General features: G+C 42.4%; 8 protein-coding genes across 10 annotated transcripts; 4 read left to right on the top strand and 4 right to left on the bottom strand.

Moving 5' to 3' along the window:
* Positions 1–36036: 36036 nt before the first annotated feature.
* On the bottom strand, positions 36037–124372 carry trrap (transformation/transcription domain-associated protein). Of its 2 annotated transcripts, XM_069664117.1 has the most exons (71): positions 124273–124372; positions 123590–123639; positions 123218–123328; positions 122742–122846; positions 122533–122616; positions 121443–121499; positions 121206–121331; positions 120802–120879; positions 120319–120407; positions 119651–119747; positions 118782–118920; positions 117624–117702; positions 116814–117048; positions 116380–116716; positions 116189–116286; positions 115866–116060; positions 115576–115767; positions 115331–115496; positions 114993–115249; positions 114374–114574; positions 113072–113223; positions 110347–110546; positions 109886–110103; positions 109410–109607; positions 108955–109215; positions 108555–108813; positions 107681–107802; positions 106134–106304; positions 104710–104778; positions 103587–103607; positions 102982–103101; positions 101577–101696; positions 101179–101343; positions 100871–101052; positions 100552–100750; positions 97312–97440; positions 95658–95924; positions 94958–95164; positions 92168–92326; positions 91642–91782; positions 90021–90131; positions 89190–89336; positions 86083–86296; positions 85739–85867; positions 84801–84950; positions 82152–82351; positions 81661–81782; positions 78836–79049; positions 78466–78645; positions 78090–78236; positions 77672–77791; positions 75447–75734; positions 75225–75362; positions 74920–75032; positions 74143–74278; positions 71192–71383; positions 67138–67333; positions 66367–66485; positions 66128–66274; positions 63874–63974; positions 60598–60799; positions 58750–58911; positions 52423–52513; positions 52044–52249; positions 50981–51242; positions 44175–44400; positions 43822–44039; positions 42976–43160; positions 41307–41510; positions 39695–39889; positions 36037–37040 (listed from the first exon to the last, which is right to left on the bottom strand). In XM_069664117.1, exons 1-71 carry the CDS (start codon positions 124370–124372, stop codon positions 36756–36758), a joined length of 11556 nt encoding a protein of 3851 aa, XP_069520218.1. In that variant the 3' UTR covers positions 36037–36755. The 2 variants fall into 2 exon arrangements, with proteins under 2 accessions (XP_069520218.1, XP_069520219.1); XM_069664118.1 differs by lacking the exon at positions 103587–103607.
* Positions 124373–132685: 8313 nt separating this feature from the next.
* On the top strand, positions 132686–139629 carry nptx2b (neuronal pentraxin IIb). Its single transcript, XM_069664804.1, has 5 exons — positions 132686–133126; positions 133700–133919; positions 135216–135460; positions 135629–135808; positions 138293–139629. The coding sequence occupies exons 1-5, from the start codon at positions 132686–132688 to the stop codon at positions 138521–138523; spliced, it is 1317 nt and encodes a 438-aa protein (XP_069520905.1). The 3' UTR covers positions 138524–139629.
* A 3586-nt stretch (positions 139630–143215) lies between these two features.
* tmem130 (transmembrane protein 130) lies at positions 143216–150320 on the bottom strand. Its single transcript, XM_069664751.1, has 7 exons — positions 150203–150320; positions 148230–148401; positions 148008–148153; positions 147112–147196; positions 146497–146696; positions 143657–143763; positions 143216–143353 (listed from the first exon to the last, which is right to left on the bottom strand). Exons 1-7 carry the CDS (start codon positions 150318–150320, stop codon positions 143216–143218), a joined length of 966 nt encoding a protein of 321 aa, XP_069520852.1.
* baiap2l1a (BAR/IMD domain containing adaptor protein 2 like 1a) lies at positions 150314–182194 on the top strand. Of its 2 annotated transcripts, XM_069664334.1 has the most exons (14): positions 150314–150524; positions 151888–151963; positions 152102–152188; positions 163672–163733; positions 164914–164985; positions 166481–166615; positions 170938–171090; positions 171176–171319; positions 171749–171872; positions 172382–172595; positions 174906–174965; positions 175061–175196; positions 179149–179189; positions 179299–182194. In XM_069664334.1, exons 1-14 carry the CDS (start codon positions 150474–150476, stop codon positions 179369–179371), a joined length of 1428 nt encoding a protein of 475 aa, XP_069520435.1. In that variant the 5' UTR covers positions 150314–150473; the 3' UTR covers positions 179372–182194. The 2 variants fall into 2 exon arrangements, with proteins under 2 accessions (XP_069520435.1, XP_069520436.1); XM_069664335.1 differs by lacking the exon at positions 179149–179189.
* Positions 182195–184442: 2248 nt separating this feature from the next.
* Positions 184443–197468, top strand: tecpr1a (tectonin beta-propeller repeat containing 1a). The gene is made up of 23 exons (XM_069664481.1): positions 184443–184667; positions 185148–185330; positions 185437–185559; positions 185646–185765; positions 186008–186182; positions 186261–186361; positions 186628–186729; positions 186824–186972; positions 187087–187682; positions 189102–189247; positions 189361–189516; positions 189804–189953; positions 190082–190239; positions 190345–190575; positions 190727–190823; positions 190950–191029; positions 191136–191192; positions 192555–192729; positions 193048–193183; positions 193355–193447; positions 193525–193631; positions 193871–193990; positions 194823–197468. The coding sequence occupies exons 1-23, from the start codon at positions 184443–184445 to the stop codon at positions 194913–194915; spliced, it is 3573 nt and encodes a 1190-aa protein (XP_069520582.1). The 3' UTR covers positions 194916–197468.
* bhlha15 (basic helix-loop-helix family, member a15) lies at positions 197404–199453 on the bottom strand. Its single transcript, XM_069664480.1, has 2 exons — positions 199373–199453; positions 197404–198744 (listed from the first exon to the last, which is right to left on the bottom strand). Exon 2 carries the CDS (start codon positions 198679–198681, stop codon positions 198115–198117), a length of 567 nt encoding a protein of 188 aa, XP_069520581.1. The 5' UTR covers positions 198682–198744; positions 199373–199453; the 3' UTR covers positions 197404–198114.
* A 4320-nt stretch (positions 199454–203773) lies between these two features.
* Positions 203774–205816, bottom strand: LOC138593669 (serine/threonine-protein kinase LMTK2-like). The gene is made up of 3 exons (XM_069664752.1): positions 205438–205816; positions 205203–205296; positions 203774–203964 (listed from the first exon to the last, which is right to left on the bottom strand). Exons 1-3 carry the CDS (start codon positions 205810–205812, stop codon positions 203774–203776), a joined length of 660 nt encoding a protein of 219 aa, XP_069520853.1. The 5' UTR covers positions 205813–205816.
* A 14203-nt stretch (positions 205817–220019) lies between these two features.
* On the top strand, positions 220020–221391 carry LOC138593137 (parvalbumin, thymic-like). The gene is made up of 4 exons (XM_069664005.1): positions 220020–220080; positions 220164–220296; positions 220417–220526; positions 221363–221391. Exons 1-4 carry the CDS (start codon positions 220020–220022, stop codon positions 221389–221391), a joined length of 333 nt encoding a protein of 110 aa, XP_069520106.1.
* Positions 221392–224180: the final 2789 nt, after the last annotated feature.

Below are 224180 nucleotides of genomic sequence, written 5' to 3' on the forward strand. Positions count from 1 at the left end.
ACCGACAGCATCACGGTTACCTTTGCGCTAACATGCTAACAGACAGTTAGCTTGTCCTACCTGGTTTGAGGCACCTATCTGTCCAACAGAAAGAAGGCCAACTCTGCATCGCTCTGTCGCTATGTTCGCCAGTCTGAATGGGGCCCAGTTGCTACTTTGAACCACTCCCAGACTCACCTGTACGCTGTGATTGACCTAACCACTTAACTACCACCTAACAAACGCACTGTTTCAGACATAGCTAAGGTATATTCATTACGTAACAAATGCATGTTACTGAATGCCCCTCGACTGCCACTCCATTTTGACTTGAAACCATCACTTGATTTCAACGGCACCTTTAAGAACAATAAGCTCTAGCAAAGAGTGAAGTGAGAGAAATTGCATTGGGCCAAAGACCAAGCTGCTATATTTGATGACTCAAGAGTGAGAACAGACTGGTGTAAAATGTTCAAGTAAAATACTGCAATAAAAAAAAACATTGATTCAAACATAAAACAACAATACTTTTATAAATCTGGAAACTGTGGTGCTGCTGTCAGCGTTTTCATCTCTACTTTCGACTTGGAGGCAATTACACAAGGCTACACTCAAATGGGAGAAATGAGCCCACAGCAGAAACGGGTATCAGTGGGGGGATGGATGAAAGGATGGATCAGTTGGTTGTAGCCACACAGATCCTCCTCACGTCAGTGCAGTGGGAGATTTCACTGAATACTGAATCAGCTTTGACTGTTGGAGTCCTGCAGAATCCTGCTACTACACTGTTCTAACAAGGTCCTGGAGTGATGCAGGAAATACTGCTGCTCATTTGGTGTCGAGCGTGAAGTTCAAAGCAGCAAAAGTGGTTATTAGAGAAAGAAGCGGAGAGTTAGCATGAACAGTGACAGCCAGCATGAACGAATAGGCAAACTCGGAGTGCAATCTTAATGTTTATCGTTAAGTGGCAATCAGTTTCACATCTAAAAAGGTCAGTTTTCTGCCCTCAATGAAAGCTCCATTATCAGACAGGGAGCCAACAGAGTCCAGTACGGACCTCAGGCTGGGTTGGGTTCTCACTCTTCGACTACTTACTCCTAGACTAATTGAACAAACTGTGTCTTTAACAGATCATCTTTTTTTTTGTCATCAGTTCATCTATTTTCCAGGCTTCGCTGTTATTTCCAGATTTCCAAGATGCAGGAAAAACTAAACAGAATTAAAGCCCCAATGCCACATGCAGACTTAAACCGTCCTGCGGTGTCTTCAATTTAAAGACAAGACTACTTTAAAGACTAAAATTAATGAACATGTGAGAACTGGTGTGCTGGTGACCAGCATGGTTGTGTGGGGGGAAAAAGTGTATTGTATCACAGTCTATAGAGGTAGTGATGGGAGAACTCTACAACCTGTACATAAGGGGATGTTAAACCAAATGACACCTATGCTATCAATTCATGGGTGATTTCCAATGGACCACGCCCGTGCATATCAACTCTTAAACTCTTTTTATTACTTGGTAACTTGTTTAAACCATTTAACACTTAAAGTGGGTGTTAAAATTATGTGGTTTAATGAGAGGTAACAAACCAACTTCCATATATCACACCCACCCTTGAGTTGTCGAAAGACTAGAAAGACACAATCTAAGTACAGTGTATTAACCATTTTCATTTACCTCTGGACAGGTCAAGCTAGCTATTTCCCCCTCCCTTCTGTCTTTGCGCTAAGCTACGCTAATCAGTTAATGATGGTAGCTTTATGTTTAATTTACAAATATAAAAATGGCATCAGTCTTCCCCCCAAACTTTATGGAAGAAATTGTAAGTCTCTCAGAAGCCCCTCAACTCTTTGGAAGTGAAATACTTAATGGCTGTAGTGCCCCTTTAATTTCTGCATGGCAAGAGCAAAAGTGACCCCATGCTCGGAGGTCACATGTGAGTGAACTTCAGCACCTTTTAAACACAACTTCTCCTGATTATAACTGTGTATCTCTACCCTTTGACCTCCCACATGCAGAGCAGAAACAGATCGAGCTCAGTCATTCTGCATACATAAGCTATCTTAGCCTGTCTCACTTATTAACTCCGCGCGTCCTGGTTTATATACTGGCATATAATTGAGAGTGACTCTGTCCACTGTTTGCATGTCATGAATCATAAGTGTCTCTAATTTTGGATGAAGAAAGGGGAGCTGGAGGAAGGTCACCCCGCCTGTGTTCTTAATCATCAGCTGGTCTGGACGAGGTTAAGAATGGAAATTGGTTTGGCTCTGTAGTGAATCTATTATCATATCTCCTCGCCCCCCCTCCACCCCTCCGTCTTTGTTTCTCATCTCTGTTAGACACCATTTCACATCTCACTCGCTCTTCTTGTCTGTCCGTCTCCTCTTTGTCATTCACTCGCTCTCCTTTTCTCCACGTCTGCTTCTCTGTGATGTAAAAACTGCCTCAGCATATTGATAATGGGATTTATTTAAATAGCCCTCCTAAAAGCGAAGGACATCCTCTATGACATCTGCAGTTATTAGGTGTCTGCATTATTTCTCCTCTTCTACCGGCCTGTATAATCCTCCAAAATAAGATACTTCCTCTTTTTTGAGAAGAAAACTTCTGTTCACACATGCTGCGAGGTTTCCGTTCACTACAAACACTTGTTGGTTTATTAGGAGCAAGTCTTCTTGCTTCTTTTTTACATGTTCGAAATAAATTTAATCCAATCCAATGTCGGAGTGACGGACTCACCGCGCCTTGTTAGGCTGATGAAAACGTTGCTCTAATTAGCGGCTGTATCACGGCTCAGTTCACAGCTGCTGTAGCATCAGAAAGATAGAAGATACACTACATGCATTCAGAAATTACTGCTTGGTCTGACACCTGAGTGCGGAGCCTGGAAGTGACCACCAATAAGAAAGGTAGTAATGTCTATTGCAACAAAACCGCTGGACAAGGACGGCGAATAGTGACGTTATTCCTTTTGGCCTTCATACACTCATCATGCTAAACTTTGTGCTGTTTTTGCAGGTGGTTGAACAATTTAGTTGTGTTGTTTTGTGGCACAGACAAAGATTTTATGCACTCTTTGTGTATATATTATTTTTTCCCGCTTAACATCACTTGCCCTAAATCCGTCTGTCTGTTCCAGACATTTGACGTTTGTTCCTATGACATGCCAGTTCCCCCAAAAGTTTTAGTTGACTATATTAAATACTTGATTCTGATTGGTTAATTACGGCATTCCAAGGTCTGTTATTTCTTGATAAAAGGTTGTTGCTGCGAAGAACAGACCGTTGCTAGGGATGCGGCTCTAATCACATAATCCGGAGGATTAATTGCACTCATATCAACCGGTTGAAAGAAGTCCGGTAAATTTGACGTCAGTCTGTTTACAGAGGAAAAAAAAGAAAGTGACAAAAACAGCGGAGAGAAAGTAAAAGGTTAAAAAAAACACAAACTGTAGGCCACGATGGAGAGATTTACAAAACTGACACATGAATTAAACATTAGACAGAACACAGTACGGGATGCGGCGGTGTTTAAAGACCATGAATGGAAAAAAGGGACAACAGACTCTGAAAGTGACGAGACAGAAAACCTCAATCAGTTGCTGCGCTGATTCCTGCGGTCCTGTTCACCGTGTCTTACTCCACCATCAGAGGAAATGTTTCCATTTTAATGTGAGTAAAAACAGCTAGCTTAGCGCATTTTAATGTGAGTAAAAACAGCTAGCTTAGCGCATTTTAATGTGAGTAAAAACAGCTAGTTTAGCTCATTTTAATGTGAGTAATAACAGTTAGGTTAGCTCATTTTAAGAAGGCTAGAGTTAGCAGTTGCTATGGACGCAGCTCTCACTGAGTTTAACAGACTATTTTTAAACAGAAATATAATCATTATTGAATTAATAAAATAATTTCCAAATCAATATTTTGTGTTAGATTATTGATTTCGTAAGTAAATAGCCATTTAATAAGCAGGATAATGTACAGTGAGCAGGTTGTTATAGCAGTCAGGGTGAGCTGGACAGCTGGTCTCGTCTCAGCCTGAAGAGCTTCCACATTATCCCTTACTTGGGGAGCGCTTGAGTTGATATGTAGCAGAGTTTTCTACAGGCAGAGAGCATTTTAAATGTCAATATTACCGTCAACCATGTTTATTAAGCCAAAGCCAAAATTGTGACCGAAATTCGATTAATTGTGCAGCCCCAATTCTGATGACACTTTATAGAGTTCAATTATTTCCATCTCATCATATTATTTCCACTTTATATGTCAAGTAAAAACTAAATAGAGAACGAAAATTAATAAAGTAATGCAATCAAGCACATTAAAGTAATTATAGCATGCAAGGGAAATAAGAAATTTACTGCAGCAACAAACAAAAAGTAATTTATTAAAAAACCTTGTTAACCGGTGGGCGTATCTTAATTTGTTTACACACTCCGCTCGTAAAATTAAAACAGACAGAGGGTAGAAAGTAACCAAATAAAGCATGATATCATTTAAATGCAACACTTTTTGATGCATTTGATAATTAAACTAGACGTAAATTAGTATTAATTTTTTGGCCTTATATGCCTGTATCGACAGAGTGTCAGGGTTCGGGGGAGTGGGACACAATTGCGGACTGGGAAGGGGTTCTAAAAGCTATCCCAAAGGAATAGCCACTGAAAATCACAAGCGATTGAAAGGGAGTGGGAAAGGACAAATAATATTGAGCAGAGAGCCGGCTCCTTTAACCAAAATCAAAGTCTGGGTAAGGCAAACTAAACCACCACTGCCAAGCAGCTGAACCAAAAGTAAACTCTCAGGGAGACCCTGGAAAACACTCCTTCGTGAAACTAAAACGGGCCAAGGGATTTGAAGGGAGAACAGAAAAGGCCAACGAAGTTGCTATTTTGATTTGTACAAACACACTGAAAATGCAGGCAGACACAGAGCGATGCTCTCACTATCTCTGGAGGTGAGACAATGAGACAGCACTGGGTGCTGGACTCAAAGGGTATATATAAGCTCCCACCACCTGCTCTCAATCAAGAGCAATCAGGCACACACACACCTGACTCTGCTCTTTAACGATCCCTCTGCCAAACTGAATGACTGGCCAAAGTGAGTGCCCCTCACACAGAGAGAGGACAGCGGATAGTGTTGGAAATGGGGAAAGAGAGAGTGAGGACGACACGCTGCAAAGGGCCGAAGGGTGGAGGTTGAACCCGGGGCCGTTGCATAGAGGACTGAGCCTCTGTACACGGGACGCAAGATGTAACCGCTGAGCTAAACAGACGCTCCAAGTTACTACTATTTCAAAACAATGTACCGGTTGTTCCACCAATTTGTCTTTGTGGCCCTGTTCTCTCTACCAGTCTCTCTGGTCTCCCTCCTTCTTCTGACTGCTGCACACCTCAGTGCAAGTAGCGCTCAAGGAGGAGGAGGAGGAGGGGACATAGAGGGGTAGGGTGTGCAGAGATGGGGGAAGGCACACACACGCTGGACGTGGTTTTGTTGTCTTGGGCTGCATAACCCGAAGTCTTTTCCTAACCACTTTTCCTCGACCTCGATGTAAAATGTCATGAGGTCAAGGAAAGGTGTGAGGAGAATTCAAAAGGAGTAAGGAAAAGACGACCACGGTGCTCAGAGAATCCCAATGCACTTACACTGGGCGGATGTTGATGTCACGGTTCTGCTGTGTAAAATAACTACAATCTACCGATGGACTACAAAGAGTGTTCTACCGCAGGAAGCTTTCTAACCGTGCTGTTTTATGCAGACATGAAAACGTGGACAACTCGGTGACAGATCCACCCTCATTAAAATGTTTACTTTGTTAAACCATACGGCCCGACAGGACGAGGGAACTTTTCGCAGCGACAATCTGACGACCTGAGAACACCTGAAGTGTTCAAAGCTCTAAACGTGCACTTCAAACTTCTGCAGCCCGTTTAAGATGAAGAATTATTAAATGAATTATTTTATGAATGTTTTTAAAATCACTTATTTTAGTGTATTTATGTTGTAAAGGTTGTTTGGCTAATGCACATAATGCCTGAGTAATGCATTAAGGTGTTTGTGCAGAGACGGTTGCGTCTGTAAGTTAAAGGAACACCTCTGTCCAAACTGATGTTTTCACTTTAAGACACTCAAACAGCAAAGATATTCTCCATCTTACTTTGAGAAGTTTCTCTTCCCTAAAACATCAGAGGAGTGTTTTCTACAAGGACTTTAAAAGGCCTTGGCCCTCTTGGACGTGATATTCACAAGAGAGGACGTTTTGAGAGGTCTTTTAGAGTCAACACCCATCCTGCATCAGCGCGCAGGGTTTGCAAACAGTCTGGAAGTTAAGTGCAGAGAAGTGTTCATGCTGGTGTCAAGAGGAGGCCAAAGACAACATTAACCTTTCAGTGCTTTAGGAAACAGAGTCGTGCGAGGTGAGAGAGGTTACAAAGTGTGAATGTAGTCAGCAACACACGGTCAAAACTGTGGGTGTTGTTTCGCTCGGTAAAATAACTTGTGTGTTGTTCTTTATTTATGTTGAATTCAGCGCTCACAGGGAGGGAGTTCATCCACTGAAGCACCAACAAATTATCCATATTTCTAGCTGTTTTTAAAGGCAACACTAGACACTTTCACTTTTGTAATTACGGCCTTTTAGCAGGCTGCAGCAGCTTTGATAGCCGGCTAATCAATTAAACAAGTGGATGCTAATTGTTACATTTAAGCTATCGATTAAAGTAGAGAGGGAGTTCCTCAACCTCGCCCAACAACTGAAAAAAGACACACACACAACCTGAAAAAGGATATTACATAAGGTGTGGTAACTGTAATTGCACAGACAGAAAATAAATAAACGCTCTTGTATATAATTCTGTCCAATGTCCCTGGCAGTAAATGTATTTAAGTGCCATCCGATCATGTTGACGCAACATGTTTTCTAAGCTGTTCCCACTGTGAGCGACGTGATCAGCAAGTCAGCAGAGATTCAGTCGTTCCTGACAGAGCTCAGCAAGTGAGAGAAACTCAGCCAGCACGATGACAGGGAACAGACACGCCGGGCCAAAAATAGTTGGCCGCGCTGAGGGGAGCAACTCGAGAAAATTAAATGAGTGGTTGAAATTATAACTGAAGTGTAAAGTTTGAGTCGTTCTGATAAAGGCAGGAACGGCAACAAGGAATTAAAAACACTTTATTTGGAAAATGCAGTTACAGAATATTATTTAGAAAACAGGCTTATAACTCTCACGCTTCCCTGATCAGCTGATCATGGGCGTTTAGTCTTTTAAGTATTAAATCAGCCAATCAGCTGCTGTCAAACTTCAAATCTGCACTCATCTCTCCCTACATTAGAAATGGATGAAGTGAAGTGAAGTGGGCGAGCGCCGGTAATCTAAATAAAGCATATTATTTCCTGATTGTTTCACAGCATTTACGCTTTAAACAACAAGCTTACGCGCCTACACCTCCCTACAACCGCGCAGTAAGGTACAGGGGTTGTTTTTATAGGCCGAAGTCGCTTCATCCTGCTGGCTGTGTGCGTCTGTCCTCCGCCACACCTCTCGTACAAGCGACACAGCAGACTGTTCTCATTCACAGAACGGCAAATTAAGACCTTTTTTTAGCCATTGACATCGAGAAACGTCCCAAACACAGCAGAATAATAAGAAGAATAGAAATACAGATGAAGGGCAGATCCTCTGCAGATACAGACACCAGCTCACACTCGTACTGGATTATGATTAAAAGGGAATATCTTAATAAAGGAAAACTGTTAGCCTTTCATTACTATTAACAGTATGTCAGATGAGCTGGTATTTGTTTAGTGACTTTTTTCTGTACCAGCACTTTGTGAAGGTAGGAAATTAAAAACAAGGAAATTACCTTATTTTTGTTGCCATGGTATCGAAACAGGTATTGAGTATGGTTTTTTTTTTTTTTTACTTGTTTCATATCTAAGTTTGAAATTCTGGTATCGTGACAACCCAAGTCACAAACCCAAAGAAAATTTCAGCTCATTGTTTTTGTTCAGCAACTTTACTTTAATTCTGTCTTCCTGCTTTCATCTAAATAGTTTTGGCTACATTTTGGCACCTATGGCGATAAACGATAACTCCTGGAGCACACTTCCCAGATATCCAGACAGTGTTGCATGTGTGACGTCCACGGTTGGCTCCGGTTGTAACTCTTGATTTTCCTCACTGACGGTCGATATCCTTTTCAGGCTTTTCAAATTTGTTTCTTTTTCTTTGGATTTTCACTTATTTCTGAAGTTGTATCTGTAGTTATCGATCTTTTCTTTGTTTGTTCAGCCATAGTATATTACTGTTTACACGCAACACTTGCAGAGACCGGAAAAGCAGCCGCTTAGTTCCGCCTACCCTGATGGAAAACTCTGTCACGGTTTGGGTAAAAATAAAATGGTAAAGGACCCAGGTTTAGACTTAGATATATGATTTAATTAACAAAAGGCAAAAATGCAAAAACAAAATCTAGAATCCAACAAAAGACAAAACGGAAAAACAAATGGTAGAACAAAAAGTCTCATAGTCAAGGAAAAAGAATAATCCAAAGGAAAAACTGGAAACACACACAACGGGGAGCCACGAGGGAACAGGGAAAATCCACAAGGATGACAAAAGTCCACAGGTAACGCGACAAAGACAATGAACCAGCACAGAGACAGGGGAGCACAAAGGCTAAATAAACTTAGGAGGTGAGGCTAATCGGACACAGGTGGGACAATCAAGGGGCAGGTGAAAACAATCAGGGCAGGGCACACAATCAAACAAGCGGGAAAAACAAAGGCAGGAAGTGGACCAACACGAGAGACAAGGTGACAAAGTAAAACAGGAAATGATCTAACCAAAGAGACACAAGTGACATACTTAACTTAACAAGACTAACTACTGACAAGAACACAGAATAAACTAAATACAAAACTAAACAATGAGAACTCATGACAATAGACAAAGTGACAATGTAAAGCAATAATAACTGAACACCGAAATACAAGACAAACCCAGAACTAAACTAGAAACTCATGACACACGTGTCACTAACTGGGCGCTGCTTGTGATTTTTTCTGTGAAAGTCGCCACAGACACCTGGTCTGTAATACTGCAAATGCAAAGGCTTTCATCAGGAGCCACAGGCTCAATCATCATTGTGTTACCTCATTCAGCAACAGATAGTGACTTAACAGACATCTATTTAAATGAATCAATCACTTGTTTTTATGATTAAAGCTCTTTTTCCCCTCCCTGCTCTGATTTTACCCAACCTGCTTAGAGAGGAGAAGCGTTTTCATTCATGACGGTACATTTCCAATTCTGAAGCCTGCAAAATGGACAAGAGGCTGATTACAGTAATTTAAAACTCCAAACTAAGCTCAAATTTTCAATTCACTACAAATCTGTGGTGTTAAAAGAGTTCCTTATTAATGGTAGGCTCACAGGAGGTTCATGTTAGCGCATTAGAATATAGTTATGACAGAAAATACGACATCAGCAGTAAATACAGGATAAAACTTTGTAGCTGCAGTCCACACACAGCCTCCCCCATTAGCATGCATTATAGCAACACATTAGAGAAGAAGTGTGAACCCTCAGTCAGCAATTATCCCAATTAACCCATTCATGTCTAAACTGCATTATAACGGCCTCATTATCCAAATTGTTTGATGCAGAGTGTTTTTTTGCCTTTGAGGGGATAATTTCCCATTATGTTTGCGTGCTAGCGTGATAGCTAACACACTCTGCCAAAATAGCCATGTTCCCTTTTAAAAAAAAAAACAAGCCTGAAAACATGCAGCCTGATAATACAAACAGATGCCACAAGAAAGGCGTCGCATCCTAAACATCAGTTACACACAATTCACTTGATTTTCTTCTCCTGCGATTGAATGAGGGTGCAAATGAGTCAGTGAGACGATATCAATAGCAGGAAATAACACGATTCGCTGCGCTGTAATTAGAGATTCAGCGAGATGAAAAGGGAAGATTTGCTCTTTGACTCAGGTCACCCACAGAGAGACACAAATACTATCTAAATGTCATCAGGCGAACTGTAGCGACAGAGCCTCGTGTGCACAGTGAATTCATTATTTTCATCTATTTTCATCTCCGCATCATTATAACTCCGTCAAAGGGGACGTGACTCATGGAAGAAGAGAAATTGGAAAGCAAAGTTAAAAGTCAGAGCGAAAGAAAGTGTTCGATTTTTCCCCCCTTAAATAAGAAATGCTCCCTGGAACAAACAAGAGTCCAATATTAATTTGTCTGAGCACATTTCTGCGACGATCAAATGGGACAATCTCTTTATTATATATGGCGAAGTGCTAGATTGAAAACTATCTGCTGCTTCATCTCTGCTCCTCGGACTTGCTAGCTGAAGCTATCAGCGCACAGATCAGTAATTACTGCAGGTTGTCAACAATTTATCACAGCGCTCCCATGGGCTCCGGCTGCAGAGGCTGAACGTGATTGCACGCGCGCACACACAAAAGCAAGGGCACAAATGTAGCACGGTGGCACGTGGATGCACACAAAGCTGCTCGTGTGCACGGAGCATCAAAGACACACAGGTGTCAGTGTGACAGAACATTACCCCTCTGTCCTTCGTGATGGCGCCGAGTGCTTTGGGAAAGGTTCGTACGAATCTTTAACACACACACACACACACACACACACACACACACACAGGAAACCATTCACTAAATTGTTAATGAAGTGGGCGGCAAATTAGTTTCTATAAATATAATGTTTTGCTTTTCATTCAATTATTTTTGCAGGTAAACAAACCTCCCTCTTTTATGCTACGCTACATTAGCATAAAGGCCCATTTAACTAATTTGGCCATTGATTAATTTTTGCAGTCGCATATTTATTTAAGTGAAAACACCGAGTGTAGTGGGAAAAAAACAGTCGTCCAGTTGTCGGCAGGTTGTCACAATAATTCCGTTATGGGTGTTACGACGATCCATCATCACACAGCTAAGGTCACGTTGTAAGTCATTTCCAGCGCTGCTTACACACAAACATGAAAGCAAACACGTACCCTCCGTCACCGTGCCGTTGAATCGGATTTATGAGAAGCGACAACAGCATCAGTGTTTTTAATTATTAATAGGGACAAGTCCGTGGAAGTCATCTCTCAATCCTCCCCACAAAGGTAATGGGGTTATTTGTTGTGGCGGAGGCTTTTAAACTTTGATTCATTTGACAACCGTCCCTTGTGTCAAGTGGGACGGCAACGGCAGGTAGATAAGGAGGCTATTCCGTGTGATCCTGTGACATTGACCCGAATTACAGGATGGCACGTTCACACGTTCACTAACACTAGCCGCGCGCGCACACACACACACACACACACTTAAACCCATTTAATCTTCCAGCCTGTGTTACAAGCCCTCTTATTGAGACACTGACACTATTACAGGAGCTGAAGGTCAAGGGGTGACCTCTTTTTAAATTGCACTCCAGTTGGACCGAATAAAAAAACACATTAAGAGGTTAAATGAAAAGGTTAAGTGGTCCTACTCACATTGTAATAACCTTCCATAAAAGTGAATGTCAACACATATTTATTCAGACTTTAAAATATAACTGTAAATGCACTCTCACATATTTGTACACTGTGTTTATCATTCATGGCATCCGTCAGGCAGCACAGGGGTAGGTAACGTACAGCGCTTCAATCTAATTACAACCCCACTGTGAGGGTACACCGTACTCCAAAACCTTTACACTGCTCCTCTCGCAGGACGGCGGGAGCCCAGAACAAATTAGACTAATAGCTGAAAAGTGCCGTCTAAGCAGAGGCAGAGGTCAACTAGCTGGAAACACGCTCAGGTACGCTGGACAAGGACAAAGCGGAATATGGCTCACGTCATTGGATATGCCTGAAAGGGGTTTCTGAACAGTGGACAAGGGCAGAAGGAGGTTTTACAGCATAATATAAAAGTGACAAATTGTACTGCACAGGTTTGAGTTTGAGGTTTAAATTAATAGAGGAACTACAGAAGTGACTGTTCATTGAGGGTAAAGAGGTTAGCTGTTGCTACATGTGTTAAAGTCTCGCCACGAACAGTTTAAAAAATTATAACAATGGCAGATTTAACAAAATAATTCATGGTCAGCTGAAACATTCTAGTTGAGACACAGGTAGACATAAGCAGGCTGCTCATTTTAAGTCCACCATTGTCCATTTTTGCATTTTTATTAACCACGTCCTGATAGCTAGCTTAAATTACCGTTAGCCAGTAGCAGTGCCAGGGAATTTGGGGAGCTATGGGGCGGCTGAACAGTTTGAAGCAGGTGCTTAAATTTATGACACAATAATTTATAACAACTAATATTACACAAAAGTTTTGTCAAATTATGCCTCGGTGTGTAACTGAAATGCATGTGACTAAACGTGCGATGCAAGCACAATGACTTCCGTACATTACTGCTGAACAAAACAAATCACAAAAAACATCTGTGGTTAACATATTTGAACCTTAACGTAGCATTGGCTAGAATTTATATGATGAGCAGATTTATCTTACGTTACAACGGAAACTCAAGCTAGCAGACGTAGCTAACGTTGGACAGAGGCACACAACTCGTGACATAAGTAGATTTCAGCTCACGTCAGTAACTTACTGTGTTAATGCAGCTTGGTCAGACAGTCCTCTCCTTCACCGTCCTCATTGTCCTCCATCTGTGGCAACACAATGTCAAGACTTTCAGTAATGTACGTTTGTTTTTGAACTGCACGTACAATTAGAGTCGCATTACGAAGCCCACCAATTAAATTGCACAACAAGCAGCAACGATTATCATCACTAGTGTCACGGGAACATCATTAAATAAATTAAAAATATGATAAGTTTATATAAATGTAAGCCACACAAGCAACGTCTCCATACTATTACACTTTAAATTCCAGGGGGCTTAGGGCAGCCTCAGCCTTTTTCAGGGGGGGCTTCAGAAAATGCAAGCTAGCTAAATTAAGCTAATTTTGCTCCGTTAGTTGGTTGAAACATACAGTATGTCTCTGGCTTTCTTTTTTGTTGCAACTTGTTTTAAAACAAGATATCTGTAAAAGTCAGATATTTACCTATAAGTATCCATATCATGCTAAAAGAGAAAAGCTAAGACTACGTTTCCCAGAACAATAGTCATTATCCTCACAAGCTATTCAATACATATGCCAAACGTAGCGCTTTCTGGGAAACATACCTGCTAACGTTAGCCTTTCCTCTGATTGCATCCCTGTCTGGCTTCCACCTAGGGGGTAGATGAAACAAAAGTGGATGTACAAGTTGAAAATGAGATTATTTTTCAATATAACCTCTAATACAACAAACGAACTAACTTCTTGGGAAGTGAGAAGAGGTACTAGCAATACCTGGAAATGCTAGCAATGGCAGCTATGGCATGAAAACACTGTTTATCAAATCTGCAACATTAAAGTTAAGCTTAAGACTGTCATGGTTGTAGTTTTGTTACTTTTATTTTGGTGTTTTTGGTGTTTTGGTTTGTTCTGCTTTGTTTCCCCTTTTCCTCAGTTTGCAGTGGTGTGGCAGGGGGCGTGGCTGGCCTACTTTCTGTGTCCTCAGCCGCAGCTGAGCACACACCTGATTCTCATCCACCAGCAATCAACTCCTCTATAAAAGCTTGGTCCTCACTCCACTTCCTTGCCAGAGAATTCCGTCCTGTTAGGTAGAGCTCTTGCTTCTAGTGTTGTTTTCTCCAGTGTGGTTTTTTTGAGTTGCTGCATGCTCTTGCATTTCCTGGTCAGCACGTCTCCTGCCAGACCACCTGGAGTTCTTGTTTGCTTCTTTGTGCTCGGTGATATTTTTGTATTTTTTTTATATTTTTGCTTTACATAAATTAAAAGACTGTTCCTAACCTGCTACTGTGTCTGTGTCCGCAACTTTGGGTCCAACTAATAAAAAACTTGTCAATGACAATCAGCCTCTTTAGGATGGGGTCAGATTATAAATTGATAAATCCTTTTCATCTGTTGCAGGTAGCTAAATTTGAACACAGAACTTTGGATAACTTCAATTTATTTATGAATATTCCCTTCATATAGGCCAAAGCCTCCCTAACCAATAATGATATGTTACAGCATCTGAAGGTCATTTTAGCTTAAAAATCCCATTACCAGTGTGTAACTACATGCTACACAAACAAAGTGAACCGTGAAAAAGTAACCAGGAAACCCATCTCTGCCTGTCTAAGATCACAGTGCTATCTATTTGTTTATCCCTGTGACTGCATCAGCAAACCAAATTAAAAGTCATATCTTTGTGCTCCAGGCTTCCCAATATTATTTCCAATCAGTCAGAGAATTATTCAGCTCTGCGTGACTAGCGATCTGCTATATTTGTAAACGGTGAGACTCTATTACCACCATCGGAGGTACAGTAAGGACAAGATTAACTATTAATCGTGTGGTTATTTATACTGCCTATTCATATTTATCTCACCTGCAGGCGTGTGCTTCGTCCTCATTTAAGTTCTGCAACCATCAAGCCATGAAAATAGCTCTCAGTCTTAAGAAATAATAATTTTAAAGTCTATATTTAAGTTTTACAGTGTTGTAAGTACACATAATGGGCAAGCTATAATGTGAGCCACTGTGAGTCTGGTGTTATCATTCACAGGATTTGAAAAGAGCAGGTGAAGATGAAACCAGCTGCATGTTGCACCTGCTGGACGTGTGTTCAGTGATGAATGAGGGTCAGTTCGTAAATGTTTGATACTATAATGGTCTTCATATGGCTGCAACAAGGAGGTTTGTTCTGGTACCTGTTAGAGTAGGGAACCTAAATTACCTAAATAGGTAATATTTTGTTTGGTGTCAACCTAAAACAACTGGTTACCTTGAGCCTATGTGGGGAAATTCACGGACATCCAGGACATTGATCAAGGTGCTTTCTCCAAAAATACGGCTTTATCGATCGCTACATTACAGCTCACTTCAACTCTGCACATTTGTGCAACAAAATACTTTTTGAAAGTGATGATCTACATCTGGCAACACTATGAAAATACATTAAATAATTGACATTGCGGAGCAACAGGAACATTATAACAAATGTGTCTTGTTTTCATTTATAAAAAGCAATGTAAAGTTCTGCAATCAAACACAATGTTGGACTTTACTTGTTTGGCGACTTTATGGAGCTTAAATGACACGTTTCTTGTCACATAGCTACTGCAGCCTGTTAGGCCTCTTGTCTTTCCAAGCATACAACAGTGAACCCATCGATAATGTATGAAAGCGGTACAGTAAAGTAATGTTCTTGTTACAGCAAAAACAGATAATACAGACTAATTGTTACAATGTCAATAATAAATGCACAAATGTGTAAGTTTAACAAGAACAGCATAGTATTGATAAAAGGATGATAGTAATTGTAACAGTTGAAGTCAACAGGTCTGTTATTACCGTTAGCAACAAAACAATGAAAATGAATGGAGTGTTTCCTCATGATATTACCCAGAGGAAGCAAAGTGAAGTGGTCCGAGCACAGAACCTTGTGGAACTCCATGACTAACTTTGGTGTGCAAAGGACACATCATTAACATTAACAAACTGAGATCTATCTGATAAATATGATTCAAACCAACTTAATGCAGATCCTGTAATGCATATTAATTGTTCTGTCTCTGTAACAGGATGTGATGTCAATCAAATTAATAAACGGGCTCTCCTAAACTGGGCTTACAATGCATCATAAATGTAAACAGAAAACTGCAGCCCCTTGCCTCAATTTCTACAAGGGCAAAGACAAACTCCTTAAAACTGAAAAACTAGGTGAACCAACAAATATAAAAATTAACATACAGCATACGTTGCTATTTCAAATAGGTAGGAGGCAGTACAGCTTTAGGATACGGACGATGTCACAGCCTGCATTCTTGACAATAGAAGTCCTGATCCAACGGTGGTCTCCCAATGCAACCATAGACTGCACGTTGTACACTGGATCTGAGGAGAATAATGGATTTGATAGATAGATAGATATAGATATAGATATAGATATATAGATAGATATAGATATAGATATAGATATATAGATATAGATATATATACACACACACACACACACACACACACACACATAGAGAGAGCTATGTTTATCCATACCCAATCATCATGCTCATCTCTATTTCCCTCTGGACTCTGGTATGCATTTCCACAGGCTCTGCACAGTTCTGACAAATCATCAAACACTTCAATTAACCTCAGCATTGCACCCAATGCATATGATGACACAGACGGACAAAACAAAAACAAACCTGAATCAGTCACCAGTTGGCAAGCTATTTCCCACCTCAACTGTGTCTCAGCTGCCTCATCAGAGCAGAAATCTAGTACCTCACCAGACAGGAGATGCTCTGCGAATTTGACAGAACGTAGTTGAATCAGTAACATTAACTAGCTGTATTAAACAGTCAGTTGCACTCATACCTTGCATACCTGTCGTGGAGGGCTCATTGTCTCACAAGTCCACCTTGAGATATGTATATTTTCGTGTCTCAGGAAAGCTGGTTACATTCTTGCATTTCGTTATGCGGTCGGGGTTTTCACGTAGGGGGTCAAGGTAAAGGGCACGGCTCTCCTTTAGATAAAGGACCTTCATAATACATGTGAAGTTATTAGCACATTCAATCATCATGCTGGAGTACCAAAATCTCTTTACCCTCCTGCACATGCATCTTTATTTGGTCTTTGTTAGTGTGTGTGTAAATTCTCACCACAAGTGTCCAGTGCCTATTGTCACAGACGGCACTGATGAGGACATCATCGGCCATTGGGTCAAGATGGAACCTTTTCTCAGTTGTCTCTTGTAACTTCCCAACTACAATGTGGATAAATGCATTCACAACCTGAGGAGACAATCAGATGAAGTTATGTTTTTGCCATCGAATAAGGCAGAAAATGTTAATGAAAACTTGATGTATGCATTTTCCTCACTCTCTAGCTCCCTTCCAGGAGCCAAATTTATTAGGTCTCTGGCAAATATCCGGTATGGACCAATTTTGCTCCACAGCACACCCTGTTGCTTGCCAGACCAGATGTCAGCTATTACTGAGAATTAGAAGACAGAGTTGTTTAATTAGATTCAGTTGTAATTAGCTGGACGTCACATTTCACTTCCCATGTATGTTGTTGCTTTAACGAATAGTTTTAACATTTATACTTACATTCTCCAGGGGTATTTGAAATTGTGATCGTAGATGTTGCTGTGTTGTCAGACTCACTGGGACTCTGTGGAACTGTAAGCGACTGCAGACTCAGTGTCTCACTGGGATTCTGGGGAACTATAGAGCTTAAGGGGCTAGTCTGCAGTGCCTGAGATGAAGGGTTGATGAAGGGATTCGTGCCTGTGGTTCCACATATTTTTTTTCGTGGTCCAGGTTAATTTTTTCCACGATGGTTCCCTTTTTAGTGAGAAGATCAACACTTTTTCCATCAATCTTGTGAATAGTAAATGGTCCCAATAAATCAGCTTCCATTTTCCCCCCTTTCCGCTGTTCTTGTCTAATGTTTTTTCTAAGGACTCTGCCATCAACTGCGAAGTTGTCGTCCTCCCCCTTTGCTAACTTTCTCTCTCTCACCCTCCTTAGTGACGCAGTAATGTTGCCCTCCACTTGAGCATACACATCTTTTAAGTTTGTGCTAAGTCCTCATTTTCCGTGAGTGCAGTAACATGTGTATCACTTATGTTAATTTATCTATACCCATATTACAGATAAGTATAGATAATATTTGTCTGGAATTTCAGACGGATAACGGGCCTCCCTTCCATACATTAAAAAGAGGGAATATTTAGTAGTTATTTGTTTTTTTGTGTGGAGGCCAAACACTGTAGGTTTTATGCATGTGTCCCAGTTACACGGGTGGTCCTGCACCATGTTTCTCAAAGCCCTGAAATTGGAAGAAGAATCACTTATTCTCCATGTTTACACAAATTACATCAGATGATATAAGGAGAGAAAATGTATGTATGTATTTTTACCCTTGAATGGTTCCATTAAGTTTCTCTACTAAGCCATTTGTCTGAGGATGATAAGGTGCACAAAGGCTTCACAGAGGTCCAGGTTGATCTAGAAAATGTATTGGATATGAAAACATATTTTTTAAAACCAGTTTTGTTTTGGATAAAATACAATTCTCTTACATGTGTCAGGTTGAACTTACTTTGTTGACAAATTCTTTGCCCCGATCTGTGAGGATGCGTTTTGGTGCACCATATTTGTAGAAGAAATCCACAATGCACTCAGTAACTTCCTCAGCCCTCTTGCTTTTGAGGGGATAGACCTCTAGCCGTCTAGTCCACCATTACACGAATGTAAATGTGTCCATTCTTGTAACACTTTAACCGGCCTACGAGGTCCATCCCCACAAGTTCAAAAGGCTCTGACACCTTAAATGCAAGCAAACACTAAACATCAATATGACATCAATCAGAATCGGGGTTTATTGCAAAGTAGGTTTACATATACAAGGAATTTGTGTTGGTGATTTTGGTGCGGAACAATTAACACAGAACTAGAAATAAAAATAAGTGAAAGACTTAAATAGAATAAGATCCGAAATAGGCTATAAGAATAAAAATATAAAAAGCAATACGTATAATACAAAATATGTACAACAGATGTGATTTAAAAAGTACAGATGTGCAAAAGCTTACAGTATAAAGTAATAATAGTGCAGCGTACAGACAATCTAAAAGTCCAGTGTGCGTCCAATGTTTAACTACACGCTTAGGTTAATTTCATAATTCACCTGTATGGGTTTGTACTGCGTTTTGCGTTTTATACGGGCCCTCTTTTTTTTTCCATTCAGGACATTGTGCAATCTAAAAAAAATCAGGCAAGTAAAAGCATGAACTCTAAAATATATATTGCAGCTACAGCCCATAATGCTTCGCAATGGACTAAATGTGTGGTATGTTAAGGTTGTTCAGGTTTGATAAACATGCAATTGTTACTTACTAGTAGTTTGATTTTGTTTTGACCTTAACTGAGATTTTTAATTAGAAAGTTACCGCTATACTTTTCAAGTTTCCCAGGTCATGCTACCTCCTGGGGTGTGATTTGATAATAATTTAACAGTGTTAAACATACGTTCGCACACACACTAGCTAATCCCAAAACGTCAACAATATTAGATATTGAACAAGAAAATGAAGTAATGATGTACATACCCATTTTGTGATGTCTGCCTTCATTCCAGGCCAGTAATACCTCTGAAGAATAGCATGCAGTGTTTATATCTACTCCACAGTGAGCCCCAATAGCACTAGCATGAAACTCCTCAAAGATATTACTTGCTTCTTTTGGTGTTTGGACTCACTTTGAAAGGTGATGCTGCTGCTCATCTCGCTTTCTCTGGCATAGATAATACAGCTGCCCGTCTGGGGGTTGTGTTGCAATTACAAAATTAAACATTTCAAGAAATCACATTTAAGACTTAAACAGTGCAATGGATACAGTGCTGTTATGGGGGTTGCCTTACCTCTCTGCCCTGTGTTTGAGAATGTATCTCTGATTTTTTGTGTAGTCTGGAGGTTAGATGTTTTGTTTAAAGTCCACAATTTCCTTCACTTTTTTAGGATCCATTGTTTGCTCCTTCAGTTTTTCTGTCTGTTTGCTTGTAACAAATTCTGTTCTAAGCCAAAGGACTGTCACCTGCTCCATCCTACTTATATAGTCACTCCTCTTCTGGGCTTTCATTACTTGACTGCTAGAACCTGATGATAATTAGGAGATAATTAATTTTGATATGGGCTCATAAAGAGTGCAACCCCGGCACTTTTATTTTCAGTAGCTGAATTTGAGTTTGAAGTAAAAAAAAAAAAATAATAACCCAAAAAGTAATTAGTTTGGTTTTTTTGGTGCAAAATCTGTGACATCTTACCTCACTCACTATTTAAATGCCTATTTAAAAGATGTGAAAATGAAATGAATACAAAATAACTGAACAAAAATATAAACGCAACACTTTTGTTCTTGCTCCCATTTTTCATGAGCTGAACTCAAAGATCTAAAACTTTTTCTATGAACAAAAAAGGCCTATTTCTCTCAAATCTTGTTCACAAATTTGTCTAAATCTGTGTCAGTGAGCACTTCTCCTATGTAATCCATCCACCTGACAGGTGTGGCATATCAAGATGCTGATTAGACAGCATGATTATTGCACAGGTGTGCCTTAGGCTGGCCACAATAAAAGGCCACACTAAAATGTGCAGTTTTATCACACAGCATTGTCATTGTCTTTTAAATTTAGCATTTAAATGTTTTCCTCTTTTTGTAGGCTAAATAAATCACACAATTATCATATTATATTTCTCAACCTTACCTTTGTTTTTTTTTCCAAATTTAGGGGAGTTTGAAAGAGAGCCCTGTGACATGTAGAGAAAACACAGAAAATATTACTAAAATGTATCAGGTGGGGTTTTTTTTAAGATTCATTTTTTGGCTTCTTTTTTTTCCTTTATTGATATTTGAGGATAGGCAGGACATTTGGGGAGGAGAGAGCGGGGAATGAAAGGCACCAAATGATTACGGACCGGAGTCAAACCTGTGATCAGTGCAACGAGGACTGTAGCCTCTGTATAGATCGTTTCTTTATAGTTCTTTATATTTGCCATTGGGTCGGCTATACCATATCGGCTCCAAGTAAAACACTGACAGGTAGAAATTATGTTGGAAAAATTAAGTATTTAAGCAGAGCTATATAAGCCTTTATCCCGAGTCGTTACCTGCCATTATCCACCATTCCATTATCTTCCGCTTATCCAGGGCCGGCTGGCGGTGAAAGCAGGCTAAACAAGGTGACCCAAGCGTCCTTCTCCCCAGCAACATTTTCCAGCTCCTCCTGGGGGATTCCGAGGCGTTCCCAGGCCAGACAGGATATATAATCTCTCAAGCGAGCTCTGGGTCTGCCCCCGGGGTCTCCTCTCAGTTGGATGTGCCTGGAAAACCTCCAAAGGGAGGCGCCCAGGAGGCATCATGATCAGATGCCCGAACCACCTCAACCGGCTCCTTTCGATGTGATGGAGTAGCGGCACTACTCCGAGCTCCCTCCGGATGTCTGGGCTCCTTATAATATCTCTAAGGCCGAGCTCAGACACCCTTCGGAGGAAACTCATTTTGGCTGCTTGTATCCGCGATCTCATTCTTTCGGTTACTGCCCAAAGCTCATGAACATAGGTGAGGATTGGAACGTAGATCGACTGGTAAATCAAAAGCTTTGCTGTCAGGCTCAGCTCCCTCTTCACCAGGATGGTCCGGTACAACGCCTGCATTACTGCCGATGCTGCACCGATCCGTCTGTCAATCTCGCGATCCATTTTACCATAAGACCCTGAGATACTTGAACTCCTACACTTGAGGCAGAGACCTGTTGTTACCTGCCTCCGTCTTAAATATTTGCTCACCTTTTATCTCTGTTTTGGTCTCCACCAACTCCTGAGGGAAAAATGTGGCTGTTTAGATGTTAAATGCTCCAGTATGTTCATCATAGTCACTGTTTGTGTCTGCTGTAGCTGAGCAGGAAGCGTACAAAGGGTTCCCATTGGCCATCTAACAAAATGATCCATGATACTCTATTGGTATTGGCATGGCTGACCCTTAACGTATAGCCAAATATAGTCATTTTCGGTTGCACTTATTTATAAAGAATTTTGATGTTTCGAGGGAAACTAAATCTCTCCTGTTGTTTGAACCTTAAATTCACTCTGAAATAGGTCCTGTCTATAAAACAGACTATTTCCAACAAAGACTTTCAGTTACCTTCTGGCCCCACGGTTGTATTTTCTGCTGTCAATAATAAGTGTCAATGTCGCCGCTGATGTCTACTGCAGGTCCATTAACTCTGACACATTCTCATTATTTCCACTTTTTTTCTCTCACTCATCTTTCTCTGCCTTTAAAGCCACAAGGTCTCTTTTCATCTGCGAATGCCAACGTGAGGCGTATTGTCACCAGCTGTTCTTATTTTCTCCGCATTTCTCCCACAGCCGTCTCTTCCCTCTGCCTCTCACCGCGCCGCTTCGACAGGCTTGCCGAGGCAGAATTATACACCGGGTCAGAGCTAATGAGTGGGTTTGGAAACATTTTTCTCATATTTATCGAGATGAACCTGCTGATCCTCTGCCTCTCCAACCTCCTCTCTTATTTGGTTTGTTGTCTCAAGTTTTGAAAAGGATTCGTGGCTGCGCTCGCTGCCTCCGACTCAAAATTCAGACTTTACTTTTAACATCACAGGAAGTAGAAGTTTTGGAAAGTTAAATGTTGGAATAATGGGACTCCTGGAGAGTCATTTTACCTGAACCAGCCTGTTTTTTGCGCATCTACTTTTTTTGTCGACGGTTTTTAGAAGGACTCGTTGCCTGGTGGTAAATAATACATATCATATTCCTGCTTTAATGCATTTTACCGTCTCTCTGCCCCACTTGGTAAAGACCTACAAACCCCCTTTTTCCCCTCCAATGAATAACACAATTGCCTCTTACCAGCAGTCTTGTCATTCATTGACTTTCCGTTACTAAATATGGGATCTAACTGGCCTAATATGGAAATCTTTCTCACTGGAGGCGACAAAATGAGATTTGCGTTACAAGTCAACACTGTTTCTTGCGATTGTGAAGTAATGAAGGAAATATCCTTCCACGTCTCAGGCTGAGAAAGGGATTTGCTTTCACTGACGAATCTTTCCGACCTTGTTCCAAACCCATTTGGGAGTGTAAATTCGCCGCGCTTCGCCCTCAGAAGTCAAATTTACCCCAACTCCCTTGATAATTCCTTCCGATCCATTACCCAGCATGCCGATGTTTTGTGTTGTTTGCAAGCTAACGCGCGGCTGCGTCGGCTGCTAAACATACAATCAACCAGAGGCAGACGTAACAACCGAGGAGGAATTTATCTGGTAAACTGGGTTTTATTTGATTTCCTGTTGTGCCGCGGCGTACAGTAGCAGAAAAACGGTATTGTGCTCATTAGTTTGTGTGCATTAGCAAAGGGATCTAATGGTTTATGCATACGAGGCCAACAGCGGAGGCCTCGGATGATTTAGGGTGATGCTCATTTTATGGAAATCAAAGCGAGAAATAAGAGCAGATCTCGTAACACACAGATGCTTCCCCTCCTCCCGCTTTTCTCTCCCACAGTTGTCTGTCAAGACAATTCTGCTCCTCCCTCCCTCCCTCAATCCCTCACCCTCTCTCCCTTTCGATTTTTCTCTTTCACCTTCCCTTCCATCCCTTTCTCTTGTTGCTGTCAGATCGCATTAGGACGTTGCTAACGAGTGACTTAAATTAGGATCCCCCGCAGTCCTATCCAGGTGTGGGTAATGAGGCGGGAAGACAGGAGATTGGGGCTCCTCCTTCATTCTTTCACTCGCTAAACAAGAGGGAAAGATCAGTCTGTACGAGCAACACATCAAAATATTCCCCTGTGTGCTTTAAGTTCGTGGAACGAGATTAGCCTATATGCCGGTAATATGACACACAGCATGAGCGTAAACACATCTTTCTATACAAATCGAAGACTAACGCTGTTGGACTGTTATTTGTTAGTCATCACTGTGGATTTATAGAAACGCAGACAAGCTTAATGATATGGAAATTGAAGTCGTAAGTTCGTGAAATGCAGTCGTGAGCTCTCCTCTCAAGGCCATCAGTTAGATCTGAGCTCCTCCGGCTGATGGGCTGTGATCTGTTATCGTCCCTGTGGCCTGGCCTCTCGCAGACGGGCTAAATAGGTGGTCTCCCTCCACTGGAGGTGGAAATGAATCTGGCCTCAGATCCCTGCTCCTTTCTGCTCCCTCTAACACCCAGCTTGTCTCCCCCGTCTACCTATCTAGGCCATCTCACTTTGTTTGACGTGACCGGTGTGAGCAGCAGTTATGTGTGTGTGTGTGTGTGTGTGTGTATGTGTGTGTGTGTGTGTGAGAGTTAAAGCCTCAACTTTCCAAAAGTACAGAATGATCAATTGCAGCTTGATTTTATTTAAAAGAATTACCTTCGATTCTTTCTCCGAAGCAGCAGAGTCAGCTAAACGCTCAGGGACTCGCATTTTTCCCGCTCTTCATCACTGTCCATCAAACCGCCACGATTTTTCAGGATCAACAGAGGCCTTGACAGAGTGACAAAGTCGCAAATGATGGCCATCTGCCTTGCATGAACGCTGTACGAAAAACTAATCTGATTAGCATCTCCCCGCGCTGCCTCAGCAGGTTTCTGGTCCAGGAGGTTTTACTGTTTGAGTTACGGAGGAGAAGCGGAGACACGGACCTGGACTTTCCATATATACATGTAATAAGGTTCACTGGTTGTCTTGTCTGTCTGCGAGGTTGTTAAGCTGTCACTCCAGACATTTACACGGCTTCTGCTCTCAGCCTCTGCGCTTTTATTAAACCTTTACAGGAGGATCGCTGTGTGAGAATAATAATGTTAAGGCAACTTTCAGGGTATCACTCACAGTAATTCAGATGTGGTGCAGCTATCTCTTACCTGTTCCTATCCATAGCCAAAATTAAACTGCCATTCAAACACCAAAAACAAATAAAACTTAATATATTATTAAGTTCACTGAAGGACGTGTTTTTCTCACTACTTCCTGCTTTGTCTACTTTTTCATTTGGTGTCTGAGTAGTTCACAGAATGAGCTAGCATCAGTAAATGCGTTAGCATAAAGTCAGTTAGCCAACTCCAGACCTCACATAATCAATGTTGAGCTAGCAATCATAACAGACTAGCTTATCTATAAATCTATGTTTAGCTAGTTTGTAGCTGGAGCCAGGATGTGTTTAGCTTTGCTTAGCTTAACTTAGGCTGTTTTCCTTCAAAGAAAGGAAAACTTTGTCCAAAGTTCTCTCAAGCTAGCGTGCCAACGCTGCAGGAAGGTGCCGCAGGTTAGCTTAGCCATCTGCCAAAGAAGGAACTTGTGCTAACATGCAACACAACTGCTGGTACAGGCTCTCGTGATATCGCGCATTGACTACCGCAATGCCCTACTGGCAGGCCTTCCTGCATGCACATTCAAACCTCTGCAGATGATCCAGAACGCAGCAGCGCGACTGGTCTTCAAACAACCCAAAACAGCACATGTCACTCTGCTGTTCACATCCCTCAACTGGCTCCCAGTTGCTGGTTACATCAAATTCAACACCATGTTGCTCACTTACAAAGCAGAAACAAAAACGGCTCCTGCCTACTTGAACGCCTTCATCCAGGTCTACACTCCCTCCCGCCCACTACGCTCTGCCAATGAAAGCTGCCTGGTACTCCAGTCACAACAGGGCCCTAAGTCGCTAACTAGACTCTTCTCCTCAGTAGTCCTCTGGTGGTGGAATGAGTTACCAAACTCCATTCAGTCCGCAGAGTCCCTTTCACCTTTTAAGAAGCTAAAGACCCAGCTCTTTCATGAACACCTCTGACCTTCATGATATTGACGATGATGATGATATACCTGCTTCTTTACACCCTGTGCACTGCCCGTCGGTGTGTCCGATCGCACTTGAAGCTGTTTGTTGGCATAAAAGAAGTTGCATAATTGGAGGACTGAAAATGGCACCGTATGTTTTGGAGGATTGGGAAGTAAAAATTAAGCAGCTCTCTAGTGATATATGTGATGTCTACAATCACAGCAGAGGCTGAAGATCTGCGCTGACAGAATAAATGTGACAAATTACAGCGAGATCCATCACACACACTACAGGACGAGCTTTCTTGCCAGAGTCTCGGTGGAAGCTTATTGGACAGATTGGACGAGCTCCAGCGCGGTGTTGTGGTGCAGATTGGTCCCCTGCAGCACCTGGTGCTTTGTCTCTACTTTAAACAGCTTCCGCCTTCATAGCTGGCTCCCTTTCTGACACACAACTCCCCTGTGGAAAAGAGAGAAGTGAATTGGTGTCTGCCGTCCTCTCAGGTACATCCTTCGTCCCCCCCTTCTTCTCCTCTCCTCCCTCCTCCTCCTCTCTCGACTGCAATCCGCTGCCCACTCAAGCAGCTGTCAAGGTGAGGCGGTTTTACATGGTGAGGCTCCAATGCCCTTGTCCAATTTCACTTTGGAGTGAAGCTGGGCTGAACATGCCAATCCTGATATTACCAAACAAATTAAATCACGCGGTTGGGCGCAGAGGAGAGAGGGAGAGTGCTGAGGATGCTGGGATGGATTGCTGGGGGGAGGGCAGTGGGGAGGAGGGAGGAGGGAGGAGGGGGAACAGTTGTCAGACCTGCTGAGCAGCTCTCTGCCTGCTCTGATCAGGACATCCGAGGAGGAGAATCATTAATTGGCTCGGGATGGAGGGCAGCGCTGGTGGGAGACAGCTCTGTTGCTGCTGGCTATGTCCATTACAAAGCCATGATGGCGGGCAATTAAAGGCCTTATTAGAGATGAAGCGGCTACAGGAGCTGCAGGCGAAGTAAGAACCCCGCCTGTCACAGTGGAAGAAAAACATCTACCTGGTTTATGTGATGGAACAAACGATGTATGCACGTTGTTTGGTGGTATATTCTTTCTGTTCCCATCAGTAAGACTAAACATAGGTGAGGCTAGATGCTTAGTCTACAGTCATGCTAATGTGCTAACATTGACAATTCAAAAGTGCTTATGTATGCTGCTCACTAAACATATATAACTTATTACACAGCTTTTTACTTAGGAAATCAATAATTTGACACAAAATATTGTTTTGGAAATTGTTTTATTAATTTACAAATGATTATCTTTCCGTTTACTGTTTAAAAATAGTTACACTCACATTTAGAGCTGCGTCCACAGCAATGGTTAACTCTGTAGCCTTCTTAAAATGAGCTAAGCCAGCTGTTTTTACTCACATTAAAATGAGCTAACCTAGCTGTTTTTACTCACATTAAAATGAGCTAAGCTAGCTGTTTTTACTCACATTAAAATGAGCTAACCTAGCTGTTTTTACTCACATTAAAATGAGCTAAGCTAGCTGTTTTTACTCACATTAAAATGAGCTAAGCTAGCTGTTTTTACTCACATTAAAATGAGCTAAGCTAGCTGTTTTTATTCACATTAAAATGAGCTAAGCTAGCTGTTTTTACTCACATTAAAATGAGCTAAGCTAGCTGTTTTTACTCACATTAAAATGAGCTAAGCTAGCTGTTTTTACTCACATTAAAATGAGCTAAGCTAGCAGTTTTTACTCACACTAAAATGAGCTAAGCTAGCTGTTTTTATTCACAATAAATGGAAGCATTTCCTCAGATGGTGACGTAGGACAAGTTTAAAGGGACCGCAGGGATCAACGCAGCACCTGATTGAGGTTTTCTGTCTCGTCACTGTCAGTGTGACATTTTCTTTTCCATTCACCGTCTTTAAACATCGCCATATCCCATATGTTCTGTTCAGTGTTCATGTGCTGTCTTCAGTTTTGTAGGTCTCTCTGTTGTAGCCTTCAGGTTTTGCATTGTTTAACCTTTATTACTTTTTTCCGCTGTTTTTGTCTCTTTCTTTTTTTCCCTGTGTAAACAAACTGACGTCAAATTTACCGGACTTCTTTTGGCAGATTGGTACAATAACCATTAGTCTTACGGATTGTGTGATTAGAGCCGCATCCCTAGCAACGATCTATTCTTTTTAACAACAGATCCTTATGGAGAAATAACGGACCTCGGAATGACATAATTAACCAAACAGAATCAAGTATTTAGCACAGCCATTTTGATTACATGTTCCTGTCGGCCTATAAATTTGTAACTTTTATCCTTCTCACTGGTAATATTTTTTTTTTAGATTTGATTATATCTGTAGTGTATCTTAGTATATTTTTATACTGTGTACACTCGATCATGCCGAACATTTTAGCTTAGCATGTCAGCATGTTAACGTCTGCTTGTTAGCATAAAGTACAGCTGAGGTTTTGCAGGTATTTCATCTCAACATGTTGAATGAAGATGGTGCTAAATAAAAGTGAAGGAGTCACCAAAGTTATCTTAAATTTAATCTCTAGGGGAAATGAATTTGTGTACAAATTTAAGCCACGGTTGTTGAGAAATGTGCCAACCAATATTGTCAACTTTGCTGGCTAAAGAGGATCATTAAGACATTAGGGTCCATCCTCTGGGGGGAAAGAGAAAACAAAATTTAAGGCAATCCATACAGTAGTTGATGAAAAATCTATGTGTACCTTTTTGGACTGATAATTATATAACATGTTTCCTTTTTGTCTAAACTCAACTATCATAAAGGGAGAGCTCCATTACCAAAGAAACCGAGCAGCCAATTTCCCCACCAGCAGTGTTTTCAATCAAGCGGAGCAGAACTTCCCGACTCCAGTCCTGCTGCTTCTCATTTGACACATCTAATAAGGAATGATTTGGACCTGGTTCTGCAGGTGAATGCACCAACTTGTCAGACTAAAGTTTAGGAAGAACATAATGCAGTGTGAATCAGGCTGCATTTTGAATAACAAGTTTATCTTTACTGAAAAATATGCTAATAAGTATGGTGAGGTTGTTGGAAGTGATTCTGGGACTGATGGGAAATATCAGTAGAAGCAGAAAAGGCCGACTGGTGGAGTACCACCTGAAAATAACTTCAGCATTGGGTGGATCACAACAGTAAGAGTACCAGGAGGTGACTGTCGCTCGCTGACTTGTTCCTGCTGGCTAATATGATATATTCTCCCTATTACTCGTTCAGTTCACTCAAACAGCTATGAAATCTATCTCATCGCCTGGGATAGAAACATGAATAATTCTTTTAAAGTTCTATCTGCAGAATCTGTGTGAAAACCACCCACTGAGTGAAGATAACGTTTTATTATAACACTGCTCTTTGCTATAAAAGCTAATGGGGAAAATGTAAAATTAAATGTGGTCATGAGTCAAATATGATGTTCCATCCTACAGAAAGACACGTCTCTGGATTTTATGTTAAGAAATTAATTTGTGAATGTAGGTTAATTTATAAGCAGCAACAAAAAACCCAAGCACATAAGACTTAACATTATATACCCCTAACTGTGCTACATCATGAAATCAAATGAGAGTTTAAGGGATAATGCTGCTTCTTTAAATGATCTCCGTTACCTTGAACCCTTCTGTTAATCCTTATTAATGCATTTACAGTGTTAAATAATTTTAAGCCACGTAAGCAGCTTGGTTGTTCGTATGCTAATGCCAGTCTGACTGTACACCACATGACAATAGACAGAAATATTACTGATATTCAATGCTTTTCAATGAAATTTGGTACACCCATTCATGGTCCCCTGAGGATGAATCCTGCTAATTTCGGTGACACTCTTCTTTCGACTTTTCGACTTTGAGGTTTATATCTGCGATTTAAAGGTGAAACACCTTGACCACTTTTGGATGGATTGCCATGATATTTGGTAACAACATTCATGGCCCCCAGAGGATAAGTTAACTCCATTAACTTCCATCCATCCATCCATTACCTCTACCGCGTATCCGGTTCAGGGTCGCGGGTGCTGGAGCTGATCCCAGCTGTCATTGGGCGAGAGACGGAGTACTACACCCTGGCCTGATCGCCAGGCAATCACTGGGCTGACACATAGAGACAGACAACCATTCACGCTCACATTCACACCTACAGGCAATTTGGAGTCACTAATTAACCTAACGAGCATGTGTTTGGACTGTGGGAGGAAGCCGGAGTGCCCGGAGGGAACCCACGCATGCACAGGGAGAACATGCAAACTCCACACAGAAAGGCCCCCTTATCTTTCAGCTGTGCACCCATTAAATTCCATTTATCAATAAACATTTGATTCAAAGCCATCACTGGGTCAAAATGTATTTTTGTGTAATACTTATAGTTCCTTTATCTTTCAAATCGTACGACAAAATACCTGAATCTCAAAAGACTTTGCCATCAGCCCCAGCTTTGTGGTTAGCGATAATAAGCTAATGTTAGCATGCTTACACCCTTAACTTAGATTGTAACCATGCTAAATATGGGCAAGCTAGATTTGTCATCTTACTATTGTCAACATTTAAAGGGTTTTTTCACCAAGTTTTAGTTGCTGTGGAATCCCTGATAGTAAATGTAGTCAATCAAATTCATCAGTGCATGCTTTGATATTTACCTAATGCTTTGCATGCTAGCCGCTGCAGCCTTGGCCTCGCTTTCCTGCGTTTCCTCGGCTGTATATTCTTTTAGAATAAATAGGGCTGAATACCAAAGACAGCTGAAACAATTGTCAAGTGTTTCCTCATGCAAAAATCCTCTTCACTAATATGTGGTCATGTCTTTTCCACTGTTAAAGTCTGGTTTCGCAGCTAGTTTGCCATACAAGTGGAGCCTAGAATCCACAAATCAATCCATATAGCCTGTAATCAATGGGGCCGCCAACAAGGTCAAACAACACACAGGAACTGGAAAAAGCTGCATATAAACACAGACTTAAACCCATCTCAGGACTCATTTCAGGCTGAAACACCATCGCGTATCCTTCTGTCTGTTCTGTCTTCTGTCTGGGAACTGACCTGCTGGTTTGGGAAGCCTCCTCGTTCTCTTCCAGCAGAAACATTGACCACGGGGCAGCACATTTCCCGATCTGAAGCCCTGAATCGATGTGTGCAGGGGGAGCAGAAAGGTTCACACCGAGCCCTGCCACACAAGAATTGATTTCTGAAGCTCTGTGATGTGCTAAATAGTGTTTGACATCAGGAATCATGTGAACAGCACTCAGCCGGCCACTCGTGTGATTAAAGCGAGGGTTGATTAAAGCAGGAAATAGGGATGGATCTTAGTCATGAGTAAGTGAGGAGTGGAAAGAACCAGTGATTTTACATGGAGCGCATTTAAATGAGCACGTAAAGCAAGTCCAACAGTACTAAAAATGCAATACAGTACTGTTTAATATACGGCAGGATATTGTATAATTTAAGCTATATAGTACGCCATTTTCCTTGGCCTGTGGACGCTGTGTTTATGCTAGCAATATGTGCGTCCTTCTTAGAGGTGGTACATCAACACTGCGGCTCCACCAGCCGATCTCTACTGTGCAGACTCCAAATGTGTAAGACGGCAGCGCCCGCTAACGGGGTTATTTTGGCTTCACTTTTGCACAATGAGAGCAGATGACGAGTCGTTCATCTTCACATACAGTCATTTGAGTGAAGGTGTTAAATAGCTGAAGGTAGATTACAACACTGCCATCTAGTGGTTGGGAGTTTAAAAGCAATGCAGCTGAACCACAATTAATCTCAAAAACAATATTAATTTTATTTGAGTGTACAGCTATTTTATTACACCCCAGATATGATATAACGCAAAAGAGTTTAAAGTCAAACCTTAAACATACTGTTTGGTCTTTGTGTCTTTTTCAAAACAGTCCTAAGTACGTGTACGAGTTGTACAGCTTTGTCCACAGGGGGGCGCTATAATCGACAATATGAGAATTCCTCACTGTAGCTTTAACTGAACACAGCAACACAGTAGTAGTACAGTAATGTGAGATACTCAAACAAATATGCTTTTGTTCATGTTGAGGAACACTTTGCTATAAAAGGATGTTCTTACACTGAGCATGTGTCCCGTGTTTAAAACTGTCAGTGTAAAATAACCCTCACCAACACTTCATGCACACTCACATTAACACCACTTCAGCATAACAGTGCCAAGAGTACTTCATAATTAATCAGGCTCTAATGCTTCACACTCCAGTTTAGCTGATGCTGCCAACTGGTAATAAACAATGCAGAGGAGGGATGTTGATGTTGTCATGTCATCCTCAGTTCTGTTTAGGCATTTCATGTCATTAACTTTGTATCAATGAAGTCGCATGGTTCTCACATTGTTCTCCAATCTTCTTTTTTCCTTAACTTGAAAACTGCATTACTAATTATCTTGTCTGCCTGTCGATTCCTTTGTCAGAATTTGCATGTTGAATGTTTAAATAAAGTTGAGACTTTAAACAGGTTCACAGTTCATTTGTGCCTCAGGTAAAACAGGTTCATCCAGCTATTATTATATTCCTTAAAATACTCTGTACAAATATAGAACATACAGTATTTGGATATTATAGAAGAACATATGATTCCAAGTGTAGTCTTTGAGGCAGAATGTAAATATGGCTACAGCAGTAGGTTTACTCACATGCTAATAAAGATGCTTCAGGCTACAAATTGGTAGTTCAACATTTTGGTAAACTAATTAAATTTTTTGCTGAGAGTAAGATAAGAAGATGGACACCACTGATATCTTCTCATTTAACTTGAAGCTACAGCTAGCAACCGGTAAGCTTAGATTAGCTTAGTTAGCATACTGTAACCGGGTAACAGCTAGCAGCGCTCCTATGAAAGGTGACAAAATCCAGCTACTGCCACCTGTAGAGCTCAAAGAATGAACCAAATATGTCTCATTTGCTTGTTCTATAAAAAAATTAAATAAATGAGTGAGCGTTACAGGTGCTAAGCAATTTGTAGCCGCTTCCTGCATTTCCAGCCTTGAAGCTAAGTGAAGCTAAGCTAAGCAGCTGCTGTCTGTAGCCTTATCTTCTCATCAAAAAACTTAAGCCAAGTTTTTTAATTTTTAAAGTAACAATTTGGGAGATTTTCATTAAAATAAATGTCTGTTAAGTCACTATCTTTCGCCGCATGAGGTTACACAGGTTTTCCATCAGCCAGCAGTGGTTGGTCTGTCAGAGAGGGTAGGTGGAGCTAAGCCGCTGCTTTTCCAGTCTCTGTAAGCGTTGTGAGTGAACAGTAATCTACTATGGCTGAACAAACAAAGAAAAGATGGATGACTACAGATACAACTTCAAAAATAAGTGAAAATCTAAAGAAAAAGAAACAAATTGGACGCTCAGATGAAGGCAAACAGTCTAAAAAGGAAAGCGACCGTCAGCGAGGAAAATCAAGAGTTACAACCGAAGCCAACCGTGGAAGTCACACATGAAACACTGTCTGGATATCTGGGATATCTAGGTACCGCCAAAGAGAACTAAACTGAGATCGTCGAGATTACAACTTTAAGTCCTATATGTCAAATCATAGCACACTGCTGGTTTCAAAGTTGAGAATAGATTTAAAAGATAAAATCAGGGTAGCTTTACACAAAATAAGTTTTGCTCAGTTTAAAAAGAAGCGTTCATTATGGTTTAAACAGAATATCGAATCATCCAAAGTTTCTAAATTGGCACTTAATCCTTTTTCCTTTAAACCCCTCTTCCAATACAAAATGTATCAGTGCATATTTAGCCAGCGTGAGTCGTTTCTGTGCTGCAGCATCACTCTCACTCAGAAAAACAGTGACTTTGATTGCTTCCCATACTGCTGCGTACAGCTTGGGCAATTAAAATCATAATGGCAGATTTTTAGACAACAAACTAATGAGCTCAACTCCTCCGAGTGAAAACGCCATTAGAAGTCCTGACGGGGCTCCTTCACTGAGAAACAAAACAAACCCTCAGATACGAGACGTGCTGCCTCTGAGTGCGCAGATCGGCACACAATCGTTATTTGATTAATACTGTTTGTTCACACGAAGACACAAAGACACGTCTCCTCCCGCTGCGATACATGTCTCATACAATGTGATGCGTAATTGGATGCTGGCTGTGGAAACAGAGGAAGAGTTGACGCCATCCTGGTACTGAATCATGAATTGTGAAGAGAAGAAAGACGCGGATTATGCTTCTTCTTCGTCCCTGTTCTACTTACACTCTTCATGCATGTCTGTGATTCAGCAGAGTCACACTCACCTGCGTGTAAGTTTACACTCTAATGAGAAACACGACCGCTTAGATGACACATACACCAAACACTTTCTGAAAAAGTCTCCCTCTCCTCCTCCGTCCTCCGCGGGGGATGAGGATCATTGGAGGGGGAAGATTTCATCATCGGGCCCTGCCAGGATCTATACCTGCTTTGGTGCGTCCTCTGGAGATCTCTGCTCTGTGCCAGGGATGATGATGATCCAGGCTCTACACCTTCAGCTCCCACAGGAGCACATCAATCACCTCCACTCCTCTCACACCAACGGAGCAGGGAGGGAGGCGTGGGGGAGGAAGATTTCACCTCAACTTCAGGTATCAGAGGCAGAGAGGTAAGTAAGGAAAGGTGGGGTCGCTGCAGCCACAGGATGCCAAGAAAATACCTCTCAGTGCAAACTGTGTGACACATTTTTATGTGTGTGTGTGTGTGTGTGTGTGTGTTCTGCTGTTATGGATTTCCACCTAATCTCTCTCCAATCAGAACGGACACCTGAGGCATGAAATGGATGTCCGTCCAAACAGAGGGCACAAAAAACTTTAAGCACAATCATCCAAAGAGAGTCTGACAGTAAATCTCTCCGTCAGGCTCTGGCCCCACACTGAACGTGACGACAATTGATGTCAAATTATTATTTTTTTTAAATCACCTTTTATTTTATTATAATGATTTTTGACTTACTTTATAATCTTGTATATTGTATAATAATTTTAGGCTCATTACTTAGACTATAGTTGCATAATTGACTTTTAAATCAACTTTTTAAAATTTCAATTATAAATTCATAAATTTTACCTTTAATCTCATAAATGAGATGTTTTATCTCATAGTGTGACTTTTTATTTCATAATTATGACTTATGGGGATATGTCTTGTTAAAGCTCAATTTGCATCTCATTTTTGTATTGGCTGAAATGGGCTTCCGTACACTTGAACATAAAGTCAAAAGCATGACATCATTTTTGTGCATATACCTCATCCCTCGTCATATTGGCCGTTTGCCTAATGAAGAATCAGTCTATTTGAAGCGTTGCATTTTTTCACTATAATTAAGTTCAGAGTTTAATCAACTGTGTGGATGCGTGCCAGTAGATGCACACTTTTCCACTCACATGGTGAATATTACAATTAGCGCCGCAGCGATAAAAATAATCACCAACTCATTTATTAATAAATTCATCTGTTTGAGGTTTCTTTTTAAAGGACAAAAGTAAATTTTCTCCAATTCCAGCCTTTTAAATGTGAATATTTTCTGTTTTCTATAATCAGTTTACTGTATATGTGGGCTTAGGGGGAAAAGTGATTGACAGTTTTCACAATTATCTGACATTTTAAAGAGCAAATCATAAATCAATTGGAATGGAAATGGAAAAAGGACTACATGGATCATTAGTTGCAGGGCCTCTTTTAAAAACTGAAATGAAAAAGCCTATAATGTGACGCACCTTTTCCCCTCAACATAAAGTCACTCGAATGCTTTTCTAAACCAAAGTGAAGAGATGTGAGAGACGGAAAAACACATCTGTCAAGCATTTCCTGCTCTCCAACAGAAAAACCCGGCAGCCTCTTGAAAACAGAAACAAAAACACAAATAAATTCCTGAAACAAGGTGATGAAACTAGTTTCTGAGAAGCATAAAAAATAACTGTTCGAGTGGATCAGAGAGGAAGAGAGATGTCAGAGACGGTGTGTAAACATGTTGCGAGGCAGACTCCGTGTGTGAGGCCCGTATAGAGGCGAACAGAGATATAACCTTTGTTTATGAGTGCAGGCGGACCGGTTGACAGAGTGTGTAAGTCAAGCGAGGCCACCCCCACCCGCAGATCTGCTGGCACGCATTAATCAAGCACCAGGGGAGGAGAGGAACGCCTCAGCACACCTCCGCAGGACTTTCTAACCAGAGGGAGGGAATGACCACAAGGTTATTGTACCTCCGCGAGACGCAGAGAGCAGCTCTGATTCAACACCGCTGCGCTGAAACGCCTCTCCATAAATGTCTGTGAACAGGCGGGATGATGGCAGAGACTTTTTAACGTCAGAGAAGAGTCATTTCACAGCGTGAGTTATTACAGCAATAATATCCAGGAGTGCGTCCTTCAGGGTGATTATGGCTGTGACAGTGGTGCAGGAGATGTGAGGCACAGATGGGGATTATTGCTGTTTTACAACTGGGAAAAAAGTAATACAGGAAGAAAACTAATTTGTGTAGATGTGCGTACAGCTGGAACTCATCTGTGAGATCCATTGTTTGAAATGGCCAGGATAAAGAGCGTAAAGAGACTCATACAAGAGCAAACAAAGCTTCTGTATTATAAAAAGAGCATTTTATTAAAACAAAATGCTTATTTACAAGGCGAGAATAATAACACTCGTGTTGGAAAAATCACTGTACCTTTACAAAAAGGGGAGAAGTACGCAGACAATCTGCGTGGGAAGGACATATTAGCATTAGAGCTTATTACAGTGTCTATTTGCCCAGCAGGTTTACTTTGTTACATTTCAACAGGCGGTGAAATCAATGGAGTAAAATGGCTTCTGGAAAAGTCAGACATGTTTGTAAAGCTCAGGTGGGGTAGAAAAAAAAAAAAAAAAGAGAATCTGTTCTTCACAGGATCGCAGAATTCCTCATTCGGCAGGGATGGAAACATTTTTAATTTTAAATACAAATTTGAGGAGATAAACGGCTAATTTAGGAAGTGGAAAAAATGCTTTAGATGAAATACAACAGACGACGCTAAAGCCATCAACAGAAGATTTTCTCCTCTTAAATAAAACTAAACTCCCGTCAGCTTGAGTCACTTGATACTTACACAAATATTAGGACCGTTTCCTGCTGTACTGAAAACAGGGAAACGTCAAACATACTGTCATTACATTATAAAAATAAATACACGTGGAAAGTGAGGTTGTGTGTTCGTAAAAAGAGTCCAGTTTTAAACTATAAAGAATACAGGCGAGACTCAGGGCCTCTGTTCAGCTTGATTCCACTTAGAAAACTAGTTCAGTACTTTGATCAACATACATGTAACACCCTCTTCTTTCCCTGCACCTCCTCCTCCTCCTCTCAGAGCCAGGGGTGCCACGCAGGATCCATGCGGCACAGGTTATCCAGGCTGTTCGCCGCAGCCACCAGCGTGTTCACTTTACTCTCTCCTCCCTCGAACTGAGCCAGGTTGTGGAGGCGGGTCATGATGGCCGTGACGGCCTTCTGGACCAATGAGACGAGCTGCTGGGAGTCCATGTTCTCGGGCTGGCCGGCCGGGGACAGAGGCATGGACGTGTCCTCCTGGGTCTTCTTGTGCCAGGCGATGATCTCGTCACGGAGGACCGCCTTCAGGATGCCGTCAACCTATCAGAGACAGGAAGTGAAGATGTTCTACTATTAATGAGGAATCACATTCTCCCCTGAAGTCATCAAAGATTTCGACCTGGGTCACAGTGTAAACTGCATCCACAGACTAAAGCTGGAGATATACTTACTTTGAACTACGCGTTTGTGCACATTTGTCGGCCGTCCCTGCGTCTGTTGCTTTTCAAAAATTAACGCTACAGGTACGCGAGAGGCCGTATGCACATGAACAAGTAGGGGCAGTGTAGCGGCAGAGGGGATGTGACAGGGTCAATATAGCATCAGGGACAACAATGGCCGAAAGTTTTAAATACAAGCTGATAGACACAGTCTGTACGATGTATCGTAGCCACTGCACAGCGACAAACATGCCTGTCAAAACAGCTGGCGACAGATAAGTTCCATTTTAGAAGTCGACGTGGAAACCCGGAAAACTAAATGGAAACAAGTCCGGGACCGTTACGTCCGTTCACGGAGGAATATGTTAAAGAAACAGAGAGGGGACGGTGCAGACGGTATGTTCTGTCCACCGAACGTGTGCCTTTCTCCTCTAGTGTTGCCATGTCTGTTGTTTACAGTGTAGTTGCACACGGCCTGAGCTGTCTGATGTGCCCTCTAGAGGTAACCGCTAGTAACACGCGTAGTGCACAGACAAGTATGTTCACAAATGCGTTCATGACGCAGCCGGTTGTGTATGCGAACACAACCACCCGTAGACCAAAATATATGAATGAAAGTGCTGGAAAAAAGATGCAAGTGGACCTTTTGTTCGTATTGTTTTTGGTCAGATTTTATATCTTAACAAAAAGATTCCCCAGAACTCTTTTTGGTGAAACAAATGTTGCAAAACCTTTATACATGTGTATTTTATAGCACTGTAGCTTAAACATTACAGTTCTTGATGAGATTCTTCGCTAACTGGACAACATTGAATCCGTCTGGTGTTAAATATATGTTTGTATGCCAGTCTTGTAGCTATTCTTTCCTCAGCTATGTGAGGAACGTGTTTAACTCGGAGTGAGACCAAAAAACATAATAAAACCTCCGTTTATATAAAGCCAGTGCCAATTACAAACAAACACGTAAAACAAAGCTGTTAAGTCAAATTACGGTTGAGTCGTTCATCCTCGGGGGAAATCTCTCTGTGTTGTTAGCAGCTCATTATGGTGACACAGAGCTGAAATACATAACCATGTAAACCATGACGGGACCTCAACACTACAATCATCACCTCAGTAGGTACACACTGTTCTCTCCCCTTCACTTAACTGTTTATATTACTGTGTTGTTGTGGTTTTCCCTGGAGACGTCCGTCTGTGACCACACGAGGCCCTGGCCTCTGGCTCTCGGCCATCACTAGTTCGCGTAGTCACGCGTTTGTTTATTTGGATCCAAACCTCTCAGCTGCCTCCACATCAGTCAGGCTTAAAGTATGAGCCAGAACTAAACATAGACACCACACGGCTGTCATTACTGTCCTGCTGCAGGAACACTGTGCGGGCCTCTGGCTGCTCGTGCTCGTTACTCTGTTTTTGTTTGCTTGTGCCTTAGAGGACTTCCTCTCCGGGTTTGTCCAAGTTTTCGTGGTAAACAAGGAGAGTTTGGAAAGAGCTTCAATTTTACAACAAGTCACTATGTCGAAAAAAATATCCACCCTGAAACTGCCTGCTCTCACACCCTGTAACCCTTAAAGGTTCATGTCTTATGTGCAAAGTGTGAACATAGTTTACAGAAGGATGCAATAATTGTGTTCCTTAAACCTACAGTAACTATTTCTTAGGCTTCATGAGGACAGCAGACACAGACACACAGCTCTGTTTTGGTCTCCACCTACTTTCTAAGACTAATCCTGGCTCTTCAGCTGCCAAATGTGTTCACCAGCTATTAGCAAACTTTGTCTACTGTTCAGTGCTGTGCAGGCAGTAGTAAGGGGATGTTTACTTTTTTTTTTGGGTGAAAATAACCGGCGCTGCATCTGGGAATTATGCAGCGCATGAGAGTAGCAAGAGTGAACCAGAACATGAAACCAAAACAATAAGCTGAAAGATTCCAAAATGCTTTAAGCTGGGAGACATTTCTGCCAGTTCAAGGCGGGATTATTACGCCTGTTAAATTTCGTCTTCCATTTAAAACGAACGGAGGCAGAATGGTGGGGCGAAGTTGTCCCGCCTCTGAGCCGACGTCAGAGGTGGTAACAGAGGTGAAACTGCGTCTGTGTAAACAGCGGAGCCGGGAGGACAGAACAGCGCCGTGTGTGTGTATTTGAAGCATGCGCTGTTAGTTTACACCTCTCACACATTTTGCTTCCGCAATGCTTTGTAAAAACACAGTGGGGCGGCTTTATGCCGGCGTTGCTTGGTCCAATGTAAAATAAAAAAGATGCCATAATTTAAAGCCGCATTACAGAACTTTAAACTTCAAATCATTGCTACATCCTGGTTATAATCTGAAATTATGAAAAGGCTCAAGTGTGATGTGAAATTATGGCAAATAAATCTTCTTACTCAAAGATTCAAATCCAACATCTCACATTAAATGTGACATTTTTTAACAGCCCTGCCTTTAATCACATGTTATATTCAATGTTTCAATAACTGAGCTAAAGAAAACCTATAATCATAATAACAGCTACAATTTAAGAGCAGACGAGTTACCTTAAAGTTCGGCTGTGCGAAGCATCTTGCCACAGCAATCATGGAGGCAGTGAGCGGGCCGGAGACCCCGATGGTCGTCAGGAACTCGGAGATGTTTGGCGTCAGTCGGAACGGAACGGGACGATTAGCGTCCAGGTCGCCTGTGGCGTCGTTGATGTCGAAGCGGAAGTAGGAGACGTTCAGCTTCCCCGTGTCCTAAAGACAGAGAACAGATGCAAGGGAAAATTAAAGCAGGAAGACATGTTCAATTTAGCACTTTTCAAAAGCAGCACGATCAAATACAGGAATATCTTTGAATATTCTTTCCCCACAGTCCTCATAAGCCCTGCAAGAAAATAAGTCTTCTTTAGAAATGCGAGGGGAGCAACAAAACAAGCTCACACCAACAGAATGGCTGCAGTTATTGATCTGCGTGCCCCAGACACCGTAACACTTCAAACTATCAGCAGCAGAACATCTATAATCCTCACTTCACTCCCACTCCCCTCTCCCTGCTCGCTGACTTAAACATATACAGCCCAGTTTTCATCCATAAGCCTGCGTTTATGTGCAGGAGGACTGCTACACGAGCAGCCATTCCAGGAAGATAAGCTCCCTTATATGAAAAGGTGAGTGGCTCTGACAGCTTTATAGCGGACCATTTCATCTCAGCTCCTGCTCCCTCTCCTCCCTCTCCTCCTCATTTAATTCCATCTCTCTCTCTCTCTCTCTCTCCTTCTGTCATTTGCTCCTGTGGGCCCCAGCGGAGGGCCTCGAGGCAGCGGGCTGAGACACCAGCAAACCCCCAGGAGGCTCAGATAAGCCCGCAGACAGTTGGCTGTGGAGGGAAGGCGAAGAATGCTAAATCAGCACAGTAATGGCCGCCGATGGCTTCATTTTGGAGCTGGTGTGTATGAGATGACGCAACATGAGTGTCACGTGGACACTTGAGGATGTGAACGGTGACCGTATTGAGTTATTCTGGATATCTGAAGCTTTATTAGTAGCTGAAGGAAGGTAAGGGTGGGGCACATGATGTTTTAGCTGTGATGTCTCCTGCACCCTCTTTCTCCCTCTCTCTGTTTGTGTGTGTTTGTGTGCGTACACCCTCCGTACCGTAATCCTCCTGTGTCTAATGGGATCTGCCGAGTGGAACAGGCAGAGAGGGGGCTTAATACCAGTGCTTAGCTGCCCAGAGGAACGCCTGTCAGCAAAGGCCGATTAGGATCAGAGGGGAGGGGTGGCCGACTGACACAATCATCTTTAATAATGACTTTGAGCAAAGCTGTCTGCGGACCCCGAGCGGCAGCAGCAGCCGGATGCGCGCGGACGTGGCACGTGCTCAAACACGGCCTCTTCAAATTGAAACGTCTTTGATAGCTGTTGAGCGGAGCGACTGAATATAACGTTCTGTCAAAACATCCCCGGCATCGGCTGACTGATAGGAGGAGCGTGAATGTCACGGGGGAGAGCTGTAATTCATACAGCCAGATATGGAGCGGGTAATGGTGATCTCTTAATGCATCTATGAGAGTGTACATCTATTGAATTAGCCCCTGTCAAATGGATCCCTCTTGCCCTTGACAGGACGTCGACACGTCTCCGCTTGTGTGTGTTCGCATGCGCCTCCTACCTGTGCGATTTGCAGCATCTCGGGGTTCAGCCTGTTAAGGTGGAGCATGAACTCGGCCAGGCCGATGAGGGCCAGCTGGATGGTGAACATCTTCCGGAAGGTCCAGTAATCGGTGGCGTTGGGGAATGTGTGGAGGGCCCACTCCTTCAGCATGCTGCGGGGGACCATGTTGCCCTGCACCTCCTTCAGGATGTCTCGGAGGACCTGGTGGCACACAGGAGGAAGGGTAAAGGGTTAGCATCAGATCTGAAAGCAGGTCATTTCCCAGCTTTCTTTAATACCAACAACAAATGTCAGGCTTTTTTAATCAAAGAATTTTGCTGCAAAAGCTCCGTATGAGTACCAACGTTGTAGTCTGAAGTTACACAATCACAAAAATGGACATCAGTCACAGAGCAGGCAGAGATTTTTCCACCAAAATGACTTCACTGTATAAAATGCAATGCAGCTTCTAAAGACAAAACAACATAGGCATCAGGCCTGGCTACTCTTTCTGTCTTTGTGATGGATAGTTAAGTTGATAATCAGTCTCCAGGAAGAGCTGCCATCATTTTAAAGTTCTCCATCAGGTTCATGTTGTGTTTTTTCTAAATAAAGAATAGATTTATTTTTAGATTACCGTAAAATCCAGAATATAAGACACAGTCTGTTGTTGGGGGTATCTCAGAGGGGAAAAGGTTTTCTATAGATATTTATTAATATAAACGCGTATACAAATTATTTCAACACTGTTTAAATTTATGTTTTGAATCACATTCAAAACACGAATTATAGCCTACCATCTGTTTCGCCATGTCGAGCAGCCTACAGTAGCGTAATTGTTCTGGGAGTGGCCGCTGCACTGTCGATCATGACGCTGCATGTCCGTGACAAAGCTTTAGCTAGTTTATAGCCCCATTGTCTGGGTAAAATACCGTCACACAATAAAATGCCTCTCTTTTTAGATGACATTTCTTTTGAAAATTGCATCTTATACACCAAATTTTACGGTAATTCTTCTTTAAAATATTCAGAAAAATGACCAAATATGGAGATTCATTGTTTCTTCTAGACTGAAGAGTCTTTGTCTGTGTCGGCAGTCAAATTCGGTGTATAAGACGCATCTAAAAAGTGGGCTGCATCCTTTTATCCCATTATACTGGTGCGACCAATATACCAGTATAAAATGCAGAGAGAGGTATTTTATTGTGTTACGGTATTTATCCCAGACGATGGTGCTATAATGTAGCTAAAGCTTCGTCACAGACACGCGCTAGTGCAGCCACCATGCTCAGAACAATCAACGTTACGGTAGGCTGAGCTTAACTACCGCACCGGTAGCTAGCAGGATTGCAAACTCGACCTGGTGAAAACAGATGGTAGGCTGTAATCTGTGTGATTGAGCTATAGAACACATTTTCCCCCCAAAAAACAGACTGCGTTTTATATTCAGGATAATACGGTAAGTTTTCCCTAACAGAATGATATTATTCTCCTACATAAACCATAAAGAATGAATGGGATTATCTAAAAAATGTGCTGAAAACAATGCTATCCTTCATAGCTATTAAAAAGTTCTGACAATGCCATGGCTGCACAATAATGCACAACAATCAAGGCATTAAACGCAGCTGTCCTATGCCCTGTCTCTGTGTTGTGTGTATGTCTCTTTAAATAATCGTCTCTGTACCTGGTGGCTGGCCTGTGTGCCCCTGGCCTGCACTGTGGCCAGACGGTCGTAATATCTGGAAATGGGGTTGTCATGTTCGATGCCCTTCTTGGCGCAGCGTTGTTTGTAAATTTCCACCAGCGACAGAGACGAAGGGTTGTCCTCCACCAGACGCATCTGAGGCGACACTGCCACCACTCGGGGCACTGCAGAGAGGGAGGAAGAGGAAGACGGGATGCAGGTGGGGAGGAGCAGAGGGAAGAAAGCCAGAGAATAAGAACTTAGTAAACACAAACTGTAAACATATGGCTGCACTTGCTTCCAAAGTGTAAACCACACATCTAAACCTGCAACTAAAATACTCCACAGTTGGGAAACAGCTGCAGTAAAGGCGGGCCATCGCTCAACACCAAGCGGGGTCAAAGGAGGTAAAAGGCTGCGCGTGGGTCGCCCAGTGAGAGCAGTCTAAACATTTACATACACTGGCACCCAAAATCAAATCAATAGCAGCCTTTCCAGTTGGGAGGAAATGGGTTGGAAGGGACTGTTGAATTCCCCGTCCATATTTCCCCTTAAACAAACCAATCAAGTGCATAAATGGAGAGTGGGCAAACATCTGGGTGGAGGCAAACCACGAGGGGATGACAGGGGAGGAAATAGCGCATGAAAGCGAATTGAAATTGTGTGTGTGTGTTTGAGTGAGACGGAAACAGACAGAAAATAAGAGGGTCACTGCCAATTGTTTTCAGCACCAGAGATAAACAGATTTGTGATGAACAAACACACGTGACAAGAAAAAAAAAGAGAGACACAAGCTTGTGAAATGTCATCCCTCATGCACACAAACGTCCATCTCTCTTCTCCTACCGGTGAAGAAGAGGTGTCTCTTGGTGGTCTCCTTCCTCTTCTCCAGGCAGGGGTTGAGGAGGCGGAGAAGCTGCAGGACCCTCTCCTCCCGCCGCGACTCGGTCAGGCAGGCGTCGTTCATCACCAGGTAAGGGTAGATCTTGCCGTTGTGGCCGCGGATGTAGAGACGGCGCGCTGCTGTGTTGTGTTTCTGAACGATTTCCACTCTGGGCATGAACCTGGAGAGAGACGGAGATGAAGTTATAAACAATGTGGGAGGAAAGAAATGTGAGCACAACTCTTCTGTGTGCCTGGTTGGATTCATACATCCTGTTTACTAGGTCCAGGTATGTTTGTGTAGAAGAGTCCTTTACCGTGCGATCTTGATGTAATAGTGCGTCGGTTTGGGCATGAGGAATTCCCCGGGGATCTCCACCTCGGCCGTCTGTGCGGAGAAGTTGCTGAGGAAGCGACACTTCTCCTCGATGAGGAAGAACTTAGGCAGCTGCTTGGTTTTAGCCTCCAAGATCTTGATCCACTTCTTAAGCTTGGAGATCAAGTTGTGGAGCTTCATGGAGCCCGGGACACTGAAGTCAAAGTCTGGAAGGGGAGTAGAGAAGTTTTCGTTACAATGAGAACCTCCTCTGGCATTTTTCTCCTACTCTTTAGCATCTTTCCTGTCTGTCAACGCAGAAGGAGATTAAAAAAAGATGAACGTTAATGAACAAATGGCTTTTAAATAAGAGCGGCCTGGTGAACTGGAACAAACAAATATATGAAAGTCATTCAAAAGTGGTCACATTTAATCCTCAGGCCGGGTGACAAAGTCTGCACAGAGGAGTCAAGGTTTTACACTTTCCCTTGCCAAATCAAATATCGTCAAAACGGCCTTCAGCAAGACGCTAACCTCCAGAACTGTTTCAGTAGAGCTGCAGTACAAGAGTGTAACATAGGGGGCAGCTCCCATGTGTGTTTGTCTATGTGTGCGTGACCTTTAACCTTTCCGGCAGCAATATATTCCTCAAGCGGCAACCTCCTGTTTTGAAAAATGAAGCCAATGCGGAAGTGCAGAAAACTGCAGTTCCTCGAGTGGCCACTTGAGGCTCCAGAAAACAAGAAATAACATTACGGTAGGTGGGTAAATGCCCGTTTTAACAGCAGGAATAAACATGTTCACAGCCTGGTACAAAAAAAATGTTTTGTTATACATTGTTAATTTTATGGTTCAAGATAACTGTATGGGGGTGAATTTTTTTTGGACCACACCCGTTTTAATTATATGAAGCCTTAAATCATAGGGGCTGGTTCGCTTGATTGACTCCTCCTGGGAAAGTTAAAGTAGCTCATTCACGAGCTAATGAATCAGCCACAGACTGTTTAGCTTTGATAACTTTTTCAACTACTTGCTTTTCTGCAACACCAACCTCTCCTCCAAATTTGGTCACTTCAGGCTCCAGTAAACCAACATGGCGACGGCCATATTTCGGCTTCATTTTCGCAGTCGAGAAACCAACGGGTGACGCGACGGTTGCTATGTCCATTATATACAGTCTATGATATTCCCCTACCTGTGCTGTAAATATGTTTCTAAGAGACGACGCTTAATAAAACACGACAAGAGGTTTAAAATTAATCAAAAAGAAAACACAAAAAAGTAGTCAAATATAAATAAAGAAAATAGAGTTTAAACTCCCTTTAAAGACCCCAAATGTTACAGATTAATTAAAGTGAGATGTGGGTGTTTACTTTACCTTTATGTACCCAGTAACATGAACTGAGAGCACCTTGTATTTCACAGTAAAGGCTTCAGGGAGGGCTCCGGCTACACAAACCAACATCTGGGAAAAGTCCATTCTAAATATTGTGCTGGCCGCTCCAGCCGCGCGCTGCCTTGCTGGAGGGAACTTCACGGGTAAGTTATTCACGGCAGGCCGGCAGCACAAGGAGAAGTGTTTGCTCTATCGACTTAAAAGTCCCTGGTGGAGGCTGGGAGCTGATTAAATTAGAGCTACAGAAATTAGAGTCTTAAAGTATTAAATTCCTGTTTCAAGTCACAACTCATATTGCACATAACATATTGTGATGAGCCGGAGGAATGACGACGGAAAGAGAGAGGGGGAAGCGAGGCAGTCGAGGTTTTTCCATTTTAGACTAAAGCCCCCAGGACATGAATGCAAACACACACACACGCATAGAAACACACACGGCAAAACCACCTCTCCTATTTCAGTACACCCTGTTTGAGCCGCCTGTTATAATGAATCCATGAAACTGCAAGGCCTTGCCATTTCAGGCCCGTTCAATCTCCCCCAGAGTGAGACCTCCTAATACTTTAAATAAGCCCTTTAAAACAGCCAATGTTCTTTTCGGAGTGGCCCTATTTCGCCATCCGTCTGCCTGCAATTCACCTGCCTCGATAGCACGGGGAAAATTGAAACAGTCCTGAGGAATTGCAGCGCGACAACAATTCAGCGCCATAAAAGTGTATAATGCTTACAAATAGAAAGAACGGGACGTGCTGCACTCCTTGGAAGCAATATAGTAATATAATTCCACCTTATTGGATATAACACATTTTACCTGTTTGAGGCACATAGCTTACATTACTACAACTCATACATCCCTGAATATATAAATAATTATGAATGTATGAAAGGAGCGACAGCCTTCTTTGAAATGTTTGAACCTTGATCCTCAAATGTGTGACATTTTCACCTGCAGACACTTTGTAAGAGAGGCTCTGTCTCTGGGGTGCATTAGAGCCAGCAAGAGCAGTTTATTTTCAGTGCCCCTGAACTCATCTTTAACCTCTGCTCTGTACGCTCGCTATAGGAAAAAGGACGCCGAGACAATGAGGTGGTGTGGAGAGTATTCAGGCTGCTCTCTGACCTCTGGCAGGTGTTCTCCAGACCACAGCGGAGGATCTGCACTGCTGCACCACACCATGGACCCAGCCTCAGGAGGGTGGGCTCCTCTGTGTGTAGAGCCATCATTCTCTCATGACTCAGTGCTGGATTGTGTGTGGCTGCATTCAGTCAACTTGGTGAGGTGAACTTTGGAGCGTTTCAGAAGTCTTCACAGCAGCATGTTTGGGAGTTAGAGGGGATGCTGCCAGTAAAAGTTCACATCTAAAGCGTGTGACTGCTAACAAAGCCAAATGCTTTACAGAACTACATTCAGTTACATCTAACTGTGCTAAATGTAACTTTGGCATGACGATTCAGGCACAGAATTAAAAAGCCTGAAAACTTGTCTTCTGACAAAAGTCTCTGGATGGGATCCACTCCTAAAACAGTAACTCATGCAAATAGCAGCCACCGTAATTGGATTTGAATGCCTCCCTGCTGCCAAATGTTATATGTGCACACATAAACCCATATTTTCCAGCCCACAAACCCTGTGAAAGCGAGTGAGCCGCTAACGCGGTGTGGGGAGTGGGAGCTTGGCTGCTCAGCGGCTCCGTAAACCCTGTTTGTTACGCTCTGGAAGCCGTGTGTGGTTTCCGTCTCTGTCGACCCCCGCTCCCGAGTCGCCTTGGGGACAGCTGGGTGGCGATGGTCGGCAGGCACCCTGCGAGGCAGAAGCCCCGGTGACGCCTGGCTGCGTGAGCACAGCTGGCGCCGCGACATCTGGTGAGATTCATCAGCGCTCGCTCCGAGTCTCGCTCGCTCCTGTTTGTGTTGTTCAATCAGTCAGTACGTCGTGTGTCGTTCTCATGCTTTTGCGCGCTAATACCATCACACCTGTCTGGTGTTTCCTCTCAGGCTCTCACTCCTATTGGTTCTCTTTCCTCTCTTCCATCTTTAACGCTCCTGTCTGACACTTTCTACAATCATCAGCTCACTTATTACAATCAGGTGATAGTCACTCACTGCCTTCATCCTCCTCTAAACCAGGGCCAAACACATTAGCTCTATTGGCCACTCTCAGGAGCAGTGGAGGGGAAACGCAAAGAAGAGACTGAAGAGCAGAGAGAGGGAGGAGGAGGTGGAGAATGGAAAGGGAGGAGTAGCTGTGTGGAAATGTAATAAAAAGCAGAGAGCTGGTGGTGTGAACATGTATGTGCAGTCGGTCTGTGGGAGTAAAAACGAGTCAGCAAAGAGTGTTTCTTTCTCGAAGGCTGGGAGCTGCAGACAGCTTTTGTTTAAAGTGGGTCCAGCAAACTGTGGTTCACCTCCCTTATGCAATGTAGGAAAACAGACACGCGGCTCCAGAAAACAAGGGAATGATTGTTTTTAGGGAAAGTGTCTCAGAGGAGGCCTTGGCTTTACCAGACCTGCACCTGTCCGGCTGGATTCCACAGCTCGCACATGAATCTGAACACAGGCCAAAATGACTCTTTGCTTTACAAGCAGACACAGAAAAACATCACAGACGTTTTGCTTTGAAATGTGTTTATCTAAATCTGAGGGAAGATCAGAGAGCTATCTCTCGTTGTAGAGTGACTTGCTCAACACCTCGCAGTCCAGATTGGCGAGGTACAAAATGTGCCACGAGGAGCTTTTTAAAGGATTCAGAGAAAAAAAGAAGTACATTTAAAGACACAAGCTGCCTACTGTTGATATTCACACTCCATCAATGGATCATCTAAGACTCAGTTCAACATTAAACCAGCTGGACAAATTAGCAGACTTTCTGTTAGGTGATGTATCATCTTACCTTGATAAACTGATGAACAGACAAGAGTTGTTTATCAGAGGTGTACTGAAATATTCTACTCAAGTAAAAAGTAGCTCACTTAAAAAGTACTTAAAGTAAAAGTTACTGTTTTTATAGTGTTGCCATGGTTACCTTACACATGCATCCTATGCAAAGAAATAAACTGAAACTAACGACCTTTTGTCAAAGAGTAAGATCCTTTGTTCAACCAGAAACAGCAGTTATGTAGCTCCCTTCAAACCCACCAGACTCCATTGACAAAACAGTCATTTCATCTTGCAGAACACGCGAGTTGCTGATGGTCTACCGTTGCCTCGATCGGTTAGTTTGTGTTGTTGTGTGGTGTTTTAAAGGGTTATTTCGGTAAGCTCCATTGTTAATGGAGTCTGCTGGCTTTGAAGAGAGCGATCTAACCACTTGTAGTATCTGTAGATAAATATTTTACTCAGTAACGGATTTGTTGTCATCTCTGATGAATAATTTTCTCTGTTAAAAAGAACCAAACTACCCTGCACGCTTTTAAACTAACATACAACATAGAAGAAGAATAAAGTGTTCCCTCTGCCAAAGCAGCTTCAGTAGCAGTAAACTCTGACTCCACCTGTTCAGCTGCTGCAGCATTGAGCTTTATTTATTCACTTTAGGTAGAGAAGGCGCTGTGTAAACAATGCCGGGTTCCCTGACAAAGAGGATAATACAGTAGGTGTAACCTTCATCTCCAGCCACAATAAAAAAGCACTTGACTGGTGGCTGCTGGTACTTAGCATAAGTGGAGCAGCACTACATTTACATTTCAATATAAAACGGGCCAAGGCTGCCCGGTGCCAGTGTGCTGCAGGTTATTTTACTCAGCCACTACAAGCACTGAGAATCCTTTTCAGCCTGATATAAAAAGCTGCCAAGAAATGTAATAATTTAATCACAGACTGAAGAGTTGTATTGTAGCAAATAATGTTTGACAGACTTTTAAACCCTCCTTAGACTGAAGACAAAACTTTTTCAAGAGTTCAGTTTTATAGTTCCAGCTGAGGCAAGAGCACACAAGAGTCTTTGGCTGATTTCACCAAACATGGAAAAGTTTTAGGAGCATCAGTGTTGCAGCGAAGATTATGGTTGCAACCACTTTGCGTGCATTACAACAAATGTGTTCACCTACTAGGGGTGTCACTTTTCAATCGAAATAGGATATATCGTACAAACCTAATGAACAAATTAGTAATCTGCTGTCCAGAGTCCCATAATGCGCTCACATTTGAAGTAGTGTGCCTTGTATTCCAACAGGTGGCGATAATACGCTGCCTGCTACAAACCAACGGAGTAAACTAACGAACCAAGCTGTTGTCAATGTTGGATCCCATCGGCTATTGTCTGACGATGATATAGTGGACAGCGGTGAACATGCCGGGGCATGTAGCCGGCGGTTAGCAATAAACGACTTCCTTTTCCGTTCGGGAAATCTGAACGCTGAATGGCTTTGGTGACAGGGGGGATTTATCTCAAGATGAATTTTAGATCTAGAACGGATTGTTAGCTGTTAATAAGAAGCTAAATCATCATCAGATTGCCCCTGACGCTGGCACGTTACGTTCTGCCTGCTTTTGCTCTCCACACGGACTGTTTTTCCTGCATACGTCGCAGCCTGCTGATACGTGATTGGTCAATATTACTTGACTACAAGCTTACTACAAACGGAAACCAGAACACCTGCTGTCATTTCTATGTAAAATCTTTAAATAGAGATTAGGCTGTTGTTGACCTTTCCTGCTTTAGCGTCCCGACCGTAGTCAGAGAGCACAGGGGAGACTTATTGTTGTTCTGCTCCAGGGCCGAAGCTGTAGCTAGCTTTGAGGCTAACTCCCGTCACTTTATTATGCAAGCAGCATACCTAAACTGTACTTCACTTCTGTTGTTTACACAGCTACCAATCACTCTTTTCTCCGCTCTTCCGCTGCTCCGGTCCCCGACACCTCATCTGGTTAGAAACCTTAATTACATTACATAACACCGATGCTACAGCTGCAACAGTGACAGTCTTGACAGCACCCATATTAACAGCACCAGTGTCCACGCAGATACAAAGTGACTGGTTCAATAAATGGCCACAGAGGCGAGTTGAGCACCCGTCTCATCAGTGAAACTAGTGTAGACACACAGAAGCACACATGCGCCGCTTGTTTACTGTAATGTGGCTGACGTGTGATGTGGGGCTTGAGGGGGAAGAGGTGGGAGGTGTTGCTGGTTTTGCTGTGCGGCCAGTTGTCACACCTTGTCAAAAAGTCAAAAATAAAAACTTTTTTTGGGTGTCTGAAAACATATGCTTCACATTTTGTCTCAAGTGTTATGTTGAAGTTGCAGAAAGGTAAACCAGCCGTGCTAAATGTTAACATGGCTGACAGCCACCAAACTAAAGTGAACAAACAACATAGGTTTAAAAAGTAAACATATGGACGACCTCAAAATGAAACGGCTGCCCTGTTTGGCGTCTCATCCAGATGTGTGTGTATTCCAAAAGCAAACCGACCTGTTGTGAACTGGCCCTTCATCTTCTGGAAAACGGGGTCCTGCGCTGTGGCCTGGGCCCGCCGGGCGAGCGACTCGGAGGCGGCGCTGGAGAACATGGTGGAGACGTTGGAGACGTTCTCCAAGCCGACGCCAAAGGTGCTGACCAGCTTCTTGACAAAGTTCAGCGTGTGCGGCGTGATCTTGGCGTCCGACACTGCGCCGCTCTTCTCGAAGGCCACGGAGTAGCATTTGGCCAGGCCCTGCTGGAGCTGCCTCAAGACCTGCGGCGAGGAGAGGAGGAAGTTACAGAAATATTGGTATTTTTAAGCAACATAACCTCCAAACTAGTCCAGTCCTTGATGAAGACATGAGGAACAGAGTGCACATGTTTCCCAAGGAACATAGGTGCAGCATGATGTCACACTTTAACCAAAGCAGGGAGCACGATGGCATCGCGTGCCTCTGCACCTGCCTGCCCCGCGGAATGAAGCATCACGCCTGCAGCTGCTCCAGAGTTCCCCTAACCATCACAGATAATCACACAGAGGTACACACACACACGCACACATCAACAAACTTCCAGCCCTAAATCCCCTGCCCCATCCTACACGCTTGCTGCACCCATCCATCACCTGTCGCGCTCCGCTGCCTCTTTCTCCCAGTGTTCTCCTCCACCCACAGACGAGATACCGCGGGTGGACGCTGCCTAGCATGGCGAAAACAATTTGTAGCAGCAGCACGAGTTGAGTTTGTATGATTGTGGCAGGGCGACTTCCTGCGCAGACATGACTGTAAGTCGTCACATGTTCTTCAAAAATATCTAAAACGTGAACATAAGCTACAATTACTATCGTCATGGCAACAGATTAGCTCAGTCAGGAAATGACATGTTTGCAGACGAGTCAGGACACCGCAGACTAAACAGATGTGTCGGCCCACCAGTGAGACTGTGGTCATCTGCTTGACCAGGTGGCGTGGCAGACACAAGATGTACACACGACCCTGTTTTCACACGTCACACAAGCAGCCGACTAATTCTAAAAAACCAGACACTCAAAAGCAGCATGTTTTGTTCTTCTCACCTCTTCATGCCAGTTCTCCCTGAACCACACCATCTGGTCCACGATGCCCTCCAGGGAGGAGAGCAGGGTCGGGTGGAGCTCCCGCTGCATGTGCATGATCCGGCTGCAGCGCCACATTGGGGCAGTGGCCCGGATAGGCCCCGGGTCGGAGCCACCCGAGTGAGGCTGCGCCCCTACTGAAGTGGGCTGCTGCTGTCCGGATGCATCTAGGAAAGGAGAAGGAGAGGAGGAAAACGGAAGGAAGAAAGGAAAGAGGGGAAAGAGGGTGATCTTTACCTATCTTTACATTTAATAACTCAGCATGTTAGAAGTTAAAAGAGCTTCTTTGTAAGTTTAGAGTGTGCTAAAGAGGCAACACACTACAGCCATGTTTACTCACCACTCTTGTAGCGCTCCCTCTGCTCGATCTTGAGTGTCAGGTAAAGGGTGCGGATAGGAAAGTAGACAGCCTGGGGGTACACTCGTCCCACCTAGCAGATAAAAGAGGGTCACAGATTACATTTCAAAGACTCCCCCTCAGGACCGCGAAGGAGAGAGAGAGAGAGAGAGAGAGAGAGAGGTGGAGGTGATGGAGAGATGGTGGAACAGAGAGACACTGTTTGTGTGTGAGAGAGGGAGATATCATACTGATACAGCCAGAGACCTCTGCTGTAACACAGGCAGCGTTTGAAGCTTTGAGTCAGGGGAGTTAGGGAAGTTAAAAACACGTCATGGCTGAATTACAAAACTGAATGTGACTGATGATGAAATCGCCCTCAAGACTTTCAAGAAAAGTCACCGACAACATTGGGAGGCTTAATGGTTGAAGTCAGGACATAAGAGACGGCAAGTTTTGAACGCAGAACAAATTCAGCTCAAACTTGGTGCAGGTAAAATCTCTTTGATAACACAGCAGGTAGATTAAGTGCCTACATAACATGTATAATATATGTCTCAGTTCGTCACAGCTCACTGAGAAAGTAGGATATTAGTTAGCAACATATCAGATATCTTAACGTGGCTTATTAGCTTCTTCAGTGTTGTCTTTAACATAACACTGATTTATTTGTGGGAGTCGGTTCTTGGGAGTCAGGATTCTTGTTGGCTTTTCCCCGCAGAGAAGACGGCTGTTTGCAGTGATGAGAAGACAGGTTCTTTTATGTAACTTTAACCTTGTTTGTTTTGCTCATCTATTGCTCGCCTCCCACCGTGTCAGACGGAGTGTGAGACAGTAGCAGGTCCGCTCTGAATCTCATTTTGTGCAAAACAATGCCATTAACTGTCATATAAGGCAGCTAATGAATTAGCCTTAAAGAGGGGGTATTATGCTGTTTCACATTTTAAGACATATATATAATGTTACAGTGTTGGATATCCAGACTAAACGTGGGTGAAGTTTCAAATCTGTAGGTTAAAGTATGTTGGAGTAATCTCCAGGCTTCTCTGCTCAGGCTGCACTTTGTGACATCACAAAGTGCAGCCTCAGCAGGTTTTGGAGAGCTGGCCAATCAGAAGAAAGCGGGCTTGTAGGGGTGGGGTTTCTTAAAAGGGACAGAGCTGACTGAGTCGTTTCAGGCAGAGGCTGTATGAGAGCCTGCACAAAGCACCGGTGTGAGAAAACTGTGAATTATGCTAAGCTACTCCACAGGTATCACAGAGCGAAATATGAAGCTTAAAATTAGCATAACTGTATAGCATTTGCCAACCCCTTGCTCCTCTCCAGCTCCACCCTCTCCTCAAATATGGTTGCCTCTGGCATTTTCCCTGGGGCCATGTTGGTTTTTGAAGCCAAACTTAATACGGCTTCAATACAGCCACATACAAATTAATGGGTGACGTCTCGGCGTCTATAACCACTTTGAATATAGAGTCTGTGAATGTGCAGTAAAAGCTCTGAACACACTCTCAAACAGCCCCTTTCTTGTGGCTACAACTTTTCACCAAATGACATTATAATACATAAGACAGGGACCACTGCGACATCACACACAGACTTTGCAAAGGAATCACACTCTGAATGAATGAGAGAGGGAATCTCAACTCAACACTGATATATTTGTGAGTGTGACATTTGGCTATCACTGTGACTGCACAAAGCGAGCGCCTAAAGGTAGAAACATGAGCTGTGAAACACAATCCTTAACTTTTACTGAGGTGAGAACAGAGATCTGCTGAGGTAAAATGAGCCCGGCACACAGCTTGTCATTTTTAAAACTTTTTTTTTTTGCTTTTAAAACATTGCACATTTAAAAACTACAGTTAAAAAAAAACAGCATACTGATTATTTATTGAAATAATAAGCGGGAGAGGTCTGCAGGCCTGGCTTTAGGCCCTCTGGATATTGGTGGAACACCAAACCACAAGGTTCTCTCAGGTCTCGGAGCACAATTTCATGGGCGGCAATTACGTAGCTACTTGATCCCTTTTAGACCCTTTGTACGCCTGCAGAGCGAAAGGGATACCTCCACTTCTCAACAGCAACACTGAGCTCGATATGACGAGAAGGGGGATAAAGGTGGATGGTGGAGGGAGATACAAAGGAGAGAGGCAAAGAAAGAGAAGAAGCCTTTTTTCATACTGTAGCCCTAGGCTAAATGGATTTTGGACCCTCTTAGCTTTCTCTGACTCCATCCACATTCCTCTGACATCCAGCCCAGGTCTTCAGAGGGAGTCAAACTACACAAATCAAGATTACACAAAAAAAACCTCTCATGTTTAAAGCTGCCAAGTGTGTGAAAGGATAGGACTACAGCTAAGGAGTACATACTGTACTTCTACAAAGACTGGACAACTTAAACAGCAGTTTCAGATCCCGACAGTTACATTCTTCAACAAACTCAGCTGTCAATCAAACTCTACGTGGTCATTCATTCACAGTTCGCTACAAAGGCAGCACCAAGGCCGGGGAGTCAGATAGGATTAACTAACTGCTGAAAGAGGCGGCGGCTGTTGTGGATCTAAGCCTGGACAGCCTGGGGACGACAAAGAAGAAAAGAAGGAAAACTACTATTACGTTGAACTACATCGAGGAAAACACTTCCCACTTCCTCGATGGTGAGGTAATTTAGCGATGGAGAAACCTTCAGGCACCACCAGAAGCCTTTAACTGCTCCTTTGTGGCTTAAGTGCAGCTGCAGGACGCTTCCAGTACAAAAAGCCACAGCCACAAAAAACTCAGGCTGACTCAGCCGTCAGGGGAAAATGTACAGGGAAACACAACCGACTACACATAGAGTATTCTGCAACTTCGTTGCCTTCTCTTAATCTCTCATATTACAGGGCTGTGTTAAATACTTGGTTCTAATCACGGCATTCTGAGGTCTGTTATTTCTCCATACCTGCTAGCTTAGCTAACTTTAAAGTGAGAAATCTTAGCTTGTTAGCCCATTTTAATGTGAGTAATATAAGATTGTAAAGTTATTTCAATGTGGGTAATATTAGCTTGTTAGCTCATATTATTGTGAGCAATATTAGATTGTAAGCTTATTTCAATGTGAGTAATATTAGCTTGTTAGCTTATTTAAATGTGACTAATATTAGCTTGTTAGCTTATTTAAATGTGAGTAATATTAGCTTGTTAGCTTATTTCAAAGTGAGTAATATTAGCTTGTTAGCTCATTTAATTGTGAGTAATATTAGCTTGTTAGCTTGTTTTAATGTGAGTAATATTAGCTTGTTAGCTTATTTCAATGTGAGTAATATTAGCTTGTTTTAAAGTGAGTAATATTAGCTTGTTAGCTTATTTAAATGTGAGTAATATTAGCTTGTTAGCTTATTTAAATGTGAGTAATATTAGCTTGTTAGCTTATTTAAATGTGAGTAATATTAGCTTGTTAGCTTTTTTCAAAGTGAGTAATATTAGCTTATTAGCTCATTTAATTGTGAGCAATATTAGCTTGTTAGCTTGTTTAATGTAAGTCATATTAGCTTGTTAGCTCATTTAATTGTAGGTAATATTAGCTTGTTAGCTCATATAATTGTGAGTAATATTAGCTTGTTAGCTCATTTAATTGTAGGTAATATTAGCTTGTTAGCTCATATAATTGTGAGTAATATTAACTTGGTTAACTCATTTTAAGAAGGCTACAGGGTTAGCTATGGACGCAGCTTTCACTGTGAGTGTAACGGAATATTTTAAAAACGGAAAACTGAAAGATAATCACTTTTTAAGTAAAAAGCTGTGTAATAAGCAGGATACTGTATAGTAAGCAGGTTGTTATTATTCTGTCGGTGATAACTAACTGCTCACATTACAGTATTTCTTACATATTTCTATAAATATAGTGAATATAAATTTTGCATTTCCTTCCAAAACAGAGAAGTAAGACAGTTTTAAAGTGAAAAATCAACCACTGAGATGAAAAGTGGATGACTGGAGTTAAGAGTTATGGCAAGAGGGAGCTCTAAGTGGCTTCTAACAGCAGCATTAAAGATGAAAGAGGAAGGAAGGCAGAGAGGAAGAGGAGGAACCACAGATCAGGCCGCTAATGGGAAGATAAGAAATGTCATATTTTGGCGAGGCCGAGGCGGACCGAGGGAAAGAGGGCGAGCGGTAGACAAGGAGGAAGCCAAGCGAGGGAGGGAGGGAGCGCGAGAGGTGTTGAGATTCTCTGTTAACTTTTGATTCATCTTCCCTCCTGCCCCCAGGCGCTCTTCTCCTCACCTTCATCAATATTTCAACATACGTTTTTTAAACATCCCGCCGCCGCAGAGAAACTCTAAATTATTCAGGTCAGCGGCAGAGACAAAGCCTTCCATGCATTAAAATGTGGTTTTCTCTTTGCATAGAAAGAGGATGAAGGAGAGGGTGTCAAGCTTTTAGTCTTCAGTCATTACAGGCTGACGGGGCGGACCAAAGACAGGACTGGGTCTCTGGCTTTTATTCATACACATGCAAAAGGCTGGTGCTGGTTTAAGTGTTTATACTGTTATATTGAATTTTTTGCCGATATTCGATATGCCGATATTTTCCAACCCCTTTTGCCGATTGACGATTTCCATACCGATATATTAGGCACATGTTTTTTTCCATCTAATTGCAGAGAACAAGAAGTCTCCCCTGTAGTGGAACTGATATCATGCCTACTCTTAATGTAGTGGCCAAAAACTGCCATACCGCAGACATCTTCTTCTTACGCTTGACGGAAGAGGCGTTATACAAAGAGGTCACGTGTCTGATCACTCACGTTTCTGAGCACACCTGAATGCAGCATCTCCCCCTAAACATGGCAGTGAGGGAGACATGCCCGGACTTGTTTACTGCACCTGCTACAGAGCGTGATCAGTGATTGCCGAAAGACTCTTTTTATCGTGTGTGCGTCCATGAATATGGACGTTTTTTTTGCAATGATGTTTATGTTACACTCTGCTAGCGTCGGCTGTGACCGCGAGTGTTTTTTCAACGTGTTTGTTGTTGTTAAGTAAACAACATAACATTTACATTTGGTAAAATGACGAGAATGTGAGCTAACTGAGTTTCTGTGACTTTTTAGTCTTTATTTGTATAATGTTGATAACTTTTCTCAGGCACTGTGCGCGCGTTAATGTCGTAGCATTACGTCAAGCTTTTTTAGGTAATCAATGAGCATTTAGACATAATTAAAGTGTTGTTTTATCGGCGGAAAATATCAGCAGATGACGATATGCCATTTTCAAGCCATAATCTGCAGATACCTATAACGTGCCGATAATATCGTGCATCCCTAGAAAAAAACGTTGAACCTTGTAAGATCCATGTGTCCTCTATGTAGACTAAAAATATGAAAACAGAATATATACAGTATATATATAAATTCAAGACAAAAGCATAAACATAACATGATGCTTTACTGCTGCGTTCATTTACTCAAGAACTAACCTGCTTTAAGCTGGTTTGTTAATGAGCTCATCAACCAAAGCTCAGAGATGTTTCCTTCTATCTGCGTGCTAAAAAGTAAAGAGGATTCCCAGAGCAATCATCACTACATCACACGCTCTCTCTGTCTTCTCATGAAGCTACATCTATCGTTTACTCTACCCACTTGCATTTTCAAAACCCCGTCTCTTCCCTCTTTACTCTCACATCCTCTGTACTATATTCCTGCTCTGCTGAGAGGAGGGCTGTTTGTCATAGCAGACTACTCTTTGAAGATCACCCACTTCAAATTGTGCGGAAATAATACTCCATTAAGCAAAGCAAATTAGTCCTCGCTTTAATTACTAGCTCTGTTCCCGCAGTGCGGATGCGTACGATATTAACTTTATAATCATTTCTTGAACAAATAATTTAAAAACCAATCCAGCGGGGGACTGGTGGAAACCAATAAATTGCTGTAAAAAGGGACAGTGGAGGAATCTGAATGCTTAATTTGGTAAATAGAAAGCATGAGAGAGGGCACTTTGGCGTGAATGCAGTTCATTTATCTTGATTAGAAAGACGTGCATGAGCACTAATGCTAACGCAGCAGCCAGATGTGCTGGCCCGAATGGATGAAAGAAGCCAAGTGGAGGAAATATGAAAGATTGATGGGTGGGGGAGGCGTCCAAACATGAAGCTGGAGAAGAAGAAATTAAAAGCATCCAAAAAAAGAAAAAAGAGTCTAAATGGTGAGATTACTCCAAAAAAAAGGTGGCTGGCAGATGTTTTCATTGATAAAAAAGTTAATTTCAGACAACAGGAGGATTTTGGCTGAAGCTCAATGGGGATCTAGATCTGGCTTTGGGATAGGAGGTTTGGAAACGGCCTCACCTGGCTGATTAAGTTGAGCAGAGGTTTGCCTTCTGAACCAACCAGGCAGGTCAGGAGCTGCGGTATCCATGCCAACCACTGGATGGGCGGGACTCCAATGCAGTACTTGTCCACAGCGTCTGCCAGGGTGTTCTTGTCATCGAAGCTGAGCAGCCACAACACCTACGGAAGGAAAAACAACAGAAAAAGTGTGAAAATAAAATGAAGGAACAACAACAACAACGCTCTGCCAACAACTGGAAGACACCGAGTGGCGAGAGGTAAAGTCTCTATCATTAATCAGACCATTTCTGCTCTGAATGCCAAGCAGCCTCTTGGCAATCCTTCCCATGATCAAAGCCGAGCCAGCGTGGAGATGATCCCCGCTCCCCTGGTGTGCTTGTGTGTGCATCTACATTATGATGAAGACATTAACCCCACTCAGCCACCCCCGGGGCTCTCCTTAGTGAGCCGACCAGGGTACACAGATTGTGTATAATTACTGATAATGACTGGTCACCTCACTTCCCAGCATCAGGACCAAGCTGTGCCAAACCCAGCTTGGCAGCACAATGCCGGAGGGGGGTCACCGGGAAAAACATCTAATTGGAATGTGAAGCTGGGAGCGGCCATTATTAGCACAGATAATAACAGCAATGGCTGATGGTAACACTGGATGTGCGAGGAGATTATCTATTATTTATCTGATCTGACACATAAAGGTAGCTGCTCTTCCGCGATCAGGATGAGGCTCTTAAATCTGACTCATGTGCGGCTCTTTGACGCGGAGACCCAGCAGGGAGTTTAGTCATGTTTTCACACACTCTCACCCCTATCAAATGATAATAATAAATCTGTTTCAAGCGGCAACCTCCGGTGTTGAAAAATGAAGCCAATGCGGATGTGCAGAAAACTGCAGTTCCTCCAGTGGCCATTTGAGGCTCCAGTCTGATAAATAAACACCTGTCAGTCACCGTCACAAACAGAATCTCCTCCCGGGAAAGTTGAATTAGCTCATTCACGAGCTAATGAATCAGCCACAGACACAGACTGTTTAACTTTGATAACTTTTCTGCAGTACCACCCAAATTTGGTTACTTCAGGCTCCAGTAAACCAACATGGTGGCGGCCATATTTCGGCTGTACTTTCGCTGTAGAGAAACAAATGGGTGACGTCACGGTGGCTACGTGCATTATTTATACAGTCTTTGATCTGTTCTAAACATGTTTTAAATAAAGAAAAAAACAAGACTTCTAACATTTTTGACAACCACTTCAATGTTGGAGCACTTTCCCCATCATAAGAGCATATAGAGGTCTTGTCTGTGCCTCTCGGGGGACTGTGTGAATGCGTGTCTGTGCGAGGCGGTGGGATGCTTGTTAGCGAGGAGTCCCTCTCTTTACCTTCCACATAAGGCTCACTCCACTGCTAAGTATGGTAGCTTCGGTCTGACTGTTAGAGAGAGGTCGGTCCACGTACAGGGTCATGAGATTGCAGTATCAGGGGAGGCCATTAGTCTGTTAACCCCCCGTGCCAGAGGATGGCCTTCACTCGGGCCATCGATCCGCTGTGGGAACCCATCCGCACTGTCTAGCGCTGGACTGTAATCGATCAAATTACTGCTCACTGCTTGTAACTGTGAGTCTGAGAGGGGGGGAATAATGCCTTTCTTCTCATCAGCAGAAATAATGTACAGCCTGGATGAGGTCAGGAAACAAGGGGATTAAAAGTGACCCTATCTGAGAGGAGACCTGATTGAGGCTTTATAGAAACAGGGGTTTGGTGCTTAAATGCTTGATTCATTCTCACTAATGAATCCTCAACGAGAGATAAACAAACAGTGACTATGTGGCCGATGGAGATATCACCTTCGCGAGGTATTTGCGGGACTTGCTCTCGTTCTGGTGCCGGCAGGCGTGGAGGTAGCACGTGATGGCGGAGGCCCCCAAGTGGAGCTGTCGGTCCTTGACGAAGATGTTCTCCAGGTAGTCGCCCCACATGGCCCAGGCCTTCACCAGGACGTCGTGCATCTGTACGGCGGCCGAAAAGGCCTTATTGGCCTCCTCTGACCTGGAACAAGAAAAGGGAGTCGAAGGTGAGCGGCGTTGGAGAGCGAGGGGGGCACGCAGTTGTCAGGGGTGAGAGAGCAAAGGGAGGAAGCTGGAGAGGAAGGTCAGAAGGAGACAGAAGAGAAGGGGCGGGTTGAAAGAGATGGATGCAACACTTGCGTGGAGAGCGAAAGAAAAGGAGAAAGACGGAGTGTGCGAGAAACAGATTATGATGATCACATTCTGAATTATGTACTACACATCAATAAGCACCATATTTCATGTGCTGTAATCTTCAAGGCCCTTTCCCCTCAGCTCTACAGCGTAAGCGTTTAACCCAGCATGAATTAATGTCACAGAGGGTTCAGGTATTTGGCTATGCTGGAATATGAGTTGAACTCCTATCATACTGCGCAGATCGATCCATTAAATACCGGGTGACATACGAGCTTAGCATCTTCCTATTTCATCAGAAGTGACAGGGCTGCAGCAAGGTAAGAACCTCGGGGTAATGGCTATATTTATCTGTACACAAATACTTTGACCGTGAAGAGCACTGCTGCAGCTTAGAGAAATCTGCCGGCTGATAAAACTCGAGCACCCTTGGTATTTTTTTTTTTCCAGTGCAATCTAGCAGTCACACTGTGAGTATTCGATTTAGAAGCTGTTAAATAGCAGGCGAAGAAATAGACAGGTGGAATCTGGCAGCGCCCCCACGTTTTGACTGCGCCATTTATGCTGACAGGGAAATATATTCTGACTCATCAGCTGTTTTCAGCGCGCCGAGCGGCTTCTAACCGCTCGTTGGCACGCGCTGTGAATAATTTTTTAACACACCTTTCAGCCTTTGATTAATAAATAAGATGCAAGAGGCACCCCTAGACGCACCACGCTGCAGTCAAAACAAGGAGACAGGCCTGTCAATGAAAAAGCCTCACTGAGATACACTTTGCAAATGGACCTCCGACATTTTAGGAGCGCTTCCAGGAGCGCTCTCCCACTTACTTACAGCGAAACGTCTCCCAAGCCAATCAATTAAAATGTGTTATTATAAAAGGCATTTTGGCATGTGATTAAGAAATGGGAGCTTGATTGCTATGGGAGTCAGAGCCGAGGACCCACCAGTAATACTTAATGGGGTTGCCTCAGTCACTTTGCCAGTGTTCAAGTACATTAACAGTTCCTACTTCCCGGCTCAACAGGAGCACAGGCACCCAACAGACTGTCAAATCTCTGACACCCGTTTAATTGAATGATCCCAAAATCCTCTGCACATGTGGTTGCACATGCACGCACGCACATCTCTCAACCCCCCTAACCCCAACTCTGCTGTTAATTCCCCCCACCCCCTGCCTGGTGTTAAGGGGGGACTTAATGATTGCAATAAACCCTGCTGAGGTGGAGGCAAGTTTTGCTGATCCCCGAGATTCCCGCAAATTGCCTCAAGTTAATTATTGAGCTGAATATACGTTTAATAAGCCTTCCTCAATTTGTCTTTCACCCCTCAGGACGCCGTGTCACGTCAGAGATGACGGGCGCAAAAAAAGGGGGCTGCTGAAGGGTGTGAGAGAGTGTGGCTGTGGGCGAAGCATCCACAGGCAACCCCTGCAGCCACAAACACAATACTGACAGTGTCACAAACTGATGAGACAGATGTACGTTAACACGGGAGCCACATGATCTCAGAGGTGAGTCAGCTTAGAGCGAGCAGAGCAGATTAGAAGCGACTGCCATGTCCAGACAGGATGAAACACCCACACAGTCAAGGGACCAGTTACACATTTTGAGGACAATGTGATGATGAACAAAGGGAACACGGGGATAAAAAGGCAAGAGAAACAGCAAATCTGAAGTTAGCCACAAAGTGGAAATGCTAGTACAACGTAGGAACAGGGTTTTTTCTGAATAGAGGAATTTTTGGCGACCCCCAAAGAGGTTTAAGCCAGCGGCAAAGGAAAATCACCACCGCCAAAATCATAACAATTGAGAATAAAATAAAAACATGTGTTTCTGCAATTTATCAAACAACTGTTTAAGCAGAAAGTAAACTATAAAAACAAGTCTTTGACTTCCAGCCGTCATCTCCCCTCTCATCCACAGCCGCTACATTTTCACATGCGGCTGAAGCTGCATTGTTTTGACTGAACCTGAACACTCCGCAGTTAAGCTAGCACTAATGGCATAGGCTTCCTTTGATTTTTCACAAAATAAAAGCCGTTTTATTTCTGATGGAAATGTTAGAAACACTGAGTTACAACCGGTACGTACTTTTTTCATCATGTCCTGCCTCCTGCACTCCTCAACTAGAGCAAACAGAGTATTTCCAGAACACGTCTGACACGACAATCTCCTGTCGTGTGCTATAATTGTGAAAGGACAACTCCGGACCTGATTCTCAGGACATTGTAAGCTAGCGTAGCTCTTTGGAAGACCAGATCACCTGTGAGGTTTTTCTCCGGCAGGAAACCTGTGGCAGGGCGCTGAGGAGCGCTTCATCCCTGTGTTTTTCTTTTTGATTAACAGTTTCTTTCTTTGACAGTAATATCTTGACAACAGGTCAACACTCAAATGGCCGCTGCATGAAAACGTCAGCGACGCACCAGCGCCTATCTGAAAAGTTAATTATTAATATAGTTGCCAAAACATTTTCTGACTAACTGATCAACTGACTAAATGTTTCAATTCACATTTTATGTGTACAAATCTTAATTTGTAAAGGTACTAGTTACTAATTTTATCAGTGTAGTAAAAAGTAATATATTTAGGAAGTTGCATAAAATGTATAAAATAAAAAGTGTGGAACTTGAGTTAATGTACTTTTCCACCACTGACTGCCTCCCTTCTCCAAACTCTACACCCCTCTCCCTTTAACTCACTTCCCTCCCCCTCTTCAAATGTATGTAATTAATTTTTTTTAACCAGTTGTAAATTGGGTTTTCATTTACTCAAGCATAATAGACATTTTGTGTAGATTTCTGCCTTCACTGTAAGCAAATCGATTCTGCCGTTGTGCGTCGCAAAGGCCGCTTCTGAGCCGGGAAAAACCCTGAGGAAATGTGGTAAAAGACAGGACAGGTGGATTAGTGAATGACATACTTGTTGATTTGAGCCAGGAACATCCCCTTCAGAGCGTAGAATTCAGCAGTCATCTCCTTAGTGAAGTACTTCAGGTTAGTCGACTCGATCACCTCCAAACCCTAACACACACACACAGGGAACAAAACAGGTTTAACTCCACACTAAACTGCAGGAAAGAAACTTCTTGGCTAAAATACCCCGACGTTGTGTTTTAGACAGGGGCGTAATCACAGGTGAAAAACAAACAAACTGCTCGCTGTTCATTAAGAAGTAAGAAAAGAGGTGTTAAGGGAACTAAACTTCCATTATGGCGAGCCTCTGATTAGGTGTCCCCTATGTGCTGCTGTGACAAACGATGTGTAGCGGCAGAGAGAGAGAGAGAGACGGAGAGAGAGAGCCGGAGCAGATGAGATAGAAGAGAGCGAGAAAGAGAGAGAAGAGTGTCTACTGGCACTTTTAATGACTTGTGGTGTGCTGAACTGCTTCTATTAATCAGAGTACTCCATGGGCTTAAGTGCAGACTCCTGAGTAACGCTCTCTTATAAGTCTCCCTGCTATAACTTGTCACCTCGAGCCGCCCCGAACACTCCCTGCTCTTACTACTTTCCCCAATCGAAGTACCGCTAACTGCGCCTCCAGCTACTACCAACAGAAATCAACCCCAGTGCTTAAATCACATGGAGTGCATCAAATGTGTTGTTCTTCAGTAGAGGCTGGCTTTAAACGGGAGCATGCAGCACTACGGTTTAAAGCTGTTGACGTGTGCTGCATTACGGTGCAGGTTGTACATGGAAACAATATATTTATCATGTCTTGATCATGCATTATTAAGTAGCACAAACTAAATGATGTCCTCTCTTTGTAGGGAAGGATTTTGGCTGTCATGAGGAACACAAATGTATGCGTTTGACATAACCAAGGGGGATTTTCAACATGATAAACACACTTGTTAACACCATGATATTTATAATATGATATCACTTATGGGCAGCGTTCTAGATAGTGATCCTCTCTAATAAAAGATCTCCATAAAACATCAGAAATAGAAGCAGAGAAAGGTAAGTTAATGCTCACATACACCGATCAGCCATAACATTATGACCACCTGCCTAATATTGTGTAGGTCCCCCTTTAGCTGCCAAAACAGCCCTGACCCATCAAGGCATGGACTCCACTAGACCTCTGAAGGTGTGCTGAGGTATCTGGCACCAAGACGTTAGCAGCAGATCCTTTAAGTCCTGTAAGTTGCGAATTGGGGCCTCTATGGATCGGACTTGTTTGTCCAGCACATCCCACAGATGCTCGACTGGATGGAGATCTGGGGAATTTGGAGGTCAAGTCAACACTTTGACCTCGTTGTTCCTCAAACCATTCCTGAAGCATTGTTGCAGCGTCCTGCTGAAAGAGGCCACTGCCATTGGGGAGTACTGTTTCCATGAAGGGGTGTACTTGATGTTTAGGTAGGTGGTACGTGTCAAAGTAACATTCACATGAATGGCAGGACACAAGGTTTCCCAGCAGAACATTGCCCAAAGCATTGCACTGCCTCCGCCGGCTTGTCTTCTTCCCAGAGTGCATTTTGGTGCCGTGTCTTCCCCTGGTGAGCGATGCACACGCACCCAGTCATCCACATGATGTAAAAGGAAAACGTGATTCATCTGACCAGGCCACCTTCTTCCATTGCTCTGTGGTCCAGTTCTGATGCACATTGTAGGCGCTTTCAACAGTGGACAGGGGTCAGCATGGGCACCCTGACTGGTCTGCAGCTACCTAGCTCCATATCAGCATCAACTTTTTCATGAGTTCGAGCTTCAGTAGCTCTTCTGTTGGAGTGAACCACATGGGCCAGCCTTCATGCCCCACACGCATCAATGACCCTGCCGCTGGTTCACTGGTTTTCCTTCCTTGGACCACTTTTGGTCGGTCCTGACCACTGCAGACGGGAACACTCCACAAGAGCTGCAGATTTGGGAACGCTCTGACCCAGTCGTCTAGCCATCACAGTTTGGCTTCTTGTCAAAGTCACTCACATCCTTACGCTTGCCCATTTTTCACACCTCCAACACATCAACTTCAAGGACAATAAAGTTCACTTGTTGCCTAACATATCCCACCCATCACAGGTGCTATCACCTTCACTTGACCTGTCAGTGGTTATAATGTTATGGCTGATCGGTGTATGCATCCATTCTTTGTAATTATCTCAAACAAATTAATAGTGATTCCCAAAGTTGAAGTATAGTAAAGGACAGAGTGTCACATCCCATCTTACCTGCATGCACTCATTCTTGCCCATGACTCCAGCCAGCTGCAGGTAACACTTGACCTGCTGTCTGATCTTCTGGAAGCAGTCGACAATGGGCACCGTGGGGATGGTGTGGATACGACTCAGGATGTCCAGAGCAACATTCACCAAACCCTGAATGAAAAAGAAAAGTGTGATGAGGTTTCACAAACACAATCTAAAAGGTTGAACGAATACTTTAAGTGCTCATGAGCCTGAACCAGTACCTGTTTGCGTCCTATCTTGCCGTACTGGATGATAGCAGAGGCCGAGGCGTGAACTCCCAACATGGCGTTGTTGTTGTTCGGATCGTGCTGCGTGTTCGTCTCATACGCCGTCACTATGGCTGAGGACAGAGACAAACTGTGATAAACATGGACATCTTTATAGGCGTGTTGGAGTATGAGCAGAAAGAGGAGAGCTCAGAGCAGGACCGGGATCGTCGAGCACTCTGAAAGCTCAGCTGTCATAATGCAGAGGAGGGCACCGGGGACACTAAATGTATTGAACAGTAAATGGGCCGTGTCGATGAATTTCATCAAGAAAATTCCATTTCACTTTAACATAAGTTTGAAGGCTGTCACGTATAAATGAAGTGGATTTTATTGGCACGGCGCTGCAGAGCCAGCGCTGTCATTATTTTAGCGCCTCGCAGTAAGAGTTGGAGCTCAAGTTGCTTGAGACATCACATTTTGCAGTGGCTGCCTCGCTGAATGGTTTCAAAGTCACCGCGGGAGAGAGCTGAGCACTGAGCAAGGTAAATATGTGTGTGTCCGAGTGCGTGTGTGTGAGTTATGTCCTGCAGTGAGAGAGAGAGAGAGAGAGTGCTTTAGCGAGCTGACATTTGGAAATGTACAGAGACCCTGAGGGGGTTCTGCACATCGTGGCCTTTTAAAGAAGACCCCGTACTGGAACTAGCAGAAGCAGCAGTCCTGGAGTGTGAGTGCTACACATGTGTGTGCATGTGAAAATAAATATGTGCTCGGTCTCTGTGGTACCTTGGTAATGGTGCTGGCGCCACATGAAGATGCTGCTCCAGTGGGAGAGGTCGTCAGAGACGATGGGCAGTCTGTTCCTCCAGGTTTTCACCACAGTCTTCATGTCGTGGAGGCTGGTGTTGCGGCCCAGGTTGGCCGGCTGAAGCCCTGCGTTAATTTGGGCCGCTTCTTGCAGCTCGATGATCTGCTGCGCCGCCTGGGAACAAAACAGCAGTTAAAACCTGCTCTTAAACCTCTTATATCTTCCATTCTGTATCATATGCATCTTAACTCGCACTCTAACTTCTATCTTTGAAGAACTTTGCAAGGTGGCCGATCTGAAGGAGCAGCCAAATGGCAAACACTTCCCCTGCTTGGAATGGCTCACATTTTTGTTTACACGTAACATTTTGTGTTTCCAGGCTCGCCCTTCAGTCTGCTTCAAAGATTCGGTCCAGACAGCGAACCAGCTGCACTTAATCTTCTTAATATTCTGTCTACACAATACATCTCCTCAAACGCATCCTACCAGCCAACATTTCTGCTTAGGTTGCACCGCTTTACGCACGCGGCGTCCATCTGCCGTCAATCAGTGACAGTCACTTTTTTAAAGAAATCTCATGTATATCATTTGTTTTCTTTTTGTGTTTTTGTTTAGGATCCGGAGCCGCACAGTTTTAATCTGCGCTCGCCTCAGGGTGTCGACGTGCAAACCATTAAAAAAAGCCGCCTGCCTCGTCTCTCTTTCAGTATTTTTTACTGTCTTCAGTGTGCGGTGTAAAGCAGAACATCACTAAAACACCTAAATGGAAAAGGGGTAGAAAGTAGATGGGGGAGTGGGAGGTGTTGTGAACAGGGATCAGGAGATCAGGAAGCAGTGGTGGCGAGAAAGAGAGAAAGGGTGTGAGGATGCTGGGTTAAGAGAAGAAATGACAGTGAGACAAATAAAGATAAAAGCATCAAGAAAGAAAAGAAACAAAAAGGGTGAGAGAAGAGGCAGAGGCTGGAATAAGAAGGAAAAGAGGACTGTTACTGTCCGGGTATTGACAGGCATGATGACAGAAGACATACTGCTGCTGTCCTCCTCGAGGTCACTGGCTTAACACTCATACTCAACAATCCCAGGGGCTGAAAGCCTCCACAAACGAGATGGATCAAAGTGACCAAACACATTTACCTCTAATGACAGCTAGACCTGGAGAGCTCTAAAAAAAGCCCGAAGAAAAAGCAATGCATCATAGCCTCCTTTAGTCAATTTGACTGCACAATAAGTGGTATAAACTAGGGCCACATCGCAGGACGTGCGGTAGTGAAGCAAATTAGGTGAACCACTCAAGCTGCTACTTTATTGTTGCTCGGTGCAAAATGAAAACTCAGCTAGTTTCTCGTTTTTCACGACCAATCACCAGGAAAAGTCCGCCTGTGTGCCACCTGCCTGTAAACGGACTGTTAACGGAGCGGACGTGCCACGGAGTGCTTATTTGTAGCGGCTGCACCTGCAGCGCACACAGGGCGTGAGGTTGTGTGCGTCGACCGGAAGGAGGAGACACCGTAGGAGACGGTTACTAAAAGTTACCGTCACCGGGCTGATCGCGCCGGTTAAACATACATTTGAACAGCGTTAGAAATGATAGATGACATAGCGTTTAAGTCATGCAACTGCAGCCCACAAGTCTGTTTGTATCTATTTTATAAAGAAACATGTCGCTCCACCTGAACTGTCTCTACTTTTAATGTGGGTGTCAGAGTCGCTGAACCAAGAGTGATAAAAGTAGGAGAGGGATGTTCTGTTGTTAAAGGAAAATAGACTCAAAGGAACAATATGTAATATATTTACTGGAATTGATCATAAAATGGTCATGATATGTCATCAGAGATTAGGGAAACATGCTAATTTGAAATACTGGCTTCTCCGACAACAATGCTGCAGCCAGTATGTTCACGTGCTGAAACTACCAATCCAGTGCGGAACGCCCCTGTGTGTGTTTTGGCCTGCGTGATCCCGCCCACTGCCCATTTCGTCACCCGGGTTGCCAGATATGAAACAAATTGGCACACGGGACTCGTTGCTTGTCATTGTCCAAGCGCAAGTCTTGTGCTCGAGTAGGTTCAGTGTCCTCAACCTGGCAACCTGTGTGTGCTTCTTGTTGTTGCAGAAGTGTAGCTCTGTTTGAGAAAAGCTGAGTCCGGGAGTGTGGGTGGTGGAGCGAGTAAGTGAGAGAGACAGGAAGTGTAGTGTGCGCGCATGAGTTGTGAGAGTGATCGGAGCGGATGAGCGGAGAGTTGACAACTGTACAATAAGGCTGTGTATAAATAAAGCCACGTACTCCTCAGGACTGAAGCCGCGCTCCCGTGTCTTGCTCCCTGCTCGCTGCTGTGTGCGTAAAGTGACGGGAGTTAGCCACAAAGCTAGCAGCAGCTTAGGCCCTGGAGCAGACCGATAAGTCTCCCCAGTGCTCCCGGAACACTGAAGCAGGAAAGGCTAACATTCGAATCTGGGGAGGAGGGGGCGGGGCGAGACGACGCTCTCCAATATTTTGAGTTTGGACTACAGTACCCTTTTTAGACGCTAGCTGTTATATATATATATATATATATATATATATATATATATATATATATATATATATATATATATATATATATATATATATATATATATATATATATATATATATATATATATATATTCGGCCATTAAAAGTCCCAAATAATAAACAGTAGGTTAATTGTTTATACTTGCATAAAAACAGCGTTCATCAGGTATAATTTCCTGTATTTTCTTTATATGGCAGAACAAAAAGTTATAGCAATGTCAGTGTTTTCCAATATCGTGCAGTCCTGGTATAAACAGTATTTTTCATGCTACAAAAATCATTTTGCCGGCCAAATCATGACGTCTTCCTGTGTTACTGAGGTATAATGTAGCACAGAAAGGAGGAGGAGGAGATGGGAAAATGTGAAAATGATAAGCGAGGGCTTCTATCTCATTCCGTGAAAGAGAAGCCTCATCGATCGGCCCAAAGCTGCTCTGTGAACATATAATCAATCATTCCATTATAACTACTCATCAATCAATATTAATGCCAGGCCTCATAATCGATAGTGTGGGTGATAATCCATTGATCGTCAGTCACTGCTAAGAGCTGGGATTTGATGATAACTTGATTCAGATGGTATTTGAGCCCTCGTGTGTTTGCTCAGTCTGGGCTCCTCGCTCTCCGGGGCTCACGGAGTCGTGAATATGAGATATAGAGTTTGGAATGGAGATTTACAACAGGCCGCTTGGCTGGGCAGAGGAATAAATAGCTTGTTTTCCCTCGGCTAGGGTAAATAATTGGACTGCACATATGCGAGCGCACGCACGCCCAAAACACACACACACTAACAAAGAACGTAGTCACCCAATTCAAATACCCATTTTGAAAAGATAAATGTAGCGAATCAGAGCTGTGCTGAAGACTTAACCCCCCCCCGCCCCCCCTTCCCACCCCCCGCCCCGAAATCAAATCTCCCAAAACAAAATAAATTAGGCAATGCTATATTTTTCACAATTATCTGTTAATATCAGCTGATGGTCCATTCCTAACCTTCATTCAGAGCGTCCCATTCATCATGTAAATGTAATTCTGCTGCAGGTATTTAATCAAATGGTATCTGATGGCAGGGAAGTAATTACAGCCATTCTAAACTCACTCTCTTTCCTCCCCTCCTCTTCTTCTCTCTCTCTCGTTCTGTTCACTCTACCTTTTTCAATTTCAGCCGCCTTCTTTCTCCTTCCCCTTTTTCATCTTTGCCCGTCTCTATTGTAATCTCTCGTGGTTAAATCAAAGAGGCTTAAAGGTTTTTTGATTTCTTTCTAATCATCTATCTCAATTTTACAAAATGGAGCAAGAGAGGGAGATAGAGGCCGTTATCAGCATTACTCAACAACACAATGTCTCAGGGCTGCTGATGATCTCGCGACACGGATCTCTTTAAGTGCTCGGAACAATAAACGGACTTCCCGTCGCAGCTCTTCCTGGTTTCCTGACTCAAATGGAGCCTTTCGACAGAATGTGTTTTGTGTACCGACCTGCAGCAGCGGCGTGTGCACGTGGGACACGATGTGAGGCAGCCTCCTCCACTCGCGGATGGCCAGGCTGGAGGCCATCTCCACCAGCCGCTCGATAAAGTTGAGCTGCTGCTCCTCTGGGTGGCAGATGGCCAGGTAGCCGCGGTGCATGTTCACCTTCCAGGCCATCTCCTTCGGACAGCTCAGCTCCACCTGGACACAGAGAGGCCATTTCAATATTCACACATCATTTTACAGCAGCAAGTTATAAAACTGATTTTAGAGTCGTTAAAAAAAAGACTTTTTATACAATTAAAAATGTTTTTTAAGGATAATAAGTAAGCAAAATTAAAGATTCTTTAGATTAAAGATGCTTCGTATTTCACTCTGTGATACCTGTGGAGTAGCTTAGCATAATTTACAGTTTAAAAAAACTCATCATTTTTCTCCCACTTGTGCTCTGTGCAGACCCTCATACAGCCTCTGCCTGAAACGACTCGGTCAGCTCTGTCCCTTTAAGAAACACCGCCCCCACGAGCCCGCTTTCTTCTGATTGGCCAGCTCTCTGAAGCCTGCCGAGGGGCAGAGCTCAGTGTTTGAGGCTCGCCTCCTAACCTGTGGCCGCATTACAGAGTTGTCGGCAAAGAGTGCACTTTTTTGATGTGAAATGAACGTCTGGTGTTCTTGTCCCCCTTCACAGCCAAAGAAACACTTTCTCCAAGACATTCTTAAACGACTTCACGAGCAGAGCCTTTGAGCAGACTGAGCTGCTGGGTGGTCGCGTCCTTGAACTGGGCCAGGGGCAGGAAGCTCTGCTGTTTTATTGGTCAAATGCAGAGTTCCTCCACTTTGTGACATCACAAAGTGAAGCGTCTGGAGAAGTCTGTCTGAAAGCAGGCGTTCACAGCAGCCTGCAGACTGAGACTTTTTGAGCAGGGGATTATTCCAACATACTTTTACCTACAGATTGGAATTATACGAAACAGCATAACACCCCCTCTTTAATATGCGTTTTTTTTGGCCGCATAAATCCAGATGATTCACAAAACAACTGCTGTTGTTGGAAATGGGAGTTTAGCTAGTTTCCCTTCATGTTCATCTGGAGATCATAAATGTATTATTACTTGTTTCTTACATCAATCTTTTACTTATTAATTGTACCATCTGCTGCTACAGAAAGTTTCACTTTGTTTGCACTAGAGAGAGCTTCATCATGTTCTTTATGTTGTGGCGTAATCTGACTTGTGACCTACCAGTATGAATCAGGAGGATCAACATCTATAACGTGAATTCTGCATGCATTTTTAACATTTTGTACATTTATTTATGGGAAGATCTAACTGAGTCTCTGGCAGTCAGTAGCTGTTATTTTCTACCTTAAGAAAGGAGGAGAAATGTGAAAATGGTGTGACATATTTTCCCATAAAGTCTCTGTTGGGGATCAGGACACATTAGTGTTAGCACTACAAAAGATATATAGGTGCAAAGAATCCCAGAGCCTAACAGTAAGCGGTTTGAGTGATCCGTTGTGAGTCTTTACCCAAGCTGAAACAAAAGTGTTAAAAAGTGTCTTGGTTTGTGTGGCGAGCTGTTCTTCTGTCTGTGTTTGTCCCTATGAGCGCGCACTCCTCAAAGCATTCAAAGTGTGGCCGTTTTAATTAAATGTAAACATCTGAAGGGAAAGAGCCTATGACACTTCCCTTGCATTATTTAGCACTTGGACAAATGCACAACAATACAGTTTCCAATTCATTCTCTGAATGGCTTCAGCAGGACTTTTGTACTAATGACTAATCATCTTGGCGAGTCTGACAAAGAGGCGGAGGAGAGGGAAAGGCCTTGCTATTGATTAAAGCGCTGAGTGCATTAACACTAAACAAACAATAGCCCAGAGGGGGGGGCTGCTACATCAAATCTGTGGTTTACTGTGGTGTGTTTATAAATGAATGAGAAGACAGAGAGTGAAAGGAGGAAGAGAATGAGAAAGCTAAGGTGTGTATTTGTGTGAGCTCTTCCGACGTTGGAGAAAATTACAGTGATCGGTCAAAGCGCACTTATCACAGGTGACACTTGATGAATATCCTGGAGACAGGGCCGCCCTTATCAAGAGCCAGCTTTAATTGAAAGCGGGGACATTTGGACTTCCCCTCTAAGGTGCTAGGCGCCGTGCGGGCAGGCAACCGGAAGCCTTGCGCCTCTCCTCCACCGTAAAACAAATCACCCTGCAGCAGATGCCGGGGTAATTATTCACGCGCGCAGCTGTCGTAAATATTCGTCGCTAAAACCAAGAGCTGCACAGCGAGGGATAAGGAGAGGAAGGTGGAAGTGGTGGAAGATGTAGCAAAAAGAAAACCAAGCGAGGAAGAGAAGTTTGAAAGTATGAGAAAGGGAAAGAGACACAGAGGAGAGGATATAGCCGAGGTGGTGCTGCCATCCAGACAATTTAATTAGGTGTCACCTTAGGACGGAGCGGCTCAATGGATTGGTTCCAAGTCTCCTTGAAAGAGCAAAGCAGGGGTATTTGTTATACGTCAGGTACTATCACACGCTCGCCACCCGTCTACACTTTGTTTTAGGAAACATGAGGACAATAAATTAACAGGCCATACAGCCGAGCAGCATTTCCCACAGCTTTACGGCCAGCGCTCTCACTCTCTCATGGGGCTGTGGAGCGACCGGACAGTCCCAATATCAAGTTACTACACTCCACACTGACACGAGGCTCCGGCTTAATATACAGCACAATACGGGAAACAGAGTGGAGCCACTGGTTCACTCGGTTCAAGCCTGAAAGCTCCACTGAGTCTGTGATTTCGTTAGTGAGACTTGAGGTCATAGTTTTCTATTTTCTGTCAAACTGTTATTGGGGGGGTTGTGCGACCTATGGGAGACCGTGAGAGTGAAACCTGTGTGTGTTTATGTGTGAAGACATCCATAAATGCATTCTTACACGGTGACTGCACACTGCTCACCTGTACCAGAGCCTCCTTCATGGCAGCCCAATTGGACACCCTCCAAGCACACTCGAGCATGAGATAAGGGTTTGAGTGGCCTTTGGATTGGCCGTATTCTGTCAGCGGTTCCCACTGGTTCAATTCCTTCGAACAGCTGGACGTGAGGACAAGGGGAGATGAAAAGTTTAGGCGACTTTAAACTTGCTTGTAAATGTGCTGCAGCTGCACTGGTTTAGATTTAAGCAATAAACTGTTTCCCTTTTATTGGTTCGATTCACAGTGCGGCATTTAGGGCTTCACTGTGGGAGGTCCACCCGGCTAAAAATGGACTGTTAATCATTCTGGCCTTTTAAAAACACACTCTGGATTTATCACATTTAAAGTTGTGTGTCCTTTTATGTTCATGAGTGATTTTCATTATTTAATATGTAACATTAATGAGCTTTAAGAGGCTTAATATTTGACCCGAGTAAAGTAACAATGATGACTTTTAAACAGGCAGACATACAGCTGGGAGAGTCATTCGGTTCTGCAGGGAGGCGCTGTTGTAATCCTACACTGTGGCGAGTTGTTATTAAGAAGCCATTTAATTCAGATACATTAAGAAGAAAATGGGATTTTTCCTGCTGACAGATCCTGCAGACATCTTTTTCCATATATGAACAAAAAATATATTCAAGCCTGCTACGAAAAGGGTGGCAAGGACAGATTTATAGAGGGGAAATATACTTTAAAAATTCATTCATTCATGTGTAAAAAGAGACCCCAGCATCTCTCCTGTTCCACAGATCTTACCGTATCCAGTGGTCCTCCCACAGCTGGTACTCGGGGAAGATGGCTGGAGAGACGTTGCTCCTCTCGTGCTCCTTCCTCGCTTTCTCCATCGCTTTCTCGTAGCTTTCTTGGGCCTGAACACACACATGAAAGCTTTTTGAAGCTAATAAAATGTTTATAGGTGCAATATGTTTGCCCTGATGCAACTTGCTGCAACATATTGTGTACCCTCATTGATATACTGTGACCATGTAGCTTAATAAGACCATCATGAAGGTCGGGTTTGCTTATAGTTTAAAAGATGCCTTATGAAGTTTTTGTCTCACCTGTTCAAAGAAGCCGTGCTGCTCGTAGGCGATAGCTGTGGCCGTCTCGGGGAACTTGCACCTCTTCTGCCACAGGCCGGCCCACATGTCCTCCTCTTGGAGCAAAGAGTAGAGCTCTGCTAGGGAGTCCAAAATCTCCTGCAGAGAATAAGAAAAAATGAGGATGGTAGCAGAACAAACTCTTTGTTTATACTAAAAAATAATTAAGTCAAACTACGTTACCTGTTGTGGTGGCGTGATGCTCTCCTGCTCGTAGAACTCCGTGCTCTGCTTGGGCTTGCTGTGCAGGCTCAGGCCCTTCTCAAAGGCCTGCTGCTCCAACATCAGTGTCGAGCGCAGCCACAGGTTGTGCGTCTTCCCCAGGTACTTCAGCACACAGGGCCTGATGGGAATCGGCGGCACGCACTGGGACATGGCCTCCACAAAGCAGTTTAGTGCACTGGGCTGGCAGTCCCTCTGGGCCTGGTGGCTGCCGCTGCACAGGAAGGGACTCATTTCTCCTGACAGAGCCTGAAAAAAGGGGAGAGAGAGATCATGTACTAACCAATTTCACTTAAGCATCTGATATAGCATATTGATAAAGGTATTCTGTTGCATGTATGTGATGCAATATGAGGCTTTTTTCCAGTAAAAGAGCTGTTAAGAAACAGGAAAAGAGCGGCAAGAGAAAACAGGTAAGGTGACTAGGAAGGGACAAACGACAAACTGTATGCAGGCGTCTTGTGGTCTGTATTTACAACACAGCAAACATGAAGTCTTTGGAAGACCTTTAATTACAAGCATGTGATTTTGAATACGCTACAAATAGTTGACTGAAACTTTCAAAGTGATTAGAAACATTAAACCATCAAAAACTTTATCTTTTAAAAGGTGAAAAGCTTTATATGCTTCTTTTAACTGCACAGGGCCACTCGGTGCAATCAGAGCCTCTCAGAGAGGCCACTGAGCAGACTTTGAGCGTGACTGTGGGGTTAGAGCTCTGATAATCATGACTGACACACACTCAGAAATAAATGATGCAGTGGTAATGAATATAATTTCCACCGCCCGTTGACAGCATGGAATAATTAATGCCTTGATGGTCACTTAAATTAGGCCGGTGGTGGAGAAGGCCAGTGTGAGAGCAGAAGTTAATTCCTTCCTAAGAAGAATATATTTTCTGTCAATCCCGTGTGATAATGAGGCCTGAGCAGCAGTCATCACTCCATTTTCAGCAGGAATTTGTGTAATGGTGGGATGAAATCCACAAAGTAAGCAGACATCAGAGTAAACACTTGTGACATATTAGTGACTTCAAGTCTTTCACCAACATATCAACGTTTCAAAACCATCTTTCAGATGTTTAAGGGCTCAATCACTTCAAATCAAGGCCCTTCAACAGGTCTCTAAATACTCTATATGCATCTGGTTCATTAAACTCATTACTGCTTTTCTCCTTTCCAGATTTAGCAGAAATGAATCCGTCCTCATTAAGTGGAATTGCATATTTTGAGACAAGAATGGGGAGGCCAAGGTCAGAGTTACTGTCTGCTCGCCAACGTCACTGATAAGATACAGAAATAGATATAGGGAGGGGAGGAGTGTGAGTGTGTTTGCATATGATGAAAACAAATAGACAAATGTGCAAGCCAAAAATACCAGCGGATGGGGAGCTGAAAGAGGTGTGAATCTGTGTTTTTATGTTAAAGGCACTGTTATTTTGTATTTACATTAAGAAGCGGCCGTGTGGTCAGATGAAAAGTGAAGCGAATTTTGCCACCAAATTTACAACATCATGATGCAGATGAGTAAAAAGTCTAAATTAAACTTTGTCCTCAAGAGAAGAAAACTACTTTTAAAACGCTCGTTTGTTGAATTGAGGTCGGCTCGATCATTTCTGATGCATTCAAAGAAGTCGGGAAATCTAAATACTGAACGGCTTTCTTGACGCAGCATCAAGGGAATTTATCTCAAGTTGAATTTTAGATCTAGAACGGACTGTTAGCTGTTAGCATGCAGATGTCTGTTTATAGAGATTAGAAGCTAAATCATCGTTAGATAGCCGCTGATGGGAGCCGGGATTTCATTACGACGCATTATGTTCCGCCTGCTTTTGCTCTCCGCACGGACTGTCCTGATTACACCGCAGCCTGCTGATACATGATTGGTCAATATTACTCAGACTACTAGCGTACTACAAACAGAGACCAGAACACCTGCATTTCTATACATTTCTATGTAGAATCTGTAAATAGATTTACATGTTGTATAATGTGATATTTTTCCTCCTAAAAGTTGTGATCGAGGGAGGTACGCATTTCTCTTCTCTTGACAATATTTCAAAATCTGATGACTTGGTTTAACATATAACCTCAACCACCTCTACACCTTTATTGTACTCTACTTGAACAAAAAGTGTTTCTAAAGTTGGAGTGTAACCAGGCTAGGGGCTAGTAAGTTATACTCACGTGCTGCTGCCTGTCAGAGAGGATCTTCCAGAGGCGAGGGAACAGCTGGACCCAGGTCCTCTCAGCCAGCGGTGTGGAGATGTGACAAAGCTGGACCAGAGCGTTCAGGAGGGCCCCCGTCTGAACACAGAGCAGAGAATAAAAATGTCAGCTGCTGACTCGACAAGGCGGCGGCTCTTAATCCTTGTCTTCGGGGCTCAAGAGGACGACCGCTGATTCACCATCATACTGGGTGGTTAATTGTTTTCCACTGATGTCCCAGGTCAGAATCACTTCCTGATGTTACAGCTAGCATAAAAATCAGCAGGACTCTGGATCATGAGAAACTTAGTCTCAAAACTCAAGCAATACATCTTTATTATTGCCGCGAGTGGCCTCTGGGTAATTTGGGTAATTTGGAAAAAGTTCTCAACCTTACCTTGACCTCCCGTAGCGAGTCGAGAAACTTGTCATGGCGGTTTGTGAGCATGTGCAGCTGGTTGCCTGCATCTCTCTCAGACTGCTCCTTACTCTTGGGGATGGCGGTTTGGTCACCTGGCGCTAACTCGATGTCTATCTCCACATCCTGACAGATACCACGAGGGAAGAGAGCAAAACAATGGTCTTTTAGTCGGCTCATTCGACATTACAGAGTTTTGAAAGGGAGTTTTATGACATTAAACATCAACAGTTTCAAGGTAACAGTAATTTAGGTCAAGAAACAAGGTGTTAAATTGTACTCAGAACCGCTGCAAGTAATAAATTCCTCATGGGATAATGTGCTAAATTATCTTGTGTGTGTGTTTGTGTCCCACCTCCTCCTTCGTCTCACTGTTCTCCCTCTCTCGCGGCTCCTGCTTAACATGCGTCGCCATGGCGAAGGCGGCACGGTCATGGCTGTCAGCCAGGTTGATGACGTTGGTGATAGACGGCAGCATGGATCCCTGGCAGCTGGTGCCGATGATGGTGTTTCGTTCACACACTGCCAGCAGCAGCTAACACACACACACACACGCACAAACAAAAGATCCGTGACAGTAAATGACATGACAAGTGACGGGCGTGACAACAAGCTTACCGAGACTAAAAGAGACTTGTCTCATGATTCAACAATACGTTCTTTTTACTGCCGGATAAAAGGGTTTAAAAGGCTGACGGTGAAGTCGGAGGCAGCACTCTGTTTACCTCGATGCACTGTTTGATCCAGAAGTGGCTGCCCATGGCCTCCCAGTTCTGAGAGCAGCAGATGTAGAGCAGCCTCTCGTAGACGCGCCGCTTCATGGAGGCGTCGAACACCTCAAAGAACTTTGCTCTGATCAGCGGCTGAGTGCAGCGCAGCCCCGAGAGGAAGGCCGGCTCCAGCTTGGATGTGATGTCACTTCCTGAGAGGCTCTCATCCCTGAAAAATGGGATAGATAAACAGACCGAGTCAGTGATTTATGAGAGCAGAATGCGGACGTTTTGTTGAATTGAATTCGCTTAGAAATCTGCCATATCTGTAAGGAGCCGCAGCATTCATAAGACAACACTGAAAACAAGCCACAATAAAAACAAAAGTACTCATTGAAATAACAGAACAATGGGAGCGTCTGTACCCTGCAATATTTCTGTACTTATGAAGCATATTCGGGTTGTTTTGAGAGAATAGGAGAGTCAGATTGGAAGCCATCATCAGGTGTACTGCATTCAGATCAATAACTCATCCCTTGAGTTTTCTGTGTATTAAAAATCCCTGATTCAAACAACCTGTTAGACAATTATAACTAGTACGAGAGAAAAGCACTGTTGTATTTCATGTGATGTCTTGCAGATACTCAGGAAGTGCTTAAATAATAAGTTGTATCTACTTTTAATGGCTTGAACTTCGCCTGACTGCGTTACTGTTATGTCATTGTATTAGTAAATGTCATTATGATGTATCCTTTAACAAGGAAACTGGTCCTTTTCATTTTAAGAGCACAGGCATGCATAGATCTTCTCTCTAGTATATCAAAGTTTAAAGCCAGGGGAAATTGTCAGAGTTTTTTAATTAACTGTATTAATCCAAAGAATACTGTGAGAGATTAACAGCTCAATTTGTACAATTATTTCTCTGAAACTGCAGATACGACTCGCACAATAGGGGAGGGAATTGCAATTCATGATACAATACGCGATACGTGGCAGAGGCGGAAGAACCCTAGGACGCGGGATTCGAACCAGGACGAGTGCGGGTCCACCTTTTATGGGGCAACTGTTTCAGAGTCGGGCATCTTTCCATAACCCCGAGGTTCAATGTCTGTTTAACATAATGTGTAATACCTGAGCGGATCCGGGAAGACCCGACCGTGATTAGAAAGCGCTGGTCATGATGGAAGTGCTGTGCATGTGTGTGTGTGTGTGTGTTTTAACTCGCAACAATGTATGTCGGATGAGAATGTGCGGGAATTCAGGTCAAACTCAGACAACACGGATAATAGCAAACTAGAAATGCTAACGTTAGCAGCCGTGGCAAAGAGTAATCGTTGTCATTGTTCAAAAAGACAAAGAGTTGAAGTTATCTGTATTATGCTAGAAGCAACAAAACGGCAGTGCTGCTTCTAAACGAGCCGCGCATTTGTCATCCGTCTGCGTGAGAGCAAGTGGACTATTAATCTGAAGTAACTAGCGGATTAGCATTGCTGTCTTTATCTACACGACGTGGATAGCAGAAAAGCTGGAAGCGTTTGATAAACTTTCTTGTCACGGAGGATGGATTACCTGCACGGCCAGGCCATTAGGTTGGACCAAAAGTTTTGTTTCGACAACTGACTAACGGTAACTTGTTAATAACAATCAGCTGCGAAGTCGCTGCTTACTGGGCCTGCTTCGCCCGGCCGGGGTCGGGTCTGACATTTCTAAGTTCTTGGTCTCGTTGGACACATCTCTTTATTTTCTTTACCGCTGTTTGAGTCAAAATTGCAGGGAAATCTGTTTAGAGCGCTGTATATTTGTAAATTAAAGTATCAATACTTTGCAGCAGCCTAACGATCATTACACTGCACGAATCAAGATGACTATATATGGCAGGGCAGGTAAGACTCCAAACATATTGCAACACAAAAGCGATCTCTGTTGCAACATTCAAACTCGAGGTGCCAGCCTGTTGAAACAGCCGTGCAACTGAATACTGACGATCACTTCATACTGAAGTGTGAGGAGATGCCAGTTAACACTGAAAATAAGGTGAAATTAAGTATCCTTGATGTGGAGACAGTCACACATTATACACTCAAATAACAACAATGCTCATGTCTACAGCATCCTGCTGCACTGAACATGCGTCAGAGGTATGATTCACACGACAGAAGCAGAGAGGGAAGGTGGGATAAAAGCGACAACAAAAGCAAAGCGACCACAGCTGCATATTGTCCCTGTTTGTGCCGTTCTCTTAATCACACATTGTTCAGGCACAGCTGCTTTATCATTTCGTTCTCATTACTCGCCGTCCATCACGGCTTTACTGCTCGTTTAAAATCTTTTGGCACGAGGAGCAGATGGGGTGGTGGGATAGAGGCTACATTTGGCTGATTAAATGTGTATGTGTGGGAGACAGGAAGACAAAGAGGGCCGTAGTTTGATGGATAGCGAGCGGCAAGACAGTCTTTCCCCTCTGGCCCCCACCTGCTGTGTGTCCTGTCATGAGTCCTGACACCACTGTACTCCTGTGGCATGTCTCTATCACAAGCTGCTGTCTTTCTGACCCCTTCTGCACAACCCCACACTCCAAGTCTTATTTTATTCCATCTTCAGCTTCAATTTCTAACCGTATCTAATCCTTACATCCATCTTTAAAAAATTATTAATGGTCCACTGCCCCCTTCAAAACCCTTCCTCCCCGTCTTCAGTTTTCCCCTGCTCCTTGACCCAACCTCCCGTGACTTTCCCCGCCTCAAACTCCCGACCTTCATCCCTCCCGTTAAGATGGATGCAAGGGCGGCATGGCAACGGTGGCACGGCCATTTGGCCATGTGATGAATGGCGGTAATTACCTGTAGACGTAATTAACGAGGTCCAAGAACTGGGCATTTAACTCAAGTTCATCGGGAAAACGCTTCTCTATGTAGGTCATCATCTTCACCAACAAGATGGACTTCTCGCGGAGGTTGGGCATCTGGAAGAGGGATGTCATGTCGGTTAGAAAAGAGATATTTGGGAATTAAAGAGACAGAGGGCAGGAAGAAATTATTTCTCACTCTTATAATCACTACTTTCGGTTGCACTGCTTTCTCTCCCTCTTCAGCATAAAAGACACCTCTGTGGGTGTTATGCTAATGTTAGCTTCACTTAGTTTAAAAAATGTGCTTTGCTAGTTGTTTTTTCCAAACGGTGTCACACCTTTTAAAATATACTGTGCTGATTCAGTTCTCTTTAAATCAGAAATAATGCTGTTATAAGCAGAATTATGCATTTATATTAGTTCTTTATAAACACTAAACCTTATAACTTAATATTGTTTAAGCATTGTGAGCCTCCTTCTTACCTGATTAGCAGCCATGGGAGAGTTGTTCTTCACCCACTCCTCGACGATTTTGACGACGGCGCGGAGGATTTTGGGGTCGGGCGACTTCTCGATCAGCGACGTGAGGATGACCTGGATGAAGTTCTTCCTCATCTCCATGCTCATGACGGACAGCCGAGTCTTCACCAGGTCAAGGCTCAGCATTACCAGCTCACTGGTCACTATGGCAACAGAGAGGTTAACTGTCAGGAGAGCGGGACGGAGAAAAACTACGAGGAAACATGGTCGCAAAATTTGCATTGTTAGCATTAATGGTAATAGGAAGTGTTTGTTGGCATTTGTGGACATAGTATATATAAGCTTAAAGGGCCAGTTCGCCAATTTTCAACCTCAGTCCTATCATGCTATTATGGGGATCCTGTACCGCTCTAAGCCGTTGCCTGTAGCGAAATGGTACTTTGTCACTCCAGCATCTCTCGCTGGGCCGTTCCTTAAAGATGGAGGGGCGCAATGCATGCTGGGTGTTGTAGGAATGTAGAATGGGCGAAACCACGCGCTGTATGTACAACTTTCTCCACAGCTATGACGCCAATTTCGAATATTATTGCTTCTATCGATTACAGAGAACACCAGCTTTGACTGACAGTGGCTTTTTCAAGGGGCGAACTGCTCCTTTAATATCAGCTGGATAAGAAACCATCTAAGGTAACATATCTATAACATATTTTACCATTTTGAAATCAAAGAGATGCCACAGAAAGTCTCACCTTGTATCCTTTCTTCTCAAGAGTCTAGCTAGCCTTGAAAACATTTCTGCTCAAATCCCCAATTCAGCATTTACCAGAATAAAACCAAACACTTTCAATGTAATCTATTGCACTACCTCAGTGGAGCTTATTAGATCAGTGAGACATGAACAATCTTTAGGCAAAGGCCTCGCTGGTCAGATAGCATTTGGTTTCAGTGACACTAACAGCGCCTACTGGACGGTAAATGTCTGTGTTTCCCGATATAGTCATTAGGGAGCCATTTAAAGCACTGATAGCATCTTATAGCCATTACCTCCCATCTGAGAAGTAACAGCAGGAATTATGTAGCGCTTAGCTTCTATAAACCTTGTGAAGCCGAGCTCAGAGAAGAAAGTGAACAGGGAAGCCTGATTAATTTTCTAATAGTCGTGAGAAGGTAAAAAAAAACGATAAAGCACATTTGAAACTCTTATTTTCCCTTTGCTGGCTTACAAACAATGCAAGGTCTCACATCAAACAGTGTGCAGCCTTTTAAACAAAGCAAAACAGCACAAGGTGACCATCTGTTTGCTGTATCCAGAGAGACAATGCAGGGTGAGAACTCGAGCTAAGGAACATTCCCTGTGAAACCTCGACTATCTGCGCAGTGGATCTCCCCGAACACCGATGGCTTCTCAGAACACAGCTGCTGCGGCCATTGATACCAAACTTCTGATACGGCCTTTGTGTGGAGCCAGGTAACTGCTGAGATACGCGGGATATCTGAGCTCTGATTCTGGGGGAAGGTCACCGTGTGAGTGTGCGTGCATTGTGCATAGCTGACCTCACACACAGACAAACCCTTGTTGGATCAGGGTTGGGGAAAGTACACACACACTGATAGTGTGAGTCAGGTGTAACTGCAGCCCTGGAGAATAAGTTCAACTGAAATGGCAGGTGAAGTCTGGTGCACAGTCTGAGCGACTCGAGTGCTGTGAACTCAGAAGTTGGGTTAAATAATGCAGCCACAAAGGGAAGGAAAAAGTTGGGCAGGCCTAAATGTCAAATCAGTGAATTACACCGTGTTTTGAGGTTCTGAGTTTTATACTTGAATTCTGCACTCTCTCTTTAAATGATCAAACACTTTTTTAAGATGATTTAGATGGGTTTTTTATCTAATGGTCTGAACCTATTGTATCTTTAGCAGACACACGTTTCATGCACTCTATTTTTTCTTGCTTAACATCACTCGCAATAAACCTGAAATACCTCCAAACAACCGATGACACGACGTTGCGCGGCAAAGAGGAAAGTGACTCGCTCACTTCCTGTTTTAGCGTAACAACAAGCAGCATTCACAACACGACTGAGTGTAAGCAGCTATCATGGCATGTTTGCACAAAAAACACTTCAAAGACATAACAGATAAGTATATTTTGAGATCGTAATGAAAAACAACACAGAGGCATTCACAAGGACAGCTATGTATTCTCTTCCCGCTGTAACTACGACAACCACAGATGCATTCGTCTGAAAGTCGGCAGATAACATGGTCACTCGTTGAACCAAAACACGGGTGTCTGTTGTTTACTCTTCAACTCTAAACTGCTGCTGCAAGGTAGGCGCTTATGACATGACATGCCAGCTCCCCCAAAAGTGAAGCCAAAACCTCTCGTTCTCGGATAGTTTAGGGAATGCTTGATTTGATAAACAGGAGAGTTTTCTACGGGTGGCGCATTTTAAACGTCAATATCGCCGTCAATCTATTATTTATTTGTGGGGAGCCAAAATCCTGATCATGATTAATATTTGTTTAATTGTGCAGCCCAAATACATTGTCCCAGCGTGTTTGTACGTCATGTACTATAGAAAGAATAAATACTGTATCCTCGATGGCTGCGCCTGGTTTCTGTGAATGTTTCTACTGAATTCTTTCTCATACCTGTGCTGGTTTCCGTGACCCCTGGATTGGCCTGCTGGGGGCTCAGGTGTTCCCGCACCATCTTCTGTAGCGAGCGCATGAACACCGAGATGAGGCGGTCGATGTAGCTGGCGTTGTAACTGCAGGCGGACTTCAGGATCATCAGCGTTCCTGGAAGACAAATGAAGGGGAACATGAGAAATACAATAATCTGACATGAAGCTGTTCCTCCTCCTCGGGGCGGACACGGACACCTGCAGTCAGCCTGTGTTCGTTGACACAGTGTGACAAGGACCTGACTTAGGTTTTTCTTTATCACAGTGTCACAGAGGCAGGGATCAGTATGGGTAATGTCCCTTTCTGTTAGTGCTCACCGGAGCGGAGACAAATGTTAAAATATAACCTCCCCACACATCAGCGCTCCCCCTCTGTGACAGCAGGATATCAAAAGCTTTTTATTGACCCCAACTGTCATTTTGGGGTAAAGCGCAACCTCAGACAGCTCTCCAATAGCAATTTGTCACCTTGAGGGACCTTTATTTGAAGAGCTACTGTATATTTCAAATGAAAAATCAAATTGCCATCTCCTTGGAAAAAGCTCTCCTCATAAATACCCTCTGACATCTGGCAGGATAACAGTAATGATCACACAGGGAGGGCGGCCCGAAAGCAGCGATTCTTCCCGAGACAACCTTTCCCAAACCGCTGGACTGTGGCCTCAGTTTAAACAGACCAGATGTTAGCCCGAGCAGCGGGGCCCGTCGGCTTGCATTTTAACGACCCACTCACCGGCGTAATTGCAAAGAGCGACTGAGTTAGCTCGGTTTTTGTAGGCAAAAGAGAGAAAGTGTGAAATATATATACTTTTTATATATGGGTTTATGAGCAATAAAGTGAGGGCAACAGAGCGCAGGAGAGCAGAGAGGCGTAAACGAGAGGGAGAGAGCTGAAGGTCTTACCGAAGAGCTGCGTGGGGTTGGTGTTGCTCGTGGCTTTTTCGTAGTTGGTAAGTCCTTCATAGATGACCTTGCCCACGGCGGCGTACAGACACTCCAATTCCTCGTACTTTGATGCCACTGTTGATGTGCCTACAGGGAGAGAGGAGTGTTTGATTCAAACAAAGAACAGTTGAGAATCTAAATCAATGCTTTATTTTTAGCACATGGCAAATGCAAACGTTAAAATTTAAGCATCAACAAAAAACAAATATTTTGGGGCATCTTCAATTAACACAGAAGGGGTTTAACGATTTCTAAAGCAGCCCAACATGCAGGGTTTTTTTGGTTTATGAGTGTCAACTTACTGGGCTCAGTGGGGAAGATGCTCATGAGGCGAGAAAGGAGGGAGTGGACAGCCCGCAGCACTTTGGTGTTCCCGCAGGTCATGCACGCAGCGATGCCCCGCTGGAGGGGTTTGAAATGGGCCAGGATGGCCGGGGACTGCAGCACCGTCAGCAGGAAGCAGAGGATCTCCAGTCCGGTGCAGATGTTGGAGATGTTAGCCTGAGCTGGCTGCTCCTGAGAAAGAGAAACCAGGAAGTCAGTGGAGCAGAGAAAGTCATTTATATTTTGTGTTCCAGAGGCGACAATAATAAACACCAATTATGCCTCTTAATAAATATAATATTGCATCAAGAAGAATAAGCAGGCTCATCTTTCAAGAGAACAAAATATAGCAAAAAAAACTACAGAACAAAATCCTTAGCAGATGCATTAATCATTCAACTTTTTTCCCAGACAACTCAGAAATCAATAGTCCACACACAGAGGTATTTCTCGCACAAAAGAACCGAGGCGATGTGATTGCTGCTAAACTAAAGATCAATGGCCAACATCGGGTCCTAATTTTGTCTAAATTGCAATCAAGGTTTACAAGATGGCAGGGCCAAGAGGATAATCTGGGACAGATCCATGGCACTAATCTCGGCTAATGAACAAGGTGACTCCTGTGATAAGGCTCCTGGTAGATATTAGGCCAGTATTGATTTGGCACTGTATTAACAGAATGGGATCTTGTATCTGGAGCCATGCAGATAGGGGCATTTGCATGTATGTGTGTGTGGCTGCTTCCCCTGCCCCTCCTCGTTTGCCCTCTCATGCCACTCCTTCTGACTCTTAATCACTGCCATGCCGGTACAATGAGATGATAAGAGGTAATCCGATTTAATGCATTGTTCATTAGTCTGAGTACGATGGCTGGGCAGGTAGAGCATGCTCCCAAAGGGCCGGGGCTTGCGTATGCGCATCTGCATAAGACCTACAGGCCTTGTTTATCAGGCTATTCCCATGAGATCTAGAGGGGCTGATTGGGTGTGTGTGTGTGTGTGTGTGTGTGTGTGTGTAGGGAGAGAAAAGGGCGCAGCCGATGCAGTGATCCCCAAAAAGGAAAAAGGGAAGTACGTGACAATCTCGGGCACATGCTGATAACCTTGTCGGAACCGTGGTGTTGAATCGGACCAGAGAGATGACTAGAGAAGGAGAGGAGCAACAGATAAAAAGAGAGACAGAAGAGAGAAGGAGATAAGAGGTTGAAAAGAAAAGAAGAGATGAGAGGAGGAAGCGGTGGCAAGAGACAGAAGGAAAGGCTTCAGAGAGGCACAGTGGGGCGATACAGAAGGCAAAGGATGAGGAGTTTAGGACGAAGAGGGGCGGGGGGGTTGAACGAGAAGGCACAGGCCAACCCGGGTAGACTCCTGTTATCTCGCCGCTGTCATTATTTTGTCATTATGGTGGTTGGCGCCTCACTTCATGTATTACTGATAAGAGACAAAGGACTCGGAGACGTTAGAGCAAACACTAAGAGAGAGCTCAGGCAGGGACGGGGAAACTTCTGCAGGCTCTGGGAAAGACGCATTATTCAACCTTTACTGTTTGATGCATGTTTGCATTTCATTTAAACTTGTTTGCCTGAAACACGGTGATGACGCACACTTTCACTAGAAACTTTAAATGATCTGTAAACACTGTTTTATTCTTACTTATCATGATAACATCTGCAGGTAGAATACATTGGAAAGATAAGACGGACACTTTCATCAATGGAAAATCCAAGCAGAGATGGACACAGTGATGGACAAGTGATTTCTTGGAAATGTAGTTAAAAGACAAAATATAAACGGCCCAAAATGTCGACATGAGCTTGAACAGTTCCTAATGAAACATATTGACGTTTAAATGCGTGCTCCGTCCGTAGAAAACTCCACGGCGTCTCCGAAGCTAACAGCCACTCCACCAGGGGGCGATAGAGAGGCCTACTTTGCAGCGGCAGTTTAGAGCGGCAACAGAGACCGGTGGTTCAAGGAGTGACCGTGTTAACTGGCCACTTTCAGCCGACTGAGTCTGTGGTTGTCGTGGTTACAGCAGCTGATGAAAATGCGTAGCTATCCTCGAGAATGCCCGTTTGTCGTTTTTCATCACGATCAACATATAATTATAGGTCACCTTTTTGAAGTGTTGTTTGTGCTAACGTGTAATTCAGGACCGTGGTTCTCACCTCGTGGGTCGGGACCCAAAAGCGGGTCGCGGAGCTGTTTTCAGTGGGTCGCAGATGTGCACTTTTATTTCGAAGGACATGGGTTTCCTATGATGTACGTGCAGTAGTACCTTGTATTCACAGTTACTTTTACATTCTTGAAACTTGATGAGCCCTAATGTAGCTGCATTTATTTTTTAGTTTATTTCTGTAAAAAGAAAAAAAGGCAGCTTATTGAGATAATTGTGGAGGATATATTTTCCTCTTATGCACTACTACCTGCTGGTCATTTTGCCCGACTACTATACTGCTGTGTTTTGTGATGTTGACATACTGTAATGTTTTGTTCTGTCTCAGGTCCATACTGCATTGTTTTCTTTAAATAAATGGTTAAAAAATTTCAGAAATTTGGTTCGGGATTTGTCACAAAGGAGGAGGTGGTGGGTCCTGAGGCTAGAGCAGCTGTGTCGTCGCTTGTTGTTATGCTAAAAAAGGAAGAGAGCGAGTCAGTTATTAAACCGAAATACCGATCCCTCGAAACGGCTCGTCATCGGTTGTTTGGAGGTATTTCCTAACTTGTTCATCCGGCTGAAAAAACAGCACAAAGTGCAATAAGGAATAACATTGCTACTCCCCAACCTTGTCCAGCATCAAGTCAAAAATCCGTTATAGTGACGGGACACCCTTTTCACCCAACTCCAAAAGAAATGACCAAAGCAACTTACATTGCATTTTGCCTCAAGAAGATGCAACAAATTAAGGTAAAGAACCAAGTTAAATCTGAGTTTGCACAAAATGGAACTGAAAGTGTTGCTTTGTTTATTTAAATGTGAAAGTGCAATAAAAAAGATCTCTAAAATAATCGTGATAATCGCGCAGCCCTAGTATTAAGGTGCATAATTCCTGACTGATTCATTCTGAAAGCATCTGCCATCTTACCACTGTCATAAGCAGCTTGTCAAACCACTGTAGCTTCAGCTCAGCGCGGGGCCACATCTCGGGCCTGAGGGCGGACTTCATCAGGCTAACGCAGCGACGGGACAGCAGCTCCCCTGGAGACCCGGCCACGTTGGTGCTGTCGTTCACCTACAAAGGAGACAGGGAGGAAGGTATTGTTATCATTATCATCACAGACATTGGGTCTTCACCTTCACACAGGGCAGAGACAAGGACTGTCAACACATCCGGGAATGAGACCATCCTCGTGTTTGCATATTTCCACCCTCCCTATGAGCTATATGTGTGGTGTCTTTTGGCTCGTGGTAATCCCTGAGGCCAGAGAATCGATACAATTATTCTACAGGGATCAATTTAGTCTCACAATACAGCGTTATAAAGTGGAACACAAAGAAAAGATTATGTTTCTACAGTCTGTTCTGTGAGCAGCGAGTGAGCCCAGAAGGTTAAATTCAGCAGAGATGGTTGGATGAACAGTGAGAATGGAGCCTGGCAGGAAAAAGAAGGTAGGGAAAGTCAAGGTGAGCGAAATCTCAACAGTCTATTTCAGGCTTGTAACCAAGGTCAGCACTGGCACTAGAGCGAGGGACAGCTGTGTGAGGAGAAGACACATATAGGACTGTGTGTGTGTGTGTGTGTAGAGATGTGTTAAGGACAGCCACCAGGCGTGTCATACCTTCACCTCTGAGGGGGTTAGCGTAGTTGTGTGCTACCTGGCAGGCGCTACGGATGGCGGAGCTGTACTCAGTGTGTGTGTGAGAGAGAGATGGAGTACTTTGTGTGTGTGAATGTGTGTGTAAGTTACGGTGTTACCTGGCACGCAATCCTGATGAGGAAGTTGACCACTGTGTCCGTATGTTGTTTCTCGACTGGCTTAGTGAGCATGGTCTCTGTTCCTGGCATGGACTGGCTGCGGCCAAACACCTAAAAACACACACACACACCAATGAACAATTATACATAAGTCAGATTTTTCTGTTTGAATACAAAGAAAAGAGTCTCAAAATAAAGACGATTTTAAACTGTAATTTGCTAAGAATCTTGAAAACTGCTGCTTGAGTCCTGCCTGCACAGGAAGGAATATGAAGGAGGATGCACAAAGTCAGTTTTTGTCTGCATTATTTATCAGGTAAAGTAGACTGCAACTATGGTTTTCTGATATTTACTCCGGTAACTTTCTTGGCAATTAACATTTTCTTGGTACAAGCAGAAGCAAATGCTACTTTGGCATTTATCTCCTGACATCTGGTTAAAAAAAAGCTGGCAATTACAGTCATTAAGACCTAAACAATAAAAGTGCTAGTGCTCAGAGAAAGTCTAGCAGCTTTTGTTTAAGTATTAGTAGATTTTTAACTTATTACAATGGGGAAAAAAAGAGCAATGTTTGATTTGTGTTGTTTACAGAATGCTGTATGTAGACGGCTGAAAAGCTGTACCGTAGAATCCGGTATATAAGACGTCTGTTTTTAGGGGGTAAACTAGAGGGAGTTATTTTAACACTACTTCTATTTATTTTAATTTGAAACAATTATTACAGACTTTATTACCGTCTATAAAGCTAACACAAGCAGCAAAGCCCCATCCCTTCTGTCACTCACTGTGGTGTAAATTTATTTATCCTTCATCCTGATCAACTGACTGTCAGAGACGCCGAGCTGCCGTGCTCGCGTGCTGGGGTTCCATGCGCACGTATTAGTGGTGATCCTTTACCTTCTTCCTCCTGCCACTACGCATACAGGCCTTTCTACCGTCTTTCTCGGACACGGTGTTGCTGTCATGCGGTTACCGTCACAGCCCTGATTATGTATATATTGTTTTCATTTGATAAGTGAGGCAAATAATAAAACAAAATTCGCCTAATCACGGCAAACAGCCGCATAGACATGTGACTGTGACTGGACTGCAGATGCAGTTGGCCGCATCTTTAGGGGGCCGAGCGAAACCTGGAGGGCTGTGATAACAACTTAATGCAAATAACAGAGAACTCTTTTCATTCTCAAAAATAATGCCATTTTTAAAGATTAGTTTTCAGAGATGAATCAATTGAGAAACTTAGATTTAGATTACGAACAGGCACCACTTGCAACAAAGGCATCTCATCCACTTTAGTGACTACAAAAACAACAGATCACAGTGGGACTCGAGATGAAACAGATGTGCCGCTTCAATAGTTTTGTAGGGAAAAATGGATCGAGGCAACAACAACCCTGCTGTTCTTTTGTTGGAAGTGTTTGTCTCAGGCAGATGTAAAAATGAATGTTTGATCAAAGTGTCTTTCAAATTGTTTCGCAATCATTCAGAAAGTGAGGAACAATGGGACAAGCGGCAAGGTAAGTGGATAGAATCGTTCATTTTCGGTGGGTGTTACAGAGAAACCAGAGAGAGAACTACTACAAAGCCAACTGGAAAGTAAGTGAGGGTGCGCTAAGCTCACCGTGGAGGCAGCTCCGGTTGCCGTGCGGAACCTCTTGACGTCCTGTCCGGCGGCTGTAGCAGCTTCCAGGGACAGGCCTCTTTTCACAGCAGCCGCGCTAGTCCCCTCGCCGCCAGCGCCTGCTTCTGCATCGGACTCCGGCTGCAACACGTAAGAAAGGGGAGGAGAGGATAAAGAAGATTTCATCACATATATTAGGGTTAGTAGTCTTTAAAATTTATGTAAATTGATTCAGAAAATGTTTTAATATCTATTACAAAAGGCTTTTATTCTGAAATATTAAGCATCCCCAGTTGGCTGCGATCCACTGCAAACCTTTAAAATAAACGATCGTGTTACGACATCATTTGGTGGCACAGTTATGTCAACAGCACACCTTACGCATTAACACTGTTTCTGTTATTGGTACTTAAAAACCACTACGGCTGACACTATTTTAAGTCAATAATAACTGCATGTAGCTCAGGATTCAGCTGGATTTTGCTGTGATGTGTGTGTATATTTATAGAAATTCATGATTACACACCTGCTGGTCTTTGATCCTCTGTAACTCCCATTTGATAACAACCTCTGCGAGGTCCACAGCAAGTTTCCTTTGCTCTATGGTCACGCTGGGGGTGAAGCCCAGACGCTGCATCGCGCTGATCATGTGCTGCACCAGGTGGTGACGCACGGGGTAGTACACCTGGAAAAAACAAAGTAAGTAGAATTTATGTACAAGAATGAAGAGTATATGATTCATTAGTAATTCAATATGTGGCATTTTAAACCATCAAGTGTCAGGTTGGACGTGGAATATGCATTTTTTTTTACTTTTTTATTTGGATATTTTACAACTTCAGCCTCCAGTTTTTGGCAAAAACCAAAAGCAGAATCAGAGTAAGGAAGAGTGGTGACATGAGTGATGATAATTATACAAGATTATAACCTTACAAACAGTGCTGTTTTGCAAAGGAGGAAACACCTCAACTTTGTGTCAACACAAAACAAACCTCACACAGAAACACTCTCCCGTTCTATGTTCCTACCAGAGAGTGAACCCAAACACACAGACATAAAGAAACTCTGCTCCATGAACACAACATGACATTTGTTGCAAGTCTATGTATGTCAAGTTGCAGTGCGCCCATGCAGTGTTAATTTCGTTAATGAAAATTATGACTTTTGATAGAATTTTTCCATGGCGGAGACGAGATGTCAACGAGCTAAACACCATTGACAATAAAAACTCTGACAATACGCGTGTTTTGTTTTCATTAACAAAATTTTGACGCACACAAAAAGGAGCAATCACCGGCTGCCTGCTTCAGCCAGACTGTTTAAATAAGAAGCAATGGTGAATGTATAAAAAAATTTTAAGCAATAAATTCCAACACTGCTGCTGTGAATGAGACAAGAGAGGAATGTGCAGCGTGTGCTACTGTAACTGCACGGCTTCGTTCTGTGGCTTTACAAGCGTAACGTTACGTTCCAGAAGTTTCTATTTAGATATAACTTCAGCTGAGGATCTAAATTGCCTGTGCAGAACATCGCCAGGAAACAATTAATGTGAGGATGTAAATGTAATGACTAAAATGTGACTTTTTACTGACTAAAACTGGATTAAAATGGACTATAAAGGGTAAAAGACTCAGACTAAATCTAAAATAGCTGCCAAAATTAACACTGCATCCATGTCAAGTGCGATTCTTCATGTCTGACTTTAGGTTTTCCAAGAAGACGCTAGATCTGTTGCAGCAAGATGGAGTTAGGATGGCATTGTACTCAGATTACACAACTCTCAGTTGACAGTCTAAGTCTTAGTTAAAGGCATCAAGGTAAGCAGTCACCTGCACACAGAAGTGTTATCACAAACGCTGCCAAAATTAAAAATGCTTCTGATCCTTTGCTCTAGATGTTAAAGTGATAACACATGCAAAGCTAAACGGGGGGTGCTCAATCACTTTGAGACCCAGAGTCAGAAGAGGCAAACTCTGAAGTCGTATTCCCACTTAGTCTCAAGGACATGATGACACACACTTACGCCCTGAGAATTCACACTCTCGAGAGTCACACTCGAGAGTCACTTAGCTTCGCCGCCAACTGAACTGGGACTCACAAACTCACACAGACGCACACAGACAAAAGAGCAAGAGATGAGATGTCTATCTGAGGGCTGTTGCCGGTGTCAAAGAATATTAAAGCTTCTCACTTTGAGGGTAATTACAGCCGATAGAGCGGGGCTTCACAGCTCCTTAATGACAGAGTGGCTAAGCCCTGTCCATCACGTGTGCACACAGACAAACACGCGCGCACGCAATCTCACTATTTCTTTATCAAACACACACACACACACACACACCGAGTCTCTCATCTGTCTGTCATTATCTTCTCCCCAGTGTAATTATGCTGATGTGATTACATTAGATTAGTCATCTGGCCCAGTGAGAGCAGCCTGTCAGCGAGATAGAGAGGGGAGCTGAGGAAAATGTCAGTCTTCTGCTAAGAGACCGTCGCTTCCTGACCGGCGAGGCGGTGAACATCGGCTGAAGAAGCGAGAGGGCACAAAGTGTCGGAGAAGTTTAGGGAGGAAGGCGGACATAAAGGCCAATGATCCTTTTCTGGTGTGGCACACTGGGTGCTCTTTGACTCCGCTGATCATGATTGAGAAGAGTGTCTGGGAAATGGATCTGCATTAAGGCGATTACAGGCAGAAGGCAGATACCATTAACTCTACTGCCCGGTGATGAATGAACCAGCTTTCGCATAGGAGGAGGCGACAAAGCACAACGCCGCCATCTCCGCTGCTGTCGATATAAAACTCAAATTCAGTTGACTTACTCAGATCATAAAAACTTTAACTGGGGCATACAAGATAATCCAACTTTTAATGATGATGTTCTATTCCCATAAGGACTGGTTAAGAGGCGTCATAGAATTCAGGGCACTCAAATAATCAGTAAAAATAGCTTCTCCACTGTTTCTCCCCGCATGTGGCTCCCTGCAGTTACCAAAGTCACACTGAGCAGGGAGCTGGAAGGAGCGACAAATGGCCAATAATGTACACAAGAGCGTTCGTTTAAGCTGGTTTAATATGAAATGTAAAGATTGAGATGCTTGTATTTGATAGTCAGTTATTAATCATCCTTTAAAAGGTGCAACTTAATGAGGTGTAAATGGGGATGAACGCCACAAAATGTAAATATTCTCAGTGAAATCCTGCATAATTATTGTGCTTTACAGGTAAAGGAATTAAAGTTGTTTTGACCGCGCTCTCTTCCCCGCCCAGCCCGTACGAACACACTGGACTTAATACATTCCACTCCGGCTGACTCACCCTGAAGTGCTGCACAATGAGATGCAGTATGTGCACCAGTTGCGGCACGGTGTGGCCCTCCTCCACGATGATTTTGCGAGTCCAGTGCGTCAACATCTGGTGGCCGTCCTCCATGCGGGCGGGCACGGCCGGGGTCAGGATGGCCATGGCCTGCCGTACAATGGCCCGGGCCTCCATGGTGTGGGCCTTCAGTAGGCTGTGGAAGACCTGTACAGAGAAAAATAACACTTTTTAATGCATCCTTTTACTGTTAACTTAACTGCTTTTAAAGCAGCTATGAGAACTGTATGTCTGATCGCTCAGCTGATCCTGTCCTACACATGTAGCATTCCCTATTAAACTGTCTCCACCTGCTGCCTTTAAAGTGGCTTTCTTAGCCACGCCAAAACAAAGGCTCTTCTGGTCTGCATGTCGTTGACGCTTGATCATAATCCAACCATGTGACATCTCTGACAGGCATTAAAAATAACTATGACAAAGTTGTCTTATAGCTAATTGTCTTTTTTGCTTTTGTAGGTCAGATAGATGCATCAGCATTAAATAGAGAGTGTTCCATAGTCAGTTAAAACTCCTCAGTAGGTTTTAAAGACCCCTTAAGCATCATATTAGAATGGATGTAGAATATGAGACTGAGTATAGGCATCGATTAATCTTATAAGGCTACATAAATCAGCCTTGTTGTATTTGCAGTCCTTCTCACCTGCAGGACAATCTTCTTGTGAATGGCGAACTTTGCGATGATGTGGGCCAGGAGTAGGTGGCCGCTGTATTTGCAGGCGGGGTCCACGCAGGCTTTGGGCAGCAGGCACGGCCAGGCGAAGGTCATGAGGCGCCGCAGCTTGCTGTTGCGTGACTTGTTGTTGTCGTGAATGTGGTGGGGCGCGTGCTCCACCAGCAGGGTGGAGAACTGCAGCAGGCAGATGCGCAGGGAGTCCAGAAGGTCAGCCTGCTTTTCGGGATCCAGAACCTTGGAGGGGGGAGAGGAGGCATGCAGGGTTAAAGACTTTTGAGTGTATAGGAATTAGGGACCGTTTTTTGCCATTTGCCAATTTTGCCATTTTTGCCAATTCATACCAGGCGCCAACTGTGGTCAATAGAAGTCTGAGATTACTTAAAGGGCTGATTTTCAATCTCAGTCCTATCATGGGGAGCTAATGCCATTATGGTAGGAAAAAAATGCAATGTCGCTCTGTGCCTTTGGAGGATGCTATCCGCTTCTCCAATGGGCCCTGGAAAAAAAGCTAGCTGAACTACACTTCCTCAATCTAGGAAGCCCGCCTCCGATGTCACGTCTCATTCAAAGTCGTCAGGTTTGAAATGTAGACTGCAGACCTGAAGATTTGTTTGACGATCCACCAGTATATTCTCGTCGTATTACGGATTCTGTACCGCTCTGAGCCATCTGAGCTGGGCCGTTCCTTTCAGAGGGAGGGGCACAATGCACGCTGGGTGTTGTAGGAATGTAGAATGGGCGAAACCACGAGCTGTTTGTACAACTTTCTCCACAGCTATGGCGCCAATTTCAAATATTATTGCTTCTTTCGATGACAGAGGATACCAGCTTTGACTGACAGTGGCTACAACAAGCATAAATAAGAAAGACAAACTCTCAATCGAGTGAATTACCTTAGTTTCCAGAGTTCTGACTAATATTTACTTCCCAGAATTAAATTTCAGTGACATTGCACCACACTGTCAGTATATTTTAGACCATTTTTCAACACCTTTTACAAAAACAGACAGCTCCTCATTCAAAAAAGCCATAAACATGCGAGTTCCCTTGAGAGATACAGAACAGAGGAGAGGACACACAGAGAGCGAGATGAGTGAGGAAACGAGTTTTAACCAGACTGGAAAGGGAGCCATTAGCAGCCATTAGGCCTTGTGTTAGGCAGTGATGAGACCTGCCACAGCACAAACAAACACGCTGACCTTTAGCTTGGTCACACCGTGACATTTACACCGGGAATTATAGTCTGGTCTGATGAATGAAACGTGATGGAAAAAGAGGGACCCGTGGGAGAGCGAGAGAGAGAGAGGAAATAAAGACGGATGGGAGAGGAAAGGAAGAGGAGAGAGATGGAATTACTGCAATTAAATGATCAAGAAGTGTGGAGGACACGAGAGGAGAAGAATCAGACTAAGTGGGACGTAGTTGATGGTGACTGAGAGTATGGAGATGTGCCGGACTGATAAGGCATTATGAGAGGAAATGCAGCAGGTAATGAAATCAGAGAGATGGATGGAGAGACAAAGCTGGTGAGTAATGAACAAATGGAGGGAGAAGAGAGCTGGATGAATGGGAAGAGGAGGAAACCGCACGCCTGCGAGCGTATGCATGTGTGCGTGCGTACCTTAGTGATGAAGACGCTGGTGATGCTTTCAGGATTGTCTCCCTCGGGGTTGGGCGGTCCGAGCAGCTGTTCACCTTCCCCTTTCTCAAAGCTGTGGAGGAACGCTGGATTCAGGATGTGCTGCAGAACCTGTGAGATGGGGAAAACACAAAGTGAAATGATTGGCCTTGAGGTTTTCAAAGACTAGTATGGATTTCACAGGTCCTTTTCAGAGGGATAACAACAGGGGATTCAACTTTGATTCATTAGAAACAAAAGAGTTGAAGCATAAAGGCACAGTAATGTCAAAAACAACTTATAAGACTTGTGACGTTTCAAGACAAGGGGGATTACGAAGCCTCGATTAGCCGGTGAAATGCAGAATAACCCGGCCACAATACAGCTAACGACTGCGTTTATTAAAGAAGCTGCTATCTGTTAATGAACCCCCCTGTTCAATCCATCATTGGGGAGGACGGGGCATCGCTCAGCTGAGAACGAGCTGCGGCAGCATATGTTCAAGCTCCTCCGTTAGCACATTATTCACACCCGCGCTGCACAATGCACATGCACGGTTGATGGGAGTCGCACACGCATGCAGAAAAACACACACGCGTAAATGAAGACGCAAAGAAAACGCATGCAGCACCAGGCTGTTCTTCAGTCTCATCTGTTCCTATTAATTCTGAGCTGCTCTCACATCAATCACTGTGCGATCGCAGTGGATTTCTGTAACGCTGTTAGTTGTGCTCTTGAAGGCTGTGTGTGTTAGATGTGTGCACCCGTAATAGCTCTGGTGAAGAAGCCAGGATCTCACTCGGTTTTAAATCCAATTTCCACACCATAAACCAAACTAGAAGTGTGTGTGTGTGTGCGTGTGCGTGTGCGTGTGCGTGTGCGTGTGTTGCAAAGAAAGGCGATACTGGCATTGCATGGGGGCCTAGAGTTGTAAAGGTCTAACCCTGCATTCATGCGGTGTTAATATAATCCGAAAAACAAGTTCCTGACTGGGGAAACTCACGTGAACGTCCTCTCAAGTCGGAACAACAACCCTTAAAGTCAAATAAAAACGTTGGCACGCGACTTGCCGCCATAACAATGAGTAAAACAGCAGACAAAGAATTATCAATGCAAGTATTTGATAGAGATTCTGGATCCAGAGAAGCGGGCTGACCTTCTAGACTCCCTGCGCATCTGCCTGCTGCAGTTCTCCACCCTGTACAGTCCATTTACCATTAGTGCTGAACAATTAAATACTCCACATCGTTTTTGGATCCACGTTATTTCCACATTACGACTTTAACCTCGCAAACACAGAAATTCGAAGAGGGACTTCCCAGTTTGGGAGATCATCAAAGGAGCATGTGATGCATGGTCATTTTGATCTTAAAGCTGACATGTTTATGTCATATTGTAAGCGTTTTTGTGTCAGTGGATCAGTTTCAGAGACGGAGGAGGTACGTGAAGAGCTGCATTCTGCAGAAATCTCAAACCTCACACAGTCAAGGTGAGCTGTTGTTTTCAGAACATTGCTTCAATTATAATATTTTGATCAACTGGTTTTGTGATATGTCTGAATCTGACTGCTTAATTTGAGACAATGAATGCACTTCATCTATTAACGTGAATTTACTAAGTGAGTAAACACTCCTTAGAAACTGTAATACATGTCTGGCCTCTTCACCCACACCTGACTCACAGCTGTGGGTTACCAGAGGACGGCTGGTTCAAGTCTCGGTACGGACCGAGGGTGGAATTGGGGCTGGTAGCTGGAGAGGTGCCAGCTCCTTTCCTCGGCTTCGTCGAGGTGTCCTTGAACAAGGCACCGAATCCCCCAACTGCTCAGGGCGCATGTCCATGTGCAGCCCCCTCACTCTGACATCTCTCCATTAATGCATGTGCGGTGGGTCCTGTGTGTGAGTGCTTAGTAATTATTCTTTCTTCCGATATCTACATCTGTGTCTGTTACACACAGATACACCTCAAAGTAGACAAACAAAAATAGGCATTGGCTCGTCTGAAGTTTGATTGCAGTGAAACTAGTGCAGCATGCAGACCCTGTCTGATGTTGTCGTACTGCACGTCTTATCAGAAATAAAATAAAAGGAGCAGAATGTGAAACAGATGCGCTTTGCTTCATTAATTTCGTACACTTGTTTGTTTGCTTGTCTGTTTGAAATGTACTCCATGAATAGTCGAACGCTTCTGAACGCAGCACGGATGCGGTTTCTGTAGGAACTGTGGATTAAACAAAAGAAGCAGCACAGGAGCAGCATGAGGTCAGTCTGTGCCATCACAGATGATTCATTGCTGCTGCTGCGGTCCCACACTGTCTCTCTCCTCCTCTCTCTTACGTACTCCTCTAGTGTCTTGCTCATAGAGAAATATCATCCCGTAGCCCTGTGATGCAACACACACACACACACACACACACACACTAGCCTGTGATATTAGGCTTCTGGGGAAATGCTAAAGGCAATTATTTAAATGTCAGTGGAGGTAACACCCACACTCACGACTCATACACCAATCAACACAAACATATCCCCCCCAAAAAAACACATCCTCTCTCTGTCTGCCTGTCTGTCTCTCCGCCTCACACGCACAGCTAGCATCTGCTGCGCACCAGAGGAGGACAATTAAGGGAAAAACAACAACATGAGCAAACTTCCGATGGGGGGTGGGGGTGTAAGAAACTAAACTCTGCTCCGCTAAAAAATAAAACTCAGCTTCTCGGCCTTGGGAGAAACAACCCATTGAGCTGATTGTGATTGTGTGTCTGTGTGTGTACAGTTGTGTATTCTGGCCACACAGTCTTTTGGTTATGCGCTACAGTGTGCCAAGCGCAGGCTGACCCGTTTGTACTTAACATTAGTGCTGTTGCGCCTCTGTGCCAGGTTGTGTGCCTGTTACATCTGTGCAAAATGTGTGTGCGAGCTATATGTGTGTTTAAGCGTGGGGGCATGAATGCGAGAGAGTGAGCTTAATTAAAAAGCAGCCCGAATGATTGTAATGCTCGGAGCAGCAGGTCAGGTAGAGAGGACAAACGCATTCATCTGTGAGCCTCGGAGGGTCTGGAGCCAGACAGAATGACCTTCCTGCTGATGTCAAAGAACTTCTGCTTCACATCACACCGACCGCAGAAGTCACAGGGATCAGGTTGAGGAAGCAAAGTAAGCGAGCTGAACAGACACTCAAGAATTTTGTGTTTTCTTGGCATAAAGACAAACAATCTCCAGCTACGACAATCTGTGTATGTACCTTAGCTTTAAGCTCATCGTTGAAGTGTGGGTCATTGAACTCGACGTAGCGGAAGAACAGGGACCGTTTCTGCGCAATGGAGTAGTTCTTGGGAATCTCCTCCTCCATGTACTCCTTAAGGAAGGTCATGTTGCACAAGAAGCGACCTGTAAAGGCCCGCAGCAGCTGGAACAGCAGCTCGATCTCGGAGTAGTTACGCCTGTGGAGAAGACAGGGGGGTCAATGCCTCTGTGTATTAACAGCTGGCCCAATGAGTTCATTTTCAGGCCTTTCGCCATCCTTGTCAAACTTTAGGTAAATTCTGAATAGCAGTACATACTTGCAGTAGCTGAGCAGGCAGAATGCCAGCAGCTTGGGCTCCTTCCAGTTGGTGGCAGCCATGTTGTCTTTGCGGTGTCTCTCCTGGAAGGCCTCGCTGACCCAGACTCGCCTCAGCTGGCTGACCAGGGAGTGCTGCCCTGCCAGCCAGCCCTCATCATTCTTCACTATGATGCTGATAATCTGCACGGAGGAGATGAAGCAGAACTAGAGGTTAATGATGGAAGTACGGGAGGTTATTTTACACATATATAAATCTACGCTGACAAGACATGGTTGTGTATAAACTGATGCATGAATCATATGTACCTTAATAGCCTGAAACTGTAGGTCCAGTCTGGCTGTGGTGGTGGAGGGAGATCCCGGTCGAACAGTTGCCGCAGTTCCAGCGGGAACCAGCAGGGGGACGAAGCGGTTCGGATTAGACGCCAGGACGTCTCTCAGTGGTTTGGCGTCTTTGTGTTTCAGGAAACTCTGTATACAAACAAACACACATTCTTTAACTCTACCCCGAAAAGTGTTTTGATCAACAACTGTAACAAAACATTACCCAGATTTTTACCAGAATTATTACTGGAATTGACCCACATTAACAGGACGACAGAGTCTCATCTCATCTCCACTCACTAATGAGGCAGAACAATTCTGTGCAAGTGTGTCAATGAAAAGACTTTAGGGACAGCAACTTTGAGCTGCCGGTGTCTGACCATGAACATGCGGCTCCACTGGGGGTCGTTCAGCGTAGCCTCCATCATGAACAGCTCCACGGTCTGAGAGGGGTGACGCGTCAAGAACTTGATCAAAGGCTCCCTGAAAGGACTGCCGGCCTGGTGAGGGAGGGATGAGGGAGGAGGAGAGAAACAGAGGGGAGAGAAACAGAGGGGAGAGAAACAGAGGGGTTTTCAGGACAGCAAATGCAGATTTAGATTCTATCACTTCCTTCTGAAGATCTTTGAAGCCTTAATAGCAGGTTTTATGTGCTGTTAACAATATACATCTGAGATGGATCAAATAGGATTAGGACTGTTATCCCAGGAAGAAAAATTAACATCAAGAGATTATGGGGAGAGTTTTTATTGTAAAATTACAATGCACGGCATATTTAGCCTTCAAAGTGTCTTGAGTAATGTAAGGGACCCTTTTTGAAGCTGTAACATCCTTTAAATCAAAACAACGTCATTTTTAACTTGTGCAATTTCCTTATTTCCCCATTGCACCAATTAATCCAGTCCAAACTTCATTCATCTACACGACACAATTTAGGGGGGAATTCACTAAAAGATTGTGCGGCTTTTGCGCCCGCTAAACCTGACACAAAAAGACCCCGCCTCATTCTCGATGCACACGCAGAGGGTTAATTTACGCATATGTAAATGAGTCATTATGCAAACATTCGGCTCAAATTTGGCCCCTTTCTACGCAAATGAGCCTCGTGGCAAAAAGCACCTAATTCACAAACAGCAGGGCTATCAGCACCGCACAGTTAGAGTGAAAATATTACTGCCTGCAGAGAGCTGGTGGTAACTGCTGCGCAGTATTTAAAGGGCTGTCACGCTCTGAGTTTCAAACGATCATGACGACAATTCCACCTCAAAAAATGTATTTGTCTGTAAAAACATTCTGTTAATAATATATTGTCAATATTATTATAATAGCAATCGGGAGACCAATCGATCTGGAGCTGTCTGAGGCTCAACCCAGGCATGCAGGGATACACCTGCGGTCTGAAGCTGTTATGCAGATGGAGATTAATGTATCTGGACGAGCTGCTGTTGCGGGAGTTAAAACTAGTAAACACTGGTCGAGTCTGGACTTTACAGTAAACTGTTGAAAGAGCTGCCCCCTCCTCTCCCTGCTCATCATCGATCTGTGGATGGAGTTGAGATCCGTCAGCGTGCGCTCAACTAATGCCTGAGAGCGCAGCACCGCGCAGCAGAGAGTGGAGGTGCAGACAGCTTCTCTCCACAATCAGACACAAAACAAGAGCAAACTGCATATAATCCTCCAAAGGTCTTCATTGTCCCCCGCCTGTGATGTATTTTCTCTGCTGCTTTTGAAGTAGGACTCGACAATCCCTCACAGTGTGTCTTAAGAATGCATTTGGGCTCCTACCTCTATGAGCATGGCCCTCTCCGTCTTCATGACCACCTCCAGCAGAGGTTTGACCAGAGTCTGCGGTGCGGCTGGGATCAGGTGGAAGAGGTTGATGATGGCGGAGCAGATCTTCATCTCCTGGAGGAAGATAAATAAAAGAGGAGTAAAAAACAGAGTGAATAAATATGCTTGTGGAGAGGACGGACAGGAGACAAGGACAGACAGTCTTGATGGACAGCCACTGCGGAAAGACGAGGGTGAATCTTAGTCACTGAAAATGCAACTTGTGCTTATTAGATTGTTAAATCAACCACTGGCTTGTGTCCTTGGATAACATTTGCACAGGTTATAAAAAATAAAAAACAGTTTTATGATCATTTTTAAAACATTTTATCATTTATATTGTAGCAGGTCAAAGAGAAACAATTCTAAAACAGTTAAAATATGTGGTAAGTGATGACAGAAACATTTCTAAAGACGCAAACAGACACACGGACACAGAAAAACAGGGCGACTCGACCAGCACCACTACAACAACATTGGTTCAAATCACCAGCACAACATTGGTTATTATAACTAAGTTTAGTCACCAACAGAGGGCGCAACACCAGGTCACATCTCACCTCAACACCCTCCAACGCAGGCTGTACCGGAACGGGAGACAATGATCAGAGTCAGCAGAGCAGTTTGTGTGCATTTTTGTGTGTCTGTGTGTTGTCTGTCTTTGTGCCATGTGGAAGGTGAGCAGATAAGACAGGGTGATAATGAAATGGGAGGACAGCAGCAACCTTTACGAGGGGACCTAGTGAACACCTTTTCTCAGCGCAGGGTGGAATCGCGGGGCAGGAGCCACGCTGGGATGTTAGATGGCATTTAGGGGGAAAACACTCTTCAGACAGATATCAGGTCAAGAATACAGGAAGTGACATTAAACCCTTTCAGTCAAATTAAAAATTATTCTCCTGACTCCCTATTTTCCTCCACCCTGATAACCCTGTTTCATGCCTTCATGTCTGCACCATCCTGCTCAGCCCTACTCCGTCCCTGTCTTTATCAGACCCGGCTCATTCACCCCCTGACCCCGGCTTTTATTGTCACTGCCAGCCTCGCTGTCAACCCCCACAAAGACCACAAAGAGTTGGACGGAGGGAAAGACAAAGGGCCAATTTGCATCTAATTAAACGCACCAGTTTGAGATACAGCAGGATGAGTTCACATAAAGAGAAGGGGCATTATTTCTATGAGGGGAAAGGCAACTGTTCCCCCCACCGCCTCCTCCTCCTCCTCTCTCACCTTTTCTCTGCCTTTACAAGGTTATCTGTCGGGGAGATAATGAGGAGACGCAGCGCTGGGCCCACCACCGCCTGCCTGGCGCCTAATTAATCATTGATTGTAATATGGCCACTCACAACTCATCTGGGAGGAGGCCACATTGAGGAGGTGTTGACTACATGTGACTGTGGCTTTGTGTGCATAAGGGGCAATGTCTCTGCCCCCGTCAGTGAGAGCTGCGCGGCTCGGCGGGACAGATGAACTGAACAATAAAAGGTGCCAGTAGACAGCTGTATTGACCTGCTCCTACAGGCTGTGGCTGCTTCTGTGCTGCGTTAAAAGATTCTGCTAAAGAAGATTAAAGAAACATCTACATATACTGAATGATGAAGGCTTTACATTTGTGTTGCATTTCTCAGGGTAGAGAGGTATGTGTATGGTACTGTGTGGTCTGTCTGAACTGTGGATACTTACACTGCCATCACTGCGCTGGCCACCCTTGTGTGTTATTACAACCACCTCCATCCACTTCCTCAGGTGTTGCTGAGAAAGATAGAGAGATATAAGACTGAGACTGTGTGCATACCCATCTAGTTCAATTGCAAAAACAAGACTAAATAATTATTAAAGATATGCAAGTAATGAAAAACATTATTTCTCCCACTGACAAAAACTCCTATAAGACACGGGGTATAACGTGCATCGCCTCTATCTTATGCACAAACATGGATCACATCTCCTACGGTGAGAATCAGCCTCATGCTGTGCGTAATTGTTAAGCAGACTTATAATATGCTGGGAGTTTGGTGGCTGCAGAAGTCCCTGCATTTTACTCCAGTTCCGAATTTCACAGCACCACACCTGTTTTACCGGCACCTGGCGTTAATGCTTTCTTCTTCTTTTGTTATTTAATGGCGGTTAGCAAAGAGCTTTCAGATGCGCTACAGCCACCGTCTGATGGTAGTACTGCATAACAACCAGGCGCCGGTAAAAACAACGGAAAATATATATTTTTTAAAGGTGAGATAATAGTCACATTAACTTTGCGATTTTCATAAATTAATGAATATTCGAAATTCATGACCCATCCCTAATTTACACGTGCTCTTAAATGGTCAAATTTGCAGAATATTTGATATATTATAGAGTAAACTACTTAGGTCACATAATCAGGAATGACTTAAGTGATGACGACGATGTGCAGCAGCAGTGTTGCAAACTGTATGCACAAGAAAATATGCTGGCACGCAAATTTCACATGTGCACAGTTACTGTTAAAGCCGAGCTTTTAAGAGCTTTTTTACTGTCCTCCACTCGGCACAGCCCACCTGTGGTGTAGCTACAGTAAAGCTAAAATGAAGATACTTCAGGTGGCAAACAATGATGCATTTCAAATCCTACTTAAGTTACCAGGGTGGACGATATGTTTGTATCTAATAATGTTCTAATTTTCCACGGCGTGCTTAGAAACTTATGAGAAATTTATGAGTGGATTGTCTGACGCTAAAAATGTAATCATGATGGCACTATGTCAGCCCACAGTAAGTGAAACAAGGTGTTTTTCCTGCTTCTGGAAGGATCTGTAAAGTTGTCTTTAGTGTTTTAAACTGGATTGATTTCATCCTTTCATTGCTGTCTATTTTTACTACATTGTGACTATTTAAAATTTTTAAAATTTAAAAATTTAATGGACTATAATTATTTTATTCCTGTCTTTATCCCTCTGCTGTTGTCTTTGTCTTTATTGAGTGTTTTGATTGTTGAGCTGATATGGACCTGTGTGTGTCTGAAATGAAGTATAACTTAAAAAATAATCAAATAAAAAATTCAAATATTTAAATGCTGTAAAATAGTTTATAGTTCACAGCCTCACACTGCAGCTGTTGAACGTTTCTCACCATCATCTGATCGCAGAACTTGTCATTGAAGGAGTTGGGGAAGAGGCGTGTCACAGAGGTCAGGCGGTTCACCACGTTGAGCGTCAGGCTGCGGTAGTCACCGAGCATCATCAGTAAGGGCCGCATGTGGGTGTGGATCTGGTCCACCTCAATGGTCGCACCTTCCAGGAACTACAACAAGAGCGCAGGACAATTTCATTTACAGTTTCTAAAAGATTTTATAAAGTGTTTACAACAAGATAAGGTTGAAATATACTGAAGAATTGAGGGAAATGCTGTGTTAAGTCTATTTAAATTTCAGCTATCAAAAATGTGCTTTGGTGACAAAATTTCAGGGCTTGTAGGCGAATATTAGCATGTAACCCTGCCTTGTGTCTTCATCATGGCAGCAAGGCCCCTCAAACGAGGGCACGACCAGCCGTAAACAAACACACATGCCAGCATCACACACTGATGACGCACACAGGAGGGAGGGAATGATGCATGGCAGCCACATTCATTTTCCTCTCAGAGCTGAGAACAAACACTCCATCCTGTATCGATCGGGCCATGGCAACGCTCATTAGTGCTAGCAGGCAAGAGATGAAAGAATGGAGAGAGCAGGGAATGGCTTTGTGGGAAAAAAAAAAATATCACAAGATAGCGAAGAGGAGCGACTGGTAAAGAAAGAAAATGAAGGACACAGAAATGAAAGGAAAATGGGACAAAGGGTAGATGGATAGATTCTGGGATGGTATGGATAGTTTGATGGCGAGAGGCGGAGGCTGGTTCAGGGAGAGTGTGATAAAGGAGAGGGAGGTGCGTATGAAGATAACTGGGAGGAGAGAGGGTATGAGGGGAGGGTTAATAAAGGGCTTCTGAGATGGCAAATGTCATGAGTGATAGAGATCAAAGACTAATGAAGCAGAAAGGAAAAGCAGATAATGAAAACACAACAGGTAAAAGACTAAAGAAAAGGTAGTAAGTGATACAAAGAGTGGAAACACATTTCAGACGGTGTAGAAAATGTGTTTTTAGAAAAGATTAAAAGGTTGCAGACAGATTCACAAGTCTGATCTTTGGCTTCACGGCTTAAGGGCACGGTCTTTAATCCACATTTACGAAAGGTCATGTCTGTCGGGCTCTGGCTGAGTTTTTCTCAATGGGAACTGCAGCAGAAGTGAGTGATCAAACAACGGGGAGAATATTTTTTAATAAAAATGTTTTAATCTAACTCAAAAAGTAACCAGGAGCCAATGTAGGGATGCAAAGATAGGATTGAAATAGAGCTGGTATTGCAGGTTTATAAACATCTGGCAACAGGTGGTGGAGAAAGGTGTATTCCACAGCATTGTAATTTTAAATCCAAACCCAACAAACCAAACGCTTCTAACCAAAAGACCTTGAAAATGTGGGGAATCAATCATCCCTTAAAGGTTCTAATCAACACTAAAAATGATTTGAGTTTAATTGGTAAAGATGATGCGTTCAAGAGCGACTGCATAATGTGCATTCATCCAAATCTACACAAACTACAACAAAACAAAGAGGGGAGACGTCGCACTGACCTTCCTCATACACGCCTCGCCTGCTTCCTGCAGTTCATTGTTGGTGGAGTTGAGGGCTTTAAACAAAGCAGCGATGATCTTCTCTCTGGACTGTGGTAAGTAGTTACAGGCTGCCAGGGCATCTAACCAGGAGAGGAAGGAGCATCAGTAACATAAAAGACATCTTCTCTGACAAGACGAGAGATGATTCAATCAATTCCAAACATAACAAATAATATCATGTAAATGTGTCGAAAACAACACCATGAAAGTGGTTTGTACATGAATTTTGCAAACTTTACATAGTTCATTATAATCTAAAGCAGTGGTTCTCAACTGGTGGGTCGGCACCCAAAAGTGGGTGGCAGAGCTGTTTTCAGTGGGTCGCGGATGTGTGCTTTTATTTGGAAGGACATGGGTTTTCTATGATGTGCGTGCAGTAGTAGTTTATTCACACTCCATGTGTCCATTGATTGGGAAATCCCAGCTACAGTTACATTCTTGAAACTTGATGAGCCCTACAGTAGCTGCACTCGTTTATTTCTGTTATATGAATTGTAGAGGGAATTTCTTCCTCGTAGGCACTGCCACTCGCTGGTCATTTTGCTTGATTATTATACTGCTGTGAAGTTGATAAATTGTTCGGTTCCGTCTCATTTCCCAACTTCACCAAATTTACATTAAATAAATCTGAGTGGTTGAAATTTTTCAAAACTTGGGTCCCGATTTGTCATTAGGGAGCTGGTGTTGGGTCCAGTTGAGAACCACTGATCTAAAGCATTTAGATTAATCCCGAACAACTTGCAATGAGCACAACAAGTAAGCATCAAATATAAATTCCATGCAATAATCAATACAAGGGACCAGTCGATCATTTTCAGCAGGTCCGACTCACTGAGGGCTGCGATGCGGAGGGGAACCAAGGAGGGAAGGCTTTTGTAGCAAGGCAGCTTCATCAGATTAGCATCCTCTGCCTCACACAGGTTCAACAGCTCTGTGTAGAAGACCTTGTGCTCCATGACATTGAGGTCCATGGTGAAGAGGCGGGGCTGCAGGGTGGTGCAGAAGGTGTTGCCCTCCATCAGGCCGATCTGAGCGTTGGCGGGCTGGTGGCGGAGCAGGTGTTTCTTGGGGGGGACCATATCTTGCAACACCTGGAGAGAAGGAAACACCAATAAAGACATTTTGTAGGAGCATTATCTGTCATAGCTACATTTAAGCCTGTTTTGCATTTAATACTTAAGTCCTATTTGCACAGCATTAAATCCTGATATGTAGTTGGTCCTTGGTTTCACCTCTTTGTGTGGTTCCATGATGACGGTGACACTCTTGCCGGTGACCTGGGCGAGCACCTGCAGGGAGTGCATGGCCTGCTTTCTGACGGTTGAGTTCGGGGAGGTGACCTCCCGCACCAGGTCGTGCGTGACCATGTGGAAAGACTTGTCCTGGGCGGCCAGCAGCTCCTCTGTCTTTTCTTCATCTTTCAGAGGAGTGGCGCAGCGTACAAGCAGCTGCTCCAGGGTGGTCTTTGCCATGGCTACCGCTCCGTTGGACACCTCATTGTGAAAATCAATAAGGTAGTAAGTACAAGGCCACTGCAGAGTTCAATGGTGCGACAAAAGATGAAAGTTACACGTTACATTCCACAGGCTGCGAGCTTTGTAAAACATCTGAAGACAGAAGTCGACTTCACACGGAAGCAGGTGAATCATTTTTGTAAAATGATTTCAATATATTAGAATCCCCTCACCTCTCCTGTGAGGTCCATCATGACAAAGAGCAGGGCCTTGAGAAAGGTGAGCTGGTTCTGCAGCACCCAGATCAGAGGAAGCCTCTCCATTAAGAACTTGATGGACACCACACCGCCGAGCTTGGCGTACCAGGCCTGCTCGTAGCAGCAAGCGCAGAGACGCTCCACGATGTAGGAGAACAAAGGCAGCTGGCACGCCTGAAGATGTAGAAGAAGCTGGGATGATTAACTGCTTTCACTTTTAAAACTACACACATATGGAAGCATAAATCACAAAGGGAATTAATTAAAAAATGACTGATTAAAAGTGTAGATTTATTTCAAACTTTAATATGTAAATGCAAGTAATCAATTTGTCAGAATATCTGGCACAAGACTGAGACAAAATCAAGTTGTGTAAATGCCAGCACAGTTGCCAACATCTTTACAACATTACAAATGTAAAACCCTCCAACACCCTCCTGCCAGTGACTCACCCTCTCCTTGGAGCCGAGGATGATGCTGGCCACGTCGAAGATGACCGCCAGGGCCACTTCTCCGATCTTACACAGCTCCTTCTCCTCGTAGGCCATGCAGATGGCGATGGCATCGATCAGAACCAGCGGGTCCATGCCCTTTGAGCCGTTCTCCTCGCTGTGGAACATGGATGTGCTTGGCTGGCTGCCCAGCTGGTAGCAGGGCAGGAGGAAGGGACCTGGGATCAGAGGGGAGGACAAGAGGAAATGTGGAATACATACATTTTAATATAGTTTGAAAGAGGTTACAACAAGGTGTTACAGCAATATTAAGTTCTTATTATATGTCAATGCAAAATCAAAGCCAGAAAAGTCAAAAGAAAGGGCAAAATCAGAAAGTGAGGGATTTGCCAGGTCAATGCCAGGTCAAAACAGAGAGCTAATATAAGATGCAGTGTGTACAAAGAGCACCACTCCCTCACCACACTGCTGAGCCACAGCGACCATGGTATAATGGCGAATCAGGCTGGCGACGAAGGGCAGCGCGCTGGGCCTCAGGTCTTTTATCACAGCAGACATGAACGCCCCAGTCAGGGCCTGTTCAAAAGTCCTGCGCGCAGGCGTGTCCTGAGCTTTGTAGCGGTGAGAGATGATGACATTGGGGATCCACTTTTCAGCGAAGCTGAGGAGAAAAACACACAAGAGAGTAAATATTTATGTATTAACAAGGACAATATAATGGTTTGTGTTCAGCCCTTTTGCCCTACATTTAAATAAGGATCGCTTCCTGCTGCCTGTTTGCAGTCCCCACACCTGTAACATTTTCTCTCTCCTCTTTCCGCCTTCCTATTCCTCTGCCTCTCTCTGTGTCCCCTGTTGGTATTTTTGTTATTTACTGCAGCGGAGGGCAACCGGGCCGCGGTGTGATTGAGCAGCTGTTTTCTCCATGCTTGAGCTTGTGTTTTATAATGCCACACGCCAGGGGCAGACCTGATGGATCGCTTCATTTCATTACTGCCATTTAAAAGACTACTCTTTGGAGGAGGAGAAGGAGAAGAAGTGGAGGGAGGGTTAGGGGGCTCAGGGGAAAGGAGAGAGGCGAGGAGCGTGGTGGGTAGCGGGTGGAGAAAGTGCGGGGTGGATGTCGGATCAATTGCCCTTCACTCATTCAGACGCCTGCCACTCTGTTCTCCAGCTTGGCATTTCATGATTTGCCCTGTGTGTCTTTTTCCTTTTAAAACTGAAAGGCTGTACTTACACTGACCAAACACTGAGGCGAAGGAAATGGCGTGAGGAAGATGAAGGGAGGCAGAGAGAGAAAGAGAGAGAGAGAAAGAGAAGATAAAATCTTTCGAGAGAGGATGCTGCAAATGGAGGCGGCGGCAGGTTGCAATCCCCTCTGATCATAACTGACACACTTCATTATCCCCGCAGAAATGTGCACACAGACGTATTGGTTTGCATGTGTGTGCGTCAGGGCGTAATGACAGGAGAGTGTAAAGGGCAGGGTGTTGCGTAAACAGACAAGGGAAAGTCAATTAGTCCCTGCACCGGGGATCAATGATGGTAATGCGACTAACCCACCCGACAACCACCCCCCCCCTTTCCTGTGTGTCTGTTCATGTATGCGTCTCAGAACCGCAGTGAGGCCCGCCAGAGGGGGCGTGAGCTGCATGAGTGTAATTAGCAACTCTTGCTCTTGAGATGGAATTGATGAGACGTGTGGGGCGGGGAGAGGGGTGAACATTCACACAAAGCTGGTGTGGTGGGTGGGGTTCAGAGAGGGCAGAGAGGAATGGTTGGGGAAGGAGAGGTCAGGGGTAAATGTCAAGATCAAGTTGAGGCTAAAGAGAGGCATGATTGATCGGACACTTAGCTTTGTTTTGCTTAATGTCTTAATAGATTTTGGGCCAGATTCCTCCCTTCCGACAAAAGTAAGCAAAGTCTTGTTTTTTGATGGTTCTAAAGATGACCTTGCCAGATATCCTGCTGTGTGAGGGATGTTAAGAGTCATCTTAATTGCCCCGATCCGATATCCTGTTGTGTGGGGGGAACCCCAAGGACAGACGTGGAACGAAACGATAGCCAATGGAGAGCTACCGGAACCGAAGCTATCGCAGCCATGGCAGCAAAAGCAAACATAGCATACAGCCCATGTTCACGCCGTCTCCACGCCTTCATCCATAGTTTTTTCTGCTTCGATTTTTCAGTAAAAAGTCCAAAAAGCGATCCCTGTCATGTTTGGCCGCGAGACATATTGCGATATTTCCAGTTTTGAGAGACGGACTCTGGTTGTTGGTGAATGAATCTGATAGTGTGTGTTGTGCTGTTATGGTTACATCATTGCTCTCCACACACTATCGGAACAAATCTGTTCAATCTATCATGACTTGTCTTCATATGTGGGGCCTCTTTCTTTTTCAATATCTGTTAAGATTTTTTAAAACTTTTACTGTGGACCAGCCTTAACATGGTCACTGTGTTTTATGACACTACTGCCCAAATGCACAGAAACTTCCAGAACACAACAACATTGAAGGAAAACTCCGGCAGCGGGCAGGTTCTCTGCAGATACACTCACTTCTACCGCGTGATGAGGAGACAATTTTCAGAGATTAAAAAATCCTACTCGTTATGTTTTTAGTGTTTTTATATTTCATCACAAATGTGCTCAGTGAAATGTATGTAAATCATGAGGGAAAAAATGTAATCCTCCCTCTTTGCTTTGTTCTTTTACACCAAGGTATTAAATATGTTTGTATACTAGTATCATATCAAATTACTGTTTGGCGGCAACCTGTCAAACGTATCTCTAATCAGGTATTGAACAGCCTAACCCTTATAGCAACTGTGAGGAACTTTTGTCCCTGTGGACAAAGCGGTACATCTCATCCCTTTGTTGTTGTCTCTTGTCCTGTAAACGAGTGTGCAGTATTCTCTAATGAATTCTCATCCTATCACCTTGTAACTGACTAATATACCAACCACCGTGAAACTGTAAACAAGACTAGGTCGAAACCTGGTATGTGGCTGACCGCAGCAGGTCAATGTGCGCTTTTGTGGGCAATGTGTTACAAGGACCAGGATTAATTTGGTCTGTTTCATAAACAGTTAAAGACTTCTCACAGTACATTTAAATAATAACAATCACAGTATTTTGCATAGGTATAAACCAATATTAAAATCAAGCTCAGAGTGGTTTCTTACTTGGGATGAGACAGAAGCTGGTATAGGGCGTGCTTGTTGTCATCCAGGCTGGTCATGGCCACCAGGAAACACTTAATGACCTCCCAGGCCTGTCGTCTGTAGTACGGCTCCGTGTTGGCACTCTTCAGACAGTCCAGAGCCGTCTCTATCGCCTTGGGAAGAAATAACCCGGAAACAGAATCTTACTCCAAAAATCTTCACCATTTTATGCTTTGAAAAGAAAAAGCTCCTACATCGCAAAATGCTAATATTCCTATATTATTAGTATGGGAATTAAATAGCAAGTGTGACTATATATGTGATTAATCTGCAGGAAGTAAAAACAGTGCGCCATCTGGCCGAGCAAAGGTCATTATGATTTTAACATTATGGGCTGACACGCCACAGCAGCAAGGCATTTAAAGAGGGAGGAAATGAACTAATTAATGTCACTCAGAGCAGAGGGGAGAGGATGAGGAGGATGCAGGAAGAGAGGAAGGATGAGAGGAGAGAGGGGGACTGGATTGTAGACCTTTCAGGGTGTTAGGATATCAAGATAAATCTGTCCGCACTAAGACAAGCCAAGTACTCCTTTACTTGTACTTAGCTATGAAACTGACGGGAAAAAGAAGATTTTGGATGCAAAATTCAGACAAAAAAATCTGCTCTTTACTTGAGCATAGACAATGTTTGCAGTAGACACTGAGAGATAAGATTCAAGTGGTAAAGTTGAACTGAAACAGAGCTTTAAAAGGTTAAAGCTGCAAAAGAAATTCACAGATGTAAAGCACAAATCCCATGCGAGCCTGATTCCACGTCGTACTACTTTAAAGAGAATCAGATCACTGGTTTTTGATCTTTCCATCTGCCTTAAAGCGCTGAAACCGTCTCTCTCTAAATGTGCCGACAAACCATAAGGCTGTATCATAAGCTAACTGAGTGCGTGTGATAATGTGTGTGCTGTCTGCACCCGAACACACACAGACGGATAGCCAGAAAGAAGAAAGAGCAGCCATTAGTGAGAGTAAATAATGCCGTCACGGTGGCCCCCACTAGATTGATGATTACTGACTGGGGATCAGGAGGAGAAACAGGAGATGAATTTAATTACCTGGAGGACACACACACATCTCGCAACACACTCGCTCTCGCGCACACAAACCCATGACAAGGATATATGGCTCTCAGGGAGGACCAATAATGAGGAATATCAAGCTCTTTTAGGTTAAATTGTTTCTTTAGAAAATTGAAATACAAAGGGAGTTAAAGGGTCTTCAGTAAAGTTACAAAACAAACTCACCACTAGTAGGAATATCATCTCACCTTTTCCATGGGCAGCTGAATGGACGCCTTGCAATCAGTGAATTCCGCCTTGATGCTCGGTCCCTGGACCTCCGTCACCACATAATGCAGCCTCTGAGACTCCTTCAGCATCTTCCTGTTGCTGCCGCCAAACTTTCCCAACACGCGGTAGGCGACGTGAGAGATGCTCTCAGCTGGGTTACGCAGGGTACGCCACAAGGCCTGCAGGACAGGAAGAAGAGGGAACTTATTAGTTCAATGTGGACGGTTTGATTGCTGTTAAAACTTTTGCTTTGATGTTACACTACACTAAACATAAACACAATTCTACAAAAGCTAATAAGTCCCTGTCAGATACAAAATACTGTACACTGATGGCAATGACTTGGTTTAGTGGTCGTCAGTCACCTAACAGAGTTAATACTGCTGCTTAGAGGTGCGCAAGTGATCCATGTTCAATGTGTCATCTCTGATATTGTCATGACAACTGTTGACCACTAGAGGGCACATGTGCTAAGTCATATTGAGAGAATGCATGGATATAAATACGTTACTTTTTCATCTAAGAGCTTCCTGCCAGGCGGCTTTGGGAAGTATTGGGCAGTGTCAGTGCAATGATGATGAAGAGAACAACCCCCACCTGCATGAGCTCTGCCCTGACAGGCTGGATGTGGTCGTAGAGGAAGTCAGGCTGGAGGTTGTCCACACACAGCTCCAGGGTGCGGAGACCCTGGCTGACCAGAGTCTGAGAGCCGTTGAGCGCAGACACCAGCGGGTCCATAAGCATGGGTAAGTAGGGCAGCAGGGAGCTCAGACGCACCGGCACTGTCAAACACAGCTCCACAAATAGATCCTTCATGTGCTGCTTGTGAAGGCCGCTCTGCAGCATGTTCAGACCTGATAGCATGGAGTGGAAAGTTAACTTTTGCACCTTTGTCAAATTCAACTCATCTTAAGTATCAGTGTGAGAGGCCTAACCTTGCAGCAGGTTAGGTAGAAGCGGTAGGAACTCCTGGTAGAGCAGGTCATGGCTGCCTCCTCCAATGGAGCGGAAGAGAGCCCGCAGAAGCAGGAAGTAGTTGTAGGGTTCCTTCGCTGACTGGGCCAGCTCCATGGAGCTGTTTACTATCTTGTGGAGGTGTGGCTGATGAAACAGGGCAGTTATATTAGTTAAGAGAAACAAAGAGAAAGAAGTCTCAAAATAAGTATGCAAAATCACTTACCTTGAGCATCTGCTCATTCTCTGCAGCAAACAGAGACACTGAGCCGAACACTAGTTTGAAGAGCTTGAGGTAAAGGTTTGAGAGCTCAACGTTGGAGCCCATCTCTGGCAGTCTCTCGAGAAGATACTCTACCAGGATGGTGGCAAACAGAGCGGACGTCGACAGGTTGGCCAGGAAGGAATTTGCAACAATCTGGAAAACAAAAAAACAGAATTTGAGCACAAATAATAAATGAAGACTCTCCCCTGATACAAAGCTAATGACACATTTATACGCGAGACATCATGTACCTGTAGTGCATAGTTTTTGCTGATCCTCTCCACCATGTAGGGCACAGTTGTCTGAAATATCTCCTTGAATGTGAGGGGGTTCATCATGGTGAAGACCCCAGCAAAGTGCTCCAGGACCTCTTTCTCCTCCTTCATGCGGACAGTCTGACAGTTGGCCACCCTGATGTACGTCTGCTGGTTATTGGCAACCTGAACCTGGTCGGGAAACAAATGAGCTGCAACTTTTAACAGCTGTTGCATTTCAATCTTTCAATCTATCACAGCCTGCGTAGATTTTGCACACATAAAAATATTGAAGGTAAAGTGCGGATCTTCTGCTGTACCTGGTAGATGTCCAAGGCCTGCATGGCGTATTTCACCAGCTTTATGTAGATTTGTGTTTCCTTTGGCTGCAGCTGCTTGTTAGGAATGAACTGAGCCTCTGGAAAAGACACATAAGATATAAGGTTACATGCTGGACACCTATGTACCATAAGCAATTATGATTGCACAGCAGGGATCTGTGTCCTCTCACCTCCTGGAGCCTTGCACGACGTGATGCCCCACGTTATCGTCTTCACTCCGCACACCAGAGTCTTGACCAAGCTGCGGCAGTCCGACACCTGAAACGTCTGCTTGTCTTCCTTCTCACCTTGTCGGTCAAAGGCTGTCGGTGGGGGCGGAGGAGCCGCGGGAACAGGGGTGGGAGGAGCGGGAGGTGGAAGGGCAGGGGTGGTGGATGGAGTGGGCGTGGCTGGCACGCCGGGTAACGCCACAGGGTCGACCACGCCCATCTCTGACTGGGGCTTGCACTTCTTGAAGATGGAGACAAGCTGGTAGCGTGCGATGGTGTGAAACTTCAGCACAAACACCTGATTGAGAGGACAAAGAGGGGAAAAATAAGCTTTTCTTTGTCAATGTTTATGAATTACACATATCATATGTCTTTACTATTTATCCGAGCTCTACCTCCAGCATCCTCATCAGGATGTCGCGGCCGTTGCCGTTCTCCTGCTCCGACTTTGAGCGGATGCAGTCCACCAAGTTGAGCAGCAGCTTGCAGGACATGGTCTGGATGTTACTGGGAAGGGACTCATCATCGATGTTCTTGGCAAAGAGCTGCACAGCTAAGGATAAATCCGTCAGGGGCAGGTTCTGACGAACGTGATGCACCAGGTCTGCCAGCGTGCTGTAGGCCAAGGGTCTGGACAGGGAAGAGCAACATTTAAGTTTATTCCACGGCTTGATGGTAGCGAAAATCAAAAAGGCTTTGCTCAAGTGAAGTGACATTTTCTAAAAAGCCGAAAAAGTAGCATTCAGGAAAGTAGGAAAAGCTTGACAGGTAAGAAAAGTTTCTTTAAGATCAAACAGAAACTGCGAGAGGGAGAAAGAAAGAGAGAATATGAGCTAATGAGTGACACTGAAATGCCTGCCCGATCTCAGCTACTTCCTCGTTTCTTATGAGCTACTAATGTAAAATGACTGTTTTGTGGAAAATGCCGGCGAGTTTGGACCTCTGGTCAGTCAACAAGGTTCTGAATTGACCAAAGGGAGGATGAGAGGGCAGTCTGCCCTCTGGTGAGGCGAGAGAACATGACAACTTGACAGTGCGATCAGTGCTGCAGTGTCAGGAGCACCGAGAACTGCCTGATTAATGTGATAGGACACTTAACGTGCACCTGGCTGTGCAATCAACCACGAGAGAGAGAGAGAGAGAGGGAGAGGGAGAGCGAGAGAGAGAGAGGGCACCAACACCAAGGACATCAAATGAAAACTCACCGAAGAGTTTCACGAGCTGTGTAACCAGAACCGATCAGGATGGATTCATCGAAAAGTTTGTCCATGCATGGTATAAACTCTGAAACACAGTAAGATACATTGTTCATGGCATGACTCAAAGATCTCAGGACTGTACTAGAAAAACACCAGGATATAAAGAAACATTGGGAGAAAGATGCGTGTACTAGTGCTGTCAAAATTGGTCAAAAATGACGTTTGATTATTCCTTCTAAAAAAAGACAAAGGTTCGAACTATTCAAATATCTATTTTTGCGCAATATGTCCACCACAGCATACCGATACAACGACAGACAAACTTACTTATATTTATATATTTATACAAACATAAAAATGCCTTTTAAAAGATCAACACAGGCTTCCTACAGCCTGCAAAATAAACAGATAGAAAATAATTTGAACTCTCCGCCATCATTACCACAAGGTTGCTGTTTCAGCTTGTTTCAGCTAGACTAGTTATAGTTAAGTGACGTGTGCATGCAAAGATGCTCCGTGACCAAGAGAGTGTGCGCGTGGACATACGAGAACATGCGAGACAGACGCAGTAGTGCTGATTTTTTTTCACATCAAATATTAATCTCAATATCTGAATATCCGTTTTTAATAACAACTCTGTTATATATTCAAATTCTGAATATTCATCGACAGCTCTAGTGTGTACATGTGGTGCTATACACCGTGTTGAATTAGACATTTTTACAGTACAAGAGAATAATAGACGTACATTAAATAATGCATTGATGTGATACTATATCACTGTAACCTCCCCGATTTTTGCGGCTGACAAAAACCACCTATTTCAGGTTGGATTGTTTCCTCGGTTTTTGCAAGTTTACATCATTTCTTTTGCAGAAAATGACACAAATCACTGAAAATGGTTTGAGTCACCGAGGCAGAAGTGACTCACAGTTTATTGTTAAATCATCAAGATTTCACTGATGGTTGGTTTCGCTTCTCACCACCAATACCAAATCAAAATGAGGTTTTACGGCCACAGTTTGACAGCCTATAAAAAACGTCTTTTCAGAAGGAAAAACACTTTTTTGCTTCAAGGTTTCCTCAAGGAGAAAATATGGTGCATTGTGGCTGTTTCACACTGGTTTTACATGCATGTGTGTGTGTGTGCGTGTGTTCACTTACGGCTACGTAGGTCAGTTGTGAGGATGTGCTTGGCTGCGATGAGCAGTTCCTTGCGGAGGTGAGCGGTCTCGGAGGGGCAGTTGGAGAGCAGCTGAAGCATGCCCTTTACCATCTGCTGAGAGTACTTCCCTACCAGGTCCTGATAGGAGGCACACACACACAAACGTAACATATAATTAAGAGCACAAACAATGTTTTAAATAACGGTATACTTCCATAAAAGTATACAAGTCAATACCTGCGAGTGATGGGCCTGTATTCAATAAGTTTTTATTTCATATCTTTTAAATTAGTTTGGAAAGGCAGGGTGTCTGTAGCAGCACAAAACAGTTAAATCGCCTTTAAAACAATTCTTCTAGTTGCGTTTGAAGTTGCTTCAATGGTATTATCAGTGTTTATATATTGTATAATAAGTTTTTCTTATAATGTCTGATAGACAGAGTCAGTGTGGTCGGAGATAACTTCAGAGGAGGCAATTTGTGCTAAAAAATATAAGTGAATTTAAAGTCTGAATGTAATTTTGTGTCCGTTTCATCTTTATTCTTCCCAGCTTTAGTGTCCTCGGATCGGTGAGCACATTATGTTACAGCCTGCTTCCTGCCAATCACCTAACGCCCGAAAGAAATGATAAGCAAAACACAATCCTTTGAAACACGTCTGTTTGATTAACTACGTCTTAATTAATACAGGATCTTTGCAAGTAGCTCATTTTAGTTTGAAAAGAAGGTGCATTTAAAAGAACTAATAGAAAAGTGCATTTAAACATTGCAGTAGTAAATATATAATACATATTGCAAAGTACTGTGAAAGGCTTTCATTAATTCATTAACAGTGGAAAGTGATGCAACACAGCCATCAGGCCGCTGTACCTGGTAGATCCGGATGATGTAGGCGAGGAATGACAGAGTCTTGATCTGCGCAGCGATGAAGTCTGCATACAGCTCCTTGTTATACAGCTTGTGTTGCCTGCAGAGGAAACAGCACAATTAACATACAAAAGCCATTAAGTGCCAGCAAAGACATTAATGAAGTTGTACACCTGCAGTAGGTGGCAATTACAGAGGTTGAAATAGTGGGTCTACATATGGGCTCTGTTCTACATGGGTGACTTGTTTGTGTGCGTCACAGCTGTGAGTGCACGTCGGGAAGAAAGGTTTGCTCTACCTGCCAGAGGCTGCTGAGGTATTTCTTCTAAATTAACTCTGCTCCATTTCCTTCCTGTTCCAAATGCTTAAGAAAAGCCTATTCCGACCCTGAGAGGTTTCACCTCCTGCTCAGGTAATTCCTACAATTTTAACTTCCCCAAAATGGATCTTAACTCCGGCTTTGGCAGGCAAAGTGCCGAGCGGAGCCATCAACAAACTTTAGTGCGAGAGAGGAAAAAAATCAATTCTCTTAAACGTGCCCATCTCATTCCGAAGGCTGTAAAGTGAAAATGAAATTTGTTAAACGCACACTCTAACTCCTGTATGAGACGGCCTTAAACAGCCGACACATACGAGCGTGCAGGGACTCACACACACACAGAGCATCTTACCTGGCCTGAGGAGACACCTGCAGCATGATGGTGTTCATGATGAGGGGCACAAACTCTGACACGACGTTGTGAATGTTCAGCTTATAGAGCTAAAGGGGACAAAACAAACACAACCTCAGTTAATGGAAATCTTACCTCATTTCATTTAAACACATTCTTACAGCTGAAGTCATTTAGTCCAAACTTTTTATATGATTTTTTTTAAGGGAAAATATGCTCAAACTTCCCCAAACCCAATTATGTCCGTGCAGTTAAGTTTGAAATACATGCCAACTTAATTTACAGTCTTAAATCGAAAGTATATTTAACTCTAAACTTTATAATTCACAATTATTACAGGCGTTTATTTTGCATTTAAATTGCATTTTTTTAAAAGGCAAAAGGCAGACATATTGCAATAACTAATTTCACTTAATCCTGTTTCCTGATATTAAACCACATTACCAGATGTTACTGTGTGATGGGTGCTTTTAGGGAGGTTACCTGATACATCAGCACCACTATGATTGGCAGCTCCGCCAGCACCTTCAGAGACAAGGAGCCCCGTGGGATGATGGTGTGCTGGAGGCAGGAGAAAAAGAGAAACATAATAAGGATGATTGACACCTTGTAGCTGATGTATCATCAAATAAAGAGATTCTGAAAGATGAACCATTTTCTCAACAAACGAGGTTGTGTGCTAAAAGAGAGCAGGATGTGCACGTAATGTTTTCATGTATTTAGTAATGAATGGTGAGTAAGTGTAATATTTTTTGTGGTCTCTCCCGTCACGTGTGGCAACATGGAGCACTACTGCCACCCGGTGGTTACACACGCTTCTTTAAAAGTTTGCATGATACAGTTTAAACGTGGTGATAAAAATGCCAACAAGCTGTTGTTTGTCATACTGTTCGTGTTTCGCTGTCTTCCCTCTCAGGTGCAGTCTTGACCAACACCGATGTGATCATCCCGACCATTTCTGGGGAGGGAACCGTGTTCTCTGCTATCACCTGGGGGTTCTCAAAATATCGGGCCTGATGGAAGCAGAAAGAGACAGTGGTTAAAGAAAACACTGGAAACAAAGACACGTGGAAAGGAAACAACTGATCTATGTAGATGTAAAAAGGCAGATGGGATGTACTTACAACAACTTTGGGAAGGTCTTTGTAAATCTGCTTCACAAAGTCCAGAAAGTGATGAATCTGAGAAGACAGGATAATGGAGGACAAAATGTTCATATGTTGGAAATGGAAACAAATTATTCTTTCATTACTTATATCTATTTACCCTGCTTAAATCATGGAGAAAAACTCTGTCACCATATAAAGTAATGCATATGTAGAGCTTTTGCTAATGTTTGTCATTAAGGTCTTCATCAACAAACAATGGTTGGTAATTCTCTTAGTGTGCTTCAGGTAAAATTATGTATTAGTTACGACATTTTTAAATCACATCTCTTGCATAATAGGAATATTTAAAATATGTTTTTTCCCCTAAAGGGCCAGTTCGCAGATTTTCAACCTCAATCTTATCATGTTATTATGGGGAGCTAACGCCATTATGGTAGGGGAAAAAATGCAATTCCGCTCTGTGCCTTTGGAGGACGTTATCCGCTTCTCCAATGGGCGCTGGAAAACCTCCGCCAGACTACATAAAATGCGGCCAGGGAGCTTTTTAAACTACACTTCCTCAATCTTGGGCGCCCGCCTCCGATGTCATGTCTCGTTCAAAATCGTCAGGTTTGAAATGTAGACTGAAGTCCCGCAGATTGTTTAGACGATCCACCGGTATATTCTTGTCGTATTTCGGATTCTGTACCGCTCTGAGACATTGCCTGCAGCGATCAATGTCCTTGACTGGAAAATGGTAGTGTTTCACTCCAGCGTCTCTCGCTGGGCCGTTCCTTTCAGGTAGAGGGGCGCAATGCACGCTGGGTATTAATGTAGAATGGGCAAAACAACAAGCTGTTTGTACAACTTTCTCCACAGCTATGGCGCCAATTTCAAATATTATTGCTTCTTTCGATTACAGAGAACACCAGCTTTGACTGACAGTGGCTTTATCCAGGGGCGCATCGCTCCTTTAATAAGAACTGGAACAAAAAAGCTTCCTTTGATACATGAAAGTCCAGTTAGTGAATTAAGAACTTCTTAAGTTGAGGGCAGCCCTATCGATCACTTTCAAAACTCTTTCACAGCAAAATATGTCTTCATGCAACAAGGCTGAGCTTCTCACCTCCTGTGAGATTGGAGGCCGGAACTGTTTGTGCAGCTCGATGATGATGCGAAGGCAAATCAGGACATTTTCTTCACTTTCAATCTGCAAAGAAACAGTAAAAAAACTGGAATGGGAAATGGCCACAAAATAGCTTCTATTTATTGTGTAACTTAAATAAAGATGTGAGATAGTAAAATGTTCTTTTTTTAAGAAAATAGGACTCATACCTCCAGGAAGCGGAACATCACAGACAGGATGTTCTTGGTGTGTGGGCGAAGGTGTTCATTTGTTGGAATACGGTGGATGATTTCCAGCACAAGCTTCCGCAATTGCTGAAACAAATGGATGATATGTTCAAAGGAAAGAATGCAGCTTTGCAAACAAGGACACCATACTGACTCATATCAGGGGATGTTTTGTGATGCAGTTGACAGATTTATCAAAATCTCTTTAAACAATACCAATAAAGAGAAATATCTTCTCACTGTAAATTAAAAGTGAGTTATGTATGGGGTTATGGGGTCTTTAACTGCAGTCACGCTACCCAATGTAACATGTTTTATGAATGTACAAAACTAGTGTTAGTGACTAAAGCAGTATTTCTGCTGCAGTGGACAAGTCTGTGCAGTTTTTCAACATTTTAGAATAGATTAAAATTGACAGGTGTACGAAGAAACCTGAAACCTTGTATGGGTCTACATACCTGTGTAGGTTTTTCTTGAAGGAATTGCACCTCTCCATCCTGAAGGAAAGTGAGGAAGCGAGGGATGATGTGTTCCAAGAAGGTGGAGTACTGAGGCGAAGATGTCACATTCTGAAATCGGCAAGTTCAAGACATTTTAGGTTATGTGGTCATGCAGTATGTCATGCAATCCTGTTTCAGCGCTGTGCAAATGTTTTGTTTGTACTGTAATTGCACATTGATTACTTTCCCTGGGTTAAATAACAACTCAAAAATCCTCACACATTTTTGGAATCTATAAAACTTTTTTAAATTCATTTTAATCCATTAGCAGAGACCAAAGAAGTTAATCTGCTCCATCCATCACACACTGAGATCATTCATCAAACTTACCTCAAAGTTCTCGCTGACCTCCTGCATCATCTTCAGCTTAGTTTCATCAGCTGGAAGTTGAAGGACACAATGCTGCCATTAATCAAACTTGCTAATGATACCTTTCCACTTTTCATAGCCAATCTCCATGTGCTCAGCAGGGACTCTCAGATCTTATCAGTTTTACTTTCAGCGTCCAGCTTGTTCAAAAGGTACATCAAGACACACACTCACATTCAACACACTCACCCAGACACACGTACCTTTGACTGGACTAAAGCATATCGCTCTCATCACATCGCCCCTTACTAAGCACATGTGTCTCAACTGGACCATCAGTTATTTTACTAAGACTTAGAAAAAATGACATTATCATGTGTGTTACATGAAATGTTGTCTTTGATTTCTTTTTACTTTAAATTCTTCCAACACAAACAGGAAACATTACACAAATGTTTCTGTGTTTACAGGAATTTATAGATAATTTTAACCCAACTCTTTTTCAAATTACATACATTATTATAGATTAACATGTATACTAATAAGTTTTTTATAGAAATTTGTGTTTGCTAGTAAAAATAATGCATTTCAAATAGTTACTTTCCAAAGCTGTATCATATTGAGGCCGTCTTCAGCAGATATCTGACAAAAAAAAAATTATCTTCTTGAATCTACTCATGTCAAGCATTACACTATGAACTTACGCGTGTTGGCGTCTGTGAGCGCTGCCACAAACTGCAGGTACTTCTTCATTAGAGTAGTCTGGTCGACCACAGTGGGGCTGGGCGCAGGCACAAAGGCCATGGTGGCAGCCGGGACAGACAAGGCTGCAGAGGGGAAAGGAGCAGACAGCAGTCTGCTCAGAGCTCAGCGGGGTCTCATGTACACTGCAAAAAACAAATAAGAGATCCGTCGTCAGTAATTTATATGGAGATATTAAAGTTAGATATGCTTAACACAAGTTATATATGTTTAACAAATCAGCATTGTAACGGGGTTTTTTGTGTTTGACAAACCGGTAACAGATACAAACATGCCTCCTAAAGGGCGCACAGTGATGACATCATCACAGACCTCAGTTAGCACGATTTTTGTTCACTCCGATAGTCCTTGTGAATTAAAAACTGGCTATCTAGCGTCAAACTGCGCACCATTCTAACATTAAGAGGTCCAACAAGCTTAATAATTCGCTAAATGAAGGCACGTCGGGTATAAAACATATACATTTTGCAGAACAAGGTTGCAACAGTAGGCTAATAAGTTAGCTTCCCCAAAGAAAGAAAGCGCTCGAGCATCCTCTAACTCTGTTTAAGAAAAATATAAGCAGGTGAAAAGGAGAAAGCTCAATTTTTCAGACATAGACTTGTTCAACACCTATACGTATGCAAGAGATTGTGAAAAGGCCCGAACCTTTAAAAGAATTTGGAAGAAAAAGCGAACCGTTTGGACTTACCAAGCACCACAGACAGGAAACTGTCGCTCTGTATCCGCCGCGCTCGCGCTGCTGCTCAGGGCTTGCGACAGGCTACGATGTTTGATATCCCTCCGCGTAAAGCGTTTAATATTTTCCCCATCAATGCATAAATATAGTGTAATAAAACATAATTGAAATATGTATATACAGAGATTAAATGCAACAGACTTTCAGCTCAATAAAAATGGGCTTAATTGTGCAAAAAGTGAAAATATAGTTTCAGCGGAATGATATCGAATGAAAACTGGTGGTTGTAAGACCATCGTTTTCGATGGTCTTCTGGCTCTCAGGATTGTTAGCAGAGTATGTAAATTTGCGGGTAACTGCGTATAGTCATTGGCGGTAGTAGCTACACGTCCAGAGGTGTCATGTTAGAGGTGTGCTTTATTTTGTTATCAAGTTCAATACAGCATATTTTACATTTCAGTTGACATTACAGTATTGCTTAGTTTATACATTTACTGCTTGAATAAGTTTGCTAAATTAGAAACTTTACCATCATTTTAGGAAACGAATTTACAAAGGTAATTTTGCCTTTCCAGCTTTACCATGCAATTCTATAATATATGGGTTGAAGTTGTATGATAATGATGTTGGTTTTGTTTATGGATGGAAGGTAACTAATGGCTTTATAAATACCTTTTTGATACTGCATAAATTATGTACTAGCCTAATGTTATATAGACTAATTATGAAATAATATAACTTCAAAATATCCCTCTGCTGTTGTTTCTTCTTCTTCTTATATTTTTTTTAAATTATTTTTAATAATAATAAACTAATCAATAATGTGTTATGAGTTTAACACTTCCTAGTTAGATGTTTAGTTGTTGTTTTAATCAAAAAGTTGAAATAAAATGCAGGTGTCATGTCGGGATCAAAGGAATGTTTAACAACCTGGCAACCTAAAATATCTTCATATTAATGGATGATAAGTGACAGATGAAGCATTATGGGGGATTAAATGAATGAAATGTATTCATTCAGCAATTTAATGAACTTCTCACTACATTTGCATTAGAATGCATTGTTTGTTTTCCACCACAAGATGTCAGCACACTGAAGGAGACAGTTGGTCTGTACACTATGTACTCTCATATTCTCTGTGCTCAAAGTGAAGCAAACATAATGCAGGCACTTTATGATGAATCAATCAATCAATGATGAACAGTGGTGGCCTCATTTCATCTCTTGAATTGAGCCCAGGATGAACCAAACTGGTAACAAAGTTGGCATGAGGTATCGCAAATATGGCTATTTGACATCCTTGTCTTATCTGATTCTGGGTGCAAACTTGTGCGTTTTTTACAAGAAGAAATAGACAATGTTTTATAGATTATGTTTTTTTAAATTACTCAGACTTTAATTGGACAGTGAAGATGTTTTTAATTTGTCCTTATATTATTATTGTTAGAAAATATTTGGTGCCAAAAAAGTAGATTTTTCAATGGCTGTTCTGGCGTTCATGTTTCTAGGCCGTTTTTGTCTCTTCATTAATGCGTTTACACGGCCTGTCTTCACAGTCAGTATCTTACATGAGAGTGCATTACCTTTCATGATCATTTTAAAGATTGCTCTGAACTTTTATGTAACCATCTTAAGCTGCTGCCATGCACACTTCTGCAGATCACAGATGAAAGTGTGTGATGTGGCCACAGGGCTCGGGATTTTGTTTCATAATGCTTTATTTTAATGGCGCTGGAAATAATGAAGCCTGGTTGAAAGATGGCCATTATTTATCCGGCTGATCTATCAGCCCGTCTGCTTTGCTAATGGGTTTTAATTCACAACTTTCTCCCTCGCTGCCGCCTCCCTCCGCAGAGTGAACCCAGTGGCAAAAGACTGCAGAATGAGATATTCCTTTCAGCGAATGTCGTATATAATGTAAGAGGTAATTTGACACATAATGTGACATTTTCATTCTCTTTCTTGCCTCTCTGTTCCCTAAGTAATAATGATCTGCTAAAAGATGTTTGTCTCAGGCTTATTGCACTGTCGGGTTCGTTTCATTAGTGAGTTTTTTATTTCTGACGGGGGCTTTATCCTGAGAGGGGAGAGTGGATGACACACTGGTTCTCCGGTTTTGCAGAAAGCTCTCATCCGTCCATTAGATTTGTGTGTGTTTTTTGGAGCACTGCTGCGGCTGCAGATGCCCTTATGATGAAGCCGCATCACCCGGCTTTATTTCTCATATGGAAAGAAGTGCACTTTTCTTGAGACTGAGTGTGAATCATCAATAATACACTGGGAATCTATTCATGCGTCCAAAGCTCCCATGCACATTCACTCTTTTTTTACTGGGCTGAGAGGACATGTTCTCTGTGAACCACGCAGATCAACAGAGCACGTGTGTCGTCAGAGATCTTAATTTTACACCAAATGTTTTCCTCAGTGTGATCACTTTTCAGGCCGCCCATAAGGTCGGGGGAAAGGGGTACGCTTTCTGGGGCACAGCTGCTCCACTACCACTGCACACCTATGAGAAGAAGGATCTTGTGGAAGACTTTCTGAATTTAATCCCATCTCTAGAAATTGAACCCACTGCAACTTCTGTGTACAATAATGGTCACAGAGTAAGTCTTACACCTTCAGGAGTGAGCGTGTTGAAAGAACAGGCGTATGTGTTGATATAAATTCACTGGACCTGTCAGCGGCCCAGCCTTTTCTGTGGGCTGGCCCGCTTCCAGGAGCTGTTCTTGCATCAGCTGGAGCCTTTTTTTCAACCAGTATCCAGGAAATAGGTGTGATGGGAGACTTTCAGGGTGGCAGAGTCTATTACTGACGATGGTAATTGGTTTGCACTGACTGTATACAGCAAACTGAAGGTGTTGATGATCACATACTGCTGCCAGATCCTGCAAGGTCCTTTCTTTCTTGTAGTTTTTACTCATATAATTCTAAATGAGATAGCGCTAAGATATTCTAAGAAACACATTTAATCACATTAAAGCACAAATGGGTGTTTGGCAGAGAGAGTGTGAGACTTGGTGACTTGGACTTGAGTCGACTCGAGTCACTGTTTTGATGACTTGTGAATTGACTTGACAAAAAATAACTGACTTGAGACTCGACTTGGACTTGAGGCATGATGACTCGGATGACTTGCGTGTGTTCATAAGTTTGAATGTTTGCTGTTAAATATAAAATGATAAAAAATCAATGTTGTCAAGTTTCTGTCTCACTATCAAGTACGTACGCAGCCCAAACTGGGAATCATTATTGGATGACTCAAAAAGCTCCCCAGTATGTGATTGTCATGATTGGATGGCTGTCAGTCAAACTACTCGCTATGGCAACATGCAACATCAAAGCCCCCAAAGAGAAGCCTCATCAGTCGTACTCGTTACTACTCAATACTGTCTCAGAGCAGACCATCATCATGGCTGCGTCTGTGCCAAGATAATACAGATACAATTCACTGTCATACTTTTTGAACAGGTTATATAAATTGGCCAATAATATCATTATTAGATGAGCTACTAACACCTTGTCTTTTCTCTTTATTAAAACCGGATACTACAGGTAAGAGTGCTGGATCTTGGGTGGAAAAAAAGTGACTTGACTCGGGGCCTTACTTGCCTTAACTAAGGACTGGACTTGACCTGACATAAAGTGTGACTTGACTTGACTTGCCCAAGAAAAAATTACTCGAGACTCCCTTGAGACTTGGACCACATGACTTGAGACTTACTTGGGACCTGAGCAAAGATGACCTGGTCACAACACTGGTGTTTGGAGCCTATCCCAGCTGTCATCGGGCGAGAGGCGGGGTACACCCTGGGCTGAACGTCAGTCAATCAGGCTGACACACAGAGACAGACAACCTTTAACGCTCACAGTCACACCTAGCGTGAATATTTTAGAGTCACCAATTAACCTAACGAGCATATGGGAGGAAGCCGGAGGGAACCCACGCATGCACGGGGAGAACATGCAAACTCCACACAGAAAGGCCCCCCCTAAGTCTGAATGACGGCGATAGCCCTAACCCCTGCACAATCCAAATACAAGTTAGAGTAAAGTAGATTTTAAATTCATCGGTGGAATAAGACATATTGTTCTGTTTTATTCTGTCTTCAAAGCTGTCAAAACTCACAGTGGTTAAAAGCCAAGCACAAGTAAGGTACCTTTTAATGAGGCTTCTTTCCCGCCTCATTAATCTTTTTACAAACCACAGTTTTGACTTGTGGACCGACCGCTAGGTTGGGTTGAATCGACTGAACTTCGCTTATTCACAGTTGTTAAAAGCAGTTCCACTTCCAACAGTTACAGCAATAAAATGCTTCTCCTGAATGAATGCAACTACATAACAATGCTGTTGTATTTACTAAAGTAAGGGCTCTGAATACTGAATAACTCCCCTCATATGCATTGATTTTATTGGTCTTAAACAGCTGACAGTCTTTTAAAAGCTAATGTGAACAGTGTTTTAATGACATGCCTTAATCTGCTCGTTTATTTCGAGCAAATTAGGATTCCAACATCTGAGTTTCTTGCTGTTTTATCCCGAAAAAAATTTAATAATTTCTACTCAGTGAATAAAACCTGCTGTCATCTCTGAGTGTCACAATCTCCACTGATTGACTGAGTGATTTAGGGCATGGTTGGACGTCATGCTCAAAGCACAGTGGCGCGTCTTCCAGCCTGCACCCCGGGCTTTATTGACCTTTCGCAGCCAGACAGGCAGCTCTCGCTAATTGTTTACCACCACATCCTGTTTCTTCACCGCTTGATTTATTGAAGAGACCGGCCTACAATTAGAGCGTTTATGACACGTAGGAGACGTGTCGAAGCCTTTTAATTTTGTCGTTTTCGGGGTTTAAATTTGTATTATACATTATTTTATTTACACTTTATTTTAGCACAAACTCACACACCCCGCAGTGTGTTATTTCTGTCTCCTTCATCGGCCTCTTTTTTAGCTCCAATTCCCACCTTAAGCTGAACATATACTCTGTTCCTATAGGGTGGAGACTTTCCATATATAACCTGGAAATTCAGCCTTTACAGATCAGAGAGTGCCGTTGAGTGGCGAGACTAAGGGGGCGGATATAAAGCAACATCTGTACAATATGTGATGCACTTAGATTACATTAGTTTGAAGTGTATTTATGCTATATGTCCGTGCAGCCGCGACTCTGCAGAGTGCAGCCAGTAGATGAAAACTGGAAGAGTATGGGGGCCAAGTGATGCCCATATCATACCATTTTTTGCAGGATGTGTTAGGGACCGTGGGGCTCGGTACAGGCCTGAGCTGGATTCTTGCAACCCGATGAAAACACTTTTTTAATAAGCGGTCGCCTCACAGCCACAAAGTTCCTGGTTCAGATTTAAGAGGCCTTTTCTGTGTGGAGTTTGCATGTTCTCCCCGTACATGCGTGGGCTCTCTCCGGGTACTTCGGCTTCCTCCCACAGTCCAAAGACATGCTTGTTAGGTTCAATGGTGACACTAGAAATTGTTATAGGTGTGATTGTGGAAGTAAAAGGTTGTTTGTCTGTATTGGCTGAAGATGGACCACTCGCTCCATCTACTGGCCAAAATAGTCCTGAGGAGGGCGCTGCCATCTTGTGCTGGTGACTTTTTTTGGAGCCAGATCTGCACAGCAGCGATTAGTGGGTGGAGTCGCCGTGGCCACTTCCGCTAACCAAAGATCACGCTGTTGTATTTAACAGCAGAACAGCTTCTTGAGTTGGTCTGAAGCAGACGTTCACAGGTATGGAAACTTCAATGACTGTAGCAATTGTTTTAGTTACGTCTCCTCTACACTGCTCCCCGGGAACTGATCGGCTGCAGGAGCTGTATTTGTCAACAGAGCTGTCAATCATCATTTTTACAGAATCAAATAACTAATTAAAACTAAACTTGTCAGAAAAATGAACACTTGGACGTAAATCAGCAGGATAAGAACTAATTATAATAACAGACACCATGTTTGAGAAACATTTATTTGACGTGAATTTTGATTTTATAGTTTGACTCATGTCCCATCTGTTAACATGGAGGAGGCGGGCTTTATGACCTATACTGCAGCCAGTCAGCAGGGGGCGATAGAGAGGTTTCGGCTTCACTTTTAGGGAGCTGTCCTGTCGTCCATCTTATTATACAGTCTGTTATTGTCTGTACGTGTCCTGTGATTGACTGGCGATCTGTACAGGATGTACCCCACTCTCCCAATGACAGCTGGGATAGGGTCCAGGTCCCCCGCAACCCTGAACAGGATCATGGATGGATGGATGGGTGGATATTTGAATGAGTGCATTGCTTACAAACAAGGGTGTTTTAATGAGATCTCTACAATACAATATTGTCAAATAGGAGGAGTAAATAGGATAGCTGTCTCACAGTTTGAAAATACTGTAAATATAAATACAGAGAAGGAACACAAAGAAAATCTTCTATTAATAAGCAATCATCATTTGTGTTCCCTCTGTTAGCGTGGATTGCTGCAGCCAGGCCGGTTCCAGGAAGAGGGAGCATATCAGTCTATTTTAGCCTCTCTTCACTGGCTTCCAAACGGCTTCAGGATTGATTTTAAGGTTGCACTGTTTGTATTGAAAGCCCTGAACGACCTGGCCCCCCTCCTATATAACTGACCTCCTCCTTCTGACACAGGTCTCCTGGCGGTCCTAACTTAGAGGTGACCGCGCTTTCTCAGTCAAGGCCCCTCGACTGTGGAATAGCCTCCCATCCTCGGTCAGGTCTGCCCCCTCTGTTGAGTCTTTTAAAGCTCATGTCAAAACAAACCTGTATATGCTATAGCTTTTGAGTCCCTTGGTCCTGAATAGGCCGCCTGTTTGCTTTTGTTCTGTCTCATTGCTCCTTTTTTTTTATATGTATTGCTTCTTTTATGCAGAGTACAGCGAATTGACTTGACTATAAAGAAGTATAAAAAGTTAAGGTGAAATTAAATCGTATTCGTATCGTATAAAACATGATTTGCATTAACACAGTCCCTCCCTTTGCCTTTCTGCAGGACTGTGATCGGCCTGAACGTGTGTGTAGGTGTTCCATTGGCTGATATCTGTGTGGATGATTACTATAGTTGTGTTTCCTACTTTTTTCATGCACTTTATATGTTGTTAAAGTGTGTCAGAAACATTTATCCGGCATTTATGCGACTAAACTTGATCACACATTTCTAACTCTAGGTGTTGCACCCCTATAGGAGAAGTGTTGGAAGTGGAACTAACAGCTTAAACAATTAACTAACTACTCACAGTCGTGTTCACTTAATTAACGTTGCAGGTAAATATATAAACAAACGTTTGACCCAGCTGAGCGGTGACGTCAGCCTACTACAGCCAATCCGGGAGCTTCTGCAAACACCTTTTTTGGTAATCCTCTTTTCCTGGAGGAGCTGTCCGATCAGCACCACACAGTGCGCTTTCTTGGTACCAGGAATAGTTGCTTTAACACAAGCCACATTAACCGGGCTTACAGACGCTCTTGGTCGGATCTTCTGCACAGAATTTTCGTAATTTTCCTTATTAGTGATGGCGCTGCTTTTTCAAACTAGATACACGTGATGCTTTTTGGTTTGGCGACATATTTGGAGAACACTTTTACGCACTAAAGTTGAGGCTGGATTTCTGTGTTGATTTTCTTTTCACTTTTCTCTTGACTTTCCTGAAAGCACGCAGGTATGCGTTCATTTCTGTACGGATTGTTGTGTTTTTGCGCGCTCGGATGCAGTCAGCCAGCAAGGGGACAGCCGGACGATGGAAAGCGGTACATCTGCCGGGCAGTACCCATAAGCGGCGATGCCAGCTGCCCTGTGACACTCTTACCCGAGCTTAACACCGGGAGCCAGGAAGAGGAGCTCAGAAACACCGTCATGCAGCTACGAGAGACCATTCTGCAGCAGAAGGAAAATATTTCCAAACAGCAAGGCACCATCAACGAGCTCACCACCAAGCTGTCCCTCTGCGCGTCGGCCACCGACGACAGGAGGTACGACAAAGCGGGTTCCTGGGGCAAAGATAAGCAAAACACAATGGGGGATGTTCCTAGAGATCCGAACGACACCATCGACAGCCTGCGGAAAACAATGCAAGGGCTCAAGGACCGGTTGGAGAACTTGGAGGTGAGTCGGCGCTAAATGCGCAAAGCATGCACATTGTGCCATAACCATAAAGCTGGGTTTGATTCTGGTCACGGATTTAAAGGCTTATATGCTGTCGATCCAACGCTCATCTGTTGAAGCATTTCTGAGAATCAGTATCCAAAAGAGATGCTTTGACTGATTAGGCTAAAACTCCCCTTTAAGTAGAGAAAATCATCCACGAAGCACGAAAAGCACGACAAATGTCGTCCTTAACGTCTTAAAATGACTGTTTAAAAAGTCTCAGTGACTCTGTTTACTCCTATCCATCTTACTCCTAGCTATCACATGCATTATAAGTACTTGCAGGGCACAAGCTGGGGCAGGTTTGTTGCAAAAGCTAATTTAATATACGTGTCAAAATAAAGTCATCAAGTAACAGGATTATACTGAGCAAAACTTTAATCCAGTATATCCTGACATTATAATTACAGGGCAGTTATACAGGAGAATGACGCCGTTTGAAGCATCACCTGCAGCCCTCAGGGGGGGCTCATCGCCCCTGATCACCCGTGTGCACTTCCTGCTCATTTTGTCCCCTCGTTCTTTCCTTAGCAACAGCAGATGCGGGCCAACGTTTCGGGCGCCTCCTTCCCCAGTGAGCTCCGCGACCTGCTGCAGCGTCGCCTCGGCCAGCTGGAGAAACAGCTCTTGAAGAAGGTCAACAACCTGGAGGAGCAGAAGACCATGCTGTCCAACGCCACAGCCGCCTACAGGATGAAGACGGAGAGCACGCTGAACGCGCTGGTGGAGAGGATCAGCGAGCTGGAGAAAGGTAGGATGCAGGCAGAGTGGCATTAAGCAGCTGTCAGTTTACTCTATCATAAGTTGGAAGAGGCAGGGAAGGTGGAATATTGCTTGAAGAGTGGAGAAATGCATAGGGTTAAGTGACAGCCAGCACATGAAGCACATAAGAGGAGAGACAGAAGGAAACAAGCTGCTGTACATTCCAATCAATCCATTTTGATCAGTCAATTTTGATTTATACAGCTCCAGATCCCAACAAAAGTTTTCTCATGACACTTTTCAACAGGTCCAAACCGTACTTTTTGTAATATTATTTAAAGAAACCCAACTTAATCCACCAATGAGCAAGCACTCGGCAAAAGTGGCGAGAAGAAACTTCCATTTAACAGGCAGAAACCTCGAGCAGATGTGGACTCATTCCTGGACAGCCATGACTGGATGGGCCGGGAAAGTGGGATAAAAGGAAGGGACCAAAAGAGAGAGATGGATAGAGACAAAGACAGCAAGTGCTTCCTCAATGGTGGAGAGAGAGGAGTAGGAGACAGGAGATCAGTATGTCAAGTCCCCCGGCAGTCTACGCTAAGCCTCTCGCAGCACAACTAGAGTCTGGTCCGAGGCAAGCATGATCGAGTCCTAACTATAAGACAAAGGAAAGTTTTAAGCCTGCTCTTAAAAGTAGAGAGGGTGCCAAACTGGTAGATGATTCCAAAGAAGAGGGGCCTGATTAATGAAGGCTTGGTCCTGGGGGCGCAACTTTCTGGAGGAGTATTAGGGTACGATGAGCTCTTGGAGATACGATGGTGCCTGAGAGCTTTGTAGTTGAGAGGGAGGGAAGATTTTATAGGGAGCCAGTGCTAATATGGGACTAATATCATCTCTTCCTACTTCTGGTCAGTACACGTGCTGCAGCATTTTGGACCAGCTGAAGAGTCTTAAGCGACGCATTAGGGCAGCCTGATAATAGGGTTTTGCAATAATCCAGCCTAGAAGTAATGAATGCATGGACTCGTTTTTCTGCATAGTTTCGAGACAGGAAGTGTCTCAACATTATTCAACGTGAAGTAAAGTAACTACAGTAATGGAGAGGATGCAGAGGATGGCACTCGGGGGAATAAAAGAGCTGAGAGGCTCTGATGAATCAGAGGTGACTGATATGCAAATGTTTTACATAAAGAGACCTTTGTTGAGGCTTTTTCAAGCGAGCATCGTCTGAACATTAAGAGAGGTAGCGCAGTTGTTTCCATGCTTTTATTCCCAGGCAGCGATTACCACGTTTAGGAACACACTTGGGACCCATCTAACCTCTCCGCCTGTCTCATTACAGGGGGAGGAGACTACAAGTCCCCAGAGCAGTTCAAGCTCTCCCTCCCTCAGCGGACCAACTACCTGTACGGGCGCATCACCAAGAGCCTGCCAGAGATGTACGCCTTCACTCTCTGCATGTGGATCAAGTCCAGCGCCAGTCCAGGCATAGGGACTCCGTTCTCCTATGGAGTTCCGGGGCAAGCAAATGAGATTGTGCTGATTGAATGGGGAAACAACCCAATAGAGCTGCTAATTAATGACAAGGTAAGTAATTCCTCGTGTCCAAAATCTCGTAAACATGACTTCTTGATCGGCCAACTGTCAGTACACGCTTCAGCTAAATCCAAACCTTTACCAACACCACTAAACAGTACTATACATGTGCTTTTATGTAAGCAAACTACAACTTAGTGCATTGTTTTTGGCCCTCAGGTTGCTCAGTTGCCTCTGGATGTACGTGATGGACGGTGGCACCACATCTGCATGTCCTGGACCACACGCGACGGCCAATGGGAGGCGTACCAAGACGGAGAGCGGCTAGGAACTGGCGACAACCTTGCAGCATGGCACCCCATCAAACCCGGCGGTGTCATCATCCTGGGGCAAGAGCAGGTTAGGGAAGCGTGTATCCCACCCCAATGTCCCTGTAGATTTAGTCATCACTCTATCTCCTTAGTCATGATCAAAGGAAGCAGCCACCTACCTGGGATTACATCAGCAGAGACTTCTCTGCCCGTCAAGTGACGCTGTTGACAGTGAAGAACGCAAACAAAGTTCTGTCAACTGTGAAGTGCAGCATGTTCACATTTTCAAAAGCCAAGCACTTCAAAGCACAATGTCAAGTGGTTCTACTAATAAGCCGTGTTGCTGATGGAGCGCCTTCGCAAACAGCAGATAGAAACAAGAAAATCAAGCAGAGTAAGAAGCAGCAGTAAGAGAGTGGCAGGTTAGCATGACAAATCAATGAATAGGACATCAGGGAACCATCTCTGGCTGAAGATACTGGGGTCTCCCACTGGACCTTTGGATTGGATGAATGTAGTTTTCTTACAATGGATTGTTAAAATCAATTGAATAGTTGGTCTATCGTTCGGTGGTCCTCCACTTTGGTTCGGACTGAAATATCTCTAAAACTACTGCATGGATTGCCTTCAAACTTTGTACAGACATTCGTTTTCCCCAGAGGATCAATTCTAACAATTCTGGTGTTTATATTGTGCCACCAGCCAGTCAAAGTATTCAAATATCCATTCATGGTTCCCTGATGATCCCCTGACTTTTTGAAATGACCACAACAAGGCTGACACTTGCAGTCTAAAGTTAATTTGCCAGGAAATTTGGTCCACACATTCATGCCCCCCCTCCCCCTCAGAGTTAACTGTATTCCCTTTTATGAGCCCCTGACTTTTCATGTAGTTTCATCATCGAGTCAAAATTGGAAGTTCTTCAGGAGCTGGTTTATGATCAAATACCTGAAAACGGATTACTTTCTCCTCAGCCTCAGCGTACCTTCAATTAAAGTCAATTCAGAAGCTTTATTGCCATGAAAGCTTTAAAACAAATTTGGTCATAGCTTCAAAGATAATCTAAAATCTATCAAATATTTGGACAAAAGGGGGCCTTGGTTTGGCTGAGCAGTTAAATCTCACGTCCCATGTACAGAGGCTCAGTCCTTGTCCAAGGGGTTCGACTCTGACCCTTTGCTGTGTATCATCCCCACTCTCTCTTCCCTCATTTCCAACCCTATCCACTGTACTATCAATGAACAGGTAATAGAATAGAATAGAATAGATAAACCTTTATTGATCCCACAACGGTGAAATTTTCAGTGTTACATGGCAGCAAATAGGAAGAGAACATGGTCAAAGGTAAAAGACTTATTTCGCAAATAAATTATATAAAGAATGATCAGCAATACCACAACAATCTCTCTCTCTATATTCGAAATGTATTATATATGTGTTTATTTTTTGTGTTTATTTTAAAAGGGACCATGTACAATATTAAACATAATTTACCATTTCATGTATTACACCAGATTTAGCTCAAAGCTCATTTTCATCCGCAGTCCCTTGGCAGGTCACATTTAAAAAATTTAGTTTAATGAAGAAACATTTAGTGCCAATTACCAAATGTTAGCATGCTAACTCACCAAACTAAACCGACAAAAACAACATAAACATTATATCAGCTAATTACCAAATGTTAGCATGTTAGCATGCTAACTCACCAAACTAAACCGACATAAACAACATAAACATTATATCAGCTAATTACCAAATGTTAGCATGTTAGCATGCTAACTCACCAAATTAAACCGAAATAAACAACATAAACATTATATCAGCTAATTACCAAATGTTAGCATGTTAGCATGCTAACTCACCAAACTAAACCGACAACATAAACATTATTTCAGCTAATTACCAAATGTTAGCATGTTAGCATGCTTACTCACAAAATTTAACCAAAATAAACAACATAAACATTAAGCATGTCCTTGTGTGCATGTTAGCATGCTATTATCATTCAGCTTGTATAACCACTGTGGGTCTGTAAACGTTTACTTGTTAGTGCAGATAAAGTGAGAGCCCTGAAGAAAGAAATCTGCTCTGTCCTAATAGGTAGGCTACTCCTGGATTACAAATGTGTGCCAATGTGTTGGTTTGACAAACCGCTGGCATGGATTTTAAATGTGTGGGCAGGGATTATGCGCCGCAAATCACGTTTTATAACCTCTACGCACAGATTTGTGAACTGAGAGAACAGATTACACTTGTCACTTTTAATTAGAGGACAACATTGAAGCTACATATATAAGAGTTACATTTGTAGGTGCACTTGAAGTCCCACTGTATGTAATATTAACTGCATAATTTATCCTACATATTGATAGTATGTATTAGAGAGATCATTGTGTGTACTATTGTGAGACATTCAGACAATTTAAACATTTGGCCACCTGAACATGCTGAAAGTTTCATACTTAGTCAATCCTGTTCCCACAGACTGGCTCAGAAAGATAATCACCTTTGACTTTAATGCTGTTGTGGATGCTGTGTAACTTTCCACCTTGCTGTATGATTGCCCCAACAGGACGTGGTGGGCGGGCGCTTCGATGCCGGACAGGCCTTCGTGGGCGAGCTGAGTCAGGTGAACATTTGGGACCGCGTTCTGAAGCCGGTGGAGGTCCAGTCGATGGCGAACTGCAGCTCTTATTTCCCCGGGAATGTGATCTCCTGGCTACCGAGCAATGTGGAAGTGTTCGGGAGGGGAGCGTTCAAGAGGCCCTTGGAGATGTGTCAGGAGCGGCTGCCCAACGCTTAAAACTCACTTATGTGCCTCTCATTAGATTAGCTGTTTCCACCCATTCAGCATCTTTTTACTCAAAGGTGGTTTATGGACATTCATGTGTGTGAGAACTTTGCTTTGCACTGAGAGATATTTTAGCTTGACTTTAAATGTGTTGACTTTCATTGACTGGCGGCTGTTTCATTTCTCGTGGCAATCAAAGAGCCTCTATCTTTAAACATTGCTTTCTTAACTGTGATTAAGGATTAATCTTGAATACAACAGCTTTTCTAGAAGGTTTCCTCGGGTACTGCTGCTATAAGAGGCCCATACACCCACATTCCCACACACCCTCCCTCTGCAAGCTTAAATTAACACTCACCTCAAGCTTTAAGATAATGAAAATCCACTTTAGCCCCGCACAGACGCACGCATGCACAGCTACTACTACAGGTACACTGAGGTCCAGACTAGCCGAGAGTTAGCCATGGACATGTGAGTTGGCGTTGCGTGCTGTGTGGGTAACTGGAAAGATTAACGGACTGGCGAATGTTATGTCTATTCCTTAACTAGGGAGTGGGCTTAACGCAAACATCAATTAAACCCATAATCCAGGTAGTTCAGGTATTTTAAAGGGGACTAGACCTGGGAAAGTACGCTTAATCTGTTAGCTGGTTTTTGTGCGGAAGACTTATTCCTCTGGTAGAAATACTTGTTTCGTTTCGGCATGCATAACTGATACCAGTGATACTTGTGAGACTATCACAGTGCTTTTTTTAACCTGCCTTTTCCATTTGAACAAACCCTGTTTAAATGGTGAATCATGCTGAAAATATATTCATAGCTTCAATGTTGTGAAATATGTTTCCTCGTGATTTGTGATATTGTTGCGGTGGTTAAATGTAACAGATTAGACCCTACATTGTTGTATGTTAATTATTTGTACATGTTGTGATATTGTGTTTTTAATTATTTTGTGTCTTTGTCCGGAAAGATTTTAGATTTTTAATGTAATCTTTAATGTTTTTATGTGTCGGAAAATTGTCCATATTGTCTTGTGGCCTTCTTATGGAGACTTAAGTGCCATTATGTGTTTGTTTTCTACGTGTTGAAAAAATTATTAACCTGCCAATAATTGAGAAAATAAAGAAAATCACTGCTGACAATTAAATGTGTGAGCTCTGTAATCCTGCTGTTTCACGTGGATTGTGTTGAATAAATCAGGGCCATGGCAGCGTTCAGTGAATCAGTGGTAGTCTTTGTTTAAACATAGCCGTAACTGTCAAGCTGGTGAGGTGACATGATCGGTTAAGTACAAAGAGCTGAGCGGGATCTTTAGCCTCAGATGGCTTGGGTCAACAGGTGTCCTGGGTGGCATTAGGAACGCTTAACAGATGAGAGAGGCTGAAAGGTCAGAGTGTCGTCATAGATACGCTCCCTCTGACAAAGCAGCTCTCGAAAACCACAATGTTGGAAAACGTCTCGACAAGGGATGAAACTACAAGATATTTAAAGGCCATAAAGTTTAAGATTCATTAAATGTCAGATTCATGTAATAGGAAGGTTTTGTAGAGTTTCTGTACGACTGTAAAATGAACTTCTTTGACATTTCCAATTATATAAGGTTAAGGAATAGGAACACTAACCTTTATACTATGAATTTCAGTGTCATTGATTTGTATAATTAATGCTGCTTTTTATCAGCTGGAGGACAGCATGTATGCCTCCTGAATGTCCATCCCATAGTGTAAGGCAGCTCATTGTTCCTGTCGTCATTGTATGTGTAACTTGCATGATGAAAAGACTGACAAATGATCAGATCAAAAGACAGAAAGAAAAGTGAAAACCTCTGAGCAGCAGCTCCAGGGATTTGCTGGCAGCAAAACATAGAAAAGATAGTTTGTTCACTGAAGTGTCCCGTGACGTTGGGAGCTGTGTTGTCAGAAACAATAGCCCCTGGTCAGGGTTTCCAAGGCAAATTGGTCCCAGGGGAGGGTGCGGACTAAGAGCAATTCATAGAACCCAATGAAGTGGCTGAATAGCAACTGCAACATCTTGCCTTGAAAAGGGAAACCACTGCTTACAACTGATGCCAGAACTGGGAGGGAAGCATGTTAGCAAGCTGGTGGCAGGACCTTGATTCATGGCTCCACTGGATGAGATTTGACTTTTTGCAGATGATGTTGTTCTGTTGGCTTCTCCAAACTGTGATCTCAAGCAGGCACTGGGTCAATTTGTAGACCAGTGTGAAGCAGACTGGATGAGAGTCAACACATCAAACTCTGTGTCCATGCTTCTCTGACATAAAAGAATGGATTACCCGCTCAGTATGAGAAGAGAGTTACTGGCTCAAGCAAAAGAAGGAAAGTGTCTCAGGGTCATGTTCACAGGTTAGGGTCGTCATTGACAGAAGGATTGGTGCAGCATAGTAGTAAAGAGGAGGTTATGCCTAACCATCATGTAAAGAGGAAGCTAAACCAGAGGGCACATTTTTGTTTTACTAGTTATCTGTTCTAATCCTGACTTACTCACCTTTGTTCATGAGTTTTGGGGGCAGAAAGAAGGAGATTTTGGAAATGAGATTCCTCCATAGGTTGGTTGGGCTCAACTTTAGAGATAGGGTAAGGAAAGTGCCATCTGAGACGATTAGGGTGCCTCCTGCACGTGCTCCTTTGGAGTTTTTCCACTGACGTCCAACTGGGAGGAGAACCCGAGGTAGACCCAGAGCTTATTGGAGGGATTATATATATATCATGTGGCCTGGTACCCACCAGGTCCATCATTTTGTAAATGGAATTCGGTGAATTAAAAACTGTAAAATAAAGCAGCATTACCCCCCAAGAGATTTAATCAGAAAGACCATTTGGGTTTTTTTTACATCGTCCTTGTTTCTGGCAAGGCAGCAACCCAGAAAAACCACGCTGAAATATATGAAACTTACTTATTTTTAATGCATTTTTTGAAAGTAAACTCATCCCCAGAATCACACGAGACAGGTTCTTGAAGAGTTTTCTTAGAAACCCTGAGAACAGTTTAAGGATTAACCACAGCAGTGTCTTGGTTCAAGGTTAATCTTCTGATAGAAGTGATGCATTCACCCTGGCACATGCAGCTCCCCAACCGTTCATCTGACAGCTGGCATTTATCATGAGACTCACATTAATAATGTTGTGACAACTCTAACAGAGGACAAGCTGTTGCTAAACACCATTAGGTACTAGACAGCATAAAAATAATCTGAGTGACGTCAGCGCAGATGGAAGGGATTCAAGGATTTTGTTTAAAGAGGCAACAATCCTTTGTTTTAATTTATAAACACTCACATTGTTCTTATTTAATGATAAGCACCTTTTACTTTGTGCCAGGTGAGAGTTACGTCTCATTAAGTATCTCATTCACTCTGACTGAGTCTGTTTTGGTCAATGGGTGGCTACAATAGTAAACCACTTTTGTCCAAACTGAAATGCTTCATCCAGCAATATCATCAGGTGTAATTTATTTTTCCCAATACTTTTAACAAAATACCTGCTAAATCAGTGGTTCTCAACTGGTGGGTCGGGACCCAAAAGTGGGTTGCGGAGCTGTTTTCAGTGGGTCGCGGACGTGTGCTCGGAAAAACAAAGTTGTGGCAAAAAGTCGATGCTCCACTTTTATTTTGAAGAACATTGGTTATGACATGCTTGCAGTAGTAGTGTTGTTCAGTTACACTCCATGTATCCACTGATTGGGTAATTCCAGCTAAGGTTACATTCTTGAAACTCAATGAGCCCTACAGTAGTTGCACGTATTATTTATTTCTATAGAGGGAATATTTTCCCCTTATGCACTGCCAGCATTTTGCTTGACTATTATACTGTTGTCTTTTGTGAAGTTACTTACTGTGATGATACGTTCGGACTCAGGTTTAAGTGCACAATTTCTCTAAGTGGTTGAAAAAATCTGAAATTTGGGTCGCGATTTGTCACTTAGGAGGTGGAGGTGGGTCCCAAGGCGAGACCAGCTGAGAACCGCTGTGCTAACCTATACCATCTCATCTACTGTTTTACATTACAACTAGTTAGAGAGCATGTAAGTAAATAAATACATGAATACATGAGATAAGAGTCAAGATAAGAGTATCACTGTATTTATAATTTAGGAAGCAAAAATCAAGTAAAACTGCACAAGTCTTAACAGGAAACTGTAAATTAACTTTTAATTATCACTTAAAGAAAAAAGACACAAGACAGAAAATTTTTTATACTTCCTCTGGAAAGTAAAGCAAAGCTCGGCTCACGTTAACACGTCAATATAAAAAAAAACCCCATAAATTAATGAGCGGCCAGTTTCATTCACAGCGTGCTTAACAGACAGTCATCATTTAAACATGAGCAGCACTTGCTATTAATTTATTATGAGTACATTTGAATGTCAGACTGTTCTCTGTGACACATTTATTGATCGCTATAACCTTGTTTGGAACATTAATGACTAAATAATTGCTCAGACTGATATATATTACACGATTAATGGTCAATATCGGAATCCTCATTACTTCCAGGAGCTGTTTCTGCAACATCATTATTAAAAGTGCAGTGTGGGGCGATGTGTTGTGCATCTTTATATTTTACTCAATTCATCACTAACATGTTGTTATGCTGGATGAGAATTTGCCATAATTGTGTATTTTCCTCTGACAAATACATATATATGTATATATATGTATGTGCTTGTAGCTGTAACAGATGGTTAAGAGTATTGCGTCCCATACTGCATCAGGAGAGGCTCTTTCTCTTCTTTCTTCTCGTTGGAGAATTTAAACAGAATCCTGCTTTGACCTTCACATTCTTCGTTCTTCAGGAATAAGGCGTTACTGGAAGCTGCAATCTGCAAAAAAAATCACACAAATATCCAGACTAATGTCAACTAAAGAAGTAAAACTAAGGTGGTTCTCAATGCTGCTTCTCTGGGATTTTCTGTGCTGCAATTGTATTCCTGGACGCAGACAGCCTCCTTGTGGTCATAAGCTGCATTCAAGTGCAGTCAGTAATGCTCTATATGGAGGTTTGGATTTGATTTTCAGTTCAGGTCTTAAACACCATTTCTTAACCCTTCAAACCTTGCCTATTAAACACACACATTGAAATAAAATGAGATAAAACTTATCATAAAAATGCAGGCCTTCTGTACCTGTGGTTTGTTCTGATGACGAGGGCGGCAGGCGATGACGGTGATGAAAGAGAAGGTTGCTACAAGAATGGCGGCACATGACAGGATGAAGAACAGGTGGGTGTTATCTGCAGAAAAAAAGAGCCCGAGTCAGGCCCTTTGGGAATCAAGGTCAGAGTGAAACAACACGTCTTATTTTGAGGGGGAAGTGTGTCAATCTTTAAATACCAAAACTAGTGTGTGGTTGTTTTACATGTAAGACGTAACAGAGAAAATTAGCAGCAAATGTCACAGTCCTCAATGCCAAATTTCCAAATTTTCCTCGACAGAACACGCTCACCAGCTGACAGTATGAGTTTTACTTCATAACAGCATCAAATCAATTGAATGCAGCAGTCATGTGCTGAGCGCTCGGATCACTGTGCCTGGATTCCTTCTTTTTCTCGCTCGCAGTGTGCAGAACTAACGCAGCTAAACGGCACATGGTGAGATTTAGATCTGAAACACCTCATGACAGCGCAGCTTATTTATAGGAAAGTACATTATATTTGTTTGCATGCTCTAAATAAAACTGGTGAGTCATTATGAGAAGTCACTGATTTTGAGTCTGACATGTGTCTTTCAAAAAGTTGTTAATGGATTTAATTTAAAAATAAAAGAAATTAATCAAAAGATCCAATACATGAATAACTACGGAGCCCGGGAGGGGACATGGGGTTGAGATCACCTTTGCAACCACGGCTGCCGTACACAGTAGAACATCAAAAGTTAATTCAAACTCAACTGGACCAGTTCATGTTGTATTTTACAACACAGATGACTCATCATTTTCATGTAGGCTACTGAGTTTCAATTATTGTGAAGCTTTTACTGATTTGACCGTCCCCTCTACTTACCCTATGATTTCGAGGAATAACGTTGTTTTAAGACAGAAGAGACCACAACGTTTGTAGCGACCAGCAGTGGAGAGCGTGCGGTCCACTCTAGTCATATGTTGTCCACAGAGAAATAAATGGCCCAACAAACTGTTGGTTTAACAATGTCTCAAAAGACACCGATTAATTAACTGAGATAAAGCAGCGAAGTTGCATCGAGTCGTTTGTGTACAACTCACTCATGAGCCACGCCTACACACATCCGTGACTGCCACCAGTTAATTCAGCACCAATTAAACTTTGACACCAGAAGTAGTACATTGACCTTTTCGATATATTTTTGCGCAATCTTTTTTTTTTCTTTTGTACCTTAAATGTTTCCCCCCATGTCCCCTCCCGGGCTCTGTAAATAATATATATTTCAGTACTGATATATAATAAAAAAATATGATTTGGTAACAGTTCTTTCGATGATAAATGAAGCTAATGTATATAGTCAAATATAAAATAAAAATAAATAAATTGCTAAATCCAAAAAGAGACATATAAATTAATACTATATATGTTCAGTATATATAATTTATATGTCATTAATTAGTATAAATACAATAAAAAAATATAATGTATATACATTTCAATATGTTTTATATTCTTTCAAAAAAGCAAAGTAAATAGAAAATTAAATATCACCAAGAAACAAATAATTAGTTGAATTTAAACAAACTGCATTTGAATGCTATGCAAATTTAATGTTTTCATATAATCCTCTTAGATTTAGATTTATCCCCAATTTAGTAAAAAAATTTAGCTTTTTTTTTGTTGCAACAAAGTAAAATTCATACTCTCATGAAGTAAAAGCCGTGTGCAGTGACGGCCTGCTCTCAGTCATATTCTCATTATACTGACAGCTGTGAGCAGTCCCTCCAGGAAGTTGCACACTTGCGTTCCTGCACATTCACGCAACTTTCCCAGAAATTTGTCCAATCTTCCTTTTTCCCCCCGCGTGTGAAGTAATTTGCGTCCCCAAAGTGACTTCTTTGATATCCAAAATATTGATACCTGAAGTCTGCAATGTCATATAATATCTGAGGTCATCTTTTACTGTAGTACTTACTCTTACTGGTGTTTGAGTCATTGCTGATTTTAAATGGTCTTTGTACAGTGAGATAGTAATCCCCGTCTCTTATCAATTGTTCTATGCTGCCGCAGCAGCTGGAATAACACGTAGAACAGCGTAAATAATGTGTCGATTCTCCTTGGCACCTTCATGGATAGCACTGAATGTGCCTGCGCAGTGCGACATGGCTATTGACTTTAGTGTAATTTACATTTTATTTGGAATCCTGTCACAGAAAACGACCGGAAGTGATGTCAGAAGACAAACAGCTCGCTCAGCCAATAGATGGCTTAATCGGAGCGTTTGTCCCGAGTGGATGGGTAATGTGTTACACAGAAAATAAGCCTCAAAACACGGCAATTTGCATCGCAACTTTTTTTAAAAGCTGCCCCGAAATCAGGCATTTCTGGCTGAAAATGCCCCTGGAGGGACTGCATGAGACTTCAGTGTGACTTGGGGTTTTTGAAGGTCACATGATCCAGTGACATGATGTAAAAAGGTCAAATAAACAGCTTGGCGTTACATATGTTACTGAAAACCTAAAAGATATAATGACTACATAAGAGTTATAGTAGATCTCAGAATCCTCTTGGTTAAACTCCACTCAACAGCCCAGTTTTGAGAAGGACAAATATACAACTCCGGCCTTGTTGTGTAACTTTATGAACATTTAGCGCTATCTAATGGATTTTGTAACAGTTTCATAACTTTCAGTGAAACCATGTTAAGCTTTAAAATCATCAACGCTGGATATTCTCAACAATATGCCATTAAACCGAGAGCATCCTCTGCCTTTTAACTCTTCCTGTTTCTTTACCTTCCCACTGTTAGCCTGCAAGTGTGCGTGCATGTGCGTGTGCCCTTACAGCTCCTTTTGACGTAGATGCTGAAGGAGCTCTGCAGCTTGCTGATATCATTGCGCACGCTGATGTCCAGGCAGTGGACGCCGGCGGTGGTGAAGGTGTGGTTCAGTCTCAGGGTGTTTTCATACAGCATGGTGAGCGTGCAGCCCGCCGACGCGTCCGGGACACAGTTGAGCAGGAAACGCCAGCACACCCACATGGGAGGACTAAAGACACACACACGTATAGATGTTAAATGTTTGTATTTTGCTTGTGATGCTAAACTAAAGTCATATAGGGCAACCATTGAATAACCAACGGTAACAGGACAAACTTTCACCAGTATTTTCTGGCAAGGTGCAACAAACATGCTAACTTTTAAGCCATGTGGCCTTCATCAAAGCACCTTTTACTCTTGTTTAAAAGACAGGACCTTCAAGTTGAAACGTTAGCATGTTGGTTTGACAAGGCCAGAATAAACTGGTGAAATCGCACATTAACATGTTTTGCCTGCATACATTTGTAACTTCCACAGAACAAATATGTCAAATTTAATTGTGAATGCCTGTTTCTCTTTGGTCAGGATAACATTTTTAAATTAATTAATAGAAAATAGAGATAACGAAACGAAACGTAGCTTACCTTCCGTCCACATGAACGGCCAAACTGGAGTTCTGAGACACCTCGTAATCCAGAGGCCCCTTCAGCTCGATGTTTTTAATGGCATCTGCAACATTATTACACGTATTTTAGTTGCAGACAACTTTATTTATCCCAGAGGGCAAATCAGTTTCACAGCCTGCCGAGTCACAACAACAAGAATTGTGAACCAGAGCATGGCTGCAAACACACAGGTCAAACAGTTTAAAACACAAGGGTACAGGAACTGTACAAAACTGCTGTCTGCATTCAGCAGCCTAATAGGTGAAGGAATAAAAGAGTTGGAGTATCTGTTTGTTCTCCTATATGTGGGGCAAGATAGCGCCGCCATGAGGGCATTAAAGGGAATTCAGATGGCAGCATGTGGTCCGAGGCTTTGTGGCCCACACGTTTCTTCCAGAGGGAGCTCTAGTAACTCACCTGGACTCCAGCGATCTTGGAGCAGACTTTAACAATGTAGTGAAGACTCTTCTCGTCCTTCACAGACAACTTACTTAACTAGCAAATAAAATAAAAAGGTTAAAATACTTTCAGAAGAAAAATAATGTTTTAAATTGACTCCATGTTTTCACTGTTCCTAGATACTTTAAAGCATCTACTATGTGGACATCTTCTCCATGAGTTATGCTGGCTTTGGGTTTAAAACAGTTTGATCTAAAATCAATTATTGATTCTTTAGTTTACGTCACATTGAGGTCAAGGTAGTTGTCATCACACCATTGGAAATACTACAACTACTTCCCAACATACTGGAGGAATTTCTTCATAATTTTGCTGACTTTGACATTGATTTGTTTTAGGGAAATAAAGTTGTAAGGCTGAATGTGAAACTTCTGACCCATCTAATAGCTACTCAAGTTTTGATGCAGAATACAAACCAAGCACTTGGACATCCATGGAGTAAACGTCAGTGATCTGAGGTGCGAATTTGGTCACGTTGACTCCCACTTTCAGCCGCAGTGTGTAGTTTCCTGATTCAGGGTAATGATAGCGCACGACTGGCTCCGTCCCCTGGATCACCTCTCTGCAGCAGAGATGGAAAATAACATGAAATATAAAGAAAGGTCGCCAGAAAGGTCAAACATGAAAAGTCCTCGTACCCGTTGCCTAAGTCCCACGTATAGGTGAACTTAGCCGAGCTGAAATTCTGCTGTGGATCGAAGAGCTCAAACATGGTCTCAGTGGGAACATCTGACGCCAGCTCTCCTGTGTTCCTCACATAGGTGGCATTTCCCTCCATTTGGTAGAAAACCAGCTTCCCAGCGGTATTTTCTAATCAAAGTAACGGATAATAATTCAACTGTGGTGTCTGTTGGAGAAGAATAAACAAGAAATGTTTGGATGACCTACCCAAATCTGTCAAAGGGTCTGTGGTCTCTGCAACGCCCGGGGCGACCAGGAGGAGGAGAACCAGGATCCATCCAGCATTTTGTCTGAAAGAATACATCCCATAGTTTAAAACCTGAACAAGATATATTAAACTTCTTAACAGATGTTGGTTGTACCTGTCCATATCTGCTGGCCCTCTCACAGAGGACCTCAAGTAGAAATAAGGTTGATCCTGGCACTCCCTCTGCCTGGCTGTTAGATCAGAGCTGTAAAGGCTTGAAATTGTCACCATGCGTTTCAATCATGTGGCTCCACAGTAACAATCAGCTTTTGAGTAAGAGGCTCCGGCCTGGGTCACATTCCTGTCCGAGATGTGGGACATCTTTCTAAGATGTGGGAAGTTTTATTTATGTTTTTAGATTCAACACTGTAAATATAAGTAAATGTAAATATGCTACAGGAGATGTCCACATGGTGGTGCCAACTACTAAAGAATAACCCAAAATAGCATGTTATTCGAAGTGACTGTTAACTGGGACTATTTGTTTGTTATATGCATCACTAATAACAATCAGGGGTTTGCATTACTTTAAAGGTCTCAGAGAAGGTAGAAACGATGCCCCCATTTGCTAGCTGCTGATACTGGAACAAATATTTGAGATGACACACAGATCCAAATTAAACACTATTTTTCCATCAATGTTTCCTGCTATCATTTAGACATGGTGAGCTGCTGACTATTATAAAAAAGAGGAATAACAAGCATGTGATTGGTAAACTATATTGGGATATAGTTTGGAGTTGAGGTATCAGAATTAGTATAAGGAGTTTACATATGTATAATATGTTGCTAACAGTACATTACTGAAAGTTACTTTATACTTGTATATGAAATAAAGCCCACACGGTGATACTTTACATTAACAAGTATGCAGCTTTACCCTAATCTGGATATGTGGTGCTTTTATGTCTCTGTCGCTCAACTGATGGGGTATGTCACCCCCCTAAGGCCATGGACGGTAGTGATTTACAGTCATGACAAAACCTATTGCATAAATTCACTTTTGCTCTAGATTTCTGTCATCATGTGACTTTTAAACTTAGCCAACATATGATACATTTTAATATGTTAACTATTAGGTAGAAAAACAGTGTTAAAAACCAGAATGTGGCCCACAAAGATGAGATGATGCCATAGACAAAGATATTTACTAAAGAATCTTGTACTTTACATAATTGTTTCGATATTATGATGTCGTTTCCCACTACAGTATTTCAGAGTTGCAGTAAGTTAAAGATTAACAAAGGCTACAAAACATTAATACGATATTGTGCAAATTATTAATGATGATTTCATTTTTATTTATATATTTTTCTCTTTTTTTCCCCTTTTTTTACAATATGGGGATGTACATACCTTAAGCTACTTTGTATTATAGCGCCCTCTCTAAGTCAATCAGTGCACATATTCTTCAGGCAAGTGCTGGCCAAAATGCCTTATAGCGTCAACAGTTTTATTTTATTTTAACAGACAGGAAGGAAGATTTTATTAGGCTGATGATAACATTTAAGCTAACCGGAAACAGCACAAAGAATTCAAACATAATTTATATATATTTTAATTATATTTTAATTATATTTTAAGTGCGAGTAAAACGTTTAAAAAATATATTTAAAGACATTTTTATATAAGAAACGTTAAAAGAAACTCAACACGAAAACTTAAATTTGCTCGTGACGTCACGGTGCCCTCCCTCGCGCTCCTCCTCGTCAGCCCCATCCGCACGGGGAAGTCTCTCGGTGTCCCAGTCAGTCAGTCCGTCAGTCAGTGCGTGCGCCGCCGGCAGCTGAGCGTCCCCCATGCGAGGAGTGAGGGAGCAGACAAGGACCAGGACCGGCTGTGGGATTAATTATTCGAAGTGAGAGAGCACCTGGATTACAAAACACCGTTTTTATTTCTCTTATTTGTTGTGTATTTTTTTCGACTTCTGGGGCTTGAGGAACAACCTGCCATCATGTCTCGCGCTCCAGATGATGTGAGCAAGCTTACTGAAAGCACATACAAGGTGAGTGAAATATGGAAATAGGTGATGTTATTACGGATGCTTTTGATTAAGAAGAGTGGGAAATCATCATGTTATCGAGTTAAGTTTGCTGCATTTAACACAATAACCATAAATCACAGAGATAACAACTCTATAAAGTTGCTCGAGAGACTTAATATGTGCATGAGCTATACTTTTATAGCACTTGTCACGCTTTATGGGAGATTTCTTTCCACTTAGTGTAAAAGACCCATTCTTTTGCTTTCACAGTGTAATAAAAAATCATCGGATTGAGCAATCGAAACTATCTGTTGTTGTTTACTGGGGCAATTCATGACACACCCTGTTATTTAATTATTAGAGGATGCATAAATCACAGTGAAATTACAATATGAGAGAAGAGACACGAAAGTTTCTCCCATCAATCATGCTGCTGGAGCTTGTCAGTGGAGGAAAAGTGATCAATAGTCATTTGATCACGGGATCGATCTTGATCCCTGGATTAATCTAATCAAGTTTACACTACAGCCTCTCAAATGTGATAAGACGAGAGTGTGAGAGGATGCATTTACATCTCTGTGAGGACGACATGCCTTCAAAATAAAAGTTCCCCAAAAGTAGAGATTAGTTGCTTTAATGATTGTGGCTTGGTTTAAATATAATTTTAATGCATATAGGATAATTAAAGGTGTTTGTTTTTGTGTTTGTGGGAGAACGAGAGAGAGAAAGGGAGAGAGAGAGTCATACCTGGAGTTTACTGTCTGCCACAGTTTCAGCTGTGAGAGAGAAAAGAAAACAAGGAACCTGTTTCCCTTTTTCTCTCGCCCTCTCTCTCTCCTCCGCTCTGTTCTCTTTTCTTCATGTAAAGTCATACCTGCCCCTTCATTGTTCTATTGAGGGCGCGCCAGGGGAATAGAGACGGGGAGGTGAACAGCACTTGATTGTTGAGGCATTTAAATGGAGAGAGACGGAGAGAGAGAGAGAGGGAGAAGGGGCGGGGGGCTGGGAGTGATGAGGTTAATGCCACAAATAGCTGCCACTTTGTTTGGGACTTCGCTCTTTAGAGGGAGTTGTAAAGCATACGTGAGGGGTCAAGTTAAAGATTGAAAGTTTTATTGTTCTCACATGGTGATATTTATAGAGCAAAAGCACAAACACTTGCATTTGTTTTCATGGATTTCTCTTCCTCCTCCCACCGCCACCAAAATAGCCTTGAGAGTTATATTATTCCCGTCAAGCCCTTTATTGAGATAGAATAAAGAAATATAAGAGTTTCTGAGTAATCGAAAGAGAAAGTGACTCAGAAAATGTGAAACTGTAACATTAGATCAGGATTAAAATGCTGCCTTTCTCCACAACCTTTAATTTGTGCTCTTTGTCCCAGATTGTGATGGAGCAGTTCAACCCAGGCCTGAGGAACCTGGTCAACCTGGGGAAGAACTATGAGAAATCAGTCACAGGTAAACACAGCTTTCACCATCACGCAGAACTTTGTGGTATGAACTTTGAATGTGGCCTCAGTGTACCTCAGTGTCAATTATCCAACAAGTCCTATTTTCTCAGTGGGTAACTTCATGATTGTCTGTTTCCCCACGCAGCAATGACTCTAGCTGGAAAGACCTATTTTGACGCCGTCTCAAAGGTTGGAGAGAATGCTATCGTGTCCCCGGTCTCCAGAGAGCTTGGTGAGTTTCATGCAAATCCACCTTTAATCTAATCTCAAGGCAGTTCTTCTCGTGTGTTTGAATATCGCTGTGGTACAGGTGGAGATAGATAATGGTTGGAATGTAAATACAGAATTAGTTTGACATACACTTTCTTGTAAAAAGCTAAATGGGAAAATCATGTGTCCTGTCTGTACGGTAAATATGAATCTGGAGCTAGCAGCTAGTTAGCGTAGCTTAGCACAAAGAGTCGAACTCCGGGGAAAACTAGCTTTGCTCTTTCTGAGGGCAACAAAATCCATCTATTGCCTCTTATTTACTTGTATTAACACATTATATGTAAATTGTTAAAGGGCCAGGTCGCCTATTTTCAACCTCAGTCCTATCATGCTATTATAGAGAGCTAATGCCAATAGGATAGGAAAAAAAAGCAATTTGGCTCTGTGCATTTGGAGGACGCTATCCGCTTCTCCAATGGGCCCTGGAAAACCTCCTCCAAAATACATAAAAAAACACCACATCTGGCGGAGCCCAGGGAGCTCGCTAAACTACACTTCCTCGAAAGCAACAGGTTTGAAATGTAGACTGCAGACCCAAAGATTTTTTAGACAATCGACTGGTATATTCTCGTCATATTTTGAATTCTGTACCGCTCTGACCAATTGCCTGGAGCGATCAATGTCCTTGACTGGAAAACGGTAGTATTTCACTCCAGCGTCTCTCACTGAGCTATTTCTTTAAGAGGGAGGGGTGCAATGAACTCTGGGTGTTGTAGGAATCTAGAATGGGCAAAACCACGAGCTGTTTATACAACATTTTCAAATATTATTGCTTTGACTGACAGTGGCTTTTTACAGGGGCGAATTGCTCCTTTAATTCTATACAAAAATCAAAGTGTTTAAATGGCAATTTGTGATTTGTATTTCTTGGCCAAGAAATTATCCTGAGTTCAACCCCAACATGTTGTTTTGTATGTATAACAAACGTGTTCTAACCTGTTCTTTAGTGAGCATTAGCGTTCTAGTGAAAGCAAGGTTAGCTGGCTTCCCCTGTTTCCAGTCTTTATGCTAAGCTGAGCTAGCATGCTTCTGGATGTAGACTTTTATTTAGCTCACAGACATGGAGGTGGTGCAGGTCAAACTCTTTTTAAAAAAGTAAATAAAGCCCCTTTCCCGCTGGTCAAAAAACCTGCAAACACCTGGCAAATGACTCTGCAATAGACCCGGCTAATTATCGCCTCGGCTCCGATCGCCAATGATGGGAACACAAAACCTGCGTCTCCACCCCCTTTCCGGCGCAATGTTATGCTCTGTTGGTAACTTCTGCAACTCCTTCTCATCTCAGCTACAAATTCCGCTCGTCTCCGTCTGAGCTGCGCTCGAACATCATTCAAAATTTGTCTGCGCCGAGTTTGATAAACAGACTGAATGAGTGATAGATACAATAAAGACCTAACCACTGTAACATCTTCACTGTTTACTAACCCTGTTTCTGGCGCGTTTGTGACATCAGATGGTGACACAGCAGAAAAGAGACCAAAAGGAGTATACTTTACTGCCAGTGGGAACAGAGACATTTATAAGCAGGTCTTCCCGGGTCTGAAAAACCTTTGTCAACGTCTCAAAATGTCAAACTGATTCTTTAGATTAACAACAGACTATGAAGGGATTTTTTCCTTTATATAACCTGATATTATTCATACACCTTGGACATCATCAAAGACAGAAGAGAAATCATGTGTCATGTCTGCATGGTTAATATGAATCAGGAGCTAGCAGCTAGTTAGCGTAGCTGACCATGAAGAATAGAACAGTTGGTAGATGGTAGGTGTTTTTGATACCTTTGGTAAAAGGAAGGCGAGCTGTTTTCCCCTGTTTACTTTATGCTAAGCTAAGCTAACATGCTTCTGGATGAAGCCTTTTATGTATCTCAAAGACATTGGGGTGGTGTAGACCTTCTCGTCAAACTCTTGGCAAGAAAGCAAATAACTTTATTTCCTAAAGATCAAACTGATTCTTTAAATTAAACACGCTGACAGATATTAAAGGGATTTTTTTTACTTACATAACCTGACATTATTCAAACACCCTGGACATCATCAAAATTCTGTTTCCGTCTTAGTCATTGTAACACATTTTGTCTGCATCATCAACCATCCTCCCAAATGTGAGTCCATTATGCAAACATCTGGTAATAACAATGATTGACAGACACACAGTAGCAGCAGAAATTCATTATCATCTGCCGTCTACCTCCGTCTCTGATTGAAGCGCTTCCTCTCCTCTATCTCTTTCCTGAAGCTGCCATCAACCGTGTACAGGTTGTTTTTCATCCAATCTGTGACTCATCTCCAATTATTCTATTAGTGCTGAAATTTGGAGCTGACCTACTTTGCCTGGGGGGGCTAAATTTGAGCTATTACGATTCATCAGGTTGTTATTTGTGTTCAGCTGCGTCACCTCTTGATGCAGGGGGATTAATCGGATGTATGTAAGACCAGGTGGATGTGAGGGGCAGAGTGGTAAAGACTGAAAAATAATGCTCTATTATTTGGTTATTTTGTCTACTTAAGTAAATTTTGACAACCTAAATTTACATTCTGTTCAGAGTTATGTTCTAACAGATGGAATTTGCATTATTTACATAAACAAACTCTGATGTAATGTCAGATGACATTTACTTCACAGTCTGAAAGAGACAAGGTAAGGTGTGTCTGCCAGGTTTGGTGAAAATGTAAATAATGGAATAAGGAAGCTAACACTCATCATTTGAGCAGCATTAGTGTCTAAAAATGAAACCTTTTTTTAAAGAGCAGCTCCAGTCATATATTAAGACATCCAACCACCCCCTCTGTCGTGAAAACAAAACACGTCTCTGCCATCGTTTAGTGGCAACTTGTTAAAACTTAGCTAGCTTGAAATGTAGTAATTAGTAGTATTAATGTTAGTTAATGTTAGTAGTCAGTAGTGAGTTAAAATTATGATGGGGGTTAAAGCTGGCTCGCGCATCGCCGAAGTGGTTGCCATAGGTTGCGCATAATGATATGCATAGCGTCACCCCGTCCATTAACAGGATTGGCTCCTTAGGTTTGTGACGTCTCAAACCTGCCAGTCTGAAAACGTGTTGTTCAGCCTGTCCTTGGTACACTGCAGTTTAAAAGCAGACAGGCCCAGCCATGGAGATGACTGCTGATGTTGTCACTGATATGTCTTGTAGCACATGAAGAACACCACATGGAGATGTTTACAAGGTTAAACACTTGATTCTCACTGGAGGGGAGCTTTAATGCTGAACGTAAGTCTTGCCAACAAGTCCAGACTCCCAGACTTTGCCCTCTCAGTAATGAGGATTTTCTTTTTCTTTTTTCAAAAGAGTTACTAGAATGAAGCATAAGTGAGGCAGGTTGTGATTGGTTGGACTTCCTTATTGCCCCCTTATGATACCCAACAGTAGGTAAAATGAATGCATTTCCTCTGGCTGCAATTTTAGTCCATGAGTATAGTTACTTCCTGTTTTGGACTGAAGATGCTATTATTTTTATCTGTCTGGCAGAGTGCAACGCAACATTTACCGTGATAACATTCTGCAAGGTTAATCAAGTTGGTCGGGCCACACCTGTCAGTTAACAATGCCAAACCCTTCATTGCTTCATGAAATAATGTGTTCGAGTTACGTGGTTGGTTGGTGACATTTTTACTTATACCAAAAAACAATGAGCTGAAGCATCTTCACAAATGTCACACAAGATGCTCAGCCAACTTTTATGATCACATGGAAATTTGCAGCTTTGGCATTGGTTCCTTTCATAGGGCTTCTAGGAAAAAGGCACATGGAAATCTCAAACTCCCGGCTCATTCCCTCAATCCCTGTCATTCCTTCCCCGCCTGGAATAGACGACAACGAGACGGTGTGAATTCTCTCACACATCGCAGGGAGCAGAGTAGCAAACACGCTGAACAAACAGACAGACAGAGGAGACTGTCTTCCCACCACTGACCCTCTTCGTCCCCTGTTCCTCCATCTGCCTCCCTAAACCCACCGCCCGGTCTTTACTGTCTGTTTGTGGAGGCCAAAACTATATGGGACAAGGGGGGCATTTTCTACATTTCTTTCTAATTTGCTTTAAACTCCCCCATTGTCTAGAATGACAGATCACATACATTACCGTGTTGTTATGACGCCTTAAAGGATTTTTTTCCCTGTGATTGGTCTGGTTGAGAAAGCACTTGCGTCACAGTGGTTCGCAGGTATTTGCAGAAAATTACCTGAGGCTTTTACTTCATACTGTGCTGCTTCTTTTCCGGGACTTCTGTTTGTCTACATTTAACTTCAGCTTGATGCTATAATGGAGGGGAAAGTTTACTCCTAATAAGGACAGACAAAAATGTTGACTATCTGAGGACAGAGAAAGGGGTGAACGCATTTGACCTGTGCTGTTTGGTCTCCTACAAGAAAAACTTTATCAGCAAGGACATGTAGGATTTCTGATAAAAGCCAGCCTTTTGATAACCCGTAGAGATATTCTGCCATGTCCTACTTCAAATAAGTATCTTGACCAAGCTCCTTCATCTGTGATTACTTTATCAGCAACTACCAGGGCTAAGTGGCAAATGTCCGAGAATTATGAAGGATCAAATATGAAGTAGTGCCATGTCACATTTAAAAGAAGAAATAACACATTCTTCTTCCGGCAAGTTAAAGGTTGAATGACTAAGCAACAAAATACCTAAGCTAATTTTAATGTAAAAAGATACAGAATACACATTAAATTCAGGGTTTTTACTGCTTTACTTGTTTTGGTATCAAGAGGGGTAGCTAATGCTAGCTAACATAGACAAAAAATACATTCAGGGGCTTTAGTGCTTTATTTGTTTTGGTAGCAAGAGTGGTAGCTAATGCTAGCTAACATAGACACAGGATGCATTAAGGGTTTTACTGCGTTACTTGTTTTGGTATCACCAGTAGATAATGGTGGCTAATGCTAGCTAACATAGATATAGCATACATTCAGGGGTTTTACCGCTTTACTTGTTTCAGTCGCTAATGGTGTCTAATGTTAGCTCACCTAAGAAAAATACACAATATATTCAGGGGTTTTACTGCTTTACTTGTTTTGGTATCACCAGTTGCTAATGGTGGCTAATGTTAGCTCACCTAAGGAAAATACATAATATTCAGGGGTTGCTGCTGTAACTGCTTCATTCACAACTTTAAAACTTGTAGCTAATGGTGGCTTATGTTAGCTAGCGTAGGTAACATACAAAATGCACATTAATTCAGGGATTTTCTTGCTATACTTGCCCTGATAACACTTGTAGCTAATGGTGGTGTATGTTAGCTAACGTAGGAAACATGCGCAATACAAATTCATTCAGGGATTTTCTTGCATTACTTGCTCTGGTATCATCAGTAGCTAATTCTGACTCATGTTAGCTAACCTTAAGAGAGATACACAATACACTCAGGGGTTTTACTGCTTTAATTGCTTGGCTTGTAGCTAATGGTGGCTTATATTAGCTAACGTAGGAAATATACACAATAAACATTCATTTATTGCTTTACGTGCTCTGGTATCATCAGGAGCTAATTATGGCTTATGTTAGCTAACCTAACTGGACATTTAGGGGCTTTACTGCTTTACCTGTTTTAGTATTACCAGCAGCTAATGTTAGTCAATGTTAGCTAACATAAGAAAGATACACAATGCATTATCTGCTACATTCAGGGATTTTACGGCTTTACTTGCTCTGGTGTCACCAAAAGATAATAGTGATAATGTTAGCCAATGGAAGATATGTGAGACTGATGTTGCAGTCAGTATGCTATTCTTCATCACTCTTCTTTATTAATGCTGCTTCTGTTACACTAGATTTTTGCATGCATGGTCTTTTTAAGCATGGTCATACATTTTTTCAATTTTAAGTTAGGAAGGAAGTAAACAGGTTGTTCTTAAGGAGACATTTGAGTTGTAGCTATTAATCACTACTAGTTTTAGAAGCCACAATGGCTAAAAATACAGATGTTGAACAGTAAATGCTTGGAGCTTAGTAGATGTATTTGTGGTCCCATTCATCTTGTGTGCGGCTCGTGTGCCATAAATATATCACTCTGTATATTTAAAGTCATAGTTTTCACAGGGTGCACAATAAGAAACTTCCTGTGCATTAGTGCGTGACTGGACTTCACAGGGAGTTGCCCTGAAAGGCAGCAGGTAGTGAGGGACTGAAAATGTTGCAGGAGAAAGAATAGCACGATCCACACCCTTTCCACCTTTTCTCTGCGCTGTTTGTAATGCCCCAGTTGAGATTGTTTTTTGAAATACTGGAGTACAGTCAACATGAGAAAAATGGTAATGTCAGCCAGAGCAATATTTCCCTCCCAGAGACAGAGGAGTCAGAACGAGAGAGACTGAAGAGTGTGAACTTTAGATAGTTTCTGCAACAGGTTTTGGCTTTCGAGGGAGGTATTTCCTCAGAAGGAACTCAGAAGGCGCTGGTTTGGAGCTATTTCACAGGGCTGTATCATTACTACATGATGACTACAATTTATCCTATCATGTTTTGGAGGGAATGATGGAGAAGAACTCTAAGATGATGTAGCCTATGTGACATAAGACATTTCAGTGCCCGCAATAGCTAATCAAACATGCAAACTTCCCCAAAGTTTAACTTGAAATATAATTCAACATTATGAGAAGTGCACTTGTTCTCTTTCTTGCAGAGAGTTTAACTAGATAATTGACGCCACTCTTGTAACTTTCAGTTTGAGGCCACAGCAAAGTCACACCTAGCATAACTTAGCTTAGCGCAGCAGAAAGACAGCAAATAAGGGGAAACAGCTCGCTACCAAAAGGCTTAAAAATCAGAAAGACATCTTATATCTTGTTTGTTACATCAGTTCAACATTTGTCAGGATTGTATTTGAACTTTTTGACAAAGGCAGAGTAGCTGTGTTCTGCTATTCCCAATGCTAGTTTTAAGCTAAAGGTCTCCTGGTTTCAACCACATGCTTAGCGTGCAGACATGAATCAATCTTCTTATTAAACTCTCTAGAAGATAGAGATTAAGTATGTAATTTCCCAAATTATTAAACTACATTATGTCTTTAATATCAAGAAGTGGTATTAGCTTTACTGCTCATGATAGAGGTAGGTAGTTAGCTGGGACACAGATTGTTTTTCCAAACCAGGAACAGACTCTTGAAAACAAGCAAATATTTAAGGGTGGAGGTTGTTTTTCAAAGACTCCACTTATTGCTCAGTCAGTTATGACTCCTTTCGTCACACTCCACAGCTCAGTAATGATCCCAGACCTCAAACACCCTCGTTCTGCATCCACCATTAAACCAGAGGCTTTCCAGCACACCGGGAGTTTCCTCCAAGGGACCTCTAAAGGGACCAGAGACTCACTTACTGCTCAATAAACTGTGACGTTGGAATACCTACACCCCCGTCACACTTCAGTCATTTCAAAAAAGTACCCATGATTCTCTTTGACTCCTCCATTTATGGGGTATTAAAGATTACATCTAGTATTTAGCGGAAATCGGTGTCTGTAAAACCTTCAGACAAACTCATCTTAAGTTTCTTTTAACGTAAGAATACTATGAAGCACACATGCATTTTAAAGGTGATTTAGGTGTTTTAAGTTTGGTGTATTAAGGAAGAAGATATTTATGACTGATGCTGGAGGCTGCAAGTTTTATGTGTTCTAGTATAAATGATGCCATGTGTTGTGTTTCATGGCAGGTCATCGCTCTGTGTTAAGGAAGCTGTCACTGCCATTGATCCAGCAAACATAGTAGACATGCTGAAAGACCGTCAAATAAATAAACAGAAATAAATTATTACGAACCAAAAAAGGTCGCTTTCAATCATCATTAGTGAGACAAACTATATTCAAAGTGGCAAATTGGATTGGAAAGGTCTGCGCTGTCGCCTCAGAGCTAGGAGCTTCCTGGTTAAAATCCTGGTTCGAACAAATAGGGCCTTCCTGTGTGGAGTTGGCATGTTCTCCCTGTGCATGCGTGGGTTCCCTCTGGGTACTCTGGCTTCCTCCCACAATCCAAAGACGTACTTGTTAGGTTCATTGGTGACCCCAAATTGCCCGTAGGTGTGAATGTGAGTGTGACAGGTTGTCTGTCTTTACGTGTCAGCCCTGTGATTGACCTACGATCAGTCCAGGTTGTACCCCCAGTTTTTCAATTCAGTTTCATGAGCAGCAGTTTATAAACAGTCCGACCTCTCTTTTCATTTTTTAACTGAGCTGGAGATTTCGATGTACGAACAAGATTGGGTCTCCAGAAGGAGTTAATCACCTTCTTTGTATTTCTACCACAGTGGATTTAGCATTGATCACATTGACATCACTATGATAACAGAAAAGGGAGCAGCTCATCTATGGCAACCTCCAAACAGTGTCTCTCCCCACCTGCTGTGGAATGTCTATAATATGGATACCATTCAATCCCGAGTCACGTAGTACGTGACAACATTTCATCACACACTGCTCGCCTGCTTGGACAAGCCCAGTGATGCATCTCGCTGATAAAACGTCCAATGACCACTGCCAACTTAAGCTTGCACAACATAGGAAAAGTTATCCATTAAATTGCGGTGAAATAAAGGTGAGCTGGCAAAAAGGTGCCAACAGGTCGGCTGCCAACGTCTTCTCATGTAGCTCCCTTATCTAAGACCAAAAATAGACAGGGGTTGTGTTGCTACGGGGCACTCCCTGCTCATAAATGGCATCACCTGGGGAGAATGGGGCGTGGCTATGCGTCCTATCTGCTGTCTTGTAAAACAGGTGTTTGATACAGGTGTTGGAAAGAAGCGTTGCAAGTTATGTATCTTAACTGTTCCAATTTTAAGATTACCACAGCGCTAAAAGAAATTGTTGTTTTTATGCTTTTCCGGCCTTCCCATAGACTTACCATTGACACCAAAGTTGGGTTATCAATGTTTTAACTGTCCGATCTTCAGGCTGGCTTTAGGGTTAGGGTTAGCTGCTTTTATCTAGTGTGGGGAGTTAGGGTTAGGGTTAGGGTTACAATATCTGAACCACTATACACTATGGAAAATTTGAGGTGATCTTGGTGAGAGTGTTGGATGACCAAATTGACACGTTCATCATAATGAATCATAAGTTTTAGGAGTGAATCATGGGTTGTGTAGTTTTCCATGTGGGCTCTTTTATCAACCCTTTACCAACCTGTGTCCTTGTTAAAACACCGTGTTGTATGTTTAAAATACTTGTGATGAGATTAGATTGTGTTGGTGCTTAAAGACCTCAAAAGAGAAGAAATCGGCTGTGACAGACGGAGATAAAAGACAAGATAAACTGAGTTAAATCTGCCCTACGATGTTGTTACTCTTGTAAGGTTATGAACTGGAGTAGAAGTCCAGGTAGTCCAACCTTGCGTAGCTAGGTACCTTTTATTCACAACTTAGAAAGAGGGAAACAGTTTTTTACTTTGTATGCCTAAAACCTTATTTCCATTTTGAGGAAGCCTACAAACACCACTTTTCAGACTCCAATTCAGCTGTTCAGATTGGCGCCACACCATACAGTCCATGTATCCCAAGCTGTGATAACTTTCTCTTGCGTCTACATTCACACCTTGTTAACCCCAAAGGTGAAACCTGCAGGTGTACAACGGCCTCTTTGAACCCTCCCTGCCTTTCTCAGCCTCCCTCCTCTAACCCCCCGTGCAGGCTGTTGTTGGGGCTGTACAAACACCACCCCGAGCCCCGGCCACCACCCCTCCCCGTGGAAGCACAAAGGCAGCATTTACCAGTACGTTCTGGTGACCTTCAGAGGGCAATGTTGTTGTAGCTGGACGCTGCCGGCCAGATCACAGAAGAGCAGCTCTGTTTCAGCGGGTCACAACGTTTGTTTGGAGGAGGACCATCAGGTGTCTGGACAAATTAGTTTTAAGGTGTTAAAGTGTGCTGACATGGGCACCTTTCTACCTCAAATTGAACCCTACACCTGAGCTTTTTCTACTTTCTTCTTCAGCTGTTGAAATTCTTACAGGTTGTGTCCCTCTTAGTGACACTATCACACGTCCCATACTGTTTTTACAGGTTTCACCAGAACACCGTGCCCTTTAGTAAACCTTGAGTCTAGATTTCACCCCATTGTGACAGAGGTAGCGCTATAAACTGCTTAGCTATGATTGTCTACTCGTGTTTACAGTATTGACTCACTCCCATTGTCTCATGTCATATGCTGCTCTATCTGTGCTGTAGTCTGTCCGTGAATGGAGACTGTTCTGTGTCCCACCGCACAATACCAGAACGTTTCAAAGAGATTACTTATTGACAGCTGTTCAAATATTGAAAGGAGATAAGTCATCAGTAAAATATGGGGCTGTAAAGATGTATGTAAGGCTCGATGGAAACAGGTTACATTGTTGAAAAAGACTATTTGTAAGTGTTGTTTTTGTGAATTATATCTCCTCCTGCATCTGCTTGTTGCTACACTCCGCTTTTGAATGTTTGGTGTCTGGTTTTGTGGCACCTACCTACTTTGAAGCAACAGTTCTGAATTTTAAGAAAAATGCTCATTAAATTTCTTGCGAGCAGTTAGATGAGAAGATTGATACCAGTCATGTAGCTAACACAAGTGGCAAGTTAGCCTAGCTTAGCATAAACCAGGGTAAACAGCTATCTTGTTTTGTCCATTAAAAGAAAACAAGGTTTAGAAATGAACCTGTTAAAAAATGTAACCTATTCCAAGTATCACAATTAGTAATGTAACTGATTACTTTCAGTTAATTTAGGATTACTTTAATACTAAATCTGCAAATAAAGACAAGAGAAAATACATTTCTATAATTTTCTAATGTGCGAATGCCCGTTTAAATTAATAGCAGTAATTATGCGCATTTAAATTTACTTCGTAAATCCATCACCGGAGTCACAAACTATGTTTCGGCATTAGTCGTAGAAGACGACATGTTAGCTATTTATGTGCAGCTGACGTTAGCGGTTGGTCTTACCTGAAAATTTTAATTAGATGTGGAGTCCTTGGATAATGACAGCATTTTCACAGCTGAAAGGTGAAGTAACCTGTGCCCACTGGTGCATTGCATTATCAGAGACGGTCAGACGGACGGTTTAGAAATGAGACGCCAGATATTATAGAGCATCTTTGGTGTTATTTCGTTTTCATTTTAAAATGTATCTATTTTTAATAAATGTGTCTGTAACTGTAACAGAATACAGTTACCATTTTTCTATCCTAATTACCTAACGCCATTACTTTTATTCTGTTATTCCCCCAAGCCTGGTTGCATTGTTTCTTGGAGGGGTCCAATCACTTCCTGTTTTGGTGTATTGATATCACTCTTTATTTCTAACTCTCAGCAACAAAGAAAACATATATATTTTACTCTAACTCCTCTTCACCTTGACCAGAATTAAAAAAAAAAACAGGCCATACTTTCGAAACATTTTCCCTGAATGTCTCCAATACTGAAAGTTGTTCCTGATGTCTTTCCAGGTGTGGTTCTCATGGAGATCGCAGAGGCCCACAGGAAGGTCCAACTGGAAATGGAAGAGAACGTGAGTAGCCTTAAAATACACACACTGATATTCTGTATTTTTCTTTCTGTCAAAAGCAAGCCTGCATAAACAAGCCTGATAAATGTCATTCTTTTGTGCCATCAACTTCCCTTCAAAACACACATAACTGAGCCACATTGTTGCACTGGGTGACACGTTCCTTAATTAAGATTAAAATGAAAACTCTAGTTTATTTATTCAATCCAATTAACATGGTCCTTCTGCCTTAAATGGTCATTAGCTCACCAATCCACCACAAAAGATAGTCCCCAATTAATGCACAATTTAATAACGTCTGAGTGTAAGAAATTGTTTCAATTCTAACAAACTAATTTATACATTTGTGGCATGTTTTTAGAAGATTTACCCCTTCTAAGTCTTCTCTCAGTAAAGCTGACAGCTCTTCAGGCCTGTTCTGTCTGGTCCTGAGTCATTAGACTCAAAGCAATCGGGAGGCAAGAATATAATGGATCTGAGAAATAAAGAGTCCTTTCTGTGTTGCAATTATGTCAGTGAAATTATTTTGTTCATCGACAGGTCAGACTAGTGGAAAATTAACGTTCCTTAAAGTCCCCCATGGCCACCGAAAGCTTATCTTCACGTAATAGACAGATTTTCCCTTTGTTGCACTTCTTTGCTGGACATGTGACCTGTGCAACCTTTTGAGCTCATTCTTTTCATTTTCGAGAGTTTCAAAGTGTTGTAACGAAAGGCGAAAGAAAGTTTGAATAGAGAGGAAAAGTCGCAGAGTCATGCTGCCTCGGGGTTAGATGCTTCAGATGCCTGCTGGTAACTAGAAGTAAATTGGAGTCAAGTGTCGCCAGTTTAAACGTGACATTAAGTCTAACGTAAGAATAGAGCCGGGGACACACAGTTTTCTAAGATTTAAGTAACAAGTCATGTGTAGAGTTTCCTTGTGGCAATCCTGGACTGATTGCAATTTCTCTCCAACAGGGGAAAGTTGTAAATGTTTAACCTTAACTGGCTGATAATGCAACAAAGTGGGTGGAATCACATCCTCTCAGAAACCCATTATGATAGATTCCACCAGGTCACTCCTCTCTTATCGTAATGTTGCCATTGAGCCATGTGACTGAGCTGTACATTGTATTTGGAACAGTGTGCAGGCAGAATGGTGTGTGTTGCAATACATTAAAGTGTGTGTTTTTTCTCCCTGCAGTTCAAGAGGTTCCACAGAGAGGTTATTGTCGAGCTGGAGAAGAAGACAGAGATGGATGTTAAGTACATGAATGTAAGTGTAATCAGTCATATCAAATCTTCCTCCTCTGTACACGTAGAGAAGAGACGAGCTGTATATTACTAACCACATTTCATATTATTGCTATCATTATTTGAAGGCCGGGCTCAGCACAGTGAAGAAATCTTAACCTACAAACAAGCTAAGCTAATGTTAGCGGCATTTCTTGCGGCCACTACTGTCATGCTCTAGAGAAACACTGACTTTTAACATTAAATTGTTATTGTTTTTACCTGTTTGATTCATCTTAACTAAAAAACATCCTTAAAATGTTTGACTCTTGCTGATGCTTTGACTTATGTTAGCTCTTTCTGCTAGTGCTGCACTGTTGTTGTTAGCTGCCTAAATTCTGTTTTGCTTTGCCACTCTAAAACACTAGTTGCAATTGGCCCCCTATGCTATTGCTGTGTAGGCGATTATTTGGGAGAAGAAGAAAAGCCAAATTTTGGGGTAGCTAATAGGCTACATTATGGTAACCGATATGTACATTGACTAGCATACTTGCTAAGTTAGGGATAATGTATAGTGAGGAGGTTGTTACACGCACATTACACAGCTATTTACTTATTAAATCAATAATTTGACATAAAATATTGATTTGTAAATTGTTTTATTAATTTGAAAAATTTCTGTAGAAAATAGTCGGATACACTCACAGTGAGAGTTGTGCAATGGTTAACTCTGTAGCCTTGAGCTAATCTAACTGTTATTACTCACATTAAAATTAGCTAATCCAACTGTTTTTACTCACTTTAAATTGAGCTAACCTAATTGTTATTACTCAAATTAAAATGAGCTAACCAAGCTGTTTTTACTCACATTAGAATGAGCCAAGCTAGCTGTTATTACTCACATTAAAATGAGCTAACCTAGCTGGTTTTACTCACATTAAAATGAGCTAAACTAGCGGTTATTACTCACTTTAAAATGAGCTAAACTAGCGGTTATTACTCACTTTAAAATGAGCTAAACTAGATGTTATTACTAGCATTAAATCTCTTTCTTTTTTTTCCCTGTGTAAACAGACTGCGTCAAATTTACCAGACTGCTTTCGGCAGATTAATATAATTACAGTTAGTCCTCCAGATTGTGTGATTAGAGCCGCGTCCTAACAACGGTCTGTTCTTCATAGCAACAATCTGCTATCAAGGAAATAGCAGACCTTGGAATGCCGTCATTAACCAATCAGAATCAAGTGTTTAGCACAGCCATGTAATAATACCTGATATTGCATTTTTAGGTTGTATTGGAAATAGTAATAATACTAGAATTGGAACAACTTTACCAAGGAGTTATTATACAAATGTGTTTTATTGAAGATTACCGGTTAGACTAAAAAAATAGGCTGTAATGTTCTGTGCATGGAGGTTAATTTGAAACAGGGATTATTTCAGCTCCTTTGCATCTGAGGAATGTTTTTACAATAATAACTGCCATGATCATCAGGTCCTTCCTTTTTCTTGCCTCTCTTTTCAAACATCTCCTACAGGCCACTTTCAAGCGCTATCAGTCAGAGCACAAAGTGAAGCAGGACTCCCTGGAGCGCTCGCAGACAGACCTGAAGAAGCTCAGGAGGAAAAGCCAGGGAAAGCACTCATCCAAGTATGAGATTAAAGAGAACGAGGTGAGACTGAGACCAACGTGACCCCTTACTTCTTTTTGTTTACCATAACATGCACCTAGCTTATACTTTGTACAAGCATGTTGCTGTTGCAGCATGTTTATGCTCTGATGCTCGTGAAAAGGAATATGACAAGTGTACAATTTACCTGACTGGGTGGAGTGATGAGGCAAACATAGTTCTCATGATTATCACATACCAGTGTACAGGAGAAAGAAAGAAGGAGTGGAGCATGTGGTTTCAAGTCAGTTGCACTTTAGACTTACGTAACGACTTGGCATCATTAATGACAGTCGTTTGAGATGTGTTTACGAACACTTAATACCTTTTGAAAGTTTATTTTTCAAGGAAAGGGTATTGTATTATCTAGTTATATTATCCAAACAGGGTTGGCTAACCATGTTTAGTATGTCAGACTTTAGCTTTTAGCTACCAGGGCTGCAATGCAGAGGAAAATCCAGCTCTCCTAAATTGAGACCTTGCTTAAAATCAATTTGGGGTTAGTGTAGGTAAGAAAGTTTCTCTGACCATGGATGATGCAATCGAACCAGCGAAACAGTCCTAACAGCAGTAAAAAAAAAAACTTTCAATACAGACAGCAGTACTTTACTTTTAGGCAGAGGCTAACAAACAGTGTGGTCTTGAGAAACATATTCTTTTTCATCTTAAACATTGAAATGACATCCAGAGCTAAAACAAGTGTCACTGCTGAGTGAATACAAGCGAACAAGTGAACACACAAGGCTTTGAAGTTTTTATAGTCAGTGTTGACATAACTTCACTTGAGTATCTCTGTTGTGTCGCGTTCAGTGACCTTGAGTTTGTTTGTTTAAGTGTATGCTTCCAAATGACTGATGGTTGCACAATGTCTCTCTACTACAAACAAATGGAGCCAGACTGATGTGGGATTATCCTGAAACTAATACTTATTTTAGAGGGAAAAACACCTCAACTAAAGATATGGCGACTAATACAGTGAATTTTTGAGCTGGAGTGAAAATTGACCTTTTCTACATGGCTTGTGCACAGATTTTGCACCAATACGTCTATGCAAATGTCTTACGAAGGCTGCACTCTTAAAGAATAAATTATTATTATATATATTGTCAACAAATTCTAGCTTGGCCCCTGTCTGTCTGCAATGCTCCACAGACACTGCATAGATGATTGTAAACTCTGCTGGGCTGCTGGACGAGCTACATGATGACATCATTTCTAAATCAACCAAAGCATTATTTTTTGTATTATATCTTCTTTATTTTAAATGTATTTATTTTTCTATTATCTTCTTGTATTTTTTATTTATTTTTAATTGTATTATATTTAACAGTTTTTTATATCTTCTTTAAAAAGTTTATATCGGTGCATACCAGAAAACACAACAATATCAGTGTATCTGTGACTGACCAATATGAACCTGATATCGTCCGAAAGAAGAAAACTTTAAACATTTTAAATTAAATTGAAGAATTTTTCTACTATCTATATCTTCTTTTGAATCGTATTATATTTTATTGTTTTTTTCATAACTACTTTAAAAAAAAAAATTTGCATATCGGCCCATACCAGAAAACATACACCAATATCAATGTATCTGTGACCAACCAATATATAATATATCAGCTTGATATCGGCCCGAAAGACAGATAATAAAAAAATATTGAAATTAGGGTAAAAGACCTATACTTTATTTTAATTTGTTTCTTTTTTTATTATCTTACTGTATTTTCTATTTATTTTTAATTGTTTTATATCTCTTTCTTTTTTATATTTAAAAAAAAAGTTTCAATATCGGTGTATGCCAGAAAACATACACCAATATCAATGTATCTGTGACCAACCAATATCAGCCTGATATTGGCAGAAAGACAGGCAATTAAAAAAAGATGGAAATTAGGCAAAATTTAGGTTTATTTGTTTTCTATTATCTTAGAGTATTTTTTGTATTATGTTTTTCTGTTTTTTTATATCTTTAAAAAAAGGTTTCTGTCTCGGCCCATACCAGAAAACATACACCAATATCGATGTATCTGTGACCAACCAGTTTCGGCCTGATATCGGCCGACAGCTATATCAGTCAGGCTCTGCTAACAATCAGTCCTTACACCTCAGACAGCAATTTGCTCTGTAAATCCATTTAGCACAGTGACAAAGCAAGTCCAAATAACTTCTGTCTTTTGTTGTATTTTATGGCTGTATTCACGGCCTGGTTTGTAAGCCTGGTTTATTTAGAGAGAATAATTAAACTTTTAATTGAAAAGTTAATAGATGATTGCAGGTAAAAGAGCTGTTAAAAAACACGCTGTTCCTTTTATCCCTGCTGATAAAAACAGAATAAGTCTATCTTCGCACTTGAGAGACACCTTTTAAAAGACACTCGCACAGTAAGTCCTCTTATCTGGTAGGAGCTTAATAGTCAGAGCATGACTTTGAATCTTAACTGCCTTTCTAAGCGGCTTTTTTATTATCTGTTAAATGAAACCAGTTGACTACAAGTGAGACTCCCCAGCTGTCTCATAATCACGTGTCGTGCTGCCATGAAGAGCTCAGTCCGGTCTGTCAGCTCTCCCGCATCCCGCTCAGAGCCTGGACGATTGTTTGCTGTGAAAATGGGAAATGAAGAGCCTTGATTCAGCGTCTGGCAGGCTATCGCAGCGAGTGAGGGAGTGAGAGGGAGAAAATGAGACCAGACAGAAGTGGAGGGTCTTTCCACAGAGACCTTAGAGACAGGCTGCTTTAGTGTCACCATGACAACCTGGGGAAAATGAAGAGATAAGGGGAGTGGGTGTAGAAGAAAAAGATGGATGGCTCGGCTGAGAAGTAATTTTAAAGAGTTTGATTTGCCTTATGTCAGGTCCAGTCTCTCACCTGCTCTGATTGACAGGAAGAGTCGTTCACAGCTTCCCTGTAGAGAAGGTGTGTCATTTAAAACACTGATTTCCTGCTGTGTTAATCCACAAGCAGCAGGAGACCCATATAAAGTAGTCGCTAAGTGCAGAGACTTTGATTACTCATTAAGGCCTTGATTTGGGAATCTGGCCTCGGCACACAAACAAGTATTTGCTCAGGTTGTGGTCCAATAGGTACCTTGCATGTGTCGCAGCCTGCACTGTAGAGCTGTAGGTACAAGACAAACATGTTGGCATAATGTTAATAGTGACTGGACAGATTTTATGTGTTGTGAATACTGATAAGAGAAATGCATTTCCCTCAGCTTTCATCAGCCTTATGAGAGAGGCAAGGCAAGTTTGTTTATAAAGCACCATTCATACAAACAGCAACTCAAAGTGCTTTACACAGTTAAAAACAGAAATAACACATTAAGATGCAGAATACAAAATATGGTCAAATATAAGAATCGTCGGGTCAGAACGATGCGACAGTATGTTTCTTAACTCTACTTAGCTTTTAGTATTCCCACAATTCTCTCCCCTCAGGTCCCAGACTCCTTTGAAATGCTGCAGTGTTCGATATTTCTAATTTAGTTCCCTGAACTTTCCTCTTCCTTAGTTTTTATAATTCCCAGAATTCTTTTTGCCTGGAGTCCCAGACTTCTACTGCTGCAATGTTCGAGAGAACACAACACACAAGAGCAAAGATCTGACAGGAAATTCATGAAAACAAACGCTTGAATTCTGATATTAGATAAGTTTCAGTCAAATGTGAAAAAAGAAAACTACAAACCAGAAATTATAGGGTAAAAGACACACATTTTATCTTAAATGTATTTATTTATTTTTAATTATATTATATGTAATTTTTTATCGTTCTGTTTCCTTTATTTTATTTCAGATAATATTTCACAATTTATTTCTTCTTCTATCATTGTTCTATACTTTTTATTTATTAGTTTATTTATTCACTTTCCTTTTATTTATTTATTTTTATTCCTTGTTTTATTTCCATTTTTAAAAATTGTTATTTTTATTGTTTTGTTTTGTTTTTTAAGCAATCTTTTTTTTCTTTTTTTTTTTTAACAAGTTTTATTGCATTTTCATAAATGAAAAGAAAACAGAAACAAAGAACTGCCATCCATACAGAAAATTAAATACATAAAAGATTCTTTTCAGTTGCCTACAGTCTCTCTCCCAAACATCCCAGCCGTATCGTTACACACATTGTTCACCATATACACCGACCCCACATTAACCCTTTCAACTGTACAATATTATCATGAAGGCACAATAGTATGCCATTCAAAATTGTAACTAATGCACAGAGAGATTCCTATGAGCTCAGTCCAATTGTTGCTGGCCATTTTGTAGAGTTTTTAAGCAATCTTAATTTCCTTTGACCTCTTTGCTGTCCTGTGACCCTGTCTGCAGTTTGTGGAGACCATCTCGTCGCGGCAGATGGACATGCAGAAGTTCATCGCTGACGGCTGCAGAGAGGCCTTACTGGAGGAGAAGAGGCGCTTCTGCTTTCTGGCCGACATACACTGCATGTTCTCCTATCAGATCTGCAACTTCCACGAGAAAGTAAGCATGGACAGAGAGGTTATTCTGCACTTACAGATCCCTCAAATATGGATTCCTTTAATTCTTTTATCTGTGGTGTTTGCAGGCCAAAGAAATTATGGCTCTGAAGCTTCCCAGCTGGCAGGAGAAGTGCAGCGACATCACCAAGGTGCCGGACACGGTGATGACCATGATAGAGGAGCTGTCCACCACGCCAGAACAATCTCCGCTGGTCGAACGCTACAACAGAGTGAGTGTTAGCTGGGCTGTGAGATTAATCGCTGACTTTCATCGCACGATAAGATGTTTCAGAGGATAAAAACATTCCTAATATTACTTAAGAAGATTAAATCGTGTGGAGAAAAAAAGACTGTCCCTTCGAGGCTTTTATCTTGTGTTTTTGTTTGTAGTTTATCTAGCAGAGGTGCTGATATCTGATGGAGGCTGCTGTGGGTGAAGTGGTTGGTTATCAGCCATGGGAAGTCCTGCTTCTGTTGCTCTCTACTAAATGTGTTTTGGTTATTCATTACAGCGTAGGAGGGTGACAATGAGCTTCAGTTTATGATGTTCAAATTCATGCCTTGATTAGATCTTTATCCAGGTCACTTAGACAAAATGGTTGTTATAATTGCGTCATTGACATCTTATATTTGGAACATGTATTCTTTTTTGTCATCAGAACAATGTGGAGTCGTCGGTTCCTCCTCCAGCGCCACCACTGAAGGCACAGATCAGCCCGCTAGCTAACATGTTCAACCCAGAGCCCAGATCTCCGATCACCTCCTCTTCAGACCACAACTCAGGTACAGATGGCTCCTCTGTAAAACAACATATATGTACCTATGTCTTTCATATAGGTACATATGAAAGGGAACCAGATGTTTTAACAGACTGAGTTTTTAACTGCCATATCTGTATGATTATCATGAAGCTAGCTTGACATTTAGCTAAGCTTGTAACAGGGGGGAACTGCTAACATAACTCTCTCCAAACAAAACCCAACTGCTAGCATCTCTTAAGTTTATATTTGTTACTTTTATCTTGACTTTCATCTTTACACTTCAGTTTTGTATTGATTGAACAATAAGATGCAAGTTAACTAGCGATTTCAGGGGAATCAGGCTAGCAGTTACCCCCTATTTTCAGTCTTTCTGCTAAGCTAGGCTAACTGCCTCCAGGTTTTAGCTTTATAGTAACTACACAGACATGACAGCGGTAGCAATCTTTTAGAGGATTTAAATGTATAGATAATGTTTGATTTTATGTTGTTATCTGTATACAGTCATACCTAATCTCTCTCCACTGTCTTCAGACCAGGGCAGTCTCGGAGAGGTCAGTCTGTCCCGGTCCACATCTCAGTCGTCCGGCCTCAATGTGGGCAGGAAGCACAGGGTGAGGACCATCTTTCCTCACACGGCGGGCAACAACCAAACACTCCTCAGCTTCGACGACGGCGACATCATCTCCCTGCTCATACAGGAAGAGAAGGACGGCTGGCTGTACGGCGAGCTGGAGAGGACACAACAGTGAGTTTGTAACTGATTTCTTATTGCAGGATGTGTTTATGTCTCAAGCTAAGTTCACCTAATGATGTGTCATAGTTTAACTTTTTATTGTAGTTTATTATTAGAAAGTACTATGAGACAGACTAACAATGTTGAGTTTTTTATACTTTAAACTTTAGAACAGGATTATATAAAAGGTTTCTTTAAGTCTTACATGACTATTAAAAGGTGAACATAACCTTGAAATGTGAATTCCCCTCCTCACATAATAGATCTATGTGCAATCAAATTACAACCTCTGGCACACCCACAAGAGGAAATGTACTTTCATTCCAACAAACACGCAGCAGCACTGACACACAGGCGTTTTCCACATAGCTCAGGTTAGCAGCACTAGTTTCTGCTTTGTGTTTGTGAATATTTCACTGTGCTAATGCATCATGCCTGGAAATACAGAGTATGTAAGGTATGTTCAACATGACAGTCATAAAGCGTTCTCTCTCTCTCTCTCTCTCTCTCTCTCTCTCTCTCTCTCTCCTTCTCTCTCTCTCGCCCTGCCTAGCAACAACACACATGAAAATAAAGCCAGGTGCACACACACACACACATATAAACAAACAGGAGACATCTGGTCTTTTATATTTCAATCAACAATGAACACATTTTTCTTCATGGAAAACTTGATGAAGGGCGACTGAAATGAACTGAACTAGAAAAGCAATCAGAGTGAATTCGCATCTTTGTCCAGCAGCTGTGACTGCATGTAACCTGCAGGCGACAGAGAGGGGAAAATGTACCCTTAATATTCTCCAATACAAACTCACATCACACCTGTTTGTTCTGGTTTGATCAAATTATCGTGTCGGGAAATGTTTATGTAGAGGAAGTCGTGCTTGTAGCTGCAGCACAAATCCACAAAGTCGCCTCTGAGTCTGTGTGATCACAGTCATCCTCATCCCCCTCGCTCGATCAATTAACACCCATAATACAGGCGAAAGGATTACGGAGTGTTTACAGAGCTGCCGTCTAAATATTTTCATCCCCGCTTTGAAGCAAATTAACACAAGCCCGATCTCCTTCCTGCGTGTGTTTGTGTCATTAAGTGGCTTTTTGAATTGAAGTGGCTTTAATGCAGTCGGTGGCGGGTTGTCAAGAAGACGACATGTTGAGATAAATCACATTCATTCTGTTTCTTAGCAACAAATCCGGTGATTTGGTCTGATAAGCCATCTTTCCTCTAGTCGTGACTTGACAACAACTTCTGAGTCTTAGTGAACAAAATCTTTCATATTTCTTATGTCTGATCATCTGATTCAGGCGTGTTGTTTTTAGCAGCGCTGTTACAGCTCTCAGCTCTCTTTGCAGCCTGTTGTATCCAAACAGAACAGTGAAAGTCAGTGTGAGTTTTCAATCAGCAACTGAAGACGTTTTAAAATTGGCAATCTTCATTTCTGCAGAACTGATTATTAGACATATTTTTATTATCCCCTGGCCCACAAAAGCTGGAAAAATCGTGGCTAAGGTCTAACCTTTGAATAGCAAAACGGCTTGTTCGTTTCAGGAGGAAGGAAAGGCTCCGATTTTTTAAAATGAAAACAAACTTTACCAACGTGATTCAAAAACACATTAGAATAAGAGAAAATTCATTGCACAGCTAAAATATGATACCTATAAGAAAAAATTGCATTTTGTGAACAATGCCTTTTCACTCTAATGCCCAGACTTACAGGAGCAGATTGATTGTTCTTGTGTCTGTAAAGGTAAACATCAAGCTAATTAGCATGTGGCTAGCTAGCTTAACTCATTAAGAAACTATTAAGAAATTTGAAAATTTGTAGCCTCCTAGTAAAAACCACAATGTTTTGTTCAAAAAAATTTTAAGTGTTAAATAGCTAGCTTAAGTGGTAATTAGTTAATAGTTTATTAACTCTGGAGAGCCAGGCTAGCTGTTTCCTTGTGTTTTAGACTTAATGCGAAGCTAAGCTAAATGGCTGCTAGCAAAAGCTTCATATTTAGCTAACAGAAATGAGGGTGGTGTCAATCTTCTCTTCTAACGCTGCACCAGAAACCAAACAAATATGTAATTTAAATTAACTTTGTCATATCTTATCTTTTATTTTCCAAAATGTCAATCTAGTCCTTTAAACACGGCCATTATTCTGCACGTGTATGATGTAAACATTTATAGCTGCACTCTTAGCATGTTACAGGAACTCCAGAACAGTAAAAACTAATTGGTATCCAAATTATCAATGAAAAATTCAAATGTTTTTGAACTTTTTATATAAAATTGTTTTGATTCTGACGTGGTGTGTTTATCGCTCTCATTAGGCGGGGCTGGTTTCCCTCATCGTACTGCAGACCTTACACTGAGCCAGCGATATCAAACAGGTGAGAAAACATTACGGCATGCTGGGAAGTTAATCAGTGATTTGTTTTACAGCTGATGTACGATAGCTTTACCTTTATGTCATGTGTGTTTACAGCAACCTGGGCACGCCGGTGCGCAGCCTGAGTGTAGCCAGTCTGCCGGGGCAGGAGGAGGAACCTGTTCTGCTGCCGCCACCAGACTACAGCGATGACAACCCAATGGTGCCCTCAATGCCCTCGCCACAGAACATGGTCCGTACCAAATCAATACAGCATCTTATTTTCTGGATTAAAGATCATTATTTGAATATTAGCCTAAAAACTTGTGTGGTAAGAATTAATGTGCCATCCACAGTCATTGTGGCAGTGAAGAGTACTTAAATAAGCATCTGTTGAAAGGTTTGTCCTATTATCAACCTGCTTATCACAATGTTGACTGACTGGTGAAAATGGTATGAGTGTGTTGTTTCCAAAAAATTAACCAAATGGTGTGCCAAACAAGACTAAATATAAGGGATAATCAAAACCAACAAGTATGACAACTAAAAAAGACTACTCTTAACTAGTTTAACATGGATTAATGTTGGATGTTCGGTCCAGTTACATACTCACGGATTGTTATTTTTAACTAACACTATGTCAAGCTCTTTTTTAATGTCCTACAATAAGAATTAGAGGCTGTCATGTTGGTGGTTGGATGTTGTTAACTCATCATTATTTCCCTTCAATTCATCATATGTTAATCTTTTAAACCAGGATGCTAATGTATTTATAACAATGGAAGACTATAAATTTGAACAGACATACTGGTTACCAAGTAACTTTCAAAAAAAGAAAGGTCTTCCATTATATTTTGGAACAACAGAAGTACAACCAAACAAAGTAGTCCCCAAACAACAGACAGACAACGTCAGAGATAAGCTTGCTCACGTATTTGTGCATTTTTTAGCTAGTTAGCCAGAAATCTCTCTTGTGTGTTGCCTGAAACACAAAACAGAGAGCTAAAAAGAGATTTAATATTGGAAAATAATCCACAGTGTTGCTAGAATATATCTCCAAATGAGTGCTAATTTTTCTTTCCAACAGCTGGTTAAGTAAATTGGAAACTTTTGGCTAACACGTGTGCTTGTGATGAATATTTACGTAACTTTGTAACTATTTGCCTCTAGTTTGTACAAACTTATACAAATACTATGAAGATAAGGAAGAAAGATAGGCAAAGTAGCATAAGCCAAACAGAGATGGATTGTATTACTATGAAAGCTAAGACTTTAAGGTAGCATTTATGCTACTGAGCTAGTAGCTGGCCACTTCTGTTAAAAGGCAACTTTTGGCTATCTAGTGTGCCATATCAACTCGATAAGATGATATAAGTAAGGTTTGATAGGTACTGTAGCATCTGCCATGAGACATGCATTGCATTGTTATGAAAGCTCAGACTTTAAGGTAGCATTCAAGCTCATAAGCTAGCAGCTGGCAACTTCTGTTTATGTTAATAGGCAAATTTTGGCCTACAAGTTTGCAACATCACCTACTTGTGACAAATATTTATGTTACTATGAAAAACCTTTATGCTGCTACTAGCTAATATTAACTTCTACTAATACTATGAAGATAGGGAAGAAAGATAGGCAAAGTAGCATCAGCCAAACAGAGATGCAGTGTATTACTATGAAAGCTAAGACTTTAAGGTAGCATTTCAGCTAGTAAGCTAGTAAGCTAGCAGCTGGCAACTTCTGTTTATGTATGTAGGTAACTTTTTGCTAACTAGTTTTCAATCACCTTAAAGATGATGATATAAGCTATTGTGTTCAAAACTTGCGATATTTTTGACGCTATGAAAAACCTGCTTCAAGTTAAGTCCAATTTATGCTAATAGCCTAGATGAAAAGGTAAAATAGGTAACGTAGCATCTGCCATGACAAATGCATTGCATTGTTGTGAAAGCTCAGACTCAGGACGTGATTTTCAACATCCTCACCTCAGAAATGTGCAGGTTGTTTGTGTCTGATGCGGTTAAAGTCACAGAGACAGACAGTTTCACTCTTTCAACAGGTTAAGTGCCTTAAGGCCACACACTTATGATATGTTTGCGTGGTTGCTGTGTTTGATTAATGTCGGTCATTATAAATTCCATAAGAGAGCTTTCATTTCCTTGATATCTTTATGACATTACCTAAGTCATCTATGACTTTACAGCCAAACCCTAAAATGAAGTCACACATTTTAAACTTTTATACTGACTAAGCGTGTCTTATCAACCTCTCCTCGCTGCGTCATCATCACTCCACGCCCTAAAAACAGAGTGAGCCAGGAACACACCTCAATTCCTCCAACCAGTTCGAGGAAATACTATATTTATCTTAACTGCTATTTGCCTAAAGGAAATGTTTGTATTCTAGAGGAGTCTCTTTGTAATTTTTAACTGATTGAAATATACGTATCAATGGGGAAAAAATTTAAAATAAACCAGATATTTTCTTCATCTAAAAAATGCTCCCTGCCAGGTTTTGTTCAGGGGTGGAGAGATTAGAGGAGAAGGACAGAGTAATAGAGAGAGACATAAAGGACAAGAGGGGGCAGGCTCAATTTCATTTCCTGCACGGTGTCAGCTGATTGAGAATGAACTAGTGCCTGTCCAGCCGGCAGGCAGGCCCGGGCACGCTCCTTTCTCCCTCATCATCACCTCCCTCACTGCTCTGTCTGTACTTAGTGTCCTCTGTATCTGCTGCCTCAGGGTTTCAACACCAAATAAACCACAATGAGGGACATACCTTTGCTTTTAACCCATTATTTTCTTCATCTCACATTCTTCATATAATCTTTTTTAAACTTAAAAGCACGGCCAAAAACTTAAATAACACCACTTATAACAAGTGATTTCCCTCCCTTTGGCGATGTGTTCAGGGGCGAAGAAGGCTGACTATGCTCTTTAGGTTTGTTATTGTGACTGAGAGGCGAAGGTGGACCTTGTCACCTGTGCGCTGGAGACTTTTCCCCCTGAGTTTTGCCTCTCAGGCAGTATTCAGATCCATTCAACTTTTTATAACAGTCTGTAGAAAGACCATATTTGGCCCAGTTTTAGTGTCTCAGTTTCAGGGGTTAGCTCAAGCGCTGTTGTTATCTAACATGCTGCCAGCATTCTAGGATCAATAGTATGCATCGTTATTATTCAATATAAGCCTTACACATCAAGGAGGTTTGGAGTAAATTGAAAATGATGTTTTATCTTAATACTTTTTTATGTTTCTGGATTAAATTAGCTTATTTCTGGCAATTTTACCTTAAAAAGTTTGTAAAACAGGAAGTAAAAATAAGATTTGTCACTGATATTTTGAGCTTTTTACAGCCAGGAAATAAACAAAAGCTTAAGCTGAATTTTGTTATGTTAATGATTTATTTTTAAATGTGTACGGTCAGGGTTTGTTGAGGGAAGTACACAATGAAGGAGGCGGTGCTTCCTGAAAGACTGAGCTCAGGGAATACAAGTCTCATAAATCTTACGGTGGGTGCATGTCCTGCAAGTTGTCTGCCCTCTAAAGGACCAGCGAGATAATGCATGTTTTTATGCATTATTATTACTGACAACAGAGGTTTATTATAAAAGAAAAAAAAGGTTAAAGGTTACCTCTATCAGGCTTTGCGTGCACGCTGAAAAAACAATGATAAAATCTGAGTTTAAACACACATTCGTACCTGATTTCAAAAGACATCTTTACCAACAAACTCACAGGTTGAATTCCCCTGACATACTTATTAACAGCTGTAGCGTTCCCTGTGCACGTTCTTTACAGTACTATATAAGCAAGTATGCGCTACAGAAGCCCTTCAGGCACATCGCTCAGATTTATGTTCGTCGACTTTATCGTCTGCATGCTCACTTGGCTCTGAGCAGACGATAAGATTATCGGCGTCCTCAGGTGAGAGAAAAAGAGGAGTGCGTCTCTCACCAGCCTTTCTAGATTGTCTGGATTCCAAACTCGCTGAGGTTGAAGTTAAACTACGTGTCAAAGCTGATTGGGATGGAGGGAGGGGCGGGGGAAGCGCTGATGGGAAATCTGATCAAACCAGTCGGGTAGCACTGAATTTCTTCACAGCTGGAAGGAGGGTGTGGGTTTGTGGTGACTGTGGTGGTGTGTGTTAAATAATATCTGTTTGTCTGCTGCATCTTAAAGGGTCCTTTCTTCTGTGTTTTTGACAACAGGTGTCTTTAGTCAATGGGACTGCAAAGGCTCCCTTTCTAGGGTGAGTGACCTAACACGACTAACAAAAACTCACAGGTTTTCAAAATAAAGGCTCCGATAATGACCACGTTATGCAGCCAGAGTCATGATTATTTTCTTCTTCCCTGCAGAGGAGGGAATCCGTTCGCCACAGTCAAGCTGAGACCGACTGTCACGAATGACAGATCAGCGCCCGCCATCTAACGCACAGGAGGAGGATTTTCACCGCTGTCATGCCTTCAGGGGAGTCATGCATTATGGGACCCCTGTGACACACCGAATATCACCCCCAACCTGACATCTCACCAGCCTGCATGCTAGTCTACTCTCAGTACCAGTCTGCTCTGTCATAGGGATCCATTGTTTCCTGGCACATGTGTGTTTAACAAGGCCAGTGTGTGTTTTATTTTAGTCACAAGAGGGAAATATTTCATAATCAACACATGGAGAAACAGGAATTCTAAAAAGTCGTTTGTTTTAATGATGTGTTTGAGTGACAATTCACCCCAAAATGAACATTTAGACTTTGTCCGATAGCTGACAATACATTGCATTTCCTGTGGCCACTTCAAAATAAAAGCCACCTTGAGTTTTGGCAGTTGAGCGCTTATAAAGTGAAGAAGTGGCATTGTTAAATGTCCAGTTCTCATTTCTATAACTAACTAAAGACGGGGAACAGTTGGCAACGAGGCTAATAGAGGGATAGATTCCAGTGAATCCTTTGTGCACTGGCTGGCAAAGACTGTAAGGATGGGGGACTCTGCGACTGCCGCAAAAACACATACAGTAAATCATTCAGTAGTTTCTGAATATGGATATATTGAATGGCTATTGCAGAAAAAATGCCAACCATAAATACTGAAGTAGCATTAAAGGGGGGTATTATGCTAATTCCAAGCTTCATATATCACTCTGTGATACCTGTAGCTTAGCATAATTTACAGTTAAGTTAAAGAGCACACTGGTGCTCTGTGCCGGCCCTCATACAGCCTCTGCCTGAAGCGACTCAGTTAGCTCTGTCCCTTTAAGAAACCCTGCCCCTACAAGCCTGCTTTCTTCTGATTGGCCAGCTCTCCAAAGCCTGCTGAGGCTGCACTTTGTGACGTCACAAAAACTGTGTGAAACCTGTCGTTCACAGCAGCCTGCAGACTGAGCTGAGAAGCCTGGAGATTACTCCAACATACCTTTACCTACAGATTTGAAACTTCACCCACGTTTAGTCTGGACATCCAACACTGTAACATTATATACAGTATATGTCTTAAAATGTGAAACAGCATAATACCCCCTCTTTAAGGACCATAGATGAGAGCAACCCATCCGGCTACTTTTCCCAAAAGTTGTGGCCCCGCCCACTTTAAGGTGAAAACATTCCCTCTAATATGAATGGCGGTAAATAGGAATAATGTTAGTCGGTAATACTAGTCAGGCAAACAGCTGTATTATGACTTTTCTGATCAACGATCGGCATCGTGATATTAAAATAATCAAGGTTATAAGGGGACATGAGTGTCCTCTCATGTCTGCTTTCATCATAAATGATGAACGTCCCCTTCTTGTGAGCGGAGGTGTCATTAACTGGCATCACATACACGACTGTGTTATTAAACCTTTAGTTTTCATAAGAGGCTTCTACAATGATTTTCACCGTATTTTGTGTGAGATGCGCCAGAATTTCGTTTGCGAATGTGTGAAGAATCTGGTGACAGAGGCAGACTACAGCTCCTTCCTCCTCACTTCTTTTACCCTCCTTGCCCTTTGTGGAACTAAAACTAAAAACATTTTTTCACTGTTTGAGACACAAAATTTGATGCAGAAGCTTAAAGACATGGGGCCGCAGGTGATTTATATTTGTTTCGTTTTCACCCAAAAGGGGGCGTGGTCATTCTTTCGAACAGGAAGTGACGTGTGGCTGCTCTCATGTATAACTGCTGGCATCGGGAAATTGTTAAAACTAGCAAACATGCTAATTAAAAGATGACGTATTAAAACCAAAAACAGCTGCTTTCATTTTTTTCCCAACTTTCTGGCCTTCAAAATATCCTTAAAAAACACGAAAAAAAGTACAAAAAAATCTGAAAAGATTGTAAAAATGAGAGACACTTTATGTTTACACATTCTGTATTAATGAGAACTGCCTTTAAAAGCTCCAGGGGTGCGTTGTGTTCTTGGAGTCCCAAAAAAGCTGTTCGTTGTGGGGTGAACTGTCCCTTTAAGGTAGTTGTTTGTGCTGCAGTCGGTGCAGTGTTTGAATACAGAATGAAGAGAGGTGAGAAAAGAGATGAGTGTGAGCTGATGCTGATGAACAAGACGAGCACCCAGGCTGTCTTCCTGACTTGCCAAAAAAACATATATATTGTTATTTCTATTTTTATTGATTATTTTTGTGTTTCTTTTTTAAGAGGCATTGTGATATAAACAGGTAGTGAGAATGAAGGGAGAGTGACGTGTTGGGAAAAAAAAAAGGTTTGTCATTTGAGTGAAGGCAAAACAGTATGTCACTGTTTAAAACAAGGAGGCTATTTATATACAGTAAAATTGTTTGAGATATTTAAATAAGAATTGTATACAGGAGTCCATTCTGTGAAGGTGCCCCTTTAAATACGACAGCCACTGTGCTCACGATCCAGAGCTGCTTTTGATTTGACTGCTGGTCTGTGTTTTAAACGAGCAGAACGACCTTTTGATGAAGGGAATGTTTTTCACTCCTCATGGTTTCACTGTTGTATGATGTAGATTTTGTGTACGAGGCACAATTTATGCAAAATAAAAATGTACTTAACTTGTAGCCATTTGCAGCGTTGAAATAAAGTGGGTCATTGTTTGAAGTATTAACTGTTTTTGCCATGTATTTGCTTTACAGAATATAAATGTATGATGAGGATCTGATTGAAGAAACAGTTTATTACTCCTCATAGACCCACTGATGTTAAGTGTGTAAGTGAACACATCATACGGACATAGTTAATCTGCTTTCTACAGAGTACCTTGCCACTGTGTTGACCAGTGTAGTCTTTTTTTTCTCAATAAAACAAGATAATGTAAAAGTCAACATGATTAGTGTTTATGTTGTGTTTCCTGTTTACCTCTCACTGGCTTCTGGTAACGTTGTTTTCATACTTTGTGGTTGAAATTATGACCGTGCTATGTCTGTGACATAGTGTGATATAATCCAACCAATTGTTATACATTTTAATGTATCGGAAAATATACCTAAAAACTAAGGAAAATAGAGGTTAATGTGGGCTTAAACAAAGGTTGACCTGTCGCTCAGACAGTTATAGAGGAGGCTGTCAGTAGCATACTCAAGTACCCTGAGACCCTAGGTGTATATCTACCACATACCAAACTATTATGAGCAAATTATGCTTAAGAGTAAAGGTACTGATTTGCAGTGTGATCCTTTGCAGTCATACGTTTTTTTTTGGTGAAAATGTATTTAAAAAATCCGGCCTGAGGGAGCTCTGTTGGTAGTTTTATTGCGGAATAAATCTTTATCTTACTCATTCTTATAGGTGACCTCATGTGCACTGGTCTAATCAGACACATGATTGCAAACACCTGTTTGGCAGGGCGGGGAATTTCATCTATAGTAATCTATCTATGTCAGATGATAAAGTGGCGTAAAACGCATAAGAGCTCCCTCTAAAATGTAGTGGCGTAGCCTACAAGAATATAATAGTGTTAAGTAGTAGTGGAGCAACAGGGTAATAAGTATACAGCTGTTTATAAGTTTATTTGTGTGTAAGTCGTGTAGTGCAGTACTCAAGTGAATGTTACTTCCTCTACCAGCTGCATTTCCAACTTACTTGTCCAATGTTTGCCTTCAAGACCACTACGATCATCTGCTGTTGGTCTGTTAGAGGTTCCCAGCAACAACACAATAAAAACTGGGGATGCAGCTTTTTTCAGTTATGGCCCAAAACTGTGGAATTCACTACCCAGAGACATCAGTAAAGCCAGTTCATTAAATATCTTTAAAAAACAGCTTAAAACCTGTCTTTACATCTCTTTACATAACCTTAAGCCAGCTATGATTTTCTTTCTATTAATATGTTGCTGCATATATTTTTAAATGTTGTATTTTACCTGAGTTTTTTTGTTTTTTGTTACTACCAACTTTCAGTTTCTACTGTAAAATCATGAGCCGGCAGCGCCCTCTGCTGGAGGCTTCACGCTACAACCACCTGCTGCCGCGGAAACAGCCAATAGGAACAAAGAAACAGCAGCACTTCCGGTTTCATGTAGAGCGAAATTATGACGTGAATATCAGAGGGGGTACCTGGACCCGTCATGATTTAGCAGCTGTTCATTCATCTGCACGCGTCGAATGAACAGCGGTAACGTCCCACCTGGGCCGTTTGTTGACGCTTTATGAGACGAGGCTCAAGGTTGGTGTGTTTGAACTCTGTTAATTTGCTATTTCTAGAGGGCTAAGCCTGTAAGCCTGCACCGAAAGCACGCTGAGTGTTGTTGTTTAAGCCTAAAGCTGGTTTTACTGTACGGTGTACGTTCATTTGGAGCATTACAGCTTATATTTCACTCTCCTGTATGTCACACCTGCAGTATATTACGCATTACGGTTAATTTGTAGCTCGTGGCTCTGTGCTAAATGCTGCTTTAGATCTTGCTGCACTGTAGCAAACGTCATAAACAAACACATTCCTGTTAATTTTACTGTTCCTGTTGGGCAGCACTTTAAATATGGATATAGGCCAATTTTATTATATTTTTACTAATATTACAAGCTAAATGTACAGTACACTGAATACAGGTGACACAGGATACGCCTATTAGCAGCAGCATCCCTGAGGGCTACGCAATGTTGTGAAATGGAGATCACTTACCGCAAGCTTTTAGCAACCCTTGCATTGTTTATGTATTGACTGTAATCTCATATTTGCCATGTAAGCTTGATTGTGATGACATGGGCCAGGATGGAAATGTGGGTCAATAACTTCACTGAAACTGGTGTAAACAAACGGGTGGGCCACATCAACACAGGACCCTGACTTATTTGTCTTTTAAGCATTAATCCTGCTTTGTTTGCTCAAATTAAATGGCCACACACCCATGTATACAATTACACATATACCTATATATTTGGGCAAAAAGCTAAAGGTCATTCTTCCCTTGTCAAAGTAGGAACACATTAGGTATTAATTTTATCATCAATGGAAGAACTAACAGATTCAGAAGTTATATATTTGGAAGGACAAATTATTAAGGCTGCACTTTCTGCATCCACCTACTCCTCTTCCTTCCAGGTGCAGCCATGCCCGTCTCCCTGCTATGGGCGGTAGACGTGTACGGGCGGGTCTACAGCCTGTCCACGGCGGGCCAGCAGTGGGAGCAGTGTCGGGATGCCCTGATGGAGTTCAAGCGGGTGACGGCTGCTCGGCAGTGCTGCTGGGGCATCGCCTGCGACAACAACATCTACCTGAACGTCCACGCCTCTGACCTGCCTGTACGCTACCAGGAGGAGACCTACGAGAACCAGGTTGGGCGTCTTTACCCCTTTGGATGCGTTTTTGTAAAGACAGACAGAAAAGTTTTATGCTTATTTGAGTCTAAATAAACAACAATAAAAGGAAGACAGGTTTGTTTATTATGGTTTATTTTTCTGTGACTATCCTTTATTTCCTGCTCAAAGTATCCCAAGTGAAATTGAGGACTTCCCCTTGTACTTATGTAATGTGGAATGACAGAAAGCGTGAGTGCAACATCCTCATACAGCGCGGTACTTCCTCTGTTGCTAACTTTAGCACACAGTCAGCTGCCTGCCATAACAAGTTAATAAGAAGCACGCTTGACCCTAATTAAATCAAAATACAACACACAATGATCGACTGTTTGTGGAACTCAAATGGCAGAAAAAGACTAATAAGATTTAAGCTTCCTTTGAAACAGTTTGGAAAACAGGAGACTTTTGTTTCATTTGTTTTGACCCTGTGTCAATCAATCTCTGTCTGTCTCTCAGCGCTGGAACCCTGTCGACGGTTTCTCTGAGCGTTTGTTGCCTAGCGATCGCTGGCAGTGGAGTGATGTCACAGGTTTGCAGCACCAACCTCTGGACAACTTTCAACTCCCCTCCAGCAGCTGGGAGTGGGAGGGCGACTGGTACGTGGATGAAAACTTTGAGGGCGAGCCCACAGAGAAAGGGGTGAGTGTCCAGTTATTTTTTCACTTTTCTCATTACTGCAGCATCATTTTGTTCTGTTTTATTCGTTCCTGCTTTGTTATAACGATGGAGGTGTTTATACCCGCAGGGGTGGAGCTACGCCATCGACTTTCCCGCCACCTACACCAAAGACAAGAAGTGGAACTCCTGTGTCCGTCGCAGGCGATGGCTCCGCTACAGGAGGTACAAAGCCATGGATGCCTGGGCTAAGGTGGGTGGTATACTGTGTGTGTGTGTTTGTGAGTGTAAAGCTTTCAGTTTGTTCACCTGCCTCTCTCTTCATGTGTGTGTTGACAGATCCCCGCACAGCAGACGTCTCTACCAGATCCCTTCAGCGACATCAGCTGTGGAGGCTGGGAGATCAACGAGGAGCCCAGAGGACGGCTGTCACTGTGGGCCGTGTCCCTGCAGGGAAAGGTACAGCTCACACACACACACACAGACATACATGTACAATTGAATCTTTATTTATTGCATCTAATAATATCCTTTTGTCTAACCTATTTAATTTTCAAATTTTGGCTGTATAAACAGATGCTAGAACGGCCACATATACAGATCACATGCTCAAAGCCGAGTCCCGTCAGATAAACAACTGTATTACTTCAAGATGCAGACTTCCTGTTCTTCTTTCTAACCCTCCGTGTCTCTCCGTCCAGGTGTGGTTCAGAGAGGGAATCTGTCACCACAATCCCGAGGGCTCCTTGTGGGAGGAGATTTCTCTCCCCGGGGAGGTGGTCCAGATCAGCTGTGGCCCGGGGGATCTGCTCTGGGCAGTGCTGTGGGAGGGGCAGCTCATCGTCAGGGAGGGCATCGGCAGAGACTGCCCCAAAGGTAACACCAGCTCACCTGTGGGAGGGGGATGTGGTTAAAGTGGATTATGTATTGAGAATATAATTGTCTTCATGTCAGGTACCTCCTGGGCTGTGGTGGACTCTCCCAATCCGGATGTGGGAGCCACACACGTCGCTGTGGGAGTCAACGTAGTTTGGGCTTTGACCAAGGACAACAAAGTAAGACATTTCTTACAATATAAAAAAGGCAACAGTTTTTAAAGTTATTTTAATTGAAGAATTTAACATTTAACAACAAGGAAAACTGTCCTCATGACCAGCCATCCAGTGGTTCAGCTATACAACCAGCCAGTTAAGAAAAACTGCATTGGCAAAGAGGAAAATCCTGTTTGAGAAGTTAAGGCTAAACAGCTGATAACAGTAATGTGTTAGCAGATGTGTGTTTTGCTAAATGGCACTTTTTCCCCACCCTCCTGCTGTGCCAGGTGTGGTTCAGACGCGGCGTGAACTCCCACAACCCCAGTGGCTCCGGCTGGATCAGCATGGTGGGAGAAATGATCATGATCAACGTCGGGCTCAACGACCAGGTGAATGTCCATCAACGTGACGTCACATCCTGCATAAAGCAGTTATTGTGATGTGGAAGTGTTTAAATCGACCTGCTGCTGCTGTCGTGTGCAGGTGTTGGCTATCAGCTCTGAGGACCGGGCGGTGTACTTCAGACAAGGAGTGACCTCTAGTGAACTGAGCGGGAAAACCTGGAAGGCCATCAACGTCCCCCGAGACGGAGATCGATCCCACTCCAGCGCCAGCGCCAGCAGCCTGCAGAGGTGGAGAAGCATCAGCTGACGCACACTCACACACACTAGACACTTACAATGATTATAATGTTTGCTGGTAAAACTATAATGCATTAATCTTGTTCCTCTCCCTCCTCTTCTCAGTGCTGGATGTTATTTCTGTGGCGAGGTCCAGGCTCAGTCAGCACCCAGCGATGTCGAATCAGATACAGACAAAGCATCTACGGATGGAGCCAGCTGCCTCGTCACCTCCACCTCCCCAGAGTCCTTTGTCGACGCCCCCACAGACCAACCTACAGAGACCCCCAAACCACGCATCCCCAAAGTTACCAGCGACAGCTTCATCTCCGAACTCGTCTCCGACCGAGAACCAGGAAGGAGCTCAAGAGAGGCCGGTCCAGCCGTCCTGGAGGAGGAGACCATCACTGAGGAGGGAGAGATCAAAGCCCCCTGTGCTGGTGTAGCTTTATCCCCCAGCCAGTCTGGAGCTCCTCTTGACCCACAGTGGAGTAACGTGGATCTGGAGGAGGCGCAGGGCCAGCAGGTCCAGCAGGCTCAGGCGGGAGCAGTGATGGACTCAGCCGACACCTGCAGCCTGTCGTCAGTGGCCACGTACTCTCTGGCGATGGAGGACCCGTATGGGGCGGATGAGCACCCTCTGTGGGCGTGGGTCAGTGGAGGAGGCTGCTCTGTGGACAGTCACTCCCAGCTCAGCTGGTTCAACTCTATGAACACTTCATGTGAGTTCAATGAGATAGTTTAATTTCATTGAATGAGCTGTTAATGTCGTGCTTTTCAGCTTAAAGAGGGGGTGTTATGCTGTTTCACATTTTAAGACATATATATAATGTTACAATGTTGGATGTCCAAACTAAACGTGGGTGAAGTTTCAAATCTGTAGGTAAAAGTATGTTTGAGTAATCCCAAGTCTGCAGGCTGATGTGAACGCAAGGTTTCAGACTTTGTGACATCACAAAGTGCAGCCTCAGCAGGCTTCGGAGAGCTGGCCAATCAGAAGAAAGTGGGCTTGTAGGGGGCGGGGTTTCTTAAAGGGACAGAGCTGACTGAGTCGCTTCAGGCAGAGGCTGTATGAGGGCCTGCACAGAGCAGCAGTGTGAAGAAAATGAGGAGTTTTTTTAACTGTAAATTAGAGCAACTGACTCTGGATTTGATGCCAGTTCCGATATTAGGGAGTAAAAAAATACTTATATCGTTCTAAAAAAAAAGACACACTCTGCCAGTGATAGGGACGGTCCTCATTTCCCATCATGCCTGCTGCCTAGTGCTGAGTAGTTTAAGTTAAGTTGTTAAGTTTGCTGTTTTATGTTCCAAAATGCAAATAATAATTTTTGTTAGTGTTTGTAATGTGTCTGTTCAGAACACATGCTCTGCATATGGCATATGTTGGTGATTGTGCTGGTTTATAGTTGTTATCACGAGTGAGGTGGCTGTTACATTCCTTGACTCCAGCTGAATATTACGTAAACAGCTGTGAATAAGGCCCATGTGTTAAAATATAAATATAGCACCCTCTGTTTGTTAAAAGACAAAATGACGCTGCTTTATAGTGTTGGGAATTTCGGCTCTTGAAAGGGAGCCGGATCTTCTGGCTAAGTTCTTTTCCGAGACCCATTCAGAAGAACGGCTCACCGTTCTTTATGATACAACTCTGAATGACTACAGAGATGTCAACAAAAAAAACAACACACCTGGTAAAAGAGTCCGTCTGCGATCACCGATGTCTCAGTAGTAGATGCAGTAAACAAGTCCGGGCAGGTCTCCCTCACTGCTGTGTTTCGGGGGAATGTGCGGAGTCATGCTGCATTCAGGTGCGCTCAGAAACGCGAGTGATCAGAAACATGACCTTTTTTATAGTGGAGGGTTATAATGTTGCTCACAGTTGGCACTATGTTGTGGTGCCATGATCCCGTTGCACGTGGCCTGGTATAGCAGAGCAGGCAGTGAAATTTGTGCTATAAAAATAACAGCTCTCACCTGCGACTCGGTTCATGTCGTCCACACCAAAAAGCCGTTTAAAAGAATCGGATCGTTCGCAAACGTCACAACACTACTGCTTTACACGTGCCCAGTTAAGTTTAAGTTTAAAATTCAGACTATTTTGTTTCCCCTCTTGATGTTTTCGTTCTTGTTCTCCCCAGCATTGGTCCAGTCAGTCCAGTCCATGAGTCTGTCGGTCACCCCGGCACAGACGGCAGCCTGGAAGAAACAAATCTTTGAGCAGCTCAACGAGAGGACAAAAAGAGAGCTGGATAATTTCAGACATTATGAACAAGCCATTGAGCAGGTGCGAGCAGTAAACACAAGGAAGAGTTATTGGTCCGATATTTGTACGATTTTACTTATTTTTGTCTTTTGTTTATCGTAAATAACTCCACCCTTCTGCCTCAACACCTGCAGTCTGTGTGGGTGAAGAAGGGGACGATGCAGTGGTGGAGAGACTGGAAGCCGCACAAGTGGATGGACGTTCATTTTGCCCTGGAGCAGTTCTCTGGACCGGAGGGCAACAAGGACGGCATCCTGTTCATCTATTACAACTTCTACGAGGAGAAGAAGGTGAGCACGACATGTTTGTGTGTTAGACTTACAGTAGAGTTCTTTTATACCTTCTTTAGTGAAAGTTTTGGTTTCACTATTCATTATCAAGGTCAGATTGTCACAATGCCTGCAGCTAATAAGACAAGAGAGACAGTAGTGGATGAGTCACTCAAATGAATCATCTCTGCTCTCTCTTGCACTCACTACTGCTTTTCTCTTCTTCTTCTTTCTTGCTCTGTTTACTTTTTCTTTTTACTTTCTGTTTACTTTTCCTCTTCTCCCCTCTTTGCTGTCGCCCCCTCCAGTACCTGCACGCCTTCATCAATGAGGTCACCATCCTGGTTCCCGTGCTAAATGACTCCAAACACACTTTCGCCATCTACACTCCTGAGCGGACCAAACAGAGGTGGCCAATCAGGGTGGCTGCAGCCACAGAGCTGGAGATGCAAGACTGGGTATGTACTGACACTAAAAACCATGGTGTTATTATGCACTTTAATTGTGTCTGTTACTGTTTGTAATAGTTGTTTCTCTCCTTCCCTTTCCAACCCACTCTCTGCTTTCACTCCGTCACGATCTCAAGCTGGCGCTGTTGAGCGTGTCGTGCTGCGACTCCAGGGGGATCCAGGGTCCCCCCTCCAAACAGGCCATCTGGTCCATCACCTGTAAAGGGGACATCTTTGTCAGCGAGCCCTCTCCTGCTCTGGAGGCCATGCCTTACCCCACACCCTGCGACCAGATGTAAGAAGAAGCCCTGCGTCATTCACAGTCACATGTGATGTTTGTATCATTGTGGGTTTATTTCTTAATCACTCATCGTTTGAATATTTAATTTCCTTTGCACAGGTTCTGGCGGCAGGTGGGAGGTCACCTCCGTACGGTGGAGTGTAACAGCGTCGGCATCGTGTGGGGGATCGGCTACGACCACACTGCCTGGGTCTACACCGGGGGCTATGGAGGAGGCTTCTTCCAGGGACTGGCCAGCAGCACGGATAACATTTACACACAGGTGGATGTGAAGAGCGTTTACATCTATGAGAACCAGAGGTGGAACCCTGTGACCGGCTACACCAACAGGTAGTGCCCTCAAGTTACTCAAGTTAAAGATGGAAGTTTGTACTACATTATAAAAGTGTGACATGACAAACACATGCAAACATTACCAGCTGAAGTACACTGTTGCCTGTGATCACTCAGGACTGATTTTAAGTGTGTTTGGTTTATTTAGGGGGCTTCCTACAGACCGTTACATGTGGAGCGACGCATCAGGACTACACGAGTGCACAAAAACAAATACGAAGCCTCCCTCCCCTCAGTGGACGTGGGTAAGTACAGCTACTCACACACTTCTCTCTTTTCCACTTTGAAAGCTATAAATATCAGACAAGGTGTGGAGCCAAAAATACAAACATGTGCAGTGTTTCACTTCCCATTTTATCTGCTGTTTTCAGGTCGCTGAGTGGGCCGTCGACTACAGCGTCTCTGGGGGGACGGACAGAGAAGGCTGGCAATTCGCAGCTGATTTTCCAGCGTAGGTTTCACTAACCTTTCCTGATACTCACCTTTGTGTCTTTGCTGCTCTCATAGTTATACATTATTATTCATTCTTACTTCCTCTTCCTCATCTCTCCATGCAGGTCTTATCACGGCTATAAAACAATGAAGGACTTTGTACGTCGCAGGCGATGGGCCAGGTACTATAAAAAGCAACACTGACAGTAGCCTCTCCAGTCTGTTTGTTAAGCAGGTACAGAGCGGCCTGAAACTGTGCTTGACATTTGCTGGTTTTGTTTGTGTGATTGTGTGTTTGTTTTGTTTTTTTAAAGTCAATTTAGCAAGGGAGATAGAACAGAGACTGGGATTAAAATAGGTCTCATGTATAGCAGGTGGAAAAAAATCTACTATTGTTAGAAAATCTGGGTACTCCGGCTTCCTCCCAAAGTCCAAAGACATGCTCGTTAGCTTAATTTGTGACTCTAAAATTGCCCGTAGGTGAGTATGAGCGTGAAAGGTTGTCTGTCTCTGTGTGTCAGCCCTGTGATTGACGGGAGATCAGCCCAGGGAGTAACCCCGCCTCTCGCCCAATGACAGCTGGGATAGGCTCCAGCCCCCCCGCGACCCTGAACAGGTTAAGCGGTATAGATGATGGATCTTTAAATAGTATTATTTGTGACTAAAGTAGAGAGGTGTTTGACACTATAAAAGCAGCATCTTTACAGTTGACAACTGATCTTTTCAAGCCTTAAAAACTGTTGGTAGTACTGAGTGTTGTATACGATTTCATCGCATTATATTTAGGACAGTTAAAGATCGATTTAAATTGGATTATTGAATATAAAATGTGGTTGATTTAATTTTAACATTTTTACAAACTTATAGAATAAAACTGTATTCATCGCAAAGGAAATTTTATAGAACAAAAACAAGTAATACAAAATAATTAAAGTATAAGTGAAATAAATACAATATAAAGTGTATAGAGGTTAAATGCAGAGAGACCGTGCCTAATATAATAACAATAGCATAATAAGAGATTATTAAAGACTAATTAGTAAAAAGTAATGGTCGCAGTGAGCAGTTATTATGTATAACTATTTAAGCAATTAGCTAAGCTGTTTATTTTTTGAGCTTCAGATCTGGGCCCTGTTCTTCAGACTTTTAAACACTGCTTAACATAACCAAGCTAATCAGATTAGCATGTTAGCATCTGGACTTTAAGTTTAAAAATGGAGCTTTGTATAGAGCCAGAAGTCCTCAAAACAAACCTGCACATTAAGAAGCTAATTGATTGTTAGCTGGATGTTAAAGGGGGTACCCAGTACATTAAGTAATTCTCAGGTATAGGTGATTAATATTCCTTTTATTTTATCATGAGAGAGTGTTGGTAAAGTGGTTGTTTTACATGAGAACTTGTAGGTTATAAGTAAAGTTTTATAATAAATAAGTAACCCCCACCAATCTTTCATCAACATGACTCAACGGTTTCAAAGTGTGCCTCATACTTTACCTGCAGCTATAAGCACCCCTGTGAGCTTTTTCTTTACCCTCCTGCACAGGAAGTGCAAACTAGCCACCACGGGACCCTGGCAAGAGATCCCTCCCATACCGCTGAGCGACGTGACCATCCTGCCGTGTGCGGCTCAGAGCAGCGTGGACGTGGTTCCTCTGTGGGCGATCAGCAACAAGGGAGACGTGCTCTGCCGCCTGGGAGTCACCGCTCTGACACCTGCTGTGAGTCACGATCAGACATTCAGATACTCCATGAACGGGTTTGACATCAATTGATGAGTCATACATGAACATTTACAGGCTGTTCTTATTGCAACTGTGGAGAACATTAACACACTTTTGGTCCTTATTTGGGACCCTTATCTTTAGCACTCACGGAAGACGTCAATACATTAGGGGACAATCTTTATGTCTTATATCTTATATGTTAAGTAGCTAAACAAGGACAATGCCAAGATACTTCAACTTAAACTGCTTCAAAAACAATATAAAGAGTATTGCGGAGTGAATTGTTCTAACATCCTCCTGTTGGTGTCTCAGGGATCCTCGTGGCTCCACGTGGGAACCGACCAGCCTTTCAAGTCCATCTCCATCGGGGCAGCCAGCCAGGTCTGGGCCATCGCCAGGGACGGTTCTGCCTTTTACAGGGGATCTGTCTCTGCACAGAGCCCAGCAGGTCAGTGGGAGAAGCTGTGATATTCTGCTTAGAAGTGTAAATAATACCCTTCATTCCACTGTTAAAATGTACTCCTTATTGAGCAGACTTAAGAAGAAGAACTTCTCAGCCTGTGATGCTGCAAACAGATGATTCTCACTTACACATTGTTGTGTGTGTCTCCCTCTGCAGGTGACTGTTGGTACCACATCCCCTCCCCGTCCAAACAGAAGCTGAAGCAGGTGTCTGTCGGGAGGACGTCCGTCTACACAGTAGATGAAAATGGTAAAGCCTTTACGCAAACCTTAAAACTAATTAATACATATCTGGTGTTAATGTTTGATGTTCTGTCTGTTGCCCAGGTAACCTGTGGTACCGGCAGGGTGTGACCCCCAGCTACCCTCAGGGCTCCTCCTGGGAGCACATCTCTAATAACGTGCGCAGGGTCTCTTTAGGGCCTCTGGACCAGGTCAGTACCAGGATATCAGTTCTGCAAGATGGATATTTTTAACTGGATGTTATAGCTGATATTTTATCAGCAGTTCTTATGCTTATCTTAATGTGGTAGTGTGCTGCTCCTGAAGGATTCAATTTTCTCTATGTATACATCAACACGAGTCCTCCAACATCCTCATAAGAAACACCACTTTCAGGTTATAAACAATCCTTGCATGTGGGTATTAACTGTGTTGTTGTTTTGTGTTGTAGGTGTGGATCATAGCAGACAAAGTGCAGGGCAGCCGCAGTCTGAGCTGTGGAACAGTGTGTCACCGACTTGGCGTCCAGCCAATGGAGCCCAAAGGACAGACGTGGGACTACGGCATCGGGGTAACTCACTACAGATACTTAACTGTTGGGCGGTGCTGTTGGTAACGACTGACAGTATTATATTTTGACATATCAGCTGTCGTATGCTGATATTTCCCAACTCATTTTGGCAAACTGAAGATGCTTATACAGTTTATATGCACATATCTTTTTCCACCTAATTGCAAGGACCATCTTGTCTGTCCTGCAGTTGTCATTAGTTTTAACTCACAGCATCCTGCAACTTATTATTATATACTGTGTACTATACCTGCTGTTATCATGATGGCCCACATGCAGATACAGACATAAAATATAATGCTTTTCAAAATATGCACATTCGCTGGGCAGAATAAGAAAACTTAAAGTAATAATCCTGAAGATTTTCATTTAAATAAGTCACTATCTATCGCTGAATGAGGCAACACAATGGTGATTGAGCCTATGGCCCACTGATGAAAGCCTTTGCATTTACAGTATTACAGACTGAGTGTCTGGTGCGACTTTTGCAGAAAAAATCACAAATGGTGTCCAGTTAGCGACGCGTTTTCCATCATCCAGCAGTGATTGGTCTGCCAGAGAGAGTCAGCAGAGCTAAGCGACTGCCTCTCCGGTCTCTGCAAGTGGGGCGAGTAAACGGTAATCTACTATGGCTGAACAAACAAAGAAAAGATCGATCGAACTTCAAAAATAAGTGAAAATCCAAAGAAAAAGAAACAAATTTGACGCTTTTAAAAGTACATACAGCCACCTACTATATCAGTGTGTGCAATAAATTACATAAGATCATCTCAATAGTCTTCCCTGCAGCTAATCTCTAATCTCTCTCTCTCTCTCTCTCTTTCGTCTTCAGGGTGGATGGGACCACATCACAGTGAGAGGGAACTCCATGGAGCCGCCCCGAATCCATCTGTCCTCTCTCACAGACCCGTCAGCCCATACCTAGAGCCGCCTCCCTCTCAGGAACACAGAGGTCGACAGTTATCTTGTGGGACGCTAGACCTGCACACAAAACACACACAAACGTGCACAGCTACTGTACATAGCATTCCTAAACCACTTTACCTGTGTAGAAGTTAGAAGGCACATCTTCTTTCGCTACTGCAGTCAGTGTAACATAAAAATATGACTTTTAAACATTCAGAACAATCTAAATGCTGAGCTGAATCTGCCTCCTTCTCTCCGAGGACACCCTCTAGTCTTTCTAAACATTTCACTGAGCATACATCTCCTCATACGGGCATTTGTCTAGTTATCATAATTATCGCCTACATTGAACTTGATGGTCTTAATGCATTTTTTTCTAATTTAATCACGTTTCTGTTGAATTTTGCAGCTTTCGTGTAAAGAGCGTCGCATCAAAGGTGGAGTTAGAAGGGTAATGTTTTTAAAGGTTTTTTTAAAGGGACAAATTAGGATGCTGCTGAGCTGTCAGCTCCTGGGCCGCTGTCGTGTTCAAAGTAAAAATCATGTTTCATCTTAGCCTGCAGGCAACAGGCCGACGAATATCCTGACAGAGTAAAGCCTGATCACTCTGGAAACAATAGAAAAATTATGACTTGATAGAGCAGACAGCAACATGTTTGTCTGTTCTGCATTTTCGTAGGTTGTTAAAAGGACTCCTTGGAGCCCATTTTCGGCTTTAAACTGTTTGGATGCAGAAAATCCAATGTGGGGTAAAGTGGTGAAAACTGTGAGGCTGAGTTTGGATGGGCGAGAAGCAAGCTGAATGTGACAGGATGTAAAACAAGCAGGGGCGGATCCAGACTTTTTTGACTGGGGTGGCCCAGCTGGGGCACTGATTTAAGCCCCTTTCCAACTGGTCAAAAAACCCGCTAACACCCGGCTTTGTTTCTTAGCAGGAAAGGTTACAATCGGCATTCAGACCCGGGTCAAATGACTCTCCAGTAGACCTGGGTAATTATTGCTTTGGCCCTGATCTGCATTGGGACATGTGCATTGGGAACACAAAACCCCGGTTGGCACGCTAATCTCCACCCCCTTCCAGGCACGATGCTATGATGCGCATTGACGCCCGTCTCCGTCCAAGCAGCGCTCGAACATCGTTCCAAATTTGTCGGCGCCGGGTTTGATAAACAGACTGAATGAGTAAAAGATACAATAAAGACCTAACCACCGTAACATCTTCACTGTTTACTAACCCTGTTTCCGGCGCGTTTGTGACGTCAGTTGGTGACGCAGCAGAAAAGAGGCCCTATACTTCACTGGCAATGGGAAAAGAGACAATCGGCATTTATTTAGCGGGTCTGAAAAACTTGTGTCAACGTGCTAATTTTGGTGGGAAAGGGGTATTATGCAGGGGTAGCATGAAGTATGTGTCCTCATACACGCGCGAATGAATAGCATTTAATTAACCCTTTCTTCTAAGCTTAATTCTTTAAGGACTCAAAAAGATGTAACAATTTAAAGTACTAAAGGAAATGTGCCACTACAAAGAAAGCTACTAGCAGCCTGTTGCAACACCCGCCTCTGACAAGGCAAATAGCCAATCATAGTTTGGGATTTTTGGGCGGCACTTGGGGTGGCCAATCAATTTTCAAGGGCCCAGGCCACCCCTCTGGATCCGCCCCTGAAAACAAGGCAAGCAACCCGAGCAAACTTGAGCCTTAAACTGTTCAAATGGTAAAACTTAGACTCCAACTTCTTGTGAATTAAGAGTTAGCTAGTTAGTTATTTTTTGGGAATTTGGAAGTTTTCCCATCGACTTCCACACAGTTGGAGTTATCTTTTTTTATTTTAGTCAGCATGTAGCACCTGTAACAAGGCCTGCACTGGCTTCATTTACCTGTGGTGGTTGCTGCTTGCCTTGTACAAACAGCTGAGTGATGTTTTCTAAAGATTTTAATATTCATCGTGATCATTGTCATATTGTTTTCATGGAGTACGTGCACTGGTTGGCGATAAGGGAAATGTGGGGATTACTTGTAAAAGTCTTGTGGTTAAAACACTAAAACTGAACCTTCCTCTTTCTCAGGAGAACGTTTGCATGCCGTCTACTTCCTTTGTACTGATGGTAGAGTGACTGAGCAAGAAGAAAACATTAAAATAGGCTATATTTTGTTATATATCTGTAAAATATTAGTATAATATAGTACGTATAGTGGTAATATATTAAGGTAGGGTAGTGTTTGTACATTTAACAAGATAAATTTATTCCAAATGCAGCTTTCCATTGAGATAACTTGTATCAGTTATAGCATTAATTTATGCTAAATGCTGCCTAACATCCCCGCACCATAATGTACTGTCTGTACATGGAGCAGCTTTGAAAGGTTGAGAGTGTACAGAGATCAGTCTGTAGTATCTGTGAACATCACACTGTGTTACTGTAACACAACAGTGTTTTAACATTGTGGAGTACGTTTCTCACGTGTTGTGCATGATCAAAATAACACTCCTTGTCAATAAATAAATGTGTTTATTGATAATAAAATCCTCTTCTCCTGATCTCTTTCACTACATCATCCTGCCTCAAGAACACAGAGTCAAATAACAAACACTTTAAACACGCTCCCTGCCTTCCAGCTACGAGTGCACAGCCGGTGAAAAGTCAAGTGAATCGTGTCTTCAAATTGGTTTTAGGTCGTCCTCATGAGCAAATGAGCAAACACACTTCCTCGCGTCGAAATTTCAATATTCAGTCCTTCTGCTTGCCTTTCCTCTCTTCATCGATGTGACAGTTATGACTCGAGGCTACGCTGGGCAGGTTTCTCAACAGAAAAACACACAAGATGACAAGATAACACAAAAGAGAACAACTTTCTTGCATCGCTCAAAGCTTTATAAAAATGAGATATAAGACACAGGTGGCCCCTCCTTAGAAAAGTACAATAACAAATTAGTCTTTTACACAGGATCCAGGTGGATTTCACTCCAGTCTGCAGAGTCTTGAAATCATTCCATATTTTGCATAAAGGGCAAGTTTGAGACCGCCCCCTTTCTGCTAGTATGGGTTAATGTAACAGCTCCCACTTCCCACAGAGGACACCCCATCGGATCCCAGAGCGGGGTGCTTGTAGATATCGTTATGGTTTGAGATTTGGCCCCTTAAAGTCTACCTCTCTCTGCCTTGGAGAAAACTCCCTGGTGGCTCTCCTCCTCTCCAAACCACCTCATAGCCTCTGTTAGCTGCGCTGGCTCAAGCTGTGCACGTGGGTGAGGTACTGGGTGAGATCTGCCTCCCCCTCCTCCTCCAGGTGCTGCTGGTAGCACTGCAGCAGCTTGGCAGCGCTGGCCTCTGACGGGACCCCTCCAGAAGGCAGGCAGGCACCTGACATGTCCAGGATGATGCTGGTTAAGGATTTGATGTAGTTCTTCGCCAGGGTCAGGGTCTCGATCTTGGACAGCTTCTTGTCAGTCTTGACGTGGGGGATGGCCTCTCGTAACGCTTGGAAGGCGTTGTTGAGTTTGTGCATGCGCTGCCGTTCCCTCTCGTTGCTCTCCAGTCGCCGGACGCTGCGCTCTTTGTTGCTGGAGCCGTGCTGCCTGCGTCTACGGCCTCCTCCTGCTCCTTTTCGCTTGCCGCCCCCGCTCCTCAGAGAGCCTCTCCAGGAGCCACCGATCCGGACGGAGGCCTCCGAGCCCTCCTGCTCGCTGGAGCCGGGCTCTGTGTCTGGTTCTAGCTCTAGCTCTGGCTCGGGGTCAGACCAGGTCCTTCTGGAGAGTTTCCTAGCCTTCCCTTTGGACTTCATCCTGCTGCCTCCTTCACCTCCTTCTCTCTCTGTGATACTGTAGATCTCACAGCTTCAACAGTCCTGGAGTAACGACAAAAATGTTAGAGAAAGCTGAAATTATAACATAAAAACAGAAGCTTTCTCCCAGACAGCCAGCCAGCCAATAGCCCTCTCTCCAATTCAAACAGCCTTGCATCCTGTTGTATCTAATCAGCCTGTTGCAGTGTGAAAAATCCATGATGTTGCTCTGTTAATCTATGCCTCTCTTATCCCCACTGGCCTGCGATAATGCCCACTTCAAGGTTACACATACAAAAACACAGACACCAGCCAGCACTCACTCTCCTCAAATTCTGTTTAACTTCATATGACCATTTAATAGTCAGCTTAAAATATTTAATTTATGATTGAAACCCCTGAAGGCACCTCATTATGTTGAAATGTGCTGTTAGTTGAGGATTTAGGCTACTTCAGGGGGTTCACGAGCAATGGGGATTTCTGAAAGCAAATGATCAAATATGCTAATGAACTACACCTGCTTAAACTAGCTAGATACACTGTTTTACATAGATTAGTGCCCGCAACAATGACTGTAGTTTAATCTCCCTAACGGTAGTGTTGTAACTGATGAGAGATAAACAGTTCCATTCACTTCTCTGCAACCGTGAAAGTAAATTAAACAAGACGACGTGAGATAAAAAAGACTCACCTTGTAAGTTTAAGTAACTTTCCTTCCTCCTCTGAGTGTTTATAGAAAAATCGACACCATGCAGCCGGTCATTGAAGGCAGCATCATGAAGAGAGAGCAGCTCAGCGCAGCTCCGACACACGCACACACACTCACGCAGATAACTGTCACATGTGAGCTACCTGTTAGCTGACTGATGTACACGTAGCGCTGCTCAGCCAATCAGAGAGCAGGAAACACTCCCCTCCAGATCTGCGCTCTGCCCACATGTACCAACAGGCTGCTAAACCGTCTGTTTTTAATAATAAGGAGAGAAAATAATGACGAGGAAAAAAGTGTGAACTTATTTTTTAAACCTGAATTAAGTAAAAGTAAGAATACTATTACTCTCTAAAAACACTCTTTCACAAGTTAAATTTATGTTATTGAACTTCTATGTAAAAGTACAAAATATCAGCATCATAATGTCCCAGAATTATTTAAAATAATTCCCCATATATTTAAGCAAAATGTTTTGTGCATAAAATCAAAAAGTATAGCTATTAAATAATGATGGATGTAGCCCTCTTATCTAGCAACACATAATAGTGTTACAGTCAATGTTAAAAGTCACAATGATTAACAGGAAGTTATATGATTTGGCCCTTTAAGAAAATTAGAGAAAATACAGAATTTGCTAAGTTTAAGTAAAAAAAAAAACTAGCATATTCAATATTTAATATTTTCAAAAGTGACTTTTAATGTCAAAATAAAAGTTATAATGTATCTTCATGGTTGCTTACTTTGAACATGAGCTGTACCGCACCAACAGAATACTACAGCACATGTATGTCCTTAGTAAAGTGTAGTATTTTATGTAGTTTCTCGACTGTATACCTTTCCTTCAGTTTGAAACAGCAGAGGTAAACTGTTTTTGCCTGGCCTGTTAACAGGAGTAAAATGACACAGTTAGTCGAGGCAGAAACGCTGCATTTGGGTTCCTCGTTCACTCCTTTAACTCCAAGCAGTTAACATAATTTCCATTGAGGCTTATCGCCTTCCACAGCTTCATTTGAATACAGTCCTCCAGGCTACACTTGAATGTACAGAAACAGGACTCATTCAAAGTTAGTCACATTATTTACTTTTTACCAGACAAACAGTTTCAGACTTTTGTTTTGCGCTGCACTCTTGTTTTCCCTGTACTGACAGTTTTACCATTGGATACAGCCACACTGCTGTGAACTGAATAAAGATAACAAACAAACAAGGACTGAGGGTAATGAGCTCACACACCCCTTCCCTGAATGTAATTTAGGCATGTCTGTTTGACCTGGGGGTTAAACCACACTGTTGGCAGTTAGGCTTATTGTTCTTTCCTGCTGTGATAGACAGTGGAGTGGGCATAGGGTGGTGTCACGGCACTGAGATATACTGATATACCATTCTTTGAGTTAAATCATGTTTCACAGCATGTTTTTTGGAGGTAATCCAACATACCCCACAGACTTTAGAAAAATTCTTAAAATTTCTAACCTAAAGTAAGGAAACCTTACTCTGATGAATTTAAGGAAAGCAGCTATCATAGGCTTATAGCTCTAGCAATGTTAGCCAAATAGTGTAATGTTAGCTAGGAATTGGTTGCATGCTAACGTTAGCTGTTGTCGAGGTATAGCTCTGCTCTCATATATGTATCAATATGATTTTTATTTGTTTATAATACGACTTTATCATCTGTTATCATAGACTAACAGTAGGTGTTCTCCTTAAATGTTTCATAACTGCTAAATTTTAATGCTAGCGTCAGACCGAAGGCAGTAGAGCTAGCGTTCTTCCTTTGCGTGTTACCATTACTTTTACAATTAATTCTAAATTTGTTAAGTTTAAAGCAAAACCATAAAACATTCCTTAAATGTCAATTAAATTATATTAGTACATTTAATACCAAAACAGGGAAGTATAGGATTGACAGTGGCACACTGAGGAAATACTACAAGTAAGCTAGCAGCTAGCAAGCTAACATGAAAGTGTAAAGTATAATATTAAATTAATTATTAAGAAAAACTGTTGGTTCAATTTGTGCAAAAATATTAAGTATTTCTTAATAATTCACATGCATACCATGTCTTTTTTAAGACTGAAGTGGCATGTTAGCCTATAGCTAGCCAAAAGTATTTTATGAAAAAAAAGTCAACTATATTGTATTGTATGACCGTTAGCAACATTAGCACTGGTTATCACTATGGTGTTACAACAACAAAAATGTACAGGTGTGACGCTCTCAGGTCTCAGAGGCAAACACATTTAGCTTAGTGTGTCCTTGAACAGCTTCTGTGTGTGTGTGTGTGTGTGTGTGTGTGTGTGTGTGATTGTGTGTGTGTGAGCACTATGACTGATCCTGCCAGGTTTCCTTTCCCCCTCAGGTACACTGTATCTAATCAACCAAACCCCGCTGCTGCTGGCTCTGTGGGAACATTATCTATTACTTTTAGTTTGCTCAGTTTCTGCCTCCATTGGCCCTAAGGCTTAGGCTTACACTGTGTATTTAGTGGCAGTCGCTGATAAATTCTGAACTGAACACACTTCAGTAATGAGGCAAGCAAACAGGGCCTTCACAAGCATGTTCTGTTTGAGCAAAACAAACTGAATAAACAACAAAAAGACACTTTCTAGCTCTTAGATTTAGCAGGAAAAGATAAAGTTGGATTTCAGACACAGATGACAGTTTATTAAACTCACAGACATTTATGTTTCTGTCTCACAACTCAGGTCCAAGGACACAACCTGACATGAAAAACAGCTTCCAAAGAGGTTTGCTGCTGGAAAGGTACCAGCTCTCTTACACAACTGGGCTGTTTTCTCACATCATAGCCAGTGAGCGTGTCATACCAACAACTGTGAAAGCTGAATGCACTGTCACACTGTCCTGCGTGGCCGTGATGTCATAAACGGCAGGTGCTTTGAGAAAAAAGCCGTTTAAGTCCCTGACTCATCATAAAAGAGGAAGGAGGGGAGGTGAGGAGGAAGAGATCTGGACGGTTCGTCAGTTTTTCCATTAGGCCAAGGCCGGCTGTCTGAAAGAAAAACAAGTGTGGATGTCACATTCGGCCATGGTGACAGTGAGATGGCCTTTAGATAGAGGCAGACGATGGGATAAAAACGCTGCTGTCACCGCGTCATATAAATCAGCACCTACTATTTAACATGTGTGTTTCCAGACCATATTTACACAGCAGCCATTTTCCTCCAACATAATGTTCAGGGTGGGGAGCTTAAACACTATCATAATTTACTGCTGTGTTCCAGGTTAAAAGTTGTATAAATTCAGGGTATTGTTAAATTGTTAACATTTCACAGCTTCTCATTGGATCAGCAAATGAAAAGACAATAAACACTAAAAATGTGGATAAAATACCTGACCAAGATAAAAGAAGATATTTGACAACGCATCACAGTTACTTACACTTAAGCTACCAGACATTACCATGGCTGAAAGCTAATATAACTGTTTGAGTAGTGTTTGACGATTCAAAGGCGTAAATACCAAGTTAAAGTCACGTTAGCTCAAACTTGAATGCCTGGCCAACATATTGTAAGCTAGCTAACACAATGTCAGCTAGGAAGTGCTTGAATGCTAATGTTAGCTTGTGTTAAACCTATATTCAATGCCTAGCTAACGTAATGTTAGCTTGATAATGTCATGTTAGCTTGATAATGTCATGTTAGCTAGGAATTGGTTGATTGCTAACGTTAGCTGTAATCAAACGTTAGCAAATAGGGTTTTAAAATGTATTAGCTGTGTCCCAATTCAGGGGCTGCATCCTTCGAAGGACCTATTTCAAGGCCAGTTGGGTCACAGCGGCGCTTCAGAGGCTGCCCCATTTCAAAGGCTCCTGCGGATGCCGTCGACAAAGGCGTCCTTCTTGGCCCAACGTATCCCAAGATTCATTGACAATAGAATAGCTTGCGATACTCATGTTAATAAAACGAAAGGGGCCTTGATACTTTAAGTTATCTTTAAAATAATTGGTTAAGTTACGTGACGTGAGTTAAGTTAGATCGTTAGCCAGCTTGCTACCTGTTGCTAGGCGACAGGAGCGGCACTTTATGTCACCAGCTATTCCTGCTCGTACCCTTGCGTCGCAAACAGGAAATGCTCCGTAAATTAGAGCGTCTCATTTCAGTTTGGCCTTAGCAGTCTACCCAGGCTACTAATGAAATGTAGCCTGCGTCCTTCGAAGCTAGCCAGCTATTGTTTTACTTTAAACTATGGCCCAATGTTCCTCTGTAATTTCAATATTCATTATATGGTCATTTACACATTAATAGAGAAGTGGTGATATGATAACGGTTTGTCTGATACCCCAAATTTAGCATCCCGCCCTGAACATGACATCAGAGGAAAATGGCCACTGTTCGAATACGGTGAATTAACCCTTTCTCTCACAGCTCAAGGTCTGACTCAGCGACATGCGTGAGGAACAGGCAGGACTGGGACAGAGAGAAACGCTCCGGTCTGGACGGAGCTGTGCAGCTCTGTGTCGGCAGGGAAAAGGTAAAGTGCTGAGAGTGTCCGACATGCTGAAAATGGCAGTTCTTCTCCAGAGCTGAGAAGTCGTCTTCCCACTCTAAGCCTGCAGGCAAAATGAAACACACAGTTAGAGACAATGAAGTGTCAATAACCTGCAGCGTCTGGGTTTAGCAGAACATGAAAGTTTGTTAACTCTTCTAGTGTCCCGCCCTGATCTTGTTACACTGTTGAAGGCCTTTCAGTTTGAAGTAGTTACATAGAGACATGTTCAAATAATAAATGACAAGTGTTTAAATATGGTCTTACCTATTGATAAATGATAAAATGAACATAAAACTTTAGAAGAACTTTAAATTTTTCGAGCTTTGACAGGACATTTCCCACCTTTACAGATGCTTGAATAAATTCAGTCCCTAAATTAGAACAGTATTTCTTATTGAACAGTTACACCTGAAAAATAATCCCTCCTTGTTCTTACATCTTTACATCTCAAACTGATTCAAGAGACTTTTAGTTATGTACAGGTTACGGAAAATTGCATACTATATGCACAGCAGAAAATGTTTTCAGTACAATACTGTAAAAAAATACCCTGTGTCAAGTAAAATCCCTGCTTTGACTAACTCATCATATCTTTAGATTATAATTTCTGATTAATTAATGTCTAAGCACCATTTTTACTGTTGTACTGCAGCCCAAAGTGAATTAATGGTAGTGATTATAAAGTGAATAATTATGGAATTATGGAAGTGGACATGCATCCATTTTATTGACTCAATTTTCTCGTGATAACGAGTCATTCTCGGTTGTTTTCTGGAGATCTCGACTTATATTTCTCGTTATCTTAAAGTAACAAACCTGCACCGCTGTAACGTCAGATGTTCATAACTTGTACATAGAAACAGGCTCAACTTTCCTCATTAGTGTGGGCCATGGGAGCATGGCATGTCCTGGTCTGTAATATCACAGTGACCAGACTTTTGTTTTCGTCGCCGGAAAAGGATCCCGTTCACGAGAAACCAGCTTTGTTATCTCAAGATAACAAAAAATAAGTCAGGCTCTCGAGGAGACAAACGTGAATTACTCGTTCTCACGGGAAAACAGAGTAAATAAAATGTATGGATGCATGTCCGCTTAGGGCTTCCGTAGATAACAGTATATAAGCTCATATAAAGTAGAGTGAGTATGAACTGGTATGAAACTGAAACACTCAACACAAGTACAGGTAGCACAAACAGTACAGTACTTTAGGTACTTGGTTCTGCAAAATTGTAGTCAGCATTTTAGTATATGCAGCATGTAGTTAAAGGGATAACACATGCAAAATCATAAATACAGTACCGATGTCTTCTAATGTGACATCTGGCAGGTTGTAAGAGGAGCTGCTTGGCAGAGATGTGCAGGGCCCAGTGTGCAGCTCCAAGGTGGGACTCTCCTAAGATTAGTAACAGTGGACAGATCAGTGAGGACTTAACCCTGATATACTGGGTGTCAAACAAAGTCAAGCTACTTATAATTACCATAATTACATAATGATTATAATTACCAGCTATATTAAACAGCAAACGTTGTATACCTGATCAAACAGGTAGACCATGACATCCTCATCAAAGGACACGCTCTTCCTCCTCCTTACAGTCTTGTCCCTCTCAGATGATACTCCCGAAGCACCGCTGATTTGACAGGATTTACGAGGACTTTTCAGGTTGCTTGTGCTTAAATTGTCTTTAATAAGCGGTTCGTGTTGAATCCTCACAGAGTTGTTGGTGTTGGTGTTGAGATTGTGCGGCCAGTTGGCAGTGAAGTTTTTCAGATCGCTTAACAAGCTTTTATCACTTATATGCCAGCCGGTATCCTCTATAGACGCCCTACAATCCTCAGTGTAATAAACGTCTCCAAAAAGATCTTGCGGCAGGTCTTTATCAAAGAAAATAATGAACCTATCATACATTTTAACAAAGTCCTCAAGGGTCATAATGTTTAAACGCTCTTTTATCAAACTGAAAATATCCTGCATATCTAAAATGAGTCTGGTCCACAGGCCCTCAGTCGGGCCCTCTGAGACAAAAGAAGCTAAAGACGTGCACGTTGACTGCTCCTCCCGTCGACCAGGGTTCGAGAAGGGTGGCGGCCATGTTACCACGCTTGATCTGCAGTCACAGTTTTTCCTCCATAACTGAGGAGCTGCACCTCCTTTCTGATCCAGGACACAAAGGCAGGTTATCGGCTGCAGATTCTCATCAGTGTGGCTCATCGGACCTGAGGACACCAACAACTGGAGCTCTTCATCCCTGTATGAACGAATCACAAGGACTAATTAAGAATAAGGAAGTTTCAATTAATTTTTAGCTGTCTGGCCTGCAAATTTAGTCTTCTGCTTCACTTTCACTCAGATACCACCTAGCTTGTGGACATATAGAGGAGAATTTAGCCGCTATAGCTGTGTCCCAATCAAGGGGCTGCGAATGAATGAGGCGGTCCACGGAGGATGCTCCTGCGTAGAGCGTTAAAGCCGAACTGAAATGAGTCGGTCTGGTCTACCCTTGCGTCACCAAACCCTCCTGTCGCAGGTAGCTAGCGGGCTAACTAGCTAGCATAACTAACGTCGAGTTAGTTAGCCAATTATTTTAAAGATAATTTGTTTCAAGGGCCCTTTTGTTTTCTTAAACATGTGTATCTCTAGCTATCCGATTGAGTTGAAACCAAAATCTTTTACATTTAAATGTTTATTCCTCAGCTGCGTAAAAGTCTGCTATTTCGTTTGAATTGGCGCGCAATGCATCTCGCATTAGTCGGCCGCATCTGAAGGAGCCTTCGAAATGGCACAACCTTCAACGGGCTTCTGTGACTCAATCGGCCTTCAAATACGGCCCTTGAATTGAGACGTAGCTTATATTTCCCTCCAGGGTTGGTAGAGACCAGTAACAGAGCTAAAAGAGAGTGAATGTTAGAGTACATTCTACAAGTAGACAGAAACAGGGCACCAGCAAGACCAACTTCAAATATGATAATATGTACGAAAGCCTTAAGTGGACATGCATCCATACACACAGCTAGTGTTGTTATCCCAAGATAACAGGAAAAAATCAGTAGAGTAAACAAGTAAACAACCGGAAATGAATGGTTATCATGGGAAAACAGAGCAATGTATGGATGCATGTCCGCTTAGGTCTTCCACAGATATGTAAGTGACTTTTTCCACAACTTGTTTCTGCTGCCCTCAAGTGGCCAAAAAGTAGCTTTAGGTTTAAACTTAAAAAAAAACATGTTCATTAAAATCTTTTATAGTTCTCCTGCTAACCCTGCATTTGTTAGCGTACCAGAGCTATGTGAGCTGTAGAGAACTATTAAGCTAACTGCCAAGCTAGCTTAGTAACCAAATACTGTAAGGAAATTGCTGCTCTACATTTATGACTGAAGAATGGGAAAATAGCTCGTTCAACACGAATCAACTAGCGTACAGTTTGAACACTTTGACCTAAAATGATTATAGGCATAAGAAATATAATTCTACTTCTCGTTCTCTTTTGATCCATTGACCTTTTTAAGAGGTCATCTGCAGGTCACAGACATCCCTTCAGTGTCAACAGGATGTACTAAAAACTGATTGGTCAGCCTTGTCTGTTAGATAAAACAGAGCACACACAAACGCACACACACACACACATACATTATTTGGCCACTCGCTCCTGAGCCTGAATAAATATCGGGGCCAGTCCATCCAGGGAGGGAAAGACGCAATCGGAAACTTTCACCGCTCTGCAGTCACCAAGCAACCGCTGGATGAGTGACTCAGGGAAGAAGGAGAGGAGCTGACTCACAGCAGCTGTGACGTAAAGGATGTAGAACACACACGCACACACACACACACATAATAACACACACATGTATGCAGGAGGCCATGGAGCCTGTAATCTGCCCTGTTTCGGGTTCATTAACACCTCAGTGTGTAACAGGTGGAGGAAATCAGAGGAAACACACATTATAATAACGTTTCCAAACAGCAACTACACAATTAGATGCAATTAAGTACAACTAATACAAAAAAAGGCTTTTAAAAAATACCTTTTCTTGATTCTTTTGTCTCCACATCTCCGCTTAGAAAGCCAATTCAAGCCCTTTAAGGAAATCACCAGTGTAGCTCCGTCCCTGCAGTACTTAAACTCTGTAAATAGAGGTGCAGAAACATCCTTATAGACTGATGTGCATTGCTGCAAAATTCTGCTGCATCATGACGCTGCAAAATGCATTGCAACACCCTTAACCTCTCTGCATCCAGCGTGCATGCATGACACCGGCATATGTCCTGTCTTACCTTGCATCCTGCGAGCCACACTCATCCCTCCGGCTTTTACTGCACGACAGAGAACTCATGGAGGACGCAGGAGGAGACAAGCTGAACATATGGACAGAGAGAGGAGAGGAGAGGAGAACAGAGGGCGAAATGCACAGAAAAAGAGAGAGAGGAGTTGCCACTCGCAGGCGGGATGGAGAGTAAAAGAATGAAGGGGGAAAGGAAATAAGGGGATTAGATGAGAGGAGGTAAGAGGGGATAAAATGAGGTGATGAGAAAGGATGTGAGGACAGATAAAGGACAAAGAGCTCACATTTACAGTAGACTCTCCCGGGAGGCTGCCGGCCTCTCTGCAGCAGCAGCAGCGTGCAGGATGGGATCAATAACTTATCTGCTCTAATGTAACACGACTGCCCGAATGATTAACAGCACAGTAGAAGTCACTGTGACACAGATTAAAACTGCTGTGCATTATTCTTTAGAATTTTAGCATCCAAAGATAAAACTTTGTGCAAATAATACTGTGATCAGAGCAGTACAATTGGCAATATGTTGTATTGATGCAAGCAGAGACATATCTTTTGGTTTATGCCCTTATTTTGAAATGTCTGGAAGCTAGCTTTAAATTGCTCTCAAGAGAAAGTAAATGGGCACAACTTTTTGAAGCTAAATATGTAGATTTATACATTAGCTATTACCATGTACTGTTTCCAAGTCAAGGCTGACACTAATAGACAAAATAGAGACAAATAGAGACACTCAACCTTTCACGCTCACTCTCAAAGCTAAGGGTAGTTTTAGAGTCACCACGTCTTTGGACTGTGGGAGGAAGCCGGAGTACCCAAAGGAAACCCACGCAGGCGCAGGAAAACATGCAAACTCCATACAGAAAGGCCCCCTACGTCCAAACCAGGAATCAAACCACGTACCTTCTAGCTGTGAGGCAACAGCGCTAACCACCGAAACACGTCCCTGCCATCGTTTAGTGGCAACTTGTTGAAACGTAGCCAGCTTGAAATATAGTAATAAGCAGTAATGATGTTAACGTTAGTAGTCAGTAGTAAGTTTGCAGAAATGACGACGACGGTTACAGCTGGCTCGCGCATCGCCGAAGTGGTTGCCATAGGTTACATATAATTGATATCCAAAGTGTCACTGCCAATCTGAAAACGTGTCAGCCTGTCCTTGGTACGCTGCAGTTTAAAAGCAATTGACAATTTTTTTTAGGGGAGCTTTAAGAATGTTACCCAGAGTCTTTAGTAAGATGTGCATTCAATTTATTCTTCTGTTCATTTCTAATTTATTTTTGTAAATAGAAATTTTAGTTTGAATTAGAATCCTTCATCATTTTGTAGAAATCTGAGTTTGATGTTAATTTGTAGGAATTTTAGTTTTTAATTATATCACAATCTGGGGCCGGTTTCACAAAGATAGACTTTGACTATGGCTTAGTTATAACAAATAGTCAGACTTCAGAGAGACGTCTAAATTCATCCGTTTCACAAAGCAGTTTAGTTCTTGACTATCTTAAGCAGGACTATGGTGCATTGAATTCTGGGTAAATTGTTGTTGTTTGTCTATTGGAGGAATTCAACAGTTTTAAGGGCATTTTACTTGGACAATTCAGGCAAGAGTGTAACAACAACAACAAAAACATGATAAAATGGCAGCAACAGTAAACAGTGTTAATCCGACCGTTGAAAGGACCATCAAAGAAGTTCAAAATATGGTGCTACTGGTCAGCAGGTGTCACAGATTGTTACCATGGTAACATGGGTCTTAGAGCTGAGTTAGCCTGGGGGTAAGGTTAGACACCTTTTTGGTGAGTCAGTCTTTATTTTTGTGAAACTGTCTAATTTGCATTAGACTAATCTATGAGCAGTATTAAGACTGGCCCAACACTATAGACCAGTCTAAAACAGCTTTGTGAAACCCGCCTCTGATTGCATTCAGATCATTAACATTTGGTGATTATTTTCTATTTTATAATTTTTTTTCTGTCTTTTACCAATAAAGTTAATGTTCTACTCTAAACAAAAGTAAAATATGATTTTTGTGGGTTCTATATTGTGTCCATCAGTCTCTCTAATCTGTGGTGCCTGATTTATCTGTGAACATCAGCCCCCTCTAGAGGTTAAACAGGGAACAGCAGGCAGCACTGAGGGAGAAGAGAGAACTGCAGCACAGCTCTTACTGCAGCTTCTTTTCAAGTCGTGAAGCCAAGAGATTTAAAATGCATAAAGCATAGAGTCAAAAATTTCTCAGCTCCACTATGCACATGTTTAACTATTACCATTGATTGTACTGATGCAGCCATTACAACACGTATAAAGGATATGCTCATTCACTTGAGGTTCTGCTGACCGTTGTACTGTAATATTATTTATCATGTAACTACAATGCACCTACATTTATAATGAGGTCCCTGCTGATATAGTCATCGCCCTGGCAACAAAATCACTGATGCTGGAGTTCTGCTTCACACACCCGGACAGCATCAGGATGTTGTTCCCAGGAGGCAACAGTGTCACCATTCAGTCCACCTCTGGCTCCCACGAGAGGGGGGGAAGAAAGAGAGAAGAAGAGATGGGACTTAGAGGTGGACAGATGGTGTTTCCATTCAGGATGATTGTCCACATTCTGCTCCTCTGAGGCATCCTGCCCTCTTGCACCCGTTCGAGGTCACCCTGTGCTCTCTAACTGCTTACAGTACAGTGTTTCAACATCTCCAACTCCACTTTCACTGGACTTAGCGGTACATATGAGGATGTGAGCTGAAAGCCTCCTCGCTGGCTAAAAAATGTGAGCTTGTTCCACTTTCTATTTTGACACGAGAGCAGTGATTGATGTGCGCTCTCTATGTCCGCTCATAATCTGATATCTCGGCAAGTTGCGTCCAAATGTCAGATGAATGAATGATGCAGGTGTGGTTTCAGGCCTTCGTACTGGACCTTGATAGGGGAGAAGAAGAAGCCTAACAGTTGAATTTTACTGTCTGCTGTAGTTTATTTAGGTGGAATAAAACACTCAGTATCATTTAATCAATTATGTTTCTTTAGCTGGAGGTGTGCTGAATGCTAACAAGGGTGAGGACAAGGCCAAAACCAGGGGCTGCCGCATCAGCTGGAACTATTTTATGTAAAGCTTTGGCTCCGTTATATCTTTAAAGCTTAAATTGAGTTGTAACAGTCAAACTAAACGCCTCAAAGAACTGTCAGTGTCTTTTTACACTGCAGGCGCAGAATCACCCTATCCAGCCTGCAGACGGCGAGTGACACCGAACAATCCGTGGGAGGAGGTGTAATTGGAGATCATTCAGGCTTATTCCGAGCATGCAGCATACACCGTGCCCGAGGCCCGAGGAGGAACATATGGAGTCTCTAGAGTCACTGTCGGCAAATGAACGAGGCCCTGCAAAGCCTTATGGGAGAACAGGGAGAATGAGCTCCAGTTTGCGGCCTTTATTTGGATACAGCAAGGGTCTCGTGTCTGCAGAGCGACATGTGACACCAAAATAACGACTTGCACAGCGGTAAATATGTCACTGGTGTGTACATATTTGTTTAAGGTGGCTGCAACAGCAATAAAACAGTTATTTTCTGTGTTGTAAGTATGTTAGGACAGCCTAAAAATGTACAAAATAAGACCTGCATCTGGCTGTGAATTAAACAGCTTATTGTTGAAGATCAGCACAAGCTTTGCGCCAATCTGTAGGGAGAAAAGACTTTCTCTAAGGCGAGATATTACAGGGTCTTTAAAGTGTTTGCTGACAGAGAGTCTTAAATATGATGACATAAATGTGTAATCCATCTCAGATCTCTGGTGGAGTATTTATGAGCCTCTGTTGACAGCAGTACACCTGCTCCTTCCCAGTCCAGACCTGGGAACGCTGCCCGTCTGAAGTAGCACCACTTCTGCCATATCAGGAAACGTGTGTGTGAGTGTAAAGAGAGGGGAGAGTGTGTGTTTGGCATGAAAGGCGTAAAGAGACAGAGAGAGGGGGAGGATTTGTAAGAGGTGTAAGTCTATCTTTATTCATTTCCTGCTGCTATAAGAACATGGATTACTGAGAGTCTTTATTACTCCATCATTCACCGTATACAATCCATTTCATGACAGTGGGAGGAATAAATATCATGTTTGCACAAAGTGTGTCTGAGCTGGCAGAACAAGATCCTGCTGAGAGACAGCAATTAAAGCATTCACATAAAGGTGTCACTAACTAAAAGTTATACTGGATGTTAAAAGTTACAGTTGAGCATGTTTAATGCAGTTGATGTACTTGTCTGATGCTTTTGGATACATTTTTTTACAGTTACGTGCACTTAGTTTCTTTTCCAAGATCAGTTAAAGAAAAAGAAGAGGAGAAAGGGCTCAAATGAGTGGCATGCACGTGCAGGGGGACGGATCAAAGAGTGAGGCCTCATTTGAACGACCCTTTTCTTCTGGAGTCACCTGATGCAGGCAGTAAGCATGGCACCTTTCCCACCAAAGTAACCCCTCTTGACGCAGGTTTTTCAGACCCGCTTACAGATGCCAATTGTCTCTCTTCCTATTGCCTGTGGAGTATACTATTTTCAGTCTCTTTTTTGCTGCGTCACCATTTGATGTCACAAATGTGCCAGAAAAAGGGTTAGTAAACAGTAAAGATGTTATGGTGGTTAGGTCCTTATTGTATATATTACTCAACTAGAATGGCATGGCATCACACCAGAACGGGGCGGAGATCGACCCGTGTTTTGTGTCTACTGCAGAGTTATTTGACCCAGGTCTGAATGCTGATTGTAACCTTGCCACTAAGCGAAAAAGCCGGGTGTTAGCTGGTTTTTTTGACCAGTGGGAAAGGGCCTTTAGTCAAGAGGATCCGCAGCCACGGCAACTTATTTCACAAAGTTTGACCTATAGTTTATGATTTTTGTGATCAGTTGATACAATTTATAGTGGAGGAAATATAGAACTTATGTATATGTACAGCAAACATGGCCAACCAGCACGAAGGCCTACAACGCGACGCCAAGACACCACTAGCAATCATGGCTAAGTTAGCAAGAAAGTACAGCTAAAGCTAGCGACACAGTGGACAGGGATACATGACCCTTTCTTTCATTTTTGAGGGTTAATACTTAATAAATTTCATTAATAAAAGATCTGCAACATGCTAAAAACAAAAAATTTTGTTGAAAAAAATATCATGTCAGATAATATCTTACCCTTAATGTAGACTACATGTAGATTACTTTGTTGTAGCAAAGAATTCAAGTTTAAACACCTAGCTTTTTCTGTATAAAGTGTTGATTTGGTTTACATTTAAGTAAAAAATAAACTTCAGAATTACGAATAAGTCAAATAATTGCTTGTGCAGTGTTAAAAAGCTACATTTACAATGACTGAAATTCAGATCAATTAAGTTGTTTGCATAAATACATCATTAGAAACCGTAAGAAGCTAAGTGGAGAATTGTTAAAGCCTTTTCTGCAGCAAATGTCGTTGCACTATTCAACCACTAGGCGACAGTAGAGGGCAGCAGTTAACCTCAGTGGGGATTAATATAGACTATTTAGGCATAGAAAAAGCAATGTAAAACAAAGTATGTCCTTTCATTAAATGTTCAAAATATTTCCTTTTCCATATGTTTGTTTTTGCTTTTATGTGTACAAGCAATAAAAAGCAAGAGAGACAACCATTTTAACACTTTTATATAGGTCTGCTACTAAAGCCAGTGGTGACAGGCCTGCGCCTGTCTGTCACTTTATGTGGGGCCATTTCTGTTTTGCCATTTTAAAGGTTGAGCTTTAACTGCAACTCGCAAAATGATATTTCAGCAATCACATAAACTTATCACACAGTTCAACCACACACACACAAACACACACACACACACACACACACAAGGAGGAGGAATGTTTCTTGAAATGTCAGGGACTGCTGTCAGGAAAAAATACAAGGCGGGAAAAGTGTTGTAAAGCAGGACTGTGACCTCTGACCTGTGCAATCAACTCGTGTACACACACACACTTGAGCACGCACAGGCGGAGACAGCTGTGAGACTCCTCCTCGACTGGTTTAAAGTGTTTATGGGAGGCTGAGTCTGAGAGCTCGTTGACAGAGGTCTCATTTACCCCCACAGCCACACACACACACGCACACACACACATACATACGTACACACGCGGCTCTGATCAGATAAGAGAGGATCTGTTTCAGAGGCTAATCTTAAATGTGATGAGGTTTACAGGGAATATACATAAATATCTTTATTTGGGAATCAGGCGCTGCCCAGGGGTGTATCACACTACAACGCGCTATAGGAACATCAAACAGGACACTTTGCTCTCATGTCAATACTTTATTTATTTATATGGTATACATGTTATCAGGTATATATATGGGGGAAGGTCTTAGCTTGTTAGCATATCCCATACTTCCACCTGTTCTGAACATATATAAATCTAGACCAAGCCTCTCTCCCCGACGCCACTATCCTTGTTTGAAACAACCCCCCGCCCTCCCCTCTTCAGAGATGGCCGAGGGAGTCCCTGAGTCCCCCCCTCACAAACCCCTCACCCTGTCTTGTCCCTGCTCAGATCCTATCACTTGCATCCCTAAGCTGGCTGGTATTCACAGGGCCCTGATCCAGTTGCACAGCAGCGACCACATTTAAGTCAAAAATGTAACGAGTCAGGATTGGACCGGGCTTACGGTTGAAACCGATGAGAAATAGAGTGGCACGCTGACAGAAGATTGAAATGGCAGCATCTTGTTGCATTAAACCAGCATTTAATTGGAAGTTAATCTACCGAGCTGGAGGAGGAAGATTAACACACTTTACAAGCAGTTCTTTGAGAGTTTTTATCTTAAGAAAAGTTAAGGAAGAAAAATATTCTTATTAGCATGATTACTGCTCTCATGCTTGTAAGCTAACTATGAAGCTAACAGCAGACTAACGTTGCCTAGCATAGACACTAGAGGCAGCTAACAGACCATTTCTTTGCCAGTTACAATAACTTCCTGGTTGACTGGACACTGAAAAACACCAAGAGAAGTTTGGAATATATGTTATATATTTTTACTATTTGACACAGTTAGGCTAGCTGTTTCTTCGCTCTAGTCTTGCGCCAAGCTAAGCTATTTTAGCTGTAGCCTACTTTTACATTTAGCTAGCATACAGACACAAGGTTAGCTTTGATTCTATCATTTATGTAAACTCCCAGACAGAAAATAAGTATAAGTGCTTCCAAAAATGTCTACCTTTTTACATGAAATGTTAAATTAAAGAAACATACATACATATCATTACATTAAATTAGCCATTTAAAAGCCATTCTTGTATTTTTTGTTGTTGTTTTCTGGATGATTTACTTTTACAGTCCTCGGTTAATATTAAGTTAGGCTCTTCAGGGAGGCAAGACTGTACATTTTGCTATTTTAAACTTTACTAAAATGCACTTTAAGTAGGCCTAATTCCTTTGCAGATTTTGCTACAGCCCAAGCCTTAAGCATCGGGAAATTAAAAACATTTAGGTAGAGAGGTCAAGTGTTAATCAAGAAAAATGCTAGTAGACAGACAGAGAGACAAAGTAAGAGAAAAAGGGGGCATAAAACAATGCATCAAAAGGCAACGACTAACGCATTCAGCCTGCAGATAAAAGCATGGGCTAACAAACAGACACATGCACAGTAATTACTGCATACATGCACAAAATAGATGCACGCACCGAGGCAAACTCTCACACATCCAGTCTTGAGTGATTCAATTCAAAAGGTTGCAGAGCCGGGAGACAGACGCATGCACAGACACACTGAATGCCGCAGATAACTGCACAGATTGAAAGATGGTTGTCAAAACAGACGAGTGAGATAAACTGTTAGCGAGGCTGGAGGGTGGAGCTTAAAGTGTGTGTTAGTGAGGGCTGAATTTGAGAGCGTCACTGGCATGCCCTCATCACAGCTGTCAGATTGAAATAGACGAGGCCGCAACTGAGCCAAGAATAAAGGAGGAGCAGCTACTTTCCTCAAGGATGCATGCAGGGATGAGCAGGCTGCTTCTCTGTGTCTGAGACGCCAAATGTTTCATTACATTTATTCAGCTCAGTTAGCAGCAGGACATTATCTTTAGTTGGAATTAAAATGGCTTTGAAGGTTAATTGTTTTTACTGAAGGCATTACACGAAGTGATGTCTGACATTTAATATGTTAAACATCATCAATTAGTCTTTGCAAACAAATAAGGTCAGAAAGGTCACAGTGTACATTCAGAAATGGCAGGAAAGGTGTTTTCTTATTTGTAGCTCAAAACTTCTCTTCTTAGATTTTTACACTAATACTATCAGAGTTTAAAGCATAGGTAAATGGTAATACGCATTTGCTATACTAGACTAGTCTTGTGTATTGAAAGAACAGCTCCAACTTTCCTAGGAGTTGAAATCCTTCACATTTACCGACAACAGAAGTGGCCGGCTAAACATACAATTATCTATTACAAGATTTAGAACTCAACTAGTGCAGACCTACTAATGAATAAAAGATGTGCACCTATAAGTTGCTTTTAACCTGAGACATTAGAAATAATGTTGCGACACACTATGCGTAAGTCACATGATCTGTGAAAGAGAAAGGAGGGATAAACGGGCAAACACTGCAGGGAGTCACTCATGCTGATGTTTGAAAAATGTTCACCTTCACAAAACTTTTTATGTTTATTACTAATAATCAAGAACAAATGATTAATAATGATAACATTCTGAAACTTTCCTGTATACACACAAGTATGTGTGATACATCCTGTCAAAGTGTCATTGAGTAACACTCTGAACGTGGGCCAGCTCACTGCGAGTCCCTCTAGATAAGCTTGGTATATTTAAACCACAGGTACACAGACAGCCTAAAAAGAGTTAGCAAAATGTTATCAAAAACTGAAATATTTAGAAAAATGTTTTTTAATTTGTGAAAGAAAAACTTACCATCTGTTAGTACTTACCTCTGCTTCCATGGCATGTGCAGATAACATAGTAATCCCAACAAAAAAGGATAAGCTCAAAGCTAATGGAACTACTTCTCTCAAATTACGCCCAGTAGTGCATAAAGCCGTTCCTGACGAGACTTCTCAGGCGCAAGTCACAAAAAAGTTTTCTATCTGCCCAGAGGATTTGTACTTTAATCTTTCCCACACAGTCCCTTCCAGCTGCTTGTACCTGTCAAGGAAACAACCCCTGCAATAAACTTCCTCAAATCACTACGTGCACAAAACCCACCCCATCCCTATCCATCTCTCTCTGTCTATCTTTTCCTCACCATCCCATCCCCCTCTTCCTTCTCTCATCCAACGCTCCGTCACGCAGGAAAAGCCTGGTCTTCCTGAAAACAAGCATCGGAGCGTGGAAAGGGACAAGGCTGAGGGGGGCGAGTACGTGAGGGAGAGCAGAGGATGTTTTTGTCGTTCCTCGGCCCCTCTGGTTGCTGCAGGCCTCACTGTGGTCCATCCTGAGGAAACCAGGCTCACGTCACTCTGGACAGGCCTTGGACCCACACGTGCGGCCTGTAAGGGCGGATATGACGCAGTCACTACAGCGCTCCAGCGCATGGGAGCTATAAACATGTATGTAGATTGAAAGCATAACAGCAATGTAAAGCAAGGAAGTCCAAACACAAACTGACTTTTATGTAAAGAAGTCAAAAGAGGTGTAGAGAGATGCTGAAAGAAGGGTTAATGTTTTGCCAGAACAAAAGTCTATAACACTAACAACAGTCCATTTCCTGTCTGTGTGAACCACCTGCAAGTATAAGAATCTCTCAGCAGGTGGTTTTCCAGAGACTACCTCCAGAGACAAACAGGTTTATTGCAAATACAGCATGCCACTAGAACATGCTGTCTTTGCAGTTTCAATGTGACACAGCTTCAGGAAGACACGAAGACATCCCTTGCATGCGAACTTAAAAATGCTAACTTGTCATGCTTGTCTGGTCTGCTACTCTGATGGTTTAATGTGCTACACTGAGCCTACAGCAACTCGAGAGGGACGAATTTAAGGAAATCATTTCCAACTGGGGTCTACCTGTAGAGTAACAGACCAGACTAGCATGACAAGTCAGCATTTGAAAGTTCGCTTCCACAGAGTGAATGAAATATATGCCTGTAAGTATGAGTGTTTATGGTTCTGTTTGTTAAGTGCGTTAAGTAAAATATATCGTTTCTACAGTTAAAATGACCACGATGCTAATTCTGCTAGCCCATTATTGGCAATTTCTATTATTTGTTAGCATCAAGCTAACAGCTAAGTCTTAAGTTTTTATATATGGATGCAGCAGTTATGCTATCTGTACGGGGAGTTGTTTGGGCAATGTGCAACACTCATTGACAAAAAACAGAACTGTTACTAAGTGCATAATGAAGGATTTATTCATCTTAATAAGGCACTGTACTCGCTTAAGATCCAGTAGCTAGGAAAAAAAGCATAATTAACTGTTAATAAGTGCATAGTTATTGGCTTATTACTGCATAGTAAAGTATGTATTAATCTTGATAAAGCAACTGTAACGTTTAGTAAAGGCTTAACAAAGGCATAATAAGTAAGTGAGTAAGACTCAATGAATGTGTTTGTAATGCTATTATAAACAATTATAAGAAACTTGTAAGGCTTTTATTAACGCTCTTAAGCTGTCTAATAATTATCTACAAGTTTCTTTTAAGTGCTTATAAATGTCTTATAATCTAACAATAAACATGTTTATAATACCATTATTAACACTTATATAGTCTTATTAATAAATGGTAATAAGCATCTTATAAGGACTTATAAGGGTCTTATTACCTATTAACTAACACTTATTACAAGGACCTTAATATAAGGCGTTACCAAACATGGTGCTAATGAAGATAATGACATAAGCTAATAGCATAATAGCATTGCAGACATTCCACAACCAATATAAAGTAGCCTACATAAATGCTGCTAACTCTGGAACGCATATATTTTCCTGTGGAAGAAACAAAGTCAAACTTGAAACCCAAATGACCTTGCATTAAGTGTAGTATATCTTTAGCTCCCTATAGCTTCCAGCATATGTTTGCTAGCAAACAATTAGCTTTATAGTTTTAATGTTGGACTCAATTTAGTAAGACACTAGTTCAAACTAGCTAGAGTTATTAAAAGCTGGAGTGGATTGACATAAACAGTGATGAATTTTGAAGAACATCCTGTCAATAATAAGTTACTTTGTCCAGTGTTTTGGTGTGAGTGCAATCATACTTCTGTAGCATGTTTAGCAACTAGCACAGAACCCTTGAAATGCTTAACAGTAGCATGTGGGAACAAGGTGACTGTGAGTGGAGACAGCTCTATGGAGCGCAGCCTGAAAGTGACAGAGGCCATAATAACAGGATGTTTACTGCCTGCGGAAACACTGCCAGGGACGACCACAAGCAGGCAGCAACTGTGGCTGGAAACAAGAGCGAAGAGGAAATGCTGGCCAAAAAGGTTCCCTCCAAATGCACCAAATATAACCTCACCGACATCCTGTTCTGATTACGGACAGATGCTTCTTGTTTGGTGTCTATTTAGGTAGATTTACTTTGACCTCTGACCCCTGGAGAAGCCTCTCTAGAAAATATTGTTTAGTAATGACACATTTGCCTGTCTTTCAGCGTCCCTTTCACACACACACACACACACACACACACAAAAAACCCCACAGTGTTTTCTGAAGTGGTCAGCTGCAGGTGACAGCAGACAGAAGGACACTGGTGGTTTCTGACACCTTGGGGGGTTGAAGCCAAGTCACTGTCACCAGACGTTTCTTTCTGCCCATCAGTGGTCACATATTGCACCAGGCTGCGACATCCACCACACTGCAGAGTCTCCACCACCATGGCCATCACCGACTTTCTAGCAGCCTCGGACATCACTTCGGCTATTAACGCTTGTAAAGGTGAGCAAAGGTGATTGTTTTGAGTGTAAATTTCTACATTGAAAGTATTTCACCCTAGGTTTTTACCGTATTTTATCTTTCAGCAAAGGATTCTTTCTGCCCGAAGATGTTTTTCAAAACGGTGGGTTTATCCAAGAAAACTCCAACAGAGATCGAGAGGGTCTTCAAGATTTTGGACCAGGACAAAAGCGGCTTCATAGAACAGGATGAGTTACAGTTGAGTTAAAACATAGTATATACCTTATTCTAGAGAGCAGCATTACTCCAGCTGGAGTATTTTGTCTTAGTATGAAATGCTACCTTTAATGTTTACCCATTTTTGTGTCTCTTCATCAGACTCTTCCTGCAGAACTTCTCCAAAGGAGCGAGGCCTCTGACTGCAGCTGAGACCAGAGCTTTCCTGTCGGAGGGAGACTCGGATGGAGACGGGAAGATCGGGTGGGAAGGTAGGCAGGTCTGATGGGGAAGTTAGCCTGTAGATGATGATCTGGGGTCAGCCTTCTTTTCTGATTTATGGAGCATTAATGTTTGGTTTGCACTGCTGAGTTGTTAGGAAGAGGAGCGTGGCAGTCTTTACAAACTTAAAGGTATGAGAGACTGAATTTCTATCAATTACACTTAAAGAGGAAATAGCCAACAGCTATACCATATATTTTGTTCTTTTAAAGCAATTAAAACGTAAAAATTACCAACAATACATAACATTTATGAGAGTTAAATACAAGCATAAAGAAGGCTTAACTACATCTAAGAAAACCAATGATACAGGATTTTTAAAATCTCACAGACAAGTGCAGGCAATGCCGATGCATTGCACCCTATACTGAAAGATATATAAAGTCAGCTGAAGCTTATTTTTAATTATCACAAACCATAACTTTTAAAATGTTTAAAATGTGATGAATATCTTTAAATTATACATTTGATATCTTTCACTAAAGTCCAAATTTTTTTAGCAACATGACAAATACAGTGCCTGGTGTTAACCATTTGATAAAAATTAATCAGAAATATCAGCAAACTATTAACACTTTTAATAACCACCAAGTTAAAACAGTTGAATGCCAGTTAATGTTGAATCATTGTAGGTGAAGAAGCTTCCAGTCATCACAATGTGCTGTGTTTCACCGTGTTGCTATAGCAGCTTAAGTGCAGCTCCAACACCTCATGCAAAGTGTCACTGCCAGAGCTACACACTTCACTCCGTCGGCCATGTTTGTAGTTTGATGATATAAAATTATGTAAAAGAAAAGTGTCTAAAATTGTCTCTTGTCTCTTTCAGAGTTTTCTGCGCTGGTCAAGTCTTCATAAATCCCGCTCTTTCCCTTTCTGTTGTCTGCTGGTACTCTCAGGGTGGACCTCTGTCTGTATTGTTTATTAGCTACAGTAAAGAACATGGACTCATCCAGGGATCATGTGTTTAGATTTATAAGACATGTTATAGTTTTAACAGGAAGTAATGTAATAAAGTAATTTAAGTAAAACTTGCCTCTCTGTTATGTGTCTCCCTCTGCCAGAAAAGTGTACAATAAATATATTTCACTCCATGAGATGTTACGGTGTCTTTTTCTGCTGGCATCCAGCAAAACTGATCAGATTAGCTGACTTCTCTCCTGTGCTGTGTGTCACAAAATTATAATGGTTTCTCTAACTGACAACTTTTGCAACCTTTCATTTTGAAACCAGTAAAGTGTTTTTTCAGCCCCTTCCCCAGGACTTTAAATTCTGCCAATTACAAACCTGCGCATGCTAGCCAGCAGATAAGTGGCTATGCATGTGTGTTTGAATGTTCTTACATTCAGCCCTATCTGCTACTATAACTGATGATAAATATCCATGACAAGCCATCCTGTTCTTAAAGGAAACATGTAAACATGCCGGATCAAATAGCACTTTAGCTGTTTCACTGGAACTTTAATTCTGTCGGATAGAAATGCTTACATCTAATCTAATGTAAGCCCAATATATTCCTCTCAAATGTAAGTGTCAGTAAGTACAGATAGGGACAAAATACCACCAAACATTTGTTCTTTTTATTATTTATTACAGAGACCCAACATTGATCCAACATGAGCCAACACTTGGCAACAGTGGCATAACTTCCTTTTAACAGGCAGAGATCTTGAGCAGAATCAAACTCATTGGTGAGCTGTGTGTGTGATGTGAGCCCAACTATATCTAGTTTGTATCACTCCACCTCCCTTACCAGCTACGGTTCCTTCCCCGCCAGAGAGGTGATGTTCCACGTATCAAGAACCAGTCTACGCTGCCGGGGATCAGCATGCCAAGGCCCTAACCTTTGCCTGCCGCTCGGTTTACAACACACCCGACCCCTGTGCCTATCCCTGCGTGTGGTGGGCCCACAAGGCGGTGGCTCCACGTTATTTCTGTGGGCTGAACCCGGCCACCAGACACGGGCTGTCGAGCACCGCCCCCACTAGGTCTGGCTCCAGGGGGTAGCCCCGGTCTCCCTGATCCATGTGAGGTAGCTGTACCACGTTTCTGCCTTTTCATAACCGGTTTTTAAACCCCTCTTAGTCTGGTCCCTATCACAAAAGGACATCTTAAAATTAAAGTCAAGAATATGTTTTGTTATCGTCCTACCCCGTAGTGCTCAGGAAGACACAGCTCCCAGGTTCACAGGGACACGCAAACCCCTCCACCACATTAAGGTGGGGATTCATGGAGGGGTAATTGAGTATCATCTGCATAAAATTAACATTTATGGAGGGTCTCTGGGTGATATTACCCAGAGGAAGCATTATAAGGTGAATAAACATGGTCCCAGCATTGAACCTTGTGGAACTCCATGATTAACTTTGCCGTACTGAGGACTTATTAACAAACAAACTGAAAGTTAAGAGTGAATTATAGAGAAAAGTCCTCTATTAAAAAATTATGAAGATGTGGAAGCCTATTGCTGCCATGTCAGGATAAAAAAACAGACCAGTGTGACGTTCTTCATGGAAAGTTCCCAGCTCTAACGAGAAGATTTTTGATAAAGTTCTACCTCATGCTTGTATTGAGACATGACATGATTCTGCTGATATAGAACATGGTTGATGATGTTGTGAAACTTTTGTGTACAATATGAGGGATATGAAAATGCATTGGGCAGAATGAGAGCATCAGTCATCTGAAGGTTGTGTTGTGTCTAGAGCTTTTCAAGTTTAAACAAGATAAATTATATATTGTTAGAACAAGAAAAGTTTTTAGCTTAGTATGTCTTAATAACCGCACAATATCTTGTAATATTGTGAAAATCAACTTATTAGATCAAGAAACTATCTCACATTATAACATGATATTGATCTGTTTTTTTATACCGCTGGCAGCAATAGGCTTCCGTAGTTTTGCATCACATATTCAGTCACTCTGTAGCTCTTTTTAGATTTCAACCACTAAAGCTCAGACATGTTTATTGGTGATAGTTGCAGATAGTGAGGATAAAAACAGGAGGACCCAGTTGAATCAGAGGCCACTGGCAGACTGAGAAGCAGCTCTGCGATAGGCAGACTGAGCGTCTGGCAGAGTTTCAACAGCGCTGCTCTAAGGGAAACCTGCAGTGACCCAGAAGAGAAACTCTGGGACGAGGGGATAGAGTTTCTGTGCCGGCACATTTACAGGACTTCTGTCAATGAAGCACATTTATTTGCAACTTTCTCTCGGATGGCCAGCCACAGCGACGAGAGAATATAGGTCACTTCTATTCCTGCAGCTGCAGTCGGCTAATCTCAGGTGGAGCATCAGGGAAATGTAGTTAACTTGTAATTATATATTGGGTCATATAGAAGGGTTAACATAATATCTTCTGCAGCTCTACTTTGTAACATCTTAAATTCTTACGTAGTTGCTGATATTTTAAACGTCATCTTAGTGCAAATTTCAGTGTTTTTAGCTTTTCTAAATATTCAACAAATTTATCACAAATGTACATTAAATAATTAAAGTCAAGAATATGATTGGTTATCGTCCTTCTCTGTCTCAAATTACTGCAATCATAGCCTTACTTGATGGGTCTCATTCCTGCTGCGAGATATTTGTAATTTAATCCGGATATTGAAGGAGGGCAGGAATAGTTACAGTATCTATGGCCCAGT

This window comes from Semicossyphus pulcher, unplaced genomic scaffold (assembly GCF_022749685.1).
Source record: "Semicossyphus pulcher isolate SPU_LCO1_2020_fin unplaced genomic scaffold, fSemPul1.0.p SCAF_16, whole genome shotgun sequence".
NCBI lineage: Eukaryota > Metazoa > Chordata > Actinopteri > Labriformes > Labridae > Semicossyphus > Semicossyphus pulcher.

Excerpts from the sequence above, each read along its gene's own strand:
- LOC138593137 (XM_069664005.1), top strand. The coding sequence starts at position 220,020 with ATGGCCATCACCGACTTTCTAGCAGCCTCGGACATCACTTCGGCTATT. Across the intron at positions 220,081-220,163 it reads GGCTATTAACGCTTGTAAAG|CAAAGGATTCTTTCTGCCCG; the intron begins GTGAGCAAAGGT and ends TTTATCTTTCAG. Across the intron at positions 220,297-220,416 it reads ATAGAACAGGATGAGTTACA|ACTCTTCCTGCAGAACTTCT; the intron begins GTTGAGTTAAAA and ends TCTCTTCATCAG.
- trrap (XM_069664117.1), bottom strand. The coding sequence starts at position 124,372 with ATGGCCTTTGTGCCTGCGCCCAGCCCCACTGTGGTCGACCAGACTACT. Across the intron at positions 123,640-124,272 it reads GCTCACAGACGCCAACACGC|CTGATGAAACTAAGCTGAAG; the intron begins GTAAGTTCATAG and ends TTCAACTTCCAG. Across the intron at positions 113,224-114,373 it reads TTCAGCTGCCCATGGAAAAG|GCGATAGAGACGGCTCTGGA; the intron begins GTGAGATGATAT and ends TTTCTTCCCAAG.
- tmem130 (XM_069664751.1), bottom strand. The coding sequence starts at position 150,320 with ATGGGGGACGCTCAGCTGCCGGCGGCGCACGCACTGACTGACGGACTG. Across the intron at positions 148,402-150,202 it reads GGAGCGCGAGGGAGGGCACC|AAAATACCGCTGGGAAGCTG; the intron begins GTGACGTCACGA and ends TACTTTGATTAG. Across the intron at positions 143,764-146,496 it reads CAGCATCTACGTCAAAAGGA|ATAACACCCACCTGTTCTTC; the intron begins GCTGTAAGGGCA and ends TTTTTTCTGCAG.
- LOC138593669 (XM_069664752.1), bottom strand. The coding sequence starts at position 205,812 with ATGTATGATAGGTTCATTATTTTCTTTGATAAAGACCTGCCGCAAGAT. Across the intron at positions 205,297-205,437 it reads TGGTCTACCTGTTTGATCAG|GAGAGTCCCACCTTGGAGCT; the intron begins GTATACAACGTT and ends TACTAATCTTAG. Across the intron at positions 203,965-205,202 it reads TGTCACATTAGAAGACATCG|GCTTAGAGTGGGAAGACGAC; the intron begins GTACTGTATTTA and ends TTTTGCCTGCAG.
- tecpr1a (XM_069664481.1), top strand. The coding sequence starts at position 184,443 with ATGCCCGTCTCCCTGCTATGGGCGGTAGACGTGTACGGGCGGGTCTAC. Across the intron at positions 192,730-193,047 it reads TCACCGCTCTGACACCTGCT|GGATCCTCGTGGCTCCACGT; the intron begins GTGAGTCACGAT and ends TTGGTGTCTCAG. Across the intron at positions 193,184-193,354 it reads CTCTGCACAGAGCCCAGCAG|GTGACTGTTGGTACCACATC; the intron begins GTCAGTGGGAGA and ends CTCCCTCTGCAG.
- baiap2l1a (XM_069664334.1), top strand. The coding sequence starts at position 150,474 with ATGTCTCGCGCTCCAGATGATGTGAGCAAGCTTACTGAAAGCACATAC. Across the intron at positions 163,734-164,913 it reads AACTGGAAATGGAAGAGAAC|TTCAAGAGGTTCCACAGAGA; the intron begins GTGAGTAGCCTT and ends TTCTCCCTGCAG. Across the intron at positions 172,596-174,905 it reads GAGCTGGAGAGGACACAACA|GCGGGGCTGGTTTCCCTCAT; the intron begins GTGAGTTTGTAA and ends CGCTCTCATTAG.
- bhlha15 (XM_069664480.1), bottom strand. The coding sequence starts at position 198,681 with ATGAAGTCCAAAGGGAAGGCTAGGAAACTCTCCAGAAGGACCTGGTCT.
- nptx2b (XM_069664804.1), top strand. The coding sequence starts at position 132,686 with ATGCGTTCATTTCTGTACGGATTGTTGTGTTTTTGCGCGCTCGGATGC. Across the intron at positions 133,127-133,699 it reads ACCGGTTGGAGAACTTGGAG|CAACAGCAGATGCGGGCCAA; the intron begins GTGAGTCGGCGC and ends TTCTTTCCTTAG. Across the intron at positions 135,809-138,292 it reads TCATCCTGGGGCAAGAGCAG|GACGTGGTGGGCGGGCGCTT; the intron begins GTTAGGGAAGCG and ends TTGCCCCAACAG.